The sequence below is a fragment of the Hakea prostrata genome, chromosome 1, assembly GCF_041222555.1.
Source record: "Hakea prostrata isolate BN-2017 chromosome 1, UWA_Hpros_2, whole genome shotgun sequence".
NCBI classification, from domain to species: domain Eukaryota; kingdom Viridiplantae; phylum Streptophyta; class Magnoliopsida; order Proteales; family Proteaceae; genus Hakea; species Hakea prostrata.
Window position 1 is genome coordinate 6,053,638 of NC_142600.1, and position 239,107 is coordinate 6,292,744.

The window sequence follows — 239,107 nt, forward strand, 5'->3', positions numbered from 1 at the left end:
TCTCTCCCCTTCTCTCTTCCAATGTACCATTTATCCATCCGCAGAAAACCCATCTTTCCATCTTCATTTTTTACAATTTTCTTATTTATACGTTTGTTGCTCTCAGAAAAAATGGTGACATTGAAGAACCATGGAAGTCCATTCTTCCCCATAAAAACAGAGTTGTATAAAACACACAACATAAAAAATAAAAAAGAAGAAGAAAGAAAACAGAGTATTTTTTAAGGTGAGACTTTGTACACACCAAATCAGAGTTGGATTGAAGATGGGTTTTTTGCAGGTGCTTCAGTTATCAGACAGACATGAGAAGAGAGACAGAGAAGTAGTCCATTGAGACAAAAATATGGGTTCCTTCACTACTGGGTTTGGTTTTCAAGCATGAGAGATGAAGAGAGAAGGAGAGACGGAGAAGAAGAAGCTGAAGAAAAGTTACTTTTAGCAGGAAACCAAATTAACAATTGTGAAGATTTAAAATCGTTGAAAACGGAACATCAAAAACATAAATTAAATTTTTTTTGTCAGAAACACGTGTTGAGCAAGGGAGGTGTGCGGGGAGCACAAATCGCTGATCCGGATTCATTATTTATAGGCCGCTACTTTCCCTTGGATCTAGCTCGATAAGCTGTTCAAAACTCGAATTGCCAAGTAAATGAGTGCAAGCACGGTTTTGTATCCAGTTTTGTTGCAATTGAAGGATATGAAACTACGTATTCTCCTTATCTTCCAATATGGATACTTTTAAAATGGTTGCTTCAACTAAAAAAAATCAAAATCTAGGGGTTCTAAGTTCTTCGACAAGATAAACTACTAGGTAAACTGATGCAACTGCTACCTTTGTTGGCGACGCTTATAGCCCCAATTACCCTGAGAAATGTGTAAATGTTGAATATATCTTATATTAAAGTTTTGATATAAATATGTAACTCCGCACTCTCTGTAATTGATTTTAGACAATTAAAATTAGTGGATAATTAGCAGCAGTGGTTTATTTGTTCCTAAGATCCAATACTAACATCCCACAATTATTATCTTGTGTGAGAAAAGAAGAGATTATTCGCAATAAGAAAATAATATAAGGTAAATTTTTGGCAATTATTATATTGTGACAAAAAAGAAGGTAGATCAGAAATTGTAGGAATACAATCGCATGAAAAACGTCAGGAAAATGGAAAAAGAGACGATTCAAATGCGTTCACAGGGAAGTTTTTATGGAGAAACATATATTTGAAATGACATTCGAAGTATGCTCTGTTTTGCAATACCAAAGAGATTGACTCACACAGCCTTACAAGATTGAAAAGAAATTGAAAGTCTCATTCATTTGAAGATTTCGTAACATGAAATCACAAAATCTTCATCATGGACCACTTGCAAGCAACATCATAGCCTTAAATTCCTCGAAATCAACCAACCCATCTGAATTGGTATCAAATTTTCGAATCATACTTCGACAATCCCCTTTCGTCTCTTCCCATAACCCTAATCTCGACAATACACTCTGGAGTTCTTCACAAGAGATGAACCCATCATTGTTCAAGTCGAATACCTTGAAAGCCTCCACAAGGTCAAGCTGTTCTCTCTCCTCTGCTTCATCTTCTTCCCTTGCCTTCTCTATAGATTCATAAAAATTAATGAATTCCTGTAAATCAAGGCTGTCCTGCTCCAATATGTATTTGAGTTCTTCCTGGGTCGTCCATATGCCTACCTTGTCAAGTACCCAATGAAGCTCGCTGGTGCTTACATAACCATCGCCATTCAGATCAAGCTTCTTGAATATCCTGTGCAGATCACCATAGCTGAGGTGAGGCATCTTATCAATCATGGAGTATCATCAGAGACAACAAGATGGAATAAGTTGCACAGAGGATGGATACATATATAGATCAGAGAGAGGAAGCTTGGAAGGAAATTTCATTTGTCTTGCCTTGTACGGTATTAGTACAAGATATTTAAAAATCAAGAAAGTTTCTGGATATGAAGTCATATGGGAAGTTGCAGCGAAGCTTCATCGGAAAAGGAGATTATGAGAGCTTGTGGAGAGAAGAGACTGCGTGTTAAGGACCGTTACGTTGCTTTGGCGTTTCTTATCTTCTTTTCGTTTTTTTTTTATGTGAATTTTTTAAAATAAAATATTTAAGGCAAAAGTCGGCTGGATATGGATTTATTAAATAAATACGGTTTTATTACAAGAGATTGGACCAAGGATTTTTTTCTATTTGTATGATTATCCCTTGGGCCCACTTCTAATTATAGTTTGTTTGGATATGGAGAGGATTTAAATGGAATCAAAAAGATTCTTATACGAAATTCCAAAATCCCACTTTGATTGTATTTTTGTTCTCACCACAAATTTAGAATTTTACCAAAAAATAAATGAATTTAGAAAATTTCAAAAAATGTATTAATTATTTTGACCGTTCATGTGATATCTAAAGACCCCACGTACTAACATCTTGAAAGTCCCTATCAAATATTATTTATGAGAAAAAATTACTTTTCATTTCAACGATATACCACGGGCCTACGTGTCAAGCGTGAAATATTGTTGAAGCGAGAGGTTTTGCTGGCCTGCGAAACCAACAAAACCCCAAAATGTCGGCGAAGTTTTGCTGACATTTGTGATGGTTTCTGACTACATTTTGCCCCTAGTTTTGAGGGTATTTGATGTCATTTTTGCCTAATTTTTGTTGTCTAGCCTAATTTTATATCAATAAATATACTGATATATAGTGTTATTTTGGCCTAAAATATCACCTAAAGCAGTGCGCTACTAATTAACACATGTTTGACTATGTGCAGGCAAAACTGAAAGTCTAAAACATGATTTAAAACCAACATAAACATAAAATGATGCAAGCACATATATATTCGTTAACTTTCAATAAATAAGATAAGTACTAAAATTCATAGTTCATTGTACAACTAGTGAAGTAAGGCATACACATACAAGAGACAACAAAAATATACAAATGTAGCAAGTATATGATAGTCATCCAATCATCTCAATTCTCAATACCAAGTACTCCAAGATAACTCCCATGCGAGGAAAATAAAAATAGGGCCAATAAAGGTGTTGTAGTAGCGGTGGAGATACCACTGGTGCTTGTGAGTGTGTATATGGTGGGTCTATTTGTTATATGAATATGGACCTCGCAACTGACTTTGACCCTTGAGAGGCCATGCTCATAATATCTCTTTCTATATCCATAGTCGAACATAGGAAGCAATAAGCACAAAGATAAGCTTTGGTTGAAATGTCGTCAAAAGTTTGATGTATATTTTGTCTAGTTCGCCGACATTTCCTACCATAGTTAAAACTAAATTTTTTTTCTTTCTTTTAATGCTAAGACGTAGAATGTTTGTGAAAATATTATTCTTCTTTTTTTCGGCGACCGATTATTGTGACAATTCAAAATTTCCATCTGCAAAAAATTCTCCCACTGTGAAGCATCTTGGTTCACTTACCCAAAAAAAATATCGCGGGAGGATTTTTTTTTTTAATTTTATTTTTGGTAAAAAAGAAATTTATTTATTACACGGTAAAACCTCTCTTACCGCCTAAACCTAGTAAATCACATGAGGAATTTGAAATGCGTTGTCCGTTGCTTCTTGCTCTTCTACCTTTTAACTCTTATAAACAAATTATATTAAAAAAATGCTCGATGAAGAAGTCTATCTTAGGTTTTATTGATTGGTAAGAACTCCACCTTTTTGTGAATTAGTCTTGAGTTTAATTATTTATGATAATATATTATGTAATATTGATCTTCCTCAGTATATAAAAATCACGTGATAAAAAAAAAAAAAAGTCTACCAACAAGAAAAGGAAAATGATATTTAAGGACAAAATCAAATTTAAAACAACAATGGGTCGAACCTAGAATCAACTGGTTTTCTGATCCACTGGTCTTGTGGAAATAAATTATATGAAAAAAGTGGTATTGAGAAAATTAATTTTTTAACATTGGGTTCTTCCCACCTTTTTGTGAATAAGTCTTGAGTTTAATTACGTGTAATGATGTATTATATAATATTTATCTTCCTCGTAATATCAAATTTTTTTTTTTTAAATAAAAATCGAATTTAGAATAAGAATAGGTGGATTTTGGAATCGAGCCTTGATTCTAGTTACTCTATATCTTTGAGATCAAATAAATCCAAAGCAGCGAGGGGGGTTTTGGAAGAGACCTAAGCGTTGATTCTGACTGGTCTTCTGATCCACTGGTCTTGATGAAATAAATTATACGAAAAAAGTGGTACTGACAAAAATAATTTTCTAACATTGGATTCTCCGCATTTTTTCAAGATAGATGACTATCGCACAGCACAAATTTCGTAAGTCCCAATCGCTATCAACAATCTTCTAGAACCTCAAAAATTGTCCAGAAATTTCTACAACATTGGATTCTATACAATTTTGTTTGAGAAATTGTTTGTCTGGACATTTCTACAACCTTCGTCTTGACAAATTTGCTGAGACATTTTATCATAGACATTTTAAATAGTTTTATCACTTTATGCCCAATTTTTCGTTGTTGACTTTGTTTTCTAAGACAACAAGTTTTAATTTACGTTTAAAAAATAATCCAATATAATCAATTTTATCAAACGATTTTAAGTCGATTTGTTTTTGAATCTAGAGGCATAAAAAGTCTACTTTTTAATGGATTACAATCAAGGTCCTAAGTATTGAAAAAGAGTTATCTCCATTGAATCAGAATTATCAAGAACATAAGAAATCAGGTTGAGGATCACAGCAAACAAGAATTGGCTTCTTCACCCAAACAACAGCCACAACCAGCAATTATGGTCATCTTCTTCAAAGTTCTGAGGCTAACCCAGCTCGAATTGATCCAGAAACCCATCTAGGGATATGGTTATTTTTCTTTCGTATTTTACGATCAATAATTTTATCTTGGGGATGCAAACTATCACATATACCATATGAAGTGTCGAACTTATGACTTTTCAGTTTTCATTAAGACGTATTGGTCATTACTGATTGAGCAACCCTTCTATACAGGTCATAGACAACTTATATAACAGTTATTCCTCCTTAAATAGACATTTAGTCAAATGCACAAAAGTTGATCAAGTTAAACCCTACTAAAAAAAATAGAATTTTTTATACATCAGTCTCTTTAGTAGACCATAAATTAATGTTGGGTCTCCTTAATACATTATATTAGGTGTGGATCTCAACTAGACTAACATCGTTAAGTATATTGAAATTTCAAACGTGGAAGGACCAAAATACCCTTTAGATTATTTAATACATTGTGCTAATATATGATTTTGAAAAAAGATATTTAGTAATTAAATATTAACTATATGGATAAAAAAACATATATATTTAAAGAAAAAAAAAAAATAATAATACAATATATTAAATAATTGATGGACTTTTAGTCCTTTCACATTTGAAATTTGAATATAATTAACGACAACTAATGGTGTTATTGTAGTTGAGATTTATCCGTAATATATTACATTAAAGGGACCTGATTATTAGTTTGTGGTTTACTAACAAACTTACATGTAAAAGAAAAGAAAAAAAAAAGGGGAAGAATGAAAAAGAAAAAAAAAAGAAAAAAATAAAAATCCATTTTCCTTTTCCCACCAAAATTGGTAAGTCATTAACGCGCACCATTCGATTGCCATCCGAATCCGGCCATTTTCTAAATTCTAACATCTTGAAGTCTCGGCACTCAGCTCACGGCAGAGGGAGAGCGAGCGAGCGAGCGAGAGAGATGGAGATGGAGATGGAGACGGAGACGGACGAAGGGTCTATTAGAGGGGGAGAGTTGGAAAGTCAATCGAGACTGTACGAGGCGTACAATGAGCTCCATGGACTGGCACAGGAATTCGAAACCCCTTTCGATGCACCGGCGGTGTTGGTGGTGGGTCACCAAACCGACGGCAAGAGCGCATTGGTGGAAGCTCTCATGGGTTTCCAATTCAACCATGTTGGAGGTGGAACCAAGACCAGGCGTCCCATTACCCTTCACATGAAATTCAATCCCGACTGTGAACTCCCGCTGTGTCGCCTCGTCTCTCAAACAGACCTCACCATCAGCCATGAGAAATCGCTTCAAGAAATCCAAGTAAGGTTTTCTTCTACTTCTTAGCTTGAAATTCTTGTCATTTCACTAACTAATTTGATAATGTAGCTTGGATTGATACATTTTGAACTAACCACCTAAAATACCTAAATTTCAGTTCGTACTATTTTGGACATCCTGGTTCTTGACATTATCATGATGAAAATTAGCGAGGACACCAGATATAGGGCCTGCTATAAAGGCTACAGCAACCTTGGTTCTCGGCAGTTGTTTATAGATGTTCTCATTTGTCTAGTATGTTAGTAGATACTCCATTCATGCACTATAATTTGGTAGCAGTCATGATATTTCCTTTGTCCTTGATTTCTTTCGGAAGTTTACCTATGACTTGCTATACTAATATTATAGTACACATGATAATATGCATGACAATATGCACTCATGTTTTTGTGCACCACAGAAGGTTGGTGTCAATTGACTTACTCCCAGTGTAAATCTGAACACATTTGAATTGGATCAATTGCGTCTGTTTCCATAGTTTGTCAGATTTCAATAACTTTGCATCAGAAACTCTATTGTCAATATGCAATTTATCGGTAAGTGAGAGAACATATCATATGGGTTCATTGCATGGAACTTTGTGACAAGGCTTGGTTATCATAATATTTCTGCCAGTGCAATGATGATTATTGTTTAATTTCCAGCATAATTGTATTCAGTAATGTTGTTTTTCTGATGTGAAGTGTGAACTAACACAATTTAGTTCCAATTTTGTTACTCTGTGTAGGCTTACATTGAAGCTGAAAACTTGAGGTTGGAGCAAGAACATTGTCAGTTCTCAGACAAGGAAATAATTATTAATATAGAGTACAAGTACTGTCCAAACCTTACAATAATAGATACCCCAGGTCTTATTGCTCCAGCTCCAGGTCGGAAGAACCGAGCTCTACAGGTGCATCAAGGGATTTTAGTTTTTATGTTGTAAGATTTGAAATAATTTCTTTTATTTAGTTTCTCTGTTTTCAAAACTAGTAAGTTTGTTTCACTTTCCGTGTTTGGGTTTAATCCGTGGTGACTTTGTAGGGACAAGGTCGTGCAGTAGAGTCTCTTGTCCGTGCTAAGATGCAGCATAAAGAGTTGATCATATTATGCCTTGAAGATTGTAGTGATTGGAGTAATGCTACCACAAGGAGGGTAGTGATGCAAGTATGTGTTTCTTTCTAGCTGTAGGTGGAACCTACATTTTGTTGATTTTGTTCCTGGCATAATCTAGTCAAATTGTTAGATTATTACAGGATTAGCGTAGCTGGTTTCTATGTTATGGTAAACTTAGTTTCCTTCATTTATCATCTATAGATTGATCCGGAGCTGTCAAGGACAGTGATGGTCTCAACAAAGCTAGACACTAGAATACCTCAGTTTGCACGTTCTTCAGATGTGGAAGTTTTTCTTAGACCACCTCCTCATACACTTGATGGGTGCTTATTGGGCAACTCTCCATTCTTCACTTCTGTGCCATCTGGAAGAGTTGGTGTTGGGCATGAATTTGTTTACAGGACTAATAACGAGTTTAAGCAGGTAAGCTTCTAAAGTTCTTTTTGTTTTTCATAACATGACGGTAAAGACATGGCAATGTCTGTAATACATTATCTACCTGATTTGGTTGGTTATGGTTGCGACTCTTATAAAAAATTATATAAGCTTTTATCATTTTTCTTCTCTGTGTCTTCTTAATCTTGAAACTGTTATATTGATCATCATAGTTGTCACGGTGCCTCCAAAGTGCTGGATAAGGTAAAAAGCAGGGAAATACCAACAGGGTGAGGAAGACAGCCTATACACGACAGAGGCGCCTGGATGCCGTGTATTGTCGATTGTTTCTAATATTGCAGGCTCTAATCAATGACAAATTAGAGTGTTTATTGCTTTCTCAAATGTTTGTTGTGGTTTCAAATGAACACTTGGCTTCTTCTTATGTTAATGTTGCTATTGATCTCCATATGATTCCAATCAATCAAACGATTTGTTTTGCGTTTAATTTTGTATCTAATTGTTGTCACTTAATACAACATAGATAAGGTCACTTACTATGTTGGTCCCATTACAATTAATCAAAAATGGGGGGAATTATGGAGAAATGGATGTTACACTTTAATCAAGTGGAACGGTGGAACAAGATTTGTGTGAGTGACCCCTAGTAGTTGAGATAAGAATTCCTTGGGGTAGGCCATAGGGAAATGGTGAAACAATGTCAGTGGTAGCAAAACCAATGGATGTGATAAATACAAAGAGGGAAAAGGATGATCAAGGTGAGGTTTACATGCCTCTTCATATAAAATATCTTTCAATATTTATTCTTCACATCCCTTTAGAGCAGTTTTGTGTGTTAATCAATATTTGTGTTATCTAGTACATGGTTTTCAAAGCATCCACCTAGGCGGTAAGGCGGTTTTTCAACGCCTTATTTGCCACCATTTTATTGATATGCAGTTTTTCAATGGCTTTTTCGCCTAAGTGCCTCATTGACGCCTAGACGCCTAAACGGTCGCGTTTTTTGACATTTTGTACATATTAGTAATATTTTTTCTTGATCTTTTTTAAAATCAATTTTTATGCTACAAAGCCGTATATGAATTTAATAGTTAGTCATTTTAGAATCAGGAATCGATGAATAATTAAATGGATAATGATTTGAAAATCGGAATAATTTGATCTATTAATTTATCGTTTTTAGTAAGAAAGTGGTAAAAAAGGGACATCATTTCCGATTCGAATTAAAAAATTATTCGTTTATTTTAAAAAAATCGTGTCAAACAATTCATAGGGTCTATGCACAAGGCACTTATTTGGCATCACACTATCATAGAGGTAAGTAAAAATATAAAATTCCCACTTTCATTTTCATACTTATAATTTGATATAGTTCATAGTCATATGTTACGATGCTTAATGATAAGAACTTACGTTTGTGTTCTTTGTTGGATAATCTTTCATAATTATGATTATTGAATGCGTGTTTTTTGTGGATGAGTGTGATTCTTGAATGTTTGTTTAGGTTATAGTAGAAATTTATCAGTTTAAAAGTAGTTGTGTTGAAAAAATTTTGACCCAACTGCTTTAGTTGCCTAGCACCGATTTGTCTCCTAATTGCCTTGGCGGAGCTTGAACTGCCTTGGTCGCCTTGCCGCCTTGACAGCCATGATCTACTATTCTGAGTCTAGCCTTTTTCTGCATCAAGTGTGTACTATTACTTGCTCTTTGTAATGTAGGATGCCTTTCTTGAAAGAGCCACATAAAATTTGAGGTTGGCAGCATGGTAGGATATCCAGATCCTAGTATTACGAATTGGAATTTTGTTTGTTATCTAACCATAGTGAAATGCCAAGATCTTCATTCGATTAAGCATCAATGTCTCTCATTTGCTGAGTGCCTTTTAAAGTTAATAAATTACTTCTATGTTTCTTAATGCAGGCTGTTTCTTTGAGGGAGATGGAAGACGTTACATCTTTGGAGGAGAAGTTAGGGAGGTCTCTTTCAAAAGAAGAAAGAAGCAGAATAGGTGTAAGCAGCCTTAGAATGTTTTTGGAAGAATTACTACAGAAAAGGTAAAAAAAAAATCTTGTTTCATCGGGCTATGATTCAATTATTTAGTTTTTATGTTCTGAACTGAAACTTTGCATATTTGCAAGGTATATGGACAATGTCCCATCTATCATTCCACTTCTTGAAAAGGAGTATCGGAGTGCAACAAGAAAGCTAAAGGAAATAAATCAAGAACTCAGGTCCGTAGCTTTTCTTATTAAGATTATTTGTATTTTCTGAAGCATTTTACATCCAGTGAATGTGAAATTGGGGATATGAATGGAGACAGCTGCTAGGGCAGCTGTTTGTTGCCAGTTTAGTGTGGCTCCTAGTAGGCCACAGGATTGATTCTGTTGTGTTAACCTCGTGCCTAAGGCACCCTCCCCCCTCCCCCTCTCTGTCTCTTTCTGACACTCCCCTCCCTCACTCAAGTAGCTGTCAAAGTACTGCTAGATAGGTAGACTGAAAATAAAATTTGTCTGAGAATTTTGCTGCCTTCCAACATGCTAAAGCAATTCTTTCTTTGTTGTAAGACTATGATTCAAAGTTGCAAACAATAAAATAATTGGTGAGCAAAGAGAGGCTAATGTTTGTTATATGCCTTTTGTTTATTTATATGCAGCAATGTGGATGAAGTAAAATTAAAGGAGAAAGGAAGAGCATTTCATGATCTTTTCCTGACTAAGGTTCCTACCGTTTGGGGCCATATAATTACTGGATAACCAAAGATTGCAAGGGTTTTATCTACTCTAAATTTGTCATTGATCTTTTTACCTTCCTGATTTGTTTCTGACTCTATTTGTTTTCCATTCCTCAGTTGTCATTACTATTGAAGGGGACAGTGGTTGCACCTCCTGATAAATTTGGTAAAGTGATCTTGATGATCTGCTTTTGACAATTTTAGCAATGGGTAGATGTTAGTGATTCTGTTCCTAATGCAATATACATGAGCATTTGTTTCGTTCCAATGTTCCGTTTATTGGGTCAAGTTTTTGCAGTTGAGGGGAAACCTTTAGGTGGTTAAGACATTTGATTTTTCACAGGAGAAACATTACAAGATGAGAGAGTTAATGGGGGAGCATTTTCTTGCTCTGATGGACTCCAATTCCCACATAAGTTAATACCTGTAAGTATCAACACTGGAAACCATGGAACAACCTGTGTATCTCTTGCAAAAAGTAATATCATAGAAGTTTTGGTACCTTTCAACCCTTGAGGTGCTGTGTTTTGTTTTAAAATTTAAGCTTTTATACCTATAGAACTTATTTTCTGTTTGATTCTAGTAGTGCTGTTTGGCCAACCAGCCAAAAAAAAAGGTGCAGTTTCTTGTGACATTTGTAAATTACCTAATCCATATAAGCTAAATCTTATATACTAACCAGAGTTACTCTGTACATAGAATGCTGCAATGCGTCTCTATGGTGGCGCTCAATATCATCGAGCAATGGCAGAATTCCGTTTTGTGGTTGGAGGAATTAAGTGCCCTCCAATTACACGGGAAGAGATTGTTAATGCATGTGGAGTTGAAGATATACATGATGGAACAAACTATTCTAGGTAGGTTCCCAGGTTGGTCTCCTTTTCAAAATATTATTTCTTCTATTTGCGACATACTTATGGTTTTCAGTATACTTAAATAGGACCGCTTGTGTAATTGCTGTTGCAAAGGCTCGTGAGACATTTGAACCCTTTCTTCATCAGGTGAAATGGTTTTTCTTCTCTCTCCTTTGGCTTTATACCATTTGAGTTTATCAGTTATTGAACCCATATGTCAGTAGTTGATGCGAACCCAAGAGGGTAAGGCAGGCAAGAATAAATTTGGAAGACAGTTTTGATTTAAATCTGGTTGATTATGTATGTTATATGAACAGATTCAAAAAGGTAGTTTTAAGTGTATGGATTTGACCTGCGACAAAGAGGTGCTGCTGTAACTCCATTAATGCAAGCTTAAGGTTGAGGATGGAGATTGACAAGTGGAAGATCTGGAGTCCCGGCAGTCTACTAGCTGTAGGAGGCCCACCTTGGCCAATCTGTTGTAGTGTTACAGCACCTTTACTCACTAGGGGTTTCTCGAGAAGGATTTTTTTTTCTTTCAGTGTAAACACATGAATTTCCTTTTATAGGAGTGGGGAGAGGAGAAGCAGAGCTGTTGCGGCCTTTTGGTTACACCAACAAATATTAGATCTACTGTTATTAGGAGTGGCAGTACATTGATCCGATCTTCTGCATGGGAAACAAAAATCAGTACACTGAACCCCATCCCTAGTTCATTAAAAACAATTCCTAAGTTTAGAAACTGTTTTCTGGGCACTGGGACTAGAACGCCTACAAACTGATAATGGAAGAAAATAAATGATGCAGTGGAATTTGAAAAGGCACAAAGATGTTTGCCAGAACTTGACTGTTCTGGAAGCCACATTTGGAGTTGAGTATGGATGGATTTGAACCAGGCCAGGCTAGGTAGTGATTCTTGTCTTGGACTTGGGCTTGGGACTGCACAATGACTTTTGGAGAACAGGTGTACTGCCTATTTGCTGTTGGATGCCCTGCATCAGTATTTCAGAAACCATTGTGATGCATGATAGAACAAATGTGGAGTATTTCTTATCTCCTTTTGGTTTACGTATTATTGCTGTTGATGCTTTTAAGCAACTGATATACTGAAGGAATGAATTTTATCATCTTTAATATTTGTTGAGAGCGTGTTGGCTATCAGTCTCTTCTTTAATAGAATAATGCTTTAGATGATGAGTTTTAGTAGGCTTGTAAAACCACACACTAGAAACCTATGAGAAACCAGAGTCACATGAAAGAAGAAAAAGAAACCCTTAGAATAATTGGTAGCAAAGTAAGCAAAACTCTCCAACCACTCAACAGATGGGGCTGAGATTACAAATGCATGGGGGGCTCAATGAAGGAATAATATAGTCAAAATATCTAGATAACAGGCAGGTGGATTGGAAGAACTATTTTTAAATAGAAAATGGAAATTGAGGGAACCAGAAAATAGCAAGTGAGGAAAATTTGAGTACTTTCGTCCAATGGTATGCTCAAATCTTGGTTGAAGGGAAGGGAAGGGGATATTATATCCAAAACTCATCTTACATGATCGATGTTCAGTAAACCGAGACTGTACTTCAGACTGTCCTATCGCAGACCTGCAAGGCTGCAACAGTAGGTCAAATCAATTTAGGGTAGAAGAGGATACGTAACAGTAAAGGCTTGTAAAAGACACAAAGGTAGTTTAGAGTTTAGACTTTCGAAATACCTGGAGTCCATGATAAAGAGAGAAGATGGGATGGAATCTTTCCAGAGCAGAAAAGGAAAAAAATAAGAAAAGAAAAAGATGAGAAGATAGAAGTGGGGATATGACTAGAGCTTCACCAAGAGTCTCAGTCTAAAGCTTCACTGCATAGGATAGCAGCACTCACACATAGGTCAAAGTCTTTTCAGAAGATCCAAATCTTAAGGCTAGTTTAGTCTGGCTACCCTTGTTAAAAACATTAGAAAATTTGCAGCCCTTCTATTGAGTGATGTTACTTGGCCACCAAGATATTTAAGAGCTTCTAGAAAAATCCCCTGCTATTACAAAAATTAGAAACTTACTAAAATAAAGTGGGACTCGTAGTTGCTACTACTTCAAATGACTAAGAGCCTACTACTAGAAGAGAAACTAAAACAAAACAGCAATAAGGAAAAGATTATAGTAGCAACATGTGGCTCAGTGGCTGTAACATGGGCCCACATTATAGCCAAGGTGAAACTCCAAGTGCTGCTGGTCAATGGCTACATATGATGTTTTGATGGGCTTAAGTTATGAAAATCAAATGGGCCCAAATATGGGCCGACTATAACTCAAGTCATGGCCTGCCATGAGATGGTTTACAATTATAACTTTAGTTATTATGCCTGATTGGACTGGCCCTTTTGGTTCTTTCTCCTCCTACACTAGCCTTGTTTTGCATCACTAGATGACATTGTTGGTGTAGACTCTTCTAATGCATGGACTTGTGAGAAAGTGTTTGATGCTTTTTATGCCTATACCAATGCCAAACCTTTAATCCAGATTTAAGGAATTAAAAGAGCTAGGGACAAACCTAAGATAACTTTAAGAGAAGTGGGAGAAAGGATATGCATGTTTACTTGTTTAGGCCTTGTATCTAGCATGGCCTCAAACAAAGCTGATTGAAAGGCAAGAATCTATTTAGTTAACTGTTTATTAAATAAAAATAACTGCAAGCGCATGGTATCGCATAACTAACGGGTCGATCTCTGGGAGATATGCCACTTTAGAATTTAACTTCTTAATGGTAACGCAAGAGTGCAATGATTCAAAATTTTAACTAATTAATTAAACTAAATGAGCGGTCCTAACACATACATCTAATGCTATCAAATTGAAATTAAAAATAAAACAAACATAACCTAACCATTCATCATCTAATAAGTAAATAAAAGGTAGGAATATAAAAAATGCGAACAATAAATAAATAAATAAAAAGGGAAGTGATCCGAGTGTCAGCTCTGGATCAAGGGAAGGGGAGTATAATTATGATGACTTTGACCGTGGACCCTTTGCCATAGCTTACAGTCCACCGATCGGGTGAACTGATATTAAAGAGAAAATAATGTAGAAAGTAAATAACAAAGTAATAAAAGGAAAAGGAAAACCTTAACCAAAGAAAGGCACGACTATAAGCATCTTTGATCAAGGACCCGGGGGGGAAAGGAGAACAATAAATAAATGCTGAAAAATAAATCTTAAGTTAAGAATATGGAGGGGTAGAGAGAAGTGGGAATGGGGGGGGGGGGAGAGAAGATTACTGACGAATGCTACTTACTTGCATCTTTGAATCTTGAATGACAAAAATAATCCTTGAACAATCGATTCGAATCTAATCCAACCCTAACAACCAGATCTGGAATGATCCAAATTTGCAATTGCTAGACCTAGAGAAAAACAAATCCTCATGAAAATTGAAACTCAAAATTTGAAGCTTGAACTCAAAATTGAAATTGAAATTGCATAGATTAAAAGAAAGGAAATACATTTGCATAAAATAAACTAAACAATTTCAATATTCCTTGCATTATATTGAAAAATTTAACCTAAACATTCAATCTAGAGACTAGAATCCCACTAAGCAATGAAAGAACTAGAGAAAACTTAAATAAACTCTAGACGGCCTAAAAAAACTAAAGAGAAAAGAAGTGTAGACGGCCTAAAAAACTAAAGAGAAAGGGAATGTAAATCTAGGTCTAAGAGGGGAGGGTATATTTATAGGAGATAGTGAATGATTTATAAATAAGAAAATAAAATAAATAATAATAATAATAATAATAAATGAAATAGGAAAAAAAAAAAAAAAAAAGAAACTCTAATTTTGTTGGAAAATCAAAGGAGAGAGAGAGAGAGAGAATAAGTGGAGAATTTTTATTAAAAAAAATATATATGGTTGTAGAGACGTGGAGCATAAATTGGAGAGGAAAGAGAAAATTATATATATTTTATAAGCAAAAGAAAATGGGTTATTAAGGAAATAATAAAGTAAACAAAATAGAAAGTGGGGAGACAGAGAAAAATAATTAAGGAAAATAAATAAAATTGAATAAAATAAAATCTTCTGGAAAATCTATAGAAAAAAATAGAAAACCCTAATCTTTGACTACTTGTGGGCCCCATACATTTCCCAATTACAATAGAGTAAAATAAAAATAAAAATCCTAACTAATCTCAGCCGTAGATCAAAATTGGTTTCTTTATTTCTAAAATGTTTTGGAGTTGGCCCATAATCATATCTTTAGCTCCTCATGCTCCAAATCAAGCCAATTTTTGCGCTTGAGAATTTGAATGGACCTCTTGACGTATAAAATTGCATGTTGCATACCCAAAACACCAAATATTTGCTTAAAGCTTGAAAAGTCCTAAAATCTGCAAAAATAACATAAAACTCAAGGTAGCTCCAGTCTAAGTGTGTAAAATGCATGCTTTATGCCCTAAGATTTCACACATAAATGTGCTCATCACTTACCCCATTTAGTTGGGACAAGGCTTCTTTTTCTTCTTCTTCTTGTACCAATGCCAAACCTTTCCTGGAGACAGCCTCTTTGCAAAGAAGGGGTTAGGCTTCATGCATATGACCCTCCCCAAACCCCACGTTGACAGGAGCCTCGGGCATTGGGTACTAATGCTAAGGCTTTTGAGTGTTCTATCTGAACTCTGCAATGATCTTTCTTAAAGTAAATCCTATCATCTCTTATAACTATTGAGTTTCCAGTTGCCTGCCTCACATCTATTAGAGCTTCCACTAAGGATTTGAAGTTAGTTGGAGACAGAAAATCCGAGACTGGTGGTTGTTTCCTCATATTAGTCTGTATCACTCTTCCAATTGAGTGCCTGCTCAGCTATATAATTAGTTTCTTCTCTTTATTGTTAGCCCATTTTTCTTATTATTATTATTTTTTTTTGTAGCATTTTGTAGTCTTCAATTTAATAGTTGCATCACTTTTTCCAATAAATATGTCAGAACCTTATTTTTCCAAAGCATTCTAAACTTCTTTAGGGGTTGTCCATTTTAAAAGCTTTAGCACATACATATTTGGTAAGGTTTTTTTGAGCCCATTTATTGTTGATAAGTCTGGTGGTTTTTCTTAGTATGTGTTATCTGTCCTGTTAAAGGATGATTCTCTTCTCATGATTTTGTATGCTATATGGCTGAAATGTTTTATTCTTTGTACAGTTGGGCCTTAGGCTCGTGCACATATTGAAAAGATTGCTTCCTATCTCTGTTTATCTTCTTCAGGTGAGGCCCTTGCTGGTCTTACATTTACTTTCTCAATTATCGTGAGATAGGTTTTTGATCTGATTGTCAAATGACTAACCCACCCCCACCCCTAACTGTTTTCTCAATAGAAAGATGGTGAATATTTAAGTGGCCATGAAGTGTTTCTGAGGCGTGTTGAGTCTTCATTCAATAATTTTGCAGAATCTACTGAAAGAGCATGCCGTGAAAAGTTAGTTATATTCCTTGGTTATAAGCTTGAGTTTTGATTTTTATATCCATATTAATAGTTCAACTTTTGGTATTTGACTAGGTGGACTGGATGAAAGTTTTTCATTTACTTTAAGAACTATTTAACTTAAATTTTCCAAGTACCTGAATTAGAGTAACCTACAGTTAGATGATACATTTGGCTAATTCTTAAGCCTTTCCAACTGATATCATCTTGGTACCAATGAATAACTCCTACAAGTCACTATTGTAACCAACATATAATTACATGAGATGGCTATAGCTCTTAAATGTTGTCTCAAATACCCATCATTATCATAATAGGTAAAACTAATATGGATCTTTTATGTGGACATCAGGTAGGAAGCCTACTTTGATATGCTGATATAGGATCGGACCTGGTGCACTGTCCAGTAAAAGGTTTACAAAATGGAACCACAGTAGAAGAATAAATTGTACCCCATCCAAACCGATAATCCCTGTTATCACTTCCCAAGCTTCTTGGTTCACATTACTGGCAATTTCATTGCCTGCAACCTCTTAATGCTCTCTGCTAAAAGTGACTTGACACACAGAAACTCTTGGTTTTCTGAATCTTACAAGTTCTAATGATGTACGGTCTGATACTAAAAAAATTAAATACCAGAATCACTGTGTAACCATTCATCTTAATCAATTACTGCTGTGGAGGTGATGACAACTTCAAAGTAGCTACCTGTCCCACATATCTGTCATGCCCTTCAGTAATTGAAAACAATGGCTACAAGATAGGGCATATGACTGCCAGTTTGGGCCATATCTGCCAATATATGAACCGTTTAAAGGAAATTTTCAGTACCTGAGTCAAAATTGACCTGTAAGTAGAAACCAAGTGGGTGTCGTTCTGAAGCTTTTAATTGAAGTTCTATATGGTAATACATTCTAGTGGGTTTTCCTGTATATGGATATTTTTGTACCTTTCAGTTACCCATCTCACTGTTGGATATAATCTTGTTGCAGATGCATGGAGGATTTACTGAGCACCACCCGTTATGTCACTTGGTCCCTCCATAATAAGGTTTAAAATCTAATCTGAGGACCAGAAGTGTGTTCACTATTTTGTATTCTGTTCTGTTTGACTAGGCTGTCGATAAAGTTACTTGGTACTCATGTGTAACCTAATTTGCAGAATCGTGCTGGATTGCGTCAGTTTTTAGACTCTTTTTCTGGCTCCGAACAATCCACTTTAAATAGTAATTCTACAATGGCTGTTGTCTCTCAAGAGCCTTCTTTTGGACTAGCTGTTAATGATAGCAAGCATGATACCAGTAAGCCTAGAGCAGATGTTAAGCTTAGTCATTTGGCTTTAAGCAATGACTCAGGCACTTGCATTCAAACAACAGAGACAAGGCTGGCTGATCTTTTGGACAGCACACTTTGGAATCGGAAGCTTGCTCCGTCATCTGAAAGGATTGTTTATGCCTTGGTACAACAGATATTCCATGGCATAAGAGAATATTTCTTGGCCTCCACAGAGCTAAAGGTTAGTAATTGTTTTAGCTTCCCCCCCCCTCCAGTATTTCTGATGTCATTTTTTACTTTTGAGTTTGTGAATGATAATGCCAATTTGCCTATATTACAAGGGAAACAACCAACTAAATGATAAGCCAGTTTTACCATTGGAATAGAGGCTTTCTGGTAGTTTAGATCATATGCTTCATAGTTTCTGTCTCCTGTTGCAGTTCAACTGTTTTCTTCTGATGCCGGTGGTTGACAAGTTGCCTGCACTTCTTCGGGAAGACTTGGAATCTGCCTTTACAGATGACTTGGATACTGTCTTTGACATCACTCATTTGCGACACTCATTGGGACGGAAGAAGCGAGAATTGGAAGTTGAGCTGAAGCGGGTACTCTTATGGCTGCTTCTATCTATTAAACTCTGGGCATATTCAATTTTCTGATCTTGGCTGCTGGTTTTGCAGATACAAAGGCTCAAGGAAAAATTCAGGCAAATAAATGAGCAACTCAGCTACCATCAAATAAGGGCAAGGACGATGTAGGTTTCAGTTCTTCTGTGGCACTGCTTTAAGCAAGATGGAGCAAGGCGGTCAAACTAATATCATGTTCTGCTCCAACCCATGTATGTGTGTGCCAATTTGATGGCTGCACCATTAGCTTTACCTGTGACTCTTCTAACTTGAGGAAAAGCAACAAGGTTGGGTTACTTAAATTTGCAATGAGTATTCGAGGGTGCAGCCATACCCTTCAGTAATTGATTGTCAAGAGGGAAACCTTTGCTACAATGGAGTAATGTGACAGGATAGGATTTAGGCATCAACAGGAGGCAATTTCCAGCATGTCCTGGAGCCTGACAACATGGGAAATAGAGGTTTTGAATTGGAGTTAGACACAGATTTTGAGTTGACATGGTAATTTGGTGTGGGTCGGGTTGAGGGACAGTTCAGACCCATTTGTGGAATGTCTAGCTTCGCTTGATACATTTAATTCCCAAGGTTAGGCTTGAAACCGAAGTCTATTTTTTTTATCCAACATCCTGTTGACTAAAATTTCCTTGATGTTATTTTGATATAAGAGTGATCTGATAGCCTGATATTAACATCACTAGCTAGTAAATGGTTTGGGTCAGGGTTGGGATATGTTTGGCATGATGAAGAAACTGGTTGAGCCACCAAGAGACGGGGAATGACTCGACAGAGACACAGCCAGACGCAACCCATTGGAAAAGGTGATTTCAGTTTCTTTGTTTAGATTCAGTTCGATGTTAAGAAGCAGGGAGTATTGCGATACTGTTAGGAGACTGGGAGGAAGTGAGTCAGAAGGGTAAAATTTTTTTGTTTTTTATCTGGGCTGTTTCGAATCTGAATTCTGGTTTCAGTTTGGAATTGCATTATGCAGGGTCATAACAAAATGGCTTGGAAGTCAAAATTTAGGATTGAACCCAGAATCAGAACTAAACATCAGACCATTTCTTGGATTCTTGAGAGTATTATTGGACGATTTAGGTGGCTAGATTTGGTTTTCGTCGTTTGAGAGTGGCTTTTCTTTTCTTTATGGAACTTCGATTTGCACATCTTGTATGGCTTTTAGTGTTTGCCGGAGTGAGAGTTCTCTCCACCGGAAAAACTTTACAAATGAGTTTGCCATATCTGTTAGACATTTTTCATTGCAGTTGAGGTGTTGTCCATATAGGCAAATCATAGCAAACTTGCGACCAAACGTGATTTCTAGGTTTGGAATGATATACTTAAGGAAAACATATATACTCAGGAAGATATGATGAATTCTTAGACTAAAAGGCCACCGAATTAATCAGGCAAAAAAGATCTACTCCACGCAGGAGGTTCCCACCTCTATGAGGTCGAGTCACCTTATCCCAAAGTTGACACCTGAATGCGAACAGGGGACTCTGGAAATACAGATTTACAAATTTCATTCAAATCCATGCTGCCATGTGGGAAGAGTTGGCACCCAAGCAAGGCTTGGCTACAGATACGCTATCGGATAACAATAATTATATTATTATTATTATTAATCACTTTCTTTCTATCTTTGCTATCCTGAACTAAAGGCCATGGGTTGCAACCCATGAAATAGTTTTGATCAATCATAAAAAGGAATATACAAGAGAGGGGAAGGGGAATACGGTCTTACTGATGAACCCAAAACAATTGACACAGGGTACAAATAATAAAAATTAGATGAAAATCAAGGTTGTACTTGTACCCCGTTAAGTAAGTACTTCCCAGGCTCAGTATAATTAACCTCCTTCTGGTCAACCTTGATGACTCTGAAACCTCTAGTTCTTATTGCTTCAGGAACTGAAGCATCTTTATAGTCAACCGGTTCCAGGGACCAACCATTGTTGTGCACATTTCCAGTCACTTTGACCTGTTAATATCAAGTAAAACAAACAAAAGTCTCCTTGAATATTGTGCATATCCAGTTATTCTTGGTAAGCTATAAGCAGATGGTTTGTCAACACAGTGGATACACGCAGTTATGGACACACATGTACAATTGTGAAATTTCATCAAAATTTGCATTAGGGTATTATCCCATACCTCAGCATCTTCAACTGAGTTGACAATGAGGGTTCCATCCAAAGTAAGATCTTCAATAAGTACATTACGCCCATTTAGGACCATGGTGGACCTCTGAGTGATGGCACAGTGACCGCCAACTTTCCTTTTCACATCAGCAAAGGTCAGTGCCCATTTTGGTTTCCATACAATACGAGGCCATTCTTCAACCTCTTGGCCGTTGAATACCCGGACTACAGGATCATCTAGCAGGACACCAGCCTGAAAACAAAAAAACACCACATCCATGCCTCACTCTTTGACAGCATTACAAAAGAAAACATGTTTCAAAAGAAACGAGTACAGAACTAGACAAATACAGAACCAGTCAAAATTTGCAGCTGTTTCAGTTATAACACTATGCAATCAGGGTTGAGTGAAAAAGCACATGAATCTATGGTTTCACATGAATAAAGATGTTCACATGGATTATGATCAGCTGCCAGGCTATAATCAAAACAACTATACAAAAAGTTCATTCAGGCAATTTGGTTTATCGTTCTACCACCAGAAAACGTAAGACTACCAGTTTTTAAACTTCATATATGATTTAACAACCGAAAATCACTACCTTTTTAAGAATGAGGCTGTTAGCTCGATAGATGGCCATTTCCCCAGAAGTAGCACTGTGGTATGGGTTTCCACGGGGTACCTACAAGTTGAGAAAAGAAAAACAAACAAGTAAATTGTTGAGAGACAATGGAACTTCATGAAACCCTAGACCAGCACACAAAAATTCACCAAAGAAGGGATGTAGCCAATAGAAGCTTGAAGAGGAATCTGCAAAATATTTCAGATTATGGATACAATGAAAAGTGCAGCCAAAACACAATCTCAACAATAAAGTTACCAGTTGAATACCTTCTTTTTACCAATTATACAAGGTTTAAGGGATTTTATTATACTAATCAAGCAAATTAATTAAGGGAACCCACAAGAACCTTGGTAGAGCCATACTGTACATTGGTCCTAGCAAATTTTCATCCACTTCTGCCATATTCCCAAAATGCATGTCTCACTAAACAGTGAATTAACTTCCATTGAAATCTTGAATATAGGAGTTGTTAGTATGGGCCGATGATATAAGCCACCCATAAAGCGAGGTGACGTTCAGATCTATATACAACAGTATTTTGGCATCTTTGGTAGCTACTTACAAGAGCTTGAATGACAATAGAATTTTTAATAGCTGGTGGAATAATAATTGAGTCTATTTTAGATGAATTCTTCAGAGAGAAGCAGAGTAATTAATGCCCCCACTCAATTTGTGCATTTTTATGAAGTATTTTTTTCCTCTCTTGAAGTGGCATGCTTCTGTAAGCATGTTTTGTGTGGGTGTAACTTCCTGATTGGAGCAGGCTCGTCTCCTTAGACCCAATGAGCATCTAATGGCTTCTGTACTGCACACACATCCCAGGCATGCAATGAGATGCGTACACGACACACCAGTCGCCCAATACCTCATTGAGTTGACATGCTCCAATGAGAGGATCCCAATCCCTCCAACAGTTTCTCCTCCACTTCTATTCTGACAATCTTTTACTACCATTTTCTATCCCTGTTCATGTCACTAGTAAAGATTCTATTGTGCCTTGATAGATCTGAATCCCAGCTATGCTTGATTTGAGTATCTCGGCTCTCAGATTATCCTAATTTTCATGATATCTGCTTATATTGAATTCTTATAAGATCCTGTAATGTTAGTGTGGTTCCGCTAGATTGTTGCTTCTAGATTTCTTGTGGAATTCTAACAAACCAGCTTTCTCTATGTAAGTTCTGCATACAAAACCCAAAAATTCCAATCAGCTTTCTCTAACAATTTACTTCATAAAGATTTCAAATCCTCTTCACAAATAATCTCAAGGTCAACAAAATTCATCACAAGCCAATATACCATGCAAAAAGTCATACTGAGAATTAACAGAGCACCGTGAAGAATTACTTACATCCATCTATTTTCTGCTTGCTAAGACTTCAGCTTGCTATAGAAATACTATTTAATTAGATTTTAAGGCCTCATCCAAATAGTGCAGATGTATCATAAAGATGGGCCAACACCAGCTGTTTTTAATCTAAGTGCAAATAGCAGTGTCATCCAACTAAGGTTTCTTTTCAACAGAAGCATTATTTATTCCTACCAGAAAACACCTAATCCTCTGACAAAACCATGGTCTGAAACTCGTATTAATTTTCTAAAGCCTGATTAAAACAATGTCACTCACTTTCTAAACAATATTTACCTGCCTCCAAATTCGTCCCAATAGTTTCTGACCAAATATAAAAGAAGCAATTAGTGAAGGGGCGTTTGGTTCATCTGGATGGCCCTTCCAAACCTCAAACAGCTCAATATTTAAATTATCAATTGTACAAAAGGGATTCCCTTTATCAAATGGTATTGGGATCCTGCCAAGCAGCACAAGAAAATCACACTAGATTTGTTCCATTCTTTGGCAACTAAATGAAGCAGTATCATGGAGAAGTGATAAGCAATAGGCAGTCCAAGTAGGTAGGATCATATCCTCAACAATGAACAGGAAAATTCTACACATAGAGAAGCTTCTTCTTCTAATGGTAAAGAAGATTCATACATCTGATAGAAGTCAAATTTTAACTGCACATGATGATGAATCCCAACGCTACAATTCCTTAAATAACAATACTCTTAAAAGGAAGAAAAAGAAAAGCAATGAGAAAATGTCACACAGGAGGACAAGTTGTAAGAAATAAGTTGACACAAGTGAAGGTTGTTCAATGAAATCACCAAGCGACTTGTAAACAGAAAAAGGTACACTCTAGATGGTAAGCCCCAGAAAACACTTGATAGAGATTCACCTTTGCTGCATCTTCAGGGTTGTTCTTCACAGGTGCATAGGCAAGCCATGTGTCCATCACCTAAAGGGTCAAATACAGAGATCTTGATGTAAATAACTACTTGTCACAAGATTTCCCCCCCCCCCCCCCCCCCCCCCCCCCCCCAAAAAAAAAAAAAAAAAAAAGAAGAGAAAAGAGAGCGAGAAAAGACTGCATCTCAAGTAGCTTTTACATACCGTGAATCCAACCCTTGCAGATGGAGGCAACGTTTTGGGATAATCTTGCATCATACACTCCAATCGGGAGGAGGATTTGAACAGTGTCTTGCTAGAATCTTTGTATCTGCAATATAATATATATGTCAAAGTAGCTAAACTTCCAAAGGCTATACAACCTCCATGACAAATAGATAAACTTAAAAAAGTTCACAAGTAGATAAACTTCCAAAGGCTGCACAACCCCTCTCAAGTGCACTGCACCAGCCATAAACCTGAGATTTGATCTTTAACCTCCAAAGTTCCAAACTATATGGTGCATCATCATGCATTGAGCAGTTCACAAGACTTGAGATGATGAAAATCCAGGGAACTGGATACCACCCATTTAACCTCCTCAAAAACCAAAATATATATCTTGAAGTAAATAGAATAATTTGGTTCTCAAAATGTTATTAATAATTAGGAGAGAAGCAAGCTTAGAAATCAGTATGATGGCAAAAATCTTGCGATGTCGAAATATTGACAATGTGAGGGAGGGGGGAAGGAGGAGCTTTGCATTGCAGAAATTACAACATGCACACACCTGTAGTCAATAACATCTACACACTTCAAGCCATGCCAAAGTAAGTCACACTGGTACTTTGTGCAAGTCAAACAACATTTGTCTCATTTAGCCTTATACTAATACATTTATTGGAAGAGAGAGAAAGGGATAAGAATTACTTGGGATTAACAAATTCCTCAATAGCACCTCCTGTTTTTGTGAGCTCTTTGATGTAAGGATCTAGTTCCAAAATTAGCTGCACGATGATGTAGAAGAATATCGGTTATCCATCAGCCAGGAAACTAGTAGGTTAACTATGAAAAGCAAAACAAGATTTCCACAATTAAAGAGCTTACGTGGTGTGGTCACAAGATAATGCAAGACCCATTGAACAAGAATTTTAGTTGATTGCAGTTGTTACTGTAAGGTTTTTAAGTATCATTCAATACTTGCTGACATATAATGTATCTTTAGGTGCAGATACCATGCTTATCTGGATATTTAATAACAAAACGTGTTCCATGGGTCAAAAAACCTGATACGGATAACACATCTCAAATACTATTTTTTGGTCAATGCTTACTTTAAAACCTGAAGAAAAACAGATCCATGGTAGCATAGTAGTCAGACTATCTAGGCGAACAAAGGTGGTGAGGGGGCCTAGACACCTAAGCAACCCCATGACACCAACACACGGTAGAGAAGAAAAATGTTACTCTTTGAAACCATTCAGTCCAACTATAACTATGATTGGGTTAAAATTCCATTCCTACATGAAAAAATAATTGAACCCAGCAAAACAATTCTAACCTAGCAATTGCATATTGCTTTGATTATCAAACATCCACTATCTTGGATTGAAGTGTCCACCATGCAAATTGAGTTAAGTTCAGAAACCCTAACTTGTTTTGCTCAAATCTTTCCCTTTCAACTCCCTCATCCCCCCCCCCCCCCAAAAAAAAAAAATACACACATACACAGAAAATAAAAAATATAAAAAAACCAGAATCCGTAATTGAGGGAAAGCAGCATGATTCGTAGATACAAAATTGTTTATTTGCATGGATCTGAGGATCCCCATAGACAATTTAGTGACAATTTCCGTGTAGATCCATGGCATATCTTGCATCTCTCCAACACAATACTGTCTTCAATCACCCTTCTGATATGATACCTGATATATTACTTATCCTTGTTTGGATGAAACCTTAATATGACAATCTTCTATTAGAGTATCCTCTTGACTAGTAAGGAACCAAAATGTCCTCTTAAACTAATGAACATGTAGGACTATCAAATATCACGTACATTATACAATACCAATGTTGACTCTTAAAATTATTATGAAACTTGTTATAATTCATTAGCTTAAGGATAAATAACTGAAAATTGTGAGGCAAAGCATGTCCCTCCCAAACATATGTATAGATAACTAAGAGCACCAATACTTGGGCAAATGTGCTGTTTTATTTGATATCCTATGACCAGGAAGAAAGGAAAAGTTGGGGGCTTTGCATCAGAAACTTTACCTGGTTAATGTTTCCAGGGAAAGGAGAATAACCAGTTTCACAATTCACATCTCCCTCTGCATAGCCACTAGCCCTAAGTAAAGGATCAAGTTGATTGTACTCCACATTAATCACCATCGTCCTCCCTGGAGTCATTTTATTGTGCAAAGTATGAATTTTTTCCATAAGGCATTTGACATGATATATTCATTCAAGTATAGGCCGATTTCACATGCAAACAAAGATGAAAAAAATTGTAAGAGTAACCATATAGTTTTACCAGAGACAGGGACCCTTCAACCATGTCCTCAAGGAGATCAGACAGCTTCAAATTAATGAAGCAAGAGAAAAAAGGCATGTTATCAGGGAGATAACTTGTGGCTGTCCTAAGTCTAGTTTCTTCCAAAGACACTACCACAGACATAACTATTTGTCACTAGTCTATGCAATCAGGACAAAAACATTTTGTTTTCATGAACCTAAAGGGAATAACTCAAGCATGAAACAAAAACTTTTAGTTAGGAAAGGAAGTTTTTCAGATCCTACAGCCACAAAAGAAACAAAATCTGGAATACTGAAATTAGGAAAATCGTAAAACTGCTCTAACAAACTGCAGAATATGCATATCAATAGATCATCCGATGATATATACCTAAAAGCATAAAAACTAAAAACTGTTGCCACCCTTTGGCAAAACAGAGGGAAAATTAATTTTTCACAGATTGCATAATGCAGCATACAAGATCAAGTTAAAATTTTTCTTTGTTGAAACCGATTCATGGTTCAGTCCCTAGAATTGTGGACATTTTTCAATCATCAGGAAAATAAGCACATGGCTGAATTGCAAAAGGATTCACAGAGAACAAGAAGTGTATAAAATAACAGACAAAGCCTCCCACCAGAACCCCATCACAATTATTTGGCAAAAAATTAGAAAGTGATAAAGGAAGAGCATAAACAGAACAGTCTGAGACACAAGGTACCATCAGCATGGGTGAGTTTGGTAATTCCCCCAATAGCTTCTTTTGCTTTGCGGGGAACAGCAAGAGAATTAACATGATATTGTTTGGTCAAGCTTACACCAAGTGCTGCTGGAATTGCCTGAATACACACCAAAGGAATCATACTCAAATTGAAGTATTAAGTTTCAGAAGCTAAGATTTAATAGAAGAAACAAATGAAGCTGAGAAAGGCAAAATGAAAAAACCTTGAACAGCAGCCCATTAGTGTCCTGGAAAAATAGAACCCATTTCAGACCTGCATCGTGCCTGAGGAAGAGAATGAATAAAATGAAATCAGGACAGAGTAATCTTGTGCTATGAGCTATCCAAAATTCGGACATAAAAAGTAAACAAACCAACCGCTATTTACCAAACTGGTTTGAAAGAAAATGGAAATTGTTCCCCCCATAGTTATCTAATTTGATCAGAATTATTACTTTGCGAGCTTGTATTTCTAGAAAATAACATAGCATACAACAAAATGTCGCCTCCCAGTTTTATTAGACTACCTGGCTAAAGGATATATTCCCAGTAGTTCAGAAAAGTGAAAGAGCTTTAATGTCAACTATTAGTCAAAACACTTGACATACCATACATTTAGCAGGCCGCTGGAATAAAGAAGAGAGTGCACATCACCATGTCCATGTGGTTTTGTCTATAAAAACAGGACCAAAGAAAAACAGAACGAGAGCTTCAGAAACCAAACTCTGATCAGTACGCATTTTAGAAATATAAGTAGGATTCTACTACCATGCATCTAAGACTAAAGTTAAACAACATTTGTACCTGAATTCTATATTTGTTCTTAGGGTCCACTGCAAGCCTAGCATCATTATCATCTAAGCACGCGACTTTTTCCTAGAACAAGCATTAGAAGACAAGGGAGAAAAAGGATTTTATGCCAGAAAAATTGAAAATATTAGGTGGCTTCCCAGATCAAACACTTCCGATTCAAGCACCTGTTTTAGCAGTTTCACTTGTGTTGACTTCATTCCAAAATAAGCATTTGACTCCAAAAGCTCCAAAGTCCGAGAATGTGTGTCATCTGATGTCATAATTGCGAAGGGTATTTCAGCTTGGGATTGGCCTACAAAACCAAGAAGAAGATCATCAGTCAAAAACACAGCAAAGAAAAGATGTTATAAACTGCCAGCAATAGCATTACTAGTGTCTTAATCAATTGCCAAAAAAAAAATCCACCATATGTTTGAAATCATCTTCATACTACTGTATGTGTATGTCTTTAAGAGAGAACAAAAAGATGTAAGGGCAAGAATACCTATGGTTACTACTGCCTAATTTTATTCATGCACAGCCAGCTGTGGGAATTACAATTCATTCTATGAGATAGGTGTTTTATCTTAGATCCAATCAGGCAATCGTTGACATAAAAGCAGCTGGGGTCTTAGCACCCCTAACTTAGTACAAAGGCTGCAATTTCATCTGAGAATCTTTGACAGGATGTCCTCCCAGCCTTCTTATTCAATTTTATGTTTAGAGATATCTGCGATACTTATCGATTTGGTAACTGATGCCTGACACCTACCTCCACAGCATTAAAGTATATGTCAATTGACAGCTTATTCACATTTTTCAAATGATTTGTTCTCTGCAATCATTGTGAGATTTGACGCCCTGAAGCTTTTAGGATAAATGGAATCTAATATTGTGGGAGAGAAACCCAGTTTATATTTGGTCAATTATCAAACTGTGCTTTGCTTGATCCAGGTATTGATTCAGTCAGTCATCAATTCACACCCTAGATTTTAATATCTAACTTGTTTAGCTATCATTCTCTGAATTAGTTGTTAACTAACTAATATTGGTGATTTACCTGATGTAATCCATTAATCACTGATCTACACACCTGTGGCTCCCCTGTTTATATCATTTTTTTCAACCAGTTTTGATTATCAACCACAGCCACCTGGGTGAGCTTTGGAGGTAATGAAGACCACCCTAAGAGAGAAACTCAATCCCTTTTTTTTTTTCTTTTTTACGGGTTTTTGGGGTTTTTTTTTTTTTGGGGGGGGGGGGCGGGGAGGGAATGTAAAGGTCAGATAATGCCCTTAATCACTCTATTTCTAGTAATTCAAACCTGAAACCACCACCCCCACCCCACCCCCCCCCCCCCAATTGGCTGTTGAACCCTTTCCTACTTCTAGTGTGAATATTGACCCAAGTTTCAGATTATTCATATTTGTTATTCAATTTAGTTTCACAGTTATTATTTACTAAGTTTTGAGCCCATATTTTGAATTTCTTCAATTATTCTCAATCTTCTGAAGATTTGCTACACTCATTGTTGATTGTTAGTTAGAGTCTGACCTTCTGAGAAGGTTGGATTTTCTGCTGATTTTTGTGTTGACCATCTGACTTGGATTTGCTTAGGATCTTGTCCATGACATTATTGATGCAGCTAAGATTGTTCAAATTTTTGGGTTATATAGACTGTGGGCTCCTTGTTTTCAGGTTTATTAATGTAATGGCCCCAACTTATAAGCCCATAAAGTGGGGTGTCAGTTCACAGGATTTGTAGATAAACAGAGGGCTTTGAGTTGGAACAGGATTAGTCTCCACTAACCTACCCTGTCCATGAGGTTATCGATTAGCCAAGCGATCACGACAACATGTAAAAAACCTTGTCTGTTAAACAAAATCAATTTAATGCACTTGTTTCGTGTTGCATCATCCTCCATTTTGGTGCCTGATGGATGTCATAAATGTGTTTTGTTTATACGAGTATGTTTGCATGTGTGTCTTCAGTACTTCCATGTGTATTTGTAGTGTTTGATATGTGTCTTGGATATGATATGATACCCAATATTGACACTTTAAACCTTAGCCCTATGAGGATATAAAAATAATCATAGTTCTGCTTCAAACACAAAATTTTCAAGATGATAAAGTAAATCAGAAGAAATGAACAGTAAAGCATAACAGAATAGAGTGTGTTCAATTTCAAATCATAGTAATAAGTGTAGAATACATAGTGTTATATACTTGTGAGGAAGACCTTTTAACTTTCTTCCATAATGACCACTGACATGGGGTAACTGACCTGTCAATTTACAGCTAGCTTCTTGCAATTCAAGAATGCATTCTATGTAGTGCTGCAAAAAGCATGTTCCTGTTGTTGACTCTGAAGGCAGAGCAACCTGCAAAATGTAATGACCCAATTTACCACCATACAAACACAGCCTCCAGCTGTTTCGGTGCAAGCAATAATCACAACAATAAACCTCACAACTAACTTGCTTTATTTACATGCATGATGAATGGATCACCTTTATACCATTGTACCCTAGACGTTCCCCAAGGCCACCTGCAACAAGGACAAAGGCTGCCTTTTGTGCCTCCCTGACACCAGTCTCTTCAAACTTCATAAAATCATCATCACCAAATGTCAGAACCTCCCCTGATGGAACCTGCAAAGTAATTGCTCCCCTCATTCAAACCCAAACAAGGTAGACAGGACATTATGCTGTGACATATGAAATATGATTCAAGGACCTGAACCAATTCGCACCTAACCTAACAACATGCTCAAACTTAAACATGAATATGAACATTCAAAACATGTAAACACCTTGATTGGAACATTTATCAGACACAAGAAAGAAAGATGCAGGAACAACTATGGTTCATAGAAATCACATAGGCTGGTACTCTGTTCTGACAACTCTTCATGGTATCACAGAATTGCATAGGAAGTGATGGTGTTGGAACACAGAATAGGAAGAAGCAATGTACTCTTCATTCTTTTGCTAGGCTAGTAATAATAATCTATAAATATTCAAGCAAGTGATCAGCCATATGTGCACCCCATTAATTTCTTTTTCTATTTTTTGCCTTATCCCAGACACACCATATTTCATGAGCATAAAGAAGGTTTGATGTCTTTGGAGGAATAGGAAACAATTCTTCAAATAAGAGAGACATCCCTAAGAACATACACAATGTAAGTGGCTTTCCATTGGCTGGTTAACACCTATGGAAAATGCATCTGACAGTTCACATAGACCATGCTCCATCAGATAAAATCTATGAATGGATCAATTCTGTCCAATATGGCTGCAAATATTGGCAGCCACAAGACGATATCCTTTGTATAGGTTCAATTATATTGTCCAAGACTCAGACAGCAACAGAAGTGAAGCTCTTTTTTTTTTTTTTTTTTTTTTTTTGAGTGAAACAGAAGTGAAGCATGGGGGACACAATTATTGCAACACAGACCTCAGCCATGCAACTATTTATTGACTGCTGACTGCAGTACATAAATAATATAAATATCTTTTACAGAAAGGAACCATAAGACTTCATAATAAGTAAAGATGATCTTAGAAACTTCAGGTTCAGTAAACAGAAGTTCTAAAAAAATCTCACAGTATATTAAAGCTTAAGGGTAAGCATAAACACTTACTGAAGGAGTAAAACCATCAAATGGGTTTTTCCCAGCTTTTGAATCTGCCAGGAGTCTCCTAGCATTTTGGAGATAAGCTGCCAACCCACGGGGATAGTTTACATTTAACCGAGTAACCTGAAAAGAAGTCAGTTATGCAAATAAAAAATGATGGATATACACAGATAAGAGCAGATTGACAAGAGATACTAACCAAAACAATCTTCCACGTTGGTCAGTTACCAAAAAGTAAGAATAGACTCGCATAATAGATGATGGCATATTGAGAATTGAAATTGATTCTTATGCTCCAAGTGGTATAGATGGTAGGAAATTATACCAAATGTGGCCTTAATCAGTACATGATTCCAAATACTTCCAATGTATAGCTGTTTAATTCACTCAATTTAACAAAAATTTAGGATTGAGATCTTACCCCCCCCCCCCGGGCCCCTGTCTACTGAAATATTTAGGCTGAGAATAATGAGATAACAACTATACTTTAAGTAAACAATGGGTCTGCATATCTAATATCATCGGTGGAAGACCAATGCTAGGTTTGGTGTGATTCTTTGGAATGTAATATCAATTTAGAGTACAACTTAGAGTGCATACGAAATGCAGTTAAAGAATAGTCACTTATTCAATTGTAAAGCAAAGCAATTAAAAGTGCAACTACTTAAAAAATACTGGATCATTCCATACTGCAGAAAAACAACATCAGATTTCCATCACCACCAGGTTACTTTCCAGTTATTTTGTCACTTTTTTGTCTCACTAGGTTATTTTTGAGTTATTTTGTCACTTGGAGTGTCCTCACTTAAACAACAGAAATAGGCATACTCTCCTTCCATACATCACACTAATACATGCTTTAGCTTGTTATATCACCATCCCCAGGACGTTACCGTCGTCAAGAGTCCCTACTTTCAGAAAATTCAGTTTCTTGTGTCTAATTTCTTCTTCTTGGAGGGAGTGGAAATAAGGGGAAGCGAGTGTAGGGGGTGTTCAATGCGCAAAGGAACTAGTCAAAGCAAGCCAAGTAGTCCCAGAGTACATCAGAAAAGCAGTTTGCTCAAAATTCAGTCACTCGTTGTTTTGGAGACGGATCAACACATTCGTGAACTAATTTATAAGTTCAAAATTGAAAGAGGGGGGGAAGTTACAGAACAGTCGGTAAACATTTAAGAACATCCAAAATTAATGAACAAAGATGAAATCAATTTACTTTCGCTTAATTTCGACCGAAAGAACTGAAGTAACACGAAATAAAACCTGTTTTCCGAAAATGAAATATAAGAACAAAGCAAAGCAAACCTGATCAAAAAACCCTTGTTTCTCCTCGTCATCGACACCTGGCTCTGGCCAATGCTCGAAAAGATGACTCTGTCCCATCTCCAGTAAAATCTTCGCAAGCTCAATCTGGTGAACAACACGATTCAAAAACGCTATAAAATAAAAACAACACAACTAAAAGGATAACTGAATGGAAGTGTCTGATCAAGCTAAACGCCGCATAAACCCAGAGATCTCACATGCTCGGGAGATAGAATGCCGAGATTCTTTTGAAGGTTAGGGGCTGAAGCAGCCCAATCTCCATTATTGATGCTAAGCTGTGAAAGCTTATCCGTCGTTGATCGGAGCTCCGATGCCATCCTCAGAATTAAAGAAATCCAAAGCACAGAGAAGACAACGCAGAGAGAGAGAAATGAGAACCAGAGACGAAACGGAGTAAAACTATAATAATCTTTGAAATGAACGAATATAGAAACTATTATTAAATGTGAACCGAGGGAGGCGAAATGATTCTAGAAAGAAAGAGAGGCGGTTACGAACTTATGACTGTGGCCTGCAGTATGACTGGAACGTTTAAACGTTTTAACGTTTTAAAAACGATTTCTGTTTAAAAATCCATAATTTCTTTTTCTTTTCTTTTTTTCTTTATTTTTTATCAATTCAAAGCTTAAAACATAATCGTGCTACGAAATCTTTTCTCTAACATCTTTAACAACAAAACAAAAATCTTTTCTCTAAAATTAATTTGTATAAAGTCGAAAAATATTCGGAGCGTAAACACCCTCAAAAAACAGTAGATTTCGAAGTATCTTTAATTCTCTACCTTTTATTGTTAATTTCTTTTTAAGTTTTAATAGATTCTCATTTAATGGAGGCTAATTCCATGTCTAATCGTTGATTATGAAACCTCATTCATACTCCATGAGTGAGATACATGCAACACATATATATAAATATCTTGGTTGTAAAAAATTCTGTGAATCAAGATTTCAAATCTGTGAGTCTGAATATTTCAAATATCTAAAGATTTCAAATCTATGGAGTTGTAATTTATAAAATTAACTATTTTGTTAACCGAATATATGGAATGAAATCTGTGATTTATATGAATGTACAAATGTTTAGCATTTTTATAGTAGGAATGAAATCTCTGAATTACACCCCATACCCATAAATCTACAGATTTACGATTTTAGTGTAAAAAGATAAATATCTGGATTTCATGAATCTAGAGATTTTTCCAACCAAACAGGTATAAATCTCGCATTCATGAATCCAGAGATTTGAAATCTCTAGATTCATGTAACCTAACAGACCCTAACTAAATATTTCAAAATAAAATAAAGGTAAATTTTCCCTTGGATCCCTTTGCATTGAACTATAAATTGTATGCACGTAGAAGGATGATTGATGACACTTTCAATGATTGGATGCTGAGAATGTTATATAAATTAATAACATGTCACACTACCATACATACATTAACCCTAATGAATAACACCCCCCCCCCCCCCAAAAAAAAAAAAAATTACCCCAATGATCTAGGATTCCACTTGAATTCTGATAATTTTCATCGGAATGGGTAAATTATATATTGTAGGTGTATTATTAAAGGAATCAATACCCATGAGAATGTGACTGCCACTAACAAAATGACATCTGCCAAACGCTAACTCAGCATATTCTTATCCTTGTTCCTAACCCAAATCAATATAACAAAATATATTCCCTAGCATATGCCATTCACCCAAAGCATATTCTTATTGCTCCACCTGAAAAATTCACACGGTTTGCCTTTGATATAATATTTTCTGGCATATTATTTCACAAGAAAGATAGCATATTAGCTATAACAGCAGTACAAAGGTACTGTTAGTTACAAACTTAATAAACCTTATGATGATGACCCTTTCCTTTACCAGTAGCACATAGGTACTGGTGGTTACAAACTTAATAAAGCCTATGGTGATACTTCCTATACATTACATACATATATCTTTTTCTGTTTTACATATGATACATTGAGAATCTTAAATTCATATTGCTCCAATGCCAAGTGCACCTCAGAGGCACCAGAACTACAGAATACATTATATACAAGGGATAAGATGTTGACTACAGATCGAAGCTGTGGCTGTTGAAGTGGAAGACAGCTTGATTGCGCCGCCTTCTTAGGTTCTGTGACCTGCACTCTTTGGCAACACTTGCTTGAAGGGTTGGAGGACCACAAACAATGACACCAATATCAACATGACCCCAACTTTCAGAAATTGATTCAAAAATTCCTGACAAGGGAATTTGTAAGTGCAGGTTATTAGACTGATTAAGAAATTGTCAAGATCAGACTAATGCAAGCATTTTTCAGGTGAAGCAATGTCAAGAGAGTGTCATGTCTCACACTGTAACTTCGCTAGCATGGTTTCTGAAAGACTGAGATGAGGATTAAAGATTCATGTCACAAACCGGGGGGATGGGGGGGGGGGGAAACAAAAAAAAAAACAAAACTTAGAGATGACGAAAGCACTAAAGTTGACAAACTGTAATTACATAAACTAGGATCATTACCATCAGTTTTGCAAGAATTAAATTCACATGTTGTGTCTAGAGTCCCATAATGGACAGAGAAGGAGTTTTAACTTATAATCAATGAAATATCAGCTCAACTTGAAATAGCCAAGTGCCTGCAAAGTTCTGAACCCAAAGAGCTATCACATGTTTTATCTTTGCAAACATGGTCTTCTTTACATAAAATGGATTTACAGAACTACGAGACTCATGTACCATATGGGAAGTACAACTGTACAAGCACAGAGATTATCCGTAAAGTTTCAGAGGTGCTAGCGGAAATAAATGGAAAGTTTCAGATGTCATCAATTATTGAAGAAACCTCATTTGAAATTGTTAGAAACATAAATTTTGGCCAAAACAGAAAGGTATTTTACAAAGACTTTTTATCCTATTCCTATATCAGGACCTCATGAGTTGGTTCTATAAAGTTAAGACTCAAGAATCTCATATTGAATAAAGCAAAACTACAATAATACTTCATCCCAAAATTTTGGAATAACCTAAATTTCTTTATTCTCTGGATGGAGCTCAAGTGGTTTGTATGACAAATATAAGGTTGTTCTCTGGAAACAAACACTGGTCTATAAACCATGCTTCAATGCATGATTCTTGACATACACTTGACTCAAATAAGTGAACTATTGTAATTGTTCCCTGAAGTAGGAGAATGCTGAAGTAGTTTGACTCAAATCTAGAGACTGAATATAATAATATCATGGTATCTGACTCGGAAAAAAAGAAGCCCCATCACATCAAATAATTGTTGTTTAAAATAACAGTCTCTTCCTATCTGTGCTTTCTGGACTCTAAATACTCATAAGAGCCACCCAGAACATAGACTCCATTATTTGTAGGCCATTAGATGTATCATCCCTGATGACTGCCAAAGGCATGTTCAATTTGTTGAGACTCAGAAACAGACATGTATCTTTTATATGCTTCCCTTTTCACAATCTAGTTAGGAGGAAATTACTCCTCATATGTGAGATACATCCCTATTCCCTGCCACATGTTCCCCCTTATCTGAGAGTTTTACAGGACAAGGAAAGATCAGACCTCTTGTACCTTGATAAACCAGAAGCGATTGGGCCTTTAATGGTCCTGTTGTGCCGATGCATGTGGTGGACCAAGGGTACATAAGGTTGAACAAAATATTACCTGTTGGGTCTCTCAGATCTCAATGGGACACTTTCTTCTTTTTGGTTACGCTAGCATTTCTTATGTATAGGCAGGCAATTCTCACATTGAGGTTTGGGTAATTCACATGTCTCTGGATTGCATCAGAGTCCCTTTCTTTGCAAGGTTGGGAGGGTTTTCATATAGAGGTTTTGGTAATTCACATGTCTTTGAATTGCATCAGACTTCCTGTCTCAATATCTCCCACTTAGGATTGAATTGCATCAGACTCCCTGTCTCAATATTGCCCCCTTAAGTCATGATTGAATTGCACTAGACTCCCTGTCTCATTATCTTCCCCTTCAGTCATGAACCTCTTTATAGCATTGAGAGAGTTAACGGGTGACATGAGAACTATATTCCCTACAAATTTCTTCCCTTTTAGGTGTAATAAATCACTTTTTTATTATTCTATTTCAGATTCTCTCTGTTCCTCTGAGATATCTTCTTGTTCTTTACTTGACTATAAACACAAAGTAAGCTATCCAAAAAATCATGGAGCCAGCAACTGTCTCCGCTGCCAATTCTCATGTCTGAAAGAGCTTCTTCCCTTGAGCACTGAAACCCCCTAACAATAACAGAGGAATATGGTCTGTTACTAAGCAAGCCAAAGCACTCAACATCACATACATGGCCTCTCATCCTGTGCAAACTACATCACTGCTAAATTTGCCAAGTTAAGTGTTTGAGATTATATATTATTTCTCAATACCAAATGGACCTAACTACTTGGACATGAAGTCCTACCAATGCTATTTCTATAGTCCCCCAAAAAATTACAACATAAGAGCCTGAACCCATTTCAAAATCACTCTATGTCCTAGACTCTACAAATAGCACAATTTATTTGATCCTAAATTGGTGGATTCTATTAGGAGTCTAATAAGAGTTTGTATAGGAGTTAAATAGAGTTGCATTTATGTAAACTCATTCCTTGTAATAGCACTTCCACTATTATAAATAAAGGGCTTGAGACATGGACAATAAGCCATCACACAATCGCCACATGGCACGAGCCTAAGTCGATTGAAGAATTTCCTTCGCAAAACCCATGCAGATTTTCTCTTCCGCACCGAAAACCCACGCAGGCAGAACAGCAACCACGAGGAATTTTCGAACGAATACCATCGTAGAGCTCTCTTCCGCAACAATTGCAGAACTTCACAACCATCGCAGACATTCAAATCCCTTCGCAACTATCGCAGATATTCAAATTCAGAAATCGCACCTATCGATTCTTCGCTGGACAAACGCCACCGCAAGAACAAGAAAAGGAGGGAAGAAGAAGAGAAAAGGAACCTGCTATAACCGCGCATCCTTATCGAGTCGAAGCCACGAAATTCCCGAACACCCAGCGGCATACCATCACCGGCGCACGCACCCATCGCAAACCCCGAACCCATCTCCTCTCGTCCACCCACACACTACAGGGGTTCGATTAGGGAAGACCGGAAGAAAAGGAAAGAAGAAGAAGAGAAGAAAGAGAAGAAACACCACGCTCGCACGCCGCTCTCCACTGGGACTCAAGAAGAAGAAGAGAAAACGAATCGGACCGTAAACAATAAACTTGGTCGAACCATATTTGGTCCTCCAACTACACCATATTTTGGTCTCTCGAATTAGACCAAACCGACATTGCATATTGGCCAAACCATATTGTTATTTTGTTTCTATAATCGCAGAGAAGGGGGAAAAAAGAAAAAAAAAAAAAGAAGAAGAAGAAAGAAAGAAAGAAAGAAAGAAAAAAGGGGGGGGACATCCCGAACCATTCAACCAAGTGAAATAAACCATGAACCAATGAACCCATCGATCCAACCCAAACCGAACCTTAAGTCCTATGATTTCTATTCCCTTATCCTTCGAACTTGAAATAACACATATCCCCTCAAACTTCCTTCCGAGAGTCATTGTAAATTCGAATACCTTAGGGGCATGGCGAATTTGAATATTTATAGGGAGTTAATTGTGAATTATCATATTTCCATGGTAATGATTCTTACCCCGATTTTATCCATACCTCAGATACCATCTTACCATACAATCTCCTTCCTGTTATGTCCCACGGAAAGCCACGGAGGGGAGATGAAGATGTCTACAACAATGCCTCAGAGACTCCTATGTAGAATTGACTTGTACCTGAAAGTGCCTACCCGCAACCTACTCCTTGAAAGTTTGCCTTACCTCACAACCTACGGAGATCTAACAGCATAGAGCTATCTTTGACTAGCGAACGACTCGAACCCGGGATTGCCCCTAACGACATCCCCTCGGAGATCTAACCTGCAAAGACGCGTGACCGCGAACGATCTTTATTACCGGAGATTGTCACTATCGACAAATCCCACCGGAGATTGTCCCTGGCAAACTCCCAAAGATCAACATGCTACAAACAAAACCACGGCGTACCCAACATTGTTATCCCAAAAATATATTCCCGAGTGCAGAAATTAGTCCCAACAGAAGATTCTACTTTACGGGCGTCTCCTGGAGACAAAAGGCGAAAGATGAGGACAAATCAAAGGAAGCAAAGGCACGAATCAAAGTTTGAAGATCAAAGCGATGTTACCGGACGATGTTTAACTTTGGCAAGTTGGACACGGATATCCAGCCCAACGAGGGGGAGTGTTGGATCTATTAGGAGTCTAATAAGAGTTTGTATGGGAGTTAAATTAGAGTTTGCATTCATGTAAACTTCTATTCCTTGTAATAGTCTACTTTCCACTTTATTATAAATAAAGGGCTTGAGATCATGGATCAATAAGCCATTCTACTACAATCGTTTCTTTCTACATAAACATTCAAAAAGAACAACAATCTCCAGCATCCCTTGACTGCATTTCCCTCCCCAAAAATCTTGTTCCATTTGAAGTATTATTAATGAGCTAGTGCCTTATGATGTTCCTAACTGTGAGTTTTCAAAGTAATCCAGTGGTTTCATAACCTTTCAATTAAGAATGGTGTAGTATCATTTAATGATACAATACTAGCACAATATCATCTGACATTGTAGGATATCCATAAATCACTAGACATAAAAAGCACACTGATGCTAACGATTAATTTGAATGGAGTAGAAATGTAGAGAGGATTACCTTGGAAGTCCGGACGATGCCCATACCGAGTGGTACCCAGTCTAGCAAGGTTAGGTTCTTCCTGAGAGGAATCAGTGTGTTTTGGCTCATTAGTCTGCTTGATGCCATTCTTTTCATCATCAACCATGTGATCATCTTGGCCCAAATTAATATTCTCCCAAAGATTCCACAAGACAACAACTAGACCCCCAAATATGACTACACTTGCAATCATGGCTACTACAAATAGTAGTCCTTTGAACCACCATGCAGTTATTTGAAAAGGCTTTATGTAAACTAAGTCCAGCAAACCCATCAACATGATAAAACCAATGATGGATGAGATAACATAAATTCCAGACCAGATTTTATTTCCTGTACCAACCAAGACAGACATCCTGTTTCCACTAATGATCTTGAAGGAGTTCATGCTCTTAGATTGTGTACCTTCTTCCTGCAATTAAAATATAAAAAGCTAACAGATTATGTTTATTGACATCATAAAATAAAATAATCTGTAGAAGACCACATAATGAAGGAAATTAAACTCCTTTAACATACCAATGGAGCCTCCAATTCCTGTGTAACATAATTTTGAATCTCAACTTGCAGTTTATCTGTGAAGGGACTTATTGACTCGATGTCAAGTGAAGAAAGAAGAGAAAGTTCCTTAGATTTTTTCACAGCCCATATAACTAAAACTTTTCTTGGCAGACAGGGTTTGTTCTCCTTGATACGGTGGATGATGTCGCTCAAGATAGCCAAGAACGGTGATATGCCTATGCCTCCTGCCACTAAAATAAGGTGTTCATACCTGAAAAAATAAAAGGAAAGTGTCAGCTGTGTGATTTCACATATAAAAAGCACAACAAATGGCCAGTCATCCATAATCCAGATGAACTTCATGCAATAAAAGGTCAACTATTCCGAACTTGAAGGTGATAAAAATATTCAATACCTATGATGAAAACATTACGCTGATAAAATTTCCCCATGAAAAAGCAAGTTGAAAGATGCAAAAAATAATATAAAGTGGCCAATTGTCATAAAATGTGAGTAGTAGGATGGACTATTATTGCATCCTTCCAGATGATTCATTAAATTATCAGCAACTAGGTTATCTAGGAAGATACCCAGTGCAATAGTCAACAACAACAAGCCCTTTTCCAACTAAATGGGGTCAGCTACATGGATCCTTGCCTTCAAATCAGCTAAAAATACTGTGTCATCTGGGTACAGCCATTTAACTAACATTTATCAATTCATGGTCCCCAGTATTGGACTAGCTAAACCTCCAATTCTTAGGGCATGGCATGACACCAGTCCTTAAAAGTATAGTATTCATGTCATCAGTAGTTTGTTGAATCGATCTTGGGAATTAATTTTAAAGATTAATATGAAATATGCAGATATTGTTGAGCCAGAGATATCCAACAAGCATCCCGAAAATATACTTGAGCCATATTTACCCACATACATCCCATGATCATGCCATGACATATAACTGATCATCCAGACATGCAAACCTATTGAGTATGAGAAGGGTCCACATGAAATACAACCATGCATCCAAACACAATCTCAAGATATGAAGCATACATTAGGTGATAAGCTGACTCATGCCCATAGGGGCCCTCAACAGAAGTTGTTAACCTTGGTCGTTCACCCTCCTGGATATCTAAAATATTATCTCTCAGCTTCTTTGTCCATTCCCCAAGAACCTTGATGAGAACTGAAAGATGATGACTACCATCTAAAGGACTAGAGGAAACGCTAAAAGGATGCCACTGCAGCAAAGATAGTTCCCGCACTTGAAGGAAGACAAAACTGAGAGCATTGTACCTCAAATCTACGCTGTCCAAAGCAGAAATTAGAACATACATAATAAAGTAGTAGAGTACTGACTTGCATGAAGGGAAGTAGGGAATAACGTTAGTATTACTTCTTGGCTTTGAAAGCACGACTTCCAGTGTTCCACATGGAAGACATGTGGCTGAAATTACATCAACAGTTTTTCTTGATTGGCAGAATCTCAGAAAGCGATCAAGCAGGAAAAGAAATATCCCTCCAGCAGCCATGCAGAAGATGAAGTCTCCAACATGCAATGCTAAGAAGATGACAAACACAACATATAGTTGATGCGTATAGAAGAACAGTTCAAAATAGTGTTTCCTCACTGGACCTAGTGATGTCACCCACATCAATAAACCAGCCCCAAGGCTAATAACCCCAGGAAGAACAGCTACTCCAATATCTTTCCACTGCAACAACTGCATGAAGAAAACCAATATAATATCTCTTTCCATTTATATCAGTCATCTGTGATGAATCACGTAAAGATACAATTGACATTGTTAATTTAATGACATTATAAAGGAACATACACTCACCTACCCTCCAGTGGTAAGGCTATCTATCAGTTAGATCCATAGAGCATAGTAAGTAATGTCAAAATACAAGCCAACTAATCTTTATCCTTGAGGTTGAGTACACTCAAAACACAAATAACATAATGTCCCAAAAAAATTTCATGTTAATCAGCAAAGATATGACTTCAGATTGCCTTAGTTATCTTTGAAAGAGTTCCATATTTTCTTTTACTAAATCTAAGAGTTAATCCTTTCTCTAAGGGTTTTTATTTTTTATTTTTTATTTTCCGTTCCCCTTTCTCTCTTAACATTCCTTTTCCTCTAAAGCTCTCTATATGGTTAACCTATACATTCTTATTTTGTATGTACCCACTTCGATATCTCAAGTGAAAATTCCTGTATATTTTCCCTTTTCTGTTGAACCATATTCTTCATATAAAATGTCACCCAATTTCTTAGACCTTTAATCATACTATCTTGAAGAAAAAGATTCTAGAGTATATTTCTTTCATGCTTTAACTTGATTTTCTCAATCTTAGAGGCAGGTCGCCATTGAGGTTCAACTTGCTTGCTTCTTCAGTTCTTCTCAGGAGTTAACTTCATTCAAATTCTTGAAATTTAATCTCTAAAGATAGTTTCACCTCTCACTATTCAAAACCAAACCTGCTAGATCTCTTTCCTGATGCTGTTGAATGCTTCAAACTTCTCTATTCTTATAATCTGAATATCCTTATTTGACTTTTCCCTCTTTTAAACTGTCTAATTCAGACCCTATTTAAACTTTTTCTCAGTATATTCGGTTTAGATGGTTATTTTTCATGCAATTTGTTCTAATTAAGAAATTTCATAGCAATTTCAGTTTCACCTAGTTACTTATTTTCCACTCCCTTCTGCTCCAGGTTATTAAACCTAAAGCAATAGTTTGCTTTTGTAAAGCATGATATTAGGTAAACATTCTTGGTGAGGGACTGAGAGTGGACTTGGGTTTCAAACATCTTTCCTGGCCAATAAACAAACCCTTTGATCTATCATTTTGGTTTTTATTTTTTTTTATTATTATTTTTTTTTTTTTTTTGGGGGGGGGGGGGGGAAGGGATGAATTAGAGCTTCTGTCTTCGATTCATGGAAATCAAAATCTCTGGAAATTATATTTTGGTGGCTCCCTTCATCCAATTCAAATGAAAGTGGTGGTCACCATAAAATCTAATGATACAAAAAGGTCCTACAACCAGATTTTGCAACATGACTAGACCATTAGTCTGTATACAAGAATAATGTAAATGTTCATGAAAAAAGGAACATTTTAGCCCCCTGATTGGTCCTGCATGTGATTTAAGGATGAAATATCTGAAACTCATAAGGCTCGTGAGTTTCTGTATGGAAAAGATGCTGGATAAGGATCCTTCAGTTCTTATTTACTTAATCAAATTAATGGTTTAATCAAATTCAGTGAGTTCAATTAATCCGTGAGTTCAATAAAGGGCTATCATTACTTTTTAAGCTCTTGCTAACTGCATGGCACCTAGAAAACGCTTCCTATGGCCCCCAATATCTGTCACATTGTAGTTCAGATAGGACCAAGATTTGGTGAAGAGAACCCCAAAGGTCCCACTCCCCAGCATGAATTTAAGCCCAAATTGAGCTTTGATTATCAAGATGCTGAGAAAATGGATTCAATCAGATCCTGTAATTCTGTATTTATTAACTTAGACCATCTACTCTCAATCCAATTGTTGGAACAGCCACCTCATCTACCCATGAGAAAAATGAAAGAGGGGCTGAGGCCATGTGAAAGCCCTGGCACCTGTAGTTTTTTGTGCATGGTAGTGACAGCATAATAATACATAAAACATGAACCAGACTACGGGATAATTATTGAGTGTTACATATGATAGATGCCATAATAACTTACTTCAGTCACCTATAATGTTCTCATGCTATTTTTCCAATATAAATCACCTTTAACAGGAAAATAAACACTTACTTCAGCCAACAGGCGGCCCTGCAGTGCCCATGCAATCACATAGCATGCTCCATGTAAAGTAAAGAGCATCATGGTAAGATGCCCCAACCACACATGATACTTTGTAGCATGCTCAAAAGGAATATCAATGAGACGGAGAAGAACTGACCCCCTTGCAATGGGTAGAAATAGGAACGCTAAGCAAAATATCCCCATGGTACCAAAACGAAGCCCCGACAATTCCAACATCAATAAACTGAAACAGTAGAATTCACAACAGGTATCATAAAGCTGAACAAAAACATGCAAGCAATACCAGAAAAGGAAAGAGAGCAATAACTCTATAAGCATGTAAATCAGCTTCGTTTGGAGATAAAAGAGAACCCATGCCACTACTAGAAGCATATCCATCAAAAGGTGTTGAGAAAACAAGATCATAGCGATTATACCAACAAAAAAATTATATCCACAAGGCTGTTAGTTGCTCAAGAAGAAGAAGAAAAAAATATTTTTTTCATATATCTTTATTAACAAATGGCTTAGTGATGAGAGTTAAAAATTTTACAAAGCTTTAGCCCATCAATGGTACAAAGAGAAGGCCTGCTAGGGATGTCAACTAGAAGCTTTTCTTTGCAGTCAGAATGTATAATTGAACCTATGGACATTTCAACAATGTAAAGATACCTGGATCTGGGAGTTGCCCCCATATAAGCTTGGAGAAAGTCATTTGAGGAGGCACGGCCAAATTCAACGGAGAACTATAAATGCCTTTGTACTGAGAAGTGATATAATCCAAATTGAAGGAACTAGAAGAGGTAGGGGCAAACCTAAGATAATCTTAAGAGAAGTGGTGAGAAAGGATATGCATAGCTTAGGCCTTGTATCTAGCATGACCTCAAACAGAACCGATTGGAAGGCAACCGACCCCATTTAGTTGGGACAAGGCTTATTGTTGTTGTTGTATAGATAGCTTAAATATTGAAGGGCCTATGGAAGTGTTAATAAAATGTTGTATTGGCAACTGCTAGTATTTAAGGCAGCACTTATTGCCCCAGTCTTTCCTTTGGGCAACACTTAACAAATTAGAAAGTACCATTAACTAACAGCAGATGGTGATGACTGTAATATAGTCTACATAACTATAACATATTCAGACAAACAATCCTTTGACTGGAACAAACAACAATCTCGATCATCTTGAACATAACGTTTTTAATTGAAATTTATAACAAAACAAACCATAATTAATCCAGTACCAGAAAAGAACTATTGACACCATACCTTCTCGATTTAGAAGGTAAATCAAACTTAGATAGCAGATTGAAATTCTGTATTGTGTAAGCAGAAGTAGCCCAGAGAACATATGCTGCAAACAGCATAATTCCAATAAATTCAGCAGCAGAAACAACTCCAAATGGTCCATCCACAAGGACAGGAAATGTCCACAAGCTTAACCTAGGAAATTTAGGCTTCTTCCTGATGAAGTGAAACAGAAATGTCATATGGATGGGGAAAACTGTTACTAGACGAAAAAGAGAAAGACGTATGTATTTCCAAGTGTCATCGGAAATAGCTACAAAATGAACTAAACAAGACAGGATTTCATACCAACTAATCACTTTTTCCTCAAGGTCCTCTTCCCCAAAAGCAGTTAGATATACAAATGCCAGAAATGCAATAAGAAGGATTGGGGCACTGAATATCATAAACATACTTCCTGTGTTTGCAAAACGATTTAAACATTTACATCACTTCATAGTGAGTAGAAATGGAACATAAACTGAATAAAGAAGACTGATACAGCAAACCTGAAATTCCGAATATGGTTCCACTGGTGACCTGAATAGCTTTCTGGTATAGTTCTTCCAGGAATTCAGCTGGGTAAAAAAAGATTAGGACAACCCAGGCGATGAAGAGCACCAACATTACAACTTTGAGTACCCATTTAACCAGAGGCACAAAGAAGGATTTCTTCTTGAGATAACCAGGCTTGAAGTTTTCGTTTGAAAGAAGGGGAACAACAGCTGACTGTTCATCCATGGGTAAGAAAAAAAAGAAGAAAGGATTTCAAATTGAAATCAAGCAAACATTTGTTATCCTCCAAACCTTCTACAAACACAATTCAGTTGATCGAATCCATCATGGGCGCCCTATAAATATTGTATGATCCATGTATAACATAGTAACATACCGGAATTCGTGGAACCCACCATATCCTCAGCATGACCACAAGGATGAAGGATATCAAGAGAATTTAATGACAAAAAAACCAACAGAAATTAGATTGTACAGGACAGAAAATACCTGAACCATTTCTTGGTTTCAGAACTTTGATGAACCACAGAACGAGAGTAATATCTTCCAGACACTTCACATTGACCCACAGTGCGGTAAATTCGGATTGATTAGTCGTGGATGAACAACCACCACATCTCCAACCTTTCGGAAGAATCCATGAGTATCTATAAAGTAAACAGAGATTTTAAGTAGCTAGCTGAAAGAGACTGAAAGGGATCTTTGTTAATATCCATCGCTCGTTTCTCAGGGCATCTTTTAGTAATCATCGATGAATGAGAACCACCCAGGCAACATCCACAAGACATGTTAGGGATTCAGGGTTAAGGAAAATAAATCTTTTCGAACTGAAACCAATAATGGATATTTGTTACCTCTTCAATCTTACTCGAAAACATAGTTCACACGGAACACTCTGCCAAACCAACTGCAATTGGGCCCTGAATTCTTGGACCGCGTTTATCTGTTATTTATGAGAATTTAAGAATGAAAATAACACGGAAATTTGGACCAGCGGAACTGAATTGGAAGAGAATAAAAAATCAAGATTTCTGGTGTTTTTTACGCTAACCTCTCCACCGAAACTAAAAGATTCCATGAACAAAAATATATTTTAAAGATTGAAAGGGACATCATTCCTTTCCTTTGTCTTGGGAAAACGACAAATCGTTGATTTCCATTACTTTATTCACCTGATCTTGACCCCTCCAAGGTAGCAGTAAGTAACCATATTCTTGGACAACCAAAACGATCTACAGCGTTAAAAAATAAAAAAATAAAAAGACAACAAAAACAAGAAATATTATCCGTTGTCAATAACAACAGTGCTGCCAGTGCAGCGTTAGAGAGTGTCGGTGAATGACTAAGATTAAGACTCTCATCTAATAAATTAGTTAAAGACAAAGTCCGTCCCGCCTGTATTAATTATAGGGTAATTATATGCGGGGGGGTTTTCCAAAAACAAACCCCCCCCCCCCCCCCAAACAACAAAACCCTCAAAATTACCTTTTTTTTTTTTAAAACAAAAAAAACAAAAAAAAAAAAAAAAAAAAAAAAATATTTCTTCCCCCCCACCCCCCCCCACCCAAAACAACCTTATCCCTCCCCCCATTCTCCCCCCCCCCCTCCAAAAATATCCCCGAGGATGTCCGGGCTAGATAAAAATAAATATAATAAGAGCATATTGTACTGGCAACCAAAAATGGAGGCCCTAAGGCTCTGTTTGGTTACATGAATCCAGAGATTTCAAATCTTTAGATTCATGAATATGATATTTATATCCATTTGGTTATGAAAATCTCTAGATTCATGAAATCTAAAGATTCATCTTTTGAGATTTCATCCCTATTATAAAAACACTAAACATTTGCGCAGTCATAGAATCACTGATAAATCTGTATTGATAAATCCACATCTCATTCCACATAGTCGGTTAATAGAGATATTTGAAATCTCCAGGCTCATACAACCAAACAAACCCTAAAGCACCGAACACCCCCACTTTATGTTTAAAAAGTACAAAGACCTCAAAAATTAGATTTTCAGTTGATATAACTCTATGCTTTTTAAACATCAAGGATTCGATACCGGAACCAAACTGCTTACCACTTAGACCAACCCCGTTAGTAGGGCTTTAGTTCTAAAAATAGAGAACAAGCTGTTGAGATCAAAGAGCAAATTTTTCTTACTAGAGATATTATTGATTGCATCCAAAGGTAAATTCACCGAAGAACTAGTTTAGAACTAAAATGGGGTAAATAGATCCGATAGAATAAAATGGGTTTAGATCAGTATCACTTAGGATTTTTAATCTCAATCGATTATTTGGCATTTTTCAGGTGTCACTCTCTGCACCCATATTACATGATCTAAACCAAGTAAAATGGGTGCACTGCTACGCACGGCAAAGAGATGTGCATAGCAGATCATTTTTTCCCATCCACCCATGTCACGATTTCTTTTATAGGGATCAAGTATGATTTATAAAATAAAATTAAAAGAATACCATTTATATCTTTTATCTTTTAGACAATGACATATGTGAATTCCCATCACTTATTTGTCAAACATCTTTCATTAACTATGAAAAGGAGAGCCACTCAAAATACCATCTACTTTGCCATTTTATGAAGAAACATCATACGCGTTATTTTTTTCTTTTCTTTTCTTTTCTTTTGGGCACTTAGATTTGCCCAGGCCAACAATTCTAATTCTCTCAAACTAAAAATTAAATAAATAAATAACACGTATTATTCCGTCCATTTCTAAATTGATGGTCAAGGAAATGAATGGTTCATTTCCTTATAGATGAGCAATACATATTCATAGGTGTCATTAAAAGTTGAGGTTAAATTACAATTTAAAAAAATATATTATATCTTTCAAATCTAACCTCAACCGTTAGATCTAATATATGGACATGTATCGCTTATGGATCTAACCTGTGATTCTTTACATATTGTTCAAATAAATTGATGAAATTCATATTGACTACATATTTACGGACAACTGTTACGCATGGCTCCAATGGGAATAAAAAAAAATTTCATCTTATACTATGAGGTGTTGATCTTTTGCCAACTGAGCAACTCATTGAGGTTACATACACTTTATCTTTGTTAGGTTGTTGTTACATGGTTTTCAAATCACGATACGTGACATGTTAAAAATATAACAATATAATTTATCTATCTTTGTAATCATAATCATTAAATTTATTAAATGCCACATGCCTTGATCTAAGGAACGTATAGTCCGTCCCTAATGATGTACAAAGAGCACAGAGTGCTCTATTGATAGCTTTATAACCACAAATTTATGAAGACTCACAAGTGGGAGAAAAAGAACAATTAAAAAAAAAAAAGTGAGACCCATCACCAGTACTCTGTGATCAGCCCGTAGTCTATGGCCAACAACAGGTTTTAGTGGTTTGTACCACCCTGTTTCTTTTGCGTAAATAATGACTCTATTTATAGGGATCTTTCTTGGGGTATGTTAATATAATTTTTTAGTATTTGGGCCAACAAAAAATGAAAAGAAAAAGTAAAGAGATCACGAGTTCAGGGTTCTATATGGCATATGTAACAGTTCTGCCCCAATTAGCCACCAAAAAGAAGATGAAAAACAAGAAGAGAGAGATATCACCTTGCTTTAAATTTTAAAGGTAGATCGCCTTTCTTATTTTTTGGTTTGCCAACCTTGGTTTATAAATCGGTGTTCGACCTACGTCGCACGCGTGGCTATGGTGGGTGTATCTCCCAGCAGGGATTTTTTGCATCTACAAGGATTCGATACCGGAACCTTGTTTAAGCGAATTAAGCTACTTATCACTTGGACCAACCCCCGTTGATAGATCCCCCTCTATCAAAAAAAAAAAACCCTCAAATCATGTCTTTTTTTCTGACCCCAGTGTCCGTGTCCAAAATTTCCATCCTTTATTTGATAAAAGTTGATTTTGACGTCATTAGGAACTGATCCAGTTTTGGGGAAGTTGGAGTTATGCTACTCACTTTATTTGATGGTGGGAATCAGACTTGTCCACTTCTGCATTATTTTCCAATGTTCCATGTGAATCACTGACAATTCAAAATCTCGACTTGATGATTATGCGCATAACTCTAGCAATTTTGTGATAAATTATAATTTTCATATTTATGGGTAAAAATCCAGGTCATGCTTCAGTATTGTGCAATGAAGTCGCAGCACACTAAAGTCAACATTGAAACTTGTCATTTTGCATTATGTATTTTTTTTTTCTTTACACTTTTGATATAGTTCAAAAAGTAAACAAAATATATATATACATATGCAAGACGGGTGGTCGAGATTCACAAGTTTTGATATTTGTCGTTAGTTGCACAATGTGTTGAACATTCACTAGCCCATTATCCCATGATTCTCAAATTGTGTTATATTTTAAATTATTCAATATCAATTTGCCATATGGGGGATTAAATGCATATAAGCGTATTTTACTATCCCATTATCCCTAATGAGTTGATTGCAAACCATTTGTTTATGTTAGGTAAGAAATGCAAACCAATGGTAATTAGTTCCCTTAGTAATAAAAAGTGACTAAAAAATTGAGTAACTAGAGGATTACATTAATATTGAGGATAACCCTATGAATTAGACTAGTAGTTTCCTATAAGAAAATAATTTTCCATTAGTATGCTTACTACAAAGTAAAATTTTCATATATTAATACCAAACTCTACCCTAGTGGGCTACCAAAACTTGTGAAAGAACACTTCAAAGTTCAAACCATATCAGCAGGGGCTCCAAGTTGAGCAGTGACGTGGCAAATTGGATTGGTTCGTGAGGGTTTCAACCACTGGTTTAAGGATTTTTATTTGCGGCTGCATGGATATCCATCCGCGCAGCCGTAAAAAATTGACACGTGGTGTGGAACAACTCAATGGTCTAGATTCCTTTAATAGATTGTTATATTTAATATTTTTATAAATTACAATTATTTGTCCCTTATATTTTATAAATTTACAAAAATAATCCTTGTTCATCTGGATGAGAACAAAATCCTAAACTTCATATGGATTTACAAGTTCCTCTAACCCTTTTAGCCAAATCAGTTGATTTTCACCAAAGAGGAAAGTTGAGCTCATAGCGATATTTAGGTTCATCGAATTTTTGTTTGTTCCTTCTTCGTTTTTCTTTGTAGGTAAGATGAAATCTGCTCTTGGTTGTTAGGTTTGTTTAACTTTTGACGAGATCATCATCTAGGTTTTCGATTTATGTACTAAATTCTTACCTATAAAAGTGTTCATGTGTTTCTGTTTAATTATGTTGTTTGATATTTTTTTTTAGGGTTATCGTGTTCAAACTTCAAATTCCTATTTCTCGTAAAGCCCATGCTTTTTTTTTTTGGCCCTTTCGACTTCAAGATCTCAAAACAAGATTTCTTATCATTGCTTTTGTAATGGGTTTTCCGGTCACTTAATCCTGATTCTTGTTGGGGATCTACTTTTAGGGTTTCAGTCTGTGTCTTTCTTTTCAGGTTTCGGAGTCTTGATAGTTGAAGCGGCAAAGATGCATAGAGGATCCCATCGGTGGTTTCCAGTGAAGCCAAGGTGAACACCGGAGGATTAGAGGAGCTTGTTAATCCATATGAGGTTTAGGATTTTGTTCTCATCGAGATGAGCAAGGATTATTTTTGTAAATTTTAAAAAAACAATGAATGAATAATTGTAATTTGTAAAACATATTAAATATAAAAATCTATTAAAAGAATCTAGACCGTTGATTTTTTCCACGCCACGTGTCAATTTCTGATGGCTGCGTGGTCGATCCGCGCAGCTGCGAACAAAAATCCCTAGTTTAAGCATACTTCATGAAATCTATGGTTGCACTCTGGAACTAATTGCCATGATATGTTATTTGTTTGTAACTTTGCATTTAAGCCTTCTGATCCAAGCAAATGACACTAATTTTGTGATAATTTCTTTTGGTATTCAACCAATATTCTTCTATTGAACTACTCAAATAGTCAAATCACTACTTTGAAGCTAATTTGGATAATTCAAAGTAGACTTTTGGCTGTAATGAAAAAATTGTCACAAAATTTGAGATTTGATAATCATTTTTAAATGCATGAGAGTAATTTTATTTTTTAATATCATTTAAGTAAATATTTTTCAAAATCAGTCAATCTAAATATTTTTTTCATCCTTCTAAACAAACCATTATTGGGGATGGGGTGTCATAGGCCCTGACCCTAAGGAGATTCCAACTTCGACTTCTTACTTAAGTTGTTGGTTTTTAAACAAGAATCTGGATCCTCACCCCGTCGGGGCAGGGCTCCCGCGGCCCGACCACACAAACGGGGCCCACGAGTTTTTTTTTTTTTTGGTGTGTTTTTCCAAAGTGTGGCCTTTTGGGAAACCGTCGGGGGAGCTGATCCGGACTCTTTAAACAAAAGCTATCAGGATTAAGATTCTGATAATTATTTCATAGACTAAAATTAGAAGAGCTAACAAGAAAATAGCAGATAATTAAAGATGACGTGTAAGCTCATCACTAAGTCTCTAATTAAATTCACTCAACCCTTTCATCAATGGATTAACCAACAAACTCTTAATAGATTAAACTAAATTTAGATTAATTAATGAAGGGGTTGAGTTTGATTAGAGAATTGGGGATGAGCTCACAACACATCATCTTTATGCCGATAAGAATGTTTCTGGAGGAATCATAATATAGTACACCAAGGGGTTACAAAATGAGGTTCTTTAAGGTGTGTTTGGTAATGTTAAAAAAAATGATTTTGGCGTTCTTTTGTTATTGGGGAACGGAAAAACACGTTAGAAGCGTTTGTTAAAATGGTTCGTTCTTCAGTTATTTAAAAATAGAACGATCAAAAAAGTGTTTTAAATAACATTTTTTGCATAACATAAAAAAAATACTTTTACCTAATAATAATAATACAAATAGAAATGATAAAATTTGTCCCAAATTGAAACCTTAGAAACGAGTTTATTAAACACCAACTTAATATAATAGTGTTCTGAAAACATTTTCATAATGGATTTATCAAACTCCCATTTGCAAGCAAAGATCAGTCTTTTAGCATAGAAACGATAAAAAATAATTTTGCATAAGAACGGATTCGTCAGAACAGAAACGTCACCCAAACGCATACTTATTAAGTTATTATTTATTGTTTCTGTGTGTGTGTTTTTCCCCCTTTCATTTCATTTGTCCACCACACGCTTGCATATTTACAGAAACAACCCTCAAATGGTAGAAAATGACGATGCAAACCCTCAAAGCCAGACGGTGCTCTCATTCGAATTTCAAATCGCGCGCTATTGATGCGGGATATTAGCTTCCGTTGATAGCCGAGGAACCATTTCGTCTTCGTTTCTTCTTCGTTTCTTCTTCGTTTCTTCTTCGATCGATTAACGCTTGACGGCTTTCACCAGAGGAGTTACTCGCTCCCATGGCAGAGAAGGAAGAACCCATGAGTCTCAACCAAAGACACCGTCGTCTTCTGTCTTCTCAGAGTCAATCAGCCAAACCAGATAAACCCTCCAAGGTCAGACTCGAAGGCCGACGCCGCCTCTGCAAGCTGTCCTCCTTTGACGATGACTATTCCGACGACCCATCCGAGCCTAACTTCGCCGGAATCACCGACTTCGATTCCCCTCCTGAAAAGACTCACGACGCTGCCCAGAAAGTAGCCGCTGCCGCAAAGCATTGCGAACCTAACTTCTCCGGAATCACCGATCTTGATTCTCCTCCTGAAAAGGCTCACGACGCTGCTCAAAACCTAGCCGCTGCGCCGAAACCTTTCGAACCTGGCTTTTCGGGAATCACGGATTTCGATTCTTCACCTACAGAGATTAACGTCACCGACAATTCCACGGCTGCCGGAAAGCCTTCCGAGCCCATTTTCTCTGAGATCACCACCGATTTCGATTCTCCACCTGCAATAGCCAATAAAAAAGTTGCCGAGGGAGATAACGAGATCACCGACATTCTCAACGATTTAAGCTCAAGACTAAATTACTTATCGATTGAGAAGAAACGAATCCCTAAAGCTGTTGAGAGTACGTCTCTTTTGAGTACAAATGAACTGCCAAAGCACAATCAGGAGATTGCCGATGTGCAAGAGTATGAGAGTGCTGCTTCTTCTCCGTTCTCTTTCAAATCTGGCAAGTCCGATGTCTCGTCGGAATCTCCTAAGGACTCCAGCGTTTGTGTTAATGTTAGTACGGTTGTAAATGAGCATGAGGTAGTTGTGGACGAAGGGACTGACTCGGAGAATGATCCGGAGAGCGATATTATCCTTGCAAGCGTGAAGGATAAGGGTGAGGGAAGATTGCAAAATGATAACAGTAGGGTTTATAAAAAGGTTGTGTCTATGGGGTATTCTGTTATTTCAGATGACAGTGATGGTGGTTGCGTTGTCTTAAGTAGCAGTGAATCAGGTAAACCAGTAAAATCTCAGAGACGTGGTATTAAGGAGGAAGTTCGAAAGGTTGTCTCTGTTGATGTATCGGAAGATGATGTTGGTAACCCTGTTTATAAGGATGAATTTACTATTAGTTCGACTGGTGGAAAGTTGAAATACAGGTTACCTGGAAAAATTGCATGGATGTTATATCCACACCAGCGTGATGGCTTGAAATGGTTGTGGTCTCTTCACTGTCGTGGTACTGGAGGAATTTTAGGGGATGACATGGGTTTGGGGAAGACAATGCAGGTAAAATTTGGACACTCTTCTTCGTGGGATAAATTTTGGTTTGGATTTTTTTGAGTTTGTGTAGTCTTTAACTTTAAGGTACAACTACATTCCACTAGATTGTGCTGAGTACAATTTCAAGTTTCAAATTTGTAGTAGTGCTTCATGAAATGAAAATTGAAAAAACTTGCATGTAATCAGGAGACCTTGATACAAGTCCACATTCTTAAGTTTTTATTTGTTCTGTAAAATTCAATTTCTTTTCATACAACATTTTATAAAGCCAATTTTGATTCTCGAGTGGACATAATTATAAATCTCTTTGATTTTGCTGGATTTTAATATTTTGTTGAAATAATTCCTTTGAAGCTTAAAAATATTTTCATATCCCATTAATTAGTCAGAAACTTTTTCAGATGTGCAGCTTCCTAGCTGGACTTTTTCATTCATGTTTGATTAGGAGGGCATTGATTGTAGCACCAAAAACACTTCTATCTCACTGGATCAAGGAGCTGTCAGTTGTGGGCCTTGGCGACAAAACAAAAGAGTGAGGATTCAATTGGCTTTGTTCTGTCAGTTGCCCATTTGGTTTTGAAGTTTATTGCATTCCAATTATCATTTGTAGTCTGGAGGTAACTTTTTCTCATCATTGCTTGCAGATATTTTGGAGCTTGTGCAAAGGCACGCCAATATGAACTTCAGTACATACTCCAGGTTTTATGTCGCTCTTCTATGAACTTTTCTCTTTCAAACCCAGAGGATTAATCATTGTGCATTTCTTAAGTTACTACAGAGTTTGTTAAGATCCCAAAGATTTCTTATGGAAGTAGAAAATGGGCTGTCAAAACCATGCCATTGCTACTCATGATCTTTCTTTGATGTCTGTGACATGCTTTTTCTATAAACTGAGTTTGTATTTGTGGCAGATTAGATATTTCTTGCCCTTGATTATTTTTAAAACTTTTTTGTTCTTCTGTCTTACAGAACAATGGTATTCTTCTTACAACCTACGATATTCTGCGGAATAATGCTAAATCTTTGAGAGGGGATTGCTACTCCAACGATGAAATAAGTGAGGACACTCCAACTTGGGACTACATCATGCTTGATGAGGTATATTTTTCACATATATGGCTGATTTATGTTGCTTCACTGTATCTTACTTCCTAGTGTGCTTCTACATTCAATCTTATTGCTTCTGTGTGAAATACAATATGGCATCATGCCATAGTTGACAGGATGACCAGGTGATCTAAGGCGTTGGAGGGCCATGTTGTTGCCTTAGACGTGCAGTCTGTTTAATGTGGCTAGGGTAATCTTACATTGTAATGTTTATATGCTACGTAGAAGCAATCTTACATTGTAATGTTTATATGCTACATAGAAGCCATATCAATGTGATACATGATATAGTCATGCTAGTGATGACCTAATATAAGAAGTCAATATCTGAATAGTGAGGGAGCATTTCAACCCTAGAACAAGTGTCGTCAGTGGTTATTTATCATTTTTCTTCTTCACCTAATTTTGGCTTCTCATTGTCTTGCTGGGTTTGCATGGTGACATCGAATCTTAATACATCATGAATTCATTAAATTATGCAGTCATGGTCTCTATCTGGTCACACTATCTGTTGGTAAGTTGTTTTTGCTTGTGCTGTATTTCAGGAGAAAAATTTAATTACTCACAAGTATATTAATTATTAACTTTTTGGGGTTGATTTTGTTAAATTCCATAATAAAATGACCAAAATACTCTCTTATGGTCAATTTACCAAACTACCCTTGTGACTCATCCCATACCCAACCCTTAGGTGGGGAGAAGGGGGAACCTTGCTAGGAAACCACTTGCCACCGCCAGAAACCACCACACCCCCTCCCTCTGACGGCTGCCGCCTGTAACCACCTCTCTCGCCTTTTTTTTTGTGTGGCAAACCTCCAACCAATCTTGGACACTATTCCCTCAAATCCGGAGCTTCCATTTACAAATCAGAAGCCCTATTCAAAGAACAAGAGAAAGTCATCAATCCTCTGAAAAGAAGCCTTGGGTTCTAACCAGGTGCAGTTTCAATGTTGCATGGCTGTAGATGCTTGAGCAGAGGAACACGAAAGACCCATCGATGTCTTCTTGAATCCAAGCGCTCCTAGTCCTCAAGACCTAGAAAACCCTTTTGTCCATCTGGGTTCTTTCGTAGAGCGAGAGCTGCATTGTACCAACAGTACTTGGGTGTCTGCTCCTGCTAATTTGAGCTTTTGTTCGTTGTTTTCTTCTACTTTTCCCCTTCTAACTGAGCTCCGATTCCCATTTTAGATATGGGATTGGCTTTACATTTCCGTTGGTAATTTTCTGTACAAGATGAGAGTAGAGAACCCTTGAGAGAACCGACCAAAGCAATTCAAATTTTTTGATCAAAATCAGATGGTGACGGCTATGTCAAAGTTGTTAGTAACTTTTCAAAACTCAAAATCTGCTTCAGCTTGGGGTTCTCACATTCTAAAAGGTCTCTCAAGTAAGCCTTTGGGATTTGCAGAGGAATATAAAATAATTATCTCTTTGAGAACTTAAGTGGATTAAAACCCTTTTTCCCTTTCTCTATTCTTCTCTTACCAGCTTTTTGTGAAGTCACTGATTCCACCTCAAAGGAGCGATGAAGAAGTCTGAAAGAAAATGGAACAATTTAGGAGTAAAGGCAAGAAATGTTTTTCTGGCAGGAAATTGTTGGTTCTAAAGATATCTGGCGAGGGGACGGTGGTGGCCAGCAATGGGAGGGGTTGTGGTGGTTTCCAGCAGTGGCAAGTGGTTTCCAGCAGGCATGGTGGGAAGGAGATGGGTGAACCCTTCACCAACCTAAGGGTTGGATATTGGATGAGACACAAGGGTAGTTTAGTAAATTGATACTTAAGAGGGAATTTTGGCCATTTTATTATGGGACTTGACAGATTCAAGCCCAAAAATTAACTGTGGGTGACTTGTAATTTTGAAGTGGGTAACCTGTAATTTTTGACACTGAAGTGAGGTGCCTGGAGTTTCACCCCTACTAAAGTGGGTAAACTGGCAAAAACTCTAAAAGTATTTAAATCTGCTATAATCTGCTAGTGCTGCTTTTGAAAGATTTTTTTGTAGTTTTATTGCGATTCAAGAATTACTTTAGATGGGTTTATTTCTAAAACTTTGCAGCATTTATCATTGATGTTATTGGTTTAATATTTCTTCTGCTATTCTTTGAGTAATCTGGTTTGGGAGTTTTTCACTTGATTGGATAAGCAACCGATTAGCATAAGAACAACTTTTTTCCAGATTTTATATGTCTAATCTTTAGGTTGTCACTAATAAATTGACATTTTGTTTGTTACCTTTTTTACAATTCTTGTTGTCTTGATATTCATAAATATATAGGGGCATTTGATAAAGAATCCGGGAACACAAAGGGCCAAAAGTTTGCTTGAAATACCTTGTGCCCACCGAATTATTATCAGTGGGACGCCACTTCAAAACAATTTGAAGGTAACATCATGCATTTGTTTTCTCATACTAAATCTCTACAATTTCTTTTCTATATAATTCCTAATGTATATCCACTCGTCATTGCCTTAAAATAGGAATTGTGGGCATTGTTCAGCTTCTGTTGTCCAGAACTTTTGGGGGACAAGATAGAGTAATATTCTCATGCTACATCAGTCTGTTTTCAAGTCAGTGTTTATTGTTTCACTAAGTGTTGAGTGTCCCCCCCCCCCCCCTAAAAGGTTTAAGAACAGATATGAAGTTCCCATTCTCCGTGGAAATGATAAGAATGCATTTGAGAGGGAAAAGCGCATCAGTTCTGCAGTTGCACAGGTATTATAATTCTATCAGTTGTTTATAAAAGTGATTGCATTCGTTAAGAGTTGAAAAATGTAAGTGCTAAACCTCTTGAGCCCTAACTGAAGTTGGAGAGTTTCATTCATGTATAATATTTGATGATGTTGCTGTGATCATAAAACCCGGTCATGTTGAGATTAGGCATTCAAATTTTGTTCCTTTGGTTCATATCAATTTTCTTGCCTCCATTTATGGCGGGTTTTATGCTTGCATACCATAAAAATTTAACCTAGTTTAAAGTTTTTCTACTACAGCATATCAAGAGAGTTTTTCTAAAGAATCTAAACTGGTGCAAAATTATGCCATGTGCAGATTGGTTTACGTTGAAAAATTCTAGACAGGTGATCCTGATGGTCCCTGCTCACATGAAGTTTCAGCCAAACAAAGTTTAGCAAAATGACAACAGTTTTGAACTTATAATGAAAATTTTCACCCATTATAAAAGAAAAGAATCTAACGAGTAATGTAAATAAATGAAGAACCAAAAATACAAAGCTATACATCAATAGATAGGAGGGTATATGGTTGAATCTAGCTTTAAAGTTTTTGGCCATGCTAGATCATTTTCTGTGCCTCCATAGGAAATACTCTCTAGTCATACAGAATTCATCACTTTCTAACAAGAAATTTTTTTTCTTTCCTAGGAGTTGAGACAACGCATTGAACCATTCTTTTTGCGTCGCATGAAGAGTGAGGTGTTTGGAGATGAAACAGAAAATGGTGCTAAACTTTCTAACAAGAATGAGATCATTGTCTGGCTGAGATTGACACAGTGTCAGGTATGGTCTGTTTTGCCCTTTGTTTAACTTATGCATTTTGGTTTTGTTGCCAATTGGTTAATGTGATCTCTCTTCTTGGGTTTTTAGCAACAATTGTATGAAGCCTTTCTTAACAGTGAGCTGGTTAATTCAGCGTTTGATGGATCACCATTGGCTGCATTGACGGTATTTATTTTCTTGGATTATTGCTTCTTCTTTAGTTTTCCATTTGCTTATCCTGGTTCTCTTGAAGCATTTTTAAACTTGAAAGGAATCATAGGATCCATTCTTGAATTGATTTTTAGTGTTTTGCATGGTTGTCAAAGCGTCCGCTTAGGCAGAAAAATTGCATTGTTTTGAACCGCTTAATTTACATAATATTTTTTTTACCACTTTTTCGCCTAAGCGCTATTGCTTTGTCACCTTGTTCGCCTTATTGCTGCCTAGACTCTTGTATACCAAGTGGATCCTTAAAACATTTTTTTTACCACTTTTTCGCCTAAGCGCTATTTCTCTTGTATACCAAGTGGATCCTTCAAACATTTTTTTTCTTAGGTTTTTACTCTTTGACGGCTATTGTCCTTATTTTCTGGTTGTGTCAATCAATAATTTAAACAGTTTCATTGCTCATGCTTCTGAAGAAGTGTTACTGTCTTCCAGTTCACGGTCAGTGTCTTTTTATTTTTCTTATTTGGTGTTTTGTTTTGTGTAAACTAGCATGTTACTGGATTAGAGTTTTGTTTGAGAAACTTGGTGCTCTTCCCTCAAGTTCTATTACTTTTCCGTACTTAGAAATTGAAGATAATTACCATATGAATCCTTCTGCCAAATAAATCTCAATGTTCCTGACTTCCTAGATTTCTTGTAACCCACTTGTTTTCTTCCTAAACATGCCAACACTGAACCATAGTTGTGAATTTTCTGAAACAGATTTTGAAAAAAATCTGTGATCATCCATTTATGCTGACAAAAAGGGCTGCTGAAGATATTCTGGAAGGGATGGACTCAATGCTAAACCAGGAAGAGCTTGGGGTTGTAGAAAGGATTGCATTGCATTTAATGAATGACACTGATGCTGCAGATTCTAGAAAGGCGCACAATAATGTCTCATGCAAGATAGCTTTTATAGAATCCTTACTGGTTAGGAATTGAAAATTTTACTTTGTTGACCGCCTATATTATTAGTTTTATCATATTTCTCTGATAGTGTGGTGATTTGTTTAGGATAACTTGATTGCTGAGGGGCATTGTGTACTGATCTTTTCTCAAACCCGCAAGATGCTAAATTTAATTCAGGTAAGTTCTCATTATCTGTTTGAATTTTTATTTGCCTGCTTAAGAAGAATAGTTGTAGTGCCCTAAGTAGGATCTGTTTGTTTTCCTTGATAATCAAGTAGTGTACTATGATGATAGCTCAAAAATTTTGACATTCTAGGATTTTTGCTTTTGTTAAAGATTTGGGCCCTTTGTAAAAGATTGGTAGATGAATTTATGTGTCTTGTCATATTTGTTCCTTATCATATTGGGAGAGCTTAGTTTGGCTTCCACACACACACACACACATAACCAGCTGTCTTTGTTTAACCAATTGTGTGTGCAATTTCTTAGTGCGTGGCATATTACCCTGCATCCTGAAGGTATTTCTCTTTTTTTAATTAAAAGATTGCTTACTTTTTTCTGGTTCACTGTAGATGTTTGTATATATCTTCTAAGTAGAGGTGCAATGGTTTTAGTGAAGCCACAAAATGGGAATAATTCTCTGCAAATTTGTCAAGTTATTTTGTGTCATTTTAACTGTTATTGTGCATTCCAGATAGTGTAAGATTACAACTATCATATATTGTACTTTGGCATCACAAAGTTAACTTCTTTGAGGTTTTGGTTTCTGATCAGGAATCAGTAATATCAAAGGGTTATGACTTCTTACGCATTGATGGGACCACCAAAATTACTGACAGAGAGAAGATTGTGAATGTTAGTTATCATTTGCTTAACTTAATACTGACTATCTTTCTTTTGTGTGTCTTGGTGCATCAACTTCTTCTTATGGCTTTAGATGTGCCAAAATGCTGGAATTCCCTCAGGAAGGTGAATCCAGTTAATTTTGTTCTTAGTTCAGTGAGGTTCTGTTCTCTAATTTGACCATTTCATACCCAGGATTTCCAAGAAGGTAAAGGTGCTCCAATTTTTCTTTTGACATCTCAAGTTGGTGGTCTTGGTCTTACTCTGACAAAAGCAGATCGTGTAATTGTAGTTGACCCCGCATGGAATCCAAGGTATCTTCCCCCCCTTTTAACCTTAGAATACTAAAATGATAAAAAACCACACCAAGTAATGCGAATAAAATTTTCCGTTGAATAAAAATTGAAGCACAACTAACATTTTTACATTATCTAGAACATCAAATTTCAATGCTGTTCCTTGCATAAATTTAGATTTAGCATGTGCCATTTGTCATTTGTCATTTATTCCTTATGTGCTTACCTAACCACTATAAACCACCCCTCTTCCCCCTTTTGTAATATGTGTGGTTTTCTTTTACTTTCCGACGAGGCATAGGTAGAAGATGGGTGAAACACAAATCCCTTCACCCACCTTAGGGTTGGGTATGGGATGGTTTAAATGGGATAGTGATGTCATTTGATTTGATTTTAAGGAGGGTAATATGGACATTTCACTCATGAGTCAACATAATCTTTGGATGGAATGTTAAAGAGTGTTCAACTTCTAATTTTGAGAGTGTACAATCTGTAATTTAGGGCACTAAAATGTGGTACCCAGAGTTTAAGCCCCAGTAAAGTGTGCAACCTGTAAAAAACTCTACTATTTATTAACTAAGAAGAACTAGTTTCCTGGTTGAAGGTGAACCTGAACAGTTCAGAACCAGCAGACTCCCACTAAATGTCAGGTGAAGCCTTACATTAGTTTTCTATAAACATGAGATGCAGTCATAGTTTCCCAGTTTGCTAGGCAATCCTTTTTCAAATTATCACTGCTTTGAAGGGAATATCATCAAAAACTTAAAAACAGAAAAATACTCCACCACATTAATAATTGCAGATGGTTAGATTAATAGCTGGAGCCTTGGATATACTTCAAGCTGTTCAATGTTTGAAGAATTCTCAAAGCATAGAGCTTTAAAACCTGAATTACCTAGTCCTGACTCCAAGAGAGCAATTGTATTTAAGGGCAACATAAGGGCACAATGGGAGGTTGAGTGAGCTGAGGATTTCATCTTCATTCTGAATGTTATTGGGCTTGTCTATGTGTTTTTATTTTTGGGTACTGGCACCAATCCTTGTCTCTTTAGACTTACTTGGGTCCTTTTAGGTAAAATGTCCTGACTCTCCTTGTCCACTGTTTTACTTCCAAAGATGTTACACATTGAGAGAAATTGCAGTTGCATGGCAAGGTTATTTTGGTATCCAGCATAAGTCGTTTGTGGTTTGCTAGTTTTCTTGGTCCTTTAGGATGAGCATACATGCAAAGTTGTACTTCTAATATATATTTTTCTTTTGGGTCTTTTTGATTTTTACTTCGAAGTTTCTTGATTCTTTTGTTTTGAAGTTGAGGTGCTTGTCTTGCTTATTGTGAATAGTAGTTGATGATTTGTTGGTCTTTGTAGCACTGACAACCAAAGCGTTGACCGGGCATACCGAATTGGGCAAAAGAAGGATGTTCTTGTTTACCGATTAATGACATGTGGAACCATTGAAGAGAAGATATATAGAATGCAGGTTGAGATTTCTCTGTATAGTTTTCTGATTATTTTGTCCAATAAAGTTCTTTTATACTTTTATCTTCCATGTGCATGCATATAGAAGCATCCAAGCATAGAGAATACCGCATTAAAATTCATTTGTCGATATAATGGAGGCATTGATTTATCGAGAATACTGCAAGAAAAACCCAGTTGTCATTATAATGGCATGTGCTGCACACTTTTTCCAGGTTTTCAAGGGAGGTTTGTTTCGAACTGCAACTGAGTGTAAAGAACAGACACGGTATTTCAGCCGCCAGGTATGCCTGAAAATATATGCTGCGACTTATGACATTTTCATTACTCATGTTTTATTTTCATCCCACTCAAAACTGAGGTTGCTTATGGTTGTACCTTAAAATTCTTTAATGCTTCTAGGATCTTCGGGAGCTTTTCAGTCTACCAAAGCAGGGATTTGGTGTTTCACTCACTCAGCAGCACTTGAACGAAGAGCACGATTTCCAGCAAAATATGTAGTGTCCATATGCACAAAACTGTTTACATCATGAAAATTTAGCTATTGCACGGCAGTGTTTTGCAAACTCATTGGTATCCTGAAGTGTGCTCTTAAGTGGGTCATGTTACCCAGTGGAGTAAAGAGTTCATTAGTTAATCTCTTCCTGGGGACCCCCTTATAAAATGGTGCACATTTGTAGGTTACCTGTATTTGCTGTTTTTAATTTTCACTGCTGCTGTAATTTTCAAATTTTGCATTTTACATTATCTAAGTTCATCCATATCTTTCATCCATCTCTTTTCTCAAAGGGACAATTACTTGAAGAATCACATAAAGTTTTTGGAGCTTCAAGGCATTGCAGGAGTCAGTCACCACAGTTTGCTATACTCCAAGACTACGGCACCTGTACAACTTGTACCGGAAGATAAGGAACTATTGAGGTTAGGTGTTCTTTTTTTGTAACTGGTGAATCAAATTGGTATGATCCTTGAATTATCTTTATTGCGTGAATGTCTTCCTCTGCAGATAAATTTCTGTTAGCTCATGTATTTATTTTTTATGTATACATCCTTAGCTCTGTCATGTGTGACACTGTGGTCCGTTTCTAGATTGCACACTATCTTCGTTACTGATTTTGGATTTTTGTTATTTTGAGAGTCCAGGAGAAAGCAAAATGCTATTGTTGGAAGCTCATTGGGATATTCTTCAGTTGAACGTAATGTTGACGGGTATGGTCCTTGCTGCTTTCCAATGTCTTAATATATATGAATTATCCATGTAGCAGACCCCATTTAATTGGGACAAGGCGTGTTGTTATTGTTGTATCTGACAACCATTCATCCAGAAAAGGAAAAAAGAAAGATCTGACAACTTATTTCACAGGGCTGCCTATGCGTTCAAACCCACGGATTTGAATGCTCGTAGAAGAGATGCTGTTACAGGTGTTATGGTTAAACCAAAAGAGGTAGAACTCAAGGAAAAAATTGATCGCCTTTCTCGAACTTTGACAGACAAGGTATAAATTTATTTTAATAAATTTTTTGGATGAATAAAAAATATCATTACCAAAAGCCCTGCAGCAGAAATGGGAGAATAAATGTCCAGTGACATTTTATTAATTTAGTAGACTTAGGGCTTGCAGTTTGTGCAGTGGCATAATCTTTATCCTACAGGCTATAGCAACTAGTGAGTCAATAGTTAGATTTTTGTGGTCGGAGTTACATTCTGGATCTCAGTTGACCGAGTTGATAATTAATATCAAGTTTCATGACTTGAAAGACAAGCTTAGCTAAAGGCTTGGTGTCCTTGCAATGTTCTTGGGTATTGATTTGCTAGAGCTATGCCAACTCTGTTTGAGTTACAAAATATTAAAATTTTTTGGATGATTAAAAGTAAGTTGTACTCTCCAACTAATGATGCCATGGTGGGGGATATGACCTTTGAACCAAACCAAGGGGTGCAAAGCAACTGGTTGGCAAGGGATATGGCTTTTGATGGAAGTTTGAGATTGCTAATGCTGGAAACTGATCTCACTGAATTTGTATTTCAGGTTACTCTCTCAAGGTTACCAGATAAGGGAGACAGCATCCGAAGGAAAATTGCTGAATTATATTTTGAGCTTGATAAGATCGGAGCACCTAAGAAAAACGAAGATGTCATTGATTTGGATGACCTCTCTGGATCGTTTCAGAGAGTTTTATAATCTTTATGTGTATAATTGCTGAATTGCAGTTCTTTTTCTGTTCTTCATGTATCCTTTTTATTCTTTTATGGTCAGAATGTGCTTCATGTATCTTACAGAGATGCAATGATGCAAAGAAAGCTAACGTAAAATGCAACAGCAGGATGTGATATCATCAAGAAATACAGAACCATCAAACGACATTCAAGAGTGCAAGCACTCAATCTGGACTCGAAGAGGCGAATGTCTATCAATGTGAGGGTGGTTCTGAAACACGAGGCAAAGGGAAATTCCTCAGCCATTGTCAATTCCAACATTGTAAAGCTACTGGTTGTTAAAACTTGAGGTTTTACCCCTCAACTCTAAATCTGTGTTAATGACCACCTTTGTATTTTGGCCAAATACATTCGTGTAGTCCTTAATTATACTTGTTGGCCAACTTCAGATGCTTTCCTGGTTCTTACAGCATCAACCTTTTGGTTTCCTTACCAAAAAAAGAAAAGAAAAAACAATTTGGTTTCTTTGAATGATCTTTTATCAGCCAGTTTAACCCCCCCCCCCCTCCTGCTCTCTTAGGAATGGAAAGCAAAAGTTTGAATCCACTGAAGGGCTACTTTGATCTGACTGAATTCAGTTGGATGTGTTTAACAGCCTAATGATCTTCGTATTTTCTGGAGAGAATAGGTCTCAAGTGAGCCATCAATTTGTCATCGGTTAAATAAGCATGATGAAAACTGTTCTAACATCTGTTGCAGATCACCAAAACCAACTGGAGAATGCATTATACTGATCGAGTATATTGAGCTCAAACTCTTTGGATCATGATCAAGGGCTTATATAATCAGCAAACCGCCCTTCCTGATTAAGAATATCTCCATAATTCTGTTCAACCAGCTGGTCAGGCACAACCACACCGTTTTTAATAGCATCAACAAGCTTGTTGGAACCGACGTAACGTTGTTTCCTCTTCTTCATCAACACATAGCTTGTCTTTACACATTTTGGGGTATTTCAGGTGTTGAAGTAACCTATTTCCGTCTTCATCCTTAGGCACGCTCAGTCTCAAAATTGAAATTCCTATGGTCATTGCCATTGCGAGCCAAATGGGCATAGTTCTTTGACAAATTATCAGTTTGACTATGATCCCGAAGGACCACTTTCTCGATAATCAAAGAATCTCTTTCGATCAATAAAAAACCCATCTGGTGGTTCTTGGGTGGTCAACATGGAAGGGATGATGTTTTCTTGGGTCGACTTCGATGACTGGTGGGAAATTGAGAAAAGGAATTGCGAAGGTTGATGATGGCGATGATGGTACAGAGGGAGAGAAGGTTGCGTTGGTTGTGAACAGGGGGAAGAGGAGACGGCGGCAGTGGCAAGTGGTGGTGGTTTTGGTTTTGATATAAATTAGTGTCACCTGAGAGCAGGGGACCATACCTCTTGTGGTGGTCGTAGAAAAAATGGGGGCTTCACTGGATCCATTGCTTTGATCTGGATTTCCTCTGCCCCTGCTTGCTGTGTCTCTTTGGATATTTTTCGTCTTTTGATGTTGACTCTTATATGATTATGGATTGACAAGTGATACAATCTTTATTGTTTCTTGTGCTCCACAAATCAAACCTGGAAAAGGGTAGAAAGTCTAACCAGTCTTCAAAGCCATTAAGAAGAGATTTTATGAGAAGAAACAATATATTAACCATGATATCCAAAACGGACAAGTGAAAACATTATCCATCTTTTTTGATTTCAGCTGCTCAACGCCAGCAATTCGCTTGGGATTGCAGCTTCTCGATCTCCTTAGGCATTGAACCTGTTACCTGTGTGAGTGTAACTTACCCAAAGCTCTGAAATAAACCATATTTTCAATGACTGCTGAGTGCCTATAAACTTCCATAGAATGAACAATGACATAGTTTTCCCAGTAATGATTGATGTCTTATATTAGAATGCTGCTGGTTACATAGAATTTCCACTTATGGTACAACTTGACTAAGTTCATCTTCATTCTTATATATTACACGAGGCTTCCCCATGCTGAAGTTAAGGACTCTGGCTTCCATGTTATACTTGATCTCCCCATCATATAACATCTTGCGAATGTAGTGTTCGATGTCCGAACCGATAAGACGCAGAGTGTACTCTGTTAGTGGAGCTCCCTGATTACAAATAACCAGCATATAAATTCAGTTTCAGCAACACTACATTTCAGTTTTGATGAATTTAAGTTCCTTGTTGACCCAAAACAGATATTCCTGGCAATCAATCATAAACCAAAATTTTATTGCTTACCCAAGTTAAACAACTCTGTAGCTTGAGTTAAATGCCTCTGTCTTAAGTAGCATTGGCCTTAACAATGGCGTTCTCCATGTTAACCAGGCTAGCTTACATTCATCCTTTCGGTTGGCTTCCGGTAGTTCTTCTCACAAGATAAGATGAACAAGACTATCATGGTAGGACAGAACGACAGTGTTTTCACTCTTGAATTTGAGCAAGTAAAATGCTTTTCTACTGAAATATTATGAGCTACAGGGCAATGTCCTCAATTTAGTCTGTGGAAGTCTCTAAATAGATGATTTTCCTCAAAATTCTATATTTGCCCCCCATCAAATTATAGTTGCTTTACTAGTGACTTATTTCAAGGGACGTTCATTGGATGATTGGTCTCCAATTGATTTCAATCTTAATCAAATGCATCAGGAAAGAAATTGACCCTATTCTATCATCATTTTTCATATAGAACTTGAGATTCCAAATGCTAGGGCCTAAATTATCCACTAAAAAGCAACTTAACTTGTGGTTTCCAGACTATACATCTTCAGAAAAAGCTTCAGGTATAAGTCACCACAGAGATGGACATGAATTCTGCAATTAATTTTGCCGGAGTTTGAAATTCAATCAACTTTTTTTTTTTCTTTTTTCTGAGAATGTCACTCTACGATTTCACTTAAGAAGCTTAGTAGATTTGCTTCCTCAGTGATCATAACTAGAATCTTTTTTGTAATAAACTGGGAATTCAAATGCTTTAGATCAAGATATAGTAAGCTACCTCATAGTGATCCACAAGTTCCTGGAAGTATGCATAGACCTTGTTACATGTCTCATCCGTCCAGACAAACTCATTGGTGGGATCAAGAATGATGGTGAGTTTATCTGTTTGGGTTTGATCAAAGGCATTGGTTTCAGGATTGATATAGGCAGCATAGATCCTCACATGACGAGTAACACTACTAAGCCATTGCCCTCCATATTCCATAGCCATGTTCTTACTCTTAGCCCTTGGCTGCGGTTCCTCTTGCCTTAACTTTACTCCTTGTTGCTTCACTTTCACTTGCTCTTGTTGCTCTTCTGGTTGTACTTCTGTTTGCTGTTGAGCTGATATAGAACAAACCCTATTCCCTTTCAGTCCTTTACTGCTCCCTCCAACCCAACCCATCATGGAGAAACCTGATGAAGCCATGTAAGTGGAGCTTGCAGCCATGGGGTGTTGGTCTCCAGTTTCTTTGCTCTCTGAATCGGTTAGTTCTTCATCAGCAAATTGTGAAGTGGCACAAAAATTGATATCCTTCATTTATGGATAAGGCTATTTTTCTCCATAAACGAGAGTGTGGTTCAGAAAAATCACAAGAAAATGTCAGCCATTATCAATCAACACGCCTAGTAATCAATGGCCACCCGTTTTGATGTGTCATTTGCAAAAGTCTGGATCCTCTACCCGATCCTCTACCCATCAAGTAGAGGTATGTGCTCCCCTCATATCTCTTAACCTCATACTCACACTCAAAAGTGAGTCCCACCTCTATACATGATAAAGAAATGTGAAAATAGTATAGGATCAAGGTTCCTGACTCTCATTCGCCATGAGATATTACATCATGGTATCAAACCTACTGGACTAGGACTTGTGGTTAAACCTAAGGCTTGGAATCCTTTGGCAATCCTTTCTTCTAAGATTCTAACTGCATTTTATAATGTTACAAAGAACAGGAGAAGCAGTTTACCCAAAAAAAAAAAAAAAAGCGATTCAGAAATTAATGTAATATTAATTAATTTTTATCAAGCTCTCTCATACCTCTTCTATCGGAGATGTACATAATGATTTTTCATCACACAAATTGTGTAGGGCCTATCATTTTATCAATATTCAGGCGTGAACCTCATTTTTTTCCTATCTAGATAGTCGGACTACACAAAATGTGTGATAAAAAAATATAGATCCTCCCAAAAAAAGAGAGGAAAAAAAGAAAACCTCCCTCAGATACAAAAGCTGGTCTTATAGCAGATATCTTTTCCTGTTAAGAAAGGCATCGAATTAAACACTACCTAGCCCTGTTCAGAAAATTCTTTTGGATGCGCCACGAAAACCTATGACGATCATAAAGAGAAACATTAATCCGAACCCAACAAGCCCTTGTGGTTGATGAGAAGATAATATTTGATTTAATGGAGACCACATAATTGTTTGCTGGAATGGGATAAGGAACAACCTCTTCACAAATCACCAAACTAATTCATTTTAATGCCACAAGAATTGCACTATTTTCATTTCTCCAATATCTACTCATATACATGCTGATAAATACAAGGATAATAAAAAAGGATTGCCTGTTCTACACCATTTACAACAGATGATATATTCCCAGTGAAAGCAGCACTTTGGACAGTTGAGCAAAGAACTATTTCAGGTTTCTATTTAAGATACGAACTGGTTTAATCAGCTTGCTCAGATCGTCCAATGCTAACTCAGAGGGTTCAGTATCATACAAAGTAGTGTTCATATCAGAGATATCGGTGGCTTCTCCTGCTTCTTCATTGCTGACATCAAGGCTTATATAATCACCAAATCCTCCTTCCAGAAACAGCATGTCTCCTTCATTCTGTACCACCGGCTCGTCGGAAGCAATTGTACCTTTTCTGGAATCATCAGTAAGCCTAGAACCAAAGTAACGCCCTTTCTTGCTCTTCCGATCCTTTGACCTTTTCCTTTTCTTGTCCTTCAGGTTTTTTGGATGGTGAAGCTTGCACATGGTCCCTTGAGGACAGATACCTGTTGCTTCAAATACTGGACATACATACCTATGCTTCTTACGGCACTGCATTTTCAGGAAAATTTCAGAAAAGGAAAAAAGAATGTTCATATAATCACATTGTTTTACATCAAATGTTTGAGCTACATTTGGAGACAGTCAACCCTCCATGGTTTTGGTTAATGATCGTTTCACTCATCCAAAAAGAAATAAAAAGCCCGCAGCCCCAATATCAGAATTCTTTCTCATGGAAAATGAAAAACCTCGTGATTCCATTTCTACAATGCCCCAAACTCATAACCCCCCAAACAACACATCTAATGATAAAGTTTCTCCTTGTTTCCCCTATTCCATTTATAGAATGTCGCCCCACTTCTTTTAGTTCAAGCAATTATGACTGTTCTAGCCCTACCATCTGCCTCTATCATTAGAAAGGAGTACTTTTGAGCTGATCTGTAACGGATCAAAGCGACCATTAGTCGAGCTGATCTGTGATTGGTCAAGGTGACCAAGCCTACATCCTATGCAAAATAGTAGAATAATGCATATGATAAACAGAGACATATACTTCCAATAGAGGTCCCAGTTGGCCAATAGCAGATTCTTCCTCTAGGAGACTATTTTAGAGACCCTCATTTTCTTTTCCCCCCCCCCCCCCTCCTATGTTGCTCGTTTCCCCAGCCCTCTTCCATAAAAACCATTATACCAAGAGAAGAGGGTATACTATTTACATTAGACTTTATGTTAGTAATGGAAAAATTAATAAATCTAATGGATATGAATTGATGGGAGATACACTTAGTACACAAAGGCCGGCCCTTGGTGTGGCAGTGAGGTGCTTTATTGTGATCAAGTGGTCATGGTTTAAAGTTTGGAAACAGCCTCTCTGCAAAAGTAGCAGTGAGGCTGTATACACTATGACCTCAGAAACAGAGTGGCAAAAGCCCAATTAACTGGCTTGGCCCTCAAAAACAATAGGGATAAAAAAGAAAAATACTCTCTTAGATTTACATAAAGTTCCAAATTCCATTATCAAGATTCGCAATGATTGATAACTAAGCTTTTAGTTATTAACCAAGCAGCATGAAATAAGTCCTCCCGTTTTTAGATCAAAACTGAACCTTAATTTGTAAATTTTTTTTTTTTTTTGAGTCAAGGGGTTCCCCACTAAAAAATAAATAGTTAGCAGAGAATGACTAGTATGTGTAAACTTGCCTGATATAGTAAATATAAATAAGCAGAAAAATAGAAAGTGAACTAGTAAAGCAATTTTTACTGAATATTTCACATCAATAGAGCAATACCTCATCCCCGTCAACACAATATCCTCTGAGGAATCTTTCACATACTGGAGCACTTGGGTTCACATTTACATGCCTATATGGACAATTCTCATTGGTACACAACCCTGTCAAGAGAAGTGTCAGAGTTCCATGTATTTATGATGCTAAATAGAAAATAAAAAAACCCTAAAAAAGACCCACCCTGCAAGAAATAAGAACAGTCCTGCATCCTTTCTGGAATGACCTGCAAAGAAAGCATCACAACATACAGAGATATTTAATAAGTAATACAACTGTCTTAACGAGCACACATGGAGTGTACTTATAATCGACCACGAGTTTTGAATTGGCAAAACACCTTATGTGTCAACTTGCATTCTGTATTATCACATAAACCCTTCAGGAACTTGGTGCAAACTGCAACTTTAGTAGGATCATGGATATAGGGACATTTTCCATCATCCTTGTTGCATTTCCCAAATCTTGTGAAGAACTGGCAATACTGTTGTTTTCTAGCCAACCGCTGTCTAGCAGTGTGCAAACTCCATCGTATTTTCTCACTTGCCAAGAAGCGAATCAGTTTCTTTGGATCTCTAACGAGCTGGTTGCCATTTCCAATTCTAACATATCTGTTCAATCTTATAAAGTATGAACACAAATCCAGCTAAAACTCATAGATGATGTTCCACATTAACTTTGAAAATTATACAAAAACATACTCATTATTGCCAATCAGTAACCTCCTTGGAACAACAGACTTCTGCATGTCCTTTCCTGACTGGGGATCAACATCGGATTTCTCATCTAAGACGAAAAAACAGAAACTCCTGAGACTCATTTTTAACTTTAATAAGTAAGAAAACCTTATAGGTGAAAAGAAACAATGACAAAAATAAAAAATCATTACATTACAGGAAGGGCATGGAATTTCCCCAGAAAATGTGGATGCTCGAAATCTCAAAGGGTCAAATTCTAACTATCCTCTTGAGGAATATGATGCAAGAATAACTCCATAAACAAAAACATCAATTTCTTGGTGTCAACTGCCAATGGAAACTAGTCTAAAGAAGATTACTTAGCAAACGAGCACCATCTAAAGGCTACTACCAGAAGAAACATGACAAATTAAGCCCTAAAGTACTCAATCAATGTTGATCTACCACATACTGCAAGCCCTAAGGACACCCTCACTTCTGGCCAACATGCCTACAGTCTAAAAGACTCAATAAAAAGTAAGTAAAATCAAAGCAAAACCTATTAGGCATTAAGTGCTCTAATCTAACTCAAACAATGACTCAAATACTGATTTACTACTTATCCTGTATGGTAGCCCCATTTTATGGACTTGCATATTAGGCCAATTTTACATCCATAAACCCAAGATAAGAAATCCCATGGGCCAAAATGAAATACCCTAAAGCCCAGTTGACCCATCTGACATTATTAACTGCATCAGTAGACAGGACTTAAGGAGAGACATTTCTCATGATATCACCTATAACCCAAGATAAATGTACAATACCCTAAGTTCAGCTACAAACTGAGGTATCTACTGAAAGGGTTTCTAAATCGATGGCTCCCAACTTCAACCGAACATGCATGACGTATGCATCACTCCATGAGTTTGTTGGGTAAATGTTGACAACAATGGACAACGCCAAGCCACGTTGCTCAACAACACTTTGGACATATGGTGTATGAATTGAAGACCTGCAGAGTCTGTTTCTTCTTCTTCTTCTTTTTTAATTTTAATTATTATCTATTTTATCTTTTTCTTTTTCCTTATATACATTTTCAGTTTCACCCACTATGATTCTGTCAGCCTACAGACATCTCAATGATAATATAAACTACAAAGAGTTGTGATTCTGGTCGCAATTGTAAAGGTAGCTGAATAAGCTACCAAAAATGGACAAAAATCAATTTGAATAACAAGCTTTGTATGAAGACAGGATCCTTATAAGAATGTGACCTTCCTGGAGTTTTGTTTCAACATTCTGATAAGGAAATCATCACTCGGAGTTTTGAGATGCATAAATATATCCCTCTAGTCTTTTTTCTTTGTCTTCTTTTATTTATTTATTTACTTATTTTTATTCAAACTAAATCTGCATATAATAACTAAAAAAAAATTACGATAAACATCAACCAGTCATACATAAATCAGGTAACCCAAATGACGAAGAATTCAAATGATTCTCCCATATCACAGCCTCTCTCCCCAGCCCTGTTATAAACTACATAACATCTTGGAGGGATCAATTCCAATACCTCTTATCATTGTTCCAAAAGATAAGTATACCATAGGAGAGAAATAGAGGAAAAAATTAAATAGGAACTAAGCGGAGAAGGTTTACCAGTATATGGCATCTAAGAACCAAAAAGAACTTGGAATATCTCTATAGGACTTATTTAAGACTCCACAACATTGAGGATCCATAAAACACAAGGGACACTTGTAAGTTGAACAGAGGTTACATTTTATGCAACAGTATAAACATCACAGTACAATCACCTGCAATCCTCTGAAGTGTTCGTTTTGATGGATCCATCTTGTATCGGACAAAACCGATACGGAAGACTCGCTCTCCTGTATGGAAGATACATGCTTCAATACTCAGTACAGTTCATTTCAATAAAGAATAATTAATAAACATATACTCTGTCTAAAGCCTCCTTGTTGAAGATATGCATCAGTCATCATTATAAACTTCTATTTCATAAAAATACAAATATTGGCTGAAGTGCATCTGCTACACCAGGATTGTTGCTTGGCCTACCTGGGCATAGCTCTATACAGTGACCTGACTTACGGGAAGATTGATTTGTATTCTTTGCACTTGCAATAGCACAGTCACCCATCTGTTCTCGTTTCTTCTTCTCTGCAGCGACAACAGCTAATGTAGCCTCCTATAGAAAGTCTATTCATGTTAATACAAGTATTGAATATCAAACTCTTCTCTTATAATCTTATGAATCCTGCAAAAAATGTATTGTGCAATCTCCACTCGCAAGAAAATGAAGTTGAACATAATATGGTTCAGTGTGCAATAAACTATGTACTAGGACAAAACACTAAGGGACTTAGACGATACTTATTCTCAAAGAGGACCCTCATGTACTGTTTTAGGAAACTGAACAGAAAGGATCTTTCGGTTCAAGTTTCTCAGCAAGCTTTTAAAACATTTTACACCAGTGATACTATAACAAGAATAAATACAGTTAGCAAACTGAGATCATTTGTATTCTTTGCACTTGCAATAGCACAGCCACCCATCTGTTCTTGTTTCTTCTTCTCTGCAGCGACAACAGCTAATGTAGCCTCCTATAGAAAGTCTATTCATGTTAATACAAGTATTGAATATCAAACTCTTCTCTTATAATCTTATGAATCCAGCAAAAAATGTATTGTGCAATCTCCACTCGCAAGAAAATGAAGTTGAACATAATATGGTTCAGTGTGCAATAAACTATGTACTAGGACAAATAAGAACACCAAGGGGCATAGACGATATTTATTCTCAAAGAGGACCCTCATGTACTGTTTTAGGAAACTGAACAGAAAGGATCTTTCGGTTCAAGTTTCTCAGCAAGCTTTTAAAACATTTTACACCAGTGATACTATATCAAGAATAAATACAGTTAGCAAACTGAGATCATTTGAAGGATGTACTTTATGCATGGTAAAGAGCTTATTTGTTGGAGCCTTGGTCATTGATTTAAGTATTGGAAACAATATATCTGGAAACAGGGTAAGCTGTGTAAATTTGGGCATCCCATACCCTGCTAAATGTGGGAGCCTTGTGCAACGAGTATGGCCTTTTTCTTTTTTTCTTCTCTTTCTTATTTAAAAAAAAAAGTGAAATCAGTTAATGGGACTATAACAGCACTCGCTTGTTACAGAGCAGTACATGAAAAAGAATAAAGCACACAGATGTGGACAACCAAAACAAAAATAGAGTAACAACTCAATAAAAAAAAGCCCTTCATTTGGTCCACCCAACGTAGCAAAAGAGAATCAATTTTGGAATATTCTCAAGGAAAACAAACAGAACTGCCTATAATCTAGATAAATTACTCAAACCTCTCCCAACCACTCGGACAAGTTTGCATATTTCCCTACTTTTCATACTTATTTGCACTTGACCAAAGTCCATTAATATTTCAAGATCAGGTACTGGTTAAGATTAAAACCAAATTTTCGGATGACCATATTACCCTTGATGACGATGATGTTACCAATTTTTCCTTAATGAAATGCTACCTCAATCTATTGGTTCCTGTTACTTGTGTCTGCCATCTTCTTAATTTCTCCTGCAAACCTACCATCCCCACTGCTTTGCAACCCCATCCATGCAAGGCTTAATCCCATCCCCACTCTCTTATTTTTCTCTTTCAGTTACCAGCAACCTCACCTGCCCTCATCCCTCTACAACTCTGCAATCTAAACCATAACCAATAAAAACTCTAATCTACCAAAGCTTGAAAGAGCCCTTTCTGCCAGTTCTTGAAATTCGATATCACCTCAGATCTTCAGAAGCCAAAACCAAATTCAGGAGGGGAGGGCCTCAGCTTGAAACAACAATGTCAAAAGAAAGAGCTGATCAGTTGATACCTGATGAGACTAGGAATATAGAGAAGCCAAGCTTGAAGCTAAACCATGCCAAGGTTGATTGCTCTAAAAATTTGAGCTTGTTCTTCCCACAAGCCTGAAATTTTATCTTTTCTTCTTGAACCAGCCTGATCTCTCTTTCCAACAAATCTCACATGAGCACAATAACAATACACAAAACCCAGAAAATCAGAACCAGCAGCTTCATCCGCCATAGAGCCCCTTGGTTTCAAAGCCGTCTAATCAAAACCCACCAACATATTATCAAGAAAATCTTAGGAAGTTTAGTAAAATCCCAGTGATTTCCAGAAAGGCTCATTGAAACTTACCAGTTTAGAAACCCAAAGGAAAATTTGAACAAGTTAAACATTGTATAAGACTACCAGATCTCAGCAGAACAGACAAAAAAACATTTCACCTCATTTCAAAGAGAATTCAAAAAAAAAAACACATGCTTCTACCATTGACAAAACACGCTCTAAGAATCCTAAAAAAGAAAAACAGACAAAGGAGGGGCGACAAAATGGTAGTCTGACCAGCTGATGAAAATGGATTCTCTACGGCATTTGTCTGTTCTTGGTTCTTTCTTCACAAACCCCCTCTATCTATATGGAATCATGTTTTTATAGAAAATGCAGAATTTTGTTGTAACCCACTCGGTTCCCCAACACCCAACTGGAATCAATGGTCAAGTTTTATGCAAAGGACAGAAATCCCAAGGAAATGAATTAGAAAACATTGTGAGGAGAAAAGGAAGATTGAATCTACGAGACTGATTTAGATATTCTCTTTGATTTTATGTCTTGCTTCTCATCAGGGTAACAATCATAGTAACAGTAACATCACCAGAAACAATTAGCGTCCGCCATCAGAGTTGGAGAATTTACAAAACAGACAATAAACCCGCCCCAAAAAGATAAAACGTAGATCTATCACTAGACGAACTCCAATTAACCTAAAACCATGGATTCTGAAACCTTAATCTATGAAATCCCCAAAAAATATTGTCTATCTGTCTGTGGAAAAGCCCCTGCCAGAAAAACTAATAATGTAGCATGGCCTTCCCCTTATCCCTGCCTGTCTCCGTGCCCATCATTGCACTCCATGCTTGGCCTCTTCTAGAAAGCTGCAACTTTGGAAAAGCAAGTTCCTCCCCTATGCTGGCAGGCTGCAATTGATGAAATCAGTTCGCCAAACCTCCTACATCTACTGGAGTGGTGTCTTTGCCCTTTCCAAATCCACTATCCATTCCATTGAGTTCCACTGGAATGGCCAGGAAAACCCTAGATTTCTCCACCCCATTAGCTGGTCAAAGTCTGTAAACCCAAGTCTGAAGGTGGCCTTGGCATTCATAGAATCAAAGACTTTAATATTGCCGAGCTCCTCAAACTCATCTGGAGAATCTTCTATAAAGAGAACTCCATCTTGGTTGACTAGGTCTACTCTTACCTTCTCAACAACAATTGGTTCTCAAATCTGGACCCCACCCCCACCACCTCCAACCCATCCTAGACTTAAATGCAAGCTCCTCTCTCTTCGCCTCTTGCCTTCTCCACTATATCCTTCAAAATAGTAGATGGCTCCAAGATCTATCCTCTAGGCAATCTCTTCCATGCAGTCAAAGCTAGAGCAACCTACTCCTCTAGCATCCCCAAACTCTGCCCTCTCCCACTTCCTTAAACCTAATTCTTTGTCCCCACCATCCCCCTTCTCACCTGAGCTTGCTCATGTGTGGTCTCTCCTTCCTCCCATACCCTCACCTGTCCCTCCTTGTAATCAACTTCTCTGGCTTCCTTCCAAAACCTCTCTATTTTCCACTGCCTCCACCACAAACCATATCTGTAGCCCCTCTATGCTGGTGCCCTGGACCAAACTTGCTTGGTTCAAAGGCATATCCTCTATCATGCCTTCACCTTTTTGGGGAGCCCTTTCCTTTTGCCTCCCAACCCAAGACTACCTCTTGCACCGGTCCATACCTGCCCCTCCATCCTGTATCTTTTGCACTATGTGGAAACCACTTCCCACTTTTTCTTTGCCTGCCCTTTTACCGGCCTCATTTAGCTCCCCGCCCTATTTGACACAGATCCAAATGCCCTCAGCCCCTTGAAATAGAGTGCCGCTGGTTTATTTCTACTTTTGGAGGCTCTACAGTTGCTAATACTTGGGAGGCTTACTTTAGGGGCCTACATCTTGCACATCTGGACGGAGTGTAGCTTCCGCAGATGGACCACCAAATCTCACTCTGTGGATCAGATATGGAAGGCCATCTGCATTGATGTTACTTCCAGGATTTCCTTTTTTTTGTATCATAAACCCCCTTGTAGATACCCCAAGGAACAAGCACGTTGTTGTTACTAGGGGTCTCAAGAGATCATTACTCGTTTCTTCCATATGCTCTTAGTCTGGTTGCTCCCCTTCTTCCTCCCTTGTACTTTCTTTCCCCTCGGGGCATTTATATTATATTTATATATTCATCCAAAAAAAACGAAGAAAAGTAGCCAGGAAGGACATAGATCATGAATGATTTTGCAATGGAGAAGCTTATAATAGAAGGGAACTCAGATTCTTGCACTTGGTTATAAAGTGAGGTGATCAGATATTGTAGCAGTGGTTGAGCGGGGCCCACTTTTACATTAGAAATAAAAAAGAAAACATAGTTTGAAGGCATAATAACTACTGGTGCATCCATTCATTCTTTTAGGGTGCGTTGATGTTGGCCATTTATTATATATAAAAGCATTTATCCCAACAGTTTTTTACTAACATCGCTAAACTCAGGGCACATGAGTAATTGTGAGAAACATAGGGAAGGGTTCTTAGTTTTCAGGAAAGTCAGGAGAGGTCCAACTAGTTTACTCAAGAATCTATGATAGGCTCTGGAATATTCTATCAACAAACAGGCAGTTCTGAGCATCAATATTATTTCACTAAGAAAAATGATCCAACTTAGGGGGAAAAACCACATTCTTTGCAGTTCAACAAACCTCATTAGCTTTCTTTGAACGCTTTTCGATGGATTTTGACCATTTAAGATTGGATCCACCAATACTTAGCACTTTGGATTTGCGAAGAGAAAAGCCACCAGTTGATCTTGTGTAAACCGTATCCCGCTTCCTTGAAAGCAGCAGTTTCCTACTGAAACACAAGAAAGCAATCAAGTCTGAGCTTCAAATTTAGATTGCAAACATGTGCTGATAAAATGGAGTTTAAACCATCAAAACATAGAAAGTAGTATGATGCGATCGAAAACACCTGATGTATGAGGTGCGGCTCCGATTAGATATTGAAACAGAACTGTATCTGCAGTGCTTCCGGTATGCCATTCTTTTCCATGGGAAAATGTGTGGCCATACCTTTTGACATTGCAATGCTTTCTTGTCTTCATTTTCTGAATTTGTTCCATGTAATGTCCATACCCAAGAGAGCTTTGAAGATTTACATGCCTTTCCTAAGCCTGCAGAAGTGAATTCAGGATAAAAAAGAAAAATTGATGACTTGACCAAAAATTTACTCCAGTGGACAAAAATTAGATGCAGATAATGATAGAGAATTAACCAACCAAAAAAAAAAAAAAAAATTCAGATTGTAACATGTGAGCAAACATAACTAAAACTACAGATTTATGTAACAACAGAATTCAATCAAATGACATAATTGTTGACACAAAAGAATACGGGTAATCAGAAAGCAATAAATAAAGGTAGAACAATCAGAGATTAAATCAACCAGAGTTAAATTACACTAATGAAACATTCCATCTGAAATGGATGGATTAATAACTAATTAGCTACAGCTCTGTTTGGTTCAAGTAAAGGGAAGTGAAATCTCATTCTAGTTCTAGAAAGGGTAAAAGAAGAAGCTTTTTATCATGATTTTATGATCTTCTAACACTCCTACCATATTTTGTAACTAGATTTTTCAGATGTAAAAGCCTATACAATATTCAGTGTATCTAGACTACTAGAGAAACAATGAAATAGATTAAGAAATACTTGGTGCGTCATGAGATACATCATCTCCCATAACATTACATACGTTAAGCACCAGTTTGATGCTTATTTGGGAGCACTGGGACATGTAGGGATGTAAATACTAAAACCACTGTCTAATAGCAAAATACTTGTTAAGAGGAGATACTATGAAACATAACAGAAGCATTCATAAATACAAACCTTTATGAGGCCTTCTTTTACTCAGACTTCTGCACTTTAGGGATGAAACTGTAGAAACCCTTTGCCCCTCTGAATTTGAGCTATCATCATGGATGGCAACGGATTGCTTGACCTGACTTCCAGGAATTTGAACATTTCGCACAAGTTGATTCTTGTTCCTTTTATAGTAGCAATCAGAAGATGTGGAAGAAGGTAATGCCTGGGTCTTCTCAGGAACATTGGTGGATGGATCACAAATCCCAGGACTAGAAGCAGCAACCAATTGATTTGACTTATGCTTCACATACACTATGTTTATCTTGGAGGACTGTGAATTACCAACTCTTAAAATATTTTGAACCCCCAGGTTGTTGCTCAGACTAGTTTGATTTTCAAAACTTTTAGCATGCTTGGACCCATCCTCATTTTCGGAAACTTTAGTAGAAACTGGAGCAGCTTCTGGGTCACCTTCAGGATTGTTCAATGTGTGATGTTCACAACTCTGCGATGGTTTTGTGGTGGAGATTTGTGGTTTGCTGGAATGTGGTAATGATTGAGTTTTTGGACTCTCAAACGAAGGATTTGCTCCTCCTTTTCTTGAACAAATTAGATGGTCAGAACTGTTACCCTTGCACTCAGATGAGGTAATATTCTTGATTTTATCGACAGCACTCAACTGATTAACAGTTGTACTCAAATTTTGAGAGCCTAGGGGAAAAGCTACATTTGGAGGACCTTTCCTTACAAGGCTGTTACCTTTACGGATGTAAGAAGTGCTGTGGACCCTTCCGAACTTTTTTGGAGATTGCCTTTGTGAAAGACTAGCACTTGAGCTCGACTTTTTCCCAGTCAAGGAAGCAGAAGGGTTATCTATTCGCTGCCATGTACGTGAATTTGCCTTGTGTGTTGCAGGAGCTTTATCTTTAAATGAACCTGTAACCGAAAATGATCGACCATGAAACGGCCTAGGAGCCCCAGAAGTTCCGGAAATCTTCTTTCCATTCAATTCCCCAACTGTTATTTTGGGGTTAGGGGATTGTTTAGTTCCCTGAGATGTAAGCAATGCTCTTTTCTCCATAATTGGTCCATCAGTATGCATTTTCTTATCTAATTTAACATTGACATCAGGTGTGAGCACACTTCGTTTTTGTGCATTTATGGTAGACGCATCTTTCATACTGCTCTGCTCATCTGGAATACTGTTATCCTCATGAATATTTTCATTGGATATCTTGGTCAGTGACTGTTCAGCATTCGGAATTTGTATATCTGGAAGTGTAGACAAAGATTCTGGAGAGACTATCTTGGAATTTCTGTCAAGCAGACACTCCATCTCCATCTGCTCCCTTTTGGGGTCAGAAATAATATTTAAAGACAAATAATCAGATGTAGACAGCCATTCATCCTTCATAATACTTTTAGAAGTGTTGCCTTCCATGGCCATGCTAGAGGAACTCTCATCTGAGCAAGAAGCCTGAACATCGAAAGACACTCCACCTAGTTGCCCCTGAGCCTGTGGATGCAAGACAGAAGTGTCTTTGGTGTTCACTCCGCCAAGCATATATTCTACCTCCGAAGCATCTTTTTCTGTTCGTGCTTCTCTTCCTCTTCCACTTTCCTTGCCTAAGATATCATCTTGATGAGCATGGTCCTGACAAGTGGATGTGGCCTTACAAGGAATAGCATTATCTGGATGCTCACCTCTGGAACCGAACACACACGGGATTTGCAGATCCAGAACAGATAACTCCTCAATAAAAGAACTAGAATCAACACTGGGATGCTCAAGTTCCGCAATGCTCTCACTGTGAATTTCTTCAACAGAGTCTAGAGATTCCTTAACTGAACTGGGCTCACGCAAAACTGGAACCTCATTTGGAGAAGGCTTCGTGGCAACACCATCCACATCTTCAATATTAGAAACTGCAACTTTCAGCTCTGAGCAAACAGAAAGATTTTCAGAACCAGTGGTGGCATCCAAATGATGGATCGAGCAACCAGTATTTATGGGCACACCATGAGTATCAGGTGCCTGTGAACTCGACAGATCCAAAAGTGAACGTAGGCCTTTCCTCTGTCTCTTCATATTAGGAACACACATTTCATCAGGATCAACATCTAAAACACCTTCTGGAGATCGTTTCACTCCGACGATCTCATCTGTAATAGGAATATCACTTGAACAAGGAGGCAAAGTGACACTACCCATATTCCCAATATCAGAAATTGTACATTTTTCTTTTGATTGTAAGGGAACATTGTCCAAATGAGAACTAGGATCTTCACTAACGTTGGAACTATTCCTACTAGAAAGACACTCATGAGTTTTCAATACCTGAACTTTCCTCTTCCTTTTAAGTTTATGAGTGGAGGTCACATTAGACTCAACATTCTGAACATCTATAACTGAATTAGTAGCCTCTGGAGGTCCTTTTACAGCACAGTTTCCAAGTGATACACTGACTACATTTGAGCAAAGCTGCTTGTCCATATCACCCACAGTCCCAGTCCCTAAAACTGGAAGCTTCCCTGCTGAATTTACAGTTACGTTCTCAGAACTTGAGATAGCGTCAACCCAATCCATGGAGCTATCTGCGTGAACAGGTTTCTCAAGAATTTTAGATGATCGAGAAGCTAAACATGCTGGAGGTGGTGACTTGATATTTGTCTTTTTACTGCTTTTATGTGTACATGCACCATCTGAGACAACATTGGCATCATGAGTCAGCTGAGTGCTTACCTCAGGAGAAACTTCCATCACACTACCCTCAAGCAGTGCAGTGCAGCCATCAGAAATTGTACCTCTATTATCCAAGTGACTTAGATTCTTAAAAGCATGTGAATTAAAATCTGCATCGCCTGGAGAGCTATTTGTGTTTGCTGGTCCCTCTTGGATTTCAGAAATCTGTGAACTTGATAAACTTGAGGATGTGCCAATGTTTCTCATAATCTTCTCAACATTAGAAGCAACTTCAGGCTTGGAAACAACCTTAGTGTCATCCTTTCCAGAAACAATAGAAACAGCAGATCCTTGAACCGTGTCCTTCTCAAGCAATACAGTAGCTGCATTTGAATGACGGTATCTATTAACAATCTCTTTTTCCTGACCAGTAAAAATCCTCAATTTCTCTTTTAGATACACTCTATCCTTGTCAGGACTCACGGAAGCATCCCCACCACTGGTAGATTGATTAGCATTTATTGGTTCTCTGTGGATTTCGGATGCCTGTGAATTGGACACACTTGAACGTGAGGCCGGAATTTTCCTCTTCTTCTTAATCTTCGCTGTGGCCTTTCCATCATGACTAACATTAATCTCAATGCCAGCTTTGGTTGAAGTCACAGCCCCACGAGAGGTGTCATTAGTATTTTTCCCAACCGATAAATTGACCCCACTTGAACGAGTCTGTGAACCAACATCGTCCATTACCTCAGGACCAGAAACCTTAACTTTCCTTTCCAACTGCATTGGACCCTTGTCAGAGCTTGAGGCATCATCCACACCATGTGAGGAGCCATCTCCATTTATGGGTCCCTCATGAAGCTCAGTAAAATGTGAACATGATGAAACTGAATCCGGCATCATGGCTTTCTTTATCCTCTTAGCCTTGGGTGTACCTGACTCATTGAGAACCAACAAGAGGGATTGAAGGAGCCACAACTTGCTTCGCCACTAGAGAATTAGATTTGAAAGAAACATCAAGTTCAACAGAACTGCTCACTGTTTTGTCTTCCAATCTTTGGTCAGAAAACACAAGAGGGCCTTTAGATCTAAAGGAACCAGAGTTTGATTCATCAAAATAGGAAGAAGAATGCAACTTCCTTGGAGTGGCTTTCCCCAATTGAATTCTTTGTAAAGCACTCAGTTTTTGTGGTTTCTTCTTTGGACTATGAACAGTCTCTTGGGAACCCTCACCGCCAATCCTGTTATTGAATTTACCCATCTTCGGAGCATTCGCAAAACGTTTCCCCAAAACAACTCGAATATCATCCTCGGCCACAATCTCTTTATCTCTCATCTCATTCTCTTTAACAAAAGTACCTAAATCTCTAGAATTCGGCCTTTTGGGAATCCATATCCTCCTTTCATCCTTAGAATCTCCCGCTCCTCTATAATCCCGGGAGCGCCCATTATCAGATTCAAAATCGAAATTCAGACCATGATTGCCCGCCGACTGGGCATAATTCCTGGACGATGCAGTGTTTTCAAACGAAATACGATTCCGGAAATAATTACCATGACTACTACCACTAGTACTAACACGATTATCATTCTGATTGTAGAAGACCTCATCGTTGCGACTGCGATTCCTCTCAAACCCATCCACCGGATACTCGCGAAAAAGACCACTTTCTTGGTCATCGATCAATCTCTTTCGATCAGTAAAATTCCCATCGGATGCAGATCGATAGGGAGACATAGGGTGGGCGGGGAAGGGATTGCGAGAAGGTTCATTCTCCCAATTAACAGGGAAAGTCCTGGGAAGCTGAGGAGGGACCCTAGGAAGTGGAGCGTCCCAGGCGTCTGGGAGATGGGTATGATCATCCGGAAACGGATTTTGACGGGGATGATCGAAGATGATTCGATCGGAGACAGAAGCCCTATGAGTGCGCTCGACATCGAAGGGGTGTTGCCTTCTTGGGTCGCCTTCGATGGTTGGGTGAGAATTGGGGAAAGGGAATTGTGAAGGGTGGTGACGTTGGTGTTGATGATAGAGAAGGGGAACTGGAGGTTGCGTCGGTGGTGGTCCTGGTGGTGGCGGAGGAGGTGGGAGGTGGTGGTGGTGGTGATAAAAATTACGATCACCGGAAAGTCTAGGAGGTTCGACTGTAACGTACCTTGTTCCATTGTGGTGGTGGTGGAACGGCGGCGCCTCCATCGGATCGATTGATTCTGATCCGAGCTCCAACGGCGTTTATAAAAGAACTCTTCCGCTATCGGAATTTCTTGCCCTTCGAGGTTTGAGATTGTTGCTTTTCTTCCCTTGCCGTTGAAGTTAAAGGGTCTCTCACTCTTGCTCTCTGGGTTCAAAATAGAAAAGGATTAGGAGGTATAGGAATTCTGGAAGTGTAACTACTCTTTGAACTGTGAAGATCTGATCCATTGAAAAGGAATCTACCAGTCTGCTGCTGACGTGCAACTCGTTGATATATATATATATATATATATATATATTTGCCACGTGTAATTAAAAAAAAAAAAAGGGTGTGTTTCCCCTTTTCTCGTGTTTTAAATAATTTTTGAATTTTCTTGCAATGCTATACTCACTTTGAATAAAAAAAAATCCTTTTCTTACGAAAAAATTTAAAAAAAAATACTCACATAAGTGCACTCTAAATTCCATGAAGCCACTTTACATTTTTTCTTGCAAATGGTTTTTTTTTTTTTTTTGTAAACAAACTTTCATCCAATAGAACGGAACAATTTGGTATGAAATTTATGGTTTCCATTGGTGCAAATCCAATCACCTCCATTTGAGATGATAAGCAATTCCCCATTTGGTAGCAAATGCTTTATCCATTAAGCAGGGAAATTCTATTTAAGATTAAGAAGCAGAAGAAGTATGCTCCCTACTCTTGCAAGAGTGGACTAAGAGGGTCAGCTACCTAACCAACCTTCATAATTAAAGAAGATCTCATTGTGAAAAGACCTAATTATTGGATAATTCATGGGTAGAGCCAAAAGGTGTGAACTGTACACGTTACCAATAACATTCATTAAATGAGGGAAGGGCTACCGAAATAGACGAAGACCTCCTAACCAAGCGGTCAGCCGAACTGTTACTTAACTTGGGAATATAACTCAACTTACAATCCAAGAAAGCAAGACCAAGCTATCTAATGTCCCACACTACCTCCTTAATTTCAAATGGAGCTGCCTTTTCTGAATTTAGCAAATATATCAACTCTAAGTTATCCGACTCCGCAACGAGGTATTCGAAATTTTCAGCAATAGCTGCAAGAAGACTCTCTCTCATTGCAATGGCTTCACCACATAGAGCCGATACAAAGTGAATTGGATCAGAGATTGCCACCTTAACCTCCCCTAGATGATTTATGATGAGGCAATGGTATCTTTAGACGCTCTATTTCATCTCTACAACTCTTCGAATTGCAAAACCCTAACTTCTCAAACTAGCTATCGAGCTTCAATTGCTGAAGATCGATTTCTCTCTCCATATGCTGGAGAAGCTTCAAACACTTCTCTAATGAGATTTTCGGCAAGAGGATCCACGAAAGATTTGGCCGAGCAGCATTGGTTTTTAAGAAGAACGACGAGCTCCTTGGAATCATCATTCAAATCAAACTCTTTTAAAGGAAAAAATTGGAGTAGAGCAACGATTTCAGTTATAATTTGATGAAAATTGTGGAATAAGGAATTATGATACACATAGGCGACAGGTGAATTCAACTTTTATTGTAAAGGAGAAGGAAGAGTGCAACTAAAAACAAAACCATCGTTCAAGAAAACCCACTTCTGAAAATGACGAAAAAAATCGAGTTCGGTTGACGGGGGTCATCTTCAGTGTTACTAGGAAGAATTTAAAACACTTGGAGATATAGAATAAAGGAAGAAGAAAGGAGGAACTGAAAGAATGTTTGGGAAAATGAAGAAATTCTATTACAAAAACAAACAAGAGAAAAGATTGGTAGCCTAAAACCATTAATAAAACCAGATTAAAGTCGTAGAAGACGATTTTCCGGCCTCCAAAATGGGCATTGTCGAAACAAAGAAGCGGCGAAGGAGAGTGGGGATTACTTGCAAGGGCTTTATGTCCCCGGAGGTGGAGGTGGAGGAGGAAGTGAAGATTATTGCCGTTAGGGGGGGGGAGTGAGGAGCTTGCATTGGTGGACGTAACTTGTAGTAGCTTCTTCGTGGATACTTGCAAATGAAAGGAAAAGTGATACGAAAGCATTTTAGTCATTTTACTATTATTGGTGTATTTTTATTTTTTTAAGTGGATAGTCAATAATTAAAGTCCCACTTAAGTCAATAACATGAAAAAAAATTATATATTTAATGGCGAGATCTGGATAAATTCTTTCATTAAAAAAAAGAAGAATTTAATGGGATCTTATTAATCTCATAAAAGGAAAAAACTTTATAATTAATGGGCTTTTGGGCCAACTTAGCTTACGTCCGTGGGTCCGTTACTTTTGGGCTTGGGCTGAATCACTATGACTATCTATCCCAAGTTTCAAAATCTCAAGTCAGATTTCAGATTTCGGTAGCTCCATCAGGTCAGGGCTTCAGCTGATGGACTATCACTATCTTTTTTTTTTTTTTGTTGTAAACAACACTTCATTCAAAATCTTTTCCAATCAAATTCTTTCTTTCACACAAGTGTCGATTTTTTTTTCTTTTCTAAGGATAAAAATAAAAAATTCATATCAACAAAAGGCTAGGGGCCAATGATCGAAAAAGTTTGGGGAAAAAATAAAAATAAAAATAAAAATAAAAATAAAAATAAAAAAAGAAGGAAAGGGGTAATTTTATCTACACGCTAATACATCTGGTATACTGTATATTCCATTAGAATTGTGCCATCTAAGATCCATTGGCACAAATAAAATAATCCAAATCAAACCTATGACATACCTAGCTCTTGAATCTTGTTAAATCTATTTCAGGTCCGTATCCTCAAAAACAAGGAATGTAGATGGATTGTAGATAGACATTTTCTAAATCCTACTATATGGACATTTTATTTTTTTTTTGTTGTAAACAACACTTCATTCAAAATCTTTTCCAATCAAATTCTTTCTTTCACACAAGTGTCGATTTTTTTTTCTTTTCTAAGGATAAAAATAAAAAATTCATATCAACAAAAGGCTAGGGGCCAATGATCGAAAATGTTTGGGGAAAAAATAAAAATAAAAATAAAAATAAAAATTAAAAAAAGAAGGAAAGGGGTAATTTTATCTACACGCTAATACATCTGGTATACTGTATATTCCATTAGAATTGTGCCATCTAAGATCCATTTGCACAAATAAAATAATCCAAATCAAACCTATGAACAATACCTAGCTCTTGAATCTTGTTAAATCTATTTCAGGTCCGTATCCTCAAAAACAAGGAATGTAGATGGATTGTAGATAGACATTTTCTAAATCCTACTATATGGACATTTTATATTTTTCTCTATTTGTTGCTTAAAGGGCCGATCTGATGCCAAAGGCAATATAATTCCGTTGCCGGGACTTGAACCCGGGTCTCTCGGGTGAGAGCCGAGTATCCTAACCAACTAGACTACAACGGATATATTAATTTACATATATAATTAAATGAATGATCTTACAAACTAAGATGGAACCCCAGGGCCACTATAGCCGTGGTGATAAAAGTGCAGTGATTTTTAACTTCTATATGGAATCTATGGATCAATAACTTGTGCATTGCATCAAGTTAACTCTTGCATGACCTAAGCATCCATCAGGATTCCTTGCCATAATTAATCCATCTTTTAAATAACAATTAGAACAATCACCTATTAACATTTCTTCCTCACTATTCCTCTTCTGTTAAACCACATCATGAGCTATTGATAGCTACACTCCAGAACAGCATCTTCTGGTATACGTATATCAGTCTCAATAAAAGTCAACTCTCTCCCTGACATAGAATTTAGATTCTCTTCATCAAAAGTTGAATTGATGGGCACACAAGTAGACTTGAAACTGATGGATTTTGTCCAAGTTGAATCCAATCATTAGACTCAGCTGAATCGATTTGCAAAACACATGATAGATTAAAGGAAGCGAATTCAAAGGTAGCATTGCTCTTATTATTTCTTCAAATGCAACTCATATCAAACACTTGTTACCAACCATTCTGAATAAACACTCAGTAGAACCAATTAATGATTCCAAAACCTGCCCAAGCTTACTGTGACTGAGAAAATCATGACTAACAAGGTAAGGAGGAGGGTACAACAGCTAACAACCTCTCATCCAAGACCTATTTGCAAATGAAAATACAAGAAGAGGAACAACAGGTGGAGAAAAGAATGTACACGAAGAAACTAACAAGGACTTCGTCCTTTTGCTTTGTAAAATGGTTAATCAAAGCTCGAAGAGCGGCTCCATCTTCCTCGTAAGTAATCCTCTAATGATATGTTTTGCTCGACGCTGCTGACGGACATTGAATCGTCCTCCACATCAAGCAATGCAAGATTGAGATGGGACTGGATATTAGTGTGGGTAAATGCTTCCTCATCCTGTGCATCGAACTCCTCTGAAGCATTAACCTGTAGCTTTGCCCACTTGGTTACTTCAGGATCACCTTGAAGGAGCTTCAAGACCTGAGGTCAATTGGGTCAAAGAGGATTCAGTAGTCATGATAAGAAACAATATCTCATTATATAAACATGGAAGACACAGTGGAAGGAGCTTCAAGACCTGAGGTCAATTTGGTAACAGAGGATTCAGTAGTCATGATAAGAAACATACTGCTATGTCAAAATGGAAGACACGCAGTGGAAGGATGACTTACAAGGCTCATTCGAGGTCTAGATCGAGGTGAGCGTCTGATACAAAGTGAAGCAGCTAAAACCATCTGCTCCATCTGATCCTGGTCATACTTATCCCCAAAGCTCGGATCTAATAATTGGGTGATTTTGCCACCATCCAGAATTGGCTTTGCCTGAACATGGCCATCTCCCCCATTGTCAGTCAAAACGAAAAAAAAAACACATTCAAGGAAATAAACAAAGGTACCCACCCTACTAGGATATAACCAATAACTTACCCACATAACCAGGCTCTCTTGGCCCTTTGGACAGTCATCACATATGGGCTTTCTTCCTGAGAGAAGCTCAAGTAAAACAACACCAAAGGCGTAAACATCAATCTTGTCATTTACTTTGCCATACATGAAGTACTCAGGAGCCAAATATCTGCCACAGAGGAATAAATTAGTCTTTGTTCATAGATGATTATAGGGAAATCACAGTAGGAAAACCCACATACCCAAAAGTGCCTGCAACATCTGTGCATGTTATGTGAGATGAGGAGGTTGAAGCCCATGTAGCCAGTCCGAAATCTGACAACTGAAGGAAACAACAGGAACAATATGAGCAGTGATAGCAGAGGATTTAGGATTTGCTGTGAAGTAAGAGGACACTAAAATTAGGATTCTAGAAGAGTGCAGTGGAGCACCTGTGGCTCAAAATCATCAGAGAGGAGGATATTTGACGATTTCACATCCCGATGGATCACTTTTTGAGTACTCCCAGTGTGTAGGTAGTCCAGAGCCTCAGCCACCCCCAAAGCAACCTTGTACCTCTCTCCCCAATCAAAGGCCGTCCCGTCCTTCCTATTCTCTGATACAGTGAATAAGAAACATTACAACAATGCAAGAATGCAATTTTACAATCAATCTACAGAAAGAAAATTAACTAATCACTACCATGAAGGTTCTCTTCAAGGTTTCCTCTGGATAAGAAGTCATAAACCAATAGAAGATTTTCGTCTTCAAAGCAAAATCCAAAGAGGGAGGCTATATTCTTGTGATTTAAGGCTGTGATGATCTCAATTTCCAACACAAATTCTTTCAACACATCTTCTGAAGGCTTCAAAATTTTTACTGCCAGTTCTTTCCCATCTGGAAGACTACCTCTATAAACCTGACTACTGCCTCCTTTTCCGACCAAATTATCTGTGAAAGGAGGCTAGATTGTTAGAAACAAACCACAATAACATAAACCCAACTCAATATAAGTTGAAATTAACAGGAAATTTGAGTTGAAAACACACCAGGACTAAAGTTAGATGTTGCCGACACAAGTTCCTGGTACCCAAACAATCTACATGTGGAAGAGTACTTGTCGTGAAGACCTTCCAACTCTGGGGGGATTTTCTTAGATCCATTGTAGGGTGAAGGAGGTGGAGAAGCCGCACTGATCCCTACTAGAACAATTGCACCGCTCTCTCCATCCAAGTTAGAAGCACAAGATTCATCATCTTGATGACTGGTTGTTTGATTAATGTCAGGATAAATTGCTACTGGAGACCTGTTAGGAAGCCGCATTGCCCATTGAACTACAGACATCTGCTTGGAAGAAGAAGACCTCTCCTCTGAACGCAGATTTGGCCAGAACATCCGACGAAGAAGCGGCCAACCAGGTCTCAACTCTGGCATTTTATGGATCTTAAGCGAGATTGAACCTGATGATTCTTCTAAAGTCTGTATTGGCACCAAAGCCAAAGAATTGTCTTCGTTGTCATCACCATTAGAATCTTGTATGTGTTGGTTACAGTTAGTATCCTGCGAATCAGTGCCCTTCTTACAAATTAAGCAATTCAGCCCTAGTGAAGCCTCTGAACAATCCGATTCTGTTTTCGGTAGTTCTGCCTCAGAACCCCTACAGGTTCCCTGATTTGATTCAGCCGATGCTGGTGTGCTCTTTAGCAGTTTACTGTTATGATATTTACTCAGCGAACGCTGAATCGCAGAGAACAAATTCTTACGCAGGCAATGATCTTCTCCTGCCGTAAGAGAGAACGGAAAGACTTCAAAAGACAGTTCCATATTTATAGAGACAACAAAGAAAAACAGAAATCTAAAAATGGGGGAAAACGGAAAACCACAGAGTACAACCTCGAGAGCTACCGGAGGGTGCCACAGAAGCTTCTCTCTCAAACACGACTTTACCATTATTAGCAGCAACGACACAACAACTTTTAGAAAGTTTCTTCGCGCAGTGCTTAGCAACCGAAACCGGCGAACCAATTTTGTGGTGGTGGTTACTAGCCGTTCCTAAGATGACTTTATTAGCTCCACAAGCTTTCGCTTCTCGCACTAAAATTTTTCGAACTGAAGACCCTCTGCAAATCTTGAGTTTGAGATCCACCTTCACGATTGCAACCAAATCCCCTTAGTTCAAACACCCAAAAAACAAATAACTAATAGGAGAATGATAAGAAGGGGTTATGTATAAACCTGTTTCAAATTGCAGAAACCTTCATAAACAGCTAGTACAGAATCAAAAGCTTTGACCAACGAGAGAAGACATGATTTCCCATCTCGATCAATGACGTCTATCTCTCCAAATAAGGAGAAAACAAGAAGAACAACAGAAACCAGATACCATTGTCAACAACAGAACACAACCCACAACCCAGAACCCAGAAATTCAAAAAGTGATTCTACAAAAGTAAAGAGTCTCACCTGCTTCACTAAGTATATGAAGAGCAAGAACACGATCACCTGGTTGAGCGACTTTAACGAGAGCCCAAGTAAGTAATTCTCTGCTCTCTGCATCTAACTTTACTCCTACCATTACCGTCGACCCATCACTACCGGTGACTTCTTCTTCACCTTCGCTGACCGGTCTAGCACTTTGCATTTTCATTTTTTTTTTCTTTTTTCTTCCTCACTCTGTTCACATTTACTTTCAGATCTTCCTGAAAGTCGTCTTCTTCTTCTTCTTCTTCTTCTGATTCTTCCCGCCGTTTACAGAACCTGGCGACCCATTACCATCGCCTCTGATAATTCCTCATTTTCTGTGCCTCTCTTCATTATATAACCATGGCCGAACCGGTGCTTCTTTTGCTTTGCTTTGATTTGCTTCTCTCACCCGCCCACCAAAATGAATCGAAATCGATCTTAGCCGTCCCAATGCGTGGACCTGATCTGCTACGTTCAGTGATTTGGCGATCAGGAATATCCGTTTCTTCAACTCTACTCGCACCTCCTACATCTCACCTGTTCATCTTTACGTAAAGCTCAAAGCGTCAAACAGCCATCGTTTACCCAACACAAAAAAAAAAAAAAAAAAAAAAAAAAAAAAAAAGCATTCATTTAATATTAGATAAAAATTTATATAATTTTTTAGCATTTATTGTCATTCATTTTTGATGATTACTTCATTAGAAAATTAGACAGATCAAGGAGTGATTTTTTTTTTTAAAAATTCAAATATGTATTGTATATATAAATGATATGATGAAGATGGTTATGGTTGAATTTGGACTTTGAGTGGGGACCATGTTCAAGGATTTGATTCAAAGTTGAATACAATTGACAGAGATGAATACCATAATTGTAAAATGATTTTACATATACAATTAATGGGTTGAATTTGACCAATGCGCGGTTATTAAGATTTACTTACACATAGTTTTCTTCAATGGTTGTTTTCTTTGAACACTAATTATTTTTAAATTTAACCTAGAACATGGATTAAGATTAAACTGATGGTCCATAATTTGATTGAGCTAATCAATCACTTTTTTAAGTTTATGCTACTTTTGATGGTGATGAAAATGATATTTGTTGCTAAACCCATCCATATGTAAGACGTGAATCATGTGAAGTCTTCTTATAATAGAAATTGTAAACTTGTATGTAAATTTATTCATCTACGCACTACAAAATTGGTGGCATCATCGTGTGTCATTGCATGTATGTGATGCAAGTAATTAGGTCTTCAAGTCCTTGTTTAAATTTGAAAATTAAAATTATGATTAATTCATTGACTTCATTTATGGAATACTGCATGCTCCCATTCTATTTTATGTTGACTTAATTAAATTAATTTGTAGTGGTTAAGAAATTATGTTAGTCATGGTCATCTTTTTCTAAAGGGTTCAATATTTTGTTTTTGTTATAAGCTCTACTATTTTAGGAATTTGAATATTTTAATTAACATAAAGAATCAAAGTTAAAATTTACTCATCCACCCCCACACCCAAAAAAAAAAAAAACCAAAAAGAAGAAGAGAATTGAAATCGACATGAATTAGGTAATTTGTTTAGTTTTTGACAATAAATACATATTTTATTGATCAAGCAAAAAATCCAAAACATCACACACATAAGTGATTCATATTTTTACATGCTACAAATAAAACTCGACGAAATAAAATGAGCAAGCGATATCTTTACAGAGAGGCGGAAAAAAAAGAAAAAGAAAAACCCAGTACAAGTTACATCATTGTCATGATCAAAGTAACTTTTATCCACTTATAATGTCATTGATGTTTATAAAAATTAATAAATAAGAGAGACAAAGGATAAAAGACATTATACAAGTAATTAGGTTTTCCTTTTTAGGCTCTTTTGTTTGGGCAGATTTATTTGGTTCAAATCCTTGTTGTATAAGGAATAGGAACATTTCTTGTTTCATTGATCTCCTTAGTGCCTTAAATTGACATAAATAAGTAATATTATAATCCTCAATTTGCTATTTTATGTTTTTATTTTTTTTGAAAATTGATTATAAATCATGACATGCTTAAAAAGGTATCAACTTGACATATGACACCAGATTTGTTATTTATTTATTGTTATATAAAATTATAATATTATGGCTGTAAAGAAGAAGTGGACAGTATTATTGTAAAATATTTAGTTTATAAAAATAAATAGAAATGAGTTTGGTAGTCGATTCAAGAAAATGCATGTGCGCCATTTGTTTAGGTTTGATGGAAAAGCAAAAAGCGAATGCTTTCGAGCGAACCACGTCAGCCGTAAATCAAACCGCGGTTGGTTGGACCAAATATTGGTCGGACCGATTCTGTCAAATGCCCAAGGTGGGTGTAGTTCATATCTTTTCGTACGCACGTGGCTCGGTTCCACGTTTACTTCAACATCTTCCGCTTCGTTTGCCAGGTCGACATCGAGTGGGACCTCGTTTAACGTGATCTGTGCCGTACATAAAGCCACGTTGCTGACCCCAGACGACAACGGCAGTTGTCACGTGTTCCTCACGGTGACGGCGTTGTTCGATTGATTTATCTGTCTCTCTCATTCAAGGGTCTTAGGTCCCACATACAAGTCAATGGACCTCGAGCAAAAACCAATATTTTGGAATCTTTTGGTACATCTATTAATAAGTGAAAGTTATAGGTGAATTATCTATTATTAACCCTGTCGGTGAGTGCTGGTTAAATTTTGGTAAAAAGAAAGAAGGTGGGTCCCTACTTAGCTTATGTAACACGTGAGATGCCTGGCCCACCCACCACCACCGGCGGACTGGTGGGGTCCCACAGTGAAGTCCACTAAAAAGTAAGTGTGTGGGGGGCGTAGGGTCCACCATCATCACCACATATCTTTCCGTGGCGGAATGATAAAATAATAATAAAACACGACCGCGAAGCGTGGGTGGTCGGTTTCCGTCCTCCTTCAACGTCGCGTTCCTCATGTGCTACGGCAGCTCCTCTTAACGTGGGCCATGCCTTGGTCGGCTACATTGAGCCCTCAAATCTCTACCTAAACTTCCAACTTCGGATCGCGCCCAGTTAGATCAAGCCACGTGTGAATTATTAGATCTTGGCGATGGATTAATAGTCTTATAAGCGTTTATCGTTAATCTAATAGGGGGAAATGTACGGATGGGCCCCGCAAATCATCTGAATCCAAATGGAATATGGACAAACAGGTCGCAATCTTGATTATCTCAGATATAGATATATATGTTCTCCTTATTTGTTCAACGGTGGAGATGCTTTCCACTATTGTTTGACCTGACTATTGATGATCACAACCGATTTGATTGGAGAAGAGAAGTGGTGGTCCCCACATGTGTGCAAATTAATCCAATATCTCTTATTTCCCGGAGATATGTGTGATAAAGTAACAACCGTAACGCTGAAACAACAACGGTAATTCAAAAATGTGAAACATTAATCCGCGCCATAAGGCGGGAGATATTAAAAAGGAAAAGCTGCAAATCATGTTTAAGATTTAGGATTAGTGGTAACAGAAAGACGTTGGGATTTGTCAATCATGTCCGTTAACTGTTTTAAAGATTGCCCAGATTACGTTTTCCCTACTATTAATAGTAACTGTTAGTTAATGAAAAGAAGAACAACGACTTAATCATATCACAGCAGTTCTAACTTCTACCGTTCTACCGACCGAAAAGGAAAGACGACTTAAATTTTGGGTTTGACGGTTAGGGTGAAGTAATCGGAAATGTATAATCTCACTGTCATTTTGGTTATCACACCAAACTCAATGAGAGTAGTTCTGGGTGACTGTGCGGGACTGTGGGAGGGAGGAGTGTCGGTTAGGGTTTGTTTGATTAAAGATGATGAGTTGAAGCTTTGTTCGTCTGTTTGTGGACTGAGATGTTTGACCTCTTGGGGAGGAGAGGGAGAGATATCGCTTTCGAATATATTATGGTTTGCGATCGGATATGGTTGGTTTTTCAAAATCTCTCACTCGATTTCCAGGGCCCATAAGGCCCATTTCTCTGAGGTCATCTGTCCCAAATTTTTAGCTCTCGGTCTCTCTTCATCATAAATTTCAGAGATCCTTCTTGGAAAAAAATCATCAGCTGTGCATTGTGCACGTGTACTTTTTATGTCAAATAAAATAAAAGGCTGAAATTAAAATTTTGACTTTAAAATTAAAATGTCTAGATTTCTAGAATACCTTCTAATTTTTTTTCTTCTCATTCACTTATTTGTTATAAATGTGCACTATTTTTAGGAAGAAAAAAGGGGAAGGGAAAGGGAAAAAACGTGGGGAGAGGGGTGGGAGCCAAATAGTGATATTTCACATGTTAAAAAAGGGCTAGAAAGAAAATATCTAAAATTAGGAAGAAAAAAGGGAAAGGGAAAGGGAAAAAACGTGGGGGAGGGGTGGGAGCAATGTTTGAATGATCGGTCAATGTCGCCGTGTTGGTGGTTGGCGAAACCACCGATAAGGCGACATATCGCGATATGTTGGCCGAAGAAATCGAACCCTATGTCGTTGTTCTAACATCGCCTTCTGCTCACTGCTTCTCTCTCTCTCCATCGGTTCCATTTTCTCCTTTTTGTTCCTCCCTTGCAACAGGTTTTGGATCTGCTCCTCGACCCTTACACAAAGGTAATGCACTTTCTCCGTTTATTTAACTGTGTTTTACTGTAACTTGCTATTTCTGTCGATGTTTACAGTTTACGGTTTACCATGGAAACCTAAGAGTGTCGATTCGGTACGGTATTGAATTTGAAAACCTCAAACTATAATCATATCGTACCATATTTATACGGTACAATATGAAAACGGTACGGTATGAAAACGGCACGGTTCGGTATACAGTGCAGTTTTGTTACGATATTGTATGGGAACAATATTTCTTTTTATGATTGTTCAAGTATGGAACATGCAAAAAAACACGATGTGAATTATAATAAGCATACATCAACAGTGACTTATACAACCACAACCAGTGGCCCAATGCAACAATTCATAACATCCTTCCCCACTGTTCAGATACAACATATTAAACCAAGACCATAAATAAGTGAAGTAGTAGTAAGGACTTGATCCATAATGAAGTAGTAGTAAATAAGATGGAAGAGCACTTGATCCATGGTATGGGAACTTGGTTTAATTGTCTCTGACCCACTGTTCTTCTTCTAATCCAAATAAAATTACCTACTGGAAGTACAATTTCATCAACTGAAAACATATAAAGAAGAGAAAGACCTATATATAAGTGCTTAAGCTCTCACTTATTAACAAGAAGAACGGAAGAACTCACAAAATCTTCAATCATGTAGAGCCACAGAGCAATCGATTAAGGAAGAAAGAACGAAGAATGAAGAAGTAGAAGGAGCAAGGAAGAACGAAGAAGTAGAGAACGAGGAAGTGAAGAACGAACAACGGAACGAGTCTCTGTTTAGTGTTCTCTATCTCTGTGACTCTTGTCTTCTGATTCTTCGAAGTGAAGCGTGACTCTCTAAGATAAGTTTAGGGTTTTTTAAACTTTAAAGGGTTAATAACTTTACGGTATACGGTATAAAATACGGTACGGTAAATGATAATCGGTAATCGGTTTAACGGTATGGTAAACGGTATTTACTGATGGTATGACACTGTATACCATAACCATACCGTACCGAATTACCAAATTCGGTTATGGTAAAAATCGTATCGAATTTGAAAACGGTTCGGTACGATACGGTACGGTTTAATGGTTTTTTAACCAAATTGACACCCTTATGGAAACCCCAGATGGGCGGCTTTGGCTTGCAGGTGAGTTTGGGAGAGAGAGAAGCAGAGAGATTGCAAATATGGAGAGAGATAAGAGGAGAATGCAGAGATGAGAGAGCACAAGTTTTTCTTCAGATCTCAGAATCCATCACCGTCACCGCCATGGTTTCCGACACTGGTCACCACCATCGTTTTTCTGGTCACCCCCATCGTTTCTTCCCTTCTCCCAGAAATCATAATCCCTCTTCGATCTGCGGTGTGGTGTGTGGAGACTGGAGAGAGACATAAGCATAATTGACTCCTTTTACCCCTCTGGCCCTCTCTCTCCCCAATATTTTAGATGTTTTTAAATTTTGAATTTTAAAATTTTGATATTTTCAGAATTTATTGCTATATATCGACTTTTATCACGATATATCGACGATAAATTGATTTTATCGTATTGCTGGGGGGTTTCATGTCGCCCCCCAGCAATACAGAGAAAAATCGCCCTGTGTCGGCGATAGGTACCATGGGTGGGAGATGCAAATGCTGATGTTTCACACATGAAAAAAGAAAAAAGAGCCAACGGGAAAATTTTAAAAAATGGGTAGGGGCCACAACCACTGGTCCTCGGGTAGCTCTACCCCTACATAGGCGTGAGAAATGAGGAAGAGAAGGGGGAGAAAGTATAGAAAAACGAAAGTTCGAACTCAAGATGTTTTTGAACTCATTACTTCTACATAAGAACCTGCTATCACTGTGTCAAAAACACATCCAAAAAGCTGAATGCTCCACCTGACCCAAATTAGAGACTGAAGCACCATCTTCTTAATTTTCATCTAGATTTTTCTGTTGACCCAATGCTGAAAATAGAAGTCATCAATTTGGACATATGAGAAAAAGCCAAAAATACCTATAAAAAATGACAATTAAAACCAAGACTTCACTCAATCACGATATTAGGAATCTCTTAAAAGGGTTTTGTCCTCTGCCGTGCAGTGAAAGGTGCATTTCTCTGTATAATATACTACTGTCTTTTTCCACCTAAAAAAATTTATATATTTTGTCTTTTTCTAGTCAAGGTCCTCAATACTAATCTAGTTTATTCTCATACTGGTAGTAAGAGCTTTCTCAAAAGCTCTCCACTCTAATCAGTTCTCACTTTGTGGTGAGAAGCAATTTTCAAAATTGCTCTGTTTAATCAGTAGTTATCCCTTTCTAAATAGCTTCACTTTGCATCAAGGTTGGGTCTTGCCGGATAGCAAATGGCTCTTCTTTAACACCTCCACTCTGTTTTAAAAAAGCCTTCTGTATTTTCTAGTTAGATGCAAGAGAAATTGAAAACCCAAAAAAAAAAGACCCTTTCTGGAACAAGAACAGAACAGCTTCTAATATCTGGTTCCCTAATGATAATGAATTCTCAAATACATTCATTCATTCACTGGATCTGCTCAGAAAAATAATGGATTTCCCTTGGAAAATGACAAAATGGATGTCTGCGAATTTGTTTTTTTTTCTCTCCCTTAATTGTCTCACTAATAAGACATCATGTTTTCCCAATTGGTGTCCCCCTAACATGAGCAGAGGTTTAGTTGTCTCGATGCATCATTTGGGGTGCAGTGGATCCCTTGATTAATAAAGAAAAAGTAGTTTTTTCACCCTTTCTTTTTTAGTTTTAGAGTTGAAAATGAGATGAAACCCCACTTTATGTGATGTAGAAAGGGGGGGAGGGAGGGCTTCACCTCTAAAATTATATGTCCCACACAGTATGGAGATAGGTCTACCACCCTAATAGTAGTGGGTATCTGTCCTTATTGCTGTTGGGAATGAAGCATCTGGACTCTCTTTCTGTATTAAAAAAAAAGAAAGAAAGATTTTCTTTTGTCAGAATGATGATTTGCTCAATAATGTAAAATGGAAAAGATCATCATATTGGTGAAAGAAGTAGGAAGATACAGAAAGCCAATAAAACCTATCAATATAATGACAATATGTAACAATGGAGGGCCACCCTTCAATCAATGGCGACAATAAGAATCTTTAAAATGATTATCTGCTTTCCCGTGCAACAATGGGTTCATTTGCCCACATAATGATTTTTAATAGTAGTGAAGTTTTTCGGGGATGGGGTTCTTGCTCAGTAGGTATCAACTATGAGGTAACAGTTACCCGTATAAATAAACCAGATTTGTCTGTGGGATTCTTTCCCAAGGTAAGCTTATTTTTTGGGGGATTGATTAAGGTTTGATAGGATACAAAGCTCGGGAGAAATCAGTTTTTACAAGAACTCAAAGCGGCAGTAGGGAAAGCTTGGATTTGGTGGCAAATAGAGAGTCCAGGGGCAAATTCTCAGCTGCTGGAGGTATTAGTACCTAATCCACAGAAGGGACACTGGCCATGGGAGTTTCTTCCTGTCTTGCTGCATATTTTCAAGCACAGAGAACTCTCTATTTGTTCAATCTGAGGTAATTTTGCACGCATTGTTAAATGGTAGGCTGGTTGAGCCATCATGGAGGAGTCTGGATCTGCGACCCTATCGCTTTGTGCTCCCCGACGGCTTACCACCACAAAAAATAAGGGGGGCCCAGGGGTGATGATGGGAGGGCTTTTTTTTTAATTGTTTTTTTTAATATTTTCAGTGGTGGGCCCCACCATTTTTGTGGTGGAAAAAACGTCGGTGCTCCCTATCGGGGGTGATGATCCGGATTCATCATGGAGAAGTCGAGTAGGCTTGTAAGGATGTATGGGTAAAATTTTTTTCTTTCTTCTTCTTCTTCTTCTTCTATTTCTCCTTGAATTGATTGGCTTTGCAAATAGAAAAAAATAATTGATTACAGATCACAAATTCTTCGCAAATCAGCAACACAAAATTTCACTGCAGCTAAAGTCATATTGACTATAGGTTACAAGAATGACAAGCCATACACGGAATGGCAGATCACCAATTCTCATAAAAAGAATTTCAAAAGTGTAAGTTTGCAAGGAAGTTTATCTTTCTTCTGTCGGACAATCAAAACTTTTCATCACATGGTAGAACTCAACGAAAAAGAAACCTAGAGGATTGCTCTACAGAAAACATGCCCGTAAAGTTACTCTTGCAACAATTGAAATAAACTAATAACTGAGGAGCTAATCCTCATCCATTCCTGCAGCTGGATCTCTCTTTGGGCCACCTGCTGGTTTTGACATTATAATCTGCAAACAAAGCAAGTGGAAATGATTTTAGGAGGGGATATACCAACATCTGCATTGTATGCCTACACAGTGAAAGCCATTAAACTCAAAGTAACAAGCCGTTACCTGGTCTACCCGAAGAACAGTGCAGGCAGCATCTGCAGCATATTTAAGAGCAAAGAACCTGCAACAAAGCACAACAAATATATTTGAATAAACTTCCCAGAAGAATCTGTATTTAGAACTACATACTAATGTACAAAAAGCAGAAAGTCTTTATACATAGAAAATCTTAAGTATGTGATGCTCATTCTTCTATGAAATAATCTTCAAAGTGGAACTGCATGTGCTTTTTTTTTAATAGGGAAACAAGGAAATATGAGGCATAGATTAAGTGATGTAATCCCAGGTTTTGGGTCATCTTCAGGATCTTCTAATTAAAGTTGCAGCAGCTAGTTAGGAGTCTTCGAAATTTTGGCTAGGGTTTAAAAGGGATTTCAAAGCTGCTGGAGTTTAATTTCAGATCTGAAATTGATAAGGGAATTCAGAATTCAGACTTGAGATCTGGTCCTAGACTAATTAGGACTAGGTTTAGAGTTTCAGATGGGCTGGTTGTGGACTTAGGGTTTGCTAGTTTGATAGTTTCAGACTTAGGTCAAGGGTTTAGAAGACTTAGGGCAGATCTGGACAGTTGGCTGAAGTAATTAGATTTCAGAAAATCTGGAAAAATCAGAAATTTTCTGCAACTTCAATGGAGAAGATGAATTGCACAAAAATTTCAAACTAGGGTTTCAGTACTGGAATGGACGGGATTGTGGGGAGGTGTTGGTTTTTTTTGTTTAAACTCCAGAGCTAGGGCTGTATTGGGGGAAATAAGAGTAGGACTGTATTCTAGGCTTAAGAGCAACCTAAAGGGAAGTAAAAAGGGTCCAATTGGGGCTGGGAATATGGGTTTCCTAAGAGGGTTAGGATTGCAAACGTGGGAAGAAAGAAGGAGGTTCCTAGGGCTTGGAAAGGGGCTGTAGTTGGAGGATTTAATGGGGGGAAGGGGCAGCAAGGGTCTGCGATGGGGTTAGGGTGGTAATCTAGGTCAAACAAAGGGGAATTGGGGCAGGGAAGCTACGGTTGCAGGGGGCAAGGATTCTAGGGTTTCAGATCAAGGGAAAGGGAAGGGGAAGGCTGTGGACAGAGGGGGGGATGGTCTGACTTATTTGTGGATTGCTGTTGAAGTGCTAGAACTGTACTTGAAGGTTATTGCTTGCTGGAATTTCCAACCACAGCTCACCTTCCCAGGGATCCCACGAGTTCCTAAGTCAAATTTTCTCAAACCCTATTCATTCATTCATTAATCCAATCTGAAAATCACAAAGTGAAAGAGGCTATTTATAGCCTAAACAAAAGACTCTTGACTCGAAATAGGTTGCTTGGTTGCCAAGCAACCTAAACTAATTAAACTAGCCTAACAAATCAACTTGCAAACAAGGACCAACTCAGACTCAATAACTAAGACTCCCAACAAAATAAAATAGAAAAAAAAAATTCAGAATTTAAAGCAACCTAAGACTACTCAAACTAGGGGTTAAAATGACTATTTTGCCCCTAGATTAGATTCGGCCCCCCCTTGATTGGGCCTTCATCCAAATAGGCTTGGCGCCTTTCCATGCTCTTTTTGGGGGCGTCCAAACCCTGGATACATCATTAAGTGGTTCAACCAAAAATTACAGCACAACATAGTTTTAACCTTGATCTACATCCTTCAATATCTAGTGTTACAAGTTACAACTACAAAACTTAGCTACATAAATCATTTCAACTAACATCCCAGGAAAATCATCCCAAATGCATCCAAGCTGACAGCAGTTAATACCAAGCAATAGCTAGAATGGAAGAGACTGTAAGAAAAAAAGATTAGGAGGATATATAAGAAGCAGAGGGAAAGTAAAGTTTGAACCGTGTATGGACGTGAGAAAGATCAGGCCCCAAAGAGATTATGTGTTATTGGTTTCAGTGCTTTTGATTAGGATTCATTGCGTGTTATTGAACTCCATTATGGTGGAGAAAGAAAATGCTCCCCAACAGACATTATAATCAGCAGATGAAATAAAATCAACTACATATGGTCAAAGCATGCAAGAAGGTTCCACAGCAACACATGGATATTAAAAAAAGACAGCTTACTTGGTCACATAGAGGTCCCAAATATTCATAGCTGTAGCATCATTACAGACACCTTCGTCCAAGGCAATTCCAACTTTGGCGTTTCCAGCTGCATGCTCAGCATATAGGGTAGAAATGATCTCCATTGCGTTGAGCCCAGCATTCTCAGCCAGAGTTTTGGGTACCATTTCAAAACTTTCAGCAAATTTTGCTATAGCATACTGATCCAATCTGCAATGGAAGAATAACTTCTAATCAGATCACGCAAGCCATGCTAGAATAAATCAATGAAAAATAAACGAATAATAGAACCTTAGCCATGTGTATCCATGTTTTTCATAAAAACCATGTTCTCTTCTTTTCCTACAAAAGGAAAGGAAAAGACATCCTCTCTTTCCAGAATCATGATCTTGAAGTGGCCTTGAAAGGAAGGCAATACAGGTAAGAAGACTGTCAAATTGATAAACTAACAGTTTTTAAGGTTATTTAATGATTCATTTCTGGATTATTGCAGAAAAATCAGGCAGTTAAAGATTTGCACCATCAGTTGCCACTTGATCTGGTTTATCTTATTTATGTTGGAACTCCCCCAGAAAAATGTCTGAGTAGACTACTCAATGTGGGAGCATCAACCTGAGGGCTCTAATTATTTTAAAGTCCCTGTATCAAGTCTAAACAGTGTATTCTGGATTTTCTTCAGGAGATCAAACACATAGTACTAATGAAGGAAGTTGTAGAGTTACTTTAAGCCAATAGTTTTAGTTTGGGATTATGATATAATAGGATTATTTATAAAGTCTTACAAGGTTCATAAGAATTTTGGCTTATTTTATTCTTTCTTAAAACAGTCATAATAGCTTACTCAGACAAGGGTAAAGCATGGAAAATCCTAGATGAGTGTTTGTCTTTATGTTATTTCTTTGCCTTTGAAAGTGTCTTAACTCTCCAAATGCAACCAGAAAACAGAATAAATGGGACTCGAGAGACTTGAAAGAGAATTTTATGGGTCATCTTCCCTTGGGCACTATTGAATTTCCTCTAATTTTATGTTAGGTTACTACTACTGCTACTCTGCCATTACTATCAACTAATATTTTCCTCTAGAAGAAGTGTTCTCAGTCTGAGAATGCAGCTCAAACGCCTGCTTGGGGGCTGGGGAACAGCAGGAGCACAACCAAAAGCAAAAGAAAAGGGGCGTGTCAAAAAAACCAGCCCCTCCCTCCAAGGGAAAAATTAATAATCAATACCTCCAGGCCCCCCAGCCCACACCCAAAAAAACAAGAAGAGCTGTTTAGGCCCAGGAATACTCTCCCCCAATGAAAATGCTTCTCCTTTGTCCAAAATTTTCTTGTACCCTCCTGAAAAGTAACCATTCACAAATCTATAATATCACCCTAATCTGGCTTATCTTCTAATTTATCTTAAACTGACATATTCTGATGTAAATCCAATAGGATTCTTGAGAAGATTCCCTAGAATTTAGGAATTGCCCAGAATCTTCCAGCAAAGAAAGTAAAAATATTATGGGATGCCAATGGGTATCAAAGAAAGTTGTTGGAATCTCTTAGGAGGGATTTGGGTCAATCTGAAATTATGTGCTGAGGCTTTTGCTGAAAGAGGAAAAATTAGCATTTTATCAAAATCTATATGGGTAGGGTTTTGGGTAAGATTTGATTTGACAAATCTGGATGGTAGGGGAAGGCTCAAGGAGGATGGAAAGGGGATGGATAAAGAGAAGGGGAAGTTTCTTGGTAAGTTCTTAGGAAATCTTCTATCCTCTTTTTTTTTTTTTTTTTTTTTTTTTTTGGGGGGGGGGGGGGTAATGTTGCCATGAGTCAGAGAGAGAAGAGGGGAAAGAAGCGGCAGAGGGGAAAGAAGGGTGTGATGAAGAGAAGAGAGGGAAAGAAGCGGCAGCAGGGTAAGGGAGAGGCAGGGGAGGAACATGAAGGGTCATAGGATCCTGGGGATGGGGTTTAAGGGCTGTCGGGGCTAGGGAGGCTGCTGTCAGGGTTGTGACAGCAGGGGTGGGGGGTTATGGTCTTGTAAAGGCGGGGGAGGGGCTGGGGAAAGGGGTCTACTGTACTTGTAGGCTGCTGCAGTTCTTGAAGAAGATGCTGGAATTTGTTAATCACTGCTGGAACTTGATATTGATTGCTGATTGTTAATGAAGAACTCCTCAAAAATCTGCCGTAGCCCTCCCAAAGAAAACCACAACCCAGTGTCTCACAAAACTTTTAATTTTATTCAATCAGACTTAGGCTGCGTTTGTTTGCAAAGGTGGGGTGGGAAGGGGTGGGGAAAAAAAACATGTGGGTCCCATGTGTAGTGGGGTGAGGGAGAAGGAAAGGAAAGGAAAGGAAAGGATTTTGTAGAAAAGTGATAGTGGTGGGTCCCACTTTTTACTTTTCCAAAATTTTCCACAAAATCCCACCAAATTTGTGGGGTTTTAAAATGGCTTGGGGTGGGAAAGTTGGGCTGCCATATCACCAGACAAGTTTCCTTGATTCAAGGAAGCTTGTCTCTCACTTTCCCACCCCAAGCAACCAAACAATCTTCAATTTTGGGATTTAAGGGAAAAGTAAGAAATCTACACTTTTTTCAAGAATTTTCCCACCCCACTTTTATTCCAACAAACAAACGCAGCCTTAAGGAATTACAAAGAACAATAGGCTTGTTTATAGCCTACTAAAAGGCTCCAACACTAAGTGGGATTCCTTAACAAGCTAGGATCCCACCACATTATTTGGACTCTTAAATTGGAATCTGAAAAGACACGCTGAAAACAAAACCTTAAGTTATCTCAAACTCTAATAAGCACATGCCTGAAGTGTATTTAATTAAAACTCCAATGGCACATGTGCTAGAGTTTAAAATAACCAAGAGCTTGATAGATAACTCAAAACAAACTCTAATCAAAACAAAACTCCTCAAAGATAAGAACCCTTCTTGTACAAGAGTCTTATCTTATCCACAACTTAACCAACTCAAAACAATTCAAATTGAGAAGTAAAACCCAAATATAACTCTAGGAATAATTCTGGAATTAATTCCAGCAATAAAAGGGGGCTGAAAATGCCTTAAATACTGCTACTAGGGGGTTTGGTTTGCTCATGGGGCTTCTTGGAGCCATCTAGGTGGCCCCACTTAGGGTTTCGGCCAAGGGTCAAAATCGTGATCACATTATATTCCCACCATGATGTCCAAGCAGTCAGACCAGATCTCTTAGAGACTAGACTGTCCTGCATGACATCCATCTTGAAACCATAATGGACCCCCCCCCTCAAAAAAATAAAAAAATAAAAAATAAAAGCGAGCAAATCCAAATCAAACCAAAGTCTCATCCTTTTGGGTTTAGCTTTGATTTTAGCAAGCAATTGGGTTTAGTTCGGCTTACCCAATGAGCACTAATGCATCAGCCTCAAACCGGATGACCCACCAAGAGATTGATTGCAACCTCGATCAATACAATAACAAAGACAAAATTTACTAATTAGAACCCCCCCCCCCCCCACATAAGAAAGAACATTAAAGGATACACAAGGGTATGGAAGAAGAATAGATGGAAGAACGGGGGCAAGGATGGGCTATCTTAACCCTGGGTCTTTCACTTGCAGCTATCACTCAGGTCTTGAACATGGATTTTACTCCATAACTGAGGTTACTAGGCCACAAGGCAATTTCTCTGAAAGTCTTCTCTATTATTGCTATTGAATGGCCCATTTATGGATAGATTAAAGCTTCACAAGAAATAAGAACTCTCTAAATTGAAAATATAAACTAACAACCTAGTACTAGTGACAATAAAATCTTATAGAAAATATAAACTAATCAAAATTAAACTACTAGGCTTTATGATTCAGCCACATGCATAAATAATGAAAATGGAAATCAGACTAAGGTTCTAAATCTCCTAAGAATAAAAATTTCATGTAACTGATCTTAGGCGCCACAAGTGCTCTCTGAATATCCCCAATATGCCAAATAATGGGCTGTCATGCTGTTCACGTGTGACTTGAACAGTGTTTTGCCTCCCTATCTTCATGTTTCCTCCTAGGGTAACAATCCAGGTTGACCGGTCAAAATTGTGGATCAAGGGCACCTTCCAGTTGAGCCAGCTGGCTGGTTTGAGATGGCCTCCAACACTGGCTCAGTCCTTGGTTGGTTCCAATCTGTCCAGGTTCTACACTATGCACCCAACAAAGCCAACAAAGAAGACTGAAACATATGCCAAACATATTTACACCCTAAGTTTAGCACTTTAGCTCTTCTTCTTCTTCTTCTTTTTTTATTTATTTTTTATTGTTTTTAATCAATAAAAAATTAAAAAAAAAAAAGAAGAAGCTAAAGTGCTAAACTTAATAAAGAAACAGTTATTTCGACAAGCCCATTTCTAGACTTTGTTGGTTGATTACAATTTTATGGCATTATGGTTTCCAGGAGTGATGTTAGTTGTTCACAGTTTTAGACCACAAAACAAGGGGGTGACAGAATCCTGCTATAATTGAAAAGAAAAAGAGAAAAAAAAAAGTTATAAACCAAACCCAAACTGATAATGAGACACTGAATCCAAACCATTACAAACTGTTAACTCATAACAACCAGAACCAAACCAATAATCCTTAAGAAACTCAATAATCCTTAATGGATTGGTCTCAGGTTCCTTACGACACATACTAAAACTGAGGAAACCAAACTAAAACCAGACCAAACTGACACCTGGTCCTGCATAACTACAAACCTCTGTACATTCAGGGATTATTGCAGGAGACCTATAGTATTTTGAGGGCTTCTGAGGGCTTTATATGACTTGCAACCAAGGTTTTTGAAGTATCAGCATTGAGTATTGTATTGGTCAAGTGATTTTAGGAGGCGTATCATCTCATGGATTATTATATTGTACCGATCAATGCATTTTTAGTGCAATCCAATAAAGAGATGTATCAAATGTATCGTATCAGTTCAGTTGTACCCAATATGGATACATATCGGCTAGTATCGTGTATCTATGGATACTTTAAACCTTGCTTGCTACCAATTCCATCCATTACCCTTGTAAAAAGTCAATTACGAATCAACCTGAAGGTTAACACCGTTAAGTTCGAAATTGAAACGACCATAGTACCATTACGTGTCTTCTTAATATTAATTGGCTACCCTTACTAAACCACTTAGGACCCATGTAACAGAGCGAGGCTAGCAGCCAAAGCCCTGGAGCTCCAAAACCCTAGAAATGATGGCAGAGTTCGCATTCTTCACATCTATAGCTCATTCTCTTCTGAAAACCCTACGGATTTGAGAGGAGGTTTGAGTGCCATCTCCAGCTCTCAAGTAATGGCCATTTGTCTCAATCGTGATGGTCTTTACGACCTCCTTGCTGGAGTAAAACTCTACCTTGCACGACGGGCTGTTAGACCCCATTGTAAATTTTATCAACAAGACGCATTATTAATGTAAAACAGAGAAATTTCCAAAGGGAGCCCGTTTTCAGCCTTCTATTTCAACTTTTCTCTGGAATCTACTTCCTACATGGAGAATAAATTTGTTTTCAGAGTTAGTTTTTAGTTTTTTCCCCCCCTCTCCTCTCTCCACAAATCTACTATTGCTGCTTGTTTGAGTTTGATTTAGTGCGAAGTGTCAATGGAGATGGCACTAGTCCCATTGCTCCCTTACTTGGCAGCTCATTCTATTGATCAAACATACCGTTGCATTCAATTTTCTTTAAGACTCGGCAAGCTTTGAGGATTTGAGCTTGCAGACGATCCCAAGCTTACCTTATAGTAGTACTCATATGATGGGCTAATTCTATTGTTGCCAAGGATTGAGCATTTCGGGGAATCTTTGGATTTGGCTTCTATATTGGATTTCGTCGATTTAGGCCACATCTTGATCGTTGCCGCCAATGCATCTACATCTGGACCCCCTAGGTTTGGTTCAAAGGCTTCATCCCTCGCCATTCCCTTACCCTTTGGAGGGCCCTCAACCATGCCCTCCCCACCCAATCCTTCCATATTAGCCGTCATATCCCAGTTAACCCCAATTGCACCCTCTGTTGGACCGACCAAGAGAACCTTGAGCATCTTTACTTTTCCTGCCCTTTCTCCAGATCTATCTGGGGAAAAGCCCTGGCTTCCATTTGGCCCCCTTCAAGACGATCTTTTGGTTTTGCTCGTGATTAGTCTTGGATTGTGAGAAACTTTTCAGGCTCTTCCATATGCGATCGGATTAGTAAGCTAGTTTTTTGTGCCTCTATTCACCACCTTTGGTGGGAGCGCAATCTTAGGAGATGGACTTCCAAACCCGCTCTTCAGACATGATTTGGAATGCCATCTATTTTGATGTATTTTCTAGACTATTAGCTTCCCCCCACACCCTGTTGATGATACCCCAAGGAACAGATTTATTGTTGTCTCCTGGGATCATAGCTCTTCTTTTCGGTCTTCCACTTAAAGACCTTGTTCCTCTATTCTCTTTGTTTAATATAATTATTTATTTATCCAAAAAAAAAAAAAAAGGTTGATGAGGATCCTGCAGTTATGGTTATTGACCATACCAGCTGTGCACCTCTCAAAAACTGAAGGAGATCATACTTTGATTGCCAGTGATGATTTTATTCAATCTGATGTCATTCTGGGTCATAGAAAAAGAGAACCATGCCATCATCGTTCCTTCTAAGTGAGAGAAAGAGAACTATCATTGTGGTCAATGCCAGATCGGATCAAAAGCTGGTTTGGGATGCTCAGCCTTCTCTCTTTCTTCATAAGGATCATGTACAGTTGGGACCTTCTTTAAGGAGGAAGATAGAAAAAGATACAGAAGTGTAAAATCGGTATTATGAAAAACACCTGAATAAGGATAAAATTGGTATCTAGAATATTTGTTTAGTGATGAAATCATCACTTAACCCCAAACCTTAACAGTAGGGATACGTTTGCAAATGAATTTTTTTTTCCTTTCAGGGATAGTGGATGTAATTGATTGAGAGAGAGAGAGAGAGAGTTACCCTATCTCATTGAAAGAAAACTCCTTAAGTTTTCTTGCCAACTCTATTTCAGTTGCTGCGGCCCCAGGAACAACACGGCTGTCCCTACACATTGCCTGAGGAGAGAGGTAAAGACTGATCTCATAAGGCACCCAAAAGAAACGTTACTGAACTAACATTTTAATTTTATTAAGATTAACCTATGCGAAGAATTTGAATTACAGTTTTCCCCAAAGAATACCTTGTAAGTATTCACACCATCATCAACTGCTCTCTCAAGATCATCTAATATACTGTCGGTGCTTCCTCGTAGTAACACTGTTGATACTGAGTTTCCACCGCCTTCATTTTTAACAACAGTGACCTGTGAGGTTAAAAGTATGCTCATTAGCAGTTAAAGGGAAGTATTAAGTCTTTAGCAACGATAGAAAAGGACAAGAACAAATACAATCAAGGTGCCGCTACAATGGAAGGTCTAAGCATCATACCCGAACACCACCAATTTCCTCAACTGAAATAGAATCAGCAAATCCCAAATCATCAGGGTTGGGTTGGCTAAGCTTGAGCTGAGGACAAGATGATTAAACTGCATTAGGGGAGAATTAAGAGAAATTCGTATAAAACCAATTGGTGATGTACTTACTATTGCAACAGAGCCGGTTGTACGACAAAAACGTCTTAGTTCAAACTTTGAGCTGATCTTTAAGACCATGAGTCTGTAATCAAACAATGTCAAACTCAGTACCTTTCCTTTCAGCTAGCCATATTATTTAATAAAGGAAAGGAACTAATCAAGAAAAAATAGATAAGGAAAACAAGTAGAAAATATACACAACTATAAGACCACAATCCTGACATATGCAACTTCCAAAGTCAACAGCTCAAACTAAAATATCATGTTTGCACCCACAAGAAGTATGTATTATAATTTTTCTGTGCCTCCGTTCATCATTTTTGGTGGGAGTGCAATCTTCAAAGATGGACTTCCAAATCCCGCTCTATAGACATGATTTGGAATGCCATCTATTTTGATATTTCCTCTAGACTGTTAGCACTCCCCCACCCCCCTGTTGATGATACCCCAAGGAACAGATTCATTGTTGTCTCCTGAGGTCTTAGCTCCTCCTTTCGGTCTTCCTCTTAAAGACCTTGTAATTTTCTTTTTCTTGTCTTGTCCTTAATATAATTATACATTCATCCAAAAAAAAAGAAGTATGTATTATAGTTGGGAAGATTATAGAGAACCCCATTACTCTTTATCCTCACCGACCAGATGCATCATGGTTCTGACATGAGTTGGAAAGATGAAAAATTAGCGAAAGCTTTTACTGGACTCCTGATTTTTATTTAATCAATCAACGAGATTTCTTTTACAAACATCAATCTGTGTGTTAAATACCAAGTTTTATGCTCTCTTTCATGGTGATGGGCAATCCCAGAAAATCAACCTGGTTCAGGGTATATATAACCACCACATATATTGTTCATTCTCTCCTCCACCCTCTTTTTCTTTTCCCCGTTCTTCATTTAAACTTCCACCTGCTCTCTTCTCTTGTTCTTTTACTACCTGCTTCCTTCATTATCTTCTCCCACTATGGCTGGAAACCACAGCCACGATCAACCAGGTATAATGGTGCTCTTAAGTCACTAAACAATGACATAGTTCCCTAAATTTTCCATTGATGGGTTTAAATTTGAGGCCCAAATATGATTCTAAAAGGTGCTACACATTAGACATTCTATTTAAGTCCTCAATTTAGCATAGTTTGAAAGGGATTTTATTACATTTAGTCCTCTATTCTAAGTAAATCATAGACAAGAGTCTGTAAAGAATTTCCAAAAGGCAAAGACTTGCTTACTTGTAGCGCTCACAGAAATGTAATGCCATATCCCCAACAGTTCCTCCACTAACAATAACTTTAGCTCCAGAGTCTGCGACAGCTTTAATAAGCTCCTCAACTTTTGCTTCCTCTGTTTTTGCATAGTTCTCCAGCTAAAAGATTACACAGGAAACAAATAACTCCCACAATTTGTCCTTGTCAGGTTAAGAAAAAATAATACAGAAAAAAGAAACCCAAAAGGCCCATGCATTGTTTCTAGCAGTTCAATTATGGAAGAAAGATTGAATGCAATACATTTTCTCCCTACTATAGCACCACCACCAGGAACATATCAGTCAATCTTCATAGCCAGCATGGCCAAGCAGCTAAGAAAGACTAGGCATATGGGTAGTCATCATAGCTCAAAAACTCAGCAAGCTAGCAAATATACGACTTGGCTAACCAAAATAGTCAGCAAATTTTTTGAATTTCTTCCAAACTTCTATCGGGATTCAGGACCTCATCCAGGTCTATCTAGCCAATTCTCATCCTCCCTAAAGTTTCTTTTACTTCATGCTAATTGATGTAGGACAGTGGACCCCATTTAGTTGGGGCAAGGCTTGTTGTTGTTAATTGATGTAGGATCAAAGGCTGGACAGAAGAAGACCATGAAACTAGAACCAAATGAACCAGTGCAAGACAAGGCCAGCTCAAGCCAGCCCAATCACCCTAGCTGGTCTTCTAGAAGAGCCAAAAAGAGGCCAAAACACTGTACACACTACTGTTCACATGAACAATGTCCTTTGGTAACACTTGCCATCTTCACTTTACAGGTAAAAATCTTCTTCAATTTATTTTGTTAAAAACAGTTTTAAAACCCTGTTTTTATTTTTTTTTTTTTTTGGTTGGGGGGGGGGGGGTTTAATGAGGTGGATAAATAATAACCTATGTTGATAAAGAATCAAGATGATATTTAAATAAAAATAACTGCAAATTATGAATCAACTCCTCTTCCAGCACCAGACTACACCACCATCAATTGAAGGGAACTCCAATGTCTTTCCAGAAAATGTAAAGGGAAAAATCCAGATATGCCTCACTTTTTCATTCATGGCAAGTAAGACTGAAATCGACAGGTTGTGCATAGAAAACTAAAGCATGAATGAGTTATGTCAAAACAATCAAGTTAATGCAGAAAAAAATTGCTTGTAATCCAAAATAATCATTGGCGGTAGCTACAAAAATGAAAAACAAGAGTCCTAGTCCAAAAAATGCTTGAAAATATGGTTTTCTTCCTCTCCCATGACTACTGGCATAAAGAAGGCAAAACAGGAAAAGATAGATAGCATCAGCATAACTCATACCAGCATCAGCATAAATCATACCAAATTGCTTACTTGGCAGAACAATTCATTTATACTGAATAACAATTTTAGAATTATACCAACAAATGCCATGAAAACCAACCTGTTCAGCACTATGAATTAGAACAGTGCCCTTTGTTTCAGTTGCAGATGTATCAACACCTTGGGCAAAAACAGCAATCTACAGAAGGGAGCATCAATAATATATTATTATTAAAACCTTGGGCAAAAACAGAAATCTACAGAAGGAAGCATCAATAATAGGTTATTATCTACTAAAAATTGCTTGCAATCCAAAAGAATCCATTAGAGATAACTACTAAAATTGAGTCTTAGTTAAGAAATGCTTAAAACTCATGCAAGCATGACACTATCAGGTTTTTCCCCCTCCTTACGACTAGTGACATAAAGAAAGCAAAAGAGGAAAAGAACAATAGCATCAGTATAGCTCATACAGATTGCTCACCTGGCAGAAGAATTCATCTATAAGAAATAAAATTTTTAGGGACAATCACTATCGTCCCCTGTATTATAGCTCAATTACTAAAAGGACCTTACTCTTTATGAAATTATTGTCGCCCCCTTCTGTTCTAGCAGTGTTAAGACACTGTTATGGTTGGATGTTTAATGTCTATTTGCTCTTTTAGAATTAGAAAACCAAAACCAATATTATCCTCATTAGAAAAGACCAAATGAAATACTAATTTTAAACTTGAATTCTTATTCACTTTGGATTCCCCCCCCCCCAAAAAAAAAAATCTATCAATAGTAAGAACTTCCTAAAATTGATGAAGTCAAATTAGAAAGTGAATAAATAAAAACCTATTGGAAGTAGGAACTTCCTAAAATCGATAACATCAAATTGGAAAGTAACACAAACTAAAAAATAGCACCAAATTGGAAAATAAATAAATAAAAGCTAAAAAATAAGGAATTTTTTTTAATTACCCTATATTTAGTCTTGGTTTTGGGCTTCATCTAGGGTGAGAGAAGGGAAGGAGTTGGATTTAGGATCGTTGAGAGGAAGAGAAGAAAACGAGATTTTATTATTTTATTTTGATTAGAGAAGAAGATCGTTTAATTAAGGTTTTTTTTCTTCTTAACTACTAAGGGTAGTAATGTAATTTAGTATAAAGTGTAAGTTAGTAATATAAAGCCTTAAAGTTATTTTTGGACTTTTGGATAAATCAAAGATGCAATGTCATTACCTAATTAACAGAACTTAACGGCAAGGGGCATCAGTAATTACAGGCAAAATCTAAGATTGAATTAGTAATTTAAAAAAATGTAGGGGATAAACTAGTAATTAGGCTATACTACTATAGCACATGGGGCAAAAGTAATAATTCCTAATTTTTAAGGTACAAAAGAGGGCCACAAAAACCAACATGTTCAGCACTTTGAATTAGAACAGCGTCCTTTGTTTCAGTTGCAGATGTATCAACATATTGGCCAGAAACAGCAATCTACAGAAGGAGATCTCTATGGACTGCTACATTTTTCCTATTATCTTGTTTCTTTCCTTTGAAGGTTTCAATCATCATTGATTGATCCATTGCAGTTCGAGTTCTGACAGTTCCTTAAATTTTTGTTTGAAGGGGTGAAACACATTATGCTGCATTTTTGGACTATTTACAGAATAGTTCATGATTGAAGATTGAGAACTATGCCTCCTTTGCTGTTGATGATTTATGGAGTAAAGGATGCATCCAAGTGAGATTAAATCAAGTTTTAGAAATTCCCGGGTTGGGGTTCAAGTATACGGCTTTCATCTAGAATAATTGTCAGAATCTTAGATTGACTTTTGCAGCAGATATTTTGAAGTGACATCTATCAGGCAAAGTAGCTGGACTGCTGCAGATTGATCCTCAAGACAAGCTTGCTTCAAGGTCTTGAGAATGCATCCACCTTCAAAGGTTTTCTTTTTTTCGGCCATCATCAAACCAATCACAAAAACTAGGGGCCCATAGGCTCAAGGGATGGGAGAAGAAAAAGAAGGGGGGGGGGGGGTGTGGAGGGACAGGCGTTTGAACCCAAGACCTTCTTGGATTTACTATCTCTACATTGGCTCAAGGTTGAAACAGACTTCAGGGTTTCAGTTCAGATTGACTTTTCCAGTGTTTTGATCATTTCTCTGCATCTTGGTGCATATTTCACACTTGCAACTAAATTCCATGTGTTTGTTGAAATGCCAGAATGATCAAAGAATGTCATTAGTGAGGTTGTGTCTCCATCATCCAACTGCATTACAAAGAAGTTTGAAGAAATCATCTACTTCAACAACAGAAAAAGATTGTCAAGTCGGTGATAATTGATCATGACCAACATTACTGAATGACCAAGAAACTAAAGATGTCTGATGAGGATAATTCTCGCTTTACCCAATTTCAGATTTCTCAGTTATCCCGGCAATGTACTGCTACATTTGTTAAGACAGGTAATGCAATTGAATGTATTTTGACTACTTCACAACTGGAGTCTCAAACATATTCCCTCTTTTATGCATTGTCCTTTAGTGTCACCTTACTTGATAGTCCTTCAGCTGAAGTCATGGGTACAAGCACTATCATCCACTCCTTTGTCCTTCTCTTTTGTTGTTTATTTGCCTGAGTTTCTTTTTAACCTTTTTTCTATCATTAAGGTTACATAACTCAAAATTGATTTGTAAATTTATTTCCAATTCCATGGTTTGAGATCCCGCTCTCGACAAGGATCTTGGTCCCTCAAAAATCCAAGATCTTGGCTAAGATCTGGTAAACATCCCCAGTCAACTCGACCCAACTCTAGGGCACATCTTAGCAGGTATTAGGGCTCAATTTGGGCTGGAATTTGGTATTCATCCTATTTTAGGCCTCCTTATCACTTTAGTGGCCTTAGATTTGTGAGAAAACAAGCGTATATATGAATTCTAACTCAATCATAACTTTGAAACTGATATACTCAAGGCGCAGCCTCATAAGACATGAAACAAGCATTACTTAATATAAATGAAAACAGCAAGTTCTATAGAAAAATAATACATCAAACATATTCACATTGCAACATCAGTGTACTTCTAAGTTGCAACATGAGAGTCATGAGTGAAATCAATGACCAAGCAACTCCTCCAACTTCTACTCCACCAGCACCAGCACCACCTCTATAAGTGTAGAACATAGTTTTTGAGAGGAAAAAAAAAGTGGCTTGTAAAAACACTCACTTTGCTTCAAGACTGACTTCAAAATTTAGTAGATCCAACAAAGATTCCAATGAAAAATCTAACTAAAACACCAAAACCAGCAAAGTGTCGAGATAGGTCAAAACTGAGTTGAGATTAAGATATCTCAAATCGTCTAGACCTAAATGGGGTATTTATAAAGACTGAGTTGAACCAAAATCTTGAGTTGACAAGAACTCACCCGAGATGTCGTATTTTTTTGGTAACGCATGATCTCGTCTTGAGGTCTCAATAAAAGAGTTCCTACAAGACCTCTAACTATGTATAATTTTCGTGTCATTTAGGACCTTCTGTTTTATAAAGGGTGGGGTGGAATGGATTATACCTGCTCGAGGATACTTCATTCATGGAGTGTTTGAGTGTGGCATCACCTCATCAAATACATTTTCATTTGGGTCATCAATCGTTGGAAAAAGGCTTTCATGTTCTCCTTTTCAATCTATTTCAGGTTTAGATTCTACATCCAATAAGTTTGAAAAATGTGTAGTCTGTCAGCCTAGAGCCAATCAACTATCTAATCAACTTGTTTCTTTTGTCCATACATATCTATTGGTTTACAAGAACCATTCAAGTGAATTTCTCTTACACTCTCCAGTTGCATTGCAGCTTTGCAGCCAATTCTTTTGATTTAATGTTATCACTTCCCATGTCCAAGGAATTGTATGGTGCAAAGGGTTGGGTGGTTAAAAAGCATCATATAGATAACATCAATGTAGCAAAAATGAGGATGCTAAGATGGATGAGTGGCAAAACTAAGAAGGATAAGATAAGGAATGAGCATATTAGAGCTGGTTTGGGAGTAACTCCAATAAGTGATAAGCTACAAGAAAGTTGCAAGCCCATAAATACCCTTGTATGAAGAAGTGATTTAATCCAGCTTAATAGAATTAGAAGAGCTAAGGGCAAACCTAAGATGACCTTAAGAGAATAAGTGGTGAAAAAAGATATGCATAGCTTAGGCCATATATCTAGTAAGGCCTCAAACAGATCTAATTGAAAGGCAAGAAATCATGTAGCCGACCCCATTTAGTTGGGACAAGGCAGCTTGTTGTTGTCGGCTTGTTGCCATCTCCAAGGAATTGGTTATGAAAGAGATCCACTTAAGTCAAAGTCCCCAGCAATTTAGCAGCATCAGTGAAGATATTATCAGCTACTCATAAGCGGTAAGGTTTAGTCAACATATCCAGTGGTAATCAGTCCTTCGATTCTTCTGATGTTAAATTTTGTTTTACTTTTTAGTTGGGGATGCTCTTGCAAGTGGCATTTGTTAAGGTAGGGTTTCCTTGATGCTTTTCATACAGTCTTGACTTGGCCACAAATATTATCCTGTACTTCCAATTAAATTAATGAGTTGTTGCTGAAACTTTATCAAAGGGAAAATCACCAGACCATACAACGGAAGCCACATGAAAAATCCATGTGCATCTAACTGCAGCAATTCATAAGCATCACCTAAGGGAAGAAGCATATATTTAAACAATGGATTTAAGCATACCTTGGCCTTTTCCACTCTCTTTATTGTCCCGACAGCATCATTCTTCAAGACCATGCCCTGAACAACAGAAGAATTGTGCAGACCTCCTCCAACAAGCTTTGCTACACGGACGTTATCCACATTGAAGTTCGCTGGGTTTTTGGGGCAAACCTGGATGCATGCCTTGAAGAAGGAGATGATAACATTAGCAGCATTACTACCTTAATGACTAACGAAAAATATTCAGCTAATTCTTACATCAGCAACTAAGGGACACAATATATCTTCTAGTCCAAATTGCTTGCTAGCAACAGCAGCTTTCATCCGGGAAACTACTTGATCCTTATCCCGCACATCCATCGTTTCTGAACCTTTCTCCACCAAACCCTCTAATATTTCACCTGTCTGACAATCAAAGAGGCATAATTCAGACAAGAGACAAGCGAGCCATTCACCAGACACCACAAATAGTATTAAAAAACTAAGCATAAACTATGAGCACAACCTTATTGATTGCCTTTGTGTATCCGCTAATAATTTCACTAGGATGCAGACCCATTCTGATAAGCTCCTCTGCATTTTGGAGAAGTTCCCCAGCAAAAGATACTGTCAAGTTAGCTCCATCACCAATTTCCTCCTGCTGTGCCTTTCCAGCTAGCACTAAAAGCTTGGCTGCCGGATGCTGAACCTCAAGCTCATTCACAATAGTTCCAGCATCATTTGTGATAAATAGTTTGTCTAAATGATTAATCACCATCTTATTCATACCTAAACAATATCACGGAAGAACATTAACCCAACTTATTGTCATGTTAAACCTAGGTAGATAAAAGACGGATTAGAAGAAACAGTAAATGTGCACTGGCAAGGAACCATACAACCAATTGAAATATAAAAACACAGTTCACAGGAAGCTCCAATAAGCAGTATTTTCGGAAATACAAAAGAAAGAAAGAAAGAAAGAAAAAAATGTCGCATTGGATTTGGTACCCATAATGGGCAAACTCACAAATCATACATCTTAAAAACACTAAAAGCTTAGGCCAGAGGTTTTCTTTGTAGGATTGAAACGTTAATTCCTCTGTTTTATGCACTTTAAAAATGAGAAAAACCAGAAACTGCCAAGTCTCCTGATTAAATTACCGAAGTGAACGGCTACCACAAAGTAGCAATCATTCAAAGTTAACTGCCTTATCGAACCACAAACCTAGTCTAATCAGTAACAATTAGTTCGTGAATCCAAAATACAGTGAATCGAAATCCCTAATACGAAATGCAGCAACACCAGCAAATCCCAGATCATACACGAGTTCAAAAAAATCAACAAATAAAACCCGGAACCAGAATTTGGTGGAAATCACTACCATTGGGACCAAGAGACGTTCGAGTGATGTTGGAAAGCTGCCTGCAGGCATCGATGTTCTTAATGACCGCTTCATCTAGCCCGGAGAAATGCTTGTGCCCTTCTTTTAGCATCCCTTGAATACCATATGGTTGCATCTGAAACCCCATTTTCGAAGCAGAAACGAATCTCTACGACCGGAACTCGTAGGTCTTTCTTGCGGCGGCTGCCAAAGAAGCCCAGAAGTGGAAAAACCGACCCCTACTGCCGCACTTAAAGTTAGAAGAGTGATACAGTGAGGTCGATGGTCCTTCGGAAACCAAAAGGAAGAAAAGGAGACGATTTTAGACAAATTTCCAGCAACCCGCGAAAGTGATTCTAGGGTCTAGCACGTGAAAATGATATATGGTGTCGGTCTCAAGCTCTCAGCCGATACGAACAAATATCGGTACAGTCCAGTTTATTTGTATCAGTTCCGATCCAATCGCTTTTTCTGTATTTCTTCCTTTTCGAAATCTCCAAACATTTGGGTCTCTTCTTACAACGGTACTCTGGTGAGGGTCCATTCTTCGACCAGGGTTTTGAATTCCCTTTCTCTTCTCCATCTCCATTTCATGTGGATTACAGCGTTCCCTTTCTCTTCTCCATCTCTTCTCTCTGTAAACATCTCTTATTCCTTCTGCAAATGGTGATATTGAAAGGATATCGCTGTTTACCAGTTTTTCCATTCAGAGAATTCTCAATCCATTTCTTATTATCTTTCCATTCCTTGCCACCAACTCCAACAAATCAAAAACCTTTAAATGAAGCTTTAATCTCATCTGTGGTTTCGATTCTTAAAGAGCAGCGTTCGAAGAGTAGATGGAACTTCATCAAATCCCTCTATCCTGATGGCTTCTCCACAGCAGAGGTTTCTCAGATAATCCTCCAAATAAGAAACAACCCTCGTCTTGCTCTCCGGTTCTTTCTCTGGTCAGAGAAGTCTCTTTGCACTCATGACCTAGTATCTTATTCCACCATCATTCATGTACTTGCTAGAGCTCGCCTTAAATCCTTGGCACAATCTTTAATCCAGACTGCCATTCGAGTATCTGAACCCAACAACTCTGATGATCCAGATATTTCATCAAAACCTCCTAAGATCTTTGAAACCCTTGTGAAGACGTACAGGTCTTGCGATTCGGCTCCTTTTGTTTTTGATTTGCTGATCAGGGCATGCTTACAGGCCAGGAAGATTGATCGAGCAACTGCGATTGTTTGGTTGTTACGCTCCCGTGGGATTTATCCTACAATCAGCACCTGTAATTTTTTGATACGGTCAGTTTCCCAATTAAAAGGATGTGATGCTGGCTTTGCAATTTACCAGAAGATATTTGGGTTGGATGATGAGATTGATGAAAAACTAAGGGTTACAGTTCGTCCAAATGTGCAGACTTTTAATATACTGATGCTTTCTTTTTATCAGGATGGGATGACAGATAAGTTAGAAGAGCTGTGGGTTGAAATGGCCAAGTTCAGTTGTTCCCCTAATGTCTTTTCCTATAGTGCTTTAATGGCAGCTTTTTGTGATGAAGGCAAGATGACAGCAGCTCTCGAGATATGGGAAGAAATGCGATCAAAACAGATTGAGCCTGATGTTACTGCTTATAATACACTTATTGGTGGTTTCTGCAAAATTGGGCAAATTGAAAGAGCAGAACAATTATTCAGAGATATGGCATTAAATGAAGTTGAAGCAACTTGTCTAACTTATGAGCATCTGATGAAAGGGTACAGTGAAATTGGGGATATTGATTCTACTGTCCTTCTATATAAGGATATGTGCAGGAAAGATTTCATGCCAGAGCCTTCCACAATTGATAAAGTGGTACAAGTCATGTGTAGTAGAGATAGGTCCAATGAAGGCTTGAATATTCTTAGGAATGCCATGAAAAGACAAGATTTTTATCCAAGTATAACAAGCTATGAGAATCTAATAAGAGCATTTTGCAAGGAAGGTAAAATGGAAGAAGCATTGCAACTTCAATTAGAGATGGTGGGGAAAGGTTTTCAACCAAATTCAGAAGTTTATGGATGTTTCATTGAGGGGTACAGGGGACAGGGTGATGAGGACAAGGCAAGAGATTTGATCAAGGAGATGCTTGAAATTGGACTGCAACAAGAAGTGGACTAGATTCCCTGCTCATATGTTTCAGAGTGTCAATTTGGGAATTTATGTAATAGGTTTCTACTTTTGATTTGTAATTTCCTTTTTTTCAATTTCATTGGGTTGTGCTGTGAGCACAATATAAATCATAGCATAAAAATGTATAAAATTGCAGCCCTTGTACGAACATTTAAAATGCGAGGAATGCTCATATAATGATTAATAAAATCTCTGCCCCAGCTGATGAATTATGAGTATTACCATTTTCTCCTGACTTTGAGTTTATTTTTTCTGTTCTAGTCTGATCAGGCAAAAGTTCAAGAGGATCATGATGTATATGATATATATTGTGCTTTGATATGCATGCTTGGGATGTGTTTTAGATGGATTATGCATTCTCACGTAATAAAAACAACTATTTTATCATCCAACAATGGAAAGCAGCCTAGAACACATACATACCAAACACAAAAACATCAATAAAATAAAAAATAAAAAAAAAAAATTGAGCCAGAAAAAGAAAGGGTAATGTAATATAAATTTTAAAACCATTCATATTCATTGTGTTAACAATGACACAAGCAAAAATGAAAGAATTCTATCTCCAGAAAGGGTTTAAAGAAAATTATGCCTCTGTGATAATAATCATTTCATTTTAGGCTTTTCATTCCATTTTAGCACCAACTTGTAGTCTGCTGGTGACTGCCAACCATTGACATGGTTATAGTCTTATTCTATCTTGGCTTAATCCTCAGTCCCCCTAAAAGAATTTATTCCTGGAGATTAAAATGAAAGAAGAAGAAAACTTTACTCATCATCTAAAACTAAGTGGTCACTGGACATTAAGAATAACCACCAAGGCTACATTCAATCAACTGTATCCTCGACCAGGATCTGGTTGCCAAATTCAAGAACTCAACTCATTTAATAACCAAACAAAGTCTCTTGTACCTTTACAACATATTGGCGTTCTATTAGTTTGGCTTTAGAACAACTTGTATATAAAAAAAATGGAGAACGCTTCACCCAGATGTCATGTTTGTTTAGTTGCGTTTAGGCTGATCAACCTCAAGATAAACAATAATTGCTAAAAGTTACATAATTTCCATACTTCACAGAATGCATCGTGGTTCCATCTTAAAATGAACAATAAATTAAAAACTTAATTGGCTGCAGAAACCATAGCAACCAGCCTGAGATATTGAAATAGAAATCCAACCAAAGAAAGCTTAAGTTGAAGGCCGAAATAGCCACTTTTTATTGGAGTTAGACACAATAAGTTGACCCAAAGCCCCAAAAACTACCATTACATTCTATGCAGAGTCAACAATGAAGACTGAGAAAAAAAAACAAACCCTAAATACTACAGCAAAAAAGTCAGGAAACAGGGAGTAGGAAATGAGTGCGACCCGCAGTATGGGCTCCCTCAACGCTTTTTCACCACAAATCAGTGGGGTTCCCATCCAAATAATAATAAAAGTTATAAAAGATGGGACTGCCAATGGATCCCACATGGGCCCCACTCGATTTTGTGCTGAAAGAAGCATCAGGGGAGCACAGACTACTCCCCCGATGGGGAGGTTAACCAAAAAAAGTAGAAAATTGACCCTGTTCACTTGGAACCCCTTTTTTTTTTCTTGGGGGGGACTCCCTGTTCATTTGGAACTAGAATAAAGGACATGACGATATTTCACTCCATTTTAACTTTTTCAACTCCCATCAGCTTCAACTCCCATCAGCTGGGAGACCTAGAAAACTAACTTCCAAACAGAACATTACTATGCTGGGACTGATCTTCTCTGTTTCATGTTGTTACTGTTCTTCAGATGTTGACACTATCATGTTGAGCGGATATTATGTACTTACTAGTCTCTGATGTATTGGATCTTAAAGGATTGCGGATACATTCCTGGTAAAATTGAACTTGTTTCTTCTCATGGGGATGCTTATCAGACCTGCCTTGATCTCAGACATCTAATATAAACAATCCAACAAGAATCTCTCTCAAATACATTCTGCTCTTCCTTCTTCTTAGTACCATCCCCAGATTTGTTCATCATGAGAAAGCAAAAAACCAGCCACACTGAGAGAGAGAACCGACCATGAAAACCCTCCTCACTTGCTTCGGTAGCAAAAAGGAGGGGTTTCACAATCAACTCTCTCGCTGTCCCTCTGTCTCTGTATCTGTGTGTGTGTGTGTGTGAAGTCTAAAAACGTCAGATATTTTCAAACTTCACAAATTCCAATCTTGAAGATCTTGTCAATTTTCAAATTTGATCAGCACAAGGGGGACAGATTCCAGTCATAGGCTCACAGCCACAGATTTTATGGACCCTTGGTCTCATACAAAGTACAAACATTACCTCTGCTCTATTTTGGTATTCCTACCAATATCTGTGGTATAATGGAAGGGAGTGGGGAAGAGCAAAAAAAGTTACATGAAAGTCTGATAACTCCCCCCTTCCAAACATCCAACATCGTCCACTACTTTTGAGAGATTGAGTATTTTTCCGCACAGCAACTTCTTCAACAAATGTGCCCCAAGTAAAAAGAAGAGATAAGACTTTTCTTTCAGACTTATATGAATTGTGATTGTTATGTATATGATGTTTCGATGAGGATAATTGCTACAAAAATATCAACACTTATTTACATTAGTTACATTATTGTAAGGTTTTCTACCATTAGGCAAAAAAATGTTTTTCAGCAGTACACATTAAAACATCATCAAATTCTTTAGTATGGTAATGGCATCATCATCATTACTGTCAAAAAAGAACAATATCACCGCATTGGCCTCTTGTGCATGGAAAGAAACAGAGATTGGCACCATCAAAAGTAGTAGAGAAAGATAGTAATGTTTTATTTACATTGATCTAGACACATCTGGAGGAATGTATTTCATCTACATGTCTTACAATTTGAGGGGGTGAAAGTGAATGGATGTATACACAAGGAGAAGAGCAACATGAAATGGGAGTCTCAAATATTGCTCTCGCATCTCAGTTGCTTGTATTTGGAATTAAAAAAGTAGAATTGAATGTGTATATGCAATTACTATGGAGCCAGTTAAATAAAGAATTAAAATACAACGAATGAAGAAAGACTAGAGAATCTCACAGATTTTGATCAATGCTGATATTGCTGCTGCGTATGTTGATGGAAAGAAGAGGAAACATTCTCACTTCCATTGTTTACACCTTGTGAACAATGGCTCCAAATTGCATTTCCTATGTGTCCTACTCCTGCACTGTACACTCTGTTTCTTGAGCTGTTCCCGTTGACCCCTAAATCATTCCTTCTCCAGGGAAACCTTGGGTCTGCATTTTCATTCCAATTCTGCTGCGCCGCATACATCCTCCCAAAGGCATACAATGATCCATTCACTTGATCATCCTGATTATTTTCTCTAGTAACTGACCCATCTGGTCTAGCCCCTGATGTACTTGGAATACATTGATCCATGTTATGGCCTGCACCACAGTGGCCGAGCTGTTGGACTCCTCCATGTCCATCCACCACCATAGGGTAAGGAGAAGATGAGGACAGAGGATTGTTTTTCTCACAGGAGTATGGAGGTAATGGTGGGAAGGGATGGAAAGCAACACCGGGTGCAATTGACCAACAGTCAGTAGCTCCTGTCTGGAGTGTCCCCAGCTGCTGCACAATGGGGAGTGGTATACCATATGAAACATGCAAGAAAGGTAGGAACCTCTCCTGGGGATGTGCGACCTTCACTTCAAAACCACAGCTTACAGGGCAAGCAATCTGTGGGAAAAGGCTGCCAGTTTCAACCGTACCATCACTGGGTGGACCTGCAGGACCATTAGAACAAGATGGAAAGGAAAAGCCAGGTGGCACATCTGGAATGTTCTCTGTTCCATCAACCATAGCAGATGCTTCATCGTTCTGAGGAAGACTTTGAACACATACATCGCCCACATTTTTCCCTCTATTAACATCAAATGGCTGGTCCTGTACTGCCTCACTGATCTCAAGCTTCTGTGGGCTTGGCTCAATTTTACCTTCATTAGGCGCAGGTGGTGGATTGTTTTTCATCTCTGCAGGCTGATCCCAGCGACTTTTACGCTTGCGTGTCCTTTTCCCACTACCTAGGGAACTGCCTTCCTGGGTATTAGTTTCGACAGGAGTTGGTGCAACTGTTGCCGAACTGATGCAATTAATTATTTCTGGAGGTCTCAGACCTTGATCATGCCAACCTTTCTGTGATGATACAAACGAATTGCTACTTGGCCCACTACAGGGCTCCAACTTGCTGTCATCTCTGTCAAAGTGGCTAAACCTTCTGCTGTAACGGGGAATCCATCTATCCCGGAATGATCTTGCAATTTGATGAACCTGGAATATCTCAGCACAGTTAAGAAAGAAGCACCTAAGAACTAGAATAGAATGTTTTGTATAATGAGAATGTTAACCAACATGTAGTCTAAAACTGCCATGAAGAATGATACAGCATGATGAACTTAGACCGAGAAACAAGATATAGCTGCCAAAACAATGCAAAAGGCCATCATCAATCTACAAACAAAGTCAACCAGGGAAAAGAGGGGAAGGGACGGGGGGCAACAGTATAATATGAAATATGAAAAGTTCACACACGTTATTGTGGAAGTGAGCCGAGCTAATGGTTCGAGATCTTGTGAGAACTTGGTAATTTTCTTGGTCTCAAGAAAGGTCAAGATGAAGCCACTTGCGAGATGAGACCTATACATGGCTTTGGCCAAGATTTCAGCATCTGCCAATACACCCTGTCTCGATGAGCCATGGAATACTGACCTCTCTTGATAGCATTAGGCGGGATGAAGAACACAAAAACAAGTAAACTGGTCATTCTACCACCATTTGAAGAGTTTCTGCACATCAACACTATTTTGAGAAGATTTCAAGTTTAAGTTAAGACACTATTCCCCAAAAGTATTACGTAGGTTTGTCTTGAGATGCCTAATCCTTGGGTGTTTGATTTTACTTACATTTTCCCATACAGTTTGCAAATTTCTTATTTGCTTGTATACAAGTCTGCTTACAGGTGAGTGGCATAGAATCACCACAGGTTCAGTTGTTTTCCCCTCTAGATGATGCTATGTATAACATAATGTTTTTGAAGCCTTGGCAAGTCCATTCAACGGAAGGTTGTTGTAATGCTCTTGCTATAATAATGACAAAAAAAATGCATAGACTTAATCACTATTGTTGTTTTAATGCTTTAAGCAAAATAATGTTATTTCCAAGCACTTAACAGTTAACTATGATAATGTTGCCAGTTCACATGGTTCACACACACCAAGAGCACCCAAAAGTACAACCTAGCACATCCTGTAATTAAAAACCCAATCCATGTTGATGTCGTTGAGAAACTCTTATTGGCCAAGTACTGCTGCAGCCATGCATGGCTCATGTGTCTAAGCAGCGATCTCTTGTCCATTCTCAAATTCTTGGAATTTTCATTTCTCAAAAGTTAAAGATATGACATTGAGAGATACATTCAAATCGATGCATCTAGAGGGTCCCCAGGCCATTTAATCTAATCTTGCTCCCTTGCAGAACCTAAAAAGTAGCATCCTGGCTGAATGGCTAGCTTTTGGCTCCTGGTTGGGGTGATCGGTAGGAAAGCGTTGTGCATCAGTCCCTGCTGTACTCATATTTTCATTATCAGATTCTAATCCTAACGTCAGGTGACACATAAAATTAATAAAACCTAGAAAACAAGGAGCCTAATAATTTCCTAAAATTTAGACTAACAAATATAGAGAATATAACTCAAATTGAAAGTTTTCCTACATGTCCAACAGCTACCTAAAATAAAAGATGACATATTCCTCCCCCCCCCCCCCCCCCCCCCCCAAAAAAATAAATCCTAAATATCCTATTGAACCAAAACAAGGTCTGGATTCAGTTCATCTTGGGCTGGGTTCTCAAATAGGTTTGGGTTGGGGTATAAGGTAGTGAACCTCCATAGTGTTTTGAAAACCTTGACCATGAGTTTTGTAGAAAAGTAGCAATAAAAGCTTATGAGCCGGGACTATTGGCTTCTTGTATGCAACTTGAAGAAAATAAAAAATATGAAGGACAAACCCATGATGGGCTATAGCTCGGTCATGACCAATTCCATGATCTTCTCGTGTTTTATTCTGGCTGAGGTTGCATCACAAATGTTGCCTCTTTTGGCTTCTTCAGACTGAATAATGATCTAGCTGGTGTTTGAGAGAATCTCACCACAGATCGGGAGACAAAAATGGCCACTTAGCCTCTCATTGGAAATCAAATGAGCAAAGCTTTCTATTGGGTAAGCAAACTCTGAACTTGAAGACACAAGGATCCATAGCAAAACTTGTATGCAGATTGGCTGCAGGTCCACAAATAAAAGGATTCTGAAATTAAGGAGTTGATGGTGAATCTCATAATTAGGGTAGTATATGACAATAGTCGCAGATTCACAATTAGGGGGAGTGTAACTATAAACATCAAGAAAGGAGTCATGCATAGGTAGGTGGGCAGACAAGGAATTAACATTAAAATAAAGCCAGACTAGAATAAGGAGAGTAAGCAGAGTAAAATCAGTAAAATAAATTTCCGAAGAAAAAGAATGTTAGTCAGCACAGTAGAAGTGAGAAGGGGGAAGGAAATAGGTTGGTTAGCGTCTTTAAACATGAAGTGAAATTAGCAAGCAGTTTTGACTGCAAAGAGTAGTTCTCCCACAATATAACTGCAGCCCAACAAACTTATAGACAACACCGATGACTGTGGCCCAAAAAATTGATCAGGGAAGGATGTTGAAAAAAGTGGATTAAACCCAGCATGAGGTTGTTCAAGATTCACAAGGATTTCTGGTCTTCAGCTTCACTAAGTCTAGTACACCTCAAGGATGAGTTTTGAGTCATAGATCAGGTATGACTTCAATTCACCAGCTCCCTCCTTAAAGGGTGGTTGGTTGGGGATTTTTGCAAGGGAATTGAAAGGGATGAGACAGGTTTGAGTTGATGTTTGGGTTTGTTGGTGGGAACCGCAGGAGTGGAGTCGTCACCCATATAGAGAGGAGGGGTGCTGAGAGGCTGCAGATATCAAATAGGGAAGTAGGTAAGACATCTTCTGGAGATTTTCTTTCTAGCTGCAGTAAAGACAGGAAAGAAGGGAAAGCGAAGCTGTGGTATCAAAAAAGACAAAGAGGTTTGAGAAGAAGGACGACAGAGATTGATGGGGGAAGGAGATGGATGCTTAAGCAGTGATACCAAATTGGAGGAAGCACAGTTAAGGAAAACACAAAACAGGGTTGCATGTGAGGGTGAATCCATAAGAAGAAGGGGGGGGGCAAGAAACTCACATATGCTACGGGTTTCAATACACTTAGTAACTCATTTTTTCATTGTCAAAATCTACCCCCACCATGAGGTTACACATAAATTTACAAAACCCAGAAAACATGGAATCCTAAATACTTCCTAAAACTCGTACTAATAAAAGAAGAAACTCAATATAACTCATATTGGAAATTTCCCTGGCATATCTTATGCTACCCAAAATAAAAGATTACATATCTTTCCCAAATAAAATAAATCCTAAGTATCCTATGAACCAGGACAGTGTTGGACTCTGTTCATACTTCTGGGTTCCCAAATGGGTTTGCGTCTGTCCAAAGTAGCTCAACTGCATCACAAGGCCCCCAAGGGTTCTTGTGATGACCATATAACAAGAGCCCCCAATGCACCTACACCTAAGTTTTCGAAGACCAAAACAGATGCCTTCATATAGATAAAGCTACTGAATATGAATCATTGGATAAATACTTCTCTTCCGTTATACTGCCTACCATGAAGTTATAATTCAATTCAACTATCCAACCACTCCAAACCTGTTCTCAACAAAATAAAGGTATCCAACATTTAAAATATTTTTATATGTTTTCATCGTCTTTGGATCTCTGCAAACAAATTATAGGAATTCTGAAAATGTTTATAACTTGTAACTTCCTACAACCTAAAGTCACAATGCCAGAGGTCATTAGGCCAGTTCTTATGGTTTGAAACAAGTTTGAAGGGTAGTAAGGAAATTCTAATACTAACATCATTAACCATACTAAACTGCTGTACAAATTCCAGGTTCACTGCACCTAGCTGACTCAGTTCTTGTGAACTGGAATGCCAGCTGAAAAATGCTACAGAGTTTTCCTGAAACAATAACTTGCAACAATCTGGAAAGGTTCATGAATGAGTGCTTATTTAGTGATGTTTGGTATGTACCCAGAAATATATTGTCTATTAAGTCCAAGAATGGCTGTTTGTTTGCAGCAACCAAAAGGAATGGGATTGAATGCAGAACAGAAAAGTCAGAAATCGAATGTTTTCACAAGTATGCATATGAAGAACCATAAAAGCATGGCAACTGTGTCTAGCACATCACATCTGCTGATTACATAGAGAACAAATTATATGAACAAATCTTAAACCACAATAAAAAGAATTCACAACTTATAAAGGATTCCCATATCTCAATAAGAAACCAGAAAATGATATGAACAAATCTTAGACCACAATTAAATTCTTCAAATCTTGGAATAGAGGGCACAAAAGAAAGAGACAGCACCTGTACGTCAGAGTGTCTTGTCAGTGCAAGTATTGAATCGGTAAAGCTGCGACAGAAATACAATATCAATACCAAGATCAGAAAAGTTTCAAAAAATACCTTCCCAAAAAAATAATTAATAAGAGTACTAGAAAAGGCAAAATCTAGTTCACATGGTTTAACAGGAATGATCGCTGTATGTTTGTAACCATAAGAGAGAAGGATAACACCAAATGTCCATCAAGGGTACCATGTGTGAAGAAGACAATTAATCAGGTAGGTTTGCATTGAACAATGAGAGCAATGGCTGTTAACTATATACACAATCCGAACCCACCAAAGTCAAACTGGCCAACCCATAAGCTATGAAAAAAAAGCAGGGTCGAAGGGGAGAAAGATAGAAGGTGTGAGCATGTTAATAGACCTGGACAAGAATCAATAACTTCAACTGTTCCGTGGCATAATTGTCAACACAAATTCTAGGCGCAAAGGAGCCTTGGTCACCTAGGCAGGCACCTAAAATGCCTAGGTGTGGTCGCCTTGCGTCCAGGCCCCCTCCAATGCCTTGGATTGCCCAGAAATTGTGACAACATTGGCAGACCTGGATTCCCAAAACCTAATAGAATGTTAGTGGAAAAATTCATGTAAGCAGCAACAAAAGCTGACATGATCATCCTATTTATGCTAAAGAAAATAGGAGAGGTAACTGTTTTTTGTTTCCCAGATGAATGAATAATATCATTAACCAAAGCCCCGAAGGGGAGAGAAAGAATGTACAAGAGAAGAAAAGACAAGAAGCAATAGGAAGTAGGGAGGAGGGGGCGGGGAAGATTACAGCCTACTAGCCAGCAAAAATAAGAGCCTAAACCCCAGGAAACAACAATAGACTTGTTCCTTGGGGTATCACGAACTGGGAGGTGGGGAAAGCAATGAAGTCTCGCAGAAATGTCAAAGCAGGTGGCTCTCCAAATTGCATCCATAGATCTAGATTTAGAGGTCCATCTTCGGAGACTCCGCTCCCACCAGAAGTGAGAGATCAATGTGTTGAACACCAAAACCAAATAAAAAATAGTAGTACCAAAGAAGTGCCTTGAGAACCAAGCCCGATCCTTAGAAAAACCAAATAAGCGTATGCAGCGGAGCCAAATGGAGACAATAGCTTTCTCCCATAAGGAGTGGGAGATGGGGCAGGAGAAGAAGAGATGGTCTACATCTTTGGGGAGGGCATAAAATAAAATAACAACCCAATTTATAGATTTAACAACAGGCAATAGATAGTATATGGTTCAATGAATTACCAAATCTGCAAATTTTCTTTAGAATCTACAATAATTTAAAAAAACTCGGTCTTTAGCTTAACATATCTAAAGTGAACCTTCCCTAAGTTTATAAAAAAAACTTCCTCCACACCGTTAAACAGAATCCCCTCAGTTCCTCCATCCTATCAATTGAGCTACCTCTTGCCGCCCTAAATCTGAAGGAGGTTCGGGAATCTGCCGCATCCGTGATTTTAATTTGGCCTGCCTCCTCAAACTCATCTGGAAAGTTACTTCCAAGCACGACTCCATATGGATCTCATGGATCTACTCTTACCTTCTCAAATCTAACTCCATCTGGACTGTTCCAATCCATTCCTCCTCTTCCTGCATCTAGAGAAAGCTTCTAACTCTTCGGCCTCGGGTCCTTTTTACAATCACTATCCAAATTTCCTCTGGATCCTCCACTTCTTTCTGGTTTGATCCCTGGCATCCGATGGGTATATTGTTCTCTCTTCTCGGTCCCCGGGTTGTCTATGACTCCCGCATCCCTAAGGCTATCCCTCTCTCTTCATTCATCACTAATGGCTCTTGGTCTCCTTCTCCCCACCCTAGTCTCACACAAGTCTGGAACTCCCTCCCTCCCCCCACGTCCTTTGCCTATGATATCACTATGTGGACCCTCCCCAACCAAAACCTTCACAACTGCCTCTACCTAGAACCTCCTTAGATCCTCCTCCCCCCCCTTGGGCCACCTTGGTTTGGTTCAAAAGCCATATCCCTCGCCACTCCCTCACCCTTTGGAGAGCCCTCAACCTTGCCCTCCCAACCCAATCTTTCCTCATCAGCCGCCACATCCTTGCTAACCCCAACTGCATCCTCTATTGAAATGGTACCAAGGACCTTGATCACCTTTTCTTCTCCTGCCCCTTCACCTGCTTTATCTAGAGCTTAGCCCTTGCTTCCATTTGGCCTAGATCGAAGCGTTCCTTTGGTTTTGCTCGAGATTGGAATTGGATCCTGAGAAACTTTTCTGGATCCTCGATTTGCGACATTGTGGGTAAGCTCGTTTTTGCCGCTACTGTCCATCACTTATGGTGGAGCGCAACATGAGAAGATGGACTTCCAAATCTCAATCCCGAGATTTGATTTGGAATGCCATCTTATTTGATGTTTCTTCTAGGCTTACATCTGCTCCCCAGCCCCCTGTTTTGGACTCTCTAAGGAATAGGTTGATTGTTAGTTCCTAGAGTCTAGCCTCCTCTTTCCAGTCGCCCTCTTGACTGGTTGCAGCCCCCCTAATCTCTCCCCCCTGTTTTTTTGCCTTTTCTTGTTGGCTCCGTTTTTAATATATTTATCTATTCATCCAAAAAAAAAAAAAACTCTAGAAAGAGTTGGCAGCCAGGACATGATGAAGAAATGGAAAGTTTTGGATTGATTAGTGCATCTCGGACACAGATACATGTTTTTAAATCTATATCTTTTTTCCTAATTATAGATTAAAGCACAAAAATATGAATGTAAATAACTCTAAGTTTCTGACTCCTTTTCCATATGAATGGTATTAGTTTTTGCCGGTAGAGGGAAAAAGTGAAGGGATCAAATGATCTTGAACCACTTCAGCTTATTTGGAGTTTGGCAGTAAGAGAGGCCGCTAGGGCTTTTGAGACCCATGGGCAACCGACATAGCATTGATGGAATAACTTTTACCCACAATTTTTTAGTTCACTTTTGTATAGGGATTTGTAAAGCACAAGGACCTGTTACTATTCTCCTTTCAATTAAATGTTCCGACTTAATCGGGAAATTCCAGGTAAAAGAGGGGGGGGGGAAAGAAAGGGGAGAAGGGAAAAAAATTTATACATCAATCAATCTAACCTTTCCATTCCAGGATGAGGTGGACCTCCATTAATGTGTTCTAATTTAAGGATTCCCTTCAGAGCAAGAAACTCAAATACCTGCAAAAATAAATCAATGATGAAATGGGTCAGCTTTTCAAATTATTAAGCTGCGTATCGGCAATGTTTTACAAATATGTTCACCACAGCTAACTTCAAAAATTGCAAGCCAAAATTTGAAACAACAATAGCAATGAAAAATGTGAGGACAAACAAGGGAAAAATGTCTGTGCTTGCACCATAGACTTTTGGGATTATTTATATTCCATTATTCCATTATTGGTTAGTAAAAACAGAGGGTGTGACTTCTCATTCTGCTGTGCTCAGGAGGTGCCCAAAGCAAGCACATGACACCTCAGTTTCTTCTCTCATAATCTACTGATTCGTCTCTTTCTATAATTCTATCTACCTCTTTTAAGTCCCTACACATACTCCTGTTGAACAAACATGTTTTCACAGGCCACATATCCATCACTGTCATTTCAATTCTCTAAGGTTGTTAACTGATATGGTTACCAATCATATCCAGCTCAGAATGCAGGGATATGGTTATTGAATTTTTGTCCATCAGAGTTTTATGGCAGACCAAGTTTCTGTCTTCCAAGTCTTGGGGGCCTGGGCCTGTGTGAGAGAGACATGCGTTAATACCTACAAGAGAGGCAGGGAAAGAAAAAAAAAACCTTAGTGGTTCTTCATTCTCCCATCAGGTTCTTGTATTAGCAGAATTGTGTTTCCCCTCTTCCTGAGTTTTTTATGCGTTTGTCGACAAGGAGAAACAAAATGACTTATTTAACCTTGTTTGAGCCATTACGGACACATGCTCATTGCTCATTAATAACTTAGCACAAATTAGGCATTATGTAATTTCTACCTGAGATAGAATGAGCTCCTCACTTATTTCCATATTTCTACTTTAAGAAACAAGCTATGAAAGCATACCAAATGAATATAGAAAATAGAAATTAATCCAAAGAGATCTGTTGTATCAAGACAAGATGTTACAAGGTTGGACGTGTAAGCATCTATATTAGTTTTATCCTTTCTTAAACATTGTAATCATTGATAATCCTACTATATTCAACTACCACAGTATGTGCCTTCGTGAACTTTTCGGTTACTGATAAATCAAGCACAACCTGTAATCCAGTACGCAAGGGTCCCACCACTGTGGGGTCTTGAAGGATCACAATAATGCACTGCCTTACCCCTACTTTCACAGAGAGGTTGTTTCCTGTTTTCAGGGTCCCTACGGCTACTATACCCTCATTTTGTTCCCCCATTGGGGTATCTATAGTTTATAATCAGAGCTAAACCTACTCTTGAGTAGGAAAAGGAATACAAGCTTGAGGTTAAAAAGGAAACTAGTCTAAAACAGAATAGGAAAATAGACAACTCATAAAACCATTCAACCTAGAACTCCTAAAGGGAATAGGAGAGGGATTTATCCCTCTCGATATCTAGCACTAGCACTAGCTAGCAACAGACTCGAGAGGGGCAATCTTGCCACTTTTTTTTTTTTTGATGAATAAAGAAATATATTAAAGACAACAAACGCCAAGAATATAAAGGGAGAAAGGGGGTGGGGAAAACAAACCTCTCAAGGGGGATGGCCTAATGGAGGAGGTGAGACTCCAGGCACTAACAATTAGCCTATTCTTGGGATGGGGAAAAAAAGAAGTCTAGAAGAGACCTCAAAACAAATAGCCTTCCAAATCATATAAAGGGGATCGAGATTTGGATGACCAACGCCTAAGATTTTGCTCCCACCATAAATGGTGGATGATCGCACCAAACATTAGTTTGCCAACTCGGTCGCAAAGAGAGGAGCCCGGGAAAACTCACAAGCACCAAGCCCAATCTTGAGCAAAGCCATAGGAGCGCCTCGACCTAGGCCAAATAGAAGCAAGGGCTTTCTCCCAAAGAGATTGGGAGAAGGGGCATAAGAAGAAAAAGTGCTCAAGGTCTTCAAGACAGTTCCAACAAAGGTTGCAATTAGGGTTAACTGTGATGTGATGGCTAATGAGGAAGGCTTGGATAGGTAGGGCTAGGTTACAGGCTCTCCAAAGGGTAAGGGAATAACGGGGAATGTGACCTTTATACCAAACTAGGGGGGCCCAAGGTCCAGGGGTAGAGAGGAGTCTGAGGAGATTCCAGGCAGAGGAGGTGGTGAAGAGCATGGTGGAGGTAGGAAGCCAAATGGTGGTGTCACAGGAGATGCCAGCATTAAGGGCAAGGAGAGAGTTCCACACTTTTAACAGTTAAGATTTGATTTCTAAATTCTATTTACAGAATGAAGATCACAAGGTACTAGTAGAGTAAAGATGTATCCTCATAATCAAACGGATGTCATGGAAACAATTTGAAATCTTTGTCTCAAAGTTCTCCTTCATGTTTTTTCATTTATTAATGCATGATTTCAGTATTTTTTTTTTCTTGGATGAATAAATAAGTTTCTTAATCAAAGGGAAGAAACGGGGAGGGGAAAGAATAATAGTTGTCAAGGCGGAAAGGTGAGGTGAGGCGACAGAGGGCAGTGATAACTAAGGCAACACCAAACAAGGTGATAAGGCATCCCCCAAGCGACAAGACGACACCAATACGCCTTGACATAAAGAATGGCTAGGATGCCTAGGCATGGCTAAGGTGATGCTTCGGCAACAACTTGACAACTATGGAAAGAATATAAAGACAAGCCAAATGAATAGTAAACAGCGCTCAACAAGCAACTCCAAACCTTAGAATAGAGCTAAAAGTACAATACTAGGCAAAAATGGACAAAACCAAGACAATAAGCTAAGCCAGAGTGGTGGAGAGGGGAGCAAGAAATTGACTTTGCAAATTGTGGACTCATCACGTTGAGAGCTTCGAGGAGGATCAATTGAGCCAATAGCCACTATGCGGCATGTTGCAGTATCGCAGGAGGCAGACGGGGCTTTGCAAGCGTTGCTCAGAACTCCATGTGAATTAGAGACAAGGATCAACTGTCCATCGTCATCAATCCGGTTCAACTCTGCATGATTTTAGTATTGTTCTTAAAGCATGTATGGTTTATGGGCAATGTTTTAATTTTATACTAGAAATTTTGGGTGTTGTTCATCGGAATTTAATTTTGCTTGTACAATACTATCTATCCCTTAGTTAATAATGGTTGGCAAATTAAGTAATTCAACTTTCTATATGGTTTGATCAATGCATATGGTTGTTTATTAACTAGTTCAAATCTATATATGGTTAAAATATTACGATAAAAAGAAACATCAGTAAAATCAAATTTCAGGCTTCATTTAAGGCGCACCAATCAGAGCCTAGTTAAGGCCCAGATAGAGTTAAAAAGGCCCAACACCCATTTTAAGGACCAATTAAAGACCGACTTAAATATCTTATTTGACCCTGATCCCAGCCAGGCCCAACCCGACTATCTAAATGGTCAGACATGGTGCATCCTCCAACTTTAGTGTGTCATGGCTAGGCCCCACCAAACCCGACTAGTTGACACCTCTAATACCACCAATATTTCTTGTGATGTTAATTGACTTTTCCATATAGTAATTGTGAACTTAACCATGTTTTTGTAGACCACTACTTACCATTCATAGTTATTCTCAATTTAATGTTTACAGAAAGTATCAAATCACCATCTGAAAAAGGTATAATTCTTGGTGTCTTCTTAAGTTTTTCATCTCAAGCTAAACTTCTTCATTGGTATGGAAATCAATGAGTTGCATTTTAGCATCTAGCCGTAACAGCTTCATTTCTAGCCCTCAATCTGATAAGTCAGAGCTGGGCCAACTGTCAGTTTACTTAAAGGAAAAAAAGGACTGTTAAATTGCTAGTTCAGATAACTAAGCTCTGGAATTTTCCATTGGCACTTTCCTTGTAATTACCCCTAATTATCAGACTCAGTCTGATATCAACAACAACAACACAGTTCAGATTCAGCATCAATAATGGATACAACTGGAGCTTGATATGCTCCACGTGAAAAAGTACTGAAAAGATAAGTCCATGGTTGAAGCACTTCAACGTGCTGTTGACCACGGGAGAGGGAGATCAGGGGAAAACCTAATATTGTTGAAGAATTTAGAATATAGTCCTACAATTAAAGAATAGAGTTTTGTTTCCAAATCAATCAAAATGGCTATTAAATAAACCAGATTGGCAGATACAAAAGGATTTATTTAGGTACAAGTCACAAGGTCCATTGACAAAAACAAATTGCATGTGTCAAATGGATCAGAGAAGGCAAGGTTCCCCTACACAGACCAATCGAGCTAAAATTTTGGCTCCCATCACAATCTGAGGTTCATGTGCCATTTTCATCTCTGCTGGAACTAGCATTTCGGTGAAAGCCAAAAGTGCTATTACTTATTCATGACCTTTAAATTCCCCTGTTAATGGCATCATAAATGCTATGGTAACAAATCAAACCAAGGCTGCAACTAAATATTAATGAATAAATACATAAACAATATGTTACTATATCTACATTCATAACACACACACACATGCAGGGAGAAATAGAATCTTTTAGTTTATGGTGCAATGCCTTAAGAAGCTTTCGAAGAATAGGAATTCTGTTGAAGTCCTTCCTGTTCTGCTTTAATATGTTGTGAAGCATCTGCAAACCTACATGTGGAAATACCAATATATTCAACAATTGCACCAAACTAGAATACATAAATGTCCCATGATAAGTAAAACTGTATGCTACACATTAAGTGAAGCGTGATACCATTTTTATTGATAATGTCTGTCAAAACCGTCCGTGATTTTGTTTTCATAAGTGCATCAAGAATGATTGAAAGATCTCGAGCACTGAAGGGATGGGAGGAGAAGAAAAAGCAAATGGCCAAAAGAATTGTTCAGGAAATCAAAGCAACATTTGCAATATGATTATTAACTGATCAAGTGAACCATGATATAGAAACACTGAAAGCAACAAGATGTGTAACAAACCTCTGAAATGCTTCGCCATTTCCACCGTCTCCAGAAGCCGCAGTGAGAACCAAAAGTTTCAAGTAGCGTCTGCTTGCATCCTGTTAACAACTGAATGTCTCAGAGACAAAGTGAACCATGTGTTATATATATATATATATATATATATATATATATATATATATATATATATATAGAGAGAGAGAGAGAGAGAGAGAGAGAGAGAGGAGAGAAATTCAATGATTTAATGGTCAGTCATTAATTAGTCACCCACAAATGATTAGATATTACTTACTTTTCGTTTGCTTATTCCCCTTTCTTTATCTAGCAACTCATTGAGTTTCTCCTCAGCTGCAGGTGCCATAAAAATTGAAATCATGTATCCATGAAGTTGAGATAAGGTTATGATGACGGTGTTATAACTGTATATAAAACTCTAGAAACAGAAATCAAGTAACAGAAAGTGCTTGCCTCCTTCGAAACGACTACGAATGGAACCATCCATCTGTTTGTTGGGTTTTGTCATAACCTGAGTTTTATTGGCAATCACAGGATACGCAGTGCTCTTTCCTTTTTTCGTTGAGCTAGCTGATCGACATGCTTTCACACGAAGATGTGATTTTGAAATATTAGGTTTATCCTCAACTGTGTCAAATATGGACTTGTTGATACCAACTGGATTGATCATACATTTCTTTATAGTGCTTGCAGTTAAGGATGCAGTCTCTTGAACTTTACATGAAGATTTATTTGAAGTATCTTCCTTGTTTAAAGAAACCTTTACCAATTGAGCAGATGGTGGGGGTTTTCTCATCCAAGCATTGCTTTGTACAGAAACCTCTAATGGCACAGAAGAAGATGATTTGCTCAAACCGCCATTCATTTTCAAAGACAATTCAGGTGATGATGATGGTTGGGCTGAAGGTAAGGATGGAGCCAGGGCATATCCCTTTTCTAATGATGTCTCAAACCCCATGATTGCAAGTTCTGATTTGCTATCTCTAGCTTGAAAAGGAACGTTTGCAAATTGTGTTGCACCATCAAAACTGGTAACCGAAGTAATTCCATCAATGTTATCCTCATCAATCATTACAGGTTCAGGAAATTCTTCATCTGAATCACCTTGAACAATTGTTTCAGCATTCAATGGATCCCCTCCAATATAGCCCTGGCACAGAGAAGACCCACAAAAACATTTCTTTGCAGCAGCACCATATACCCGCACATAGTTGTAATCAAATGTTAACTCTTCACCCTAACACAATCAGTATTCTTTTTAGCATATCAAAAAACCAAAAAGTTGATAGAAAGGGATAAAACAATAGATAAAGGAATCAAATATAATGACAAGGAAATCCTGTTTAAGTTTGCATGCACCATGTCAAATTGGCTATGATAACATTTGACACTGAGGGCTGTTCTTAGAACAACAGAAATCTAAGGGAATGGAAAGAGAAAGAAGCTTTTTTTTTCTTTTTCTCTTTTTTTTTTTTTTTTTTTTTTGGGGGGGGGGCCACCATGCATATATACCCAAATCAAGAATGGAACGAGGAAATAATTGATATAAAACAGGAAGCTTACCTTTTTAATATCTCTTATTGCAAATAGTCCAATACAAATTTCCCCATTCACCATCCACTAAACCACCAAGAGATCAATAGAGTTAAAACAACTTCACGTATAGTAGATAACAAGTAGCATCAGTATAGTTTCTGCATTCTTCAATTTAAAAGAGTGCCACAATGATAAACCATAAACCATGTTTACAAGCAAAGAGGTAGACATAACAACAGCAGTTTGCGCACCAAATAAGAATTCAACATAGATACCACACTTAAATCTAAATTTTACTGAAGGATTTGTTTTCGGGTCAAACTTTATTTGGTGAAACAATCATCTAATCATCTTTCCCCTAATCATTTGAACCAGACTTCCATATTTGATCCATACAATATAAATAATGAAGCAAGGACATAGGAACCAATGCAGTGAATGTGAAAGGACAAGAGAAGCATGGGAAGAATGTCTCAAGTGCACATATGAGTAAACAAGCTGATGGAAATCATGGAACATAGAAGTTCACCTTTTCTGTACGGCAATTAGGTTCACAACTATGGTTAATAAAACGCCCCAAATTCCCTTTAGAACCTGCGTCGATAACCTGAAGGAAAAGGACCAATCAAAACCACTAAACAAGCATAGTAATATGAAAAATTGTGACTAATATTTTCTCTTCAGTTGCAAAGAAAGCAGATTTGCTATAAATTAAACGTGAAATGACTTTGAAACATGAAGAGACCAAATAAAATAGCACAAAGCCATCATCTTGTCGGAATTGAGGAACACGAAGGACAAAGTTTATCAACACAATATTGGGAGATTCAACCATACCATTAAAAGGACAACCTTAAAAGTTAAAACACCAAACAAATGGGGAAAAAAACAAATGAGAAGTAAACACAATTTCAATTTTGTATGTTAGTTTCTCAAATGTTTTGGCGGAGATGGATCAAACTTTTAATAATGTACTCAGCCATAACAAGTACAATAGTACATCAGACAAATACTACAAACCCACCCAGATTCAACATTATTTTAAGTTCTTTTGGGTTGGGGTGGGGGGGATCAGTCCCACGGTGAAAAATAAACCTACAAGGGATTAAAAAATGAAGCTAAAATTTACTCTTCACTGCTATGGCACTCCAAGCAATGAACATCAAGGAAATTTACTTGGAGAGGTAATGACATGGTCTCTGCTAATTCAGGATAAGGACTAATAAAGCAGAAGTTATATATTTGACCTCATGCAAGCCAAGGATCCTAAACATCAAGCATGACTTGATCAATGCTATTATCATTGGAAATGAGCTAGATGCTAGGGAACACTTTACAGATCCCAGATGAAGTCTGGAGAGAACTTTTCTCAAAATTTGGATATTATTATCACTGGAAATGAGCTAGATGCTAGGGAAACACTTTACAGATCCCAGATGAAGTCTGGAGAGAACTTTCTCAAAATTTGGATATCAAATCATACGGCTGAGGAACCAGCAGCCAAAGCCCAAGAAGGCAAGAAGACCAGCAAGACCACCAATTTCTGACAGGAAACCGCTCCACGTCAATCTTCAACTAGCCCATCCAGCACTAAATGAATGAACGATTTTGAAAGAAAGACCCCCTCCCCAGCCCCACTGAAGGAGAAAAAAACCAAAAAATAGAGATAACACAAAATTAAATTGCAATTAATTAGATCTTGCAGTATAGCTTGTAAAGAAAAGGAACTGAGGTAGTATAGTATCATCTGGTAACATACTCATGAACGTATAGATCAACAACATGCTCAGAAAGGAAGGGTTTGTATAACTACAAAAGGTGCCAACTGACCAACCTCACTGCCATTCAGTGCCATGAAGTAGAAGTGCTTTTGCCCTTTAAAAGCATATGCCTTTTGTCGTGCTTCGTAAGCATGTAAATCAAGCACCTGGTTGGATCATAAGCCACAAATTAGAAGTTAGAAATACTGAAACTATAAGCCAGTAATACTGGCCCAGCAAGAAATATCATGGTAAAAGAAACCTAGACTAAAACATAAAAGCTTATTTTATCTGGAAAAGGGAAAAGCATAATAATGTTAACATTGTAACTAGAGGCATGAGAGCAAGGATTCATCGAGATTCATTCATCAATTGCACAAGGGGTAAAGGAGAAGAAAAGAATCTTGAATAGCACTAATGATCAGTTACTCCTTACTTCCTCATCCCATAACAAAATTGTCTCATATTAACAATGCAAAAGAGAAAGAAAAAAAAATCTCTTATTAACAATGCAAAAGAGAGATGCAAAGCATTGGGTTCACAACAGGCAGAAAAAGAAGGAAGAGAGAACAAAGAAACGAGTAGGAAACAACAATTAGAAAACCCAGATCTCACCACCACTACAGACATCAAAGCGAAACCCCTGCAGCCAAAGAAAAAATAACTCATCTAGGCATGATCTATGCCTAGTTTTTCTATAGAGCCAGATAGCTAAACAATAAACCAATCAGAATTGAGGAAACAATCCAAACACTACAAGGTATTTTGTCAATAGAGTGTCAGTAATGGATTATGTGTTAAACTAAAATTTGTGAATTCCCACACCCCCACCCCAAGAAAGAAAGAAAGAAAGTTTGACATGTGGAGCAGATCCTGATTGCTGCTGATAAGAGAAAATTCCATTTCACATATACAGAAGCCAAAAATACAAAAATATGCCACTAATACAAGCTCCATAGGAAGGGTTTCTGCCTTGTATTTTCTTTTTTCTTTTTTTACGATTTATAAAATGAACCCAGCCAGAAAATATAACAACTGAAGCAAAAACAAAATAACCTCCAAGTTACCTCTCCAACATATTCAATTAGAAATTGTCCCTCAGAAACATCTTCCTGTAACTGCAGCCCATATCCCTTTTTTCCACATCGGACACACTTTAGTTTTGAATATTGGCCTTTTTGGAACTGCAATTGAACATACAAACAACTTATGGCATTGATAAACAGGAAACCATGGAAAGATAAATACATAAATATTTAACTATAATGGCAACACATGCTAAGACCTGTTGGTTTGAGCAAAGGTTCCCACAAGGGCAGGTCCCCTTAACACATTCTATGTTAAGGATCCGGTTGAGGCACTCATCTCCACAACCTGAGCTTCCATCTGGAGGAGGTGTGCAATGGCATACCATTATCTGGTTCAATATAGAGGAAATCAATGTATTAGAAAAACCCTTTCAAAAAAAAAAGGAAGAAGAAGACAACGGATGGATGAAGATGCATATCAGTATACATCCCCCACTTATAAAAAGAAAAGATCACATCAACATTGAGCAACGAAAATGATTGGAACATATTACCCAAAAATGGCATTTGAAAACAATGGAAAGTCATTTTTCATTTCTGTTGATTTATTCCTAATTCTCATATTAACAGAAAACCAGAAATTCAGTAAATGCTAGAACACAAGTATAAGTGCAAATTAGATGCGTATATATGAGTAGTGCCGACCTCATCAATTGTTTGCGTTTTACGGCTACGGTGTAGAAACAAATTGGACTTGATAAGTTTCCAAGTTGCCTCTTGAGGAACTGCAGCAAAACCAATTAAGTGCACAGAAGTACATAAAATTCTAAAAGATCAGGAATACTTAAAGTTCTGAAAACTTCTTAAAGCTGTAATCTGTACGCTGTAGTTAGCACAAATGATTTGTTGATTACCTGCAGTCTGCTTGCATTCAAATGCATTGTAATTTGGGCATCTATCATAGGCCTCTTCTTCACAAGAGGCATCTGATATTCCCAATTCTGCATTAATATCTGCATTTGACTTCTCCTGAGGAATTGAGCAGTCACCAAATGCCTTGTCTTCATTGTCCTTGCAAATCCTTGCAAATAATTGAAAATAAATAAATAAATAAACAAGTGGTAATCAAATATTCACTAGAGATCACTGGAAGACACATTTAACAGTACCCTAGTTCCATTAGCAACTGTAAAGGTCAAACCAGTGAAGTATACCCAGCTAAAAAAGGGGGGGAATCTTTTAAGTAAGATAGAAAAAAGAATTTTAACTCCGTACTCTGTAATCCATATACCTTTTTTGGTTCCAAATCACTTCCATATAGAGATTTTCACTCCGTTAATGGAAAATTGTTAGTCATATCATGGGTGCATACATGTGGAGTTGATTGCAGTGCAGATAGGAAGCAGAACGAATGACATGCAGAAGTAAGCAAACAATCCTTTGCTGAAGAGATGAATAACCAACAACAAAGATGTGAATGGCAGCCAATACACCACAAAATTTTAGGCCATCTCTTGCTCAGTAGCAAGGCAGCAGTTACGCTGATAAACATATAAACAGAATTCTTCACACAAAATAGACTCACGTATACATACATTACATACAAATCAACATTTATAACACTGAAAGAAATACCACCCATTTACAGAACAAGCTTGCCAAGTATCTAGATACTATCATGGGCCTTTGGTAACATAATTCACTGTTGTACAAACCCCTACCACCTAAAAGCACAACTAAGATTAAAAAAAATCAAAACCATTCAAACAATTCAAGAGAAAAAATTAGCAACTCATCAATATAATAAATGCTGGATGATGCCAAAGATATTTCTTACAACCCAAATAAGTGTTTCTAATCAAAGGCAACAAAATTTTGAGAGAAGCACACTACCATACCATTAAAACAGTAATTTAAATGAATAGGCATATTCACAAAGCTACAGAATAACAGCATAGACAAGTTTGTCAGTGTCTGATACACCAGACCTACTATTCATCAAAAAGGCATCCGAATTACTCCGTGTCACATAATCAGGATATATCACTGTGTGTATAGACATCAGGTAGTAGTACTAACTTATTAGCCAGGAGGTTATACTGCAAGCATGAGTTCCCATTTTGATATATACTGACATAAAATTGCAATTGGCCATGCATATTAGATAAATGCAAGCAAACGACAGGAATTTCAATAATCACATCCGAAATGCTTACCATTTGCAATGTGTCTCTTCAAGGTAATCAGCAAGAGCAGCTGATATACACCTCCATTTATGGCAATTGTCACAGCACACCCATGCAACCTGTGGTGGTAAAGCTTGCTCTTCACACCCACTAAATACAGAATTCGAGCTAGAGATATTCTCGGGTTGAAGGTTCTTTCCAGCACCGTTTCTTACTAAATTGTAGCTGGTCTCATTGGCTACTGTACTTAGTTCTGTAAAATCACCAACAACTTTTCAGTTTCTCTGTTCAAAATCAGTATTGCGCCAGAAAAAAGAAGCATAAGACTAGATGAAAAATTAGAAAATGTATAAGACAGAAAATACAGTTGTCTGAGAAGAGAAACTAACCATTTAATTCAGTAGGTCCACTAGTGACCGAATCCTTTTCTATTACGAAAGGAACATTAACGCTCCCACCTAATTCAGGATGATTTTCCTCCTGGCCAACTTCAAAAATTGTAAATTTTTCCTCCTCGTCTGTGGCATCTCTGGATGACTTCTCCAGATCATGATTAGTCCTAGAAGAAGAGAACTCAGAAGCCCCTGTTTCTTTAATCCTGACATCATGACTAAGTAATTCACAGGCTTGGCTACCATTTTCTATCTTCAAAACTTCATGATGAGCCCCATGATCAACCAGCCCTGATAATGGAATGGATTCTCTGAAAGATCCCTCATTACTTGAATTGTTGCTGGCACCAATCTGGCTAGTGGAGTTCAAAATATCCAGCCCATCCTCCACTTTCTGCTGTGGTTGTCGTTTTGACAATTTTCTGGTCTTGTTCAAGCTTCTTGGACCTCTCGCCCTTTCACCCATCACACAGCATTCTCCAACAGGATTTTGACTTCCCTTAACTTTACCACTTCTTTTTCCTTTCTTTGTATTTAAAAGAAGCATGTTGGAATCCATGACATTTTGTGGATGAAGAACAGCTTTGGGAGAATCAAAACCAGCTTTCCCCAATGTTTCAGTCCCTATTTGAGAGGAAACTCCATGGCAATCACCTGAGCTGTCTGCTACTGATCTGGCTTGTGCCACCATGCTCACCGAGTCCTTTTCTGCAGTATGCACATCCAGAACAGGAACATCAAATGGAGTCCCTGGCTTTTCCAGACTTCCACTGGGAGGCTGAACATCTTCCCCAAACTTATGTTTCATTCCCACACCACTGGCTTCTTGTGGGACTTCCATGCCAGTTCCGCAATTTGACTCAGACAGACGTTCATTTATCATAGTTTCCACACGTGGTAAAGAACTGGCCCCCTCAGATGGCACAACCTTCAAATAACTTTGATCCCCATGTTTCCCAATTTTAATTTTCAAATTCACACGACTGATCAAAGCATTGGGTTTTCCCTCTGGTTTTTGTGAATTTTCAGCTGCCCAGGACTTCTTCTTTTTGCTTCCTTTGCAGCCACTAGTTTTCCATGATCCAAGGGTTTGAGCTTGAATAGGATCAGAATCGCGCTTAAGGATCCCATCATTCTGTTTGAACACCTCCATCATGTTTCCTAACTCTCCCCACTTAGAAGACCGTGCAAGTTTGCAAAGAGAGCTTCTTTTCTTTCTTGCTATCTTGCAGGAGAACCCACTGGATCTTCGGGGGAGTGATACATTGTTGACTTTTTTACCCAACTGGCTTGAAGCCATTTTTGCCTCATTCATCTCATTCAGTTTGCTTACACGGGTACTCCTCCGAGGGAGCACACGCACATCATCAGGACTGTTGGATTCTGAAACATAATTCTTATTATAAGCCTTTCCTTCACAATCTGCACCGTCAATTGAGTCAATCATGCTGCTACATGTCACAGCATTATTAAAAGCATCACTTTGCTGAAGATCTGGCTCAGCACGTCTTCTAGAAGAGTCATTACTCACAATGTCAAGGGCCAATGGAGATTGGAGCGGAGTTGACTCTTCACCAGAAAATCCAGGAGCTATGTTGAGTAACTGTTGCATCAAAATGGAAATATCTTCTTCGATATTCATTGCTTGGGAGCTCGGGCTGGCTGGAGTCCCTACTAAGGAATAACACTTCTGTTCCACAACCTCCTTTGGGTTAGTAACTGCTTCCTCCGGGGGAACACCAACATAATCAGGTTTAGAACAATCTATTGCTTCATCATACATTTGCACGATAGAGTCAACAGTACTTCCATAAGTTAGAGGCCACCCTTCCTCAAGATCCGGAACAGCCAAATATGATCCTAGATCTCCCGTCCAGCATAATTGCTTGACCTGGTCACTCTTGTTAGAGCAAAACTGACTAGACTCACCATCGTCCTGGCGCTTTTGCTTGGGTACGGAAACACCCATATCTTGCTGCCTTTCCAGTGAACTATCCCTCCCAGAAGTAGACACCACCAGGCCAACTGCAGAGTTTACTGAATTAGCATAAATTTTTTGAGAAGAAACAGGACAAACACTTAATGAACTTAAGGTAATCCCTTTGGCATTAGATAAAAGTAACTCACGTTGATCCTGGAGATTTTTCTCTAGCTCTGTACAATCCAGATCTTGAAGCAAATTCCGCGAAGCATCCCTCTGGAAAGTAGATACCTCCAGGCCAAATCCAGAGTCTACTATACCAGCACCTAAATTTTGAGAAGCAGTAGGACACCAATTCACTGGGATTGTGGTGACCCAGTTAGTATTAGATAAAAGAAACCCACATTCATCCTGCTGTTTTTGTTCGGGTACAGAATAATTTGTACCTAATTGCTGATTACACGTATCCCCTGTAGAAATAGATACACCGGGGTCTCCTAAATTAGCACCAAATGTTTGAGAAGAAGCAGGACAGCCATCAAGTAGGGTTGTGGTGCCCCCATTGTTACTAGACGAAGGAAACCCACATTCCTCCTGCAGCTGTGGCTGTCGTTCTGAAGCATCGCTACTGCCTAAATCATTTCTGACAGAAACAGATTCCACAAACCCAAAACTGGAATCTACTAAATTAGCACTAAATAATTCTTGAGGAAAAGCACAACTTCCATCCACTGGACTTGTGACGTCCCCGTTGCTATTAGATAAAGGGCGAGTCAGTCCAGACCAAGAGACCTGTTCAGTAACAGGACGAGCTACGCTGTCCTCATTATTACTGAATAATTGGCAACCCTCTGGCCGAGAACAAACTGGATCAAAAACATCATTTTTATTGCCCTGAAAGCATCCATACTCATCAAGTGATTTCAGAGTGACACCTCTCACGTCCTCCGACGTATATGTTAATTCTTCAACTGTTCCGTTCCGCGACCCACAAATAGAATCCTCAGCCATAAACGCAGGTTCGCAGCGACCCATCTTTATCTCCACAACTTCTAATGTACTATAAACAAGAAAAACAATGCCACTACTGTGATGAGTTCCAGAGAAATAATCTTACACGACCATGCAAGTCAATAAAAGTATATCTTAACAAATAAACAAAAAGAACAAACACTGTACCTGTATATCAGCTTTAACGGAGAATCAAAATAAACCCTAACTCACTTCTTGATCACCGTTTCTCTGCAAAACCAAACCTCAATTCAATCAAACTGATAAAGACGAAAATGCGGATGATGAAACTACAGAAAATTCAATCTAATAAGAAACACAATATTTATCGAACAATGATGAGTTACCTGAAAATACATTCAGAAACGAACCTGAAGATCAACGATTACCGACGAGCTTAATTTTAAGTATAAATAATTATCCTAATTTCTCCTCTGAAAACGCGAAGAGCGAAGGAGAGAAAGAATCTCTTTTCTTCTCTTCTCCCACCCCGCTCGAGCTTTGACGGTTTACGAGGTCTCGGACCGGAAAAACGACCCCCTTTTGAAGTAGGTGAAACGAAACGAACACTACCGCCCCTATCTTTTTCTTTAATTTCTGTGTTGTCTCTTTCTGTTGTTATCACATGAGTCGAGGAGATGACGTGGACTTGATAGCATATCAATCGTCAGATTCGTGAGATGACATCAAGGACCTACAGGTGATTGGTTGGAGTATAGTATCAAGTTGATGCCTGTCGTACAATAAAATAATTTTGCGTTTCAGACGTCCACCTGGATTAAACAATGAGCAAAAGTGAACTTTATGCCACGTGTACATTTAGCCGGAATTGGAGGTGGGGAATAAAGAAGATTTTAATCCGACGGTTTAGAAGAAAGGATCCGGATTCCGAAGTCGTGATGTTGACCGTTCTGTCTGGGAGATTTTTTTAAGGTGAAAAATATTTTTCCATTTCTGTCTGGGAGGGAGGGGTAGAGAGAGGACGCCAGTGTAACGGTCAATATGGAGCCTAGCTTTCTAAGAAAAAATGAAACGGCTCCATGCATGTTCATTCAGGAAAGGCACACAGCTCATTTTAGGGTAGATGAAGTGAGAGAAAATTTACCCTAAAAAAAAAAATGAAATATCTTACCCAAAAAATAAAGAGAGATATAAAAATATTACCAAAAACAGGGAGAGAAAATTAAGTACACATATGTAATTGTCAAAGCAAATTCAAATAAATTGTAATGGTAGTAAAGAGAGGGATGGAGTGATGACACTAGTGTAATTGCCAATATAGGTTTAGGGGAAAAGTATCAAGACTCATAATTGAGTGATGTTGGCCGTTTCGAGATTATTTAAGGTGAAAAATATTTTTCCATTTTTGGTGAGGAGAGGGGTAGTCTGGGTAGAGTAAGGTCGCCAGTGTAACAAACAATACGGAGCCTAGCTTTCTAAGAATAACTAAAAGGACTTCATGCATGACGGCACACAACTCATTTTAGGGTAAATGAAGAGAGAGAAACTTTACCCCAAAAATAAAGAAGAGAAATATCTTACCCAAAAAAAATAAAGAGAAATATCTTACCCAAAAAAAAAAGGAGAGAGAAATAAAAGATATTACCAAAAAATAGAAAGAAATAAAGTACACATATGTAAATATCAAAGCAAATTTGAATAAGTTGTAACGGCTAGTAAAGAGAGGGAGGGAGTAATGACACTAGTGTAATTGCCAATACAGGTTTTGAAATTGTATCGCGCAACTTTATAAAAAGTACTGAAACAGATTCATGCATGAACGCACATGTACAAGTCATTTCATGTTAGGTGTGACAGACAGAGAGAAAGCACGCGTATGTAACTGCTAAGAAAATTTGAATAAGTTGTAACACTAGTGAGGAGATGGATAGAATAAGCATGCCAGTGTGACTCCCGATGTAAATTTCAAAGTTTTGGCGCCTATCTTTTTAAAAAGTAATGAAATAGTTTCATGCATGAAGGCCATATGCAATTTCATTTTAGGTAAAGAGAGAAACAGATGAGCACGTGTATGTATCGTATCTGCCAAAGGAAATTTGAAAGAGCTGCAATGCCTTTTAACCAATCAATAAATGATTTTTTTTTTGCAGGTACTAATAAGTGAGTCATATGAGCAAGAGAGCGTAGTGAGAGATGAAGAGAGCGTAGCTAAAAGAAATTTGAATATATATTGGTAACATGAAATTTGAATATTAAGGTTTTCTTTTCTTTTTGGTAACATGAAATTTAAATATTAAGTTATAGTAGGGGTGCAAGTTTGGCCCTGGCGGCCCTGACCCGCCCTAAGCCCGCCCTGAGCCTGAATAGGGCTTGGGCTAAAGATTTTGGCCCTAAGGGCGGGTTAGGGCCAAATATGCCCCGAACTAGGGCCAAGGGCGGGCCCGGGATTACTCCCCTCGCACGCCCACCCGATTTTTGCCGATTTTAGCCCCGATCTTGGCCCCGATTTTGGCCCCGATTTTGGCCCCGATCTTGGCCCCGATTCTGCCCCGATCCCGGCCCCGATCTTGGCCCGATATTAGCCCCGACCCCGATCCCGCCCCGATTTGAGTCTAAAGACTCGGACCCTCCACCCACATGGAGAGGAATTAAATACATATAGGTGGATACTTGACACGTGTCAAATTTTAAAACATGATCATGTTTTGTAGAAAATTAATAAAATAAACTATAACCTCATTATCAATTTAATAAGTATCTATTTGATTTTGGCCCGATCCCGATCCTAATTTTGGCTCTAATCTTAATATTAATTTGAGATGAAGTACTACAAGACTAGATACCGATCTCATACTAACATTGATATGAGTCTTGATTTTGATATTTAGTCACTTTGATCATATTAGACTATAAATCACTTTTTATATTATTTTAAGGTAACTCCAACAAAGTCATTTTAGTTCAATAAAATATGGATTTTGTTTTTGACTAAGGGAGATAATATATATATAAATAATAAAAACTATTACATAAAGAATTAATATCTAACAAATCTATACCCTAACTCTCATCATGAATATCTAACAAATCTATGTGATATTTCAAAAAAATTATTAAAAACATATAGCTATGTTTGTAACTAAAACATTATTTCTTTAACTATGAAAAAAATACGTTGAATACTAAATTATTGCAATTTACTTGTTAACAAGGTTTGAATATGATTTTTTGTATTGAATAAAGATATCAATTATTGAACAGGGAATGAAAACAACCACCACGGCAAATTGACTGAAGATAAAACATATCGACCTGAATTATGAATCATGATGCTAAGTTTACAAAAAGAGTTGGTGACATCTCTATACTGACTTGACTTCAAAATGCCTAAAAATACAACCCACATCTATTTCATGAATAATTAACCGCGGAGAAAAATCAAAGGAAAAAACAAAATAAGAGAGAGAGAGAGAGAGAGAAATACATAAATCTAAATGGATATAAATAGTTAAATACATATTGAATCTAAGTTTTGGATTATTTGTTGACATCTTTAATATTTTATTTTCAATTGAGTTTGGAATTTAAGTAGTTAATTACTTTAATATGTATTTTAATTACTACATGCTTACATTTGATATTTACGACCAAAGATAGGCCAATAAAGCAGGGACAAGGCCAAAGGGCCAGGCCAACAGGGACGGGGCCAAAGGGCCAAGGATAGGGCAACGGGGCGGGGACAAGGCCAAAGGGCGGGGGCCGGGGACGGGGCCAACGGGCCAATAGGGCCAAGGACGGGGCCGGGGACGGGGCCAAAGGGCCAGGGACGGGGCAAAAGGCCAAAGGCGGGGACGGGGCCAATAGGGCCGGGAGGGCCAACGGGGCGGGGCCAAAGGGCCGGCGGGGAACGGGGGGGCAACGGGCGGGGGAACGGGAACCAGACGGCCCAAAGGGCCAATAGGGCGGGAATGGGCGGCGGCCGAGGGCAGGGCGGGGACAAAAAGGCCGAACAGGGCAGGCGGAAATGGGCTCAAATATACCATATAGGGTGGGCTTGGGATTGCAAAGCCGGCCCGGCCCAGTTGCAACCCTAAGTTATAGCGATCTTTAAGACTAATGAAACAAGTTTGATATACAGATTCTCATATGTCATCTCATGTCAGGAGCAACGAGAGATGTAAAAAGCATAGCTATAAATATATACATGTAATCGTCGATTTGAGGCCATGTTAGATATAAGACCTAAGCTATACATGTCATTTCTCACAATTTCTCTTAAGGTTATTTTAGGTCTACCTTTAACTCTTCTAGATCCTTCAATCTGAATTATATCACTTCTTCGTACAAGAGCATCTATAGGTTTCAATTGAACATGGCCGTGCAATCTTAAACGACTTTTTGAAGCTTATCACTTATGGGAGCAATTCCCCAACCAACTCTAATATAATCACTCATTATCTTATCCTTCTTACTTTTGCCACTCATTTATCTTAGCATTCTCATTTTTACTACACTAAGTTTAACTAGATGATTATTTTTAACAGACCAACACTTTGCACTGTATATGATAGTTGATCGAACGATGGTCTTATAAAATTTTTCTTAAAACTTTAATAGAATACATCAATCACACAAGACCCATACACACTTTATCCACTTCATCTACCAAATTTTAGAATTAAAAAAAAAAACAATAATAATAATAAAATAAAAGCAGATCCAAGTAATGACTTTAGACAGCTAGCTCAAATCCTTGATCCCTCATTTTTTTTTTTTTTTTTGAATATTTTCTTAAACCCTAGAGCAACGTTAATCTCAAAACCCTGAAGCAGCTCTTAAACCATAAAGTAAATATATATTAATGATCAGAACAAAGACAAAATTATTCACCAGTAGTTGACCAACAACCATCAATCCTTTTATTTATCAGTCTACAGGCTGATAGATAAGCTATATATATACTGTTACAATTAAAGCTTTGCTTCTGGTTTTAACACAGATGATATTATTGATGCCCAACAACATTATTCTAGTGTAATGAGATAGAGATGGTTCTTTAACATGACCAACAATGCTCTATTTGGCCTCCTGTAAATTGGGTTGGATTGGTTGCACGCGAAAGGAAAAAGGCATCTGTGAATGATGAATCTCCCTGACACAACCATCCATTGCCATTTGTTGCTGATGCTGCAAAATGATTAAAAATGGTTACAAGAAGAAAACCAGAAAAATTAAAGTGATCATCGGCTTAGATCTAGAATGAGATCAGCTGAAGGTGATTGTTAAATGATAAAGTTTCATCTGTATCAACCAAAGTTGGATCTTATTCTATCAACACTAAGATGCAACATGAAATAGTTTATTGAATTGATCACAAAAGCCTTAATTAATCCTTAAGGACTTGGGAGTAGATGATAAGATATTGGGGTTTGGATACCAATATGTAAGTAAGATGCTTATTCTCCTCCTCAAGCAGTCTTCCCTGTGATATGAAATCAAGGAAAACATAGTTAGGTTAATAGCAAATCTTTCCCCAACTGCAGGAACAACACCAAAAAGAGAAATGGTAAATCAATTCATTCGGCGGAGTACTTTGATCTTTACATACATTTTTCTTGAGGATTTTGAAGTATTCCATCTGACATGAAAAAGGAAAGAGAGGTAAAAGATCAGGTCTTGTCTCTGGTTGCCCATTTAAGGATTTGAAATAAAAGAAAGAACTAGCTAGTAGCCAGACTTGCCTCTTTGGCACGAACTTTGGTGAGACCGTTTTCTAGGGTTTCCTCTATAATTGCAAGTTCTTTGTGATGTATTGAATTGACATCCTCACCTTTCAGGTGCCTGAACCAGAATAACTTCAAATAAGAAAATGGAGAAGGTTTTGCTTTTTCATTCATAGCTTAAAATAGAACAGAAAAGAGAATACCTGAGCTCAATCTGCATGTTGTCGTTTTCTTTTTTTATCCTATCCAGTTCGTTGCTCAGAAACTATCAAATGATCAAAAAGTTTATCATCAATATAAGCAAAGAAGAACTAAGGAGAGAGAGAAAGATTTGCAGATATGATTAGGAAAATTCCATTTCATCAGATACCCACATAGGTTACTGGAAAGCAAGATCTAAAGACAGCCCTCTTCATCAATAATCACATAATTAGGGCTTTTTTCTTTTCTTTTTTCCTTTTGTGTTGTGTGTGTGTGTGAGAGAGAGAGAGAGAGAGAGAAAATTAAGAAGAAGAAGAGCTACCTCATGTTTAGCGTCCCACAACCTCTTTCCTGAATACTTATGGTATTTGTCTAAGATCTCAGACATTCTTCTCCATATTAAAAGAAAAGCACAGATAGACAGAAGATCAGTCAGAAGGACATCAAATGAAAGCAAGGAAACCAAATAGAAGTTGAATCAAGAAGCAAGAAAGAAACCCTAAAAAGAGGAAACCCTATAAGGGAGAAAAGTTCATACGTGACAGAAGGGCTACGGTAATCAGCCATTTTTCCTGAACTGGAGAAGATGACGAGTGAAACCTTGGCATCACAAAGCACAGTGAGCTCCTTGGCCTTCTTGATAATTCCATTTTTCCTCTTCGAATATGTAACTTGCCTGTTTGTAGAGTTCTCAATCCTCTTGATCTCGATCTTTCCCCTACCCATCTTTCCACCCCAAAACCCAACTCGATTTTCTCAACTTCTGATCACACTCTTTCACCCGTCTATCTTGTTATTCCTTCCTTTTGCAAACATCAAAGAAACCGATGAACAAGAAAGAAAAAGCAGGCAAGAGAAGAAGTAAAGCAAGAAACCTTCCATTATGGGTAAGGAACTAATTGACTTTCTGAGTGGTTCAGTAAGGATAGTTCTTATTTGGGTTTTTGACAAACCCAAACTACTGTCATGCTTTGCAAACTCTGGCCACTTGCAAGTTGGGTTCTTTAAGACATTAACCCCTCTGGTTATTCTATTTCCCTCAAACCCTAAAGCACTGGTTTATCGATCCCTTTTATCACCTTTCATTTTAGTGACTCTGGAGTCTTTCAGACGTAGCATGGTACTATGCAGGTCGTGCTGTCGTGTCTTGGTTGTCTGAATTCGGTAATACATGTGATAAGATCGTAACCATCAAATCAAAAAAAGTTATCAAGATGTGTGGTCATTAAAAGAACCTTAAAAAGATTGATGGGTCTGATCGATCAGGAGTGAGCTGAGGTTCAGATTTACAGATTGATGGGTGGCTTGACCGTTCTATAGCTAGGGCACGTTATTACCCACTGAACGCTTTACTAGAAGGAAAAAAATTACCCATTGAACACCACCATTACTGACCCTCCAAGGTGCAGCAGACATCTCCAATCACCACCATCAATTAGGGTAGGTGAGATATGTGAAGAACTATCAGTACCTCTCGAAGGCAGTCATTTTGGAGTCCAGAGTCTCCCATGGGAGGGACCGAGGACAGCCATCCGCCCATCCCCCGCACTCTGGATGGCATACCACATGCATCCGGAGGGTTGGGCGGACGGCCTGCCCGGGTAGAGAGGATCTAGATTTGTCATTTTGTGTTTGTGATGGTGACTGATCAATTATTTTATGCATATTATAGTTGGGAAACCATTAAGCAAGGCTCTATCTTATAAATGTTTAACAGTGGTCAAGGGTTTGTCGGAAATAATAATTTGTCATTGGTCATATGTATTGATCTTGGATTGTCATCCTATCATTCCCTTAAAAAAAGTTAGTTACATAGATATAAACAAAACCAATAATGCAGCAGGTTCCTAAAATCAAAGCAGAGATAAGGAGAAATGAATCTATCTTGGCCCAAAACACACTATTTTGTGTAATTTAAACTACTCAAAACTTGTCTAGACGGAAACAAATGAATTTCTTCTTTTAAAGATAACGACTTTTATTGAATTCATCAATTTTCAGATTAGGGTCTCAAGGGATGACATCCAAATTAGACCATATCAAAATTAATAAGAAGCCAAAGTGATTTTGGAAGTCCTTAAAAAAAGCAGGATAACCCAATAAAAAAGTGATACTAACTACTAAGTTGAAATGTTCTACCAAAAAAAAAAAAATACTAAGTTGAAATGCATAAAAAATTAATTTTGCCTACGTACATGGATACCTTTACAAAATACACCATCCTTTAGGTACTATCTAACTCCAAAGAAAAACTAAAAGAACCTTCTTGGTTTGGTTTTAAAGTCACCCCCTTTTTATCCCTTTTTTTTCTTCTTCTTGTTGTCTTTTTTTTTTTTTTTTTGGGTTCAGGGTTTTAAACTGACTCATTCTCACAGAGAAACAACTATAAATAAATCGATACTAATCATCAGAGAGGATGAAATGATATAACCTCTAGAGAAGCTTTATTCACACGTTTCCTTGACATCTATACTAGTTTCAAATAAGAATGCATTAATTATAACAAAAATATTAGTTAGCACTCTATTTAAGTTGATTAGCATATTCTACTTCATAAACACAAGACAAGTAGGAAACATGTATATATGATTCTCCAACTGTTAGATTGAGAAGTTCAATGGAACCATGGCCAGTCAGTTCTATTTGTTGTCCTGCAAATTGGGTTGAACTGGCTGCAAGCGAAAGGCAAAAGGCATATGGGCATTATACTCTCCTCGTTTCTGGTCATATTTGATTTCAGCTTCCTTGGAATTACCTTCAGTAGCCATTTGTTGCTGCTGCAAAAATTGAAGCAAACAAGAGAAATAATGAGTACCCAAAACTAGGCACACCAGATATCCATCGACAGAGAAAGAGAAAGAGAGAGGGTGGCTGACCAAAATGTAAACTAGGCGCTTATTCTCCTCCTCTAGCATGCTTTCCTGGATTATTTGAAAATATCAGAAACGAAAACCCATTGTAGGTTTATGGAAATCACAAAATAAACATAATCAACTAAGGCAGAAAAAATCTAGTTTTGATGCTTACATTCTTCTTAAGCATTCTGAAGACCTCCAACTGTACTCATAAAAGGAGGGGAAATTTAGCGTGTCTCTTTGATGACCCATTTGACAGTTTAAGAGCTTTACAATAATATCACGAGGAAAGAAAAAAAAAGCTTCACAATCATAGGTCTTAAGAGACTTACCACTTTGGTACGAACTTTAGAGAGACCATTTTCAAGAGTTTCCTCTATGGCTTGGAGCTCGGTGTGTTTTGCTGTCTCAATATCTTCTCCTTTCAAATGCCTGAACTACATCTCAGTTTTTCAAAAAGAAAACCCACAAAACAAAAAGGGTGGGGGGGGGGGGGAAAGGGGTTACCAGAGTTCGATCTGCATCCTGTCATTCTCTTTCTTGATTCTATCCAACTCCTTGCTTAAACGCTGCGTTTTTTCACAAAATATTTTCACACAAACTTCAACAATAAAAAATGAAACTGTGTGTGAGAGAGAGAGAGAGGATTAAACCTACTTCATGCTTAGCATCCCACAACTTGTTTCCTGTAGATGTCTGGTATTTACTCAAGATTTCTGGCAGTCTTCAACAAAAGAAAACATGAAAGAGAGAGTGAGCTTGTAAATGGAACACAAGTACAGTAAGATATACAGTATTGTAAAGGAAGTCAAAAAAAATCAAAGTTCATACGTGGTAGAAGGGCTACAGTACTCAGACATCTTTCCAGAACTGGAGAAGATAATAAGAGAAACTTTTACATCACAAAGAACAGTGAGCTCCATTGCCTTCTTTATTATTCCATTCTTCCTTTTTGAGTATGTCACTTGCCTGTTTGTTGGGTTCTCAATCCTCTTAATCTCAATCTTACCTCTTCCCATCTCTCACACAAACCCTAAAATGCTGCAATACTACTTCTCCTTGTTTCTCTTCTTCAACCTATGAAATGAGAGGGAAGAAGGAGAAAAGTAATTGATTGAAGTGCCTTCCTTACTGGGTAGATGGAAATAGACTTTCAGAATGGTTCAGAAGGAAAGGTTTGTATTTGGATGGTTAGTTCACAAGCCATCTAACTGCGGTAAGTTGTACTTTGGCTTTTTTAGTTTACACTTGTTACCCTGGGATAACCTTTGGTCTCTCTCCCCGATGCACTGATAGGGTTTCCTGTGGTTAAATGGGAATTTACTTACGTTCAGCGTGATTTTAGGCTGTCGGATCGTGTATCTCGGTCGAGATCTCAATCTAACAGCCTATAACATTTTGCTGAATGGTTAATTCACTGCATTAATGGCCTTGAACCCAAGCAAAATCAGGTTAAATGATACTATTTCTTTCACTATATGAGATAAATTGTTTTTTTTTTTTTTTTGGTAATGGAGATAAATTGTTCTTACATCCAAAAAAAAAAAATGTTCTCATGCAAAGCATCATGGAAGAGATTCTAGATAAACAGTGTTGATTGATGAGTAATCAAATGTGTATAATAATAATATTTTTCAACCAACATAGGGCTAGTCGACTTGTAAGACTTATACCTCTTAGGTGTTGTGGATTTGAACCTTGTAGGTGGCATATGTGATATCTCCATCTTCTATCCATTAAAAATCCCCTGTTTCAAATAATGATAGACAAATTATATTTATAACACTTAATTTTGAAGTTCTAACAAAAAAAAGGAATCACTCATCGAACTAATTTTCCATTACCGACTTTGAGTCAACGTATCTTTTACCAAACAATATGGGAATCGGCATATCCATTCTAGAATCCAAAGATTCCAAACAAAATTTTAACAAGTCATAAATGGATCATCTATTTTCTGTTTTTTGATAAAGGACACGTGTCCATCAGTCACATCCAAAAGGTTGAGGTTAGTTTAGAAGATACAAATTTTTTTATTTTAATTTAGTCTCAACCGTTGGATGTGACTAATAGATATGTGTCCTTCATCCGATAAAAAATATATAGTCCATTGTGTCCTTCATCCAATGGAAAATATATGGTCTATTTCTGGACCTGATAAAATTCCGGTTCCAAACACCTTTCAAATGCGCTTAATTAGTAACTACCATTTTTACCCAAAAAAAAAATAGTAATTACCGTGAAAAAGAACTTAGCCCAACTAAGTCTGGACTGGGCTTGGGCATTTTATTTATAAACGACCCGTTAAGGGCCCAGCGGAATTGTAGCATTCGGCAAAACCGTCGACGAGTGTTCTGGAAAGCACGTGGAAAATTCGTCGAAGTCTGCTGCTACAGTAAAAAGGTAAGAGGGTCCCTCCACTTTTGCACCGACAAAGGGGTCCCACCACTGTAATGTTCACAACTAGTCTCGATTGGCTTTGGCCAGTCAACCCTGATTAATTACCTTTTGAATAATCGCTAATATGACAATTTATATTTTTGTTCGAAGTGAAAGTAATTTGACACCAATTTAAATGTTTTACAAGATGTTGGAACTTGGAACCATTTTAATTAGCAAAGAAGAATATTTTATATTATGAGATGAATAGTTTGAATCTCTTGGGACCTGAGAGCCAACAGTGAAGTCCTATTATATACTTAAATATATTTAAATTATTATAAAGTAATTGTCCTTGAATTAGATAAATAATTATAATGTTTATTTTTATGTGGAAAAATAATGGCTACACAAAAATAATCATTCAATTATACTCTTAGCAAGAAACAAGCCCTGTATCTTGACCAGCAAGAACAACGAGCTAGGGAGACATCACGTGCTAGAGAAGCCTAGAACATAAAACTGGGTCGTATAGGGCCAATGCAATCAACTATTTTATCTATCACATAATTGTACTTAAACCTCAAAGTGACTTATTTATCTCTATTGCATGCATATATTTTATATCATTCCCAAAAGACTAGACCCTCTACTTGAAGACTATGCTCTCTTTATGTTATTTCACCGCACAGTTAGGAGAGAAGGTCATTTTTTTTTGTATCATAGATTAATTTATTGAGGCTAAGTTGCCAAAACAAAGTTACAAATTTTATGTAACAAAGGAGTAAGTATAGGCTAATTAGTCATGCCTACAAGTGACTTGACCCTCCTTAGAGTATTGAAAAGGTGGACCGAAGACCTTAATCCTTACATTGTGGTTAGAAGTGTGTCGGGTGCACAATCCTCTCTCCTCAACTCCTCTATTTGTCCCATGATGAAGGCCATATCATTAAATGAGGTAGATTCTTTACTTTTTTCGAAGGATAATAAATGATGCCCTTTAAGGCTTCTTGCTTTTCACACTATCCGCCTTATCTCTCTAGTTCCTTGTTCTTAAATCTTGGTCCTCGCTTCTTGTTCGCTTATGGTTCTTCCTTTATGATGCAATTTCCTCCATTATCTTCTTCCTTTACGACCCGGGTTTCTCAATGGGGCATCCTGACTTGTTGTGCTCATTGCATGGTCACTCACAACGAGCTTCTTCCTCTAGTATCCTTAGTAGCTCACGATGAAGGATCGTATCCACACAACTGGCGATGAAACTGGGAAGGATGTTGTTGCTCTTCTCTGGACATGGAGTGGTTTCGATTGAAGGTTCTTTCACTTGGTATCTCCCTCACAAGAGAAGCAAACATGTTATCTTTGGAAACGTTAGGGGCTACAAACCCCTCCCTGTTGTTGAGATGGTTGATCAGTTGGCTCTACTATGGGAAAATGGTGGAGCAAGTTACATAATATGTTACAACATGACATCAGTGGCTGCTGGGTTTGTCTCGGAGGAACATAGGAATCGTGCCCTCTCCTTCGCGCCTTAGTGGGTTGACTCCTTGCTTCTGCACCTAACACACACCCCTTTCCTAGATAAATTCTCGCCTGGAGACCTGGCACCCCCTTTGACCCTTTGGATCTAGCTCCACAATATCCGTGAAGACTGCTACAAGGAGCCTTTGGTGTCGGATGTGGCGACAACGTTCAAGAAAGTTGTTGATGTCCAGTTAAACCGTAAGGCTCTAGGTCTTCCTCCTAAAGTGGCATGAGTTAAGGTCATGTATGACATCAATATATCCGTGGAATTGTAGACAACGATTTGTAACCCAAACGGTGAATGTTATCAAGTTAAATGCTTCTTTGAGTTGAATTTGTTGTGTTCCCGTTGCAATAGAGTCTCCCACAATGACAATATGTGCCCTCAAAGGAAGCTATCAGATGAGAGTCCTAATCTAAATGTATCTCATTCAACCCTTTGACCCCATGGATTCATTCCAATCTTTCGTCACCTCCCTTCTCTCCAATTCTCTTAACCTTGATTCATTCTTGAACTCTACGAATGAGGACATCTTGCTGAAAATCTATGATAGGATCAACCAAAACATGCTTCATCCCTTTTCAAATGCATTTTATCAAGTTCCAGTAGCGGATCAAATCCTGATGGACAACCAAGAATTCCAGTTAATGCAATTCTCTCCAAATGGAATACAAATTCTAATCTATGTGTGCTTTGTGGTAGGAGTGAATTAAGATGGCATCTTTTTTTTTTTCTTTCTTTCATCTGCGACTGAACAAGAAGGATCTAGACAGTTGGACCACTAGGATTACGATTTGAAATGCTACATTTCTTAAACATTTTTGAATTTTGTTTGGATTTGTTATTTAATTCCCACCTCGACAAACTATCGTTATGATAGACTTTCTCTATACTAATAGCTACTTGTTACAACATTTGGCAAATTCATAATGATGTTATTTTCAAGGAAGATCAGCCTAACCCCACGCAGGCTTTGAACTTTATAACTATGTGGTGTAAGGACTTAAACCTGCAACCACCTAGACATTATGATGATTCAAACATAGTGACCCCGCTCATTCCTAATAGTCTCGAACTCTTTTCCATTTTCCAAACAACGTCCTTATCTAACCTTACGATACTATTATGTGCAAGTGTTGTGCATCATACAAACCAAGAAGTCGGTTGCTGTTGGGGAATAATACACTATGGACTTGTGGTATACTGCTGGAGTGGTGCCTATGTTGGATTTGCATTATCTAGGGCTATTTTGAAAGGATTGGTTCAAGGGATAAATATGGCCCAACAAATGTTTCATTCGAATTGAATTTATATGGAGTAATGGGATCATATTGCAAAATTCTTACCTTCACTTCATAAACCAAGGTCTTTAGATTTAATTCATGACCTATTGCATTTGACACCCAAATTAATAGGGATAGCTTTCGAAAGAATCCCCTAGAGGAGCTTTATGAGGTATTCCACAAGTTTGCTAATAGGGCATTGGGGTCCAAAGGTTCTATGCGGGATAATTTGACTTCGGAGAAACATTATACTATGTAATTTTATGGCTTATCGTATTAAAAAGAAAAAAATGATGTCCTTTATACATGGTTTAATTGCCAACTCAACTCACAAATTTATTTTTTTTTTATCAAATTATCACTTTTACCTTGTTACCCCTTAAAATAATAACTTTTAATTTTTTAAATTACTATTAACAACTTCATTGTCATTAAGCTCCGTAAGTTAACTGATTTAATGACATCTTTGTATTTTTTTCTTTCAAAAATTTCAAGTTAACCTCCTAGATTGTTATTATTTATTATTTTTTTCTTCTTCTTTCCCAAATGTTATTACTTATTCATCTTATTGGAATTTCAAAATAACAAGAATATGGGGCAAAATTTATAGTTCTACCGATTTATAAATGAGGACAATATCATTTTCTTGGATTGTTAATTCTAACAAAGGAAAAAATGGATAATAGAGGCAATGCAGGGTTGGTAGAGTGATAAGGATCTTGTCCTTATCCCCTATATATTACAAGTTAAGGTGACCATGGCAATTTTATAATAAGCAGGTTAGATTAATAATTAAGCCAAGAGAAAGGGATAATGTTGATTATTAGTATTTTTTGAATGTTTTATGATTTTTAGATAAAATTTATTTTTCCTCACTTACTATAAAAGAATTTTGACTCTGACCAAAAAAAATAAAAATTGAGAGCGACGTTTAGGGCTCCACGTCGGACTATCGAAGTCTCAGACTCGCTTGGTTCAAGTTAATATTTTCAATCTTCATTCTCTGCTTGTTTTCAGAAAAATTAAAATTATCATCCCCTTTCGATTGCAACGAGGGAAGGAGATGATTTCTCGCTGTCTAGATCGATGAAGGGAAGAAGTCTGGTTGACTATAATTCATTCCTAGTCAAGCTTTTGATTTTTCTATCAAATTTAAGATTCTTTATTGGTTCTTATTACTAAAATTTGTTATTCGTTTTACTGTGATTGGTCCTCTTGCTTTTGGCCCAAGATTTTTAAGAATCTAAGGAGCTATCCTTATCACTTACAGGTACAAATCTTTCTATTTCATTTTCACATTCATCAGAAGGGTTTTAATCTCTTCCAGTATAGCATTTCCTACTGTTTTTGTTGTTGATGGTGGTCGTAGCGATGCGGGTTATTGTTAGTTCAGGTAGTTGATACTTATTTTGTTAGTTCAGATTCAAAATTGAATTGAATGTAGAGGATTCTAGGGTTTCTGAAGGTATACAACTTTAAATTTAGTACTCAATTTTGTCGGTTTCTCTGGTAAACTCCGATCAGTTATTGTTATGTCGGGCGATCAGTGTGGTTCTAGCTTGTTTCTATCTCTACCAGACGATGTATTTGCAATCGTCTCCGGTTCCCTCTCTCCGAGGGACCTCTGCAATCTCAGTCTTTGCTGTCGGACCCTTTATGAACTTGCTCTCTCTGAAAAGGTCTGGCTCTCCCAGTGTGAGATGACCGGTGTGCTTGCTGATCCAGATCTCGTCGAATGGCGTACTGGTGTGTCCTCTTACAGTGCTCTCTTTAGGTTTCTTTTTTCTGTTCAGCCCTTAATTGGTATCTGGGTACATCAGAACCCGGAGCTTGGCAATGTAGTCTATGTGATGCCTGGTTTCTTATCTGTTGTTGGGTGCCGAATCATCCCTCAAGAGCTTGGTCCACTGGGGCTTCATGACGGGCCTATCTTATGGGCACCTGTTTTTGAGATTGTCAGTGAATCTGATGGCTCTGCGGCATTCTTTTTGCATGGGCGGGAGAAGGATACTGATTACTTGTATCCTGGTCTGTTCAAGCCTGTTGATAGAGCCTGCAATGTGCTCTCACTTGAGGTAGAACCACAGCAGCATTGTTGTGGAGGCATATTATTGCATAGTAAGATTAGTAGGTCTGACTATGGAACTTCAGAGTCACAGAGGTTAATGGGAACTTGCAAGCCTGTGGTACCCTTCAGTAGATTGGCCTTTTGTGACAGACGAAAACTGCTCGAAGTCGTTACCAACTTGGTTCGCTTAAGGGTCCCTGACATGGTAGACGAGCCACTGTTTCCTGTCTTCAGAGATGATAAGGTGAACTTTCAGAAGTATTTGGTGCTCTTGTCTGCGCGCCGTTCTGCGTTAATGCGGATGTACAAGCTTGGTGAGGGCCGCATTGATTGGGAATCAGCCCCTGGACTCCCTTCGGATCCTATCCGGATGGAAATGAACAAAATCAAGAAGAACCTTAATGCTAAAGGTGACTGGTGCAGTCCTGCCAATGGAGAGGAGAGTGATTCACAAAGTACAAAAAGGAGAACTGTAGCTGGGTATATTAAGGATAGCCTGAAACAGATACTTGGGAGGTCCAGCTCCATCAATGATCCTGCCAGTTCGAGAAACAGTACTTCAAGCAGTGAAGCTAAATATGCACAGCTTCATGAGTTCTTAAGGTCAGGAGACACAATTGGGCTGAGCTTACATGCTTGTACCATGAAACTATCTACTTATCGAGCATGGCCGAACATGCCTGACAATCGGTTTGCCCTATACAAGCTGCCCGTGAAGATGCCAAAAGCTGGTGAAGAGTATTCAGGCCTTTGGGGTGGCACCTTTGGCTGGCCCCCCGAAACGCCTGCTGCAGACAAACCTGCAAAAGCTTTATTCTTTCTTTTGCTTACGTATGAAGAGTCGGAAGGTCAGCGACTTCTCATTGCAACCAAAATATTAGAAGGCACCCATTATGTCCTTCATCCCAATGGGTCGGCGATGTTTATTGTGAAGATTGATGAACCTTCATCAGATCTGTTCCCTTGGGATAAAGATGCAGATTCCACACCCATAGAGGTGAAGCATGCTTATAACGGTGAGGGTATCGCAAATGGGTATGGTTTCAGATATCCTGGTGCTAAGCCTGGTTCATTATTTGTGATTCAGAATGAAGTCCTTGCATTTATCTGGAAGGATTCCAAATCTGTCCTGACCCTGCAGAGGCTTGACCTACAATCACTCCTTAAGAAGGGTGAAAGGGTGCCTGCTTTGCCTCCTGTTGTTAACTTTTCATATTTGACAAAGTCATATTCGAATGTGTTTGCAAGTGTTTCAAACACCTCATATTGCTTTTCTTCATCAAGGTGTGTCTTCTATCTCCCACATGATGATTCATGTAGTATTTCAGTTTCTTATGGTCTCCCTCGCCGTGCATTTAAATTATTGTGAAATAGTTAAGCTGTTTTATAATGGTCTGAATATAAACATGTGTTGCACAAGTTGATGATTGTGATTGCTTTACTATTTTCATTTTTTCCGTGTATAGTTCAGTTTGGTATTTTGTATCTGCTGCATGAATTTTTATTTTATTATATTTTTTTAATATCTGGGAAGACCTTTCTTCATTTCGTTTGCAGGAGAAATATTATCAGTGACCTCATTGTTTTATCTAGTGGCTAATGCAACCATAATCCCAAACCATTTTTCATTGAGTGAATTTCTTTAAGTTTCTGTATGAGTATAACTGTTTTGACCTGTTAATTGTTATCCTTTTTTTTTCTGATGTTGTTGATATAGGTCAAATACATCATATTCTTGTTTGACGTTCAAAGAAATGTCAGTGCAGATTCATTTGAAGTTAGAAGTGTTTCGTTAAGTAATCTTAAGAAATCTTAGAAGGCTGCGCAGGAAAATTGCCCCCGGGCTCTGCTTGTGTGGAAGCCTTAGGCACTGGGTGTGCCCTTTTTCTTTTCTTTTAAGTCAATGTAGAAGGCATCCTGCCATTTCTGCTCCTTTGTCCAATGTTTTTACCATTCTGAGGATGTGGTAAATGTGCAAAGTCCTTCCCAATGCTTACTAAGAAAACTATGGTATTAACCTCGAGGGTTGGCTCAGTTGGCAAAAGACCAACGCTTCCATGTAGGAGTTCAGAGTTTTAATCCCCTCAGGGGCTGAGACGAAGCCCCGCCAAAATTAATTATATAAAAGCTCCCGTGAGGATGTAGTCGAGGTACGCGGAAGCTGGCCCGGATGAACCTCAGATCCCCCCCAAAAAAAAGAAAAAAAAAGAAAAGAAAACTATGGTATTCATTAGATTGTAAAATTACTAGCACTTGGATTTAATCCCTTCATTGTTGTCTTCCTTCCCCTCTTGACGATATCTTTGAGGAAGAATATGAATTCTTGTGATTTAATCCAAAAGTAAATTATACATCGAAAAATTGGATTATGGAATCACTCATGTTTTAGAGTTTTTCTGGGGTTTTTTCCTTACAATTTTCTTTGCTTTCTCTTTTCTAGAATTTTTATATTTTCTATGGCTTACTATGAAGCTTAGCAATCAAATCTTGGTTGTGCACACTTGGCTAAAACAGTGAATTATTTTAGGGTAGATTTTTGGACCTTGGAGTAATGATTAAACTTGTGAACAATCTAACATAGCCAACCGGAAGATATTTTCCTCTGCTTTCTTTAAAACCTTACTGGTGAGTGCTGATTTTGGTAAAAAGCCAAGATTATGTTTATTTGGCTTACTTCTCAACCTTTTATTTGGTAATCAAAATGTTTATGATGTGATTATTCTGAAATGTTATCTCATTGAGGAATCTTGAATTATGATTTGTATCTAAACCATGATTCAGATGGTAAAAATATATAAGGATTTTCCTTTAGGGGATGGGGAATGCTGAAAAGGTTCTTTATTTATCCTGTGGAGTATCAAATTGATACAGAATGACACTAGTGAGTTATGGATGGGGCTGAGATTCTGGTAGCCTGTATATAGAGAGTGCTTGGACTAGACACTAATTATAGCAGTTATTTATTAATACTTCATTTAGTTGTTCTTAATAGATTGTATTTTGTGGGAGGATTATTCAAAATTAGTCTCTTATATTATCAAGCTTTGATGTGCACGTCTCTCTGTCTCTTTCTCTGAAGATCAAATCTTCTACTGACATTGATGCTAAAAGGGAAATCCACTCACTGCTTCTGGTTCACTGGTTCCAAGGTTTGGTTGAAGGAGTGTTTAAAATAATTTTGTCGTATGAAGTAATTGAATTATTTGAGTCATGAATGGCAGGGACTTGGTAGTTAAACTGATAGTAATTGATATGGAATGACTGCTCATGCCAATTCCCAACCCCTCCCCCAAGCCCCCAACAAATCAGTTTCCCTATCTAAAATTGCGAAGGACAAAAAGCAATTGAATGATCATTTGAGATTTTTCTCCTTTTTTCCATGACAGGTAATATCGTTCATCGGATCATATGTACTCAGAATGCAGTAAACATGTAGGACTTTGGCACATGTTCAATTATTAGGGGAATCATGGCGATGGAGGCTCCACCACACCAGTAGTTATGAGGGCATAAACAGCAATTTATTTCTCTCAATGTCTGTCACCTAGAGACGGCAAAGTGCTGTTCACCATGGTCATGATGTTGAGGAATTTCTCCCGGGAATTCTGTTTTAGTTAGTTTATATATAATCCAGTGTATAGTTGATGTGATCATGCCTTAGGAATTAGGGTATATTTTTGAAAATAAAAATCGAACATTTGTATCCAAATGATCAGGGATCATCAATTACTGCTTGATGTAATAAAGGTCCTTAATTTGTTTTAATGTAGCACATCATAGGAACTCAAAGGTACTGTCATAGCTCAATTGTATGCTTCATACTCAGGTTGTTGTGCTTTGAAGTTATCTGAAACTTCATTCTGTACTTCCACTCTCTCTCTCTCTCTCTCGCACTCATACACATAGGCATGGATGTGGTTATTCGGACCTCCCTTTGAACACATTGATTTGCCCCTTAAAAAAAATTTATGGAAAACAAAAGCAAAAAAATTTGGTAAAACAATTGAATCTTATGTTCCCAACCTAGATAGTGCAGTGCTGGTAAGGCATGCTTGCCTCACTACAACTGGAATGCTAATTTGAGAATGACATTGTTTTTTTTTCTATGCTACACTGCAATTGGAATGCTGCATTTTTTTACTTTTTGGAGATGAGGTTCGTCTAGGCCAACTTATGCTTGACTACATTTTTAGAGGTGGTTAGACCTCATACTCAAAATGACAATGTTGTTCTTAGCTTTACTTGTCAATTTGGGTTGAATTCGTGAAGGAGAATCTTGCATGAAAATTAAAATTATTTCATATCTTAAGAGTTTTTTATTTTTTTGTGGAGGTGGGGGGCTAAATGAATATCCTTCATTATCTGTGTTAAGTAAATGATACGTATATTATTATAATTTGTTGATTATAAGTGTTGTATAAGGACTGAAACGAACTAATCTATAAACTAAACCCTGAGACTTTTTCTATGGATTTTAGTCACTTTGTCAGTTAAGGTTTAAAGTGAGTATTGTATTATTATTATTTTTTTCAAAATGTACTAAGTATTTTATTATATTAGTTAAAATATTTTAATATTTTAATTAAAAAATGATATTTTAGTGTAATCCAATCTGGACACATTTAAAACACTATTATTTCCAAGATCTCCAGCGGAATTTTGGAGATCCTGCAGACAGATTTGAAAGACATTCTTTTTCTCCTTAGGCTTTAGGGCGATGAAGAATCCCAAAAGAAAATGTGCACATTTGAAAAGGAAGAGAGACTCATGTCACTCCATCCATACGTCTTCCTTCCTTTATTTATTTTTTGGAAGCGGTGTATCCATCCAATGGAAAAAAGAAGAATCACCATGCTTTGAATTTTACCAAATTTCTCGATCAGCGTTCGTTGTACAGGGTTCATTTTTAAACCCATTATCTCGCTTGTGTACAGTAAAATATTGACCGTCAATTAACTCTTCATCTTCTTCAGACATGGATTTTCACTCTTCAAAATGCAGAGTTTTGTTGATGTATGCTCTCCTTCTCTCTCTGGTACAAATGTCTGTGTCTCTTCCTTATTAATGTGAGTCATTTTTCTTTTCTCTGGGTATTGCAGGATACTGTGGATTCTTTCTTGAAGCACTTCACGGATTTGGCTTCTCGACATGTTTTTGAGACAGTGGATGAGATGCTTAAATAGTCGGGTTTGTATGAGCTTACCGGTCGGACCTTGCAAGAGGTGTTAGTTGATGTCGGCCTCTCTCCACGACTTCTGTCTAGCTTATCACTGTATGTTTCTTCAATTTCCTTCCTTTCTATTTATGGTAAATTTGTTGTTTCCAGCAGTGTTTTATTGTCTCTTGTGCTTTGAGTACTACAAACGTAAAGGGTGTGGTGTCAAATTTGGTGCCATCCATGACTGTACTTCCAGACAATTAATCCTTCAAATGATGGTTGGTTTTTGGATCCTGATCATGAACCTTTAATGTATGAATAACACACATCCCCCAACCAAAAAAAAAGGGAACAAACAAACAAACTGTAAGGGTGTCAATATGCCGCTTTACTAAGATTAGGTTGTTGCCCTTATATGTGTCAACCAATCTCCCAAGATGCCTTTACAAGCCTACCCAAGAGTCCTTGCAATTTGCTTGAGGACCATGTTGATAGACAAAGTAGTGATCAACTCTTAAAAACCACAAATAATTAAACTAGAGAGACAGAGAAAGCTTTGAGAGCAGTTGGAACAAATGAAGTTACGTAAATATTTTAGACTAGAAGCAAAATCAACCAACTCATGTGGGGGTTGCTACAAATAGAGGGGTGACACCCTCTGAAGATGCACTGAAAGAGCCTCAAGAAATTTGCCTTTAAAAGGCTCCTTTTGGAAGCCAGTCACAGAGTCTAGAGTCTGAAAGAGGCAAAGGAAAGATTATTTGCGACACTAGCCCTTAAGTCTAAACCACCCAAGAACAAGACACAAAGATGGAATGCCCAATCAGTGTTTCTCTGCAAAGCCGCTTGACTTTCTTAAATGAAAGAGTGCAAGCTAATAGTAATAGAAGGATTTGACTCTAATCAAAGCAAGCAGGAAGAGTGTGGACACAAAACCCTTATATTATCTAGTCGATGGATGATCTGCTTCCATTTCCCCATAGAGGCGGCTGTTGATGGTATTTCGATTCAATCAAACAGAACCAGCTTATTGGCGAATCCTGTAAAATGAAGCGTTTCTGAGAGCATTCAAGCTACGGAGATGATGAAGATAGATAAGGCTACTGAGAGTAGTCTATGAAAACTGACATTCACTACTCTTATCCAAGTAGTCAGCCTAGGAAGGCCAACCGAGCAAAGCTTGTTCTTTTTTTTTTTTGTTTTTTTTTTTTTTTGTTTTTGTTTTTTTTTTTTTTTTTTTTGCCATGCTGTGAAGTAAAATTGTATCATATGTTAGTTAGAGAGGTTGGCAAACTACTACGACCAATTTGAATTTCAAGAATTTACCATAAAAGCCAAACGATTTTGAATTTAGAAGCAAGGTAGCTTGGGGACTTGCTTTCATATGAGGGTAAATTGAATTTATGGTATAGCTTCATTCCTTCTTTGGTCATATGATCCTCCGCAGATTCCAGAATTTACTCAATGCCCTTGAATCAACAGTTGCTCGAATCCAAACTTGATTCCTACCCAAAAAAGAGAAAAACCAAAACTTGATAATGCACATTCTATCAGCAGAAAATGGCTAAGAACATGGAGTAGTGGTCCACTTGAAACAAGCTTATTTTTGAAGCTTCTTCTTGTTTGTTTCATCTTTAAAGGTTTCATAAATACAAAGGAGGGGACAAACAACTCTAGTCAGCCTAATCCCAACTAAATTGGGTTGGCTACATGGGTCTTTTTTACCCAACCAGCTCTATTCAAATCATACTTGTTAATAATCCTAAGCTATGTATGTCTTTCCTCATCCTTGCCTAGAGTCATTTGGGTCCATCTTGGCTCTTATTATGCCCCCATAGTAGAGCATCCAAAAAGCCTCAGTTACACATTTCCCTGCCATCTCAAAGGACAGACTTGTGCCTTATCATGTATCTTAAATTAGCTCTAGTGTATTCTTTCTACAATTCATTTTTTCCAGTTTTACCATTCATCCATCTCAACATCCTCATTTTAGCCACGCTAGTTTTCTTTCTATGTTGTTTCTTCACTGCCCTATAATATTCAGTTCCATATATCATCACTGGTCCTTCAACTCTCCTGCATAATTTTACTGAAATGTAGAGGGATTCCTTGACCACTCAATACTTCCAGCTGCACTCCTCAACTTCATCCACCCTATAACTCTTCATGTGACATCATTCTCTATTCTCATTTATATGTGATCGAACTTAGGCACCTAAAATTTTCACTTAGAGTTCAATTTTACCAAATTGTGGAATTTTAGATTATTGTCTTACTCTGTCAACTTCAAGGTATAGCTATTCATGATTGTCTTGTGCACGCTAAAATACCTTCGGAAGAGACTGCAGCCCATGCACATTGTTATATGATTAGGGTGTCTATGTTAAAGAGTCTTCAATAAAGATGTGAACATGGAAAAGCTTTACAACCTGATGTATATCTTAAGGTTTGTAATTAACAAGAGAAGGCTTTCTTACTAATTTTGTATCTGATCTATTAGTGTTGAAAAATACCCAGTGAATGTAAAAAATCCACCGGTCACATCTGTGAGATTAATTTTGATATTGATGCGTCCAAAATCTGCTCAGCCCTTAGATCTCCTCGTGATGACCTGCAAAACGAAAGTGTCAGATGTGGCCCGACCGCTGGGGTCGGGAGTCCACCTCCGAAGGCTAAGTCAGTTGATGAACTTAATCACAAACGGCTCTGTTAGAAGCACAGAGCTAAGGAATGAAGAACTGGGAAAGGTGATCTAGATCGTAAGCCGCTGATAGTTTAAGTCTATCAGTATGTATCTGAACCTGAGTCTCAGATTGTATCTTTTTTGATCCCCTCACCTCGTATGTTAGTGAGGTTTATATAGAGTGTACCTTGGAATCTCCTTCGTTGGATGCACTTGAGCCTTCTTCGGGTAGTCGTTGGATCTTAACAGTTAGATCCGTTGAGCAATAGACTTCTACTAGTTTGGACTAGTAGAGGACTCCTGAGATAACCCTTTAGGTTATGCGATGATTATCCCTTCGATAATGATTAGCCGCAGCCGTCAATTCAAGTCTGCCATCATTAGGGTAATTACCCTAATCCATAAGTAGGTTTAGGGCGCGCTTGTAGCTGAATAAGTTTTCTTCTTCAGCAAGCCATCTTCTGGATCCAGTTCGCTCGGGAGCGAGTCGATTCCCTCTGTCTCGACCGGGGTCGAGGGTCGAACCAGATATGAACCCGGTTTGATCATAATTTCTCCATATCACGAGCCCCCCAGACCAAGCGTTCGGTCGATCCCGAGGGCTTGGTTTTTAACTGGGTTCTTCGTCAGGCGATAGTCTCTGCGTGCTCCATTAAATGTCATATCACATTTAATGCGGTGGTCACTTTTCCTCGAGCGTTGTGAGGGTAAGGCCACGTGTCTCTTTGCAGTCGATTTGTCGTGGCTCACGTAATCCAAGCGACGGTTTCCGAACGCCTGTTTCGGATTCGTGAGTTCAAACTTTCAAAACGTCTTTCAATCTCGATCGTCGATTTTGAATCAATCTCGATCGTTCAGATTCCCGAACACTCGTGCGGGAGTTTTAAAAGCGGTTCGTTGTCTTCGTAGGTTTCATTCTTCCTGTCTGGAATTTGAACCTTTGTTGTCTGCTTCGCGCCTTCTTGCTCTTAAGCTTTTGCCTCACTTGAATCGGTAAGTTTCTTGGTCTTTTTCTTTTTGTAGTCTACTGAAACAAGTAATGGCGGATAATAGGGCTTCTCCGGTACCCAGTGTTGGTAATAGTAGTGAAGCTTTTGCTTCTCCTGCTTCCGAACAGTCGGATAGTGATAACAAAACCCTAATTGTCCTCTGGCGCGAGTTTGCTGAAGTTTCTCAAAAAGGTTTAGAGAGAAAAACTGAAACTCCTCTTGCCTTCCTCGAGTCTGGATCTTCCAAGATTGTCGAGTCTTCTAGGCAGCCTCAAACTTCCTGGTCCGATCGTGGACCTGGCTCTGTTCCCTCCATTTATAATGAGGAAACCCTTCTTTCAGCCATCCAAGATTTTGATTTTCCTTCCTCTTATCAGGTTAGGGCTCCCCTTTCTGATGAGAGGGTTGATTCAACCCTTTCGGGTGAATTTTCTCTGTATATAGATGCACTGGAAAGCGGGGTTCGCTTTCCCTTTTTTAATCCTTTGTTCTCAGCAATTCTAAATCATTGGGACATTTGTCCCGGAATGCTCCTTCCCAATAGCTGGCGTCTCATCGTCGGCTTCTTGGGTTTGTGTTTTGAACTTGGAGTTACGCCATCTCTTTCTCTCTTTGTACATTTTCATGTTCTTTTTATCTCCCATCCTCCCGGATGGGTTTTTCTGTCCAAACGCAATAAGGCTGAACTTGATTGGAGGGGCAACATCCTTGCCAAAGGAACTTGCCCTTCTAACCACAAAAGATGGCGCGAACGATACTTTTTCTGTTGAGCGCCTCCATCGGATCTTAACTTCCCAACCGCCTGGAGGTGGTGTACTTCTTCTTCCGAGAATAACCGAGGCCTCCCCTTATCCAAAGAAGATGAGGCGGCCGTTAGGAAGATCAAATCCATTCCATGGTATTAAAAGATACATGAACTTGAGGTGGAGTATAACTCCATTCTTCAGTACTGGGGCTTGGCTCATTGTGAGCTTCTAACCATCATCCTTTAATTTTCTTGAAGTGATATGTCTTTAATTTTGACTCTTGTTCTTCTTTGCAGTGCCTCCAATAATGAACCCCGAGAACCTGCGAGTGAAGGCCGCTAGGGCCGTTGCAACAGCCGAGCAACGATCACCCAGAGCCTTGACCGTAGATCAAGAGGCTTCTGTTCCCTCTCCCGACCCCTCCTATAGGGGTATCAGGAATATCAAGCCCGTGGCTGATGCTTCGGGTAAAGGGAAGAAGCCAATGGTGGAGAGGTCCAATGTCTCCTCCTCCGCCCGAACCAAAAGGAGGCATGATACAATTGATGCTTCCTCCCATAAAAAATCCAAAGCTTCAACGGATTGTGAGGAGGTCTTCACCCCCCAGTGGACCCTGAAGTTGACATACAGGGTGACTCGGGACCCTGAGAAAGCTGCTGAGTGGAGCTCCCTCAGTCTTATTCCTTCTGATCGCCAGGAATTTGAAAAACTGGATGACGTTGCCCTTGTTAGTCAATCCACAAGGTACCGATCTTCTTGCTTACTTATTTTTCCATAATTTCTTATGACTTCTTCTAATATTTTCTGCCTTCCCAGGAATGCCGTTTTGAGCTTCTATCAAGACATGGAAGCATTGAGCCGGGTTGGCCGCAACAGCTCCTTGTTGCAAACCTGTGAAGAGAATTTGGCCAAGGCCAATTCTGAGATAAACCGGCTGACTGCAGTTGCTGAGGAGCTGTAGAAAAAGCATAAGGAAGAAGTAATCTCCCTCAAAGAGGCCCTCAATGCTTCGAAGGCTTGGGTTGTTGCTGCCGAGCGCGAGGCCAAGAAGCAAAAAGAAGCTGCCACGTTGTTCGGTGACAGGCTTGAATTCCGATGTAGGGAGAACGAAGAATATCTGAAGTTGGCGATCCCTAGCAAGCCCGAGCATATAAAGCCAGAGCTTCGGAAGGAGTGTGTTAGGAAATACCTGAACAGCGTGCCTTTCTTCGAGCTGCTAGGGGCCTACAACATTCAAGCTTATCGCTTAGGGCAAAATGACGTTTCGTAGCGAATTCTCTCATCAATCCCTTCCTTCGATACTGCTCCCTTCAGTGAGGTGTGCCATAAAGAGGTCTTCGAGAAAGTTGGCATGGATCTCCCCGGCCTGGGCTCGGGAAGAAAATGATCCTTTTCCGGTGACCCTCAATATGAGGCATACCTGGCTGACGAGCCGGCACTTCCAGAGGAGAAATCACAAGCCGAGTCTCAAGCTGCTGCTATAGAGGACTCAGTCAATATCATTCTTGAGGAAGGCTCTTCTGAGAAAAGTCCTCCCGACCAGGGTCCCTCGGGCAACGATGAAGAAGAGGCTTAGGGAGTTATCTTTTTTTTTTTTTTTGTAAAGATTGACATCCTTATTAATGAATAGACATTTCTTTTTCATGTTTGGCCCTTCCATTTCCCTGTCTCCTGCTGAACTCTTGTCTTGAATATCGAAGTATAAATGATAAAACTTATCACTTAACTTTACATTCCTCGACGAATAATATTCTTGTAGAAATGTTGCGAAGATGCGTTTTGGAAAGATGCATTAATCTTCCCCACTACTTCATTTATTGCAAAGTCCACACGTTTCCCTTCTGCGAAGTCCAAACGTTTTCTTGCTTTGGTATACCATTCACTGTTTCCAATGAATCGGAAATACGCCCATTATTATAATGGCGGTGCGACGATTGGAGGTATCTCTGCATCGGGTGCTCGCTTCCACATGTTTCCATGTGGCATCCCTCCGACTGTTGATCTTGCTTTCTGTGAATTTCGAAGCGTCATTTCGATCTGGGTCGTTGGTTGTCCTTAGCTTTCAACCGTCATCTTAATACCTGAGGCTATTTAAAGCCTTCGTGGGTACTCTCCATCTATCCTGCTATCTGCAAGTTAGATTTGCTAAAGTGCTAAAGCGACATTCCGTCCTTCTGCCTGCTCCCGTATTCCTCGTACTCCAACAATAGCTCTATCAACTTCTGAACAAGTGAGTTTTTGTTTTTGATTACTCATCTCTTTCCCCACTTCCCCCCTGAGTAAACTGCACAATAGTAATACTTGGGGTTTAGTTAATCGGGTTTGTCAGAAGTGATATAGAACTAGGGTTTTCCCTTCTTTTTTTTTTTTTTTTTTTTTTTTTTTTTTTTCGTCGTTGGATTTCTGTACTGATACGGCTTTTCTGTTTGCATAGTGGCTCCCAAGATCAACCCGAACTTTATCAAAGCGAAGTCTAGCAAGAAAATCGTTCCGTCGGCGGTGGTTGGGGCCAGTGAGGTGGTTTCAGCTAGTGAATCCTCCAAGCATAAGGCGACTGCTGTTGGTGAATCTTCATGTCAGATTCCCACAGTTTCTATTGATGCCGCCCATACGCCTCTTTTGCCCGAAGTGATTGCTCGTCTTTCCCAGGAAGATCTTGATCACTCCGTTGTTGATGGCGTTGCCGACGCCCTGCTGCGAGAGACCGTTGGTGCACCCCCGAAGGAGACTCTTCGGGCATCTGAGGCAACTATGTTGGCGTCTGATGAAGGTGTGGTCCCAGCAGGCGCTGCTCCTATTTCCAATTCTAGTGCTTGTTTGGCATCCTCCTCCTCTCCTTCCGAGTTGGAGGATTTTCCCACTAGGAAGCGCCGTCGGGTGACAAGTGATGCAGCTCATCCTTCTCATCCTTCGCCTGAATTAGTGTCAAGCGAGTTTGTGAGAGCGTTGGAATGGTGTCTTGTTGCTCGAATGACTTCTGAGAGCGCGGTTCTTTCCAAACTTCCGGATGAAGTCTTTACGAAGTCACTTTGGTGATGTAAGTCTTTCTTCATTATCTTTTGATTCTGAAAAATTACTCTTCTGCTCCTTTTTAACTTGGAAGTTGTTTGCGGGAGTCTTCTTGGTAACTTCCACAACCAAGTGGAAGCGGTTTCTAGGCTCGATAGGTTGAGCAATGAAGTTTCCGAGGCTTCGGGAAATCTTTGAAGCTAAAGATCTTTGCGAGATTGCTCGCCTTCGGAAACTAGCTTGGGAGGTGGTAGGAGAAAAGAATTCAATGATCGGTCGTCTTCAGTCGGACTTGGATGATGCCAGGGAGAAGATCCGGCGATTGGAGCGAGCAGTTGGGAAGTCAGGAGCCAAAGGATTTGAAACGTTACCCCAAAGGCAAGCTGTCGTTCCTTTGCCCGAATCTCTTCCAACTGATGTTCGCAGAGCCTGCGTCTTCAAGTATTTACACAGTAAGCCCTTTGTTGATTTGCTGAATGCTTATAACTTGCAGGCGTACCGGGATGGTGAGAACGAAGTATGGGAATCAATATTAAGGAAGGATCCTCATTTTGATACGACTCCCTACGGTCTTTGTTTGCCATCCTGAAGTATTTACCGACACGGGTATTCCTCCTCCCGATTGGACCAAAGATAAGATTGATCCTCCACCTTCCGATCCAGATATTATGCATTATCTGGAAGATTCTCCTGTTTATTCTCCCCTGGAAGAAGTCAATTATGACGAGCTCGTCTTGAATGCAAGTTTGGTCGAGGACCATACTTCTCCTGGACAAGCTGGACAAAGAGTATGAAATTGCGGAGGATCTTATGCATACCGAAACATTTTTTGTAATCCTCATTTCTCCTCTTCTTTTCCTTGAATCTACACCAATGGTTGACTCATATGTTTGTTCTAGCAAAGTTGTGTCGATCTTGTATAACTTCTTAACAGTCACTGATGATGACTTTCTTTTTTGACCGAAGATTGTATCCAGCTCTTGTAATTGTTTTGATACTGGCCTCTTTCGATCTTTTGAAGAAATAAGAAATTAACTTCATCTTGAACTTTGCTAGCCACTTGAATCGCTGTTGAATTAGGTCTTAGTTGTTTGAAACAATGCCTTTACTTAAAGATTTCTGGAGAAATACAATAAGTCTGAGAAGGAACTCACTCGGGTTTTAAACCGATGCCTTTACTTAAGGATTTCCGGAGAAATACAATAAGTCTGAGAAGGAACTCACTCGGGTTTTAAACCGATGCCTTTACTTAAAGATTTCCGGAGAAATACAATAAGTCTGAGAAGGAACTCACTCGGGTTTTAAACCGATGCCTTTACTTAAGGATTTCCTGAGAAATACAATAAGTCTGAGAAGGAACTCACTCGGGTTTTAAACCGATGCCTTTACTTAAGGATTTCCGGAGAAATACAATAAGTGTTGAAGGACCCACACAAATTTTCATCCAATGCCTTATAGTTGGATGTTGTTCTTGAATGTGGTGTATGATGCCCCCCAATCAAAAGATAGTTTGTTGAAAGCCAAAAATTGCATTAATTGAGTTGAAAATGATTACATCGCGAGCAAAATTGAAATCATCATCAAGGATAAAACTTTTTGAGATGCCTGGCATTCCACGACCGATCCAACTCTTTCTGGGTGTTGATGTTCTTTAGCCTGTAAGCTCCTGAGCCAACTGGTTTTACAATCATATAAGGTCCTTCCCAGGAAGGGTCCAATTTTCTTTGGTGACGTGGGTCGGAAGCTAGGGTGTTTCTCAACACCCAATCTCCGGCTAAGCACCGACGATTCTTCACTCGAGTATTATAATGAGACGCTATCCTTTTTTGATAATGTTGAGTTCGTGCTATTGCCTGTGCACGAACTTCATCCAACAGATCAAGACTATCAAGCAGTCCTTGTTCATTTGCTTTTTCCTCGAACTCACGATCCCGTAGTGTCCCCGCCATTATCTCCACTTTGGTGCCAATGCTTCGGATCCATATGCCAACTTTGAATGGAGTTTCTCCTGTGGGTGTTCGAACCGTAGTTCTATAAGCCCACGGTACATTATAAAGTTCTTCGACCCAAGAAGCTTTGTCGACTTTGAGTCTTCTCTTTATTCCTTTCGGTAGCGTTCGGTTAGTAACCTCTACTTGTCCATTGCTTTGGGGGTATGCCACGAGGACATACGATGCTCGATCATATATGTTCCGCAAAATTGCTCAAATTGCGGACAGTCGAACTGAGTACCATGGTCAGTGACGATAATCTTTGGAATCCCAAAGCGATATATGATTGACTCAAGCACGAATTTCTCCACTTTTTTCTTAGTAATTGCTGCCAATGCACTGGCTTCAACCCATTTCGTGAAGTAATCAATTGCTACTATCAGATATTCCCGTCCGCCTGACGCCTTGGTGAAATTGCCCATGATATCAATTCCCCACATCGCAAATCTAGAATTGAAGTCATGGTTTCAGCCGGGCGCTTTGATACTGTAGCATGAATTTGACAGTTACCACACCGACGAGCATATTCTATAGTAGCCTCTTGGACCTTAGGCCAATATAACCCAAGTCTTAGAATTTTGTGAGCCAGGGCTCGTCCACCCATGTGAGCTCCACAAATTCCTTCATGAACCTCAGCCAAAGCTGATTTTGCTCCTTCGGGGCCTATACATCTCATAAGGGGTCCAGAATAAGATCTTTTGTATAGTCTCCCATTCTGAATGACAAATCTAGCTGATCGTATCTTGATCAACTTTGCCTCTTTCGGATCCTCAGGTAATTTGTCATCCCTCAGATATTCGATTATCGGATCCATCCAGCAACGCTCTGCTTCAATATAAGAAATTTCTTTCTCATGATAACTTGGGAAAGTTATCTCTTCAATATAGACCGAAGGGTCTAGATTCTTTTCTTTGGCATTGGCTAGTCGGGATAGCTCATCTGCCACTAAATTTTCATTCCTCGAAATCTGAGATATCTTCAAATTCCGAAATTGGTTTTGAAATGCTTGCACTATCTCTTGATATTTCTGCAAGCGTGGTTCTTTAATACCATACTCCCCCTGGACTTGGTTGACTATAAGTTGAGAGTCACTATAAATAGTAACATCTGCAATAGACAATGCTTTTGACAACCGAAGTCCAGCTATCAGAGCTTCATATTCTGCTTCGTTATTACTTGCTTCAAATGCAAATCTCAAAGCATATCGAATAATAAATCTGCTGGACTTTTTAATAGAATTCCAGCTCTGCTCCATCTTTATTACTCGAACCATCCACATATACCTCCCAAGTGGTTGGTATAATGGGATTCTCGATGGTGGATTCCACCGGTGCAGTAGTTTCTACTACAAAATCGGCTAATGCCTGAGCCTTGATTGCAATTCTGGGCTTAAAGCTCACTTGGAACTCGCTGAGTTCAAGCGACCAGGACACCATCCTTCCGGACAAATCAGGTTTATTAAGAACTTTACTAAGAGGAAAAGTTGTAAATACCTCAATTGGATGAGCCTGAAAATATGGCCTTAGCTTCTGGCGGCCATCATGAGAGCAGAGCACTGCTTCTCAATCTGCGAATATCTTGTCTCCGCGTCTAGCAACACGTGGCTTACATAGTAAATCGGCCACTTGTTTTTTATCTTTTCACGAACAAGTACCGCACCGACTCGCTAAAAGGGACGTCGCTAGATATAGCTGTAATATTTCCCCCTTCTCAGTCCGGACAAGATCGGTGGTTGCCCAAGTGCTTCTTTTAACTCCTCGAAAGCTTTCGGCACTCTTCGGTCCATTTTGCTTCCTTGCTGCCCTTCAAGTCTTTGAGTGCCTTGAAGAAAGGCAAACATTTTTCTCCTGACTTGGAGATGAATCAATTTAAAGCAGCAACTCTCCTTGTTAAACACTGCACATCACGAACAGTTTTGGGAGCCTCCATATCAACCAGAGCTTGTATTTTGGCAGGATTAGTCTCAATTCCTCTCTGTGATACCGTAAAGCCCAAAAATTTGCCCGAGGAGACTCCAAAGGCGCACTTTTTCGGGTTCGGCTTCATTTTATACTTTCGCGATGCGAGAATACCTCGGTCAAATCTGCAATATGATTTGCTTTTGTAAAGCTTTTCACTAGCATGTCATCAACATAAGCTTCAACATTCTTTCCTATCGGCTCTTTGAAAATCTTGTTGACGGCCCTACGATATGTTGTTCCTGCGTTCTTCAGGCCAAAAGGCATGACCTTATAATAATAGCTTTCACGATCAGTCATGAAAGCTGTAAACTTCTCATCCTCTTTGTTTATGAGGATTTGATTATACCCTGAGTAGGCATCCATGAAACTTAAAGTTTCATATCCTGCAGTCGCATCTATCAAGAGGTCGATCCGAGGCAACGGATAGCAATCTTTAGGGCAAGCCTTGTTAAGATCTGTGTAGTCTGTACACATCCTCCACTTCCCATTCGCCTTTTTTACCATTACCACATTGGCCAACCAAGTTGAGCATTCAATTGATTCTATGAAACCAGAATTCTTGAGTTTTTCAACTTCGCTACGAACGGCTTCATACTTTTCAATGGAGAAATTTCTCCTTTTCACGTATCCTTTGGTTTCACCTTAGGATCTATCCGAGTTTATGCTCTGCGACAGCCCGATCGATTCCTGGCATGTCTTCAGCAGACCATGCAAATACGTCTTTATTCTGTTGAAGAAATAACTTCAACTTATTTTTAAATTCCTCCAGCTATTCAGACTCGATATAAGTAATCTTTTTCTCATCCTCGGTACACAGCTGGATTTGTTCCAGCTTCTCCATTGGTTCGGGTCTTTGCATCTCTGCTTCTTCCCGATCGTCTCGAACTTCTATAGGTAGGGCAGTTACCTTCCTCGGGCCCTCCTTGTCTTTTAAATAGGCAACGTAACATCGCCGAGAGATCCTGCAGTCGGAGGAGACTTGACCAATTCCCATATCGATCGGGAATTTTATCTTGAGTGTTTTGTCGAAACGATATCACCTATTTTGGATAAAGATGGTCGCCCGAGGATAATATTATAAGCTGGCAGTTCCCAAACCACCAAAAAATTGATTCGAACGGTTGTTTCCTTAGGAAAACTTCCAATAGATAAGTCCAACTGGACCGATCCTTCCGCCACCGCAGATGACCCTGCAAAACCATATAGATGTGTGGATGAAGGTTTCATCAAGTCCTGATCCACCTTCAATTTTTGATACACTTCGTAAGAAATTAGGTCAGCTGCAGACCCTGTATCAACCAAAACTCTATGCACTTCCCGACGTGCAATCTCTACCTTGATGACTATGGCATCATCATGAGGTAAACAAACGTCTCTTTCTTCCTCCTCGCTAAAGGTGATAGAATCTTCACCATTCAGCTTTTTTTGTCGCTGCGTCTCTCCGGTTCCAACAAATTTGGATTTTGTTTTCAAACTCCGGAGTGATTCGGGCTCTGGTCCCCCGAAGATGGTAAGGATCGGTGACCGAGTAACTTCAATCACCTCCTTGCCCTTCTTAGACTTCGGGGCCTCCCTTGATCGTTCTGAACTAACCGAACGATCCCTTTTAGGAGCAGCCGCGCGTGGCTCCTCCCTCCTTCTGCTAACAAAACTGGACAAATGTCCTTGAGATATTAATCTCTCAATATCTGCTTTCAGATGACGACAATCATTTGTATAATAACCATAGTCCTTGTGGAATCGGCAATACTTTTCTCGATCTTGCTGCTCTCCGGGTTTCAAAAGAATTTTAGGTGGCCACTTCAAGATATTTTTTCTTTTGATGATATTTAAAATATCAGCCCGAGGAACATTCAATGGAGTATACTCACTTTTACCGGGAGACCTCTGGCACCAAGCCTGAGATTTTCCAACCCGATCACGGACATTTTTCTTTGGCTTCTGCTTCTGATCAAGAGCCTTCTGTTCCTTATTGGAGACTTTATTATCTCCTTGGCGCGCGTCTAGAATCTCCATGACTTCAGCACTGCTTCGGCATCTCTGTACCAACTCAAGCATAAGTCGCGGGCATATCCTGTAGTAATAACTCCGGGGAGTTTCCGATTAGTGAGTCCCGTGAATAGAGCGAGTTTTGGCTACTTGCTCATCCAAATTTTCTATCTCCATCGTTACTTTGTTGAGTCTTTTCGGAAACTCTCCGATTGATTCGTTCTTTCCTTGTCGACAAGTAAACAAGGTTTCTTCCGTTTTCTTGACTGTATTCCACTCTGGAATCGCCCTATGAATTTGCGCGCCAATTCATCAAAGTTTATGATCCTTCGAGAGGGGAGGTTCGAAAACCACTTTGTGTCTTTGCTCCAGTTAGAGATGAACCAAAAACCCCGCATAAAATTTCATCAGAATTACAAGCGCCATGGTCTGTTGGTAATAGCCAATGTGAGCTGTTGGATCTCCGGAGCCATCGAATGTAGAAAAGGTAGGCAAACGGAAGTTATGGGGAAAGCGATATCCCGCAATTGGCTCGGCAAATGGGGTCTTCCGAATGACCGAGTAAATATCCTCGGCTATCCCGCCCTTAGCCAATTGCCCTAATTTCTCATTGATGTTGGCCAACTCGACCAATGCGGTCGGGTGATCTTCGACAATATGATCACGACCTCGATTAACACGATCATCCCGTGCTATCCGATCATCACGAACAGCCCGTCCTTCCCGAACATTCCGCTCGTCGCGAACTGCTCAATCATCGCGAACGGTTCTTCTGACAGTTGGTGAGTGAGTTTTTACCCCTGTATCCAACCTTGTATTTGAATCAGTTGTACTCTTTTGCGGTCTGTCGAACCGATCGTCTCGCCTAGGTTGATCGTCAATCCTCCTAGGTCCTCGGTCTCCTTCACGAAAATTCTGACTGATATTCCGGTCTTCAGCCAATCTTTGATCACGTGGTAACGCACGTCTCCCTGAATCTCGTTGATCAGGTTCTTGTGGTAAAACCACTCGTCTGGTGAGCAGGCGGAGTGCTTGGCTCACCTCCAAAAGTTGAATCTTTACCTGATCCAACTGATTTTGGAATGCATCAGGAGGATCACGTCCTCTCTGACCATCATCTACCTCGATAGGATTTTGGCTTCCCTGGGGAATATCTGGATTATTCGCTCCAGGGATCTGAACACCGGAATTGCGCTGTGCAGCGGCTGCTGCAGCTGCTGATCTAGTCACCATGGCTTTTCAAGTCGTTTCCCACAGACAACGCCAAATGATGCGTCCAAAATCTGCTCAGCCCTTAGATCTCCTCGTGATGATCTGCAAAACGAAAGCATCAGATGTGGCCCGACCGCTGGGGTCGGGAGTCCACCTCCGAAGGCTAAGTCAGTTGATGAACTTAATCACAAACGGCTCTGTTAGAAGCACAGAGCTAAGGAATGAAGAACTGGGAAAGGTGATCTAGATCGTAAGCCGCTGATAGTTTAAGTCTATCAGTATGTATCTGAACCTGAGTCTCAGATTGTATCTTTTTTTGATCCCCTCACCTCGTATGTTAGTGAGGTTTATATAGAGTGTACCTTGGAATCTCCTTCGTTGGATGCACTTGAGCCTTCTTCGGGTAGTCGTTGGATCTTAACAGTTAGATCCGTTTAGCAATAGACTTCTACTAGTTTGGACTAGTAGAGGACTCCTGAGATAACCCTTTAGGTTATGCGATGATTATCCCTTCGATAATGATTAACCGCAGCCGTCAATTCAAGTCTGCCATCATTAGGGTAAGTACCCTAATCCATAAGTAGGAATAGGGCGCGCTTGTAGCTGAATAAGTTTTCTTCTTCAGCAAGCCATCTTCTGGATCCGGTTCGCTCGGGAGCGAGTCGGTTCCCTCTGTCTCGACCGGGGTCGAGGGTCGAACCAGGTATGAACCCGGTCTGATCATAATTTCTCCATATCAGATATTAATAGTTGCAGTATCTTGGAATTAAGCTTATATGCCCTTGTATGTTAAGAAAGTAATTTTGAGCAGATAAAGATCTCAAAATAGAGTATAGAAATTAGTTTAAACTTGGAGTTTGTGCAATGAGATTAGCATATGGGGGAAGAAGTCAAGAAGGTAATGTTAAGTGGGCTGCCAGATTTTCTTTTTTACCAAATTATCCCTCTAGACATGACTTGAACCAGCAGAATTTGGGAATTGATTTACCTGCCATGGCATTGTGAAACTGCAGTCTCCACCAACAAGACAAGAAATTTTATTTAGTTTGTGTTGTCTAATAAACCGATAATAATGGAACATTTTTTTAAGGGGTCGACCGGTCGAGCATTTCATGTGTTTTAGTGATCTTAGATTAGCTTTCCTGAGCAAGACCTTATTTACCTCCGTGAATTAGGTCTCTTTGTCAAGGCTAGCACATCTTGAATGAAATGACTGGGGGTCCTCAACAAGTGAAAAGTAGGCATATTTGGCTGAGGTTGTGTCAGATCTGAGCTTTGGGCTGTGTTCTGAATGTGCTTTACAGAGGCTGCTCCAACAAGTATGGCTGTGGGAGGTCTAAGATGCACTATGTTAAACAAAATTTCATTATCTTCATGGAATGCAACCCTTTTGTACCAAAAATGGCTGGAAAAATTTAGGATCACCCCTTCCTAATGGTAATACCATAGTGAGTTACCAATGCCTTATCCATATGGTGATTGGCCTAATCCGACAATTGGCGCCATATCCTGTCTAGCCAGACACTAGATACTTTGAGGCATGTCCCCTGTTGTCTTAAGGACATCATGCACAACTTTCTCATTATTAGGAGCAAGTCAATCTCTTCTAGGGAATCTTAAATGTCTACCTCTTGTTGTAGTAGAACTTGTTTGAATTGGTTGTCTTCAAGACCAACATTTGGATTTGAAGTCCAAACAAATGTTGTAAAATTTTCATTTATGTTAGGGCAAATCAACTTTGCCTACATAAGGGAGATTACCTACTTTGTCTTCCTAATCAAACCCTAACCACAATTGGATGGAATAAGAGAACTCCACTTGATTTTCAAACTTATGTGATCTCTTTTACCTTGTTGGCTTGAAGTATTTGAACTCTATAGCCCCCACCCCTAGGATATTCCTTGGGACCTCACTGTCTGGTACCCTTCTCCCACCAACACCTTCTCACCTCCTTGGCATAGTACCTTTTCCGCCCCCCTTAGTTTGGTTCGAAGGGTATATCCCCTGCTACTCTCTCACCCTTTGGTGAGCCCTTAGCCTTGGTCTTCCTACCTAGGTATCCCTCATTAGCTGCCATATCCCTGCCAGCCCTCATTGCATCCTTTGTTGGAATGGTTCAAAGGACCAAAGGGACAGGTTCTTCACTTGTCCCTTTGCCCACCACCTTTAGGAGAAATCCCTTGCCTCCATTTGGCCTTGTTCAAGACACTTCTACAGATTTGCTCGCGATTGGTCTTGGATCTTGAGGACCTTCTTAGACTTCTATTTGTGATCGAGTAGGCAAGTTAGTATTCAGTGCTTCTATCCCCCACTTGTGGTGAGAGCGTAACCTAGGGAGATGGACTTCCAAATCTCGCTACTTGGACATGATTCGGAAAGCGTCTCTTCGAGGCTTTAGTCCCGTCCCCCCCCCCGGTGCAAAAAAAAAGAAAGAAGAAAAAGAAAAATTGATGACACCCCAAGGAATAGGTTCATTGTTGTCTCTTGGGGCCTAGGCTCTCCCTGCTAGCTCCCTCTTAAAGGCTGGTTTGTTTCCCCCTCCCCCTCTTCACATTCTTCTCTTTCGTTTAATAAAGTTAATTACTCGTCCAAAAAGGAAAAAACTCTATAACTTATGGTGAAAGTCAAATCTGTGTGAGATATTATCAGTGAACCTCAACTTTCAAGTCAAAGCTTCAAAGAGAACTTAGTAACATAGTTCTTGTCTATGAATAATCAAAGTTAAAAGTTTTACCTTTGAAATATGTAGACCTTGAATATTTCTTGAACTAGCTGACTGTAAAACAGATCCAGAACTCAATTCTTCTGACTGTTTACAGTAATGAAGATCTCCCGTAGGTTGTGAAGGAAGCTCCTTGATTAACCATCTATACATCCCTACTTTGCTATAATCTCATACTTTGCTTGTTATTTTTAGGTTATTACAAGAATTAATTATGATCAAAGTTTAGCCATCAGTGGACTTGCTCTGGCAGTTTCTATGGCTGACTCTGATGCAGGGTTATGGTCAGTTGAAGGAGCGAATGGGGAACTTGCTGCTGGGCTTATTAATAGTTCAGATGCTACACTGCACCTCAACGAAGACATAAAATCTATTACCCATGTTGGGGACTATTATGAGCTTAACTCCACTAAAGGGAATAGTTATGTTTGTGAAGTCACAGTAATTGCTACGCCATTGGGTGAGTTGAATAATAAGTTTCAACCTCCAATTTCAATTGCTGAAAGGAAGTTACAGCATACGCATGCCACCTTTGTCAGGGGCTTGTTAAACCCTGTGAGTATCCTTTTCTACCATCCATTAAGCACCTTTTGGAGGTCCTGTGTTTGTAGTTTTTTCTCATGTCTTTTTTTCTTGTTTTTTCAATAGTTTGTTACAAGGCATACTTTGACCTACGTTGTGTGACGGAATACTCATGGGATAGTTGAGTCTCCTGCTATCCTTCTCCAGCATTTCTATCCTCAAATACAGCAAGGAGGACATGGTTTACAAGATATTCTCACCTAAGCCATTGACAGATGCATTACTTTGACCAAATATTCAGGTACTATTCCCCACCGTCGTGGTAATACTTGGAAGTATTTATGTATTTATTTTCACTGGCAGTAAACTGGTGACTTAAGTCCTGCAGCATCAGTCCTTGGGTGGGACCATGGTATGTGATCTCACAAGATCTTGCTTTGGTGAGGTCATGAGGTGAGATCTCATGTGAGACCTCCGAAATCCCATAACTCAATCGAGATCTCGGTTCGAATGAGATCTCAGTCCACCCGCTAGTCTAAAATCCCACATTTCAAGCGAAACAAGTCAAGTTCCTTGCCTGTCTCGTCTCCCAACTTGCCGACAACAGAATATCCATCGGGGCGATTGACAAGGTGGATAAGAAATGGCCCACTAATGATGTAGTTGAGAAGTGTGAGGGTAGCACAATCCTCTACCCTCAGGGGGATGGAGGATACCAACTCCCCTATTTGTCCTATCATGATGGCCAGATTGTGTGCAATGAAGTAGCTTCTTTACTTTCATCTAAGGATAATAAATGATGCCCTCTATACTGTAGCTTAATTACCAGCTCATCTCTTACCAAGAAAAAAAAATCAGATCATCCAATTTACTTTTTCAAATTACTAATAATTGAACCTTAGACTCTATCTGAAATTACTGATGCCCCTACCATTAAGCTTCGTAAGTTAATTAATGATGTGACATCTTCATATTTTTCAAACTTCCCAAAATAATCTCAAAGTTTGTTATTACTTATTCGTTTCAACAGAATTCCAAAATGACAAGAATATGAGGCGAAATTGATATTCCGTATGAATTTTATGAATGAAGATGATATCATCTTTTGGCTTCTTGATTCTAACAAACGGTAAAATAGAAATTATACATCCAATCTTAACAACCTTTAACACCATTAGAAGTTGAGGAGACAATAGTAATTTCACAAAGAGCAGGGTTTGATTAGTAATGAAGCTATAACACAAAGGAACATTAATAATTAGCCTTTCTTTTTTCAATGTTTTCTTATTTTTGGGTAAAATTTATCTTTCCTTTTTTTTTTGGGGTAAACTTTATCTTTCCTTATTTACTGTAAAAGAAATTTGACTCTGACCAAAAGAAAAGAATCGAATTTTTTTTTTGAGAGCGACGTTTAAGGCTCCATGTCGGACTGTCGGAGCATCAAAATTGCTTGCTTTAATTTAATATTTTAAATCTTCATTCTCTGTTTGTTTTCAGAAAAAGTAGAATTATCATTCCCTTTCAATTGCAACGAGGGAACGAGATGATTTCTTGGTGTCGAAATCGATGAAGGGAGGAAGCCTTTTTGACCATAATTCACATTCCTGGTCAAGCTTTTGATTCTTCTATCAAATTTAAGTTTTTTAATGGTTTTTCTTACTAAATATTCGATTTACTGTGATTGGTCCTCTTTCTTTTGGTGCAAGGTTTTTAAGAATCTAACAGCTATACGTAAACTTAATTTACAAATCTCTCTATTTCATTTTCACTTTCATCAGAAGGGTTTTAATGTATTTCCGTCTAGCATTTCCTACTGTTTTTGTTGTTGATGGTTGTGGTGGTCATAGCGATGGGGTCTTATTGTTAGTTCAGGTAGTTGATACTTATTTTGTTGGTGCAGATTCAAAATTGAATTTTGTCGGTTTCTCTGGTATACTTTGATCAATTTTTGTTATGGCAAGCGATCAGTGTGGTTCTAGTTTGTTTCTATCTCTACCAGACGATGTATTTGCAATCGTCTCCCGTCCCCTCTCTGTGAGGGATCTCTGCAACCTCAGTCTTTGCTGTCGGAACCTTTATGATCTTGCCTTCTCTGAGAAGGTCTGGCTCTCCCAGTGTGAGATGGTCGGTGTGCTTGCTGATCAAGATCTCGTCGAATGGCGTACTGGTGTGTCCTCTTACAGTGCTCTCTTTAGGTTTCTTGTTTCTGTTCAGCCCTTGATTGGTACCTGGGTACATCAGCACCCGGCACTTGGCAATGTAGTCTATGTGATGCCTGGTTTCCTATCGGTTGTTGGGTGCCGAATTATCCCTCAACAGGTTGGCCCATTGGGCCTTCATGATGGCCCTATCTTATGGGCACCTGTTTTTGAGATTGTTAGTGAATCTGATGGCTCTGCAGCATTCTTTTTACATGGGAGGGAGAAGGATACTGATTACTTGTATCCTGGTCTGTTCAAGCCTGTTGATAGAGCCTGCAATGTGCTCTCACTTGAGGTAGAACAACAGAAGCATTGTTGTGGAGGGAAATTATTGCATACTGATATTAGTAGGTCTGAATATGGAATTTCAGAGTCACAGAGGTTAATTGGAACTCATAAGCCTGTGGTTCCCTTCAGTAAATTGGCCTTTGGTGACCAACGAAAACTGCTTGATGTTGTTACCAACTTGGTTCGCGTAAGGGTCCCTGACATGGTAGATGAGCCACTGTTTCCTGGCTTCAGAAATGATGAGCTGAAGTTTCAGAAGTATATGTTGCTCTTGTCTGTGCGCCGTTCTATGTTAATGAGGATGTACAGGCTTGGTGAGGGCCGCATTGATTGGGAATCAACACCTGGACTCCCTTCGGATCCTATTTGGATGGAAATGAACAAAATCAGGAAGACTCTTATTGCTAAGGGCGACTGGTGCAGTCCCGCCAATGTAGAGGAGAGTGATTCACAAAGTACAAAAAGGAGAACTGTGGCTGGGTATTTTATGGATAGCCTAAAACAGATACTTGGGAGGTCCAGCTCCATCAATGATCCTGCCAGTTCGAGGAACAGTACTTCAAGCAGTGAAGCTAAATATGCAAAAAAGCTTCAAGAGTTCTTAAGGTCAGGAGACACTATCGGGCTGAGCTTACATGCTTGTACCATGAAACTATCTACTTATCGAGCATGGGCAATCATGCCTGACAATCGGTTTGCTCTATACAAGCTGCCCATGAGGATGCCAATAGCTGGTGAAGAGTATTCAGGCCTGTGGGGTGGCACCTTTGGTTGGCATCATGAGATGCCTGCTGCAAACAAAGCTGGAAAAGCTTTATTCTTTCTTTTGCTCTCATATGAAGAGTCTGAAGGCCAGCGACTTCTCATTGCAACCAAAATATTAGAAGGCACCCATTATGCCCTTCATCCCAATGGGTCGGCGATGTTTATTGTGAGGGTTGGTGAACCTTCATCGGATCCGTTCCCTTGGGATGAATATGCAGATTCCACACCCGTAGAGGTGAAGCATGCTTATAATGGTGAGGGTATCACAAATGGGTATAGTTTCAGTTATACTGGTTCATTATTTGTGATTCAAAATGAAGTCCTTGTATTTATCTGGAAGGATTCCAAAACTGCCCTGACCTTGCAGAGGCTTGACCTACAATCGCTCCTTAAGAAGGGTGAAAGGGTGCCTGCTTTGCCTCCTGTTGCTAACTTTTCATATTTGACACCGTCATATTCGAATGTGTTCGGAAGCTTTTGCTTGTCTTCATCAAGGTGCGTCTTCTTCTATCTCCAGTATGATGAGTCGTGTAGTATTTCAGTTTCTTATTGTCTCCCTCACTGTGCATTTATATTCTTGTGAAATGTTTAAGCTGTTTTATAATGGTCTGAATATACACATATGTCGTACAAGTTGACGATTGTGATAGCTTTACTATTTTCATTTTTCCCGTCAGTAGTTCAGTTTGGAATTTCGTATCTGCTCCATGATTACTTTTTCTTTTTATTTGGGAAGACCTTTCTGCATTTCCTTTGCAGGAGAATATTATCTCTGACTCTGACTACATTATTTTATTTAATGCTAATGCAACCATAATGCCAAATCATTTATTATTGAGTGAATTTCTTTGAATTGTTGATCTTGGTCAAATACATCAGATTCTTGTTTGAAGTCCAAAGACATGTCAGTGACTCAGTGCAGATGCATTTGAAATTAAAAATGTTTCATTTAGTAACCTTTAAGGAAATCTAGAAGGCTGCGCAGGAAAATTGCCAGCTGGACTCTGCTTGGTTGGATGCCTTAGGTGCCAGGTTTGCCCCTTTTCTTTTCTTTTAAGGCAATCTAGAAGACATCCTGTCATTTCTGCTCCTTTGTCCAATGTTTTACTGTTCTGAGGTTGTGGTAAAATGTGCAAAATCCTTCCCCATGGTTACTCCGATCTGTTTTTCAATCTTCCTATCTTTACTGGTGTGGAATTTTCTCCCTTCCTAAATCCACAATTTACACCAAGGAATTCCTCTTTTGGCCTTCCTATGGAAAGGCCGAGAGTCCTCCCGATTCCTCCACCCTATCAGCTGGTCCGATACCTGCCGGCCTACCTCTGAAGGAGGCCTTGGCATCCGTCGCATCATGGATGTCAACATTGCCTACCTTCTGAAACTTATTTGGAAAATTGCCTCTAAGCAAGACTCCATTTGGGTTTCTTGGGTCTACTCCTACCTTCTAAAATTGGACTCCATCTGGACCTCCCCATCCCCTCTAACCCTTCTTGGGTCTGGAGAAAACTCCTCCTTCGTCCTAGGGCCTTGCCAGCTATTTCTATCCTAGTAGCTTCTGGATACTCCACCTCTTTCTGGCTTGATCCGTGGCATCCGATGGGCATTTTGAACTCTCTTCTCGGTCCTCGCTCGGCCTATGATACCCGCATCCCTAAAGACACCATCCTAGCCTCATTCATCTCTAATGGTTCTTGGTGCCCCTCCCCCCACTCCAACCTCATGCATGTCTGGGATTCCCTTCCTCCCCTCTCGCCCTCTGCTTCTGACCTCACCATATGGCTTCCTTCTCCCACCAAATCCTTCACTACCTTTTCAGCTTGGAGCCTCATCCGGCCCCCTCTCCCAGTGTCCCCTGGGCCCCCCTAGTTTGGTTCAAAGGCCACATCCCTCACCACTCCCTTAACCTTTGGAGAGCCCTCAACTTAGCCCTCCCCACCCAATCCTTCCTTAATAGCTGCCACATCTTGGTTGACCCTACCTACATTTTTTGTGGGATAGATTCAGAGAGCTTAGATCACCTTTTTTTCTCTTGCCCTTTCCCCCGCTCGCTTTGGTCCTTAGCCGTCTCCTCTATCTGGCCTTGGTCGGGGCGCCCTCGTGGTTTTGCTAGTGATTGGAATTGGATCTTGAGAATCTTTTCAGGTTCATCTATCTGTGACCAAGTAGGTAAGCTAGTCTTTGGAGCCACCATCCACCACTTCTGGTGGGAGCGCAATCTCAGGAGATGGACCTCTAAATCTCGTCCCTTAGACTTGATTTGGAAGGCCATCTGTTTTGATGTCTCTTCTAGGCTTTCATCTCTTCCCCACCCCCAGTGGCAGATTACCCAAGGACTAGGCTTATTGTTAGATCTTGGGGTCTTTCCGCTAATTTTTTATCCTCTTCTTGATCTATCCCCCCCCCCCCCCCCCCCCCGCCTTTCCTCCGTTTTGCTTCCTTTTGTTGTTGTTTAATATATTTTATTCACCAAAAAAAAAAAAGATTGTGAAACTTAACTGGCAACATTGGGCATGGGTCCTGCCTTTTTTGCATAGGAACACTACCTACAAAATTTTCTCTCAAATGTGACGTTGATATTTTCTGAATCTTTGAAACACCGAGCTCCTACAAAATATTTAAGGTTTAGTGGAGTTGCAGGTCCCTCACAATTAGGAAATGTGTTCATACATTTGCCTTGTACTAGATTCTCATTCAAACACGTTCTTTCATTTGACTCCCATCACACACTTCCAAGTTCAAACCAACTTTTCTTTTCTAATGCTAGTTTTTTTACAACATTTGAGTTCATTTCCTCTTAGGGCAACATAGTCAACTCAAGGAAGAAGACGAGCAACATGAAGGATGACTTATGGGTTTAAGGGCTAGCTTAGTTCCTGTAGAGAAGAGGGCGGCTTTATTCATTAATATGCGAAATGCTCAGTGTATGAGGACCAAACTGATTGTGTTCACCCTCCTGCAAACAAGACTAGATATATAGTTGTTCTAGATGGGAAGAGGCTTAGATCGATGAATATCATCTACAGTCTTCATTGTTGTCTTCTCATGTTTTTGAGCTGTTTGTAGGTTTCTTCATGACCATTTTCTTCACTTTCTCTTTTCTAGAATGTTTTATATTTTCTCTGGCTTGCAGTGGGGCTCTGCAATCAAATCTTGGTTGTGCACTTGGCTAAACAGTGAATTATTTTGGGGAGATAGTTGGACCTTGGAGTAATGATTAAACATGTGAACAATCTAACATAGCTAAGCTAAAGATATTTTCCTCTGCTTTCTTTAAAACCTTAGAGGTGAGTGCTGATTTCAGTAAAAGGCCAAGATGAGTTTTAATTGGCTTACTTCTCAACCTTTTATATGGTAATCAAAATGTTTATGAGGTGATCATTCTGAAGTGTTGTCTCATTGAGGAATCTTGAATTATGATTTGTATCTAAACCATGATCCCAATGGTAAAAATATATAAGGATTTTCCTTGAGGGGATGGGGAATGCTGAAGAGGTTTTTATTTATCCTGTGGAGTATCAAACCGATACAGAATGACACTAGCGAGCGTGGATGGGTGAGTTATTCTCTGAGATTCCGGTAGCCTGTATATAGACAGTGCTTGAACTAGATACTAATTATAGCAGTATCAATAGTTAGTTTAGTTGTTCTCAATAGATTGTGTTTTCTGGGAGGATTATACAAAGTTAGCCTTCGATATCATCAAGCTTTGATGTGCACCTCTCTTTCTTTCCCTGAAGATCAAATCTTCTATTGCCATTGACGCTAGAATGAAAATCAACTGACTTTGAAATATCTGCTTCTGGTTCACCGGTTCAAGATTTGGTTGAAGAGTGTCTGGAATCATTTTGTAGTGTGAAGGAGTTGAATTATTTGAGTCATGAATGGCAAGGACTAGGATGTTAAACTGATAACAATTGATATGGAATGACTACTCATGCCAATTCCCACACACCCCCTTCCCCCCCCCCCCCTCCCCCCACCCCTGTTTCCCATCTAATCTAAAATTAAAAATGGGGAAAAGCAATTGAATGATCATTTGAGATTTAGCTGCTTTTTTTCCATGACAGGTAATATTGCTCATCAGGTAATTTGAGTTTGGCGCATGTTCAGTTGTCTCAATTATTAGGCGAATCATGGACCATGGAAGCTCCGCCACACCAATAGTTATTCAGAGGGCATAAACATATTCATCTTCTCAGCAAGTTTTTGCTTTCAAAAGTCTGTCACCTATAGATGACAATGTGCTGTTCACTATGGTTATGATGTCGTGGAAGTTCTCCCTGTGAATTCTCTTTTAGTTAGTAACTTAGTATGGATGTAATCCTTTGTATAAGGTACTGTCATAGCTCAATTGTTTGCTTGATACTCAGCTTCTTGTGCTTTGAAGTAGATACTCAAATGACATTGCTGTTCTTAGCTTTATCCGCCAATTTGGTTTGAACCCAGGGAAGAGTTTCTTGCATGAAAAATTAAAAATTATCATTGCCTCCTGTATTGTAGTTTAATTACTAACCGGATCTTTCTTTTGATGAAATTGTTGTTGCAGTCTCATTTTTATCTGTGTTAAAGAGTCCGTTAAGGTTGGATGCGTAATGTCGATTTTACCATTTGTTAGAATCATTGATGCCCTTTGTATTATAGTTTAATTATTACTTTATTTCTTATACTCTTTTAAATTACCATCCAATCTTAGACGTAGCCTCAATTTACTGACTTTCTCTTGCTATTGAATTTTGTTCATTAATTGTTGTTATGGCAATATTTATTTTTTTAGAAACTTCAAAATAACCACAAGTGCTCTTATTACTTATTTACTCTTTCATAGGACTCGATGATTCTTTGAATTCTAAAATGACTAGAATATAAGGACAAAATTTTTATTTTATATAATTTTCTGACTTAATATTATCCTTTGACTTCATAATTCTATTAATGAGTAAAATGGATATTACACGTCCAAACTTAGTAGCTATGGAGGCATTGGCAATTTTATAAAGTGCAGGGTATGATTACTAATTAAATTATAGTATAAAAGACATTAATTATTATCCCTGAATAATAAAATTCTCAGGATTATTTTGAGGTTTTTAAATCAATAAACTATTGAGCTTAATGACAAAGAGCCATCAGTAATTTTAAACAAAGTTTAAGGTTTAATTAATAATATTAAAAAATATAGAAAATGTAAGGTAGTAATTAACTAATTAAGTCATAAGGCAAATTAAGTCAAAATACAAGGGGGCGTTAGTAATTATTCCAAATTAAAATTAATTTAATTAATGTTTAGATTTTTATTTTTATTTTTGGGTTACATCTTACATCAGTGATCAGAAAAAGAAAAAAAAATCCTTTTGCATCTGTTTCTGGTTGACTTCCATCACTTGGACCTTCATGAATGAAAGTTAATGAGATGCTTTTAGCAGTAGAGAAGAGAAGGTCAGAAGGGAAACGGCTAGGGTTCCTGTGAAAACATGGCTTCGGCTATTTTTTCATGTTTACTTTTGATGTTATGTACCCAATCTGCGCTTGCCGTTGCTTCGCTTGAAGCGTCTCCTTCTCCAAGCGTTTGCATCATCGGGAGCGGCATCTCCGGTTCATCTGTCGCACATTTCCTTCGCCGCTATTCGAAGATCAATGACATTCGAATATTTGAACGCCACCAAATCGTCGGAGGAAGAATGGCTACGGTCTCTATTGGTGGAGACACCTTCGAGGCTGGAGCATCCATTATTCATCCCAAGAATTATCATGCTTTGAATTTTACCAATTTTCTCAATCTGCGAATCAAAGATCCCTCTTCTGATTCCTCAGAGTCATCTCTCGGCATTTGGGATGGTACCCAGTTCGTTTTTAAAACCATTAGCTCCAGTTCCAACTCCCCTGTGTACAGTAAGATTGTATCGACCGTCAATTCACTCTTAATCTTCTTCAGATATGGATTTTCGCTCTTCAAAATGCAGAGTTTTGTTGATGTATACTCTCCTTTTCTCTCTGTCTTTTTTATATGTCTGTGTCTCTTCCTTCTTATTGTGAGTCTTTTTTCTTTGGTTACTGCAGGAAACTGTGGGTTCTTTTTTGAAGTACTACACGGACTTGTCTTCTCGCCCTGTTTTTGAGACAGTGGAGGAGATGCTTAAATGGTCAGGTTTATATGGGCTTACCCGTCAGACCTTGCAAGAGGTGTTAATTGATGTCGGCCTCTCTCCACGACTTCTGTCTGAGCTAATCACTGTATGTTTCTTCAATTTCCTTCCTTTCTCTTTATGATGAATTTGTTGTTTCCAACCGTGTTTTGCTTGTCTCTTGTGTTTTGAGTACTACAAACGTACTTGGTGTGATGTCAAATTTGGTGCATCCCATGACTGTACTTCCCGACTATGAGCATGTCTTCTAATATCATGTAGGAAATAAACACCAGTATATGAATATAGTAAAAGGCTTATGTGTGGCAATTAATCATTCAAATGGTAGTTGGTTTTTGGTCCTGATCATGAACTTACTGAGGTGTAAACAACCAAAAAAAGAAAGAAAAAAATATAAGTGTGTCAATATGTCACTTTCCTAAGATTGGGTTGTTGCCCTTATAGGTGTGAACCAATCTCCTAACATGTGGCAACCTTTACAAGCCTACCCAAGAGTCTTTGCAATTTGCGATCAATGCTTAAAAACCACAATTAATTAATCTGGAGAGAGAAATCTTTGAGAGTAGTTGGAGCACATGAGGTTATGTAAATAGTTGAGACTAGGAGCAAAATCAACCAATTCATGAGGGGATCACTATAAATGGGGGACTGGCACTCTCCCCAGACACACCGAAAAAGCCTCAAGAAATATGCCTTAAACGACACTTCTTGGAAGCAGTGCCAATTTCAATTTAAAAAATGTACATAAATTTTTTTTTTTGGTTTTGAATTTTGAAGCAAGGTAGCTCGGGGACTTGCTTCCAACCAAGTTATTTCTTGCAAAGGTAAATATATGGTATGGCTTCATTCCTTCTTTGTTTAATATGATCCTCCACAGATGCTAGAATTTACCATCTCATGAAAGGGGTGGGAGCTCAATGTCCTCAATCAAGCCCTTGAATCCACACTTGCTCGAATCCAAACTTGATAATTCACATTCTATCAGCAGAAGATGGCTAAGAACATGGAGTAGTGGTCCACTTGACACACACATATTTTCAAAGCTTCTTCTTGTTTGTTTCATCTTTAAAGGTTTCATAAATTCGAAGTGGATGGAACTAACAACTCAACTCAGCCTAATCCCAACTAAATGGGGTTTGGCTACATGGGTCTTTTTTACCCAACCAGCTCTATTCAAAATCATACTTGTTAATAATCCTAAGCTATGTATGTCTTTCCTCATCTTCTCAACCAGAGTCATTTGGGTCCATCCTTGACTCTTGTTATCCCCCACCCCCCAAAAAAAAATCCCATAATAGAGCATCCAAAAGCCTCACTTGGACTGTCCCTGCCATCTCAATCTCAAATGGAAGACTTGCAACTTATCATGTATCAGAGCCACTTTTAAATTAGCTCATTTCATCATTTCCAGTTTTACCGTCCATCTATCTCAATTTCCTCATTTTAGCTACACTAGGTTTGTGTATATGTTATTTCTTCACTGCCCTACATTCAGTTGCGTACGTCATTACTGGTCCTTTAACTGTCCTACGTAATTTTACTGAATTTTAGAGGAATTCCTTGATCACTCAATACTTCCAGCTGCACTCAACTTCATCCACCGTATTCTATTTCTTTTTGCAACGTCATTCTCTGTTCTTCTCATTTATATATGATCGTACTTAGGTACCTAAAACTTTCGCTTCAATTTCAATTTTGCCAAAATTTGGAACTTCAGATTATTGTCTTATGCTGTCAACTGCAAGGTATAGCTATCCATGAATGTGTTGTGCACACTAAAATACCATCAGAAATAAAGATGTGGACATGGAAAGCTTTAGGACCTGATATATATATATATATATATATATATATATATATATATATTTAAACCCTCAAGATATTTTGAAGGTCAGGGCTTTTGTGATCCGGCTGTCCAAATTACCAACCTTCCTGTCCCGTCACCAAGAATACAACCAAGTCACAGACTTTGTAACTAAATAGTCGAAACTCTTCCTTGAAGGACCACTTACAGTGTTACACTCCACATAGCATATGCTAGCTGGTGTATTTCTGCTGTCCAAAGGTTTCCCCTTGGCAGGACCTATTAGAAATTATGAAACCAGGTTTCGTTCCTATCAGTCCTTAACATGAGTCTGGCTTGAAGAAGTTCAAGAGACTGGTAAAAGAAGAAGAGGTCTAGAACAGACTTATAAGACACACAATTCCTAACGATCTCAATCCTTATTAGGTAAGCGAAGACATAGAGTAAAACACATAAAAGTTTAATCTTTTTTAACAATTTTAAATGGCAGTTACTCCGAATCCTTCGGTGCACCATCCATGCCTAGCTTTCAGAATTCTATCAGAGCTAATGTCTAGCCACAACCAATTGCCCTGACGCACACAGCAAGCGGGACTTATGTTGGAATTTAGGACTAGCACATCAGATCTTAATAGTTTTCTAAAATTAAACTGGTCTTACAGGAGGAATTTATGCCAGATTCATCCTTGTAACAGTAATTAAAACTTTGTTTGAAAGATTAAAAAAAATGAATACCAAAAATTTACAAGAGTAGGAATTTACAAATGAAATGCATACCACCTTTCACCAAATATAGCGGCAGAGCCGACCATTTCTGGTTATGTGGTCTAATGAGATGCATGAAAAATTATCGAGGGGCCTAGGAGATGAAGGAAGCACGACTGTAGGCTATTCATCCCAAATCCTTCCTCGAAGAAATTAAAGAAAGAAGTGAAAGAAGTGAATATACATATAAAGTGCAGATGATGCATGATGTCAAAATTTAGAGGGGCCTAAGAGAGATGAAAAAAACGCTCCGTAGGCTTTCATCCTCAAATCTTTCCTCTAAGAAATTAATAGAAAAAATAAAAACAGAGGCACAAGATAAGCTACATCTTAACCACTTAGGGTTCCTTTTCGGGATCCCCGAAGTGTTAACTAAATACTAAGTAGAGAAGAAAAGATCCAAACATACCATTATAAAAGCTTGTTTTTATTTCATCAAAAGCATGTTACAAGAGAGAGCCAAGAAGAGAGAGAAACATCACACCTTCACCTTCATCTATTGCTATCCTTCCTCCTTTTTATCTCACACTAGTTACTTCTATTTATAGGCAAAGGGAGAGTCCTATTCCTAAGTACACATGTCACCATTTTAAGCTAAGTTATAATGTAGTATTACACTTGTCAAGTTACTACAAAGATGGAAGTAAAAGGACTAAGGTACATTTTTCAGGGTACTAGAATACCCTTAGCCCTTTTTGGTATTTACAACCTTGTCCACTGAGGTGTCACTTTAATGATTAAAGGAATGATTCCATGCAACACCCTCTACGCATGCAGCTTTGTACTCTGCTGGGGACCGTAGATTTGGTATTTCTTCAAGAACCACCCCGTGGCATTCCATGTAGTATAAAACTACTGTTTTCCACATTGGTTTGGTTCAGGTGAGTAACCCATATTTCTGAGACAGGGTTTTTGCGGCCATACTTTTATCCTTAGCATGCTCAAGTGTGATGAACACTACGTTTTGTAACCCGTGTTCAGGGTTAGCCGGTTTTATACTAGCCTAGCCTAGTTTACCCAATGTTTTTCATGCTTGGTACTAGCATGGATCCTGTTGTAGCCCGGATCGAGGGTTAAGGACAATTATGTAGTTTTACATGGTTGTCCTATGAACCATGTGGTCCTTTATGGATTGGGTCAAAATCCTTGTGGTTTTGTTAAGGTCCACAAAAACCATCCCTAAGTTTAACGTCATTTGGGTGTGAGACGGATGGTTAGGGAATCACCCCTTTGTTCAATCTACATTTCTAGTAGATTTTGTGATGCTGACGGAGACTTTCCTTTGTTGTGTCTTCGTCGTACTATTTCATTTTCAGTGTCTTCTTGTGGGGTCAATGTTCTTTCTTGTTCGTCTTGTGGGTTTATGGGCCCACGATAGCTTCCGCTGTATTGTGTGAATTTTTATTGGAGGAGAGCTTCTATTTCTCCAAGTATTTCTGTTTTGAAGGCCTCCATTGGTGATTGTGAGCTAGAGCCTGGTGATATTTGTTCAACTTGTTGAGCATCGTTTGCTGATGGAGTATCTTGTGCTTTGTAAAGTTGTAGATCAGCTAAGAGGCTTTTGTTCGAAGCTTCTAATCGCTGAATTAGTCTTTCTTTTGTATCATTTTCTATTTGTAACTTGCTTATCCTCATAAAACAATTGGCTACTTGATCCAAGAGTTCCCTGTTTTTGTTCTTGATTGGCTCGCATTGTATACAAGTTGTGTTCCTCTGAGCCATGTTGGAGAAAGAAGGTTGTTGAGGAGGAGCATTACGTAGTTTTGGATCTACGTAATATGTTGGGCCAATCATCGACTTGGCAAAGATCTGTGCTTGTTCGAGGGTTTCATATCCCTTGAAGAAAGGAGTGGGATAACCCTTTGTAGCTTCTGCAACATCTTCCCAATCAAGAAAAATGCCAGTATTGTGTCCTTGGTAGACGACGTAGAACTTTGCCTTGCCTTTCTTTGTTCGCAGTTGTCCGTATAGGAAAGCAGCAACATGTATGGCATTGGCTAATCTTGAGATAGCTTTATGTTGAGTGATGCACTTGTTTGCATTGTACCATATGTTGTCCAAACATATTTGCTCTTCATCACTGATCATATAGCCATTGCTATTTTCAAACTTCATGTGAGAGTTTTTGAACGGAATATGTTTTCCAAAGTTTATAGTTTACGGGGAGAGAGGAAGTGTGTGGTGAGAAAGAAGGGAATGTGCGAGCTGCCTGGGTATTTGAATTACCGATTGTTCCCATTATCTTTGGCGGTAAACGCCGTGTTTGTGGTGAGAAGGTATTATTCAATAATTGTGAGGGGGTTATCAGAGGAGAAGCTGAAGAGCTTTGTTCTGGAGTTGTATTACTCCTTTGTATGAGATCTCGGATCATATCATCTTCCTGTGTAATCATAAAATAGAAGAGGTTAACCAGGGTCCTGTAAAATTTGGTGTATCCTGGATAGTAAATCAGCAGTTTTGTTATCTATACCTTTTATATGTTCTATTGTAATTTTATATCCTCTATTATAAAAATGGTTTCTTAAAAGAACCCATCTCCTATATTGTATTTTTCGTTCATTTAAATTATTATATGCCTTGACTATGGCTTCACAGTCAGTTCTAATTGTAAATGGTTGATTTGTTAGGAAGATTTCCATACAATGAAGTCCTTTTAATAAGGCCTCAATTTCGTATTCAACAGATGTCAGTGTTTTTATACTAAACTTTCCTGAGTTATACCTACTGATTTCTTGATTGATTTAGGGTGTTGTTACGATGGTTTAATCTTTAAAATGGCTCCCAACCCGACTTCACAACCGTCGTTTCTATTATTCGATAATCCTTATCTGTAGGTAATCTTAATGAGGGAATATTTAAGAAAAGATTTTTAATTTTTTGTACAAGAAGAATATCTTGATTATTCTATCTGTGTTCTCCATTCGATGAAGTTTTATGGTGTAACGGTCCTAAATATTTTCCTAAGTTTTGTATAAAAGGTCTAGCTTGATTAGCTAAGCCTAAAAATGATCGAATTTGTATTATCGATGTTAATTTATCAGGAAAGTCTTGTATTTTTGTGGCAATATGGGGTTGTAACTTAATAGTACCATTGCCTAATTCCATTCCTAAGAATTTAATGTATTGTTTACCAATTTTCATTTTCTTTTTCGAAATAATTATACCATTATTCATAAATTCGGCAAATATTATTTTCAAATGACTTATATGTTCTTGAGGTGTTTTACTATAGACTAAAATATCATCTATATAGACTATAGCAAATTTCTTATGTTTTAAAAATATATCATCCATTCGTCTTTGAAAGACAGATTGAGCGTTTTTTAATCCAAAGGGGATTACTAACCACTCGAAATGTCCTAAGGTTGTAGAAAAGGCTGTCCATTCTATCGAGTCTTTATGCATTTTTATTTGGTGGAAACCTGATTTACAATCAAATTTGCTAAATATTGTACAATCTTGTATATAACTTAGCAAATAATCTCTTTCAGGTATTTTGTAAGAATCTTCATGTGTATTATTATTTAATCTTTTATAATTTATTACCATTCTAGTTTTTCCTCTAATTTGTTCGGCATGATTATTTACAATGAAGGCTGCACTAGAATGTCTAGAATTTGATTTTTGTATCAATTTATATTCTAATAATTCTTTTATGTGTAATAGAAATTCTTCATTATCTTTAGGTGTATATTTCGCCTGTCCTGTATCTATTCGCATTTCAGGATTAATTATTTCTAATTTACAAATTGGTTTTGTAACATTCCAATGTTTAAGTGGATTATCATTTGCTATGATTTCTAGTTTTTCTAAATTTCTAATTATCTGTTGGATTTCATTGTTTGAGTCAAGACTATAGTATAAAGATTTTCCTGTGATTAGATGTTCAAAATGTTCAGGTTCTATTATGCAGAAGTCATTCATTGTTCCTTTTTTAGAAGTTTCTGCAATATGTTCATTATATTGTAATTGAAGTGGAGGTAATCCACATTGATTTCATGTATAGGCACATGTGTTTGAAGAAATGTTAATGGGTTTTGATTTTTGAGTTTTGGAAGTCAGCTTAATGATTCCACCACGCGAAGTTGCCGACTCTAATTGGGTGATGCGACGGCGTGACGCGCGATATTCATTGGTAGAAACCGTGGGTGTAAGGGTAGAACATATATATATATATATATATATATATCCAAAGTAACTGTTGTAATGAATGAGAGATGGTCGGTTATTCTTTCTAAATCTGTAGCTGATCTATTAGTGCTGATAAATACCCAGTGATGAACTGAAAAAATCCACTGGCCACATGCGTGGGATTAATTTAGATATTCGTGCAGTTAAGCTTATAAGCCCTTGTATGTTCAGAAAGTAATTCTGAGCAGATTATGATTTCAAAATAGAGTATAGAAATTTAGTTTGAACTTGGGGTTTATGCGATGTGATTAGCAAATGGGGAACGAAGTCAAGAAGGTAATGTTAAATGAGCCCCTGGATTTTTATTTTATTTTTAATACCAAATTATCCCACTAGACATGGCTTCAAACAACCGAATGTGGAATCGACTTACCTGCGAGGGCATTGTGAAACTACAGTCTCCCAACAACGTGGTAAGAAATTTTATTTAGTTTGTGTTGTAGCATAAATTGCCTTTTTCCCCATAATTATGGAATTTTTTTTCTTGAAGGGATCATTTCATGTGTTCTAGTGATCTTAGAATTAGCTTTCCGGAGCAAGACCTTATTTACCTCCCTGAATTAGGTCTCTTTGTCAAGGCTAGCTTATCTTGAATGAAAATAACAGGAGGTCCTCAACATGTGAAAAGTAGGCATATTTGGCTGAGATTTGTCAGATCTAAGCATTGGGCTGTGTTCTGAACGTGTTTTATAGAGGCTGCTCCAACAGTTATGGCTGTGGGAGGTCTAGGATGCCCCAAGTTAAACAAAATTCCGTTACCTTCATGGAATGCTACCCTTTTGTACCAAAAGGGTAGGAAAAATTTATGATCACCTTCCTAATGGTCATACAGCGGCGAGTTACCTATGACTAATCCATATGGTGATTGGCCTAATCCAACAACTAGCGACATATCCCATGGGGCCAGATGATAGAGACTTTGAGGTATATCCCTTGTCTTTTTAAGGAAATTATGCGCAGGCTTTCTTATTTTTAGGAGCAAGTCAATCTCTTCTAGGGAATCTTAAATGTCTACCCCTTGTTGTAGTAGAACTTATTTGAATTGGCTGTCTTCAAAGCCAATGTTTGCATTTGAAGTCCAAACAGATGTTGAAATTTTTTTCATTCATGTTACGGCAAATCAACTTTGTCTACATCTGGGAGATTACCTGCTTTTCGAACTCTACGTGATTTGTTTTACCTTGTTGTATTTGAACTGTATAGCTGCTGGTGAAAGTCAAATCTATGTGAGATATTAATCAGTGAACTTCAATTTTCAAGTTAAATCTTCTAACAGAACTTAGCAACATAGTTCCTGTCTGAATAATCCAAGCTAAAAGTTCAAACATGAGGACCTTGAAGATCTCTTGAATTAGCTGACTGTAAAACAGATCCGGAATTCAACTCTTCTGACTGTTTACAGTAATCAAGATTTCCCATAGGTTGTGAATGAAGCTCCTTGATTAGCCATCTACACCTCCCTACTTTGCTGATCTTATACTTTGCTTGTATGCTTTTATTTTTAGGTTATTACAAGAATTAATTATGGTCAAAGTTTAGCCATCAGTGGACTTGCTGGGGCAGTTTCTATGGCTGGCTCTGATGCAGGGTTATGGTCGGTTGAAGGAGGAAACTGGCAAATTGCTGCTGGGCTCATTAATAGTTCAGATGTTATACTGCACCTCAATGAAGAGATAAAATCTATTAGCCGTCTTGGGGACTATTATGAGCTTAACTCCACTAAAGGAAATAATTATGCTTGTATAGTCACAGTAATTGCTACGCCATTGGATGAGTTGAATATCAAGTTTAATCCTCCAATTTCAATTCCTGAAAGGAAGTTACAGCATACACATGCCACCTTTGTCAGGGGCTTGTTAAACCCTGTGAGTATCCTTTTCTACCTTCCATGAAGTACCCTTTTGGAGATTATGTGCTCGTATATTTTGTCTCATGTCTCTTTTTCTTGTTTTTTTATGACATTTCTGTTACAAGGCATACTTTGGCCTACGTGATGTGACGGAAATTCCAAAACTCGTGGGCACAGTTGAGTCTCATGATATCCCTTTCTCCAGCATTTCCATCCTCAAAAAATACAGCAAGGAGGACATGGTACACAAGATATTCTCGCGTAAGCCATTGACAGATGCATTACTTGACCAAATATTCAGGTAGCATTCCCCACCGTTGTGATAATACTTGGAGAATTTATTTATTTATTTGTTTTTACTGGCCTCAGAAATATTCTAGAGGGTCTTCAGGTGGGACTACCCAAATTGCAGCCCCTATGGTTGCTACTTTGGTGGTATGCTTTACAATCTACTCATAAGATTGGCAACCTGACAAATTCCTTAGGTGCTAACTTCATTTTATTGTTTCACTGACAGTTCTAGAAAGGAAACGATCAGGATTGATTGGGGTGCATATCCTCACTTCACAGCTCCGGAGGTGTTTGCACCATTTGTTTTGGATGATCTGCATTTATACTATATTAATGCCTTTGAGAATGCGGCTAGCACCATGGAGACTGGTGCTGTTGCTGCGGAAAATGTTGCCAGACTCATATTGTCCCGGCTTTCTGGTCAGACAACTTCAAGATCTCCATATCTTAAGAGCTCACCCCCTGATGAAGTGGGTTTGCATTCTGAGCTCTGAAATGTCTGTAAATGTGAGCAGCGGGTTTTTCTGGGTTCTGGGTCATTGTCAGTGCTTTTCTAGAATCTGGGATGGTAGGTCTCATGTGGACATTTGTATTTGTAATGTATAGCTAAGAAATAGATTGCCGTTCCCTTAAATTTTAGAGGGTAGGGAGTCTAGGGACCACTGTACTGTTTTTGCTATACCTAAAAAATAGTTTTTTTTTAATTATTATTTATTGGAAGATCAACTTGATGAAAGACATTTCGACTTATGTCATTACTTCATTTAGGAGAGTCGAATCTTGACTTACTCACTTAAGGTCAGTAACTTCTGCTGCAATTGATGGTGAACGGTAAGATTTACGAAGGTATTTTTTATATATAAGGGTGAAAATATTACTAGTTGACAAGGTTTCCCTTCCTGACTGCTAAGAGGCAAGCAAGCAAAGAAGAGGGTTATTGCCCATTTCCATCCAAAGAAAACAAAAATATGGGTGCAACATCATTGGAGAATGCTCTTGGATTGGAGAAGTTAATAAAAGACTACTTTTACTGAAGCGGGGACCTTGAGACTACACCTTTTTTGGTTTCAGGTGCTTGTCTTCCCTAGCATGGCAGTCATGCAGTTTTATTAAGCAGTGAGCTGATATCTTTAGTTTTCTAGGAAGAACTTTCCAGCTCTCAGTTCGGGTTCATTATATATATATATATATATTATCAATTAAAAATATGAACTCCTCTTTCCCTACTCATCAGCCTAGAACCTTCTTAGATCCCACAATCCCAAACTCCCCTGGCTCCTTTTGGTTTGGTTAAAGGGCTACATTCCCCGTCATTGCCTTATCCTTTGAAAAGCCCTTAATCATGCTCTCCCCACCCAATCCTTCATTGTTGACTGCCACATCCCCGCGAACCCCAATTTCATTATTTGTTGGACCGGTTTGGAGAACCTTAAGCATCTTTTCTTTTCTTGCCCCTTCTCCAGATCTATATGGGAAAAAACCCTAGCTTCCATTTGGTGATCTTACGGGTTTTCTCAATATTGGTTTTGAATTTTGTGAAACTTTTCAGGTACTTCCATTTGCGATCGGATTGGTAAGTTAGTGTGTTGTGCCTTGATCCATCACCTCTTGTGGGAGCGCAATCTTTGAAGATGGACTTTCAAATCCTGCTTATATGAATGTCATCTATTTCAATGTTTCTTCTAGACGGTTAGCTATCTCCCATCCCTTTGTTGAGAATACTCTAAAAAACATGCTTATTGTTGTCTCTTAGGATCTTAGTTCTTATTTTTAGTCTTCTGTTTAAAGATCTTGTTCTCTTGTTTCATTTTCGTTTAATATAATTATTTATAAATTCAAAAAAATAAAAAAAATATTATAATTATTATATACTGATAGATTTATCATGGTGAAGGCTGTTGTGGTTATGTGCAGTAGCGAAGGTATCAGCAGCACTATCTACTGTACCCAAGAAGGAGATGGTAGGACTTACATATATATATTTGAAAATTATAAAAATCTATTTTGTAAAATAGTGATGGGAAACGTATTTTTTTTAGATTAGTTACCAAATGATTATGGTAACTAATTAAAAAAATAAAATCATGTGGCCTTAAATGATCAACATGAAAAAAACTCTTCTGAACCGTTTTGTGGACTTGGCCCTCTTTTGAGTGTTTTATTTAAAATTTTAAATTACTGACTATATTCTTAAGGAGTTTTTTATATAATTAATATAGAAAGAAAATTTATTCTTGCTTCCGAGGGAATTTGATCTCTGCCCTCCTATGTGGTTGCGTTGGTTTAACTGAGCCACTCATCAAAATTCTAAAAATTAAACTCACTCTTACCTGGACCGTACCGTTAGATAGTAAGACGATGAATAGTTAAGTTGGTCAAGTGTCATTTTTAATTATCACGAAAAAGAAAATTTGACACGTGCGAAACACTATCGCTTAAGCTCCGATCAAAATCCAACGGCGTGGCATGTAGAGAAACCCTAAACGCAGTTTACATGAGGAGGACGCCCTTAAGATCGTGTCTTCTTCCTGCTGCCGAAACGCCTTTCAAGTTTCTGAGAGGCTTCAAGTGATGCGGTTTGCGATTTAACTAATTATTGTCCCTGCCGAAATTCTTCTCAAGTTTTGAAGCCTTCTCAAGTTTCTCAGTGGCTTCAAGCGACGTGATGTGCAGTTCTGTTGCCGAAGGTGAGTTTTATTTCTTATTGAATCGTTAGTTATTAATTTTTAGATTTCTTTTATCTGATCTATTCTTTTATTTTGCTGTCTTACCATTGAACTCTGATCTTTTGTTTATTTCATTTCTACTACGGGTTCTCGTAATCAAATATCCTTGCTATATTTGAATGTATTTTAGCGTTGTTTAGGTCAAATGTATGGTTTTTGGAACCACTTAAAATTTATCTACTTTGAGACCCACTTTGTTCTTGAAATTTCAAGTATTTCGTTTTTCTTTGATTCTCTGTTTTTTTTATTCAAAATCTATTTTAGTTTTTGGATCAATTTGTTGGTCAAAATTCATCCTCAACGATATGTTGTTGTCTGTTGGGTCAATTTTTTTTTTTTTCAAAATATATATTAGCATATTAAAAATCAAAATCAAAATATATATTAGCATATTAAAAATCAAAATCTATATCTGTTGATTGCAATCATCCGGATGGTATTAAATATTAAAGTTGATTCTATCTGATTAATTAAATGATAATTCATTTAATCATTTTTATCTCCGAAATTGATCCGCAACATTCCATAGTTTGATCTGTAGTCATTTCTACCTAAAATCATGGATATTTTTATCTTTGAAATTCTCATCGGATGCTAGCTAAGAGCCTAAGAGTAGGTTGATTGCATGGTGAATGAGAAAGGAAAATGAAAGGATGTGGATTGAAATTAAAATATATTTTTTTTCCTTTTATGTCTTTTGATTGCAAATAAAGTAAAGTGAAATTAATTTATCAATTTGTTAAGTTAATTATAAAATTGATGTAAAATTCTAAATTAATTTATTTGATTGTAAGTGCCATATATAGTTATGGTATTTTATGACAAAAGGCTCTTAGTTTAGCACACACTACATTGAAAACATCACATGCCTTGTCAATAGATTCACAATTTGCATAAATATCAATGGCTACATTGTGAACAAGCACACTTATGTCCATCTTTTCATCTCTACATAAACATGTAGATGGTTTCTTCCTCTAATTTAACATTTGTAATTTCGAGCTTGTACGGTGCAAGGTGGAGGTACAAATAGATTTATTTTAAGCTATGAGTGCTCTCATTGAAGACGGAGAGTTGAGAGTCGAGAATCAAGATTCTTTGAATTTTTAATTTACTTGTATTTTTAAGTAATTTAAAAATGCATTTTTCATTTGAATTGTGATGGGAAAAATTATGCGTCTAACATCTAGGCTTATAAATTATTTTTTTGAGAAAATAAATTTACAGTTCTCTCCATTGTTTAAATAGTATCTGATAATGATGCAACTAATGCATTCATTTTGTAAACATCTTAATGTTGTTTGCTCTTGCAATATATACAGTACTGATAAAGACAACCAAAATGGCCTAGTGGATTATTGCTGTAGTGCACCCTCTTTAAATGGCACAACCCCTATTGGTTTCAAACTAATAGGTATGGTCATTTTTTGCCAAGAGTCTATGGAAAAAGCACAAGACAAGCTCTAGCTAGTCCAAGAACCATTATCATATATATCATTCTTCATGTGCATTAAAATGCATCTCATTTTTTGAGTTTAGGATGGATTTAAGAATCTTTTTGATGTAATGAACGAACCAATCCTTTGGTGAGCATGCTCACAGCTATGCTCACTAAACCATATGGGAGGTTATCAGATTCAACAAAATAGTTTTCCTGATCATAAAAACCATCGGGATATCTACTTTATCATTCATGCATTTTGTTTCCAAATATTGATGAAATTATCCACAGGTGAAATTATCAAGTATAATGAAATGTGCCCCCCTTGCTAGGGTATTTACTTCTAGGTGTCTTGGGTGTCAGTTCAGTTTTTTGTCCATTTCTCTACCACTTGCCTGCGTTCCAGCTTCTTCAACCCCCACTTATCTAACAGCTGTGGTTTCAGTTTCTTCAACCCCTCTCTTCTAATGGCTGCGGTTCCAGTTTCTTCAGCCCCCCATCTGTAACAGCTGCCTCTCTTCTAACGGCTGCGGTTCCAGTTTCTTCAGCCCCCTTCTGTAATAGCTGTTGTTCCAGTTTCTTCAGCCCCCTTCTGTAATAGCTGTTGTTCCAGTTTCTTCAACCGCTTCTTTAACAGCTCCCTAGGTGCTGGTTCCTTCTCCCTTGTTTCTTTTCTTCGGATTTCTATGTTGATACTTCCTTACCTTGTATAAGGCATGCAGGTCATCATTGGATTGGGTGTATTCATCGTATGTCCAATCAGTCATGTTGTATGATGTGCCTTCCTTTTTCTTGTAGTAAAACGAGGTCTTGAGTCCTACTTTAGATCCTTTCACAGAAATTTTGTTGGTGGTTTTTCTAACTCACCTTCCATTATTGTTTTCTTTCTAGTTCCTCTTGGGTTTTTTATTCTCTTGGGTTTTTTTGGAGAATAAAATCACAATTCTCCTCCTTCGTTTATTCCAATTTTTGCAATTAAATATCAAAAGTTAGCACGAAAAATATCATGTATATGCATAATTAAAATATTGGCTTATAATGAGGGTCTAACCCATTATTCTTTCGGGGGTTTCCGCTTTGATGTCAGTTCTAACAATCATTTTGTCATAATGCAGAATATGTATCTATTTCAGATACTTTTGGATGACGTCGGCGTGGGAGATTTTCTCTTTCCCCTTTTGTCATCGGGGATTAATTGGTTGCAACTCTTGTTGCCCAGTCCCAACAAACTGTAGTTCTTCTGCCACAGCCCCAAGTAGCTGTAATCCTTTTGCCATTGTCTGGGCTAGCTGTAAGTCTTCATTCCCAGCCCCAACTAGCTGTAAGTCTTCTTTCCCAGCCCCAGCTGGTTGCAAGTCTTCTACAAGCTGCAAATCTTCTCCCCCCCTCTGGCGTCGGCAGCCCAAGCCACTGTTTGGCTGTAAAGTCTTTTGCCCCGGCCTGTTTCCATTCTGCTGGTAAACTTTATATAAGGCAACCTTGTCTTCTTTCCGGCTTCCCGTGTACTCATTGTAAAACCAAGTAGTGTCTTTGTAGCCAGTGCCTTCCATTTCTTTGTACTTGAATGTTTTTTTTTTCCAATACTACATTGCCCTCTTTGATTTCGCATGTGGAGCTAAAAGCCCATTTTCCTTCGGAATTGTGTCTGACATTCTTGTCTTCTTTTGGTGAGAAAAAGTATCATTCAACCATCGTTTGTTTGAATGCCCCTATCAGTGATTTTGCTTGGTGCTTCTGCTTTAATATCTGCCTCTGTTATCAATCATGTTTTTGTGTTTGTTGTTTTGTTTTTTATCCTATTTGTGAGGTAGTATTGATCAATATGTCGTCAGTTGGTTTGAACGTAAGGTGTGGATAATCCTTTAAGAAGGTCATCCATACAATCCTTCTTAAATGATTATCCACACCTTACATTCAAACGAACTAACGACATATTGATCAAATACTACCTCACAAATAGGATAAAAAACAAAACAGCAAACACAAAAGCAGGATTGATAACTGTCTCTGTTATTAAAGCAGAAGCACCAAGCAAAATCACTGATAGGGGCATTCAAACAAACGATGTTTGAATGATACTTTTTCTCACCAAAAGAAGACAAGAATGTCAGACACAATTCCGAAGGAAAATGGACTTTTAGCTCCACATGCGAAATCAAAGAGGGCAATGTAGTATTGGAAAAAAAAACATTCAAGTACAAAGAAATGGAAGGCACTGGCTACAAAGACACTACTTGGTTTTACAATGAGTACACGGGAAGCCGGAAAGAAGACAAGGTTGCCTTATATAAAGTTTACCAGCAGAATGGAAACAGGCCGGGGCAAAAGACTTTCAGCCAACAGGGGCATAAGACTTACAGCTAGCTGGCGCTGGGGCTGAGGGAGAAGATTTGCAGCTTGTAGAAGACTTGCAACCAGCTGGGGCTGGGAAAGAAGACTTACAGCTAGTTGGGGCTGGGAATGAAGACTTACAGCTAGCCCAGACAATGGCAAAAGGATTACAGCTACTTGGGGCTGTGGCAGAAGAACTACAGTTTGTTGGGACTGGGAGAAGGAACTAGCACCCAGGGAGCGGTTGTAGAAACTGGAACCGCAGCTCAGCTGTTACAGAAGGGGGGGCTGAAGAAACTGGAACTGCAGCCATTAGAAGAGAGGGGGTTTTGCCTAAGTCACATGTGGTATTGTCAACCTCCAAGCTTGCACAAATGATGGCTAGTTTGTGTGTTAAAGCATAATGTTTAGCTCCCATATGCTATGTACATCAGATTGTGAGATTTTAGAGCTCCATTCAAGGATATGAAGGAGCTACGTTTGGCAATTTAGCAGGTCTTCAGTCTAACTAATAAAGTTATTTGTAGCCTAGGGAGTAAGGCTACATTCATTATGTCCATGCCTAGATATTGCAGTTGTGGGATTATAGTGGACTGGGCACACTTCCACCTCCTCAATTTCCATATTTTGTTAGTGTAGGGTATGGTAGATGATAGCTCCTAAAAGGACACCAGGTGTAAGTGGTTCAAATTTAATTTTCATTGTATTTTTGCAGATGAATACAATAGATCACCTCCAAGCTTTGAGCCTTCTATGAATGATGATGAGCGTCCAATTGAACCAATATTTGATTTGTGCATCAGCCAAGTAAATGTTGTCATGTTCAATTCTGCAGATTTATAAGCTGCAATTTGATGTTTATGTTAATAATGCTTTCCGATTTCCGTTCTTACTCTCCTCCAAGAATCAGTGGTGACAGTAGCACATGATTTTTGGTTGGATAGACTTCTTGAGACGTGCAAACAAACATAATCATAGTGCATATTTTTGTGATTATGATTGGATCATTTATCTGTTTGTCAGCATGAGATTGTTTCAGTTTATCAGATGAATACGGATATGTTTATGGTGGGAAAGGGGGAAAGAAAGTAAGGAGCAATGGATCATAGCAACCGAAACAGAAGATATTATACGACGTCATTTTTATATTTGTGGCTGAAAGAAGGGCATAGAATAACATTTGTAACCCATGGAATAATGAAGTGATCAAGCATGGTACATAATGAAGTCATTAGCATAATATGAAGTGGTTATGGATTTGAGTTTATGCTAGTATGCTATTGTTCAAGTACTTACCTTTTGAATATATGGTTATGGATTCAAGTTCAGAAAACAGTTTCCCCTGTTTTGTATCCGGATGGCCCTTCCCTAGACATTGTGAAACAGGGTTAGAAGTATGTACATCTGACTCTCCTTAGACCTGGCTAAACAGGGAACCTTGTTCTTGATGAGTGTGTGTGTGTTTCTTTCTTTTCTATGGAGATTTGAAGTAAGTTTGAGGGATTTTATTTGCGGCAGCAGCTGCCTGCTGCTGCCGACGGTTCAGATCGTACCACATCATCCAAATGCGATCGAACGGCTGACAATCAAATAGCGGGGTATGTTTGTAAATATTAATATTTGGTTTTATATTTGAAGGGTTTAAATTTTTTTAATTTACAAAGTCGGGTCCTTCATTTAGCCGAGACCCAAAACCCTCTCCCGTTCGGATCAAGGTTCTTCTTCGTTTGTTAACGCAGCGAAGTTTGTTGATGGTTCCTCTGGGCGTGGATGGTTCCTCTCAGCAGGAAATTAGGTTTGGTGATATCTGTGTTTTAAATAGAGTTCCTGATCTCCACCCTCCCCTCTCTTTGTGAAATTTCGGCAATTTCAGCGAGATCCCACAGTCTCTGTTTTGGGTGGAAACATTAATTAAGGCTTTTATTTGTGACGCTCTAGTATGATGAAATATTTGCCGTTGATATCATTCGTTTTTGGTTTTTTGGAATCATCTTTTAATGATTCCATTAGATGACATCTTCTTGTCCTAGATATTTGTAATTCCTCTCATGTTGGATTTCTACAGACAAGAACTGAAGGATTTCATTTCTCTCAATGTCTGCCAATCCCTAAAGAAGCTACTGAAACATGAAGGTGTTCTAGGATTTTATAAGTGAGTAAAAATTTTGGAGTTTGACTCTCTGTTTTGTGAGATTATCAGCTCCCTTGAAATTGATTTATCTATGCAGGCTTTTTTCTTCTTTCAAAGGAAATGGTGCAAGTGTTCTTCGGATTGTTCCATAGCCTCTCATAGATCTATTGGTTGGTTCAGCAGCTAGAGTAATAGCAGTTTTGTGCACTTACCCCTTAGATTTGGTTCGAACAAAACTAGCTTATCAGTTAAGGTATTCACAGAGATTGACTTGGTTCACTGGTACTTTTCTGTTGAACAACCAAGTTGATAATTTTGAAATTTTGAATTAAATGTCTCACAATTATAAAAAATAAAAATAAAAGCAATACATCTTTTTTGGGGAGTAATCTGCCAAAATTGATCTAGTTTAGGCATTACATGTCAAACTAATCTTTCTGTTTCCAAATGTTTGAAATTATTCACTAGTTGATATTACACCTCAAGCTAATTCATGATAATGGTTCAGGATCTAATTACTTTATGTCAGTTGGATGAGTTTAAAAACCTGGATTATTGCATCCCATACCAGATAAGTAGGCAATTAGGTATGTTGTCAAGTGTGAAGTGTAAGTCCATGCTGTGACTGCTAATCTTATTGACTTAGCTTTTGTACAGAGCTCCTGATCTAGATGATTGTTTCAACTTCTGCTGCATTGTGGTTGAATTCTGTTTTGCTTTTCTATAACTATGGTTTTCAAAGTTTTGGGAATGGTGTGAGTAGTTACCAAATGCAGCCTGCGATCATGGTATAAAAGATGTTTTCATGAGTGTTTACAAGGAAGGTGGAGTGCATGCTTTATATAGGAGTGTAGGTATGTGCTAGTCAAGTTATTCTGTATTCCCTATTCATATGATAAGTTCCCTTCATGTTTTTAAACTACGGGGCTCCTTCTTTCCCTCAGTGATGGGTCGCATTATCCCATATGTGTAGTTATGCACACATTTCCTGTCGGTTAACCATCCATCTTGGGCTGTTTGTCACATCCATTGGTGTTGTCTATTATTTATATTTTTATGAGTGTACCTCTTATTTATTCTTACAGAGTTTATAAGAACCGTATTTTGTAGGGTTACAATGTTGGGACATAGGGAGTTGAAAGGATATTGCAGCTTTGTGCAATCTTGTTTCATTTGATTTTATACTCATATATTTTATTTATTAGTTATGCATTATTCTTTTACCGTGAAGGCTTATCATCTTCAAATACTTGGGGAAAAAGAAGATAAGTGAAGGATGTTGAATACCAAAATGGATAGAGCCGAAACTAAGGCTAAGATTGGCATGCAATTTAATTATGAAGGAGATGCTTCTCAGTTCTATAATTCTTTTTGTGACTTCAAAGAAAATTTTAATAAATAGAAGAAGCAGAGGCAATACCATCTCAGAAATGGAAGGGCGGTTGTTTTGTATGGTTGCAGCGCGAACTGATGCAAATGAATGTCTGCAACTGTTAACTCAGAAAAGAGTAACATGATTCCAAAATTTAGACTCTGTTTGTTAATAGTTTTTACGACATCTAGGGGATCTGAAGTGTTGGCAAGGAACCTGGATGAAAGGTAATGCCCAAGGTTCAAAAACTTGTCCTTGAACAGCTGTTTCAGCCAGATTAAATGATGAAAACTGAGATTGCCTATTCTAGACATTGTTTGAGTGCTTTAAGACATAATCAAGCAGTGCATATATAAAGACACATTGCAACTTAAGACATGGTTAACGACTTAAAGTTTCTGCTATGAGCCACAAGATACAATGAAGTGTTCAGGATGCTTGTTACATAAACTCCAACCCCAATACAATGACTAATACATGAATCAAAGACACCCTACTGTCATAGTTTAACAATACAATACTGTGAGTACGCAACTACCTACCAAGCAGGTTGAGATTCTTAAAATATTTGAAATTTATCCAGAATTCTTGAAATATTTGAAATTTCAACCAATTCATTCGAATATGTGCATTTTTTGTGTCACATATCTTGTCTCAAGATGGTTGAGATTCTTGAGTTCTCTGAGATCTACCAAGTTTTTGAAATATGGATTTGTAAGGGGTGCCAAGTTCAAATTCTTCATATTGTATACCTTTTTTTTACTTTTTCCCCATCTGTTGGGAAAAATGCTGTTTGTTAGGGCTATGTAGTCTGAACCTTGGCATCCTGAAGATTTGATTGCGTATGCAAAAATTTTCTGTCAAGAAGTAAGATATTTGTGCAATTGCATTAACCTGCTTAGCTTTTTTGTGTTTTTTTGTGCATTCTGTCCACAGACAGCCTTCAGTACTGCAGAATCTGATTTGTCTCCCACCCATCCAATCCGTTTGGGTTTGGCATTGAATTTCTCTGTCGTCTATTATGAGATAATGAATTCACCTGAAAGGTATCAATTCCTGTTTGTTTTGAGTATTCTTTTGCTACCATTTCATTGAATCCCTCGTAAAGTTGGACATGATCTTGTGACAGGGCCTGCCACCTTACCAAGCAAGCTTTCGATGAAGCAATTTCAGAGCTTGATACCCTAAGTGAGGAATCCTACAAAGATAGCACATTAAATATGCAGCTTCTGAGAGACAACCTTACCTTGTGGACGTCAGACATTCCGGAGGATGGAGGTACATTTTCTTATAGAACTCATGCAAGGCTCATAATGCCTTCTTTCAGTTTTGTTATTTATGGTGCATGCTTATTATCAAACTTGTTATTAGTCTTGTATCTACTTTCCTGAAATACTCCAGTATCCATAAAAATAGTGATCAACTTTTCTATTCCTTGCAATATACTTGGTGATCCAATCGACTTTAGCCTGCTAGTGATGGTCATAGTCACTAGTATGAACTTGCTGCTCAGTTATAGGACCTATCGTGGGGATGAAGCAGTGAAACATTTGAACTGCTAAAGGAAAGATAATATGGACTTTAGCGAGGAAAAATCAGTGTTTCTAGCAATGATTAGTGTATTATATTGTAGCCCTAACCCATTAAGTAGGTATTCATTAGTTTATCATGTAAGATTGTTTGTCTTAGCATCAACTATTTATAGGTATTTTACCGAAAATGCTTTTTCTCAAATCTGTCATGATTAGCATTTAGGTTGCAAATGTTGTAAATTAGATATATACAAGGATTATGTTATTCTTTTCAAAACAACCAGCTTGCCAATGCTCTGTATGTGCATATATCTGATTTTTCCTGAAAATGTTGGCATGCCGTTAGTGGAAATAACTGGTATTCAATAAGTTTAAGCCAAGGATTTTTCAATATAAGATTGTTGGCTCTGAAGCGTATGCTAACAGGGTTTTTTTTGCATTGCTTGATGCTAATGTGGAAGGTCTAGAGCATTCGTAATATGTGAAACCCTTTGGATTAGCTAGAAGTACAGTTCCATTTCAGCATCAGTCCTATAATCTGTCTCCAAGATGAATATTATTGGTCCTCTCTATAGATAGCACACAGAAGGAAACCAACAAGGTTGATTTTTCAACAAAACCCTAAATATTACAAAATCTAGACAGATTATTCACAGAAAAAAAAAAAAAAAAGAGGCAATTCTGTGAGCAACGATAAATCTAGTACCTCCGCCCCTTCTCTAGGGTTTTATCTAGGGTTTCTACCAACAAATAAGGAGTAAAACTTTACCCTTTTCTGTAGAGAGATCTCAACATACTCAGATCCATTAAATGAACTGTTTTAAAATACTAGGCAAGATAATCTTCCTGGATGATAGGAAGTGAGGAGTGGTGAAATGCGCTAAGAACCTTCATTAGCTTTGATCAATCTAGAGAAGGGGTATAGCGGTGGTTGCCAGCAGGGGAAGGGGTGGTAGTTGCTAGCGGTGGTGGAATTTTTGGTGAGATGTAGGAAGAAAATCTTTCTTCACCCAGCCAAGCAATATGAAATTATTCAGTAAATTGAGTGAACAAGGGAGTTGTTTTGAAATTTTGAAAAATTAAATGAAGTTCTATAAAACAAAAAAAATTATATTTTGTTTCACCCCCTTCATCCCATGGGTCAAATGATAATTTTAAAGTTAAAATTAGCAGAAAACCAAATATTGGGTTTTTTGTAATATTCTAAATTCATTAGATCGGGCAAATTAAAATATTGACCACTCAAGTGAACAAACAAGAGTTTGGGCCCAGCTTAAGTAAACAAAATGAAAACAACTTTAAATGATTTTAAAGTATTTTTTCAAATTTACTTATAATATAATTCATCAAGAATAAATATGTTTTTTCTATTTAAAATTGGCAATACAATGAGTTTTAGGGGATATAAATATAATAGTTTGAAAATCCAGGGAATGTAGACATAATTTACTCTTTCTTATGATGTATACTGCATGGACTAAATTCAAGTCGTTACAAGATGTGAGAAGTATTATAATTTTTTTTTTTACAACGAATTTATAAATTAGGGAAAATAATACAATAAGTACATGAATTTATGATATCAAGTCATTTTTTTTTGGTAATAACATCATTTATTGTCTAAAAAAAAAATCATTTATTGAGGATTTATCAAAGCAACGGAGGATTCACCAAGTCAAGAAGTGGAGAGTGGCCAAATAGTAGGCACCTCAACAAACTCGACCTTCCAAGCTATGACATGACATCCGCTACATAATTGCGAGTCCTTGAAACGAAAGAAACTAAAAAGAAGAAAATAAGTGCAACATATCTCGAACAATATGTTCAATGCACGCCGTATGAGGGGGTGATATCATGCCATTCATTGGCATTTTTCCAAGTCATGAATTATGAAAATTGATAAGTATAAACAATAACAACAAATGAATGAAAGCTATTAAATAAACATCGCATGATAGTTAATCATAAATTTCTTTACCTCTATGATATCCAAAGTGTAATGAAGTTTGAAGAGGAAATAATATATATTTTGAGAAAGAAAAATTTTAAATTAAAGAAATAAGACAGTGGAGAAAATCAACCATGAAATAATCAGAAATATTTCTCAAATTATCAGTGGTTGGAGGTATTTGTTTCAATTGCTTTATAATACTTTCTTTCTATCCAAAAAAAAATGCTTTCCTAGTGATGATATCTTACCAACAATACATATTTACTATTTAGTGAAAAAATCTGAAAGATATCCTTCTACAAATTAAATTTTAGAGGTTTCATTGTCTAATTGTTAATCTCATTCCCAATTAGCTGGGATACTTTTCATATCAGCTTATCTTAAGATCATTTACCTCTTCAGCCGAATATGAGTTTCATAGACCTTCACAGTCTTTAGTCCTCTACCCCTGTTGCACTTGCGTCAATCAATCCAAATGTTTAAGTTTTCCAAAACTTGAAGCTTCTACTGGCAGGAAACTGATTAGAGAGTTTACCAAAAATAAAAGCCAACAACAATAACAAAATCTTTTATAGACTAAATGGGTTTGGTTACATGGACAATCATACAAGGTCTAAGCTATCCATATCCTCTCTCACCACTTTTCTTAAGGTTATCTTATGCAACACAAGATTAACAGGTTCTTTTGTCTTTTTCCTTTCCTTTCTATTTGCTTCCTTAGAATGCGATGAATGGAGCAGAGATAGCGTAGACACTAGAAGCTGGCCAAGCTGGAGCTGGAACTTGGGAAATTAGTTTTCTATCAGTTACAGCAAATCATTATGGAGACAGAGATGGTGATTCATCCTCAACACCAGAGCCATCAATAGATTATTAGTATTTTGCAGCTATTGAAAACTCTGTTTTCTAAGATGAACTGAATGGTGCAATTAAAAGAAATTTGGGGAAAATAAGAAAACAAAAATATGTTTCAGAAGGAAAATTATCCCATTAAAAAAAAAAATTGATCATCATCCCGCAGTACTAATCCAGATCCTATATCATTTTTATTTTTTTTTTGTGTGGAAAGGTAGCTTGAGTAGTTGCAAACCTAGGACCTCCCCGTGGGAGGGCAGGTCATTAACTGCTTCACAAACCCATCATTGGCAGCTTAAATCATACTTTGTTCAGCATTCATTTTACACATTCTCCCTTCCATGGATTTTACAATGCAACTCTACTGTGATTTCGTTTTCATTAAAACTGAAAACCCTAAACCTTCCATGGAGGGAGAAAGAGAATCTCAACAATGGGAAAATTGTGGGCGGGTTATCGAAAATGGGCATGTATAGGTTAAAATGGCTTCGGGTCTTTTTCACTTAAAATTGATATCTTAATCTCATCATTTTATTTGGTATAATCTAGGCGTCAATCTATAGTGGTGCACTCCTGCGCACAGCAGAGAAATGTGTACAGACGATTTTTCCCCCGAAAAGGTTTAGGCATAGGTAATTGAAAGCACATGAGAGAATGGGTTTGACCCGTGTGTGTTTTTGTATGTAATGGGTGGGGTTGTGAAAATTGATGTGACAGGCGACACTAATTTGTATAGGTTTGTGAGACATGAAATTTTTTCGTTGGTTCCTTTTCTGGTTTTATGGTTCCAAATTATAAATAGCACGAAGTCTATTGTCAATGTCTTAAATTTTACTCTCGATTCAACTTTCGCTCAAGATAACCTCAACTATGAACCTAAAATCTCTGTTTACTGAATCATCTACTTTGATATTTATTATTGGAAGATAGATTAAGAATCAAGAAGATTTTGCCCCTGACCTGCACCAAGGCCAAAATCTTGAGCGTAGGCCTTGTTGGCACTTAGCATGGATCAAGCCCAAACTTGCACCCCTTCTTGCAAATTTCTCCTTCCAACCTCAATACCATCATAGGGTTACTAACATTAAAAATGTGACTACAATTTTATTCTTAGTGGTCATATCCTCCTAATTTTAAGGGTTTATCCTAAACCTAATAACTTCAAAATTAAAGAGGGATCTACAATAGAGAGTGAAAAGATACTTTACCAGTTGAAATTGAAAAAATGATGAAAATTTTCATATTTAAATAAGTCAATTGTTGGGAAGGGTTTTACAAGATCATTGTTGAAACAATTTAAAACTTAAAATTTTGAATTCATATTGGCACATGAATTTGAATCACAAAAGAGCATAAAAAGTGTTCATATTGTTATCATAAAAGAGACAAAAAGTATATATATGTATTGATGCTAGAGGCAAGGTTTAAAGTATCCCACGATACCATGCGATACTAGCCGATATGTATCCGTATTTGATCCAACCGATACGATACATTTCGATACATTTCGATACATTTCTCCATTGAATTACACTAAAATACGTTAGCTAGAGTGATACAATACTCGATACAGGACGATACGTCTCTTAAAATCAAATGACCGATACGATACTCGATACCGATACTTTAATCCTTGGCTAGAGGATCTCTTAAAAGAACATAACAATCAATGTATTTTCTTACTAGTGAATATGTTAACAATAGCTAAAGTAGAAATTTGGAATAAGTTTATCTTTTAGATACGTGATTTTGATTAAATGCTTTTACTGCAATGTCTTCCTTCTCAATTAACATTTACTGGTTTTCAAGAGAAACTCTTCATATTCCTTTGATTGTTAGTGGTTTCTTTGAAAAAATGAGAAGAAGAGAAATTGAGAATTAAATTGATTCAAATAATTTTAAGAATTTTATTTTGACTATTATAGATGTCATTTATTACTAATAGAAATGTCTAATTGATTGATTGAATACAGAGGTGGCATTGGAAGTAGATAAAATGTATTTGTATCCCTTAAGTTCATAATTGTATGATTTATATACATATATATACATTTAAGTACATGTGAAATAACAGAAATTTTCGTTGAAAAACATTCGCAGACATTTAAGGATTCAACAAGCCCATGGAAATTTAGGCTAAAGATCAGAGAAGGGTTGAAAAACCCAACCCGGACAGAATTCTCAATGGTGAATACATGGTTGGTTTCCTACAATGTCTTACGCCTTTCTCTTGAAATTTCATAATCAAATTCTAACAATTACATTAATGTATAAGAGAAGAAAGTAAAAATGCCGTATTCGGTGAATACTTTTAACAATAAACTTATTATAGCTAAACATCACGCCAAATTGTATGGCTATTTGATTTTCATAAGTCATAATAAAATGCATGTCTTCTAACAACTGTTAGTATAAGTCTTCTTCCCTCAAGTCTCTCTCCAAACTCAGTTTCCTTACAACCAGGATAAGGACTCTTTGGATATTTTAAAAACTTTCACTCACAACTAATAAATGATGCTGTGGTGTAGTGGTTATCACGTTAGTCTTACACACTAAAGGTCTCCAGTTCGATCCTGGGCAGCATCAAATGAATTTTTTTTTAAGTTTTACTCGTCTTATCGAAATAAAATTGAAACCAGCCCCACTAAGTAATGCACAGGAAAACTTCATCTTCTAAAATTCATATGCAGTTAGTCAGTTGCAAAGCTTCTTGAAGATAATTTAAAGTACCATTGACCATTGCTCAGAACCAATTCGATTCACTGAAGTCCTTTAACTTTCTGAGGTGTCTCTCCATGTCTTGTCTTGTTTTAATCCATTCTTCCCTCTCGATAACAGTGGTGGGATCATCTCTTTCGCTCTGAAGAAAAAAGAAACCAGAATGAGGAATCTCTATAATTAGACACAAATTGGCTGGCATGCATTGAGAGTGGACAGGAAAACTTCATCTTCTAAAATTCATATGCAGTTAGTCTGTTGCAAAGCTTCTTGAACATAATTTAAAGTACCATTGACCATTGCTCAGAACCAATTCGATTCACTGAAGTCCCTTAACTTTCTGAGGTGTCTCTCCATGTCTTGTCTTGTTTTAATCCATTCTTCCCTCTCGATAACAGTGGTGGGATCATCTCTTTCGCTCTGAAGAAAAAAGATACCAGAATGAGGAATCTCTATAATTAGACACAAATTGGCTGGCATGCATTGAGAGTGGAGGTTTAGTCACCAGATCAACAATTTTGAAAGAATTCCCATTATCACGAATGATAAGTAAGTCCCGCTTTCTATCCCTATTCCTTCCCCCTGGAGCAGTAACCTATCAAGAAACAATCAAGCTGAACTTTCAATCCCCAAAAAGGCACGTCAATAGAGCAAGATTTCAAGTAATGCTTTGGGCAAATAATGATCTATTGATAGAATTTACACACGTAACTGCCCAGATTTCACAAATCTTATTGACATGAAACAACAATTTTTTTGTGAAATTACCATGGCTGAAGAGAATCACAGGGTAAGCAAGACTTACGACACATAAGTACGCAACAATTACATCTACCATATTGAAATCATAAAATTTCCACTTCAACCAGTAATTTAATCTTGGTACACTAGCTTGTGAAATTTTGATGCAGCTCAGCAGAATGAAAACCATCCTCAAGAAATTCAAAGACAGTGTCCCACCACATCCAGCAAAGTAATAAGCCAGATTTCAATATCACGGGACTGGAGCCAACGTTAAGGTTTGAAAGGTTCCATTAATTCATTGTCTAGGATTGAAGAAAAGGAGAGGAAACTCAAGTTTAATGCCTTGGGGTCTAAAGGTTTTTTGTTAAAACCATCCAACATATCCTCATCAAAAATACAGAGAAATGAAAGAAAAAGAATGATGTAGGCAAAAAGAAGGCCCAGTGGCAAAAGAAACAGTTTAATGCAGAACAAGTTTAGCCATACATGAACATGCAATCCAGAGAGTTATGCTGACAAGGGATGCCTCACCAATACTTTTGCTCTGGTGATTGACTTAGTTTTTGAATCAATGACATAGATCTCCTCAAAATCCAGTACAAATTCTGGATCACCAGATCTCCTGTTTCTGAAGTGCTTTGTCAAGAAAACCTGCAGGTGACCAAGGCATTGTCCGATAAGTAAAGGTATGAAAGTTGTATACATCGTGCTATATCTTGAACCAAAGGACATGTCTAGACCTCTATGTAACAAAACGTTTACTACTTAATTTAGCAAATTAACCATGTTACAAAAATGTAGAATATACACTGTCAAATGAAATAAAATAAATTCAGCAAGTAACAAGATCCCATTATATTCACAAGAGCTTTCTTTTTTTTTAACTAAGAATTGTAGACAGCTTATAATCAACAAGCAAAAAGTTCAAATCTGTTGGAGTGAAAATCATTGGGGAGAGGAACGAGCATCGTCTCACATAATAAAGAGTCCTCCCACCTAATACGATAACATTTATGTTTCACTTTCTTCAAGTTTTTGTTCTGTTCTCAAGTTTGAACTTATGAAGTCCCATTTTTGTAGCTGACCAGTTCACTAACATACTACAAATCATTTACTATTAACACAATGATACCAAGCCATGATTGCAGCAAATGCTACTGAATTAGCTGCTTCCCCCTACTTGCAATATCAAAAACTAAATCACAACCCTTGACAAAAGACAAGCAGCTCTAGTAGCAATGGTGATATGTGGAATTTTTTACTCACTGCAGAGATGTAAGGAGGCATTGTACATTCTCACTTCCGAGGATGATGGCCAATGAACTCTTGCTTCCATGATCTCTTCTGATTAAATATTCTGATATTTCTTGTCATTCCTTCCCATACTTCCTCTTTTCTTTCTTTAAGGCTAGAAAATTCTGATCTTTATGACAAGTACATATCTTCACATATGACATGTGGCTTATACAAAATTAGAGAGAGAGAGAGAGAGAGTTTGTTTTATGCATTACTTACATTGTAGCCAGTAATGCTTCATTTGGCAAAGGTTCCTGGTTTTCCTCAGTTAGAAAAATATCGGCTTTTTACGAGTTTGTTGTGTTTTCAAGGGTCACCCACACAGAAGCATTCATCCGCTTTATCTTCTAAGTCCATTCCCAAACCCCGCTCCCCTCCCAAAAGAAAAGGGGTCAAATCACAGGACTTCCCTAATTCTGCTAACTTAAATAGTGAGATACAAGAAGATGAGAAGTTTTACACAATGATATATCATGGACTCCACGAGTTCAGTGAGAATCGGGGCACTGCCCAGAGCTTAGTGAATAAAGGGCCGGATACAGATATCTTAAATATGTGTTCATAACAGTCCTGCCTTTGAGTAAATTGAACAGAATGATTTTGGTCTGGACAGAATCATAGAGAACTGTAGCTTATATACACAAATACAAAAACCAGAAACAAATAGTACACAAGGAAATTCAAAGAATAAAGTAATTATAAATCCCAAATATTCACCAATACCTTCATAACTTCCCTCTCACTTTTGTACAGTGGATCACGGGGTGCGTCAATTGGTGGCTCAGTCACATTGTAGCATCCATAATCACTTTTTGAACATCGAATATACTATGCAAATAAAAACGTATAACCGATCAGTTCAAAATTCATAATTTAATCGACCATCAGGGGAAAAAAGAAGTTCCAATAATTTGTTCAGTCAGCCTCACACACAAAAGAATGTCCATTAACTGTCAAGTACTGAAAACCATAGCTTATTAATTCAGGAATAAATAATTAAATCAAAATTCTCATTTAATAGCTCAATTAATAAAACATTAAGCATTTCACAGTCAAAACTAGCAATGAGCCCTAAGCCAAAAGAAGCAAAACGGAGCTAATAAGATCATCACCTTCTGAGGCATTGGAGCTAGAAATTTAGGGATAGTATAAACATCGGTATCCGGAGGAGTAACGTACATCTATCAGACAAAAGATAAAAATAAAATCAGCTCATGAAATGCAAGACCTTTTTCCATTCAGAAAATACTAAAAACCAAGTAAAATAACCTCTCTGAAATCATAGACATCGTTATCAGGATCAGGTGGCTTCCTGATAAAGAAATCACAATCAAACAAGCTAATCTTGTGGAATTCGTCCTCATTAATCCTGTAATCCACCACCATATCCGAGTCCGAACCCTGAATCGAAACAAAGCTCTTACTCTGCACCATTTCTATATCATCGCCACCCTCAGTAGTGGAGACAACGGCAGCGCCGCCGAAGAGGCGGTCGTACTCGACGTCATAGTCCTTCTTGTTGTCGACTTCTTCTACTTCTTCTTCATCAGGGTCGTAGTCGCCGTCGCCGTCGTCAGCCCTAACACTGAAATCGTTTCTCTGTCTTGTCAGAGAATAGAGTGGTTTCACAGCGAAAGATGTGAAGCTCAGGACTGAACATCGAGAATGGGAAGTGAGGGAGGAAGCGGTGGTCGGAAGTTTGAGTGTGAGAGAAGACTGAGGGAGAAGAACCAGAGCTCTCATGGCGGTAACCATGGCTTCTGTAGTTACCTTGTTAGTGAGAAATAGAGCACAGCGGAAGGTAAGTGGATCAGACAACTCATACTGAACCTTCGTGTGTAAAAAGTTCTATTTAACGTTCCAGCTACCCCAGCTACAGCCAATAAAAAGGAATCTGAAAATGTAACTTTTAAAATAAAAAAAAGATTACATGATTTTTTCATATGACTTTTAAGTGCGCTTTTTGTATACAGCCATACAGGGAACAAGGAATGAGGATTTTTTTTAAATAAATAATTATCAACAAAAAAACCGAGAATATTTTTGAAAAATAAAAACTAGCATTATTTTTCAATAAAACAAATCCTAAATTTTGATTCCCTTTTCTCACAAACTAGTTACAAGAAATAGTGGTTATAGACCCAAGGGACGAGAGAGGGAGGGGAAAAAGGGGGAGTCCAAATCAGCTACACGTCGGGGTGCTTTCCCACGGTTTTACCACTATAAATACAGGAGACCCAAGGGTTGGGTGATGGGTTTTTTTTTTTTTACCTGTGAGTCCCACAGGATTTGTGGTGGTAAAGCTGCTGGTGCTCCTCCCCTGGCGGGTGAGGATCCTAATTCAAAAGGGGAAAGTAGTCTATTCACCATAAAGATTAGATTGATTATGTGCATTAAGAAGATTATCATGTCGAAAAAATATAAATATACCTTCCTATCATAGAAATATAAATGTAAATCTTGGTGAACAATGAATAATGCCTATATGGATTTTGGTCCTCCACTTCTTGTTGTGCATGGATACATTGTGGGTATCCCACCTCAACAAACATGCCCGTATGATTTATCGGTGCCTCAGTTCTTATATACCAATTATTTGAAATATAAAACTTGAATGTGTGGTCGATTGTCAACCAATAATTTAACATGTTCCACGCGATGGTTCAGCATTCTTCACCCATGTTTCGTATGTGTTTTAGCTCTTCTGGTTCTTTTTCTTTTCAACAGAAAAAGGTAAACTTCAATATTGCTATGGTACATTTGATTTGAGATCGTAGTTCTTGGTATTGCTATGTAATTATGGATGTTTATATCAATAATATTGGTGTGATTCATGAATCCCTTTCATTTATGGATGCAAGAGGCCAGGCCTGCTGCTATCAATGTGGTAAGAAAATATCAGATTAACAGTGGCAGATCCCAATTTCCACTCTTTGTTTCCCGGCATTGTACAAGTCAATATCAAATCAAACTCTTTCATCTCATTCTGGTCAGGATTGCTGGAAATAAGATTCTACTCCCACTAGAGAGCTTACCAGAAACAATAAGCCTGTGGAGGACCAAAACAGGTTTGTTTCACATTCTAGTCTCACCTCATGCTTAGACAGCATTATAAGGCAGGAAGGCTTCATGGGATCAAAACCTGTGAATTGTTTGGCCACATCTACAACCTTGGTTTAGATTGAACCTTATCACACCTTCACTGTGACTTGCTCACTCCAGAATTTGATAGCTGCAGGATATTATTGATCAAGGTTTTACTAAGTAGGTGATGGATAGGCTTACCAACATGACTCAGAATGGAACAGTCATGAGTGCACAAGGAATGTATAAAGGCTTTATACATCATAATGTCAAATAAAATGTACAGATTTTAGAAGTCATCACAATGTTCAAATGAAATGTACAGAAATCACAAGAATAAATAATTGTGTGGTACAAATTGCCACATACTTAACCCGGTCTGTTTAGTATCCGAAATGAGGTCTTATCAATTCTGTGGCATGTGGCAGTAAAAACTTCAAATTCTGCCATTGATCAAGCAGGCAAAGGTTCCTCCATGGCTGTAGGTAAAACATTTAGAGTCAAACTTCTATCATAATTGCAAATTCATCTATAAGCATACATTCCAATGAGTTTAGTAACACAGAACTGAACTAGGGCATTCTAGGAATCCTTTTTCAATGACACACCCCTGTAAGGGTCACAGTTGGGATGTCCGCCATGCCATAAATCAGACAGATCACAACCATGTTCATTGACTTATCTATTGGATTCTGAAAGATGGAATATAACAAGCTTTGCATGTGCACTTTAAATGAGAAAATTAAGGACATCTGATCTTCTTGCTGAATTTTGGTCCAGGCAGTCATAGGCAGACCCTACTCCAGACATGAGACATACAGCAAAAGGACTAATGGCGGGTCAAGGACTCAAGGGTCAGAGATTACCTTTTCCTCTTGTAGATACTGCTGTAGAAGCATCACCCCTCACATCTGAAACACCCTCAGGAGCAACAGGGGCTTTGGTAGGTACATCTGGGAGCACCAATTCCTCACTGTCATCAGCCTCTGCTGTTTGAGACTTTGCTTCTTCTTCGGATGGCACTGAAGCAGCAGGAACTTTTGGTAGATCTTGAATGGTAAGCTACACAGTTTATGGAATGGGGGAGGATCAGAAGAGGTTTCCATCAAATAACCAGTAATGAGCTTTGTAGCCAATTTCTCATTCTCAAACTATGAAGAGAAAGATAGTAAAATTCTGTAGTTCCGTGAAAAACAATCACAGTCCTGGAAAGAGGCACCTCTTCAATTGGCACCTAATACTAATATACTATCATCTGAACTGGTATATATTAAACATGTTGACACGTAACTTGTTAATCTGTGTCTGATATACAGCAATACTGCCTTTCAGCCCGATCCAGATTTAAAAAGGCCCACAATTTGAGAAAATTTTCAGCAAGTGAGGCCCCCAGGGCAGATCAAGACAGGTCAACAGGAGGTGATAAGAACCCACCATAACAGCCCAGCCCAATAGAACTCCAAACAAATTTAGACTCGTAACTTCCTCGAGCTGCAGGTCTATTCTATACTAGCATCGAATCAAAATATCCGAATGTAACAAGCATGAAAAGCAAAGAGTAAGTAAACCTATGGCCTTAAAAAACAACTGCAGAATTGGTTGGTTCTAGCATGGACCCCTGCACTGCACAAGTTCCTAGACCCTAATGTTAAGAAATAACCAACAACAAAAAAAAAAAAGAACCAAAAAAAGTACGTGAAACATCACATACACAGTCCTATCAATTACTTCAATACATGGGCATGATACAGTACACACACACACACACTCTCTCTCTCTCTCCTATCAATTACTTCAAGACACGGACATGTTGCTAACCATATGATCCAGTTTAAAGGCTTGACACCAAGCTAACAGCAACAGATGCATCCTTAATGCCCTCAGTCTAGACTTACAGAGCTACCTTTTCCTAAACAAGAAAAAGAGGGGAGGGGGATAAAAAGATGCAAGAAAAATCAAGGAAAATTTTTAAGAAGCATGAGAATTCCCTAGTAATCTAATCCAATCCACATTAATCACCCTTGTTTTCGACCCTGCGAAGGGTACCTTATGGATTATTTTTGACAACACAACAGAAGCAAAATTGTTAAAAGCAGTCACTGACAGTGCCAATCAACCAGGTGAACCAATACAATAAACAATGGCGAATGGACCACAGTTGTCAAGGCATCTCCTTGGCAGCACCAAAACGGGTTTTACTGCCAATAACCAGCTCATGCCTTTCTGTCGCACAAAGGCACCCAAACAGTATTGCCCAGGTTAAACTCTTGACTGGTGTCAGTAGACTATTGGTACATTATCATGCATGTTATGTTTCAAAAAAGAAAGAAAGACGGGAAAGAAGAAGAAAAAAAAAGAGGCAAAATGCTGAAAAGGTCCAGCTGCCATCTGTTGGTGGTGAATCAGTGAAGAGTTCCAGACATTTGTCTGTTTCTCTTAGTGGCTCCTCTGATTATCAACAATGCTGCCCATTAGGTAACTTCTGCAGTTCTGCCTTTGTTTCAGCCTTAGGTCACCTAGTTGCAACAATAACAATGGTGTGTATAGCACAAAAGCAAGCCTATTCTAGGAACTTACCAACTTAATAGTTACTTAGGACTCAGCAGTCCAAGGCATGCCCAAGTGATATTCTCAGTCATAGACATGCCTAGGACATGGGGAAACATGAATGTCATAAAATGCTTTAGATTTTGGACATCTTTCCAATATAAAAGGCACTCCAGAAATTTCCTGCATATATTTACCATTATAAATCACATCTAGTTGATAACTACAACACACTTGATCTGATTTTCCTTTTGTCTTTGCCACTCAAACAAAAGAAAAATCCAATAACAGCAAATTCCCTTCCCTTTCCATAGAATCAACTTTCAATCATTGAGCCTATGACCTTGACTTTTCTTTCTTGAGCTTTTGAATTGTATGGCAGCCAGTAAGTAGTAAATAACAAGGAAATCCGGAAATGCCGAGATATACAACAGCTATTCACATTGGTAATAATTCTAGCTGTTATTTCCCAGCCATGTTGCATGAAAGTTCATAGGCTTTCCCTTCTAGTATTCTGAATCAAGTTATAAACCTTGAATTTGTAAATTAGACACTGCCTATGGCCCTATATTACTATAACTTTTATTGTAATAATTTTAAAGAGCACAAATCTCCTTTACATGAATTGGGCATTATAAATGCATGCCAAGCACCAAGCAGGCAAGCCTTGAAGCAATGATGAAGTTGTGCTATTGCAAACTGTTCGTTGCAGGTTGAAAACATAAATAGCCACTCCTGCAGAGCAGAGGATAAGGCTGCATACATATGACCCCTCCCATACCTTGCAGCAGCAGGAGCTTCATGCACTGGGATGCTCCTCATATCAGCCAAGCTACTATAAACCCAGCCTCCCCCGTTAAAAGGGTTGCCTAGGAGCTTCATGCACTGGGATGCTCCTTATACCAGCCAAGCTCCTATAAGCCCAGTCACCCCCAATACAAAGGTTGGAAGGTATTCTATCATGTAGCAGTGCAGCACACCAAAGAAGAAAACAGCTGTCTTGTGTGACGATAAAATCACTTTAAAATGGCACTCATCGCAATGCACGATTTCATTGTCAACCAAAGCATGGAAAAAAATGGCTCAGTTGCTTTATTGGTTTCCCAAAACATACCTCAGTTTCCAAGCTCTCAAATTCTGCTAAGACCTCTTCTTCATCTTCTGCCGATAGTTTTTCCCCTAATATTGCATTAATTTCCTTCAAAACAAGAAAAGAAGACATGAGCAGTTGAGAAATTATAAAGATCCCAACCTTAGCGAACACAATTATAACTTCAACTACCAATTAGTCAACATAAAAAGAAAGGGGGATGGGGGAGGGAATAAAAATCAATAAAGTATAACAAGAGCAAAGATTAAAAAAATCAATTAAAGAAAGGATATATGAATCTGTAATTGCAAAACACCAACTAAATTCCCTTACATCATTTGCTCACATTTGAATAGAGGGAAATAGGACGTCCATCTAGGTCATGCCACATATAACAAATCAAACAACATGCAAGGTAGATGCAAGAAACTTTATGTATGATCCTCAAGAAATAGACACTGCCAGTGGCAAAATTCACAACATAAGGAATTATAGGAAACTGAAAGAGAGGAATGCAAAATGTGGTCAGATGCAAATTCTTTCCTAGCCATAAAATGCTAATGATCAGTCAAATAGTTTAACTGAAAATAATCACTATGGCAATAATCATGCTTCTGATAATGCCAAAATCCCTTTGAATCTCTTTAAGGGTATGATTCAGTATATCAGGTCCTCACAACATGATAGCCAGTGAATTATATTAGTCATAAACAAGTTTTGTGGCACTTCCACCATACAAAGTTGGTGAAGAAACATGTTTTCTAACTCCATACCTCCTGCACAAACCTTCTCAAGAAAGGCTTCTTTTACACCATATCTTGATGTGATTAACAGCCAGAGCTTAATTTTTTATTCCATTAAAAGAGAAAAAATCTTTTACCCAAAAAAAAAAAGGATTAAAAATAAATTCTGATCCGATGGCAACAGTTTCACTAATCATTTGCTTGCTTAAACTGTGTATGGTGCATGATAATACACCAAACAAAAAGGCATGAGCACACAACTGTATCTTTAATGGCAGCAAGTGAGTTTAAGTTAATACCCCTTGCCCTTTTGAAATTTAACTCAAAACTGTTTCATCTGGGAAGAAATCGTCAGATCATGTCTCTAAATAGTCCATCATAGTTTAAAAAAGACAAAGACAAGAGAAAGATTTAGAAATACTAGAACCTAAATTATTTCATCAGTTGGTGGGGGGAAAAGATGAAATATCAAGATTTTGGAAATATAATGTACTCCATATCAATACGAATGACCAAATACAAGCTCTTGGTGTATCATAAGTCTGAAGGAAGGAGGGCGAGGTCCAATCAATCTACCACAAGTGCCCAATTTTAGCTCCTGGTAGCTAATCTTCTTCTAGGAGCTATATACCATACACCATACGAAAACAATCATATTATAATATTGACATTCAGTGTCAACAACCAAATTCAAGTCAGATCCTTATGCTCCCTTCCTTTTCTTTGATCCCCACTGTTCCTGGGTAGCCTAATCTCAGAAGGCAAGAAAAGTAGAGAAATCCAAGATTGTTTTATTTTTTTACATTTTTATGGTTTTTATAATTTGTTTGAAAGCATTTAGACAAAGGTCATTTTTTATCAATCCCAAAAAAATTTGACGGCTACTACCTCTAAGCCTTGTTTCACACACACAAAAGTCATACACTCTTCAATGTTTCTTGTTTGTATCTCTCAGGTCCTGATGTAGGGAGATGCCGAGATGGTCAAGAATAGAAAAAAATTAAGCACAGGTATGATATACACGATAGTTCTGATCTTACCTTGAAAAGTAAAAACCAGAACAAAATATCTCAATTCCAACAAAACTTTAGAATAACCCAAAAGCTTCAGTCTACACCTACACGTCTGCTATCATGTCAAACTATTTCCTCAAGTACACAGCAAAAGTACAACATCTTCACTCCCAAGTCCCAAGGCATTGTGTTTTGGATTGAATTGAATATCGTAGCAATAGTGCAAATATAATACATTGGCTCGACAACAATCCAGCATACAACCCTTCTTGGATTTGGAGGAAGGTCTTGCTCCCTCAACCGCAAGCCCTCATTGCCATCTCTGTCCAAATCCCTTCTAGATCCTCTACATCTTTCTGGCTCGATCCTTGGCATCCAATGGGTATTCTTTTCACTCTCCTTGGTCCCTGCACTGTCTATGAGACTTGTATACCTAAGACTGCCACCCTCTCCTATTTCATCACCAATAGTTCTTGGTCCCCTCTCCCTCACCCTCGTCTCACACAAGTCTAGAATGCCCTCCCTCCTATTCTAAACTCCACCCTAAATACCACCATTTGGCTCCCCTCACCGTCTAAATCATTCACCATCTCCTCCGCTTGGAACCTTCTTCGATCCCCTCCCCCCCCCCCAATCCCTTGGGCCCCTTTAGTCTAGTTCAAAGGCCACATCCCCTCCACACCCTCACCCTTTGGAAAGCCCTCAACCTTGCCCTTCCCACTCATTCCTTCCTCATTAACCGCCACAGTCCCGCTAACCCAAATTGCATCCTATGTTGGAATGGTCCAAGCATTCCTATGGTATTGCTGGAGATTAGTCTTGGATATTGAAGAATTTCTCTCGCCCCTCCATTTGCGATCAAGTTGGTAATCTAGTCTTTGGAGCCACCATACACCACTTGTGGTGAAAGCACAATCTTAGGAGATGGACCTCCAAATCTTTGCCCCTAGACTTGATTTGGAAAGCAATTTGTTTGATGTTTCTTCTAGATTTCTCTCTCCTCTCCATTCCCCGGTTACTGACAACCCTAGGAATAGGTTAATTGTTTGCTCCTAAGGTTTCAGCTCCTCTTTCCAGGCTTCCTCTTAAAGCCTTGTACTGCCCCCCCCCCCCCCCACCCCACCCCCCCATTATCCTTCTCTTTGAATTTGTCTTTCGTTGTTTTATTTAATCATTCAATCATAAAAATTAAAAACAATACAGCATACAATAGATGCTCCTACAAGAAAGTTCTATGACTAGTAGAAGATTTTGCTCTCAAGCGAGATCTCGCCACCCTGAAAAAACGAGATCTCGGCCGAGATATGCCATTTTCTTGGAGTCAACTTGGTGGCTCATTCCGGTGGTTTTAGAGTCCCAGTTGAGCTGAAACTTGGTATTTAGCCTATATTATTTATTCATAAAAAAAAAAAGGTCTTTTGAGCACATTGATGGCCTTGGATTTGTGAGAAAACAAACCTAAATATGATTTCTAAGTCTACCCATAGTGTGAAACCGAAATACTGTAAGATTAGGGAAGGCAAGGTTATACAACATGTAATATAAAACCTTTAAGGTGTATGAATGAAAAGCAAATATATCAAATACATCAAATAACTTAAATGCCATCAAAATTCCATCCATATGAGTATCACAATCTCAACTTTCAAGAATAGAATGATAAAATTATACAACCATTAGAAGTTTTATATAAGTCATTAACACATAAGTTCATAAGACAAGCAGATAATGATTGATCTTCCTTTGAAGTTGTAGATATGCTAAGAGTAGTTGTAAGTAAAAATCCGCAAAAAAATCGAGCAAGTTGAGAGTTTCAATGAGAAATGGCGAGATATGGCGAGATATGGCGAGATCTCCCATTTTGCAGAACTCAATCTCTATCTCATCTTGGTTTATGAAAAAACCGAGATATCTTGCGAGATCTTGAAAAAATCGAGATATCTCGCGAGATCTCCCACCATCTTCTGTCAAAAGAATAAAGAATTCACCAGAAGGCACTACGACAACAATACAACATACAATAGATGCTCTTGCAAGAAGGTTATGTTTTCAAGAAGTGGGCGATGACATACCCCCTTCATCCATCTTCTTTCTCCAACTGATCAAAATGAACAAATCGATTTAGTGGCTAATTGCAGAACCTTGAATGGTTAGCATGCATAAATCTGGGAACTTGTCCAATCATAACACTAGATTATTTAGGATTATAAACTGAAACAGAGATTTAACAGTGTGTTATACATGGGTAAGGGCAAAGCACGAAATAGGGAATGATACCCTAGTATCTCTCACCACATTGGTCCTCTCCCAGGTCCGATGCTCCATTTTCTTCCTCAGATGGCAAAAAATTGGGTGGGTTTCTGCATAACCTGACACTCATGTCACATGAAGGACGATTTGGGAGGAGAGACAGATAGAGGGAGTATAGTGATGAAAACTCTTCTCCTGTCTCATTTATTCCTGTTCCTTTTCTGTTGGGCACAAACATTTAGAATAAAACTGGCCCATTGCTCCCTGACCAAGCTTACACACTCATTGGTTAAGGAGCACATCCTCTGCAACATATTTTTCAACATTGATGTTGAAGATGTAAAAGACAGTTCCCCAATACTTTTGATATCCATTCAGTTCAAATTTAATCCCCAATCTTCTGGTATCTGTTCCTTAATAAACCCTATTCTTGACCCTCTATCACCATCCCAGAACCTGCCCTGTTTTCTTCATACCCAAACCAGTCCCATTGTCACTATTAGTTTATCCTTCAATAAAACCTTCATTATCCAAGTTTCAGACCCATCAAACCCTATTTCCTGAGTTACAGAACATCAATGTTCCTATTCTACTTGTCTTCCCATCAGAAAACAATGATATCAAGGTCCACTGAGGGCATGGGTGTGATATGAGATTCTACTTTGTTCTGCAGACTGAAGAAGATGGGTGAAGAGGGTATGTCTCCTCCCACTTCTTAAAACTCATAGCAGAGGAGGAAGAAGAAAGAATGAAAAAAGGGGGAAATATGTCTTTCCCGAGGCGTTTAGGTCAAGGGTAAAATATCTACCAACATACCCTCTTCTTAAAACTCATAGCAGAGGAGGAAGAAGAAACAATGAAAAAGGGGGAAAATTGTCTTTCCTGAGGCGTTTAGGTCAAGGGTAAAATATCTACCCCATTTTAGTGAGGGGTAAACTGGACTTTGTCCACTGACACAAAACAGCCACTTAACACCATTAGAGTGAGGGAGCAGTAAGTTTGGTATATGCAAGGTTCGAATTAATTATACCATAGTCTAGGGGGTGACAATAACTTTCCCATGAAAAAACTTTCTGGACTTGCAGTTGAAACATTAGACAGAACACGAATTGGGGGTTCATGAACATATGTAGTGAAAAACCAGAGGAGTCGAGAGGAATGAAACTCACATCTTGGTAAGCTTTTGCTTCATCTGAATCATCCATCAGCTTTTGAACATCCTCCAAATTGATCTCACTTTGTATAGATTTAATAGCACTGGTACCAGCCTTCAAACTTTCAAACACAGCCTTCTGCTTGCTTGCCAATTCAATATCGGCCAACTATCACAAATTATATACACGGTCATTCAGAAGTTATATGTAAACTGTAAAGATGAAAATACCGAGGCAGACAGTATTGAAATAAGCAAACTACAAGCCAAAAAAATAAATAACTATTTATTTTTTGAAAATGGAAGCATAGCTAGACGGATTACTTACTTGTTGTTCAACATTAATCAACCAATTGTCAACTTGCTTCAATAATTCTTCCTGTGCCTTCTTCTTCTTTAATGCAAGCAAGGCTCTATCTTTCTTCTTTTCACGAATCAAGTCCCTTGCCGCTTGCTTCTCAGCTTCTATAACAGCATCAAGCTGAAAGTGTCCACAGGAAAAATAAACAGTAAACAAAACAACAAAGATATATTGAGATTTCATTGAATCAGGGTACTTCTTACAAGAATGTGCGAGAAGCAAACGCATAAACCTACATTTACAGGTTACAACTATACTCTGAGACACTTGACATCCTCTACAACTATCGCTGTTGCACTGCCTGACTGGGAGCCATTCACCATCTTAATAAATTCCTTTTGTTCCAATAACAGAAAAATTGTTGAACAAAACTTTTGAAAATTCTAAAATGCATTTAGCGTGGCATAAAATTTGCAATGAATGATGAACTAAATTTCAACATGTAGAACAAGGTTGATTCAGAGGGTTGTAGAATTACACAAACTTTATCCTAGGTGAAGGTTATTTGAATTATTTGGTTAGTAATAATTTGAACCTCCAATGCTTCAGTTCGTATCACATGGATTTTGGTGCTCTCACATTTTCAAAGACAAATCATTGTTTGTCTGGTAGAGTATAATTAGCCGGGGCTTGTCATGCTCTTTAGACTCTTAACTTGCTTAATAAATGTCAGGGCGAATTACACAGGTGAATAATTGCATGTTGCAATTAAACTCTAACTAACAAAGTAATCTAAAATTAAAAAGTGGAGAATCCCAAGAGTAGTCCTTTTGCGCATTGATCACCAATTCATCATCTAAGTTGATTAAGGCGGCTGATTCCCTGAAATGTACCAATTTTTTCCTTTCTTACTTAATGATTTTTTCCCATTTTAGTGATGTAAAACCACGGGAGGTCACATTGTGGAGCCTTTCTCAATTTTTAGCTGCCTAATGCGTTTGTGACGTCTACGTAGTTTATACTATAGGTTTCTCTTTTGAAAATAAGAAGTTCATACTATTAGGATTGCAGCTTGCTATTGAACAACGTCTGCGCCTAAAGAATCCAAAGCACCAGTGTTGGTGAGCACAGAGACATCTGGTTATCTTCGCAGGAAGAATGCACTAATTAACAACAACAGAAACCTTTTACGAACAACCCACCCCCGGGGGGGTGGAGCCAGCACAAAGCAACAGTATGTTGCAACCTTACTCAGGCTATCTTCAGTATTACTCAATTCCTGAAACACAACCACAATGACAATTCCCTTCATTCAGTTGACTTAGTCGCCAAGCTACCGAGACAGTAACAACTACTGCAAGTTGTTTCTGAATATGCCTCCGTATAAGCATTCCAAAATTTCACTCGAACCAATTTGTATAACAACTTCTACTTCGATCGAAAACCTCAGCTACTTGACGGAAAATCAAGACGAATAGCAGCAAGAAGTTCAAATCCACAATAAAATAAAAAACAATATTCAAAACAGAATCAAGCAAGGAATCTTAGCTTGTCCAACCTGTTGCTGGTATTGCCCAAGCTTCCGTCGCTGGGTTTTAAGTGAGAGAATGGCTCGATCAACGTCGGTGACCTTCGGTTTCTTAACGAACAAATTGCCCATTTCTCAATTTCTAATGGGGACTATTTCTCCTTGTGTCCAAACCAGTAATGGAATTATTCAAAACCCTATAAAATTTTGAGTTCCACCATATCCACGTCCTTCCCTCTTGCCGGAATGCCCCGTTTTCGACTTTCTGGTCTTCGGCCGGAGCGTTACAGATTCTTGGACTTTACAAGTTCACAACAACCATACGGAACGTAAGACGGGCAGCTATATTATACTGGTTTATATTGGCGAATTGATTTTCAGAAAGATGGAATAAATAAATAAATGAATAACACTGCTTCTTCTTTTTTTTTAATCAAAAAATAAAGCATAGCGTTCTTTTAATCTGTTATACAGCTATGGCAAACAAGCAAATTTAAAAAAACTAAATTATACTTATATTTATTTTTTTTTTCCCACTTTACATGTGAAATACCACTATTTTGCCCCCTCCAAAAATTAAAAATAAAAATGTAGGATAAAGATTATGGGTACAAATGTCATTCTTAATTATAGTTTTCATTAAATCCCTAGTTTTAAGGAATAATGTTAAATTCTAATTAAAAACTAACTCACGATCCATGAATTTCTTCCTATATATTCTCATATATTTTCATTATTATTTATTTTCTCATGAATCTCCTATTTTTTCCTTCTTTTTTTTTCTCTTCTTTTTCTCACAAAATAGTAGAGTAGTTAGCAAACATTGGAATTTTCCCAAATCTTTTCCACAGTTATCAGGTATTTACTCTCTCCTTCTCAAATTATTCCTCTCTCTCTCACACGCTCACAAATTTTCTAATATTCTTTTCATAAAAAAAAAAAATTCCGTTGTTATTTCTTTCTCCTAAATTTCTTATTCTACTAATAGCAATTTAAATCCTTTTAGAATTCAGCCATTGATTTTATCATATCTAATCATAATCATTTATTTTTATTTTTTTTTTAATCTTAAAATTTCATTTCCTATTAATGGAAATTTAAATCTCGATTAAGATTTTAGCCATCAATTTATCATATCTAGTCATAATCATTTTATTTTATTTTTGAATCCTTAAATTTTT

General features: G+C 38.1%; 19 protein-coding genes and 2 non-coding genes across 45 annotated transcripts; 8 read left to right on the forward strand and 13 right to left on the reverse strand.

Moving 5' to 3' along the window:
- Positions 1-1,357: 1,357 nt before the first annotated feature.
- LOC149026971 (putative calcium-binding protein CML44) lies at positions 1,358-1,810 on the reverse strand. Its single transcript, XM_089157113.1, has one exon. It carries the CDS (start codon positions 1,808-1,810, stop codon positions 1,358-1,360), a length of 453 nt encoding a protein of 150 aa, XP_089013239.1.
- A 3,831-nt stretch (positions 1,811-5,641) lies between these two features.
- On the forward strand, positions 5,642-19,636 carry ARC5 (P-loop containing nucleoside triphosphate hydrolases superfamily protein). 2 transcript variants are annotated; one of them, XR_016173862.1, is made up of 18 exons: positions 5,642-6,104; positions 6,850-7,014; positions 7,146-7,268; positions 7,419-7,640; positions 9,534-9,667; positions 9,752-9,844; positions 10,267-10,330; positions 10,462-10,510; positions 10,688-10,770; positions 11,044-11,201; positions 11,285-11,345; positions 16,385-16,447; positions 16,558-16,658; positions 17,657-17,714; positions 17,826-18,179; positions 18,379-18,543; positions 18,619-19,464; positions 19,553-19,636. XR_016173862.1 is itself a non-coding variant. In XM_089157620.1 (17 exons), the coding sequence occupies exons 1-17, from the start codon at positions 5,751-5,753 to the stop codon at positions 18,694-18,696; spliced, it is 2,325 nt and encodes a 774-aa protein (XP_089013746.1). In that variant the 5' UTR covers positions 5,642-5,750; the 3' UTR covers positions 18,697-19,507. The 2 variants fall into 2 exon arrangements, 1 of the variants encoding a protein (XP_089013746.1); XM_089157620.1 differs by lacking the exon at positions 19,553-19,636 and having other exon boundaries at positions 18,619-19,507.
- Positions 19,637-20,172: 536 nt separating this feature from the next.
- Positions 20,173-33,057, reverse strand: USP (UDP-sugar pyrophosphorylase). The gene is made up of 17 exons (XM_089157627.1): positions 32,756-33,057; positions 32,538-32,642; positions 31,242-31,358; positions 30,106-30,246; positions 29,880-29,976; positions 27,778-27,905; positions 27,605-27,676; positions 27,409-27,473; positions 27,025-27,085; positions 26,801-26,918; positions 25,839-25,963; positions 24,489-24,565; positions 23,784-23,889; positions 23,569-23,628; positions 21,308-21,388; positions 20,719-20,958; positions 20,173-20,545 (listed from the first exon to the last, which is right to left on the reverse strand). Exons 1-17 carry the CDS (start codon positions 32,873-32,875, stop codon positions 20,363-20,365), a joined length of 1,896 nt encoding a protein of 631 aa, XP_089013753.1. The 5' UTR covers positions 32,876-33,057; the 3' UTR covers positions 20,173-20,362.
- A 1,254-nt stretch (positions 33,058-34,311) lies between these two features.
- Positions 34,312-46,389, reverse strand: LOC149026974 (ferric reduction oxidase 7, chloroplastic-like). 2 transcript variants are annotated; one of them, XM_089157639.1, is made up of 10 exons: positions 45,968-46,389; positions 45,472-45,691; positions 45,272-45,380; positions 44,945-45,139; positions 43,685-43,919; positions 41,274-41,601; positions 40,931-41,180; positions 39,893-40,145; positions 39,353-39,785; positions 34,312-34,801 (listed from the first exon to the last, which is right to left on the reverse strand). In XM_089157639.1, the coding sequence occupies exons 1-10, from the start codon at positions 45,974-45,976 to the stop codon at positions 34,632-34,634; spliced, it is 2,202 nt and encodes a 733-aa protein (XP_089013765.1). In that variant the 5' UTR covers positions 45,977-46,389; the 3' UTR covers positions 34,312-34,631. The 2 variants fall into 2 exon arrangements, with proteins under 2 accessions (XP_089013765.1, XP_089013761.1); XM_089157635.1 differs by lacking the exon at positions 45,968-46,389 and having other exon boundaries at positions 45,472-45,949.
- Positions 46,390-52,743: 6,354 nt separating this feature from the next.
- CHR24 (chromatin remodeling 24) lies at positions 52,744-65,245 on the forward strand. The gene is made up of 20 exons (XM_089157645.1): positions 52,744-54,179; positions 54,575-54,705; positions 54,818-54,872; positions 55,143-55,271; positions 57,555-57,662; positions 57,758-57,813; positions 57,902-57,992; positions 58,661-58,795; positions 58,883-58,960; positions 59,705-59,914; positions 59,999-60,070; positions 60,668-60,748; positions 60,932-61,050; positions 62,400-62,511; positions 62,726-62,794; positions 62,913-63,007; positions 63,300-63,431; positions 63,654-63,719; positions 63,874-64,006; positions 64,541-65,245. Exons 1-20 carry the CDS (start codon positions 52,914-52,916, stop codon positions 64,691-64,693), a joined length of 3,291 nt encoding a protein of 1,096 aa, XP_089013771.1. The 5' UTR covers positions 52,744-52,913; the 3' UTR covers positions 64,694-65,245.
- Positions 65,246-66,173: 928 nt separating this feature from the next.
- On the reverse strand, positions 66,174-68,222 carry NDHM (subunit NDH-M of NAD(P)H:plastoquinone dehydrogenase complex). The gene is made up of 2 exons (XM_089157650.1): positions 67,719-68,222; positions 66,174-66,828 (listed from the first exon to the last, which is right to left on the reverse strand). The coding sequence occupies exons 1-2, from the start codon at positions 68,148-68,150 to the stop codon at positions 66,646-66,648; spliced, it is 615 nt and encodes a 204-aa protein (XP_089013776.1). The 5' UTR covers positions 68,151-68,222; the 3' UTR covers positions 66,174-66,645.
- Positions 68,223-68,997: 775 nt separating this feature from the next.
- Positions 68,998-84,773, reverse strand: LOC149026977 (Zinc finger C-x8-C-x5-C-x3-H type family protein). Its single transcript, XM_089157657.1, is given in 11 exon segments — positions 68,998-69,762; positions 71,001-71,104; positions 71,181-71,223; positions 71,338-71,608; positions 71,699-71,783; positions 73,495-73,569; positions 73,760-73,889; positions 78,576-78,723; positions 78,844-79,045; positions 79,764-83,370; positions 83,372-84,773. Coding segments are annotated over 11 exon segments (6,333 nt in total). The 5' UTR covers positions 84,623-84,773; the 3' UTR covers positions 68,998-69,345.
- A 3,160-nt stretch (positions 84,774-87,933) lies between these two features.
- Positions 87,934-88,006, reverse strand: TRNAE-CUC (transfer RNA glutamic acid (anticodon CUC)). The gene has a single exon. It is a non-coding gene; the product is annotated as a tRNA-Glu (tRNA).
- A 478-nt stretch (positions 88,007-88,484) lies between these two features.
- On the reverse strand, positions 88,485-92,421 carry LOC149026979 (protein kinase STUNTED-like). The gene is made up of 10 exons (XM_089157662.1): positions 91,915-92,421; positions 91,687-91,784; positions 91,345-91,597; positions 90,501-91,232; positions 90,154-90,402; positions 89,904-90,067; positions 89,715-89,794; positions 89,494-89,641; positions 89,239-89,388; positions 88,485-89,047 (listed from the first exon to the last, which is right to left on the reverse strand). Exons 1-10 carry the CDS (start codon positions 92,096-92,098, stop codon positions 88,805-88,807), a joined length of 2,301 nt encoding a protein of 766 aa, XP_089013788.1. The 5' UTR covers positions 92,099-92,421; the 3' UTR covers positions 88,485-88,804.
- A 7,935-nt stretch (positions 92,422-100,356) lies between these two features.
- LOC149026980 (T-complex protein 1 subunit theta-like) lies at positions 100,357-119,546 on the reverse strand. Its single transcript, XM_089157690.1, has 13 exons — positions 119,205-119,546; positions 118,346-118,608; positions 118,099-118,245; positions 117,862-118,023; positions 113,253-113,330; positions 111,825-111,958; positions 110,609-110,681; positions 110,454-110,531; positions 110,207-110,329; positions 109,987-110,081; positions 103,008-103,217; positions 100,956-101,013; positions 100,357-100,850 (listed from the first exon to the last, which is right to left on the reverse strand). Exons 1-13 carry the CDS (start codon positions 119,350-119,352, stop codon positions 100,785-100,787), a joined length of 1,635 nt encoding a protein of 544 aa, XP_089013816.1. The 5' UTR covers positions 119,353-119,546; the 3' UTR covers positions 100,357-100,784.
- A 321-nt stretch (positions 119,547-119,867) lies between these two features.
- On the forward strand, positions 119,868-121,562 carry LOC149026981 (Tetratricopeptide repeat (TPR)-like superfamily protein). Its single transcript, XM_089157699.1, has one exon. The coding sequence runs from the start codon at positions 119,868-119,870 to the stop codon at positions 121,353-121,355; it is 1,488 nt and encodes a 495-aa protein (XP_089013825.1). The 3' UTR covers positions 121,356-121,562.
- LOC149026982 (uncharacterized) lies at positions 120,392-148,381 on the reverse strand. Of its 5 annotated transcripts, none has more exons than XM_089157673.1 (21): positions 148,194-148,381; positions 148,015-148,077; positions 147,042-147,895; positions 144,912-146,939; positions 144,553-144,775; positions 143,251-143,417; positions 143,042-143,121; positions 142,594-142,725; positions 142,376-142,492; positions 141,383-141,475; positions 140,078-140,155; positions 139,576-139,632; positions 138,466-139,249; positions 138,290-138,345; positions 138,016-138,095; positions 137,792-137,874; positions 137,606-137,685; positions 133,040-133,119; positions 129,927-129,972; positions 124,449-125,687; positions 120,392-120,481 (listed from the first exon to the last, which is right to left on the reverse strand). In XM_089157673.1, exons 3-20 carry the CDS (start codon positions 147,868-147,870, stop codon positions 124,458-124,460), a joined length of 6,243 nt encoding a protein of 2,080 aa, XP_089013799.1. In that variant the 5' UTR covers positions 147,871-147,895; positions 148,015-148,077; positions 148,194-148,381; the 3' UTR covers positions 120,392-120,481; positions 124,449-124,457. The 5 variants fall into 5 exon arrangements, with proteins under 5 accessions (XP_089013799.1, XP_089013814.1, XP_089013808.1 ...); XM_089157688.1 differs by lacking the exon at positions 120,392-120,481 and having other exon boundaries at positions 124,122-125,687; positions 147,042-147,194; positions 147,282-147,895; XM_089157682.1 differs by lacking the exon at positions 120,392-120,481 and having other exon boundaries at positions 124,122-125,687; positions 148,218-148,381.
- Positions 148,382-152,883: 4,502 nt separating this feature from the next.
- On the reverse strand, positions 152,884-154,457 carry LOC149026983 (agamous-like MADS-box protein MADS9). 5 transcript variants are annotated; one of them, XM_089157724.1, is made up of 7 exons: positions 154,270-154,457; positions 154,054-154,120; positions 153,734-153,795; positions 153,549-153,648; positions 153,416-153,445; positions 153,250-153,289; positions 152,884-153,008 (listed from the first exon to the last, which is right to left on the reverse strand). In XM_089157724.1, exons 1-7 carry the CDS (start codon positions 154,455-154,457, stop codon positions 152,884-152,886), a joined length of 612 nt encoding a protein of 203 aa, XP_089013850.1. The 5 variants fall into 5 exon arrangements, with proteins under 5 accessions (XP_089013850.1, XP_089013858.1, XP_089013853.1 ...); XM_089157732.1 differs by having other exon boundaries at positions 152,884-152,988; positions 153,245-153,289; XM_089157727.1 differs by having other exon boundaries at positions 152,884-152,994; positions 153,245-153,289.
- Positions 154,458-156,370: 1,913 nt separating this feature from the next.
- On the reverse strand, positions 156,371-157,605 carry LOC149026984 (agamous-like MADS-box protein MADS9). 4 transcript variants are annotated; one of them, XM_089157704.1, is made up of 7 exons: positions 157,418-157,605; positions 157,244-157,310; positions 157,094-157,155; positions 156,919-157,018; positions 156,759-156,788; positions 156,622-156,652; positions 156,371-156,534 (listed from the first exon to the last, which is right to left on the reverse strand). In XM_089157704.1, the coding sequence occupies exons 1-7, from the start codon at positions 157,603-157,605 to the stop codon at positions 156,371-156,373; spliced, it is 642 nt and encodes a 213-aa protein (XP_089013830.1). The 4 variants fall into 4 exon arrangements, with proteins under 4 accessions (XP_089013830.1, XP_089013840.1, XP_089013834.1 ...); XM_089157714.1 differs by having other exon boundaries at positions 156,371-156,505; positions 156,608-156,652; XM_089157708.1 differs by having other exon boundaries at positions 156,371-156,508; positions 156,608-156,652.
- A 5,148-nt stretch (positions 157,606-162,753) lies between these two features.
- LOC149026985 (F-box protein At5g39450-like) lies at positions 162,754-167,754 on the forward strand. Its single transcript, XM_089157750.1, has 2 exons — positions 162,754-165,125; positions 167,228-167,754. The coding sequence occupies exons 1-2, from the start codon at positions 163,306-163,308 to the stop codon at positions 167,229-167,231; spliced, it is 1,824 nt and encodes a 607-aa protein (XP_089013876.1). The 5' UTR covers positions 162,754-163,305; the 3' UTR covers positions 167,232-167,754.
- Positions 167,755-168,490: 736 nt separating this feature from the next.
- On the forward strand, positions 168,491-194,700 carry LOC149026986 (F-box protein At5g39450-like). 2 transcript variants are annotated; one of them, XM_089157759.1, is made up of 4 exons: positions 168,491-168,854; positions 168,941-169,113; positions 188,724-190,572; positions 194,145-194,700. In XM_089157759.1, exons 3-4 carry the CDS (start codon positions 188,777-188,779, stop codon positions 194,146-194,148), a joined length of 1,800 nt encoding a protein of 599 aa, XP_089013885.1. In that variant the 5' UTR covers positions 168,491-168,854; positions 168,941-169,113; positions 188,724-188,776; the 3' UTR covers positions 194,149-194,700. The 2 variants fall into 2 exon arrangements, with proteins under 2 accessions (XP_089013885.1, XP_089013891.1); XM_089157765.1 differs by having other exon boundaries at positions 168,491-169,113.
- A 726-nt stretch (positions 194,701-195,426) lies between these two features.
- On the forward strand, positions 195,427-205,822 carry LOC149026987 (farnesylcysteine lyase-like). The gene is made up of 5 exons (XM_089157773.1): positions 195,427-196,049; positions 196,135-196,308; positions 204,486-204,845; positions 204,955-205,130; positions 205,347-205,822. The coding sequence occupies exons 1-5, from the start codon at positions 195,549-195,551 to the stop codon at positions 205,612-205,614; spliced, it is 1,479 nt and encodes a 492-aa protein (XP_089013899.1). The 5' UTR covers positions 195,427-195,548; the 3' UTR covers positions 205,615-205,822.
- Positions 205,823-207,578: 1,756 nt separating this feature from the next.
- LOC149026988 (14-3-3-like protein D) lies at positions 207,579-220,438 on the forward strand. Of its 11 annotated transcripts, none has more exons than XR_016173874.1 (5): positions 207,579-207,807; positions 213,684-213,770; positions 213,847-214,002; positions 216,058-216,167; positions 216,251-217,328. XR_016173874.1 is itself a non-coding variant. In XM_089157790.1 (5 exons), exons 1-5 carry the CDS (start codon positions 207,786-207,788, stop codon positions 219,397-219,399), a joined length of 447 nt encoding a protein of 148 aa, XP_089013916.1. In that variant the 5' UTR covers positions 207,581-207,785; the 3' UTR covers positions 219,400-220,438. The 11 variants fall into 11 exon arrangements, 3 of the variants coding, with proteins under 3 accessions (XP_089013908.1, XP_089013916.1, XP_089013925.1); XM_089157790.1 differs by lacking the exons at positions 213,684-213,770; positions 213,847-214,002 and adding exons at positions 212,334-212,425; positions 219,326-220,438 and having other exon boundaries at positions 207,581-207,807; positions 216,251-216,399; XM_089157799.1 differs by lacking the exons at positions 213,684-213,770; positions 213,847-214,002 and adding an exon at positions 212,334-212,425 and having other exon boundaries at positions 207,581-207,807; positions 216,251-216,399; positions 216,590-217,328.
- A 1,157-nt stretch (positions 220,439-221,595) lies between these two features.
- On the reverse strand, positions 221,596-226,030 carry PTAC6 (plastid transcriptionally active 6). The gene is made up of 7 exons (XM_089157841.1): positions 225,487-226,030; positions 225,330-225,398; positions 224,941-225,045; positions 223,453-223,572; positions 222,683-222,772; positions 222,468-222,597; positions 221,596-222,319 (listed from the first exon to the last, which is right to left on the reverse strand). Exons 1-6 carry the CDS (start codon positions 225,970-225,972, stop codon positions 222,481-222,483), a joined length of 987 nt encoding a protein of 328 aa, XP_089013967.1. The 5' UTR covers positions 225,973-226,030; the 3' UTR covers positions 221,596-222,319; positions 222,468-222,480.
- On the forward strand, positions 221,973-222,045 carry TRNAV-UAC (transfer RNA valine (anticodon UAC)). Its single transcript has one exon. It is a non-coding gene; the product is annotated as a tRNA-Val (tRNA).
- Positions 226,031-227,528: 1,498 nt separating the features above from the next.
- On the reverse strand, positions 227,529-238,288 carry VPS20.2 (vacuolar protein sorting-associated protein 20.2). The gene is made up of 6 exons (XM_089157853.1): positions 237,957-238,288; positions 236,426-236,578; positions 236,114-236,266; positions 230,963-231,046; positions 228,168-228,363; positions 227,529-227,780 (listed from the first exon to the last, which is right to left on the reverse strand). Exons 1-6 carry the CDS (start codon positions 238,056-238,058, stop codon positions 227,755-227,757), a joined length of 714 nt encoding a protein of 237 aa, XP_089013979.1. The 5' UTR covers positions 238,059-238,288; the 3' UTR covers positions 227,529-227,754.
- Positions 238,289-239,107: the final 819 nt, after the last annotated feature.

Coding starts and splice junctions, on each gene's coding strand:
- LOC149026971 (XM_089157113.1), bottom strand. CDS start 1,810: ATGCCTCACCTCAGCTATGGTGATCTGCACAGGATATTCAAGAAGCTT.
- ARC5 (XM_089157620.1), top strand. CDS start 5,751: ATGGAGATGGAGATGGAGACGGAGACGGACGAAGGGTCTATTAGAGGG. Junction 6,105..6,849: donor AATCGCTTCAAGAAATCCAA/GTAAGGTTTTCT, acceptor TACTCTGTGTAG/GCTTACATTGAAGCTGAAAA. Junction 7,269..7,418: donor CAAGGAGGGTAGTGATGCAA/GTATGTGTTTCT, acceptor TATCATCTATAG/ATTGATCCGGAGCTGTCAAG.
- USP (XM_089157627.1), bottom strand. CDS start 32,875: ATGGCATCGGAGCTCCGATCAACGACGGATAAGCTTTCACAGCTTAGC. Junction 27,906..29,879: donor AGCTAGCTGTAAATTGACAG/GTCAGTTACCCC, acceptor TTGGTTTTGTAG/GCCAATCCCAAGCTGAAATA. Junction 27,677..27,777: donor AAGTGAAACTGCTAAAACAG/GTGCTTGAATCG, acceptor TGCTTGTTCTAG/GAAAAAGTCGCGTGCTTAGA.
- LOC149026974 (XM_089157635.1), bottom strand. CDS start 45,703: ATGGATGAACAGTCAGCTGTTGTTCCCCTTCTTTCAAACGAAAACTTC. Junction 41,602..43,684: donor AGGGCCGCCTGTTGGCTGAA/GTAAGTGTTTAT, acceptor TTCTTCATGCAG/TTGTTGCAGTGGAAAGATAT. Junction 41,181..41,273: donor CGTGCTTTCAAAGCCAAGAA/GTAATACTAACG, acceptor TGGACAGCGTAG/ATTTGAGGTACAATGCTCTC.
- CHR24 (XM_089157645.1), top strand. CDS start 52,914: ATGGCAGAGAAGGAAGAACCCATGAGTCTCAACCAAAGACACCGTCGT. Junction 54,706..54,817: donor CTTGGCGACAAAACAAAAGA/GTGAGGATTCAA, acceptor CATTGCTTGCAG/ATATTTTGGAGCTTGTGCAA. Junction 60,749..60,931: donor ACAGAGAGAAGATTGTGAAT/GTTAGTTATCAT, acceptor TTTCATACCCAG/GATTTCCAAGAAGGTAAAGG.
- NDHM (XM_089157650.1), bottom strand. CDS start 68,150: ATGGCTGCAAGCTCCACTTACATGGCTTCATCAGGTTTCTCCATGATG. Junction 66,829..67,718: donor AACTTGTGGATCACTATGAG/GTAGCTTACTAT, acceptor ATTTGTAATCAG/GGAGCTCCACTAACAGAGTA.
- LOC149026979 (XM_089157662.1), bottom strand. CDS start 92,098: ATGAAAATGCAAAGTGCTAGACCGGTCAGCGAAGGTGAAGAAGAAGTC. Junction 90,403..90,500: donor AACATCTAACTTTAGTCCTG/GTGTGTTTTCAA, acceptor CTCCTTTCACAG/ATAATTTGGTCGGAAAAGGA. Junction 90,068..90,153: donor CCTTGAAGAGAACCTTCATG/GTAGTGATTAGT, acceptor TCACTGTATCAG/AGAATAGGAAGGACGGGACG.
- LOC149026980 (XM_089157690.1), bottom strand. CDS start 119,352: ATGGGGTTTCAGATGCAACCATATGGTATTCAAGGGATGCTAAAAGAA. Junction 110,082..110,206: donor ATGGTGTGAATACTTACAAG/GTATTCTTTGGG, acceptor CTCTCTCCTCAG/GCAATGTGTAGGGACAGCCG. Junction 100,851..100,955: donor CTGTTCTTCGGGTAGACCAG/GTAACGGCTTGT, acceptor CTTTGTTTGCAG/ATTATAATGTCAAAACCAGC.
- LOC149026981 (XM_089157699.1), top strand. CDS start 119,868: ATGGTGATATTGAAAGGATATCGCTGTTTACCAGTTTTTCCATTCAGA.
- LOC149026982 (XM_089157673.1), bottom strand. CDS start 147,870: ATGGGTCGCTGCGAACCTGCGTTTATGGCTGAGGATTCTATTTGTGGG. Junction 142,726..143,041: donor AAACGCAAACAATTGATGAG/GTCGGCACTACT, acceptor ATATTGAACCAG/ATAATGGTATGCCATTGCAC. Junction 138,096..138,289: donor GGGGAATAAGCAAACGAAAA/GTAAGTAATATC, acceptor AGTTGTTAACAG/GATGCAAGCAGACGCTACTT.
- LOC149026983 (XM_089157724.1), bottom strand. CDS start 154,457: ATGGGTAGGGGAAAGATCGAGATCAAGAGGATTGAGAACTCTACAAAC. Junction 154,121..154,269: donor TACCGTAGCCCTTCTGTCAC/GTATGAACTTTT, acceptor AATATGGAGAAG/AATGTCTGAGATCTTAGACA. Junction 153,290..153,415: donor TCAAAATCCTCAAGAAAAAT/GTATGTAAAGAT, acceptor TTCATATCACAG/GGAAGACTGCTTGAGGAGGA.
- LOC149026984 (XM_089157704.1), bottom strand. CDS start 157,605: ATGGGAAGAGGTAAGATTGAGATTAAGAGGATTGAGAACCCAACAAAC. Junction 156,789..156,918: donor CTAAAGTTCGTACCAAAGTG/GTAAGTCTCTTA, acceptor TTATGAGTACAG/TTGGAGGTCTTCAGAATGCT. Junction 156,535..156,621: donor AGAGGAGGAGAATAAGCGCC/TAGTTTACATTT, acceptor GTACTCATTATT/TCTCTTGTTTGCTTCAATTT.
- LOC149026985 (XM_089157750.1), top strand. CDS start 163,306: ATGTCGGGCGATCAGTGTGGTTCTAGCTTGTTTCTATCTCTACCAGAC.
- LOC149026986 (XM_089157765.1), top strand. CDS start 188,777: ATGGCAAGCGATCAGTGTGGTTCTAGTTTGTTTCTATCTCTACCAGAC.
- LOC149026987 (XM_089157773.1), top strand. CDS start 195,549: ATGGCTTCGGCTATTTTTTCATGTTTACTTTTGATGTTATGTACCCAA. Junction 204,846..204,954: donor TCAGGGGCTTGTTAAACCCT/GTGAGTATCCTT, acceptor TTCTGTTACAAG/GCATACTTTGGCCTACGTGA. Junction 205,131..205,346: donor TTACTTGACCAAATATTCAG/GTAGCATTCCCC, acceptor TTTCACTGACAG/TTCTAGAAAGGAAACGATCA.
- LOC149026988 (XM_089157782.1), top strand. CDS start 207,786: ATGTGCAGTTCTGTTGCCGAAG. Junction 207,808..212,333: donor GTGCAGTTCTGTTGCCGAAG/GTGAGTTTTATT, acceptor GTATTTTTGCAG/ATGAATACAATAGATCACCT. Junction 216,168..216,250: donor ATAATGAATTCACCTGAAAG/GTATCAATTCCT, acceptor ATCTTGTGACAG/GGCCTGCCACCTTACCAAGC.
- PTAC6 (XM_089157841.1), bottom strand. CDS start 225,972: ATGGTTACCGCCATGAGAGCTCTGGTTCTTCTCCCTCAGTCTTCTCTC. Junction 222,773..223,452: donor TCACCAGAGCAAAAGTATTG/GTGAGGCATCCC, acceptor GTTTCTTGATAG/GTTACTGCTCCAGGGGGAAG. Junction 222,598..222,682: donor CTTTCAAAATTGTTGATCTG/GTGACTAAACCT, acceptor TTTTTTCTTCAG/AGCGAAAGAGATGATCCCAC.
- VPS20.2 (XM_089157853.1), bottom strand. CDS start 238,058: ATGGGCAATTTGTTCGTTAAGAAACCGAAGGTCACCGACGTTGATCGA. Junction 236,267..236,425: donor TGATTAATGTTGAACAACAA/GTAAGTAATCCG, acceptor AATTTGTGATAG/TTGGCCGATATTGAATTGGC. Junction 231,047..236,113: donor AAGCAAAAGCTTACCAAGAT/GTGAGTTTCATT, acceptor CTTGTTTTGAAG/GAAATTAATGCAATATTAGG.